Source organism: Anser brachyrhynchus (genome assembly GCF_964034855.1).
Source record: "Anser brachyrhynchus genome assembly, chromosome: 2".
NCBI classification, from domain to species: Eukaryota; Metazoa; Chordata; class Aves; order Anseriformes; family Anatidae; genus Anser; species Anser brachyrhynchus.
The window spans coordinates 51,887,773-52,141,603 of NC_137695.1; the positions used below are offsets into that span (position 1 = coordinate 51,887,773).

Here is a 253,831-nt window from a genome sequence, read left to right on the forward strand (position 1 = left end):
TTATTTCCAGCAGGTACGTCCCACCTGTGCAGCTGGGGGAGCCAATGGTAGGTGCAACTGTGTCATTTTATCAATGCATTTTTCTTTGTCAGGGATAATCAATATATAAAATCACACCATAGTATTTTTTCTTTCAGTAAAGACCCTGCAGTTTCCTGCACGCCTACGAATACGAGAGGTGGCACGTGCCACAGGGATCCATGAGCTAAAACCTTTTCTCTCAATGAAAGCAGGGCTGTCACTTTTGGGCTAGTGAAACCTTGGGGCCCCACCGATACTGCTTATCTCCATCACGGACGCGATGAGATTTGAGAGAAGCATCCTTCCTCCTTCACCTCCAGAAACAGCTGTCCATGGAGTCCATTTATTGGAACTCTGCAGTGCCTTCAGTATTAGCCTGGCAATCGATAACGATTTCCTTGCTCTCATCAGTGTGTCACCTTCAGCTTAGACTTGATGATACAGGTATCAGCTGATAAAAGTTAATGTCTAGATGAATTATATGTATTGAAAACACAATTGCATATTGTTGCTTTCATATAATGTGACTGATTTTTTTGTGTCTGAGCTCCAAAGTGCTGCAACAAAGATTCCGTTTTGCTACATAATCTTCTTATTTGTTTTCTAAATCTTTCATTCAGATTTATGCAGATGTTCAGTCTGCAGCTATGCAAAATTTCAGATGCTTGTAGACATACAAAATATGCTCACAAATGTTTACATAAGCAAAATCCCCTAGCAATGCTGACTTAAAAACCTGTGCTGAGTGTCCCTGCTTCATCTCTGCATAGTCGGCTGATTAGCATTTGGTTTTTAACTTACCTCTTCAAAGTACAGTGAGTGTACTGCTTGAGTCTTCTTAAGCACTTAGGAATGTACACACAGTAGCTGAAATGGAAGCTTAGATGTCATAGCATAGTTCCCATCTGTCCTTGAGCCTGCGTAAAAAGAAAGTGCTGATACACACTGCTGTGCTCTGAAAAATGCTCCTGGGTCCTACTGGCATACATTGCTCCATTTCGACCACTGCTGTATATAAAAGCCCCTTGGAGCAAAGACATCCTTTTTATTTTTGTGTAGTACTTAGCATTGTAATGTCCTGGTCTGTGGCTAGGACCCTGAGATGCAATGGGAATAGAAAAAATGTCATAATAAAGGCACTTGGAAAATTCTGCTCTGCTGGCTTTCTCTTGCTGGAATTTGGCTTTGCTCTTAATGAGGTCATGTGAAAGAAGCATTTATTTATTTATTCATTATTTTTGCATATGTACAAAAGGGTTCTGGAAGTGCACCCTCAGCACCTTTTACACAGCTACAAATTATCTTTATAAAAATAACACTCCACGAAAGTGCAGAGCAACCACTCAAAATAAGTAGTTAAAAATACACTTGGCGAATGAAAAGCTGGAATCACATTGCTATATCAGTGAGATTTTGTCCCTATCACAGTCCTGCCTAGGGAAAAATGAGGGTCTTTACGCTGAACCCATAAAATCAGCAGGGACTGCTTTCTAAAAGAGCTAAATCAGCTTTTAGACTGTGAGACGTTGATGAATTCCAGGGCCTGAAGGCCAACCATAAACTCTGTGCAAGAATCTGGGATTTCAGGTGACTTTCTTGGCACAGCAAAGAGAGGTGGTATCAGTCTGTGTGAGACAACCTATATTGCTATCCTGGGTTCCTATCAATCAATAAACTACATCTATTCTTCCAGCTATTTGTGTCTCTAATATTATATCAAAATAAAAGGACCAGACTCACACTGGATATGAAATATTTGATCATTTTCCCATCAACAGCTCTGGAAGAAAGTAGAGATACAACAAAAATTATTGGTTCATTAGTAGGTTAGGGTCTCTCCTAGGATAGAAATGATAGCCATCTGCTCCTGTTGCATCTCAAAGTGTTTTTTTGTTTGTTGTTTTTTCTCTTTTTTTCTTTTCTTGTTTTAATGATAAGAAAAATCCAAATATTTTATGGAACTAGTTCTGCTGAAAGTTTTAAAATAACTTCTGGGTGATGTTTTTCGTGAATACAGCATTGCAGTTTGGAAAGATGTAATGGCTTAGTCATTCGGGCAGATTAGTTTTGTTTGGCGTTGCAAATTGACTGATGTTCTTTAAGAGGGGTGTTTAGTTTATTTTGGTTTAGCTTTAAGTATAAAATATCTTTTTACCTTGTTTTTCCTTTTTTTTTTTTTTTTTTTTAATGCATCCACATCTGTCTCACTTTGTGGTGTGATTCACCAGATGTCATGAGCTACATCAGGATGCACTCAGCCTGGATTTCGGAGAAGATGCTCAGCAGGACAACCCAGGAAGAGCCATTGGTGATGCTGGAGGCTCCACTGCGACCTTGTCGCAGGGGGCAGTTGTGGATATCAGCAGCGATGGCACAGGAGGTATGGTCGTGGGAGGTATGGTAATGGGAGCTGGGAGCACTTGACAGGACCAAAATTCCCATACCTGGAACGTGCTCTGGTAGTGAATCTTGCTCAGAAATGGAATTAGGTCCCATTTAAATGGTAAGAAGCTGAAGGAACTCAGCCAGGGTTTAAAAGATTTAATGCCTGGGCTTGACATTCCTTCAGGAGGAAAACATGTAGAGCAAAAAATAATAAAATAAAACTCAAACTTTTTTAGCTATACACGATAACCCTAACAGTGTGCTGACTTAAACATATAATGAGTTTGTACTTGGCCTAGTGAACTCTGGGGATTTGTACTTATTGATAAAAATACATCAAAAGAAGCAGTCATTGATTATGATTTCGGGGCTCTACATCTGTAATATGGGGATAATAATTATATTGCCCTTTCTCACAGTGATGCCAAAAAGAGCATTCATTAATTTTTAGTGGCTTATGTAGAATATATGTCTACATAATACTTTCTATGAAAAGACATAAAATGGAAGTTTACCGTGTATATAAACTAATAAAAAACTCTTTTCCAAAAACCTAAGCATTTCTCCTCATCTTATGGACAAGTCACAACTGAAGTAACTTAATCTCCTCAAATTCTGCATGCGATTTCATTCAGGCACACTGGCAGCATTTCACATTGATTAGGTACTCGTTTCAGCAGCTGCACCTTAAACGAATATATTACTGGACAGACCACTTTTGCCAGATGTGTAAAAATTGACAAGCTTGAGCCTTTCAGCAACAACATGGGTATTCTGTATGGTTTCTGCTGGTTCTAAAAAAGGAATTATCTGCTGACAAGCAATTAGCTTTCTGCTATTATTAAAACTATTTAAAGGCATTCCTGCCATCTGTTACAATGTGTAGTTTCCTTAAATGCAACAAAAAATGACACTTAATGAACAATGTGGGGGAGAAAGGTCTCTACACAAGCATGACCTACCTGGAAAACAAAACAAAACAAACTAGACATGCAGAACTGTATTTTTTTTTAATATATTGCCAAGAATGAGGTGTCTTTCACAGATAAATATGTGTAGTGGGTTTACGTGGCAAAGTTTTGGTAGCAGGGGGCCATAGGGGTGGCTTCTGTGAGAAGAAGGATCTAGAAGCTGCCCCATGTTAGGTAAGGGCCCCACTGCTGACCAGAGCCAAGCCAGTAAGTGATGTTGTTTTGCGCCTCTGTGAGAGCGTATTTAAGACAGGGAAAAAAAAATGCTGCGCCACACAGCAGCTGGGAGAGTGAGAGGAGCGAGGAACAGCCTTGCAGGCGCCAAGGTCAGTGAAGGAGGGGGAGAGGTGCTCCAGGCGCCGGAGCAGTCCCCTGCGGCCTGTGGTGAGGACCATGGTGAAGCAGGCTGTCCCCCTGCAGCCCATGCAGGGTCAGTTCAGCAAGGATCAGTTCAGCAAGGACTGCATCCCATGGGAGGGACCCCACAGCACAGGGGACGAGAGTGACCCAGAAGTAGCGGCGGAGAAGAAGCGCTATAGACTGACCATAACCCCTGTTCCCCCGTGCCGCTCAGGGGGAAGAGGTGGAAGAGGGTGGATGGGGGGGGGAAGGTGCTTTTGGTTTCTTTTCTTTGTTTCTCACTTCTCTAGCTTGTTAATAATAGGTAATAAATCTTACTGTCTCCCTATGCTGAGTCTGTTTTGCCTGTCATGATAATTACTGTGCGATCTCCCTGTCCTTATCTCAACCCTTGAGCCCTTTTCATCTTAGTTTCTCCGCATTCCTCTTTGAGGAGGGGGAGTGAGAGAGCGGTTGTGGTGGAGCTTGGCCGCCCACCCGAGTAAAACCACCACAATATGTCCTCAAAAGGATCTTACTGATGCAAAAAAATTTTTTGGACGGCTTTCTTCCATCTGGAAATCTTATGAAATGCTTTAAGGTAGACCGTTGTTCTTTAGCAAAAGAAAACCTGTTACTTTCTTCTTCCAACCACAGTATTTGTTAATAATAACTATGCAGATGTACTAAAGATAGCTCCAGAACTAGCTTGGCCAATTTACAGTTCCTAAGGATTATTACACAAAAGAGAAGCCCTTAACCTCCCTATTGCAGAGTTTGCATTATTTCACAGAGGGAAAAAATAATTGTTTAGATAAAAAGAGGATAATTATATCATTAGATTTCAGATTAATAATATCCTGAAAGAATCCAATAACTATCAACCACAGAGCCTTGGCCCAGAGCCAGCCTCTAATCTAGATGTACTGAAGCATCTGCAACTGGTGGAGGCTGTTAACAGGCAGGTCAGAGCTAAGTTAAGGTAAGCAATTTCCTAAACTGCAAATACGGTCAAAGATACTCATTGCTGCCAGGAGGAAAAACAAAACACAACAAGACAAAAAAAATACCAACAACACAGGAGTTATGGGAAAGGAAACATGGTTGTTTATTTTCCCTGATGTACTTTTTGGTAAACAAGATTGTACCTTGAGTTTCTTTCCTGATTCATATTGTTTTTTCTTCCTGTCACTACAGCCTTACAAATCTTTGAACACTGATTAACATCGCCAGGGAACAAGGGTGTTATCCACAATGTCAGATGTCCCTACAACTCAGACTCTGCTGGCAGCTCTTTGGGACTTTTGCATCTTTGTCTTCATTGTTTTCAGGTTTTAGCACCTTCAATCTTTGCCAGGGGGAAGTGGGAGGGGGGATAATAAAAAAAGAGGGGTAAACATTAAGATTGTATTAAACCTCCATAAGATCAAATTCAGCCCAACAGACTGCAAAGACCCGATAGAAGATAATTCTAAGAGGGGGAGGTCTGGAAAGAAACAAAGGGAAAAAAAAAAGAAAACCACTAGTGGCATTGAAAGCCCATTCTAAAAGCAAACGGAGTCTGAGCTATTTTCGCATGAAGTCTATGCCATTACTGGCCAAAACCAATTCTAGTTGTTTTTTTCTTACCCAAACACTCTAACTTGAGAACATACCATATCAATGTTTTCCTTGCCAACCAACAAATAAGTGCATTAAAATCCTGTTGGATAAGACAATGGTTTCTACATTTGAACTTATTGCTCAACTCACTCGTGTGAAACAAATGTTGTAGACCTAAATATGCTGTGCTTGCACTGCAGCGTCAGCCAAAGGGGAGGAAACAGGTTTTTGCAAAGGTAGAACAGACCTCTTCAAAACTGCTCTTCTGAGCTGCTGTGGGAAATGGCAACCTTAACCTTGTAGGGGTGAGAGAAAGGGAGCAGTAAGAGAGAGATGTTGCCAGCCAGCTCAAGAATCCAGCTATAGAGTCCAGACTTGGAACAGATAATACTTGGAAGACATCTGGTTCAGCATTTGTTCTGTGTTGGATCCTGTAGTCAACCCAATCTATCATCGAATTAGACGGAAGTGTTGTCTTGTTAAAAGGTTTGAGGACTTGGCTGGCAAAATCTGTGGTTCTCTCAAGGATGTTACAGATTCTTTTCCCTCTTGTAGAGTTTTGTTGTTGTTTGGTTGTTTTGTTGGTTTTTGTTTGTTTGTTTTTGGTTTTTGTGTTTTTGGTTTTTGTTTTGAGTATGGAAAACACTGAAAGAAAACAAAAAGATACAGGATATTGTGCTCGCTATATAATTTCAGATAATTCATTATTACTGCAGGAATGAAGACTTGGAAATTTGCTCTTCTCCGTTGTCTGTATTGGATTTATATCTGTTTAAAGTAAGGCAGCTAGCTCTTGAATCAGAGTGTTTAAATTTGACACCATCAGAAAGTGTCATGTCCAAAAGGCTGGTTGTTTTTTCTCCAGCTATAACAGCAAAGAAAGCTGACAAAACACGCATTTCTCTGCTGATATGTGACACCTATTTTGTACAGGCAAAGGAGAGATGCAAGGCAGAGGAAAATCAAGCTTTCAGGCTTTTTGGTAGAAAGCATGGCAAGAAGTTTGACCCTGAGTTACCCTGGGGCCAGGAAGAGACTGAGCATCTCTGTGCAGGTAAGGTTGCTCCAAAGACCACAGCCTCCTTCTACAATGCTCTTGACAGAGCCCCAAAGACATCTCTGAACTTCCTTCTCCTCTCCTCCACGGCCCCACTGAAGGAACGCACAGTGGGGAAACAAGGCTTCATCTCCTCCACGTCTGCAATAGCTTCACCATCGCAATTCAGGTGGCTCTAGTCCAAAGAACCGCGGGAGAGGATGTCACAGAGAAAGTGGCTGAGGACTGGTGCAGGGCTTCCCTAGGAGTGCATCTAATTTCATGATTTTGTTTGGATTTTTTTTTCTGTGCATGAAGCTCCCTCAGACATGCCCCTTATCACAAAGGAAGGTTCTGCATAATTAATTCTCTATATAATGGTTCCGTTCCATAATTAATTTATTCATTCGCTTGCTGTATAACTGTTTCTCTACTTAACTGACTCAATTTGGTAATAGTTCTCTGTATAATTGATTCATACTGCTGTTGATTCTCCCCATTTTTATTTAATACCAGAAATGATTTGCTGTATAACTGCTTCATTGCTTAACTCATTATCTGTACAATTGCTTGGTATCATAATTGATTCACTGCTTAACTGTCTCACAGGATAATGAACAGCAAGTAACAGCCATCCACTTTTCACCTCCATTTCCCCTCCCTACTGTACCCGCTTCCTCTCTTCACATGGCAGCCCAAGCTGTCCTGACACCCATTTTACCCCCCAGCCCACTTCAAAATATCACTGCTATCACCAATCCTGACTCTTATTCTGATGGCCACAGCCTCCTTCAGCGTCCTTCCGCTTCCTCTCCCAGCAGCATCGCACACAGCTTCAGCTCCTTCTCTCCCATATACCCACAATTTGGTCTCACTCCAGTTTTAAACCTTCACGCTGATCCCTTTTGTCCCTCTTTCACCAGTCTACTCCTCTCCCATCCGGTTGCTTGGAAATTATAATCTGGTCCAAAACGTCCATCAGTAGGAGCCACATCGTCCACAAGCGATGGAAAAGCAGCAAGGAAAGTTCTGCCTGACAGTCCCACTGCAGGACCCCTGTAGAAAAGAAGTGTGGCCTGGCTTGTAGGGAAATTAAGTTCTTGTTTGCAACCTCTGTGATTCCTGGCATGTAAAGAGAAAGGGAAAATGGGTAACTCTTATGGAGAACCTCCTCCCATACTTATGTCTTCCTGCGTGCTGCAGTTGGGAGAGGCTGCAGCCCCTTTCTTGCCATGTGAACGCTTCCTCCTGCCTTGATTTAGACAAAGGTGGTGAGTGCATCAATATCTGGTACACAAGGTCATTTGTAGGTGGGGAGGAGGGGATATTGGCCCAAACCAATGCCCTCTGTAAGGCACTTGGTTCTGATAGCTTTCAACACAGATTGCATTTATCTGCTTGTTCTACAGGTAAAGCATGCCTGATGTGAACGCAGCAAGATTTAATATTCTAATATAAATGCGATTTCTTATTGCTGCCTACTACGGCACCTGAACACATATTATACCTGCTTCTTCCAAGAAATGAGAAACTACAGTGGGGTTATTTCTGACAATTGGCAGAGCTTCCACGGAGTGACACTCTGCAGGGTTTCTGCAAGGAGCTCGGTGCACGACCCGATTTAAGACCCCCAAAGTGGCTGTTTACCAACTTGCGGGTTCAGGTCAATTGTTTTAAACCGTGTCCGGGTCTTACGACTTTGAATTGAAGCGGCAGAGAGTCAGCACTATTAGCAGTTACTGCCATCTATGGGTAGGATCATTTCAGCATTATTCCTCTTGGGAAGTGTTATTGTTTCTTCGTTATAAATAATATACCTGATCTCATACATAAACAACTGTAACATGAGAAATCACACTCTCATCATTGATTTCTCTACTAAAAAAGAAAAAAAATGAGCAAGGACTTCACTGACACATCCGCTGAAAAGAATGGAAAAAGATTTTGAACACTTAAAATGATGATCTGCCACAGGCTGGGAAAACAATGCCATCGCTTTTTTTTCCTTCCTCAGTATGTTGGGTGCCACCTTCTCTTTAAAACCATTGGGACAAACTCACCCCTGATATATGAGCACTGAAATTACTCCTACTGAACATTTACATTTGCATATTAATTTGAATGATGTTACAGCTATTTTTTCTTTTAATTACTTCAGAATGGGAAAGCTTTCATACACCAGTGATTCTCTCTCTTTTCTAGCCTGTGAGTTTTTAGCTTTTCTCATTTAGAATTAAGAGCTGTTCAGGGCATTCATCACCCCTGACAGCTGTTAATCCCCCTCAACTCTGCAGAGTCACTGTGTTAAAATATTTGGAGTAAGTAACAGGACCGTTCAATTCTATTTTGGATTGCACCTGTGCTCCTTTCAGCTCATTAGTCTTTCTATGACAGTGGCTAGTTCCACATGCCTGAAGGGGAAAGTGAAAAACCTCCACAATGGAAAATTAATGCAGGGGAACAGGAGCCTGTCCCTTGCAATTGTAGGTAACTACATCGTAAAAATCCTTTTCATAAGCCAGCCACATCCATATGAAAACTGATTTCAGTTTTTGTTCTCTCCTGATTCTTGTTGGGAAGCTTTTCACAAGGACAGTTTTGTTGAGTAAAATTCTTTTAATTTCCAATCTACGTTTATTCATGGCCACTTTATACCATATGTTCCTTTATCAGTAATGTTCTTCTGCATAAGCAGTGGTTTTTGTTTCTTTCTTCCTCTGCCTATTTTTATGCTCATGTTCTGTTTACAGATGGAAACAAGATCCTCTTGTCAATCTCTTTTCAACCTCCTGTGACAGCAAAGTCCCTTCGCTCCCCTTATTGCTGCTGTTGACACAGGGTGACCACTGTGAATATGAACTCGTCCTTCCTGTACTGCAGTGACCAGCACTGTCATTTGTATTTGAAATGCAGCTATACTGGAGGGGCAACAACACTACTGAAAACACCATGCTTGTTATGTCCTAGGGTTGCATTTGCTTTCTTTGCAGCTGTAGCTGAAGTCGGAGATACCTCACAGATCTCGTTTTACCCTCCCCTCTAATTTTCACCTGAACAGCTCCCAAAGCACAGCAGATATCATTATTAGTCATTATTTCGTGCTTAGCATTACTTTGCCATTTCTGTTACACCGCTATTAAAAATCATTGCTTCTTTGCCGATTCCATTGTTATAACCTAGGAGGGGGTTGTAACTCCATGGATTAGTGAACGCTGTGTGCATGCAAGGACCAACATTTCGGGATCCTGAGCATGCAACATTCAGCACATCTTTCATTTATAGCCTCTAAGTAGAGGTGATGACTTCTGTGGGGCAGCACTGAGGACGCTGAAACGGGGAAGACGACACTGGAAATGGGGAAAATTGCCCAAGTTGATTCCTGACATCAAGAGAAAAAGGTGCATGCTCCGGGAGGCCTCTGTAGGCAGCGGCAGTGACTTTGCTCCCCTTAGAGAAGATGAAGATGGGCACCAGCACGTGCTGGTGGACTTGACCCTGGATGGGCTGGCTGAAGGAGGTCATGTAGACAACATGAAGACAACCGCCTGCAGACTCACGCGTGCCAGGAATTACTGCCACGCTAACGCCAGGCCCCGGGCACGCAGCATCCCCGCAGAGGCAGTGCCCATTAGGCAAGTTTCTGCTGTGTGCTGCCGGGGTTCAGCTGTCCTCACTCGTACAGAGATACCCACCAACGATTCGATCCGCGTATTGATCTAAGGCAATCACTGAGTTTGGGAAGAGGAAGCAAAGGTGCTGCGTGCTTTTGGTGAGTCCGTACAGAGGGAAAATAAACTCACTATGAGGGAAGTGCTGCCTGGGGAGTGACGGTGGTCAGAGCACACTTCCTCTCATTTCAACTCTCTGCAAATGCCAAGTACGTTTCCTTTAAAAGCAGAACATGCACAAAATAAGTGATGTCCTTATGTCTGCCTATCTCTGTCCGTCCCCATCACCCCCGACTCGCGCAGGAGCCGCCCGCCCGCTTCGCTTTCCTCGCCGCCGCCGCGGCGCGAACCACAGAGCCAACCCCCGGATGCGGAAGCGGGCGGCGGGCCGTAGCGGAAGGGAGGCGGCGCGGGGGGGGGCCCAGCCATGGCTTTCCGGTAGCGGCGGCTTCCCCTCCTCCCTCCCCCTCGCCTCCGGTCGGCACCGGGCGGCATGGCCCGGGCCCCGGCGGCCGTGAGCGGCGGGAGGCGGGCGCTGCTGGTGCTGCGGCCTCGCGGCGCCCTCCCGCACCGTGCTGCCGCTGCCGCCGCGTCACGTGAGCGCCGCGCGCCCCTCGGCCGGGGGGGGGCGGGGGGAGAGGGGAGGGGATGGGGGCTTGAGGGGACGGGGAGGGGGGGAGCACCTCTCGGTTTCGGTGTCAAAGCATATCGCAGCCTGTCGCGATAATCAAAAGGCGCGCGTTCCTTAATACATGGCATCGTTAGGATGCTCCTAGAGAGCTCCCGAGCCGGTTGGATGCCCCTCGGTTGGCCGTTTCCTCATAAAAACGTGGGGTTTTTTTCTGGTGTTTTGTCTCCCCCAGGTGTCAGCACCTCAGCGCCCGGGTCCTCACAGGGCAAGGGCAGCGTGTCCCTGCTGGGGAGCAGGAGGCTCTTCTTCGACACCCATGCGCTGGTGTGCCTCTTGGAAGAGAATGGTAACGTGCCCCAAACACGCAGCTTACCCTGGTGGCATCTATAAGGGGGTTTTGTACAGAGCCTGGCTAGTTGCCTCCCCTTGACCTGTGGTGGTAGACCTTCAGGTTTATGTGTTGTCTTTTGTGCCTTCTGGGTTCCTACATCTCTGGCGTACAGAGCCTAGAAGCACGTTGATAACGCTCCAGTTGTCTCCGCCGTCCCTCCTGGTGCGCCCAACAGCCTTGTGGTGTCTAGCTGCCTGCCCCGCTAAACCGCAGCAATGCACAACAATGTGTTGTAATAGGATTGGAAATGGACTGCCCAAAAAATGCAGCTTTTGGGGTGGAGTGTCAATACTCTATGAAATACAGCTCTTCTTATGCTAAGACATAATGGAATAGGTTATTTCCATTTGATTATGATGTTACTGAGGTGGGGAAGGTCAGCGCAGCTGAACTGATTTTTAATAGCTCGCATGCCTGAGAAGGAGAGGTCCCAGTCCCTTTCCCCTAACGTGTGATTGCATCTCTTTATGTGTTCCAGCCTCATTCTCAGGAAACTATGCAGCTCTTTGCTTGATTGGTGTTCTGAGAGATTAATTTAATGAGCTCACAGAGCAGTTGTGTGAGCAAGCACCAAGACACGTACAAAGTGGCAGGAGGAGGGGAAAGAATAGAGTGAGGAGAGCTGTCTCCTTCTGGTGATAGCAAATGATTAACTCAGCTCATCTACTGAAAGGAACTTGATTGCAGACCCCATCTCTGCTTTCTGACACTAACCTGCTACGTATTTGAAACAATCACCCTCTCCATAATTATTAGATCTTGTTCATGACACTTTCTCCTACGTTTTGAAAGTAGAAAAGTTGAGAGTATTTCCAGGGACTATGTTTTACAATAGTTCACAACATACTTGGTTTAAAGGGCTTTTTCGTGGTGACTCAGAGGCTGAGAGGACTAAAATCATTGAATTGCTGGGATTTGCATATCTTCAGTGGTATACTTAGGGTATACTAAAAGTAGGTATCTGCTTTTGAAGGTCAGGATTCTTGTTGATAGAAATAACCACGTGAGAGATGACATTGCATAATGCTTTTAGAAAAACTTTCAGCACTTCTCTTGCTGATATTGTAATGGTGCTATAATGGTGCTGTACTTCAGAAGTAGCTATACAGTGTCACAGGTGTCATTTTGGGGTGGAGGAGGTTGGGTGTACTGCCTGGTTGTGTTCTTTTGCTAGTGCTACATGGAGAGAAGTACGCTCTTTTTTATCTTTTATAGCTGACTTTTTTTTTTTTTAAACCTCGTTATGAGTATTAGAAGGTGGTATTTTCATAAGCTGTCCAAATGTTGGTATCTGAATGTTGCTATGTTTTGTCTTGCTCAGGGTTCACTACTCAGCAGTCGGAGGTGATCGTATCTGCATTAGTGAAAATCATGAACACCAACCTGGATATGATTTACAAGGACATGGTGACCAAAGTACAGCAGGTCAGCTCAAAGAAGTTGCGGGGTTAAAGTCAACTGAAATCTAGCACGTCTGCTAATAAAATACATATTGCTATTATTATTCACCGTTAGACACTGTATTTTAAAAGTGAAGAACAAATGTCCCTATTGGCTAATGAGTTTTGTCTTGAATTTCACAAATATCAGAGTGTTGTGATGGACCTCGAAATTCAGGAACTGTGAGTTGGTGCACAATCCACAGATAGTTTTTTGTTTTCAGCCTTATTGTAACCTGAAATAGAATTACGGAAGAGGATTTTACACAGACATAGGAGGTACTCAATGCGTGGATTTGAATAGTTATGGCTACTACATATATTCTTGTCTAGTTTTATAGCAACAACGTAAAGATTTCCTCTGTAATTTAACAGCTGGTTATGTGGTCTTTTTTTATTTTCTGTCATAATGATATATTGTGTTAGAATTGAGCTGTTTCTTTATGATGTTTTTTAGTGTGTGATTGGTATAATTTTATATACTGGTAACATATAGGAACAGTCTATTTTAGATGCTGCTATTGAAAGCTGTCTGTTTCCTTTGTTTACATTGTTTGTGATATCTTCTAAACCCACCCAGCGTGTATACATCTTGTGGAAGTGAAGAAAACTTGCTTGGAAATAGAAATTATGCTGAGTATCTACAGAGATCCTTCCTGGCTACCAGAAAATTGCATAGACCTGAACAGAATTGTTAGCATTTATTTGTGAGAGAATGGTGGTTTTACCTGACAGGAATTCCCTGACATGTAAGCTAGTTAAGCAGACCATGCTGACACGCACCATAGCTGAAGTACCACCTCTTAGGCTGCTCTCTGTAGGATTCGCAGCCCCAAGTCACTTCCCAAACATAGACTCTTAACTCATTTCATAGTGACTGGGTCATCATCTTAAACATGAGAAAACTGCAGCTGCTGTCTTTGTAGTGTAATAGCCTCGGCGCTGGACTGTCTCTTTAAGGAGTAGATTTTGCACCACCTTCCATCTAGGGAGTCTTCAGCCCATCTTTTCTAGCTCTTAGATTCCAGGCAAAGCAAATGTGAAAGCACTTCATATTCTCTGATCTACTGTGGAACAAATTCAGTGCAGGAAGATGTTGAAGGGAACCTTTCCCCCATGGTCGGTTGTGTTTTACAATAAGCAGTCATTGCATCTCTACCTCCTCCTATTCCCAACTTTTTGGAATGAAAGCAGAAGGTTTTTCCTTTGTTTTATGCTGAATTAAAAGTTGCTGCTGATGCCAGACATTTTCTGAGAATGTGCTAGATGTGACCCTCGGGTGACTTTCCTCTGTTAAGGTTAAAATGTGCAAGTTTGTATGGCATGCTCAGGAAGTGTGTGTGTTGCCCTGAGTTCTGGGAAACATGGTAAACCTGTAGTTTGTTACAGTCTGAACGCATAAGGGCTTATGCCAAAAGAGAATGAAGAATTAGAAGAGGGTTTGGAAAACTGCAGATCTAGTTGTTGCTAATCATTAGCCCAAAGTTGGATACGTAAAAGCTGAAGCATTACACTAGACAGATAAAAGCCTTCACAATAAATGTGTGTGTATGTATAGAGATGAGGAAGAGATAGAATATGGAAGAAGTTGTTCTCTATTTTATTGGGTTCAGTCAAGAGGGGAGAGAATGAACACAAGCTGGGCACTTCAGGGAGTAAGAGAGAAGGCATCTATGGCAGTACTCGTTTTGTGATAAATCCAGCATACTGACCCATTGTTTTTTTCAGTGCTGTAGTCGGGTAGCCTGGTGAGGCATCTCCAGATGCCACTTAGAAATACAATGCCACAAATAAAAATAGCATTACCTGACAAAAGTGGAGTGCACTGTCAGATTTGTAATGGTGTTAGTCCAGAATCAAAAGCAAGGGCCTACTTTTTAGAGGGTGGGTGTTTAGAGAAGAAAAGGGAGTCCCTGTTTGCATGTGGGTAGTGTAGGATCTAGAACAATGTGTACAGACCTTTCCATCCTCTAAAGATGTGGAGGGTGCTTGTTTTTTTTTTTCTGTCAATTTGGTATAAAAGACTGAGAAGAGCATTTAAAAATATGAATATAGTGCATGATTTTGCTTAGCTGAGTAGAGAAGCAGAGTGAGCCTTCATGCAGAGGGAGGTGGAACAGAGGGCAATTACAAAAGAGTATGGTTGCACTGGGGAGTCTTGGCCTGAAAGTCAGCTTTCCTCGTTTAGCACATGGACATCTCCTCTGTCCCTAATGCCCTTCCTAGCTTAAGAATTTGAATACTTGGAAGAAATTATTTTCTAGGCTATTAATTGAACTATTTTGATCCATGTTAGCACTGCTGATTTTTTTTTTCAAACGTTACTAACATTTGAGTATAACTTGCTTATTTTGTCACTCTCGCTTAATTTATCTTGTCTTCTGAAACTGAGATAATTTCTAAAGTTGCAGGGTTAAAAATTTTAGAGTACCAGAATACTCCATTGTATTTGTATGCACATATGAGAAAAAGCATTGTGGTTGTATGTTCTGAGGCTTTTCTTACTTCTTTTAAAGGAGATTGCTCTTCAGCAAGTCATGTCCCATATTGGTGCAGTGAAAAAGGACATGATTATTTTGGAAAAAAGTGAATTTTCAGCACTCCGTTCAGAAAATGAGGTAAAAATCAGTATTTTGGAATTCTAGCACTTGCTTATTTTTTCTAATGATGTAAAGAAGTGTTTTGTACCCAAGAGGTCGACTCGGGTGCTAATACGGTTAGTTAAACGCCTTCACTGATGACCTCGTGAAGGGGCAGAGCACACCCTTGGCAAGTTTGCAGGTGCTGCAAGGCTGGGAGGAGTGGCTGACCCACCAGACTGTTGATGTCCCTCCAGATGGCAACACAACAGTCTGGAGAAATGGGCTGACAGGAATCTTATGAAGTTCAGCAAAGGGAAGGGACCTTCCCTTGAGAAGGAACCCCCACGCAGCGGAAAATTAGCTTTGCAGAGAAGGCCCTGAGAGTCCTGGTGGGTGCCAAGTTGACCACGAGCCAATGATGAGCCCCTGTGGCAAAGAAGCCGTCCTGGTCTGCATTAAGACTGATGTCACTAGGTCAAGTGGGGTGATCCTTCCCCTCTGCTAAGCCTTGGTGACCCAGGCTTGGAGTGCTGGGTGCAGTTTAGGGCTCCCCAGTGCAAGAGAGACATGGACACATTGCAGTGAGCCTGACAAAAGGCCACAAAGATGAGTAAGGGACTGGAGCGTCTTGTGGGGAAAGGCTGCAAGAGCTGGGAATGTTCAGCTTAGAAAAAGAGTAGGATCTCATCGCTGTGCACAAATACTTGAAAGGAAGGTATAGTGAAGATGGAGATGCTCTTTCCGCTGGTGTCCAGTGACAGAACAATAGATAACTGACCCAGACTGAAATGCAGGAAATTCTATTTGAACGTAAGAAAAACCTTTTTTACTGTAAGGTTGGTTGAACACTGGAATAGGATACCTGGGGAGGCTGTGAAGTCCCTGTCCTGGAGATAATCAAAACCCAACTGGACGTGGCCTTGAGCAACCTGCTCTAGTTGTCCCAGCTTTGAGACAGGATGGTCTCCAGAGGTCCAATGCCAGGTCAATATTTCTGGGATTCTGTGGTTTTTATTTTTTTTCTAAACTCTGTAACATGATTTCATGTTTTGACTATATGCAGCCAAAAGTTAGTTTTGACTGTATTTAGCCATGTTTTGACTATATTTAGCCAAAAAAGAAGGTATAGTGAGAACATACGGCAAGAGGAGAGTCGGGTCACATGTTATTTCATCAATTCATAGATATAGCTAACTGAACATACACAGAACAAGATAGGTTGAAGGGATCCTTGTAGATCCTTGCAGGTTGCTAGTTTGTGCACAATTAAAGAAAACAAAATAGATAATCCGCTACAACTATTCCTATTTCATGGGTCTTTTGAAAGAGAGAAAGTGATAGAATAATCTGGGTTGGAAGGGACCTCTAGAGACCATAAGAGTTGATGGCTGCGGTATGATTGCCATGTAGCTGCCTCTCGAGGCTGAACAAACCCCTCTGCCTCTCCCTGCTGTCCACCCCTACCTTGTGTGCTCCAGCCTCCCATCATCTTGGTGGCTCTCCACTCGTCTTGCTCCAGCATGTCAACATCTGTCTTGTACCAGGGAGAGCCTAAAGCTGGACACGGCTCGATGCAGACTCACAAATGCTAAATATGGGGGAATAATCATTTATCTTTGGCTGTGTTTACTCTTACTAAAACCTCCTGTGCATTTGGCCACCTTTACTGCTGTGGGGCATTACTAGCTTCTGTCTTGTGCTGCTGGTTGGAAATGTGTAGTACTGAGTAACTGTGCGTCTGTGTACATGTGAATATATCTACACATGTACTGAGGATATAGATAATAAAACCATGTTCATTCTGCCTTCCTTTTCACATGATGGATTATAGTTTTTGCTACTTATGGTGCACATTTGTTAGTATTTCTAGATTGTGGTGGTTTGTATACAATACTAAAAAATACATTTTTTCTGCTCTCCCAGAAAATAAAGCTTGAACTCCAGCAGATAAAGAAGCAAGTCATGGTAAGATACTTTACCAATATAATTAAGAATTAACACCTATCTAATTTGCTTTAAAAATAATTGTTGCTCTTAGGATTTTATTCTAAAGTTTGTGCTTGATTGCTATGTTATATAGGATACTGAAACTGCAATTGATGGTATGCTATGAGCTGCAGCAAAGTCAATTTCATGCATACGTAATTAATGGTGACAACTGTAAGCAATTCATCACTAAGTGGTGAACTAAAAATTACCTGAAGACTTTTTCCTTAACTCAGACTCAGAAAGTAGGTAGCTGCCATGTCATGATTAAGGCTGAATGATGTTCTGTATTTAGGATTGCTTATCAGATTCAAATTGCAACACATTTTCAAAATTGCAGCACTCACTAATTGGTTATAGTATTTCTCTTTTCCTGAAGATTTATCTGTTAGCTATTCAGAACTTAAAGAAGCCATTGAAAAACTATTTCAAGCCACTAAGTTTGGGACTATTGTGTTTGGTCCCATTTGTTTGGGAACAAATGACCTTAGCAAGGAAACAGACTCTTTGGAGGAAACTTAATTATCTACAGGTTCTTAATCTTACTAGGTTTAAAGATCAATGCTGTGTTTCTGTTCTGTTTGCCTCTCCTGGGTAACATCCCCAAATAGCTTTCTACCACCAAAATCAAGACTGTCTCAAAACCTGTAATTTAGACGAGTGTGTAGTTTTAAGCAACTTTTACACAGAAAGAAAAGATTCTTGCAAGAAGCACCAAGATTGGAAACTGGGTAACTTTTAACTGTTCATAGGGAATATGGTCCTCTTACTTCAGAAGTGGTGTTTCTTCTTGTGATAGCCTTCTTACCTTGGAGGATGGAGCACCTTTCCTACCATAGGATTTGCCAGTGAAACTGTCAGAATATCGCCTTGTCAAGTTAGCTGACAATGCGATCAAGTTCAGCGTAGTGCCCTCCTTGTCATTTCTTCCTTACTATCTTCAATTCTTCTCTGCTATGTTAGCTCCAAAAGGAGAATAAATTTCTCAGGGCTAGTCTCACATGTTTTATATAATGCTGTGAAATGCTTAATGCATCCAGGCTTTCAGTATACCATTTTTTAAAATGGTCGGCACCTGATTTTTGACTTGTAACTTATCTCTGTGCAAGTAAAAAAAAATAAAATGAGTTATTATATTCACTGGTAGAATATGGAGGATCTGAGTCATCTTTTTTTAAAGCAAGATATCTTAAATTTAACTTTTATCTGTAAATATAAAATGATTTGCCCTTGCGATAATTACATTTGCTCATACTCTTTCATCTGAAAGACAGAATGACACAATGTAGTAAAAGATTAAGGAAAAAAATATTTCAAACTTTTCAATTTCATTAAATTGTAACACATGCTGTAATGACATCTAATTACAACACAGTTAAAGTTCAAAAATTCTAGCATAGAAACTGAGTGTAATTATTGTTCACACTGACTTAATGAAGTCTTGACTAGCTGACATTGGTCTACTTGAGAGATGCTTGCTTGTTTTTAAACTGTAGAATATCCCAGAGCACCATCAGACTCTTGCTTCTCCCACACATTCATTAGATCAGCAGCTTGCCTCATGACAAACTGTCAGCTGGCTGGAATTCCTGCTGGGAGGTTGCATTAAAATGGCAGCTGTCACTGCAAGAAATCGGAATCACTTGGAGCTATCTATGAAGTGAAGTACATAATTTAGTGGTAGTTTAAAAAGTTAGAAATTTAAAATATAATAAACATTTTCTGAGTTCTAAGATACCTGCAGCTTTTTTTCTTAAAGCCCTAGGTGTAGTCTTTAGAAACAGATTTTCTTTAAAATTGCAAAGTTGGATACTGCTCTTAACATTATCTTGAACATCAAGATTCCTTCACAGAAGTCCATCTTACAAGTGTACCTAGGCATGGATTTCTGAAATCAGTGAGTCATGGGATATGACACATTCCTAACAGCACTTGTAGAAGGATGTGCTCGCAATCAGCTGCTTTTCTCGGTGTTCTGGTGTAAAAGCAGTTTAGTTTTTGACTCATTCCAATGAGAATGAATTCATACTACAGAACATGAGTATTTCCATGGGGAAAGGTTGGAACATTTGTACTTTGGAAAAAGATGCACACTATGTGTCTTGGGAATCAATCTGCTCTCTAATTAAAGAAAGCACAATATATTTTCCTAACTTCTTTTGCTCATGAATAAATAGAAATTCATGCTCACTACTTCATCATTTTTTTTCCCATTAGGATGAAATTACCAAAGTGCGTGCAGATAACAAGTTGAACCTAAACCTAGAAAAGAGCAGAGTAAAAGAATTGGTAAGTTTTGTTCGCATTCTTCTAGAAACATCCAAACATTGAACAATCTCCTAATTTGGGTAGGAGTATAATTTTCATATTAATCTGTGGTATTGTTCATTTTAGATTTTATATCTATGTTGTTACTACAGATTTTTATAGATATTACTATCTATATTATTACTATAGATTTTTGCATTTAAATATGCTGACTAGCCACCTGAAGATTTTTCATGTTGTTAGTATAGCTCTGTTTTCATGCTGAATTAAGCATCCACATTTCATTAAATGTCATCACTGAAGATGTATTATTTCCCTATAGCTAGAGAATTTAGTGTGGCTAGTTTGTCAGGCATTACCTATTGTGAAAATAGTTGGGATTGATTTTTATTGTAACCGATACTGATTAGGGTTGTTTTAAAGATTTGGGTTGTTTTAAACTTTGAAATATCTGGTAGAGCTGAATTTGCATCCTCTTTAATCTGAGTAACTTAGGTGAAAAACTAGAAGATAAGTTTTTGCACTATATATAGCACTCTAAATAGAAATCTATTCCTGTAGATCTCTTGAATAGCTTTTAGGATCTCAAATCGCATCATCTGAATTGAAAGATTTTTCATTGGCACTTCACTACAAATTTTATTTCTTATTCAGTCCTATTATTGCAAGTGCATAACGAAGTAATATCTGCAGTCTAGGCAATAAGAACTGTTAAAGTAGAAGTCATCTAACTTTTGCGTGTGCCCCTTGAAGTAATTCACAGTGATTAGTTCAGGTAACAGTTGAGTTGGTGATTGAGTATAATGACTAACAGCCTGTTATCCCCTGGTATATGCTTGAATAAAATATAATTTGAGCAGATAAAGCCCACTTTTAAAGATTACTACTTTATGCTGGTGGTTGGTTGTTTTTTTTTTAAACAACTTCATATGAAATGTATTAACTGTGTGGATCCAAAGCTTTGCAATATTTTGGGCTTCAAAAAACCTATTTAAACACATTTCACAGGTGATGAATTAGGTGCTAACATTTCCTTGTATGTTTATGTAGAACCCTGAAATCTGGATTTTGTTGCTTATAAGGCTACATCATTTTAACTGCCTCCCAGGAAAAGCAAGTGTTGCAGCTGTGAATTTTCTTTAAAGAAAGTTGATTAACTTAGTCTGTCATGCAACTGCAGTTTCACAGTTTCTGTCAAAACTACTCTTTTACTCCCAGCACTCCCCTACTTTAATTGCCAGCTTTGTCATGCATGAACAGAAAAGGAAAAATGCAGACAGATACGGAGCAGGTTGTAGCATATATGCTGAGCTGGGGAGAAGAACATAATCCAATATTTTCTGTAGTAAAGCATCATCATAATATTTATTTGGATGCTAACGTGACTTATGACTGAATGTCTATCTTTGCGAGCGTAAGACTCAGGTTATTGAAGCTTACTATGCATTCTTACAGAAATATTATTCAGAAGAGAAACGTCCTAAGTTTAAATTGACTTAACTTCATGTACTTCAAGTAAAAAGTTCTTATGCTTCAGTTCTGCTTGGACTAAATGCTGAAGGAGAATATCTTAATTTGTCAACACTGATGTCAGCCATTTTTAATGTTTTGAACTCCAAATGCTTTATCTGAATAAGTTAGTCCCCCTTTACATTTCCTAGTGAATTCTTTGTTGCGTAATGCACGTCTGCTTGTGCCCTGATTTATATCTGCAATGATATAGATGCAATTTAGAAACTTGAAGTACAGTACAGATTTCTATTTATATTCATATTGTTCATGCATCGCAGTGCCTCTAAGCTGGCTGTTTAAAAATATCAAGATGCATCTGACAAAACTGAATTTTTTCTGCATTGTGGAAAAACATGTGGACTTAAGGGGAAATCTCCCTGTTTAATTTCAGGGTGGGGTTAACCTTGGCTTTCCTCTTTCTGTACTTGTGTTATTACAGATTTGTGTTGATCCTTCATAGGAAAAGGGTGTATTTCATTTTCTTAAAGTGAAATTTGAAATCCTTGTGTTTGACCTAGGGAGCTCTAGCCCCCAGGCAAACTTGGACAAATATGGACATCAAGAAGGAAGTTTGCAGAATATAAATTATTCTAAAAAAGAAGTCTATTTGGCCAACAACATCTATTTAAACAGAAATTATTTCAATACATTACACTGTTTATTTTAAACATGCTACTATTTTTGATAGTGATCAGTTTATTAATGAGGCATTGTTCTTATGTGAAATTTTATTTCAAACCTTATTTTAAATCATTCTTTTATAAGTTTTGCCATCTTACCACTTCTAGACATTTTACATAAGTATACATTTGTTTTTTTCTTGTTCTTGTCTTCAATTTGTAGAATTTGGCAAAAAATGTTTCGTGAATTGTAGATATGCTATTATTCCTCTCTCCTTTCCCACATTTATAGCCTTGTGCTATTTCTTGATCTTTAAATCAGTCAAAAGTCCAAATATTGCTCTAGATATTTAAGGAGAGTTTTTTTCAATGCTGAGGCATTTACATAGATTAATATGACTTTAATATTAAAGTGGAATAAGCTTCCAGACTGGAGGAAAAATAAAGTGACTTTCCACATGGGAATGTCAACAGATGAGGTTATTGCTGTGTGACTGAGCATTCTGAGATGGGAGCCCGATGACCTTAATGCTCTGCACTGTAGACTGGTGGTTTAGCAGCTGTCCTATGAATAATTAAATTGCTCCAGTAGTGGATAGGAACCATTACAGATGTCAAATCATGCCTGTTCATGAGTCAGAAAGGTACCCTGCCTTAAAGGTATGCTTCTTTAATCTGGTTTTACCTTTTCTTGAATCCAAATAACCATAGCTTACAAATAAGCCACAGCTTCTGATGTTCCACAAATGGCTTAACATGAGATATCTGTATTTACCAAATATAGAATTTTTAATGTTGTTCCTTATATATTGTTCTGACCGTTTCAAATGGTGAACACCCATAATGCTGGTGAAACATGTTAGATAGCTGAGTTTGCTATAATCATTTAAAAACTATACTCCCCTTGCTGAAGAAAGCGGATGACTTATAACTTCTTGGTTTTTCTGTGCTCAGTGGGTTAGTTAACTGTTCCAGAGTTACTCTTTAGAATCATAGGTTTTTGTCAGAAATGTAAATTTGCTAACTTTTCTGCCATTATTAATGTATATCATTGTTGCAGATGATGATAGTCTTAGACTTGCTCCACTTTGCAATTCAGAAGAGTGGCTGAAAACCTGTCTGAATTCTGCTTTCTAAAGGACAGCAGTCATCCTACAATACTCTTTCTCAAGTGTTGCCAGACAACATTCTTTTTCAGATCCATTTTTTTTACAGAACTTGGAAACAAAGAAATACACATTTAAATGTGGGGAAAAGGTTTAAAGACCAATATCATGTTTACTTTTTTTTCTTTTTTCCCCTTTCCAGTATTCACTCAATGAAAGAAAACTACTTGAAATGAGGACAGAAATAGTGGAATTGGTAAGGACTTGGTAGCTAATTATATAACAAAGCTTTTTATATTCATGTTATAGCGCAGGTATTTTTTGTGAAGTTGCTCATGTGCTTAGACACTTTCATGTACAAAATGTCATTGAGATTTATTATTTCCCCCATGCGTTTCCATATTAGTACAGCTGGCTGAAGTGTCTACAGAATAAAAAGGCTTTCATATATATTAGATTTCCTCTGTGTCTATATAAACTGTTCAGTGGTCACTTTGTTTTGAAACTTCGTGCACATAGTATTTTCTCTAGACAGAATTTTACGTTAGTTCTTCTGAAATCAATGATTTTTTCCATGTTCAGTGTGACACGCTGCTAGATGGATTTGGCTTCATTTTAGGGGAGGCTTTTACTAAGCTCTTCGTCTTCATTTTGTTTTATTTTTGTACTATAGGGAATTAGCCATAGGAGGAAGTCTGGCAGTAAATCATTAAGAAATCATTAACTGATTGAAAATGTTTCAGTAGTGGTGACTTGAAAATATCAGCACCACGGCAGCTGTTGATCTGAGTTTACAAGTCTTGTCTTTCAGTCTTTTCTGAGTAATAACTCCATCCCATTTTTTTCACAGAATTTTGGTCTTCTGTCGTAATCAGATTCTGAAGTCTGTCTATCGCTGTTTTAGTGGTAGAATTCATTGGAAGATGAAGACATGCTTTTTACATCAGAAGACCAATTCTTAGTGTTTCTAATGATCCATAAATTTTCATGCTCCAGTATGTTTCTGTCACAAGAGGCTCTTAGACATCTCAATAGCTATTATAATTGAGCAGTGACTTGAACATCTGTGGGCCAAGTGACAGATTAAAGTTAATGATTATGCTGCTAGATTGAGAGAAGAAGGCATCCAGTTCTGCTCCTTTCTAGATTACATGTAAGGAAGTATGTAGTCACGTTAGGTTTACCAAGTTCACCAAATTACTCAATTTCTTGGATTTAATAAGTCATGAAGGAACTTGTTTGCTTTGTATGTTAATGAAATAATTTACATTCATTTAAGGAGAAGTCAGAAATGCAACTTAAAGGAATGGGTTACATTTCTAAATTAACTCAGAACTGATCAAATTGTTTAAGTTTGTTGCTTTGTTTTCCAGCATGCGCAACAAGATCGAGCTCTGACCCAAACAGACAGAAAAATAGACACGGAAGTTGCAGATCTAAAAACAATGCTTGAATCGCACAAACTTGATAATATTAAGTACTTGGCAGGTAAGGAATCTGATGTTGAAACTATTAAGCCTAACAGCGTTTTTGCAAACTATCAATTGACTGTATTCATGAAGGCCCTAATTCAAATAAAATACTTGAAGTGGTCACAGTTGATATCAGCAAGACTATTTGTGTGCTTAACCCGGAGAAAGTTTTCTGTAATCGCAGCTTCATTTTGCACGGGCTGTGGCTGTGTGCTTTTCCCCTTCTTTATACTGTAATAATAATGTGTGTGAGAAATCTAAAAGGCTGGCTGTCAATAAGGGTCAAAAAGTATATCTATGCCTGACTTAATTTATAAAAGCAGCCTGCTGCATATGTTTCTGGGGCTTCTTTCTTGTAGCTCTGTCTACAAAATTGAACAGTTCTGGCTTTTTGACTGTTCATTATCCCATTCCTTAAATGCTCATTTTTCAGGCATGTATGTTAGAAAAAATACGTTATTGCTCTAGGTAAATTCAATATTTTGACATTTTTCAGCTGAGTATGCAGTGCTATTAAATGAACAAGTTAACAGTAGAAGTTATTCTTCGGATTTAGACTTTTTGATTACTCTTTCACAATAGGTTTTATCATAAGGACAATCATGTCTATTCATAGTACTGTATTTCAGGGATATCCTTTTACAGTGAACCATTACTGTAAAATAAAAGGCAATTTATTAAAATGAGAGGAAGTTCTTTTCCCCACTATCCCTATTCAAAAAAGTATTGAATTCCACATGGAAGTAAAACTAAATACATAAAGCACAAATTTACTTCAAGTGCTACTGTTTGCAGACAATGGCAAAAATCTTTTGTGTATATCTAGAAACCAAAAGTTGATTTCATTCAATAGAAATTTAAAAATACAAATCGATAAGCCTCGTTAAAGTAGTTTGCATTTATTTGTGTGAATACTTGACTGTGATTTAATAATCCTGTTATTCAGTTCATTTTACAACTGTAACTTGCCAAATTGATCTCTTATTTTCTGAAAGGTAAGCAACTAAGGTGTTTTTCCAATCTTTTGAGTCTTCCAGCCCATTTTTCCTGCATCCTTTTTTTTCTTCCTTCTTTGTCATTTTTGTGCCCCTCTGCCTTGAAATTGTTTGTGTTTTGTAAATTAAGAACCTTATTTTCTGACATGCGGAAGTGATTGCACCTTTAATGTTGTAGCCAGATGTATATTTAGTTTTCTGAAGAAGTGTTCTAAGAGCTAATGATTCATTGTCTCTGTTTTCTTTCCCGCTTTTATTTTCTTTCAGGTTCAGTATTTACATGCCTTACAGTAGCACTGGGATTTTATCGTTTATGGATATAATAAAGCATCAGTTTAAAGGGACTTCTACTGTCTTGCTTTCTGAAAAACAAAGAAATTTCATCTTTGCCTGGACTTCAACCAAGTCTTGAATGTTTTATGTATTTTTCTGTGAAGCAGACTATATTGAGAATGTAACCAAAGACGTGCCTAGGAACAAATTGTACATATGTTGTGCATATTTTGAAAGTTACCTCTGATCAAAGCATGGTGTAAGCACTTCTGCTGTTTCTCTTCACTCTCAACTGCAGTACACCTTGCTGTTAAAGTGCCACGTAAAGACGGGCATTCATACCAGTCGTATAGGGCTGCATGCTGTAGAGAAGAATCTATGGGAGTTACGTCCCGTTGTCTATTTAGACACGCTTACCGGAGTCAACTGCATGTATCGGACTGGAACTGTGATTATTAACATAAAACTGAAACTACATTTTGTGGCTCGGAGACACTCTTGTGTAAGTAGGATTTGCGTTCACTGAGTCACGCTTACTTCTTACTTGTTCATACAGTTGTTATGATCAAATATTTGTCTTGCAATTTTTATAATAACACAGTCATCAGCTTTTTTTTCAGATGACCATTCAATCAATCATCTTTCACAATAGCAGTGTTTGCTGCTAGTTTTGTTTGTAATATATTTGTAGAGTGGTTTGTTTGTTTGTTTACTTGTTTTTACTAACTTGCCTTTGGTACATATTAAAAATCTGATACTCATTCCATATGCTAACTGTTAACCACTGTAACTGGAAGTTTGAAATGCAGTAAAATACACTAGTGTTATTTTTATGGTTAAGTGATACAAACTGTCTCTGGTGCTGCTTCCTTTATGGAAAGGCATTGATGCTTCTAGACAGGGAAAAGATTTTTAGCTGGTGGTTATGAAGCACTGTCAAATGTAAGGGAACTGCAATACTCTGGTTTTTGTTTGTTTGCTTTTCTTGTTTTATTTCAGGAAAAAACATAGTGTTTTTTCCAATGTGGAACTTTGGTAGTGATTATAATGATGAAAGCAGTAATGAAGACTGAAAGGATATTTAATCCCATTCTGCGCAAGCCCATGTGTACTAGTAAATGCAACTGAAAGCTATGAAGGAAAGTGTCCAGTGTATCCAGATCCATACATCATTCCTCTACTGATGAAACAACAGGTTTATTAACAGGGCTGTCATCTGTGCTCCTTCCATTAAGAGAAATTTCCTAATCTTGCCTCTTAGGAGAGGAGAACAACATACACTAGTAACAAAGGCTGTTAGAGCACAATCATGGCTTTGCTTTTTGAAAGTAAAGCTGTTTGGCTACTTTGTGCCTGTACTGTAGTAACCATTTAAGTAACCATTTAACTTTCTTGGTGGCTGGGAGTGCCAACTTTGATTGTATGTAAGCGAGCAGGAAGAGGTGGATGCCTGTAACAATACTATACTGGCCTGAAATAAAGAATTTTGGATATTTCGTAGAGTTATGCTGAGTTTTCATTAATGCAACTTCTTAAATGATTTGCATTTTTTTTTTAAGGTAATTCACTGTTAGTGAGACTTTTAAAGGTAAGAATTAGCAAAGTCAACAGCCACTATAACACTGGAAAGGAAAGAAGAGGCAGTATAGATGGTTATTTCACAACAATAGTTTTCCTTGTGCTAACTTAACTGCCTCTCTAAATTGAATTAATCTATATTCCAGATCTTCACTTTTTTTTTTAAAAAAAAGAAAAGAACAGAACAGTATTTTTTTGTATAGGACTTGGCACGTTCTCAAATAGAGAAGCTATAACTTAAATTTAGGAATATCTTGATTCCTGTCTTCACAGAATAGTGTCTGTGTAATCAGTATATCTTTATCTGTCGCTTAAGTAATTCTTAATTAGCAAAGTCAGAAAAATAGCACTTTTTGGTGAGTGTTTCGAACAAGCAATGACATTAATATGTTGTTCAGGAAAAAAAATAAAAAATAATTATTTCCTAGCCTATAAAGGCTAAGTGATGTAAAAGTTTGCTACTGTTATATGTATAGATGGAAAATCTGATTTCTTCCTCTGATTTTAAAGAATTTAGCAATTGTTCTAACACATGAATCACATTTATTGGAGTTCCTAAGAGGTAGAAGTTACACTTGGAAATACATGGATGGATTTTCTTTCAAAGAAGTATTTAAACAAAAAAAAAAAACAAACAAAAAAACAACAGCAACAACAAAAACTTTTATATACAGGTGGGAAGCAAATACATCAGGGTACTGCTAAATATCTCTTGGAAAGCAACAGTGAGTGTCAAATGATCACTGATTTAATAACTAGGAGACCTAAGTTGGTACTCTTCCCAATTTTTTTTCCTGTAAGACTTTTTCTGCATCATGCTGTGTAATGTTTAGTATCAGAAGCAATTAGATGTACAGAAATACTTTTTGGTTCTCTGATTTCAGATTTTGATTTTCAAAGATTTTCAAAAAATGTGAAAAATACTGTTTAAAAACCTGAAGTTGATCCTAAAAGTTCCTTGTGTTTTTGTAGAACAAAGAGATACAGAGGTCTTACAAAACTGTATTTATTTGTAATATGTTAGTGAGAATATATGGAATTTAACTGCTTCTCTGTCTTGCTTTACCTCTTGTTTTCAGCAAAAACCTGTGAGGGAGCCATGTCCAATATACTGGTATTAACTGAAGTGTTTACTTTCACTAAACCGTTACTGACAGTTATTACTGTTAAATCACATGCTGTTTAGCCCTTTCTCTATTGGAGGTGCTGGTTGCATCATTCATTTCCCAGAATATTGAAGAGTTATTAATAAAAACATGAGCTGACAAATAAAGACTTATTTTTAATGTAGGTATGAAGTCTGCTTTGTTTTTTTTCTACACACAAGTGTTTTGCATACTAATTCCAATACTTCTGTTACAAGTGTATATTCACTACCAGAATAAGGCTTAACTGAACTCGTCCGAAATGTGAAATTCTACCTCCTTGCACTTATTTACAGCTCCTATTGACTTTGAAGAAAGCATACTTTTACCTGCCTCCTATGTATTTTGACTTACACGTATTACTTCAGTGAAAAATGGCTTTTCTTTTTTCTTCATACCCTTGCTGCCATCTATAGACCTGGCACATGAAAACTGTTTCCTTGCTTTTGTTGTGTTTTGTTTCCTGCAGTTAGCTAAATTCCTGTGACTTGTTCCTTTAAACTGCTATTTGCAAGGCATGAGCAAAACTTTCTTTTGCATCTTCCACCGAGTTTCCAGGAATCAAGTGGATTATCTTTATTATGATTTTGAAAATCATCAAAACTGTGGAATACAATTCACTGTTTTACAAAACTGCCACGTAAAGCCTCTTTTCAAAGAATAAGTACACTGTAAAATTATTAAAAAAAAAAGTTTTAGTATATTGGGAAAAGCTGTATGCAGAAGTTAATTTCTTTACTGATTAGTTTGACAGCACTTTAAATTATTATTCCTCTAGCTGTCTCTCTTGATTCGATGGGCCTTTAAGTTTTGGTTTGTCTTTTTTTTTTGTTATTGTTTGTTTTTGTTTAAGGATAAAGTTCACTGTTTTTGAGCAATTAATTTCTTCAGCCCATAAATAAGAAGTTAATTTGCAATCAACTGTGCCTGGAATATTGGGGTTTGCCTTCGTCAGAAGCAAATGTATATGCTACTGGAGATGGAGAACCTGCCGTGTCTTTGTTAGGAAGCTTCCTTTGGCTTAAAACATGTGATTTTTTTTTTAACCCTATTTGCACATGTTTTAAAGCATTAGTGTTGATGCTTCATTTTACACTTAAATTCTAGGTCAGAACACTTTCCTGTAATCCTTAACATGCAATTTTGTCACTAGATAGAGATCATAGAGGGAAGATAGCAGTGGTTGCATAGCATTCCTTTGAATTCTCTCCATTCCAAGAAAGATAACAGTTAGGTATCCTCCCCAGAAAACTGCTATCAAAAACTGGAAATGAGTAATAAAGTATTGATGCAAATAGCAGTCCTGGGCCAATGTTTATGCCTGTAGTTATGAGCGTTAATGTGTTGTAACATTTCAAATGCCCTGCCTCCCTGTGCTGTTCCATTATGCACCCTATCAAACTCTTAGAAGTTCACTGGGTACCCTGTTGTAGTCTGAATTGTATCAGTTTGATTCAAGCCTTGTGAATAGTTTCTTCTTGCTGCCTGAGTAAAAATGTAGTGAGATTAAAGGAGGGTGTATTTCTTATTTTTTTTAACTGTTAAGTGGCGCATGTTCTGATAACTTCAAACAGAACTGCATGGTACATGAATATAATAACAGCATACTTAACAGCAGGCAATTGAATTTGATCAAAACAAGCTTGTGTACAGGGCTCCAGAGTTTGTCTCAGAACCAATAGTGTGAGTAATAGTTATCTTGGCAGGGTGTGGGAAGGGAGGCAGGACAGGTTTCTCAGTGTGAGAAGTAGAGCTCATGGTTTGTATTTTAATCTCCAGCACGCTCCTGTCCTTCTCCATTGTTAGAAATCATGTAGTCCTCATGTAGGACTGTCTGCAATGCAGGTTACCTCATGAACAGGAAACTCTTAAATACGCCACTTTTGATTGTGATTTTGTCCAGATTAATTTGCATCACTACCATTCTTGTGCCTTTACCCAGGATCTGTTTTATTATGGCAAATGTGTACCAAGCATATATTTATGAAGTTCTATTGATGCAAAAAACAAGTACAAAGGCTGCTTCAGAAGGTCCTTTTAAAGACTACCTACCACAACCAGATCCAGAGTGTGGCTGGAGATTTTCATAAATCTTTAATATTACGGCTTTCAAACAAGTCAGTTCTAATGCCTTGTGATTTACACACGGAGCTCCTTTGATTTCCTCAGCTGCTAGCTGGGCCTGGGCACTGATCCACCTTGTTGTCTGAGCTGTTGAACTTTTCAGAGTGCTTTCAAAGCCCAAGTAAAGCTACAGGCATGAGCCTACACTGAATAAAATAATCACTGATGATGTACAGGTGACGCTGTCATGCCTAGTGCGGATGCTGCTTGTGTAGTATTCGTTCAGTATTTTTCTTTCACATAGTGACCTTGTCCAATGTGTTTTATTGCAGTACTGTTCTGAAGTACTGGATTATAGGAAGCTTTTAAGAAGATGAAATGCTATGAAAGTTGGGGAAAAATACAAAGTAAGATTCATACTCCGAGAATTTCATAGGAAAATTCTTGCACAGATCTTGCTATTTTAACTGTTTCATTTAAAAAAGGAGACTTATTCAAAAAATAAGCTTTTTTAGAAGTTTCTAAGTTGATTCTTTTTAATCCTCCTAGCCACGTTCTAGTCAATGCATTGCTGCATGCTTCTTTAAGTGGCTTGTTTAACTTTTAGTAATTTGATTTGGGGATACCCGTGACTGCTGCTCTCAAGAAAAAAAAAAAAAAAAGCTACAGTCTGGTATTACTTTTTTTGACTATTCAATAAAAATGCAACCAAGACTTTTATAATAGTTTAACAGTATATTTTCCATTAAGTTATTTAGTAGTTGACTTGTCTCATTTATACAGGGTCCTATTTTGCCCTAAGGTATCAGACCACGCCTGACAGGTTATAAATGTGATGATTCATAAAGTGCAGTTAACCGGGGGGTTGGGTATGTCTGAGGGAGCTAATCCTGTTTGATAGAGAAAACTGTGGCAGTCATCACCTAACAACGCAAAAATATGCTCACTGTGGAAGGTAAATGTTTAACAGTAACCATGTATCCTGTTTTCATAAATGCCTGTGTTTTAAAAGATGTTTTCTTTTTCTGCTGTTGCCTAACAAATTAAATGCATGGCTCTGTACTTGGACACTCCTAGCTTATTTTTCTTTGCAGCTCCAAGCTTCAAATACTCAATATGTCATCTAACTAATGTATTTTGGATTTTTTTATTTGCTGTTTGTAGTTTCAACGTTGTTTTCAAGTTCTTCTTTTGCCCTAAGGTTGTAGAGGGATTTGGAGGAGGGAAGGGTTGGTTTTCAGTTTTTTCTTAATGAGGGATTTAATGTGTTTCTTAACAAAAATGTTCAATGCATTAAAATATGACCAAAGGCTCTCTTGCAAGCCTTCACCTGTTCATTGAAGTCAAAGACATATTTATATTAAGGTTTCATGATCAATCTCCTGATTGAAGTTTGTTTTAAGTTTTGTACAAATTGTCTTTCAAGTAGCAATTTAAATATTTCTGTAAACTGTTAGTACATCACCACATCCAGCAAAACCACAAGACCCTGAGGTACTCAAATATCTGTGAATAAAACAAGCCACAGGATCATGTACAAACAGGTACAAGCAGAAGGGAAAAACAATTGCAAGGTGCTAGAAGTCAGTGTATTGTATAAATATCTAAGATACTGAGTAGATAAGACTGTAGCAACAGTGAAAGAAAACATAAGCAAAGCCAATTCCTTCAGACTGTAAATAAAGGTTAACCCTCTTTGCTCTTCGACAAAACCCAGCAAGAAAGTGTTCTTTAACAACTGCCCTTGCAATATGTGTGTCTGCATGTTCCTTAAACAGCTGGTGGTGGTGTGTTTAGTCCAGAAAATGGAGGTTTACCTTGTGTGCTTTTCTGTTGTCGTGGAATGAAGCATTTTGCTGCAAATATGTGAAATTTTATATAAGCTGCATTAGGCTTGATGTGAAAATCATAGCTTAAACATGAGGGATGGAAGGTATTTGTTTTTAGATCTCTTATGTGTGTTGTTCTAATGTGCTGTGTTTAGGGCCTGATTGCAAACTACCAAAGGATAATTGCCCTTTGCTAATTATCCTTAATGAAGTAACAGGTGGACTGGGTGGTGTGGTGATACATGCAAGTCAGAATGAGCCATAGGGATGCTCATGAGAAAGAATTACTGTAGAGAGATTACAGACAGGAGAGAGAGAAGAAAAAAAAAAAAGTGAGTTGCTTCTGGAAGCACTGCAACCAAGGAGGAGGACATACTTGGAATACATACAAATATTGAAATGAAAAATCTCAAGAAATGGTAATGTTAAAGAAGGCCTGTGAGTGATAGCAGGTAGCAAGTTAGTTGCTAAGTTACAAGGCAATTTTGGACAGCAGCTCTGTAGGCAAGGATGGTTTAACAGGCCTGTGCCGAATTTCTCATGTTTGGAGACGACATGGAAGCAGGATGCCAGTGTAAAACCATCACACGCAGAAAGCAGCAGTTGTGTCGCTGGGGAGGACGCAGGGAAAGGAGCTTCCTCGTGTCCAGCGCCACGTAGAGCCGGGGCAGTGGGGAGAGGCAGCCTTTGTGCCTTGCTCTGTCCCACACCTGGATGGACCCTCCAAATTCCAGTTCTGACTGGGATAATTGTACCTGGAAATCCAGTTTTTAAGAGCAGAGTAGTTCCTGCCTATCTTTCACGGCACTTAGCAGGGCTGCAAGCACTTAAAAATTCTCTCCTCTCAGACAAGATCCCAGCCTGCCTGAAGATAGGAAACAATGGGCCTTGGCATAATCTTTTCTGCAATGGGGATGAAATAGGACTGCTGAATGATTAAAAAGAGACTCTAATCTTTTGCTGGGATCCTGAGGGCTGAAGGGCTTTTCTCTCTAGATGGATTCTGGCCTTTCCAAAGACAAAGAGCGGTGAATTCAGTAATGAGTCCCTAGCTAACCAGCATAATAGATTGGCTCTATTTAAGCCTTGTCCCAGGGGACCTGTACGTGGGTTGCTTTTTATTTATTTGTGGTCTCTTTGCTACCATAGAGCTCAGATCGATGGAACTGCTCATTGAATACATAACTAGTGCTTGTGACAGAGCCTGATAAATATATTGCTAAATGCAGCTAGGTATTACACAGACTTTGTCTTTTTGTACTGGTGCCGTGGACTGACATAGTCTACTACCAGAAGCCTGGTTTTGCTCTTTTTGGTACGTGATCAATATTAGCAATTTGGATTTAAGAAGCTACGTCTTGATCCATATGACAGTTATGATTTACTGAGCTCATTTCATCATACATCCAATTTAATTTGCCATGCATTGCTGCCTCAGTAGTGTGGGAGACATTTCAAATAATATAAAGGAAAGAATACTTGGAGATGTAAGAGGAAAACCATATGAAAAGGAAATATAATACTACCAAGGGTAGATTGTGCTAGACTAATTTGCCATCTTTCTTTGGTAAGAACTGTATAACAGAGTTTATAGGCAAAAGCAACGCAATAGATCTAATGTATCTTGACTTCAGGTTCCACATAACCTTACTTGAAGAAGTTGTAAAGATAACACCATTAAGAAGCAATCTCATGATGGGAAGAAAAGTGTCCTGTTCACTGGAATTCAAGACAGACCAATTTAAACTGGATGTGTTCAGGCAAAAATGCTACTAGGGTGTTCAGAAACTTGTTTAGCCCATGAAATAAAAACCAATGCTAAACCGACTCCTGAGTTCTCTCAAGGTTACTGTGTTAGAAGCAAACGTGAAAAAAGGAAATAATTATTTAAGGTAAAAGACACAGACTTTCCATAAGTACATTTAGGATGGAAACTATAAACATGTTCCTGACCACTAGAGAATTATGTATTTGTAATAGCACTCCAATAGAATAAGCAAGAAGAAATCTGTTTGAAAGACTGGCACAAGCAGACACGGTCACATTATACTGTGTGGTACCTACGATAAATAGCAAAGCCAGGAGTCCATAGGACACCTACCTCCATTCCAGGTTTATATAAAAACTGGAAGGAAATGGTTGTGGGTTTTTTGGGGGGGTTGTTTGTTTTTGCCTAGCTGGAAACTTTTACCAAAATTGTGTGTACATTATATCCATTGGTTCAAGTATCAGGACTATGTCAGCATTTTTTTTCCACAGTAATTTCTGTAGATCAGAAAAACATGTCATGACCTAGTGTTCAGTGAGTCTTAAAAATGTGATTTTAAAGTTTTTTTCAGTCTTCTAATCTTCTGCCAATGCACCTCAGATAATTTACTGTAAAAGTCAAGACAGTGCGAATGGGCTACTCCCCTCTATACAGCGCAAATTTGAAAGGGGAAATGTCTAGATTCTGAAGTGCACTAAGCCTTATGTTCATCCTGAAATCATCTTTTAAATTTCTTTAAAGGTATTTTTAATGTATGTGTGCATCTAATTATAGCTAAAGATAATTCGCACTTCAATTATCTTCCCTTCCTGCTAGGTCTTCAGCAGACGAAAAATCCCAGGAAAAAATCTTCACTCTGGCTGCTGCCTACCTCACTACGCTCTGACTGATCTTTTGTCCCACTCCAGGAAGTCCCAAGGCTGAAAAGCGTAAGCATGCATGCACATATGTATCTATATGTACGTATATATACACACAATCACGTGGTGAGGGTGAGGAAGGACCGATGTGCTCTGTTTTGTGTTCACTGCACCCAGCCCCGCTGCCTCCCTCTGGGATCTGCACCTTCCCTTCCCGGCTCGGCCCCAAGGGGCAGGACCTAGCTCCTTTCACCACGGTGGTGAACTCTCACCTTGCTCCCTTCCACCCTGAGCGCCTTCCCGGTTGCCTCAGCTGCTCCTCACCATCCTGGTACTTGCTGGAGGCCTGCAGGAAAGTTTCAGCAGCTGGCCTTGGCCCAATGGAGAGAAATAGGCCGTTGCAGCCGCTTTCGGGGGAAATGGACAGAATGGAAGCCTTTCCTGGTGTCCTGGTGGCACAAGTAACCTCTGCTCCCTTTCCATTCAGCAGGCCCAGCTGCTGGTCACCACCCAGCTCGGGCCTGGCCATGCCAGCCCCTGGTTTGCCGCAGCTCCTCCTGCGGCCCCGTGCAGACCAGGTTTTGCCTGTGGTGAAAGGGCACATGCCTGCAGCTCCTGAAGGGCCGCATCCTGCTCTCCCTGGCCAACAGGGTGGCTGCCGTGGCTGAGGTGGTCGTGTGTGGTGGGGAGAGGAAGCCAAGCGGTTTGGGAGGCGGATGCTTTCACCTTGCCTGTCCTCAGCTATTTACATCTCTGTGGAGGTTTCCCGGGGAGAAAGAGAACTGGCAGCTTGGTGAGGAGGCAGAGGGAGTGTGTATTGAAGAAACTGGAATAAACAACCAAACCAAAGCATAAGGTCATGATTCAAGCAAATGTGCCAGAGGGAGCACTCTGAGCAGATGATGCTTATTGCTCAGCGCAGTCTAAAGTCCAAGCAGCGTGCAAATGCAGCCCAATGGAGCTTTCGTAGAGCTGGGAATGGAGAGGTGCACAGAGAGCAGACCACAGAGGAGGCAGCATGCTCTCCTCTGGAAAGGGGCAATAATGTGTTTACAGTGGCCTGGAAATGTTTAGCCATATGACAGATCTCAGTGTCAGCAGCAGCAGTAGCAGCTTTCACAGATTTCTTTATTAGAAAAAATAAATCAGATGATAACTTTGAGTGTGAGATAGCAGGTCAGTCACAATATCTTACAACAACTGTATTGCAGCTGAAAATGACTGTGGGAAAGTTTCCTAATTAACCCTGTTGGGTTTCTTTGTTTTTTAAGAAGAGAGAAGTAGTTGAACTTCTAGTTTCCTGTGGAAACAAAACTTACGCAATCAGTATTTGTCCCATACCTAATCATTTTTGTAACCCTCTGGCAAATCAGATTTTGACCAAGGTTGAAAAAGAGATAATGTTAGACATAATTATTTTTCTCAAACGTTTCATAAAACTTGGCAGCAGGACAAGGGAGAGGGAGTCAAGTTCCTGCCTTGTCTGAAGAAAAGGCAAGAGGATCCCAGCTGGCCGGCCAGCACCCACGTGCTGACAACCAGAGAGTGTTTTTATAGCTCCAGACTGTCCCAGAGTCTGTCGTCTCTTGGTGGTGACAGTGCCACAGGAGGCACGAGGGAAGCTGGGATTCTTGTGGTGAAGGGGAGGGAGATGTGGGACAAAGGACACGAATCCGTAGGAAATCAGGCTTCGTTAGTTCTGCTGCTCAGGAACAACATGTTTGTCTAACAATAGCTTTCTGCCCAAGCACATGCGTCAGAACCAGATTAGATTTCTATTTGCATACCTCTTTACCTTTCTCAGAAATGCCTCCGGCATAAAGCTCTTCAATTTCTCTTTCTTCCTGAAGGCATGGCTCTCTCCTGAAGAATAACTGTAAAAGTTGCATCTTATTTCCTAATGGATTTATTACTTTGTTTATTTAAAGTCAGATGAACTGGGCTTAACAACAACAGCGAATGTTTTCTGCTTTTTTTTTTAATCCTCTTGGCTCTTCAGAGACAACATAACAGAGGGAAAGCAAATGAGCTGGATGCGATTCCATGTTGTGCATGCACACTGAGAGCAGAACCTGAAGACAGTGCTGTTGTGCAATGTAAACAAGGCATAAATTTGTCCTACAGAACCCTCACAGCCGATGATCTGAGAGGGAAGGAATCCGATGGATTTCTGAAGCATAGGATAAGCCTGCAGCACTGACAGGAAGAACAGGATTTTTTTGTTTTCTTGTAAACTGAACACATTTTATATGTATTTGTTGAAATAATAATCACACACACACACACACACAAAAAAAATTACAGTCACTCTTCAAAGGAATGCTGTACTATCCAAGGGAGGTTTTAATCTTCAGGGAGAGAGAATAGGAGCTGTGTTCTTCTTTCAGCCTTATGTCGTCTAAGGTCTGTATTACGCTCGTTACAATGATATCAGTGCTTCTAAATTAAAGTAGCAATGCCCACATTCCACGGAGACATGTGTCACAGAAATTCATGTGCTAGTAATTAAAAGTGAATTTTCAAACACTGCTTCAGACTCGGACAAGAAGCTTTTTAGGCAGTTGTGTAATGGAGAAGAAAAGAAAACAAGGAAGCTTGAAGCATAGTGGGGGGGGCAGCCTTGATACATGACACAGCCACGGACACAATGGGACACCCCGCATGCTGCTGTCACTCTGGCCACGCTGAGGAAAAGCAGTGTTTTCAAAGTGCAGGTTGTGTTTCAGGTGCTGAGCTTTTATGGAAGTCCACCCAAACCCCAGCTGCATGCCCCCCACTGCTAGCCGCTCTGAAAAGCCACTCCTAAGAATAACTGGTCACCTGGAAAGAAAATGAAATGCAATTACAGGGAAGCAGATAGTACATTATTAGATCCTACCACTGGGCTACTCAGCATCCAGCCATTAGTATCATGCCTTTCTGGCCAAAGTATTTGATGCTTCAGGCCAAGAAAGGCACAGAAAGCCCAACAAGCAGTGCTGCACTTTGCAGTGCTACGGGATAGCCCTTCCTGACCTCTCCTGGACATCAGGTTTGTGACAAGAAATACAGAGCCATTACCCTAATTGCAGTCTTAGCAAATGTAATTAATCATCAAATAGTTTTCCAACGTTTGGACAAATCCTGTCTCCGTGTTTTTCTGCCTTGAGTTCCTCCCACAGCAGTAAACTGCGTGAGCTGACAAAAGGCAGAACGCGCTACCGCTTGTGTCCCAGGGGTGCTATGACTTGATGACATCCAACCTCCTCTTTAGCAGCTGACCTAATTCCTTCTGTTGTTGTACTCCAAGGTGTCCTGGACAAAAAAAAAAATAAATAAAAAAAAAAAATCTTTTGTTCACGGTACATTGTTGTTTTAACGTAGTGGTGTGTGTCTGGTGGAGAAACTGAGGATCCTAATTTTAAGGCTTTCCAGCTTTGTTTGCCTTGTGTTTACGTGTTCTGAGGCTAAAATAGAGCTTGTGCTGCACGTGTACGGCGACTAATGAATTAGCTCCAGCCATCAGCTTAACTGCGAGTGCCAAAACAAACGCATCAGCACGCTTACAACTTAGCAGTTTGGACCCACTTTCCAAACAAACACCTCGAATGTTTCACCACACACTTGCCAATGGTGTGGCCGTGTGAACCCTAGGCTGAGCCAAGGGGACCCTGTGAGAAGCAGCGCCTCACCCTGAGCCGTGGCAGAGGGGATGGATGTGGTTCATCCCATGCTATTTCTGCAGGAACTTGCTGTAGTCTGTCAACATTTGCTCAGTCGCACCTAGTCAAACTGGTTTGCATTGTTTCCTGCCTCATCGTTTGTAAGTAAGCTTTTTTTTTTTTTTTAAATTTGCTGGTGCTCACAGGTGTGCTTGGATTGTTTATAGAAAGTACCAAGGTGAAAAAAAGTAACATGCTTCGGAGGCCTCATCCAGAGTTCAGGTTTAACTGCTGGAAATCATTTTCTTTGGGTATACGTTCATTTAAACTACTAATACATACAGCTGAGTGTAGCACGGTGCTGCAGGGTCCTCGCAGCCCTTCCCCACATGGCTCAAGTGCCTGCACTTTTCTGTCCCAGCATGTGCCCAGTGAGAAGCCAGAAGGTGGTTTTGCAATGAGTCTTTGAACAGCACCGGCCGAAACCTTTCCCCTCGCTCACATGGCGAGGAAGGCTGGCTTGCAGCGATCTTTAAGCCGGGAATGCAAACTCTGGGGAGATGAGGCCTCTTGAATAGCAGTGACGGCAGCCCTAATTTAGGGTAAAGCACTCCAGGACTAAGCAAATGGCACACCAGAGGGAGAAAGAGGTCTGGAAGGAGTCTGCAGAAACTGTGGATGAGTAACCAAGGTTATTGTGCTAATGAGATTATGTTTTGCTTTGAGATCTGCTCCTGTAGGGAGAGACTGAGTCACTTTGTCTTGGCTTCTGTCACGGGGAGGAGGAGGCTTGGATTTATTTGTAATGCCCAAAATAGCTGTACAGCCCGCAGCCAGCCTCGGTTCCCTGCCCGCCCCCCCCCCCCCCAACAGCTAGATGCAAAAGTTATGGGGAACTTTTCCCTTCATCCTCCTCTCTACCATAGGCCAAGCCTCTTCAGACCTCCCTCACACCCAGGTAGCACCCAGAACTTCCCCAGGCTTTTTTTGGCTTCTCCAGAGCTGTTTGGCAGCATCACTTTTCCTTTAGGGTCCAGCCTGGGGAAGCAGCTGATAGCACCAAATATAGCATTTTGTATCTGTAGAAATGCGTGTAGTATGCATCCTGTCACACTGATATATCACGCAATGGGAATAGCCTGCTCGAAGTCCTGTTTATGCTGTTTTACCAGCCTCCCTAATAGGAGGCTCATGGTGTTTTAACTACACTGATGCAGCTGCAGCACATGCGTAGTTGTCTGTGTAAAAACAGGATGAGAAAAAATCCCCTAGGTAAGAGAAATTTTGCTGGCCAGCTTTAGAAAAACCTTCACATGCATAACTTTTGTTTCAGGTGTCCTGCCGTTCTCTGTATGTGAGAGAAGCCCTCATTTGTCCTGGGCTGATTAGTCATTTGACAAGTAAGCGTGTTTACTCATAAAGCAACCTATCTAGCTGCATGCGTGACTGGACTGAGCAACCACATCATTATATTTCTGTAACTCCAGCCTGCTCTGCTGCACCCCTTTCCTCTAGTGGGTTTGTTTTATCCTCTGCTGCCTGTCATGCCCATCACTCAGACTGTGCTCTGCTGGCACAAAGCACGGTGCCCAAAGCGCTGTTTGATCGCAGATATGTTTGCTATTGATATGTTTTAGAGCTCATCCGTTCTGCGCCAAATTCAGAGGTGATATTGATTAAAAAAATAAATAAATTTAAAAAAGAAAATAAAAACTCATCTTCAAGTGTATCCAAACTTGTATTCAGGCTCACTCATTTCTTTGAATATTAGGTAGAAATGTCACTAGTCTTTGTGGTTATGCCCCCTCAAATATGTGCACTCATGCAGATTATAATAGAGGTGGCAGAGTTACAGCTAAAGAGTATCAGGCTCTGGGGCTCCAAACTTGCATAATGTCTTTGTTTAAATTGGCATTAACAGAGCAACACACAACAGCACAGTTCAGAGGATGAAGCCCTATATTAGAAAGTGCTAGGCAGAAATTTAGACAGCCTGTGGAATTGCTGGACTGGGCAAAAAAATAGTGGTTAGCGTGGTAAGTCTGTCTCATCTATTTTTTTCTTTCCTCAGTACAGTGCAACCACAATTTCTTTCCCACATATTGTCCTTAAAATATTTTAATATTTGTTTCAGTGTGCTCCAGGCAGTTGATATGTCCTTTCCTATATTTGTGATTGCTTGACTTTCACCAGCTTGTTTATCTGTTCATTGCACTTTTTATTCCCATAGTGGAAAAACAACAACAACAACAACAACAAAACATTTTTTTTCAGTTTTATCAAATAATTCTTTAATTGCTGGTAGGCATTTTTTCTTTCTTTATAGGCTGCTGAATTAGGAGTTAACTCCAGTTTCCCATCTAGTTTCATCAAGTTTACCTGAAAGAGGGAGGGTGGAGGGGGAAAATAGCTTGCCTGAGTTTTACGATAGGTATTATAGCTTTTCAAGCAGAATGGAAAGACGTATGAAACAAGGAGTGTCAACTAATTTCACAAGGATTAATGTTTGCATCACTGATAAAGCAGAAGAAGAAACACATGACATGATAAGAGGTAAAAGTGATCAGGAGAGGGTGGGACTGTGAAGAAGGAAAAAAATGAAAACTTGGTATTGTGATAGGAGAAGGAGTTAGAGGAAGGATTTAAATAGCTGAGAAAATGGGAAAGAATAATTGTGTTGACTTTCCGTTTGTGTTAGAGGGGGATGGGGCAATTATGGATGTAGGGGAAATGAAAAGGAAGGGAACGTGCAATAATGCTGAGACTTTCAGAGAGAAGGTTGGAAAACTTGAACTTGGTCCAGATGCCTCTGGGTAGGACTAGCTTTGATTAGTCCAGGCAACGAGGTAGCACAAAAGGAAGGACAACGCTTATAAATGGAGTAGGGGGACTGGAGTAACACTTCAGGGGGCTAATCTGAAGTTCAGCAGCAGCTATGGGAAAGACAAAGTGGCAAAGATTCTTTCCTCAAGAAGAAGACATAGTGGCTAAAATGTAGAACTGGATGGATGAAGAGATCATGATAAGCATACATGTCGTTGATGGAGAATACTGCCAACATAACTAGGTATTCATCCACAGGGAGAGACAGAAGAGTGAAAGGCTGGTTAGATTTCCATGGCAAATGAGACTGGAAAAGGAGGCCTCAGCTGTCAAAAGGGAGAAGTGAAGATGGAGTTGTGAAAGCCAAGGAGAGAGTGTTGAGAGGAAAGATAAAGTTGGCAGAAAGTCAACAAAAGTAAGAGACACCGACCAGCGAAAATATGAAGAGAGACCATGTAGTTCAAAGAAGCAGAAGTCATGAGAGCGATTTCAGTGGCACAATGAGGCAGGTACCAAAACATCAGACATGCAAGACAGAGCAGAAAGGAGGTCTGGAAGTACACACTGTACACGAGTTGGGGTAATAGTTTTGGAGAGATTCACCAAGAAGGTGAATAAATGCTGTGCGTATTGAGAATAATGATGTGCGCTTCAGAGGAGAATTAGTGGAAGCTCTTAACGACAGAGGGAACATGAAAAACTTAGGGAAGCGTTGAGTGTGAAAAGATGAAAGGTGGTGTGAGTCTTAATATCTCTAGGAATTAGTCTATAGAGCCTTGCACTGCAGAAGGGGGTTAGTCATAGGAGAAAGAACATGCCGACAAGGGTAGGAAAGAAGTTTTCAGAGACTTTTCTTTCCAGTATCTGAAACCCAATGAATGAATGCACATACATGCTTTACCTTCAAAGCTGTTTTTCAGACAAGCAAGATGGAAGAGAAGGAGAGAGTTAAGGGAAAGGAAGGAAAGATTTTAGTAGAAGAACATGGAACCATCTCATTAGCCTAATTGGCATCATTTATCCTTTGCTACAGCATCACCAAATTCTCCGTCTCCACTACTGAAAGTCTCTGTAATGAAAAGGGGACTCAGGTCACTTGACAGACAGGCTGATGTACCTGCTGACTTCTAAGCTTATGCCTGTGTCTCTTTTGTCAAGGATGAGAAGCAAGGGGAGGAAAAAAAAAAAAAAAAGCAGTTTTCAAAGTCAGGGTCAGCAGAGACGACAAGTACATCATTTGCATTTTGGTTTACTAATGTGGGTTAGCTCAGCAGGCAAAGCCTAGCATACTGATAAAAGATTTCATAACAGGAAAAATAGGGTCAGTGACTGCAAATATTCCCCCCAATCCCCCCCCCCCCCCCCCCCAAAGTAAATGAAGCACGACTGGGTAGGGGCTGGGCTCGGGGGTGTGGAGAGGTGGCAATGTTCCATTTCAGCCAGGACATAAAGATGTAGGCTGGGCCTAAATGGCTCTGACTGTTTCACTGCAGAAAAGTAATGACAAAGAGATGGAATGAGGCCCTGTCCATCGCAGAGGCCAGATCCCAGGTGGTGATGTTCAGCTCCTGCTCTATGGGGTCCATGCGTTCTCATGCTCCGCTCCATCTGAGCAGTTCGCAGTGCTCTGTCCCTGGTTTCTCGCACAGAAACCTGTGTGGATATGAGACTTTTTACAGCATGGCTCCTGTAAGCTCCCAAAATATAACTGGCCCTGCCCTTGCCCCATTAGCTCCAACACAGATTTTGTCCCTCTACTCCTATAAGGTAACACAGAGTTTACATGAGTGCATCTCTTCACGGATGAATGGCAGTGGAAGCAATGGGGCAAACACATGCATTTGAAGAGTGTTAGCAGCGATCACACCCTACCTGGGCAGCTCAAGGAATATAAATATATGTGCAAAATAATAATTATTTACATGCTTTTCCCTGCCTGGGTCTTCTGAGTTTTTTTTGGGCTGGGGTCAGAGACTTTTAAGCCTTCTGCTGTCCACCAAGTTATATGGAACTACTTCTTCTTTTCTTGCTCTTGTTCCTCTTCTTTAGTTGTGGATTGGATCTTGCAGCTGAACTGATGTGCTGTGTTTTCTCTGTGTCCCTTCTCAAGCTTTCCATGCCTCCTGAGTGCAGGTCCTGAAGGAACTGGGCAGCTCAGCAGACCTGACCCAATTGTTTTCTGCTGCCAGAAGGGACGATCCCGCTCCACCTCCTTCCCAGCCGTGCACCCCTGCAGCTTCCCTTCCCATGGCACTGGAGCTTATCTCATGTCACAGCAAGCACTTTAGGGGAGCCTGAACTAGCAGAAAGGTAACTCCACTGAAAAGGATGAGTAGTATTCTTTCTGGATGTGAAGCCGTCCCACCATGGGATCGCATAAGCACAGCCTGGGGGGGGAGGTGGGACTGCCCCATTTGGTGTCAATTTGTAGACTGGCTTGGTTGTATCAGTGCACTGCACCCCCAGCACTGAAGCATCCACATCACAGAATCATGGAATGGTTTGGGTTGGAAGGGACCTTAGAGATCATCGAATTCCAACCTACCTGGTCTGTGCTCCACATCGGAGAAAATTCTTCTGTTCCTGACTCCTGACTGCCAGACAAACTTGGCTGGACTTCTTCAACCTCTGGCTATCTGACTTTCCGATGATATTCCCATTTTGAATGGGGATGGTTGAGTTATAATAACTCCCTGCTTTCTCATCTCTGGAAAGCAAGTGGCATGACCCTGGCACTTCAGCTTTTCATCCACCAAGACCTTCAGTAACTTCATGATTTCTTTCCTTCTGCAAAATACAAAAATTACATACAGACACTGTCCCAAACTGTCATGGTGAAACACCTATAAACCGACCCTGAGAACATTTTACTTTTACCTGATTATATTGGCTCTGGTAGCAGAACCACAGGACAGAGATAAGCGGGTAGTGAATTGAGATTAATTTATGCCTATTTTGTGGTGAGACTGACATATGTTTCAGTTTCAAGCACTGAAATGAAAATATTTAAGCTATGCCATATTTTGTATTTCAATTTATTGATGTAAATGATGTAAGTTTTTGTTTTATCCTTTGAATTTGCAGAACAAAGTTCACTCAGAAAACTTTTGGCACTTTCTACCATAGCTTGCAGTACATTGGTAGTGTGTGTGCATGTGCACATCTTGCCTGTTTCTTTTCCTTTATGCTTTATCTGTTGGCATGTAGCTAAATCCAAACTTCAGCAAACTGCTCCCAGGGCTAAATTGCCAATCTACTGTCTTCTAGCTGTAATTTTTTTTTAATTTTGTGGACCCTGTCTCTGTAATCCTAAACAAGAGAGGTTAAAAGCAGACCAATATTGCACACAGTCTTTCACAATATATTTTTATCCTGCATGAGCATGATCATTTTACTTAGATCCAATGTACATTTAAGCTAGCAAATCTAATGGAATATTTAAGAAATGAGAACAACTATTTTGTCTTCAGATCTGATAACTAAAACCTAATCTGTCAAACTAAAGACATTTTATTACGTTGACTCATACCATAGTGCTGCAATGCCTGAAACACACAACTACATCTACAGTCCTTTGATTTGTTTTTGGCCAAATTTTAAAAAGTAGAATAAAATATTCTGGGTGAACAAATGTGCGTACAGAAACCTTGTATTGCTTAGTATGTTTCTAAACACAGCGCTTTATGGTCACTGTGAAAGGAAAACAGGAAGCTATTCATTAATTCCATTTTACCTCAGTTTGTTTACCTAGAGAGATACTGGTATCCCTGAAGAAAGGAGCCTCCTCCTCCTCCTCGAGGAAGTTACACTGTGTTGTATCCCACAGGAAACCCTGGCCTATGGGTCTCTGCAGCATAGCAAAGTGGACGTATCTCAGACCACTGCAGAAATTTGTTGAGTGACCAATTCGACATGTTTTTCACAGGACCAGTGGAACATTAAAACAGTGGTCTGCCCAGGAAATGCTGCACACCCTGCGGCCAGCTCAGCAGGTGCTATGCTGATGTGGTCAAAAGGCAAGACAAGAAGTGGCATAAAGTGCCTTCCAACCCTGCTTGCAGAATGCCCAAGTTGCAGGGTATCTAAGCAAAGCTGATTTGTGGTAGTAGACTTATGAGCCATCTCTTTAGATTATTGAGAAGACTAATGGGGAACTTGATGTCAGACAGTAGGTTGTGCAGGGTCTTCATTGCAAGATGAAGACATAGCTGAATCCCATTGCGGGAAATGAAAGCTAGAAATAAGGTAGATGGTGTAGTTCAGGTTAAAGATCAATTAAATTCATCATGATATTGTTCTTGGATCATATTCTGGCTTAACAGCCATAGAAGCACTCTTAATTACTATGGCAAAAGTGTAATGAAATATGTGCATGAATAATTGAGCTGATGTACCACGTATATAGATTCATAGAATCATTAAGGTTGGAAAAGACCTCCAGGATCATCTGGTCTAACCATTCCCCTACCACCAATATCACCCATTAAACCATGTCCCTAAGCACCACATCCAACCTTTCCTTGAACACCCCCAGGGATGGTGACCCCACCACCTCCCTGGGCAACCTGTTCCAATGTCTGACTGCTCTTTCTGAGAAGAAATGTCTCCTCATTTCCAACCTGAACCTCCCCGCCGCAATTTGAGGCCATTCCCTCTAGTCCTATCGTTAGTTATCTGTGAGAAGAGGCCGACCCCCAGCTTCCCACACCTTCCTTTCAGGTAGTTGCAGAGAGCAATAAGGTCTCCCCTGAGCCTCCTCTTCTCCAGACTAAACAACCCCAGTGCCCTCAGCTGCTCCTCACAGCACTTCTGTTCCAGGCCCTTCACCAGCTTTGTAGCCCTTCTATGGACACGCTCCAGGACCTCGATGTCCTTCTTGTAGGGAGGGGCCCAAAATTGAACACAGTACTCAAGGTGTGGCCTTATCAGAGCAGAGTACAGGGGGACAATCAATTCCCTGGTCCTTCCTGCTGCCTACACCATTCCTGATCTAAGCCAGGATGCCGTTGGCCTTCTTGGCCACCTGGGCACACTGCCAGCTCATATTCAGGCACTGCTGTCTCATGTTCAGGCCCAAATGCACTTAGGCCAGCTCAGAGAGCTCATGAGGGCTGACCAGGACATCTGCAGTTGAATAGCCCTTAGGGAGGATCATGCAGGGCTGCTACAGGCAACTCCAGGAGATGCTGGTTGTGGCCTTCCCAAAAGCATGATTGATCCATATTCCCTCCTGTGCTACCCGTTCCTTCTTAGCCCATGAAACAACACATTACTCTTCTTCAAATTCCTCCTCAGCACTGGATTCAGAGGTCATCTGTGTCATTAAGGGAAAAAAAAAATATATATTCCTGTGCTTCTCTCCCACTGAAGTCAATGGGATTTCAGACTGCCTGAAGACAAACACAGACTTCAGTCTTCCCTGAATGCAGCCAAGTAGCCTGCTGATGGTAAAGAGCCGGTAGAGATCTCTTTTCTGCGTGTTTGACTTCACTCCAGCTTATTTCATGTTGCCTGTTTAGACACTAAGTGCTTTACAGCGCAAACTGTCATTTCTATGGACGTAGTGTTTAGCACAGCTGAAGCCTGTCTTGATTGGGAGCTCTGGATGCAACTTGAATGCAGATAATAGAAACTTACAATCAGACTTGAATTAATGCTTCGTCTCCCATGCTGTATAGTTTGACATCAGCGCTGCTTTATCACTGCAAGCATTCACAAAAGCTGCAGTCAGTCTGAGAGGACTCATCAAATGCTGTTGTAGAAGCATTTTGTGCTTTGTCTTGTAGCAAACATTTCCAGAACTGGACTGTTTCTTTTCCACAATACCAGCATTGCAAATTAAGACCACAAACATTTTGTGTGCTCAGAGAAGAGCAAAAGAAATCAACATTTGCTGAACAAATTAATCGGAGTTTAGTTAAGGACTAAAAATAAGAAATAAGAAGACTTTTAGCATATGCGGGCAGTCACTACATCCTTGGGTAACTGCCTTTCCTTGTCTGCCTGTGCATGGCTCTAGTTGCTAGTGGATCCTGGTTGAAATTCAAATCAGTTTCAGCATCGCTGCCGTCTCCTCTAATTGACTCCGTCGGCACAGCCGGCTGGTGGGAGGGACGGAGGAGCAAAGCAGGCAGAAAGGACCAGACGATTTCTGGCATATGCTGGGCTGCGCAGCAAAGCGCTGCGGACGTGGGGGTCTGGCACTGCACAAACGTCAGGGATTCCCCACACCCTGCCAGGAAACCAGGAGGAACCATCCTTTTTTTTTTTTTTTTCTTTTTTCTTCTTTTTTTCTTTTTTTTTAACATCAGAAGCGTTAGGCCCAGGCGGTGGTTTATAACCACAGCGAGGAGAGCAGTGCAGCAGAGGAAGCTCGTGGAAAAAGTCTGGCTGACTCATCCATAATTCATCTGGCAGCCTGGGGAGTGTGCGCGCGGCAGTGGGACCATGGGCACCCTGCAAGGGGACAGTCCCGCTGCCCGGCCACCAGGCAGGCAGATCCCAGCCCTCTCCACCCCTCTGGGGCCACACACGCATCTTTCTGTTCATGTGTGTGGTGTCAGCTTGGCTCTGGTTTACCTGTTCCTGGCTGGGCTGAATTTCCAGGGGCTCCTGGCACAGGGCTGACCAGGTATTGCCAAATCCTAATGATGTCCTCGTGCAGAACCCAGGAAGTAAGCGGCTGCAACCAAAGGCAAAGTAGTTTTTAAGCCTGACCTTCAGTTTGGAGGTAGCTAAGCAACATATTCCATGCTGAGGGATTTCAGTCACCTGATTAGGTTATTTTAAAGGTATGGCTGGCCTGAAGAAACTAGTAAAAGGTCTTGCAGGTTGTTTGGAAGAAAAGCAGAAGAAGCGGGCTGAATATTAGTCCGTCTGTGACTTGCAGATGTGTGCAGTAGCCTAAACACTGGGGAGTTTGCAAGGAAAGCCTAAGGAAAAGACCAGAGAGAAGTAGTCAGGAAAAAAGAGCCTAGAGAAATGAAAGTAGATGTAGATTATGTGATCTCCATGCATACTGACTCCTTCAGAACTGCTTCCTCTGATTTTCCAAAAGGTGGAACAAAGTCCAGAGTACTCAAGATACCAGAGGTGCAAAATAAGCTTGCAGGAGATGTGTGTACCAGCCATTAGTCCTGAGATCTCAGTCGGATGAGCTGTGGGTCAGCCACACCACCAGGCAGGTGGGAGAGCTGAGGAGCACATCTACATACACAGACACAATGGCCCAGGGATGCCCAGCTGCACTGCAGATGCCCCAAGATTTCTGTAGATCAAGAGGGCTATGTACCATAACACATGCCGCAGTTTGTAACTTCCACCTGAATGCTCTATCAACGGCAGCATGGAATAATTTGACAAAATAAGACTCATAACTCATTAGCAAGGGCACAGAAGTGAAAACCAATCCGTTACATTCAGAGTCTGCAAACGTACATTTATTCTATATCCAAAAGCTGTGTTTCAGGAAATTACCATCTTTCTGTAGACACTGTTGCTATCCTAGATGATAAAAAAGAAAAAAAAAAAAAAGAAAAGAAAAGAAAGAAAAAGAGAGACACAACATGGAGACATAATACAGAAAATGTAGCGAGTTTTAATAATATTAAAATACTGCCTTGCCAAAGTTTCTTCACTACATGATGCTGTTTAATCTCATATATACTTTCATGGTGTTTTCTTGTCCTAAATCTATTTACTTCCCCATATTTCAGTGTGTTATTTCTGTTTTCATCTCATGTGCTGCCACTGTTCCCGAGTACATACCGTTGCACAATTCTCTGTATTATTTATTTCGAGGCAGCTTCTGGGATAAAGAATTAGTCCTGGGATTTATCCACAGCCTTGACGCTGGCCAGCCGGGTGAGTTCTGGCCAAGTCGCTGCACCTCTTCACCACTGTCTTCCCAGCAGAAAGAGCAGGAAAAGAACTCCTCTGTTTTGAAAGCACATGGGTTTCTGCAGAAGTGCTATATAATAGGGGTTGTGGGAACTCCATTTACCACTATGCTTTCACTGATGTGGTAGACTTGCATACTGAATTTTCCTTTTTTACAGATTAAAACCTAAAGACAAGTACTGCTGAAGTGCCCACTAAGGTATAGCAGAACTGGTGAAAACAGTCACTGAACGTGTCTCTTCTTCAGCCTGTTCCAAACCGGACATTTGTGACCCACTTGGAACAGGTACAACCAGTGCAGACATGGTCATCAGTTCTGATTTTGGTTTTCTCCAGGTGGCCTCGGAGGGAAGGAATGCACCCTTTTTTTATGCCTGCAGCCCCGTGGGGCAGGGTTGCTGCTGGGGCTGCAGCAGCCCTAGGACATGGTAGGAAGGAGCTGCCTGCCTTTGCGAGGAAAGCCAGGGCGGCCTGCCTCACGCTCTGATGCTTGCTTTTTGGTCCTGCCTGAGAGTGCACTGAACTCTGCACAGGGAGCCTGTCAGGCTAGGGAAGTTTCCTGTAATCTCTGCATTGGCAGAAAATACCCAGCAGCCAGATTAAATCTGCCTCGCAGTGACTTTCATGTCATCAGAGGGAGGAGGCTCAAAAGAGATGCAAGCGCAAAGGCCAAATAGTTGTGCTAGACGTGCATGGGTGCATTTTAAAAGATGTTTCCTGTTTCACCCTTCTGCATGACCTTCTCTTAAAAAAACAAACAAACACATAATTCAAATCAGTATGAAATGCATTTTCTTAAATAGTGTCAACTACAGTAAAGGTTCTGTAACATCTATAACCATATACACTGATTACTCTACAAGAATACTTACGGTATGTTATCTCTGAAGTTTTGGAGTTCACATAGACATTAAAAACGTCCCCAGTGGGGGGATTAGTCAAATTACTACTGGCTTGCCTTTTCTTTATTAACTCATGTTTATTTCCTCAGTCGCACACTGCATAATTCAAACATTATGTGCCCCTTAATTAGCGAGCATCTCCACTCCTGTTCCTCAGTATGGGCACTTACTTTGCACCCCAATGTAAATTTGCCTTGCCAGTGAGATTGCAAGGGAGTTCAAGATCCTACTAACACAAACTAGGCTGGAGGGACAGGACTAGGGCTTTTGGAGCTGCTAGTCAGAGATTTTTGCAGCATGAGAGCCGATGCTTTGTCCACCGTCCAAGCCCCAGTAAACAAAGGCAAAACTGTGCAGTGCCCAACATTTTGATCAAGAAGTTTTCTCATGCATCTGTTGACTTTGTAACTGAAGTACTGTTGATCAAACTGTTTTTCTTACTGCTTTGTAATTGCAGGAAGAAAGCGTGTAAGTGGATTGGAATTAGGCACCACAACAATGACTGTAACCCTCATTTAAGGCACAGGATATGAGATAGAGGAATCCAATGGGAGCCAGCTGAGGAAAGCTCTTTTGTGAGGCACTCGGGTTCCCCAAGGAGGACTTTATCCAACCCTTGAAACCTCGTGGGGCTGTCTCTTCCAATAGAGCTACACCTGTAGTATAGGCACAGCGCAGACATTTTACCACAGCCAAACCATGTGCAGCTTGAGTGCACGTCGCTACGTTCTTGGCATCGCTGAGGGAGCATGAAGTAGTGAATTTTTTGTGTGTATGTGTTTGTAAAAGGCAGAGGACTGAATGTTCATCCCCACTGAGGATCCAAAATAAATATATTGTGGTAACGACCTTCAGGATGTGGAAGAGAATGTTATGGCACTTAATGGAAGTAAACAAATAGAATGACAATTCAGGCCTTGTTAATTGGCAATGTCTTTAAATTCAATGCAGTAGTAGTAGCTACCTGGCCCCCTCCTACCATGCTTTGGCACTAGCACTGGGGGCACACTGCATAGCGTTTCCTTTCTTCACAGTTAAAAATTAAAAGGTCATTCTTGAACACTAAGAAACTATACAGGGTTTTGAAAAAATGCAGTGCTAATTCTAGTTGTATACAATCCTTCTTTCACCCCATCCTACCATCCCCTGCTTCTGGGACACATAGCAAAAGGAAGAAGAGTTATCTTTCAGATGGTGTTGGTGTCCTTCTCCAGTACCTCTTGAAAACGTGTTGTTGGGTGTTTCATCGTTAGCAGTCATTTCATCAGAAACATGGAGAACTCCTGGCTGCCAGAGCCACAAAATATAAGCTCAGATAACCATCACTTGGCACTTCTTCCCGGCCAGTTTTTAACTATTTAAAAATGTGTAACGCATGCTTTCACATGCATTTGTTACCAGCCACTCATTAACGAGGAACGATGAGTTCCTCATTACAGCAGGGGGTCCTCAACTTTTCCTGCATTGTTGCCCCTCTGATGTTTGCTGGTTTTGCATTCCAGTTCAAATCCATCCTGCCTGAGCCAATCCCAAGCTGTCAGCACACACCTGACCAAGGAACATTTAAAAGACTTGTATGGCTGCACCTATACTCTCTGTGGGCAGGCATCATTGTAATACTTCCTTTTCCTGCATTTTTCACTGTGATTCAATATTAATTCTGTACATAAGAGCATGCCACTTTAATTAGGGATCGTGCTTGCATTTAAATTGATAAAGGATTTGTATTAAAAGTTTGAAAGGGAAGTTGCTGTCTTCCCTGCTATTAGTAGTATTATTGCTTTATGTAACTACGTGATTCCTATACAGTGGATAAATTATAACAGACAAATAAGCATCTCTGCCCACAAGGAACTTTTACTTCTGCATAAAAAGATACGAAAGGATACAGAACAGGAAAGTTCAATGCAGAAAACAAATGGAGGCTTGGAGGGTTGAGAGAGCACTGCAAAGAAGTAGCAAGTCTGCAAGAGCTCAGATTTTATCCTGGAGGTGGAGACGATCAGTGGAATTAGGAGACAACATTAATGCCTCATGCTACCTACTGCAGTTCCTGGATTAGACATGAAAACTGAGATGCCAGTAGCTGAGGTGAAGAGGCTATGTCTCCTATGAAGTGTTTAATTTTGCAAGTGTATTTCCTCTTGCCCAAGCCGTGTCTCACCTCTTCCTATGAGCCAGGGATGACATGCCATTGAGTCACGTCCCACTTCAGCTGCACCGGATCTTCAGCAGCTCCAGGTCCCTCCTCTTCCAGGGCTCAACGCTTTGCCAGAGCTGCCTCCTGCTCTCCTCACTCAGACACTGAGCTGCCAGGGGAGCGGTGAGCCAGGCGAGCTCACTCGTGTACCAGGCTGCAGAGCCCTGCGTGGCGCTGACCAGGCGATCCCCATGGCACCAGGGCAGGCAGGAGGCTGCCTGGCAGTCCCCGGCAGCTTGTGTGGGACCCACGTGGGACAAAAGTGAAGGCCCTTGTCCCAGATCACTCCGAACAAAGTGAATCACGCTGCAGGCAGAGGCTCTGGAGAGCAGAAGCATGCTTTGAGCAATATGCTGTCTCTAGAAGCCAAATATGTACTGAAATAAGGGATTATTAAAAGCAAACAAACAAACCACAAATTATACTATCTAAAACAGCACGGATTTAAATTTCCCATACAGCGAGTTTAAAGTAAATATCACACGCCTGTAAAAATATTGTAAGGACATTATAAAGGTTGCAAAGTCAAGCACCCATAATAATAAGAAACATGTTAATTTGGATTAAGCTTTGTAGCTTTAATTCTTTCCTTCTGGGTGTACTTGCATCCTGGCAGTCCTCGTGTGTGTGACCACATATAACTCTTGTGGCACACTCCTGCAGTGTGTCAGCCACTGGGCAGGAGGCCTGTGGGGCCCAGAAACCTTACATCGAGCAGAGATGAAACATGCTCCTTTATGTGCCAGTTTGCACCCTTTCTGCAATCTGGCAACAACTTTCAGAAACGCATTTTCAGGTTCTTCTGAGTCGCCAATGAACCTTGTTTTAGCATGGACCCTCCTCTAAAAAATCCAGGCTGGTCAGAGAAACAAATGAGAAAGATCTGACTTGAGCTAAAGGTAGGATTTTCATGTGTGATCTGTATTGCTCTCATTAATGACCTGGTTCTGCAGTACAACTTCACACTACAGGTTACTGCTAGAGAGAAGTGATGAACTTCTCTACAACCCATGGCTGATACCAGCCTCCTATAGGCTGCACTTTGCAAAGGTTAGTTCTGAGCTGGGGATGAACACTACCTGCCCTGTAAATACGACACTCCAGGAAACGTGCAAGTTGCTAGAGCTGCACCCTCGACACTTCAGGCAGCTAACTGGAAGGCGCGGTATAACGAGGCAGTTTTCACATTCACACAGTTAGGTCAGAGTTGTTTGGTATCTCAACGGCATAACGTACTCCCTGGAGCAAACAAAGAGTCTCTGACAAGCAAATTTATCCCAGAATTCCTAACCACGGAGCGTTAAAATTAAGCAAACTACTTGTTTATCAAAACCTTCCTCTAATTAGCAAGAACTAGCTGAGTGTAACAAATCCATGACAACACCAAATTGTTACCTTCCTGCAATCTTTAAGTATAAAAATAAATTCCTGTCTACCATGAGACGTAACCTACTAAGGCCTGTGAGTCCAAACAACGTTTGCCTATTAGCAAACTTTATTATTCATTAGTTATCATAAGAAATAGAAAAGTGAACTGAAATTAGCAATATACAGTGGAATGCTAATAGAGCTTTTTGAGATAGCAAACAATTGCACTCCACGCTTTTCTTTAACTTTTCTGACAAAAAAATAAAAAATCAACAACCAAGCACCCAAGAATATTAAATATGAGGGGATGCTTCTATACAGATTCCTGTGTGTTCCTCTACTGGCAGAAGACACTGGGATGCCATCAGGTCAAGCTGGATGTTGCTGTTTCTCATGACTTCATTGCAAATCCATCAATACCTTTTTCAGCTGCCAAAGTCGAGGGACTGCAGTAAGAATCCCAGGTTTTACATTGTTTTAAATGAGTTTTTAATTCTCCTGTACAGCAAAAGCTTGTAAATATGAAAGAAATGTCTCCTAAAAGCACAGAAAGCAGATGGCAAATAACCAACCACCTACCCATCCTTTCTAAATGTCTTATTTTTAAGAAAATGGGCTTTTAAGCCAATTTCATTTGTGGGTGGGCATTGACTCATGAGTTTTGAACACTCAGCATGGCATTGCAAATCCAGATCCAAACTTAAATTTTATGTTTCAAAAAGCACTGTTGTGTTTTATTTTTATTTTTATTTTTTTTAAAGCAACAGAAATGCTTATATTCCATTTAGCTTTCAGAATATCCAAATTAAATATGTGCTTTCAAACCACTCAAGCATTCCCTCACATTGTTACTAGTCAAAACACAAGCGAAACCTGCTAGCGTATCAGTCACGGGAGGTTTTAAGAACAGTTTAAGCGAGCACCTGCCAGGAACACTCATGGGATAGCTGGTCCAGCATGGAGGGGAGCGGAGGTTACGACAACCTCTCCGATCTGTGTCAGCATTTTGATTCTTAGAAAGGAAAATGGATTTATTGCTAAGGCACTTACAAGAGGGGAGGTATCGTGTGGCTGCAACAATGCTGAGGATTTTACGTTTTACAGATTTTCACATCACCCTCTGTGGCATCCTCACAAAGGGAAGCTCATACGGTAAATTAGAAGAAGCTGCCAAGTAGATAAAATTCAGTCATTTCCAAGCTGATTAAACAATATTGTTGATGATGACAGAGGTTAGCATAGGCACGGCTTGGCAAACAACAATAATTGCTGATCATAATAATAATATGTGCTGGAACAGGAAGCTACTCTTCCTCCAATCTTCTGAGCATGTACATTGCAATCATGACAGCATATATAATGGCAAGTTAATCTTCAAAACAATCACCTGCGAAATCATGACCTTGTTTGAAATATTTTAATCACTCTGTCATGCAACTGTTCCCCAAGGTTACTATGACTGAACAAAGTTAGAAAAATATTTTGCATTTTGTCAGATGATGTACTTTGTAGATGCATGCTTTTGTACTTTTAAGATAAAGCGAGACAACTGTCTGTACATCTTGGAGGATTCTGGTATATTCAGTATATTCAGTAAATCATAACATAATGCACTCCTATGCAGTAAAATACTACCATCCAACAAAGGCAGCAGATTTTCAATATTTCAGATTTCGGCAGATATTCAGGATTTCATGCTAGCCTGCTTCCCCTAGAACAGATTTGAAAGGGGCAAGCTACAGATTGGCGGTAGGGCTGCGAGCAGCTACAACAACTAAAAATTATTTAAACTCAGCATTTTCACCTGACAGTTTCATGTTCCTGAAGTCCATTTAAAATCTGCCACTAAGATTAGCACACGGAACATCTGAGTTTGTAGGTGTGAGAGATGCAGAGAGGAAAAAAATAGTTCCTCATATGTAAACATCTATTTTACTAAAGAGCCAAGTGAGCTAAAGAAAAAAGCACGATGAAACTCCATCTGTGTGCAATTCCTAGAGCCTTACTCATCTCACTTCCTGGTTCTCCTTTTTGGCCTCCTTTCCCCTAGGGCCCTCCCACCTCTGTAAACACCATAGCAGTAATTACACTGCCATCGGAGACTTAAACATTCTTGACATCATAACATCTCTTCTAACAAGTACAGGCCATTTCACAAAGGCCTGGCCTGGCTTTCGAGAAGTGGGTCAGCTTGACACATCCCATGTGTTTCTGAAAGCCTGCAGTCTTTGAGCTTGCTCATCTATGGTAATGGGCACCCTACCAATGAACAGGCTGGAAACAAAACACTGTCTGGTTTGCAATGGGAACTTTACAATGTTTATCAGAAGCATGTAACTTGTAAATTTCCATCCGAAATATCATCTAGAAGATGTCCTGCTAAGCCTTGCAAGGCAGCAGCTTCCAGACGTTGCAGTGCTGTGGCCCACCTGCCCCTTACCAGCTAAAAGAGCTCTGGAAAGCAGCCAGCACCTCGCAAGAGTCTGGCTGCCAACGCACCAAGAGAGGACGAGGGGAAAAGGAGCGCAGCATCAGCCCAGGGAGGCTGGACAATTAGCTCTTTTCTTCTTTTGTTTCATCGTCTCCCATCCTTCAATCTCACTTCACCCCATTACTTACCACCGAAGAACTTTTTAGTCCAGGCTGACCTGGCCAAACAAACTCTTTTACTATAGAAATTTTGGCCAGTGTGATTTTTTTTTTAGTCAGTCTTCAATGGTTTTTCTTATCTTTCAACATATAAATGATGCCAACTTGCTTCCACCCTTAGTAGAAATCCATGATGACTCAGAAATGGATCTTGACCTGTTAGCTGAGAATCGGTTCTCTCATATTGTGTAATAGTTTAATATCTTTTTTCACAAAAAGAATAAATCAATGTGTCTCATCGTATTTTCTATTCTGCCCCCGCATAAATTTGTCTTGTGAATAAAACACATTTTGTTCAGCTTGGAGGGCATTTCATTTCTGTACCCATTTTGACATTTTAGTTAGAATACGGAGCTTGTAGAGTAGCCCAGACAATAGAGACTATAAAATCTATTTACGATCTATCCCAATGAACAGATTTTCTGCTGAAATGTGTTCTATTACTGGGCAAAAAAACAACCCATCCACCAGAAGATGATCAAAAATAATTCTTCGTCATTGTCAAAAGAGGATATGGTAAAGAGCTACAGATAGCTTTGGAAGAAAAGCATGAAGTAACTATGAGTAAACTTTAAAGTCATAAACAAAATGCAAATAAATCCAAAGAAATCGGATTACAGAGATTAAATTTGGTGTGATTTTGTAGAAAGAGTAGTTCATACTTTTGTGAAACTTGGGGTCCCCAGAGCTCACAGTGCCCTTGTAGATACCAGAAAGGTAAGAACAGGTTACAGAAAACAAGCCCAATCGTGCTGTGTATGTACACTGTTATCCAAGGACCAAAACTATACATATATAATTATATATAAGAAATAACACAAGTGAGGCATTGGCAAACACGAGAGATTTCTAATCACTGTTGGTCTAAGATAGGCACAGGTATAGTTGACTCATACAGCAAAATTATTTCTATTAGCGGATTGCTCAGTTTTATAAAAACAGAAGCACCATGTTATGTGCGAGCAGCAATATAGTAATACTGCAAATTGCAACTTGATTACCATTTGATTCAACCAAGTTAATAGCTGATGATGGCCTATAATTCGTGTGATTCATTCTGGCAAGCCTTTCATTTGTCAGTTCATCAAGCCTATCCTATATATGAGCAATTAAATTAGCAGGAAAAAAATAGTCCAAATAGCAAAGGGCTCAGCAAAAAATCCTCCAGGTGGTTTGAAGAGATCCAACCTTAACACTGTTGAAATACCATCGCCTACTTCTCAGTGGTTTTCTTTTCTCATTAGGACCAGCAATTTGGCACAGTAGGTACAAAAATAAATAACACACTGCTGATTTCCAAGTATCTTCTTGAAGCGGGGAAAATTAATTCCAAAACAGTTACAAAGAAACTATGCACTGGAAAAACTCAACCAGGAGAAATACTAAACAAAGAACAGCAAACAGTTACCATCACTACAAGTGGGTGATCTTAGATGTCAGAGAGAAAGTGCCTGGAAATTTGGCTGGCTGGCAGCTGTAACAGGCGTACTAAATTCGTATGCAACCACGAGGATCAGTCCTACAGGGGGGACAAAGGACATACACAGAAATAGATTCCCAAGGAGAATCCTGCCTCTGTTCCTTGACGACAGCCAGAACGCTATCGGCATCACTTGCACAGATGGCCCTAGCCCACTTATGCACTCTTAATGAAAATACAAAGAGTTGCTAGCACAGGATCCAAGAGTTAAATTAACCTCAGCGGCATCGAGGCCATGCAGTTGGCTCCGTTGTGAGGAGAGGATGTGCTTACGCCATCAGGAGAGTTTCATTCTTACCGATGCCATCTAGACGGTGTTGGTCGGGGGCTGCTCTGTCCTCTCCCCGAGCTCCACGTTCACCAAGGAGAGCTGGCAGGATCACCAGTGGTGCTGATGCCCATGCAGCACCTTTGCCTGGAGGACCAGGGCCCTGGAGTGATGGAAGGAACTGACCACCTGCACTCACGTCCAGGCCTGTCCCCAACATGGTGACACTCTGTTGACATGGCCAACAGGAGGCCAAACAAATACCCCCAATTGCTGGAATTCTTAGATTATGTTTCCTGTGGTTGAAATAGTAAGTAAGCGTAAATAAAAAACAAACATACAGAAGAAAATCTCTGCATAACAAATTAGGCGTGACTAGGCTACTCTGCAAAGCAAAATCATTTCTAGCCAATCCATCTATTGAAATTCTCTGAAAGTCCAAAAGAACCCAAACCAAATAAAAAAAAAAAAAACAAACAAAAAAAAACAACACTTAACAACCCCAAACCAAAGACATTTTGATGGACTAGTTTTATAGCGTTTCAAAAGGCCTTTGATTAAATCCCTAAGCCAGAGATGACTCGAGCAGCTAAGTAATCACTGGGCAGGAAGAAAAGTGTTATCGCGGCTCAAAAACTGGAGACGGAAAACAAAGAGCAGAATTCAACAGCTAGTTTCTGCAATGGCAGAAGGTTAATGACAGCCTGCTTCAGGGCTCTGCAGCAAGTCTCATATTGTTGCTGTATTTACTTCTGATCTAGGAAGAGAACAGTATTGTGAGATAGCAAAATTTGCAGCTGTCATAATTATTTCAGCTAAGCAAGATAAGAGGGGACTGTGATGATGAGGAAGCCTTAATGAAATAGAATGGATCACGTAATGGTGAATTAAGTTCAATATTGAAAATGCTAAATAATGCATATTAGAGAGGAACATGAGTACTGCTTCTAAATCTGACAATTTCTAATTTATTTACATCGACTGAAAAGCAGAAACCAGGCATTTATGTAAATATCTGTGTGCTCTCTCAAGTCCTCATGAAGCTGTAGTCAGAAAAGCTAATAAGCGAATAGAACATTGGAGGAATAAATAGCATACTGATTAATATTGAGTACTAAAATACCTCTACATAAAGGAATTTATTTTCTCCTCTGGAACAGTCTGCAGTATATCCTACCTCAGAAAAAAAAGTGATGTTAACAAGTCTCTGCCAGGAGCACATTGAGGGGTAAAAGCTTTTATAAAGTGTAACGTTTTAATAGATTTGGATTATTTATTTTACCAAGGTGGTAAATGACAGGCTAAAAGCAAACAGAGTAGTGAATAATGTCTTGGCACGGAAACATGGGGAGGTGGGGGTCGGCCTCTTCTCACAGGTAACTAGTGATAGATCTAGAGGGAATGGCCTCAAATTGTGCCAGGGGAGGTTCAGGTTGGAGATGAGGAGACATTTCTTCTCAGAAAGAGCAGTCAGACATTGGAACAGGTTGCCCAGGGAGGTGGTGGGGTCACCATCCCTGGGTATGTTCAAGGAAAGATTGGATGTGGTGCTTAGGGACATGGTTTAGTGGGTGATATTGGTAGTAGGGTGATGGTTGCACCAGATGATCTTGGACGTCTTTTCCAACCTTAATGATTCTATGATTATATAAGGCACAGGAACTCGATGGCGACAATCTCAAAATGGGTGATGTGAAATAATTTTTCACCAACCTCAGGTGTGCTGTGACACCTGCCTCAGGAAGTACCTATGGCAAAAAACACGTTGAATTCAAAAAAGGGCTAGATGTTCATTCACAGTTACGCTTATGAACGTGGGAAATACATCTCCAGATAGTTTGTGCCAGCCAAACAGGGGGGGTTGTGTTGGCAGCTGGGCTTTGTCCGGCTGTGGGTGCTGCAGGAGCTGCCTGAGGTGCCGGGACATTTTGGTGACCACGGCCGGGAAATGGAACCGAGCGGGGGGCCCGCCCCCTCCCCTCGGAGCCCCGCCGCCGCCCTCACGCCTCGGGGAGGAGGCAGAGGAGGACGAGGAGGAGGAGGAGAAGGAGGAGGAGCTGCGGGGCCGCGCACGGCGCCGAGGCGGGGCGAGGCGGGAGCCAGCCCCGGTGCGCGCCCTCCGCCCGCCTCGCTTCCGCCCGGCCCGGCTCGGCTCGGCCCGGCCCGGCCTTCACCGCCCCCTCCGAGCCCCCCGAGCCCCTCCGGGAGCCGCGATGTCCGGGCAGCAGCAGCAGCAGCAGCCCCAACCCCAACCGCCGCCGCCGCCGCTCCCCGGGGCGGCCGCCGCCGCCGCCGCTCCCCCGCCGGGGCTCCCGGCCGCCGCCAGCCCCGGCCCCGCCGCCGCGCTGCTGCTCCACCCGCCGCCGGCCACCGCCGCGCCGCCACCGCCGCCGCCCGCAGGCAGCAGCGGCGGCGGCCCCTCGGCGCCCGGGGGCGGCGGTGCCGGGGCGGCCGTGGGCCTGCCGGCGGCGGGCGGCGTCCCCGCGCCGTTCCCTCACGGCGACCCGGCCCTGAACGAGCAGGAGAAGGAGCTGAAGCGGCGGCTCAAGAGGCTCTACCCGGCCGTGGACGAGCAGGAGACGCCGCTGCCCCGCTCGTGGAGCCCGAAGGACAAATTCAGTTACATCGGCCTCTCGCAGAACAACCTGCGGGTGCACTACAAAGGTGAGGGCCGGCCGCCCGGCGAGGCGCCCCCTGGCTCCTCCGCCTCCCCCCCCCCGGGGGGCAGCGGGCCCCCTTTTTTCCCCTTTTTGCCCCATTTTCCGCCCCCTGCCCCCCGGCTGTTATGTAAAGCCCAGGTATCGCACTGGGGTTTGGGGCCGAGGCAGGAGAAGAAAGGCTCGGCGTGACGTGTCCCGCTGGTGGCAGCGAGCAGGAAAAATAAGTGTGTTTTTCTCTTTTTTTTTTCCTCTTTTCTTTCCTTCTCTCAAGAAAATCAAGGGTTAAGCGGAGTTAGAGCAGCCAGCGTTAAGCCATTAAACGCGGAAATGACGGGAGGGGAAAAGCGGAGAGAAAAACAGGGTTTATTTTTAAACTGTGAAAAATGGAATTAAAGTCACCGGTCGCAGGCTGGCCTGGCTGCGGGGTGGCTCGGAGGAAGGGCTGACAATAGGGCTTCTGTCCCTAAAGGTGGCTTTGTAACTTTGTGCTCACGGTTCGAGTTGCTGCTGCTGGGAGGAGAGATAAAAATCAACGTATGTGCTTGCAAAAATCCGCAAGAGGCAACAGTAGGAGAACGTAAGTGTTGGTTGTTATGAAATGTCATAAAACCTGGAAACAGAAGCGTACGCTCTGACCTGAAAAAACACAGCCACATCTGGTGTTCTAGGCCCCGGTCCTAAAGTAGAAGTGTTGGGGATTCAAAACCACTTCTGAGTTGGCTGCGAAGAACTGGATCTTTTGTCAGTCCGTAGGCAAATGAGCGGAATGGGAGGGGAGAAAAACAACCTTGCAATTACCCTTTCTCGGAGTTTACAGTGGTGAAATTCAAGTGAAATCTCGATAAACATGTTACTGTTTAATCAGAGGAGGAAAACGGCGACACAAACACATGGCAGGATTTGGCTCCCGTGAAAGGATTAAATGTACCCCTCAGACTTTTTTTTTTTAATAGAGAGGCTTTATTATTACATACAGAGCACTCTGTTAAAATGCAAAGTTTAAGGCACCGTGCAAAGCTAATAAAGGGGGCAGATGACTAGCTATAGAGCAAGTTTCTGGGAGGCACCGAGTGATCTAAGGACATGTTATTTAATCCTCAACTTTAAATTTCCTGGCTTTTGTTCAGTTTTTTATGATCTTGTATTTTTAGAAGCATTTTGTATTTTCTGCTGCTTAGTGGCTGCAGCTTTTTTTTTTTTCCATAGGATGATCATACCTTTATGGCCATCAAGTTCTTTTGTTGTTTTGCTGTTGTTTTTTTTATTATTTTTTTTTCATTTGACCTACTCTTTTTGCTCATAAACTAGAACTTAGAGACTCTTGTCTGCCAGTGGCATTGCAGAAGTATATTTTCAGGCTTTGTTTGTGCTATCGCTTTTTTTCCTTTCCTCTCTCTTACTATTAAAACAGAAATTTGTTCCTTCAAAGAAATTACAAGAGGCTCCACATGCTTCTGAAGTAGGGGTAACATAGGAAGTACTGTGGGTACTCTAGCAGAAGCTATAAAGCACAGCTGGTAGGTTATAATAATAAAATACCTTTACTCTGGCTCTTAAGTAATAGTAAGTGATGAAGGTTGAAGAGTTCTTAAATTAGCCCAGAGGACTGTGAAAAGGAGAGGTGCCAATAGAACATGAATACGTTTTTCTTTCTCCTAACTGCAAATGGGAGTGAATGGCCTCTTAAGAGGCCCATCTTTTCATCCTGGTAATGTAGTGAAGGTGGCTGTTAGGGCAGCCCCGCATAGCTGTGACCAGCCTGGCACCTGGAGCTGGTACCTGGGCTGGGCGGTGAACTACTTGGGAACTGGGGGGAGCACTAAAACTTCTCCTTTTTTCCCTTCCCTGGATTCTGCAGCCCTGTGAATATGATAAAAGGGAGAAAACGAGGAGGTTCAGTGAGGAGAATGAGGGAAGAGAGCATGCAGAAATGTGGTTAGTGTTGTGAAATGTCGTCTCTACAAATCAGTTGCAAGTAGAGGTCTCAAAAGAAAGGAGAGCGTCTTCTGATAGAATATCGACACTTTCAGTGCTGCTGTCTACGTAGCCATGAAAGAAGGGTAAACTTCTTTGTAGAAACAAAACATGAATCGCACATTGGGCACAGATTAAGATCTGTTGTATTCTGGACCAAGATATCCAGGAAAGGGGGAGAAGACTGGTCTGTCCAAAGAAGCCAGTAATGAAAATCAGTTCTGTTTACTATTATGGTCATTGTACACACTCTCAATCTTTCCCTGCTGCCTCTGTAGCTTTCTGACCATAGAACTGTTTTTCTGGAGTAATTTCCTCCTGCCTGTGACTGACAGGAGATACTTCTTCTGGCAACATCAGTGCTTCTCTTCACCCTGGATGTGTTGGGGTTACTTGCATCTGAAAAAAATGGTGCGTCGAGGCAGGGAACAATCAGTAAAACAACACCTTCAAAGTCACTTTTTCATATGGCTTCATAATTTTAATGTGCTGGTGTATTGTGAGCAGTGACACTTCTATTTTCTTGGTTTGTAAGAGAAATGATGGTCTTCTCTATGCGATTTTGAAGATTCTTCTAATTTTCTTGCATACCAGTGGACAACTTGTACGGAAACGTGAGCTGCAGTAGATGTCTTTTTCTACCCGTTGGCAGCTGTCGTGCTTTGTACTGCATTTCTGGACCTGAAGCTTTTTGCAGGCATCCTAGAGAGGGCGTAAAAGTCAAAACTGCCACAAAACCAGGTATTGATCAAGGGGTGAAGATTTAAAATCAATCACATAGTCTGGCTTCAGGATAACAACTCTTTAAACTTCGTTGGGGTGAACAAACCCCAAGGATCAGTGCTCGTATTCTTTTGTTATCTCTCAGAATCGCAGTGTTACTTGAAAAGGAAAACCTCCATGGGGAGGTGGTTGAAGGGAAGATGCACTGACAGGCATGTTGTTTACCAGAACAAGTGTAATTTCTTTCCACAGTGAGTAATTCTGTTACACTTTTACAAATTCTGACTCTTGATTAGGAAGCTTTGTCAAAATCTGGATATGAAATACATAGTATTGGCATTAGTGATACTGTAATACATTAAAGGCTATACCCAGGGGTATTTTTGGTTTTAGATGGATGGATGTGTTGCTGCCAGTTAGCTGTCCAAGCTGATAAAGTTAACGCTGTCCTTGTGACTGTTGTTTGTGGTATATCTATGTAGGGGAGAAGTGAAAAACAGTATAAAAAACTAAAATTTGTGTAATCTCACATAATTGTCGTATTAACAGCACTGAGCTGGAGGTAAGTTGTAAAGGAAACAGGGTTCAGACCAGTGTCTGCTATGTGTAAACCATTTATTACACAAAATATATAGCTATTAAGGTAAGACATCTTTAAAAGTATTTCTACATATTTCTACAGTATTCAGAATTACTGCGTGGATCTTGTGGTAAAACAACAACTTCATAAATGGTGTATGTAATGTGAATGTTCCAGTAGACAGGCAAGCTGTTTCCAGTAGATAATAATCTATGCAATGTAGTATAAGGAGATAAAAATATAGACAGACCTAACCAAGGCTGCAACCGTGAAGGAAACTGTATACAGAAGTGTGTAAACAGAATAAATCATTAGTGATTAAAACCATGGAAGGTCCTCTAGTAACTTCACTTAACTTGTCTCGTGACAATTGTCCAAAAAAAGCTGAGAAAAGTTATGCAATTTTGAGTAAGCAGCCATTGCGTGAACTTGCTCTAATGTGTCACAGGCCAGGAAATCTTAGCCAGACACTTATTTACAGTTCAGTTGCCTTTGAACTGTCTCTGGTGCCAAACTGAAAGAATTCTATTTTATTTTCCAGTGCAAGCTCTGCCTCTCAACTTCTGGAACAAACAAAAGGGGATTCTATAGCAATAATTGTGTTGTCATTCAGTGAGGCAAGGCTTGTGTCAATTTTGCTGGCAGAAAACACTTGAAGCACATTCAGTACTCAGTGTAAGACACAGTACACCATGTCTGCTTTGGACACCCTTGGAGCTCTGAGATGTCTTCCTTTGTTAAATGGGGGGGGCAGAGTTGAAGTCAAGTCAGTAATTTGTGCACGTGTTTGTTTTTTTTTTTTTTTTCTGGTCTCAGTAAAAACTTCTGATGAATTCAACAGAAGATAAGGCCTTGACTATTTTATTTCATCAGTCCAAGTAATTGAACCACCTGTTGGAAATAACTTCAGTTAAGCTTATGTAAACTTCATTTAAGGATTTAAACTGTATAAACTCGTTTACCTTTGAGGTCAACACTCCTGCAGTTTCTGTTGGACTGTTTGGTGCGTGTGCACAATGCACTTATATTTAGGTTCAGAAAATAGGTTTTTGAAAGTTGAGATTTCCTCTCCAAATATGTTTTTATCTGAGTTGTTTTTTTCACGTAGGTGGAATTTAAATTTAGATTGATTATTTTTACCAAAAGTAGTGTCATTAGTCCTTTAGCATGATTAAATTGAAATTAATGCGAACGCTTAAAAATGTTTTTAAAAAAAAAAAAGCTTTACTTATGGTAGACTCATAGTTGTTGAACACTTAATGAAAACCAAACAGAAAACATTTCTAGTGATTGAACATATCTGTGACAAGGGTTACTGTGCAAAGCTCAAGCTCTCTGCACCTGATTTTCCTTCTCCCTCCAGTGCGTCTGTTTGCAGAATTCTTATTTTTAATGCTGAAAATGATAAATTTTTAGTATTAAACAATATGTGCTTTAAAAGTATTCTCTTTAATACTTGAACTGTAGCTTACAACTATGCAAGAACTCTGCTTTAGGTAACAGAGGGCAGTGTTCGTATAATCTACTACAGGCATTTGGGACTGTTCAGAAGTTCAGAGTTGGGTGTCTGAGTTCCTTTGTACTCAAAAGCAAAGAAGTGGGGATTCAGATTACCAGAGAACATGGCAACATGATGTCAGGTGTGTTTCCCTCTCCGTTTCCAGCCATTTTAAGGTGAAGGACGTTCTGAGCAGAGTGTGGTTTCTTAGTTAATTCCGTCTGTAGGAGTTTGCTCGTTGTCTCCTTGGACACTGACATCCTTTGGTAAGAAATTCTGCAGCTCAGCAGCCCGCTGTGTAAAGAGCCTCGTTCTTGTTTTAAAGCTGCCTGATAACCAGCTCCTCTTGACTCCTCCTCGTGTAGTCCAACATAGCTTGGTAGTAGTGAAGAGCTCAACCAGTGCGTTGGGACGGCATGGAGGTATCTGGAGTATTTGAAAGGAGTCAACTGTTGGATGCTGATAACTGTGCTGTTATAAATAACTGTAAGTAACTGTAAATAACAGCAGTGTGCTCAGGTAGTAAAATGGGATTCATATGAGATTACACTAAAAGGCCAGCAGATCTAAATTTAGGGTGTCTTTTGTGTTTTAATGGGATGAAAGTAGTTTTGGGCACTGACTTCCCCAAGCATGTTGCTTCACCACATGAAGTGTTTGGCAATGCTGGTAAGGTATCCTGTTACTTCTGCTCCTGTGATGACCTCTTATTTGCACTGTGACAGCTGTGTGTGGCTGTGAACGGGATCAGGGAACTGATCTGCTGTTTAAAAAATCTGGTAGTTTTCTTAAAGCCAGATCAGTTAAATCAGTCCTGGTTCATGGTGTGGCCTTGCAAATATCTGCCTGGACTGGGGAGGGAGGTGTGAGAAGGAGACTAGTTTCAGGAAGAGGTGCTGAGAGTATCTTAAACTGGTATTGTTTCCGAACACTTAGCGATTTCACACACACAAAAAGGTCTCCTCCATAATAGGTATACATTTTCAATAATATTTGGCTAGTTGCTAATGTTTTAGCCTTCTATGTGGAAGACTTCTCCAAATAAGGAGACTGACTCGAAGTGAAACTACACAGATTGTCAAGTGCATAGAGTAACCAAGGGAACTTCTTTTTAGTCTATTTTAAAGTAAAAAGCTAAGGACATTTAAAAAAGAAAGTCTCTTCCTGTTCCCCCATTTTTAAACTGATTTATCATTTAATCAGAGGTATCTGGGTTAAAGGGATCTGTCAGAAGTTTTCATGTTCTGTCCATAAAGTTTTGGGTGGATGTTTAGCTGAAGGATTCCTGCATACTTAAGCATGATGATCTAATTTATAGTGGCTAAATAGTGAGCAACCAGCACTGGAAAACCAAGGGAACTTACAGAAGCTGTAGGATCACGTACTTGGTTATCGCCTTGGTTACGCAGCCTGAGGAAGCTTACCAGTGGTGAACAATAAAATATTGCATGCTGTCTTGTAGATATATGGAGGAGTAAATTACTGCTTTATTTATTAGCTGAGACTTCTGAAAACAGCATGCATAAGGTAGGTAATAAGCTTAATACAGTAAAACCTGTGAGGTGATCGAAACATCTTTATATAAAATGTTTATTAATGACATACTGAAGTGAGCAATGCATTCACACCCAGAAAATGAAGGCAGCTGGCTAGTTGCCTTAAGGTAGTAACACACTGAGGCAAGCTAGTTCTATCAGAAAACCTGTGTGGGTTAAACCTAATCTCAATGACTAAAGAGTTTGCTGTGCTAGCAAAGTTTTGCATGCAAATGCAATCACGGTGAAGTGGAGAGATTTCCTTGTCTGGCTATGTTATTTGTTAAGAGGTGATGGGTGCTAGCTCTACAGCAGAGAAGCATTTGCTGGTTTAGCAACATTTACACTAGAGGGCTCTGTAGCTAGAAGTTCAGTGGTGTAGGTGAGCTGTGCCTGGTCTTTCTGGCTGGCTAGGCCATTTAGCATTTTTCTGCAGTTTCTTGCTTGCTGTATGACTGGACTTGCTGCACGTGAGATGTGTTTAATCTGTGCCTGAGCGATAATTCCAGTGTTAACGCCACTGGGAAGATGGGTTGTTGTTTTTTTGCATATGCAGACTGATTGTCATCCAGGTGCAGTAGGCCTTCCTGTCTGGGCTGGAGTGCTGAGGCCTGAGTGGTTCGTACAGCACACTCAAAACAGCATCTCAGATCCACATCACGTCTGGGCGTGGGATCTGCATGGATTTTTTGTATGGCTATGACAATCCTGTGCCTGGACAAACTGCCTTACTATTGAAATATCTCTTGCCAAAGGCCAATATACTTTCCACCTTAGTTTTTTTTTTTTTTAAAGGTATGTCCTGTGATCCAGTGCGTGACTTCCACACAATAGCTGAGGGATTTTGATATGCCCAGGGAAGACTGGGCTTGCTTGAACAGGTCGCTGGTACAAGAAGTCAACTGGCCAAAAGCCTGCTTCCAAGTTGTGTTTGGAACAAAGGGCTGCAAGGAGGGTGATGCATTTGGAAAAAATCACTCTTAGTGGCTTGCAAGTGGCTCTTGGGTTTAAGTTGAACATCCTGAGAGTAGACAGGAGCAGGCATTGGGCATTTTTGTTGTAGCAGAGCAGACATTTAGTGAGATTTATTTAAAAAAAAAAAAAAAAAGAAAAAAAAAGTAGGAGCTACATTAACTCAGTTGCAGGCTGTAATGTTAATGCTGTCCTGAAATAGCATTCAACAAGTGGAAATGAATTACAAGTCATACATTATATGGAGTGATTGATGTTTATTCTGAAAGACTTGAGAATAGACTTGAGTATATTTTCAATAACTTGAAGACTAGGTGACAGTAAGCATTGGAATAAACTTGGTTATATCATTGTTCAGTCTGTAAAAAAGAGTAAACCCTGCGCGTTTGAGAAATCATGCGGTACTTTTAAAGCCAGGTAGGCTTTTCTCAGTTGTATTACTTAAAGCAGTGAAACATCATTTGCTAGCTTTCTTCTAGATAATAGTAGAACCTCTTAGAGTAATATGTCCAGAATTTCTCGTAGCATGCTTAGTTGCAGTGCATGTGCCTACAATGGAAACTTAATTTTGGAAGAAAATATTCTAGCGTAAAAACAAGGCTAGCTAGAATACTGTAAATTTCTTGCCCTCATAAGCCTTTCGTTTTTGAGTAGTTGGTGTGTGTACTTTTTGAGTCATCTTCTGCAGTTACTTAAAATACATTTTCATTATTTTGAATGTAATTTCTTTTTCAGGTCATGGGAAAACTCCAAAAGATGCTGCTTCTGTTCGAGCTACACATCCTATACCTGCGGCCTGTGGCATATACTATTTCGAAGTCAAAATTGTCAGTAAGGGAAGAGATGGGTAAGCATTGAATACATTAGTAATTAATTATTACATGAAATACTGTCTCACATCATCTTTCTTTCAGTCAACAGATGTCTTTGGTATCAGTGCTTTTTTCATATCTTAACACTTTTCATGTAGCTTAATTCATTATTCATGAGAAGTTGCACTCTGATATTTGGTTAAGTGAGTTGGCTGTAGTATTAATTATCCACAAATCAGTGTACACAATAAATATCATAATAACATCTTATTTTCTCTTGACAGAGAAGTTGGGGATTGAATGACATAATTTGAGCCTGCCATTACCTTTAAGGGTGCTTTTTGACTACATGGGTTTACAGACTTGTAGGTAATTTTTGGAAAGTGTTTAGGGTGTGTAGCAGACAAGCTTATCTCCGCAGTGCAGGCTTTTCGCACATGCCATGTACATTTAAAAAAGGAAAATTAACCTTAAAGCTACTTGTTAGTGGACAGTAGTAAGAATGAAGGGTAATGCTCTGAATGGATACCGCCATCCATTTGAGGAATTTTGTCACTATAGAAAGAACAAGTTGGTGAGGGAGTATAGCTGCCGTTTCCCAGAATCCACCTGAATTACCAATTTGTTGAAGCATAGGTGATAGACAAGTTTAACTCTGAGGCAGACAGAATCTTATCCATGAAAGTCTTTAAGCGCAAATAGGGTCTTTGCTAGAGCACTTCAGTTTCTTTCACTTCTTCTGGCACAGAGTGTGTTTTAATCCCAAGGCATTGATTACGTTGCCTGTGTAGGCCTATATGAGCAATACTTCTTTGTAATAATACGCTGTAGTATTTACTGTGGTACTGCTTCAAGGTTCCAGTTAGGTTTGAATGTCATTGTCTTAGGTACTGTACATACACGTTGAGGATACTTATGTCCTGTTGCGAAAATAAATCTTGACAGAAAATAACTTTCATAGTTTTTTGGATGAAGTTCAGTACCATTGTCTTTTCCTTGTCTATCTTGCTGCTGTTTTACTTTCATTTTTCCAGTGTTCTATAGGTCTTCTTTAAGTCAAAAAACAGTAATCCAACTGTTGGTTATGGTATCGTGCGGGGATATTTTGGAAGATTAGCCTCCCGGTGTTACCACTGCCTTTTAGAGGTGGTTGTGATGGTTTGTTATCAGTTCTGTCCCAACAGTTTTCTCTGGGAGATTCCTTCATAGCAAAGATCTTAAACCTGCAGTTGCTTTTATCAAGGTTTGAAGACCTAAGTATTTTTAAATTGCGACAATAGTAATTAGTGTTTCAGGTAATGCTTTGCTGTCAGTTTTAGGAACAACTTTTTTGTTTTTGCTTTTTTTTTAATTCCTTAAGCACCTAAAAATCTGACCTGTTGCTGGCAGTGGAGATTTGTATTGTGATAGTTAAGTAGAGATTCATATTATGATTTCCTAGTGATGCACGTGTCTCTTCCTGAAACACATTTGTGCTGAATTAGTTTAGAAGCTTTTTTGAAATGATGTTCTTTTAAAGTGCTGCTCATGTGTGTACGGGGAAGAGGATGTCATTTTACCGAACTCTTCTGACTTTTCACCCTTAGACCTCTATTTGTTGCTTTTAATCACTTCTAATGCAGAAAGCCATTCAGGGCAATCCTGCAAAAGTGGAAGTCACCTTCAAGTAAAGAATTTCAAGATTTTATACTTGAAAGGGTTAATTTTGAGGTGCACATAGCTCATACTTGTGAAGTTACCTGCCAAGAGTGTTTAAGAAATCAGAGGGATTTTTTTTTAATTCAATGGCAATACATTACTACCGTGCTTCACTCTTGTGACCTTTTCCTTCGGTGTCACTTTTTGCAATGTCATCTGTGTAATGGACCTGCTCATTTTTTACCTTATGTAGGATATTATGGGTGCTAGGGAATACTATGCACCAGAGCCAAGGCCAAGTCTAGTTTAGGTGGTGAAGAGCAGGAGCTGACATGTGAAGCCTCACTGGATGTGTCTATCTCTAGACCTTGCTTTCAGGACCAAGAGGTCTTTGACTAGATGCAATGCGGATCTTGTGATTCTCTGTTCTGCTGCGTTCAAACTAATAAATTCTTCTGAAGTGAGTAAACTGGGGAGTATAATGCAGGGGCATACAAGAATGTCTACAGAAATCAGTTTGTCTGATAGGGTTTATTAGTTCTTTCTCACTCCCTGTTGTGTATCACCTGGCTGGGTCCATGCGCAGTCTTATATTTCTTTTCTTCTTGGCATCTGGTAATGGGAACAGAGTTCACAAAGACCATACCTGTAGGGGAATAGCTTGTAACTAATATGGTCAGTTACTTCAAATGCCCTTACTGTTGCAAAGCATCTGTTCTCAAGACCTGAGCCTCACTGTGGAAACACAACAGACTTCTTTTATGGTATTGTTTAAAATAATAAATCCTAGACTACCAGAGGCAACTCGAGTGTCTGCAAGCTTCAGTACAGCTTGCAACCTTCATAAATGCCAGTGGATAATATGATACTGTTTATTTGGGGTTCCCTTTTGGTAGCGGCATTTACTTTTTATATTTGTTTTTATAAGCTTAGCTTAAAGTATTTAATCAATGAATTATGTTATATGGGCAAGTCTAGCAGCATTTATGTTTGTTTGTGTACTTTGCTTAGCATGACTTGCCTCAAATCATCAAAACCCTTTTACAAAAAGCCTAGTCTAGGAGATCTATTTTTTTTGTTACTGTGGCTCTGATTTGGAATATGATTTTGAATATCTCATAATTCCTCAGCAGTCATAAAACTGATTCCTCCTCCTCCAAAGGAGCACAGCTGTTTGTAGTATAGGGCATAGACTTGACATGGCTTCAAGTGTGGCATCTTGTAATTGTCTAAGAACAGAATTGTTTTCATTACACTAATGATTTAAGTCACTAAATTCTGTATGCATTTGGGGATGACAGTCTTGAGTAGGAATTTGAAAGTGTGTAATATATTAATTTTGTACATGTTCATAATGATCTCATTATGAAGTTCATAGGCGTTATGGGCATACTGAAGAAACCATGAAGGTGGTCTCAGTAGGAAATAAGAAATAGATATGGAGGTTCATGTTGCAGAGCAGATGAAGAGTGAAGTTGGTTTTTGATACTAAATGAGAAGTGATAGGGCTAAATAACAACTGATGGTAACAGATGAGAAAAAGGGAAGTGAGAATGATGCTTAATAAAAGGTTGAAATAACTTTCAAACAAAAACTGTCTTGGTATTTGCACAGTGTTTGGCGTGAAGAGTCGTAAGATCCTTTATGTGCTGCTACAGTACAGATATGTGAAATAATTCGTACTTTTTTTAGTTCTTGTTAAAAGTGCTAACCAGCTGTCATGTTGTTCTGTAAATATTTTCTGTTCTGCATTTCTTCAATTTTCTTCTTTAATTTCATGCCTCCTTTTGCAGTCTAAGGAGCTCTCTTTGTTTACATTCTCCTTTTATATTCTTTTGCTTTGTTTGGCCTCATGCGAAGCATTATGGACAGGGATGTGAGTGATTAGAGATGATAACAGCAGATGAGTAATGGGTGTAGGTAAGGGGAATAGTGCTAAGGTGCTGATTAGAAGGCATGGTAGGAAGAAGAGTATTAACTGCAATAAATTATGCCTGGATCAGTATTGAAATCTCCAGTTAATAAAAGCATATTAAAAACAAAACAAATGTGTAAGTCAAATTAAAAACATACAGCTAGACATAGTTGTAGCTTTAAATTAGGCCTTCCTAATCTCATAACAGTGTTCATTTGAAATTGCTTTATCGGAGAACCAGAGGTTGTGTATGTAGGCTCTTTCTGTAATTTCTTAATATAGTTCTCAAAAGAATGAGACAGGCGTTGTGTGGCTTTTTGTGCACAACTCTGGATTTAGTTTCATCCAAGTTTCTAGGGTGGAGGCTTAATTATACCAAACTACATCAGTGGTCTAGGAATGGATAAGAGCAAGGGTGTGCTAAGTCCTATGGACCTGTTCTTGTGACTTGGAAATCAGTTACAATACTAAACTTACTGTCTCCTCACTTTCCAAAAATGATGACATGGTGGCCATTCACTTAGCTAGGTAGCTATATGCAAATGGGACTTCTTGCGGTCTCTCTCAGATCTTGATTTCAGTTTCCTCATGCTGCCTTTTACTGAGTTGAGATGTGCTAAACTTTCACATATATATCTCCTCTGGCTTTGTGTAAAGGGGTAATGCCTTACAGCCCCACATCTTATTTCAGATACCAGTAAATGTTTCCCGCTTTTACACAACTGAAAGACATTTGCATGATGCTCTCATAGTTTATGTAAAGTACAAATGTTAGTGGCAGTTTCTCAGGGCATCCTTCTGGACCAGCGTAGAGTTGCCTCATCTCTCAGTTAAGAGTCTGTGGGCTTTGCTTTGCGCTCCTTGGGCACACTGGGCATAAGCGTACTCCAGTTCCACTTTACAAGGGGCTGCATCAAGGGCGTCCGCTGGCCACCTGGCTTCCAGGAGCAAAATGCTGTCCTGACATTTTACGTTGTAAACAGCTTGTGTGATTTACTGCATCCGTTTCTGCAGGAATTTCAGTCCTAGGCTTGTTGATTCTTGTAATAAATCGCTCCTTTTCCAGTCAGGGCAGTGGTTTTCGAATGTTTCCAATTTTTATTCTAAGCTGTGGTTTGAATGCTTTGTGGTGATTGAGCCATGAGAAGAAGCAGTCTGAGCAGTCACTGAGGTCTCTTCCCTTGTCCCAGTTTGTAACTGTTTGAGTTAGTTACATGATAAACCTGATCAGGTAGCTCGTTCTCCAAAAGTTGGCCTCAAGACTGAGTTGTTTTTCAGCATGATTAGTGGTCGGTATGTCTGTTTGTATGGCTTAATGAGTAGGTATGGCAGCATAAGAGAGAGGGACTTGAAGCAGAAATGAGCATCTGCCAGGTAGGGAGGGAATGCTACTTTTGGTCATGGTACTGGCCCAATTAGTGCTAGTTGCTAGCGATGGGCAAATGATACAAACAAATGTCATTTATTTCTCATCAGTCTTTCATGCTTTTAGAGCCACTGAGGAAGATGTACACTTAAAATGAAAAATCCTATGAGCAGACACTTTTTTAAAAGAATGAAAATAAGAGTTGTGTTTAGTTGTCTGGAAGGGGAAAAAAAAAGCTAAGTTTTGAAAGGCTTTAGTCTTTTGGCAGATAGGCTAGCTTACACTTCTGAGAGTGTGGTTGTTTAGTCTGTAGTGTGGTCATACCGATGCAGATCTTCTTGAACAGGCTTTGTTGCAGGTGTAAGATCCTCTCAGTGTTCTATACTAAAATAAAATGTTACTACAGCAACTCGTGCAACTATATCAGTGTGGTTTTTTGCTAGTGTTGTTGATAAGGCCATAGGCATCTGTAGGATTATGGCTGTTTTTAAACACTGTCCATACAATCAGTCATGTTTTGGCTGTATTTTGCAGTAAGCATTGTGTATGTGGTGAGGCGAATGAAGAACTGAGTGACTGTAGGTGAATGAAGTAATAAGAAATAACTATCCAAAGCAAACAAATAACCATCAGAATTAAGTTTCTGTTTCCATGATACCCATACCTATGGTTTAGCCTGAATTTGAATGTGAGTGATGTGTATTTGAAGCCCTAGTGCTTTGCTGTCTTTTAGAGCACATGTGTAAATCTTTAAACAGAAACCATGCTTTATTGCAAAAATGTTGCTGGCGCAGCAGGTTGGCTTTTCCGTTTAGCATCCAGTATGCCCGTGTTCTTGTTCACAACAAATGCGTAAACCAATAAACAAAACAGAGAACATCTTCAATTGCTGTTTTGTTTTTTGTTTTGTATGCTACTAATCTAACATAAAAACTTTGTGTGGTCTTAAGATCTATTTTTGTGATTTTGTTATGTCCTCAGAAAGCAGTTATTTGTTACCACAACAGTCACATGTTACCAAAACATGCACACTCACTCTCTCTCTATTTATATGTTGTTATGTCTTTGGGCATTACTAGCAGAGTACTTGTGTATGAAGTAGAATCTGATACAAAAAAAGTCTGAAGTAGCTTTCCTTCGTTAGTGCCTCCTTTTGAAATACAGCAGCTGCCAGAGGAGATCTGATCATGAAACAGCAAGTGTATCTTCTCTCAAACTGTAGCAATACCTTTTTTTCTAACCTGAGAATAGGAGACAGTTACACTTCATTTCCAGTTGTCAAATGTCTAAATGTGGAAGAGGATTATTTAAGGTTTGTGGTTTTTTGGGCAGAAATGCATGGAACTGGAACAAGAGAGGGTTTTTTTTGTTGATATGGAAAGTCGAGAGAATGCTTCGTTACTTGGTTGCTGCTCCTTGCAAAATCTTAAGATAATCCTTTCTTAGAAGGTTCAATAACATAAAAAAGCGCATAGATAATAATCTTACTGACTTGCATTATCTTATTGTCTATGCTATCCTTTTTCCACAGCATGGTCACCAGAAAGGCTTTTGTGCTCAGGAAGAAATGTCACTAGACAAAAATTGTGCAACCTCAGGAATTGAGAGGGTTGTCTGAAGGTTAGATCAGTAAATCAGCATCTCTGGGAACATTATCGGAATTACAAGGAAAATGTTACAGGAATAACAATTTTGAACACTACCAGAGATGACTGACTTATTTTTTTCACCCCTCTCCATGTAGAACTGGATTCATCTGAAACCTGGGTTTATCATATTCAAAATACTGTTTCCTTGGAAACATTCCATAAAATTAAACTTGTTTGCAGTTTGAAATGAAAGACTCAAACTGTCTATGGCATATTTTGAAACATTTAAATAGAGAAAAATTTAACAGCTCATATCTTATTGTGATTGTGCAGACAATAAGAATCTTGGATTAGCATATTCCTACAAAACTTAAATGCAGACTAGCTCTGTTAAAGATGAAATTTAGATACCTTCTTATTGTGCTGTATTTCTGACCTTATAGTGCATTATCTGTAAAGACAGTGTAAAAAACTATAGGAGGAAGTCCTTGCAAGTCAATCTGTTGTGTAGGCCCTTAGAATATGATGTGGTCTTACAATTTTTACAGATGTTGCTGTTTTTTCTACTTCTACCCTTTTCTAAGATATTAACTCAGTTATCAAACTGCAGTTGTTGTGTAACTGATTTGTTTCGGTGGTATAAACATCTTTTGGTGCTTGGATTTCAGGTCACTTTCTTACAGGTGTTATGGATACGGGGGTTTTACCGCTGTATGGTGTTAGGTTCCTTTCTTTATGGCATGTAGGAGATAAGATACAAGCTTGATTATTTTCATCATCACCAATGTAGCTCGGATTTCAAGGCATGATGTAGCAGTTCTGCCAGTTAAACTGTCATTAATAGAGCACACAGGCCTTGTGAAAGTCAGAAGGAATTTGACTCTGCAGATAGCTTACTCATTTCTGTAGTAGGGAGGCTGTTACATTTTTATCATTACTTAAAGTTATGCTAAATCATTTTGCTTCTCTTAAAAATAAAGTGTGAAATATTTGCTTTTTAAAAAAAAAAAAAACTAGGGACGTGGTAATTTAACACTTAAACTTATCTACAGCCACTAGTGAGCTTTGCAAAGTTACTGTAATTTGCTAGAGTTCTTGAGATTCTGGATTCCTCCTTATGGAATGGGGGGGGGCATAGTATTTAATTATTCTGCATCCTGATTATTACCAACATTGAGATTGAAAGATCTTTCATACGCCGGCCTTACAGTGACTAAAAGATCTTCCTGAAGAGTTAAATGCAGAATTGTGTGTCTTTTACATGAATTGTTTACTTTTTTTCTTATATTTTAGCAGTCTCCATTTGTAGACCATCCCTTCCTGCTATTTTTTCCTTCCATTTGTTTCTGCTGCTTTTTATTTCTCACAGCCTATTCAGGCATCCAAGCAGAAACTATGGGCTCCAGCAAAAATGTGAATTTAGCTCTTTGAATGTTAAGATACTTAAGGAGGAGTTATTGTGAGCTTACTGCTTCTCATACTGCAGGGAAGCACAAGCTTTTCAGTATTAGTGGAAAAAAATACCATAATGCTTGTATTTTTGGCATTTACTTTAGTTTTGCTTTGTGGTAAACAGTTGAATCTTAATTTTAAACTCTTTGTTTTTGTAGTGTTCCTGAAAATTTGTGTATGTATGACTTGCAGCAGATAAATGTAAATAGAGGATGTGCTGAGACATTAAAATAGCAATCAATACATCTAATGGACTGGAATAAGAATAGATAAAATCTGAAATGAAAAATCAAGAGTATGTGCTCTTGCTTTCTTGGTCCTTGATATTAGTTTGGCTGTGCTTTAAATCAGGTTTCAGCCCTTGTCTCTCCAGTCTCTCCTGGGTTGATGTCAGGCATTCCATGACTAGTTTTACATGTCGCTTGTGGTTTTATCAGCTGAGGTAAGACTTGAGCTCCTCAGTGAGGTGATGAGCAGCCGCTGACAGGCCGAAAGGCACGGCGAGAGGGAATGCTTGCAAAGGGTCCTGGGCCGATCGGTCTGTTTGCCAACGTAAGTAATCCTGCTGTCGCTGGGCTTTGAGGGCAGAGAGCCGAGGTGGAGGCACCGTGCTCAGGTATGCCGGGAGAAGGGCAGGGAGGCAGCACCAGAGCCACACCATTGTTTGCCCTCTCTGGTCTTTCAGACCACGCTCTGGGTCGTGCCTGGCTTGGGAAGGAGCTACGTGTCGGGGCGAGCACCCCTCTTCGTGGTCCTTACACCTACACTCCCCGGGGCCGCCATTATGGCGTGCCGCGGCCTACGCGGCCCTTCGTGGGACAGCTCCGCTGGAGGTGTGTGAGGCACTGACTGGGAACAGCCTGGGCCTGCACGGTGCTGCCGTGGCTGCCCTCGCTCTCCTGTGTTTTTAGCATGGACTAAGGGAGGAAAATGTAGGTGCATAGCTCTGCCAGGGGTTTTCTCCTGATCCTGAAACCCTGGGGTAGGAACCTTAACGAGGCACGTAGGACAGTGTGGGTAATGCTTCCCACTGAAATTTAGCAAATACGAGCTAAACTTGTTTAAAAAGCAAACAGAAGTTTGTTTAAAACTGAAGGTTAAGTATCCCAGGAAAAAAATAAACAGCAGTTACATGTAGCAGTTTGGCATAAATGTAACTTCTGTTCATGAATTTTATAGCAGCTAAAACCTGTGTGTCATGATACTGTTCTTTCCCCCCCTCAATTTACAGTGAACTATATCTTGTTGAACATGCGATGAAATACCATCACCTACAACAAATGCTAAGTTAGCCTAATTGCTCAGCATTTAATTTTGTTAACTTCCAAACCATAAACGGTAGCCATTCCTTTCTGCTTTTGAAAGGTGTCTACAGTAAATCTGTCAATTAGTTAAAATGTTTTAATCCAATTTCCCTCGAGTTTCTATTAACATTTCATCAGAGGCATGGTATTGTATTCCACATAGCCTTAAGTGAATCCCAGGGAAAAAACATGTACAGTAAAACATCCTTCTCCTTGCTCAGATGCTGTCATCAGTGTTCTGGTCACAGCCAGTGGGCAAAAAGTCCTTACTCCTGGCTGTGTAGAATTTGGTGGATATCTTAAACAGTAGGTCCATCTTTCCAATTGTTGCTGAGTTAAGAGGGGGCTCAGGTGATACAGTGTCTTCTGGGGACATGATTTAGCGATAGGACTGGGAAGGTCAGGCTGACTTGATGATCTTGATAGTCTTTTCTGACCTAGATGGTTCTGTGATAATCTAAGGGAAAACATAGGAAGTACCAAAGTGTTACCTAGGTGATCATTTTCTATCTAGCATTTTGTTTTTGTATAACCTCAGTCTTGTTTTTACAAGAATACCGAAATGAAACTTGGATTGTGTTGAAGGCTTTTTTTTTAATATGACTTGGTTTGAAAGGCTTTTTGTGTTCAATAGTAATCTAAAGAAAAAAAATGGCTTAAATTTACTTATAGGAGACTTTACGATAATGGATTCTCAGTCTTTTACATGAGAATCCTTCATGCATCAAACTCTATACTACCTTAATAATTCTACCTTTATGTTTTAAGACAAAATATATGGTTTTCCACTTGTTGCTTTCATTTATGATTGTTTTGTTGACTCTGAAGTAGTGGTGCTTCACTGATGTCATTTAGTGTGCAGCAAAGACTAATCCTTTTGTCTGCTGCCCTTTGCTTCAGCTCTTCAGTATCTCTAAGTGTAGTATCAGTAGTATATGTTTCTGAGGTTCTATTTCACATTGTTGGTATGTTGGAGGATGAGAAAGATGGGTATCATAGTTAATATTATCCGAGGAGGGCTTTGTAAATATCAAACACAGAAGCAGGCAAGGTTACCATTGAAGGTGATCAATATAAAAAGCAGAAATCCCTTTTACACAATTAAGCATAGGACCTTTGTTTTTTCCTGCTCAGATTCATTCTATGTGGAACATTTTAAATAGCAGATTAAATTATGTTTACTAGTAGAATAGTTGCATGAAAATTGCAGTTTTACTAGATGAGAATACAAAGGTCATGCTGCTTGTTGTAAAGTGTTTTCAAATTGGCATGGTGGAATATTTTTTATACAGCTTATTCAGCACTTTGTGGCAAATCTGTGTTAATTTGAACTAGTGTCACAATTATTTGCATGTTTTGATAATCTAGGAAATGTTAAGCTTAGGTTATGTTTAGATGTTTGTTTTAGTTAGTAGGGTCTTTTGTTTTGGGGATGCTAGTAAAAGCCTAGCTTTTCATTGTGTTGTTTTTCTTTTGGTTTCCAGTCATCTTGGTCACGAAGTGACTTTTGATTAACCAGCAGAAGTAAAACTGATTTCACTAACTTGAAATAGTGTGATTGGAGGGGGGGAGGAGGGAATTATTCATTTTGACCTTCCATTATTTGCAATTAAATTGTTAAAAATGGTACTGGACACTGACTTTATTAAAACTGCTCTTTTTAAAGTTGTTTTTGTGGACTTGAATGACCTAGCAATAACTTGTTTAGAATTGAGGTTACTGGTCAGTAGAACAAAGATATTTTCCCTCTTCAGTTTGCCAACAGATTTTTAATAGCTAAGTAACATTACTGGTAAATTTCTTGAGATAGTATTCTGCTCCATGACCTAGGCTTTTAACGTTTTTGTTTGAACTTTCCATAAGTGTCATGCAAAGACGGATTTTACTGCTGAAATTATGCACAGTTTTCAATGTATTTTGTTACTCATTCCAGATTATCTGTAGAACTGACTAGGTACATTGAATGAAAATGTGATTAGGCCACTTTCTTCATTCATGCTCTAAACTTTATGGCTACCATCAGTATTCGTTATAGATAACCTAGGATGCTTGAAAGAAAAGAAAGTTGTCCTCCCCTTCAAAGACAGAAATTCTGTCTATAGTAAACTTAGTATATATACCAGGAGTGACTTTTTCTGTTCAGTTCTTTTGCAGTTGTGCCAGTATTAAAGGACCTCTTAATTGGTGTATGGTTAATCAGCACAATGTTTCTTGACAGCATCCCACATATATGTATGCATTTTTGTAAGAAATGTAAATTTCTTCTGTTCTTTTGTTTTTACAGTTACATGGGAATTGGGCTTTCAGCACAGGGTGTGAACATGAATAGGTTACCAGGTATGTTTTAGTATTTATTACATTTGGTAAGTTACATATTTATTACATTTGGTAATTAATACAATTAATTTTGGTTTGAAATATGCTTAAGCTTGATAAAATGGTTCTGGTAAGCACCAGGGAGCATAGCGTTTATCTCTGTGTTGTATTTATGTATCTGTATTATGTAAAGGTAAAAAAACCTGTATTATGCAGGTAAAAAGTTTAGCTTTCTATCATTTTACTGTGTATTTGCTCCTGTACCACTGGCCTCGACTGTTAGTGTTATTGATAACGTTTTGCAGGTACTGTTTAAAAAACAACTACATTTTAAAAATGTAATCCTGTTTCAAAAAAAATGAAGCCATAGATTTCCTTGCTCTGTAAACTGAATTTGTGATGATAAAGATGAGTAGTTTAGGTAAAAACTTCCGTGTCAAACATGAAATGAGCTCTCCAGTCATTTTCCATACCGTTGCCTTTCCAACCTTAATAGTAAGGATGTATAGCACAGTTTTGACTCTTCCATTGCCTTATATTGTCAGGGACACAGTCTTATTAAAAAAAAAAAAGCTGTTTGTTTTTTTTTTAAATTGTTACTATTCACCAAGTATGAAATCATGTTGAATTGACCTGTGTGTGTCTGCATTCTGTCTCTTTTGCATTATTTTCTCACCCAAACGCTGTGGTGGAAAGAAACCCTTACGATAACAGCAACTCCTGGTTATGCTGTTAGCTCACCTAAGGGTAATGAATTATTAGTGGGTGGCATTAAGTTTATTTTGAGTATGAGTATTAAGTGTAGATAGATATTTTAAAATGAACTCAGACTAAAATTCTTTGCCATGAATTCTGTTGAGAATAGTGCAACAATATGAAGCTTCTTAACTAGTTCTACAGCTTCTTTCTGCAAAATTAGCACCCTATTTGCATACATAATGATTTGCCTGCTGGCTGTGACTTTCACCTGTATTCATAATTTTTTCCTTTTTTTTTTTGTAGGAGCAGCAAAGCTAGTGACTCTCTAGTCTAGAGGCTCTGCTATTGTGCAGAGATTGTTTGCTGCTGAATAGTCATTAAGAATAATCAGGAGTTGAAATGTGTTTCCCCAGAGATGCATATCTGGGTTTTAGCCAGGAAGAATTTGATTATGACATATGGTTGTTGCAATAGTTTTGTAAGATGAAAGGGAGAACAGGAGGATCTTCACTGCTTTACTGGGACATGTCAGATCTACAGACAGCTTTGAAATTTCAACATTGTAGCTGATGTTATTTTTTGGTTTTGATAATTCTGCATATTTGCTTAAAGCAAAAACATGTTTTCTGAATTTGTGTTGCCTTTTAAGTACTACAAATGGCATTACCTGTTCAGCCATTTTGATAAAAGAAGCTGTCCTTTTTCTTAAAAAAAAAAAAAGGATCAGCTTTGTTAGTTACGTAAGAAATCTTAGAAAATTGAACATAGTAAATAATCTTATTAACCTCATTAGATCTTGCTAACTCTGCTTAATCTTTCCACTACTTCATGATAAAGGAAATGAATAAATCGCAAATGCTTTGTTCTGTAGGTTGGGATAAACATTCATATGGTTACCATGGAGATGATGGACATTCATTCTGTTCCTCTGGAACCGGACAACCCTATGGTCCAACATTTACTACGGGTGATGTCATTGGTTGTTGTGTCAACCTTATCAATAATACCTGCTTCTACACCAAGAATGGACATAGCTTGGGTATGGAGAACCATTATCTTTAACGATAGCATTATGTCTGTAAATTTGATGCTCCCTGTGTGTTTTAAATCTGAAATTCTCCTCATGTTAGGAGCAGTGTTTGAATATTTCTTTAAATAATCTTGTAATCTATGTACTAACTAAAGAATTGGAAAGAATAACTTGTTACGTATCACTTGCACTAACATGACTTTTGAATGCGGAAGTATTTGCCGTAGCATCTCATTCCACAGGATCTGCAGTTATGAAATCTGCTCCTGAGGCCACAATTAATATTTGATACTTATAATACAAGGTGATGGATGTTGGAGAATCAGAGAAATGGAGAACAGATAAATTTAAAAATTCTGCTCTGTGGGGAACACCTAACCTTCACTAAAACCTTATATCAAAATAGCATTATTTTTATACATATCTTGGAGAACAGTGTATTTTGGATTCCCAATTTGGAGTCATACATTGTTGGGATGAAGCCAAAAATTATAGAATTTGTGCTAAAATTAAGTCCACTAGGTACTTGTGGTAGAGTTTAGCATTATGCAACACTGCAAGACAATTCTTGAGTTTGAAGATGGCGGGGGGAATAGAGAGAATTTCTAATGATATGTGTACAATAATTCAGTAACTATGTAATTTAATGAGCAAAAATACATAGTGTTGTAAGGACAGAACAAAAAATCTATTTCCTGCATTAAGGATAGAGTAAGAGCTTGGGGCTTCATGACGAGATACTGGAATTGTGCTGAGGGAAGTAGAAGGGTTCAAGGGATAAGGCTCACAAAGAGGAAATAAACTGTCATGGGTAGGAACGTGAAAAGATGAGGAGAAGCTATCTTGAAATAAGAGATTATTGAGATTATGAAGTTTTATTTTCTCACATTTCCAAGCACGTAGGAGGCTTGGGAAGTAGTAATGGGAAGAACAGGGTTCAAATTCTTCTCGTCTCTCAGAACAGGGCTACATGTTTGCTCAGATCTGAGCAGACAGATCTAATCTGGGAGTTGTACCACCCCCTACTCTGAGCTGGGTTTAAATGCCTCCAGAGGGCACTTCTAAGAAAATTTGTCTGTGATTCTATCATGATTTAATATTTCTTCTGAGCTGAATGAGTTTATATACACTTGAATCATCCATTTTGTAGCAGTTTGGTTTTCGCCCTGTTTCAGGTATCTATCAAAACGGAAGATAAGGGCTCATTTAATTGATTCTAATCTTGGTTAAAGCTAAGGAGGGTAGTCTTCCTTCATCTGTTTTTGGAGCTAGTAGCACTATGGCTACAGGTAAGTTAGATCAGGTGGTTGATCAAACACAAACACTGTGCTGACTGTTCTTGTGGCCATGTGCGTGGAAGAGCTGAGTGGGAAGGGGTAGAACCTGCTATATCAGTGAAAGTCTTAAAGCAGACTGGATCAGGCCAATGTTGAATAACGCTCCCAAAGTATAGTGTAGTATCATCTCTCAAACAGAAAATCTGATGAATGCTTCCTGGATTACAGAAGGAAACCTGACTGCTCTTTTACTGTGGTGGGCTTTGCTAGCTTGGCGAGCAGAGGAGCCCTGATTATGTGTGTAGGGGGAAAAAAGAAACCAGAAATTTTGGCTGTCTTGCTGAGTTGTTGCTGCTTGTTGTCCAGGACTACTATCAAATTGCAACATGGAGGTCACTTAGTTTTTATTCTCTGGGCCACAGAGGTAACTAGAGTATTGGAAATCTCCGGCTCAGCCTGGGATTTGACAGTACAGAAAGGGCTAAGCAATTATTTGTGCATGTGTAAAACCCTGTATTGGATGAGGAATCCCCCAACTCCCCCAAAACTAACGAACTTTAAAAAAAAAAAAAAAAAAGTATTTGTCAATTGATCATCATTTATCTTAGCAGCTGCCATGATCATTTTGAAAAAGGATGAGTTGGATGTCAAAATGTGTCAAACAGAAAAAGCGGTTATAACTTAAAAATAAGTAAATAATAATAACAAAAATTAGGGTGTGAACAGGTAGTAAGTAAAAATGATAGCTTTGAGACGTGACAGGATTCACTAGATGCATCATCCTTTTGTATTAAAGATGCAAGAACTCCAGATGCTAATGAGATTTGAAGTCTTGGTGAAGAATGGAGATTGAAAACAGGGATGGAATTTAATACAAAAGGTTAAAAGCTTTTGTTTTAATCTTAAATTTGAAAAGGCAGTGGTGTTATAGAAATAAATACAAGTTTGAGGGGATAAGTGGATTTGAGTCGTTATGTGCTTGAAAAAAAAATGAAGTAAATTTTCAACAATAAACACAATTATGGAATACTTTCACTGTTTGGCTGTCAGAAGTAGACTTCCTCCTATTTATTTTTAAATGAAAGCTTTTTTCCCCTTAATCTGCTTGAAGTTCCTCAAGTGTATAGAGGTCAGATTTTTCTCTAATCCCGAGACAGCAAAATCACTGTCCTGGTCTTATGGGTGGGTAGATGCTTTTAATTATGTAACAGGATATCAAGCTATTCTGTTCAAAAACCAAAACACCCTGGGGTGGATTAGAGCGAAACACTTTCCAGCCTGGTTTGGAGTATTATAGTCATGTGCTACTCATGTAAAGATAACGCCTACTTAGAAAGAAAAATAATAACAAGCAAGAAAAGACACTGCTAAGCCTTGATGTCTCAATATTAAGACATGCAAGTGAAAAAATTATCTGCAGATGTTTTTCTTTCCTGTAAATTTTAATCTACAGCAAGAATTTTCATGCTCCTTTGTGTATCTGTATGATGCTTGCTAAATCTTAGGCTCTATTGTGAAAAATCAAGGGCAAACTAAGAGCTTTTGAATGAAAATTACTCTTTGCCAAGTGTTGCCCTTTATTATTCAAGCACATCAGTTGTACCTAAGCATCATGGATGTCACCACACTTAACTGCTAATTTTGAGACAGTTTGGGTGAGTTATCTAAATGTATAATGATATACTTGAGAAACCTGACTAGAACCCAGACATTAATCTTTATTTTCTCTTTGTTACAGGCATCGCTTTCACAGATTTACCGGTAAGATAAGTGCATTTTCAAACACCTTTGCTATGTGTTATAAACAGATGTTTAAACGTAACTCACATTTACCTTGTGCTTCTTGGAAATCCAATGATAACCCTCTTATCCAATTTAATACCAGATACTGCTCATCATTTCAGTGATTTATTAATTGAAGCAAAAAGCTTTTTTGTTTTTACATCAAGCTTCACAGGGGTTTTCCTATTCAGGTTTTCAATGTTCAGGCAATTCTATTGGAACTTTACCAGGAAATTGTACATACAATTAGTTACTACATCCTTAGTTTGACAGGTGCAGGCCCTACATGCAAGATCAACCTTCATTAAACCACCAGCATTGTGCATGTGTGCGGCTGTGTGTCAGATGCCCAAAAGCTGGCTACTTAAGTAGCCAGTGGTCAGTGTAACTCATGCTTGATGCCTAGCTTTCAAAAAATCTTATGTGCCGTTCACTCCATAATATCAAACATATCAAAGTATTTTTTTTGTTCAAGAAAGCTGCAGATACTCGAAGCCTTCTCTCTTTTTTGTCGATTAAATTGTACTTTCCTTAAAGTCACCGTGTTCCCTATGCTTCTGGTGCAGGCATGATACTGCACTTTGCTTTTTCTCATCTACTTCACTTCTGATCTAATCTGGTTAGGGCACAGCGTGTGAACACAGTTCCATCTGGCCAGCTACTGTTAGCTGTGACCACAGGAGGCAGGGACAGACATTAAGGCAAAATGAAGCCAGTAACCTAGGGCGCAGTGTTGGGTGCTACGACTAGGAAACTGCTGCCACTTTCCTGTATCTTTGGGATGCCAGCAGGGGTCCTTGCTAGCCTGTGATACCAACACAAGAGAACTCTGACATCTCAATCTGAACCATGAAGCTGGACCCCTCCTCATTAGAAGTGATTGTTTTCATCTCATTAAAAGATTTGAGACTCTTTCTTTGTTGCTTAGTCTAGGCTAGATAACACTATTAGCAAGATTTATTTAAGGGAGGAAAAAAAAAAAGGTCAGAGTGGGGAGGAGGCAAGATAGGCTTCGGCATGGTTGTAACAGCTAGAGTATTCTTTAATTTCACTGGGTTTTAGCGTTCTGGTGACCTGCATGTTGATGTGTCAACATCATGGTAGGTCTTCCTCGTAGCTGTTGTTTGTTTAGTATGCAGTTCTGTAGATCAGCGTACCGTTATACCATACCACCATTGACTGCAGTGTAAATATGATGTAGGTATATTAATAAATAAATAAATAAATAAAAACTGATTGCATTGCCATTTCTGAGATGCTAGTTGCATTTAAGAAAGTTACTTTAATCCCAACAGGCAGGTTTTACTTCTCTTATATTTGGCATATTTCAAATTTGCATTGAGACCTAATCTCTAAGCAGAAAATAAAACTGAGACAACAATAAATGCTTTAAAGTCTTTTTGTAGATACAAGTCCAGGAATTCACGAGAACTTCAATGCACTGTTACAGTTCTTTTTAGGCGCTACACTTGGACTTTGAGGCTAATGAGTTCTCTATCCTGTCAGTTCTTACCACTAAAATTCAGCGATGTTTTAAGTATTTCACCCCAAAAGGAAAATGGCCCACTTTGTAAGTTAATTTTTGTTCTCTTTTTAAAAGAAACTTTAATCCTGGTCTTTAAAAAAATCATTTAAAAATTGGTATTGAATATTTTGTAAAACTTAAACCAAAAGTTGTAAACGTTAGCACAGCTTAAAAAGTGCATATTCTGACTAGAAAGAGAATGATCACTAAGGATTTCTTATTTCAAAATAAAGAATTGTGACCACTGGGAATAAAATTAATCAGTCATTGTATTGCTGGATTGGTAGAAGTTGCTTTAACTACTGGACAGATAATCCAGAGGTATTTGCTTTTTCACGCTGCTAGCATTGGGGATATTAGTACAGAGTTGGAAAAAAAAATATGGGGAATTCAGTGTAAGAGGAAAGAACTAATTAAAAATTTTCTTGCAGCCAAACTTGTACCCTACAGTAGGGCTTCAGACACCAGGAGAAGTTGTGGATGCTAATTTTGGACAACACCCATTTGTATTTGATATTGAAGACTATATGCGAGAATGGAGAACCAAAATTCAAGCACAGATTGACAGATTTCCAATAGGAGATCGGGAAGGAGAATGGCAAACAATGATTCAGAAGTAAGACTTTGAATATCGTTCATTTAAAAAAAAAAAGTTTATCTAATTCATAGGTCTTTAACTATTGTCTTATGCAAAAAAATCACAGATTAATATTAACAAGTAGTACAAAGTTTTGTTGACATAGCAGGCTTGATAAATATGTATAAAACTGAGCATGAATAGATGTTTCTCAGGAGATTTGTGTTATTACTTAAGAATTTATAATAACTATAAATCTTCCATTCTGATTTGATCTGTCCAATTTGGGTTGGTTTGTTTAGAAAAATTGCCACAGTCATAATAGTTGGCTCTGGAAATTTCCCTTTGCATTTATTTTTTGGCATGCCGGGTTAGGTTGTGGCTTGTTAATGCATCACATGGAGAAATGATGGCTGTGGCTTCACGTTTTTTATTTCTTGGTGAAAGCAAAAATTCACTTCAGAATGTGCAGAAATTGTGCTTCAACGTATGCAATGAGCAATAAAGAAACTTCATTAGCAGGTAGTATTTTAACTGACCCAATTTTCATTCATAAATGTATTAAAATGCATCATAAAAAAATGTCGGTTTTGTATTATGTTTGAAGATACTGGCTCTTAACTGAAGTTTCTGAATTTCAAATACAATTCTGTAATTCAGTCACTTTTTTTCAGGAACGGGTTTCATGTTCAAGAGGTTCTTAGTTGCTTACCTGTATTTAATAAGTGTTTCTGGCTTTTGTTTTTGTTTATTTTTAGAATGGTGTCATCTTACTTAGTTCACCATGGATACTGTGCAACAGCAGAGGCATTCGCCAGGTCCACAGACCAGACTGTGCTAGAAGAATTAGCTTCCATTAAAAATAGACAAAGTAAGGCTGGAAAGCACATTACATCTCTTACTCCCCTCTCCCTTAATCAGATACTGTATAAAACTTTCTTTTAAGCTTCCTTGTAGAATTTTGTTTCAGCACTATTTCGTAGTACAGTTCTTTGCTTTCACGTAAAGCTATACATTTATGAACAGCTGGTTAAATGAACTTCTGCACTAATACTTTTGGAGTTTGTTTGATGTAGTAGGATGTGATAAATTACCTGTTGTCCTTCTCTTGAATGGAAAATTGTGATCTGTCTTAAGCAAATGTGTGTGATGTCTGTATAGTAGTGTTTGTGACTGACCATTAGCTCTCACAAACAAGAATAAAAAAACTGTGGTGACAAAAGTTTAGACTTTTATCTCAACTGTGAAAAGGGGTAGATGTTAGGGAATGCTTGATAAGTTACAGCAAATTTTGATTTTTTCCTGTTCATGGTTGTGAGGGGGAAGAGGACACGGAGAACTAACAGTATACTGTTCACTTTTAACTTGCTGTGGCTGGGCTGTTTGGCAGCCTGATTAAGACAGTGCCTTCCCCCATTCATTTAGATTCCTGCTGTATGAACACAAGCATTTGTGTTCAGTGGTTGTCTGCATGACACACCACATGGGGAAACTGCTCTGGTGGAAAAATAGCCTGGTTGTTGGGCTGTTCTTTCATTTGGATCAATTTCTCTGTTGGTGGATAGAGCTGTGAGACTGTTTGAAGCTTGTGCCAGGTTACAGCAACAGAAGCATTAACTAAAGCTGCTGGTACTGTTGTGGAAAGGTTTAGTCAACTGTAACCTGACTTAAAGCATGCCTTGTAGGTAAGGGAGACTAAATTTTATATTTCTTGGTCAAAGTTGAATCTCTGGGAGTGGGAGGTAATTGAATTTTCTTGGGTGACAATAGTTTGGTATGTGCTTATGATAAAGCTATGAAAATGAGAAATATATCACATAAGTGTCTGCAGTCTTAATCTAGCTCTAAATGAGAAATCTGAGTACAAAGTAGTTGTATGCTGACAATAAAAGTATTTGCTGAGTACTTGTTTGAATACCTGTAGGAGGAGTGCAATTCTTCGATTTCCCTATTGAGCATTTTAAGGAAGCATGATTTTTCTTTACGCTATTTTTTCTAATAGAAAAAAGCAAACACTTAATGATTGCAGTGTCTTTTAATAATTTACATGTATTAATCCGTAAGCTGTCCTTTTAACTGTTGTTTTTGGTGAACAGAAATTCAGAAACTGGTTTTGGCAGGGTGAATGGAGAACCCATTGAAACAACATAACAGCTGTATCCAAGTTTACTAGAAGAAAATCCTAATCTCTTATTTGTTTTTTGGTGAACAGGAATTCAGAAATTGGTTTTAGCAGGAAGAATGGGAGAAGCCATTGAAACAACACAACAGTTGTATCCAAGTTTACTAGAAAGAAATCCTAATCTCTTATTTGCATTAAAGTGAGTCTTCAAATTATACAGATGTGTGTTTATAGATGACACAAGTACCTTCTGAGACTAGACAGTTACTTATTTAAAGTTTTCACAAAAACTTAAACAGTTAAGCAGCATTTTTTAGAAAATTTGTGTAGTTTTTTTCTTTATGCTGTATTTATTTGCTACGTGTTTAACTAGGTTTTGTCATCAAGGTCCTGTTTTGCAGCATAATTCACATCTTGCTGTAGACTTGTCCTATAGAACTAAGTTTTATATTTTTTGGAGTGAATTTTAATCAGTTTCTCCTACATAAAAATTAATGTGAACTGATGAATATTTAAGAAAGCTAAAAGTCTTGTGGAATAAGTTGGTCTGTTCCTTCAGATGGCTGACTGACGTTAAAGACCAGTTTAAAATGAGTTGTTCCACTCCTTGTCACTTTATTTGAAACCTCTGGCTAATACTGTGGAAATTTGGTAATCCCAAAGACTTCTTGTAGCTTCCCAGGCATGCAATATTCACCTTCTGGCGCTTGCCACCTGCACCGATCCTCCAGAATTTTCTATCATGTCATAATGTTTGAATGTGGGGAAAAAAATCTGCTCCTTCTATAAGAACAAAACGCTATGATTTTTATGGTCAATTAATTTACTTGAAATGTATTTCAAGTCTGTCACACTCAAGTGCTGAACAGAATTCACCTGATAGTGCTGCAAGCTTACCACAGAATTCATAAAATGGGAACGTTTTGGTGTAAGACCTCACTCTATAATATTAACTGTATGTTTCTTTTTCTCAGTCTGTCTTGCTAAATTCTGCCTGTTCTATTAAGACTATCCAAGCCTAAAACATTAGTGGTAGTTGTGAGCTTCATCAGAGTTCATAGTAAAACCTCCTCATTTAAAATAAAATTGACAAAGAGCAACCGCCTCTAAAGGGAAGGTTTGTATGTGATCTTGCTTTTTAAACTGTTTTCCAGTGCAAATGTTTCATGTTAAAAGTTATCATTTAATCCTTACTGTTCCAGGCAGTGAAAGTATGTTCTCATTTACTTTGAGGGGAATGATAGACATGACAACAGAACTATGTATCCTTCTCAAGAAACAAACTTGCCCCTGCCAATAAAACAGAACAGTTAAAACAAAAAATGTAGTTTAGTTCTCTGAACTTTGAGGACTTCTTGCCAGAGTTTATCCTCAAAGGATAATAGTCCTGTTCTCCTCCCTCACAAATTTTGTAGTTTTGTATTTTGGATGAATACTCAAAGTTTATTTATGATTGGGTTAGTGACACTCAGCATTTCATTGAGTCAGACTGTATATTTAATGCTAAAATCACTGGTCAACTGAAACGTGTTAATTGTTTTGTTGGCTTAACTTCTTTGTCTTTTGTTTAGGGTGCGCCAGTTTATAGAGATGGTGAATGGTACAGACAGTGAAGTGCGGTGTTTGGGAGGCCACAGTCCAAAATCTCAAGATAGTTACCCTGTTAGCCCACGATCATTTAGTAGTCCTAGCATGAGCCCTAGCCATGGAATGAACATTCACAATTTGGCAACAGGCAAAGGGAGCAGCACACACTTTTCTGGTAAGTTGATGTGGAGGACACTTCACACATTTCAAGCTTTTCCCATAATTTTGAGTATCAGGAGAAGTTACAAGTATCAAACCTGCAGATAAACAGTTTGTTTTAGTTGGGTTGAGACTGAATGCTTTGCATTGAACGATAGTTTTAACAATTAAAATATCTTATTCTCAGCTGGGGAAATGGAAAGCATATGTATAAAATCAAATTTAAGAAATGATTGCTTCCAGGAGATGGAAGGTTCTGACATGAATTTGTTCTTTTGATGCGAAATCGTGGCTTAGGCAAAATGCCTTGAATCTTAGACAGTGGTCTGTTCTATTCATTTCCTGTGTTGTTCATGAAATAGTAGGAAATACCAGAAACTGAGTGGTCAAGTTAGGTTAAAAAACAAACACAGAAGAGCTACTTTCTTCTGGCAGCCGAATTTCACTCTGAGTAGCTGAAAAGGTTCTGAGAGTCTAGACTGGTGGTAAAGCTTCAGTGGGAAGCCCTGCATGTTTAGAGCTGCCCCGTGCCTGCAGGGAGATCCCAGTAACTTCCCAAACACGGAGAGGAGATTGGGCATGTTAAAATGGTACGTGAATGTGGTGTCATCTTTGAACCCAAGACTATTTTGGTAGCAGGTGGAAGCCATCAACTTCCAGTCCAGTTTCATGCTTAAATCCAAACCGGAGCAGACTGGGGGCTTTTCTTTTCTCCTCTTGGTAGGTTTGAGTAGGAAGCCAGCGTTGCACAGCCACCAGAATACCAGCTGCTGCTGAATGTGTCTGAGTGGTGTTACGCTCAGATTTTGAGTTGTTTCTTTGGGTGCTTCTTGGGATGTGTTGTAGAAAGTACCCCTAACTTCCTTGCTTTGAAAACAGAGGTGATATTTAATAAGCAAGTTGATGAATGGTATCATTAGCATTGAGATTTAGAATTTCCTGAATGGCAGAAAGTGGCATGTGTTTGTGGTTGTTTTTATTTTGTTTAGTTTTGTTTTGGTTTTGTTTGCTTTTTAAATAATAAACCCTTCCTGTGACCTGCTTCTATGTTAGAAGATATTAGGGAGCTCCTGCTTCTGGGCTTGATAGAGCTGCCAGTTACATCTTTGCTTCAAATAGTAGTTTCTTGATTATATTTTAGAAGGGTCAGAAGAGATTTTAGCCAGACATCAGAATTTCACAGCATGGCGTAATTTTATTTAGCAAAGCACAATATTAGCAATTAAAATAATTATGTGGGGGAAGGAGGGAGGTTGTATTTGAGTTAGCAATATGTAAAACATTTTCAACACTGAATTTTACTGTGTATTTATCAAGAGAATTATGTGATAAGGAATTATAAAGATGCATGTCTGCTTCCATTCTTATTGATTAAGTGGCCTAGAGGAGATGCTTCACGTCTTTCAGAAATAACGTTTCCATTCTAAAAAATGATTGTGTTGATTCAGTTTTATATTTTAGTGTATATGCACAACTGAAAAACCTTCTCATCTGTGTGTTAGTATTTGTTAAATAATGCTTTAACTTTTGCACTGCAGAAGCCGTGAAGTTTCAGGTACCTGAAGCATGGAAGCTAACTATTTGGGATTGCTTGTTTGACAAATGAAGTATTTAGTGACCACAAACAATTAAGCCATGCTTATTTCACTTGTGTAATTAGGTACTTACAAATAAGTTTGTAGATGATTTCAATTATAAAAACTTCTTTTCAGGGTTTGAAAGTAGTTGCAGTAATGGAGTAATATCAAATAAAGCGCATCAATCGTACTGTCACAGTAAACATACGACCACCAGCTTGAATGTACCAGAGCTCAACAACATAAATGTGTCAAGATCACAGCAGGTTAACAGCTATTCCAGGTGAATAAACCTCGATGCTTCTAACTAACATTAATGCTTACGTTGTCCACATGCTTTTATTACAGAAAAGAGTTTTCAGAGGAGCTTGATTTGTTGTTTTTTTTTTTTCCTTAAGGATAGTTAAAGCATTTAATGGAGGGTGCCAAGGAGAAGGAGGAATGCTGCTTCTCTGTGATTGCACTTCAGTTTTGTTTTAACTTCTTCAGCTCGATAGACTATTTTCTCCCATTCAGTTAAAAGAAATGCAAAACAATAAAATACAAAAATTAATTAGCTTGCTTGTAGCTATTTACGGTCAATTTTGAAGTTGTACGGGGAAGATTAACTAGCTCGCTGGCACTTGTGACTTTAATGTAAACCACTGATGTTAACTTAAGCTCCCTCAAAGCACACTGCTTTTTTGGAGAGCAGTAACTAAATATACCCCTATGCCTAGCTGAGTTACCCTGTATTGATTGAATGGCATAGGAAATAGTGTAGACAATAAAAAGTTTTCCAGATAATGCCACTAATTGGAAAGTATCTGCAGAGTGAACACAACTGGGATGTGAGATGTGGATCTCTTCCATTGCACACATACCAAGAACTGTTTGCCTGCCACCAATCACTGTCACTTGTGCAAAGAGTGAAAATATTAACCAGGGTATAAGTATTAAGCTCTGTGGGATGCACAGATGCAGCAGGACCTAAATTCCTGTGAAATCTATAAGTACTTGGCTGTGTTGTCTAAGATACATTCCCCAAGCTACTGACTAGGATGTCATGGTGGTAAAAGAAACTACAGTTGGATAGTGGTGGCTGGGGAGGGGAGGAAGTAAGAGCAACAATTTCCTTTTTAGCTTCACAATTTACATTTGCGTCAGTAATCACCTCTGCCAAACAGCTTGGCAGAGTCCAGGCAACTTTGGGATTTTTCACAAGATGAGGACAGTTCCCTTTGCTGCAGAGCTGCCTGCTTAAAAGAAACCTTTCTTTGTTTCTTTAGGGGAAGCTGAATACTTTTTGGTTGTATTGGAGGCAGCCTATTAAACTTTAATATTAAATCTTTTTGCTCTTGTGAAAGGTTTTAGGTTGTCCATGACAAAATAAAACAGACTTTAGAGTAGGAATAGAATAGGATGTAACTGTCAGGAAAGGTCAACCCCCAAAGCCACACTGGCACTTTCTAAAAGTGCCGTTGTGACCTGCTGTGAGCAAAGCGTGTTGGGGAGTTTCATGCTCTCAGTTGGCCTCTGAATCTCCTGTCAGTGTTGTGATGTTCTTGATATTTGCTTAGAATTTTTCTTCCTTTTCCCTGACATTCCATTGAGAGAGTGAGGCTTTTTTGGGGAGAATTATTTACCTGAATATGGTATTCTCAAAGTAGGGTTTATATTTAGTTAACTGTGTTTTTAAAAAATAAATTTGGGGGGGGGGGGGGGGCATGAAATAGTGTGTTTTCTCAATGCATTTTTCTCCACCTCTTTGTATGTACAGGTACATAAACAAGAACTTCTTGCTGTGTATTTAGAAAGTGTTATACTACTTACTGGTAGTATAATGGTGGACACACTGCATTTATCAGCATCTGAAAAAGCTGTTTTACTGAATGCTAGTGTTAGTTGGGAGAACCTCAAAACTTCTCTGCTGCATTGGTATCTCTGGTTGCTATTAAAAATTGTCATCTACCTCGGTAATATTTAAAAGCAGTATTTCAGTGGGCAAGATAAGGATGTTTTGTGGTGAAGTTGTAAAGAAGATAACCTTAAGTTCTTAAATGTGAGTCCAATTTTTGTTCATTCCTCTCATTTCAGCAATGATGTAGACATGGAAACAGATCACTACTCCAATGGGGTTGCTGAGACTTCATCCAATGGCTTCCTAAATGGTAGTTCTAAACATGATCACGAAATGGAAGAATGTGACACAGAAATGGGTCTGCAGTGATATTTCTTACATTTTTATTAAGTGATGGCAACAAGGTTATGTTTTTACTTGCAATGCTTCCCAACTTGAAAATTAAGGATATTAGCTCAAACCTTAATTTTTGTTGTTGTTGTTGTTCTGCTGTTATGATATGTAAACCTTATAACCGCTGATTTAGGTGCTCTGATACCAGTGTGAGAACAGGGGAAAGTGGTAACTCGTGGATATTCTAACTAGTATCAATTTCTAAGGAAATACCTTTCAGAATAAATACCCTACTTGTGCAGAGTGCCTGGGCTAGGGCTGACAGGTGGCTTCTCCTTCTTCCAGTCCTCTCACCACTCATGGTTCTTGATGGCATCTTTGGAGTCAACAGTAAGAGGAGAAATTGCACAGCACTTACATAGAATGCAAAGAGTGGTGAAGATGCTAGTACTAAATACTCAGGAAAAGAACTATATTTGGAAACTGGGATGTAACCAAAAAAGAAAAATCCACGAACATAATATCCTGCTTTCTATAGTTGTGATCTAAAAAGTAACTGTTTTACTTAGCCTGCTTTATGTTCACTCCTACCTGCTGATGTTAGTGACAAGTGGGTACGGGAGTACCCTCTGAGTGGCAGCACAACTTAAAAAGAGAGCGTTTACTCTGCCAGTTAGGCACCGACTGTCCCTGCCCAGTAGGGCTGAAGGCAGTCGCATCACTTCAGTGAGAACATGGGACGGAGGCTGAGCAGGGGATGTTATTCCTGGCTGCATCTGGAGAAATGGAAGCCCAACCATTTCTGCATTTGCAGAAGCATGCTCTCAAGCCATCGATTTAAACAGACACCAGTTAATAGGTAGCTTAAGTGAAATGCAAAACCCAGGACATCGCTGGTTAACTTTCTGAACGCAGTGCTGCTTACAAATACCTCTGCATGCTGCAGGGGTCTGAGGGCAAGTGCGGTTACTGATCATGTGGCTTTGCTGGTAAATACTATGTAACTGTTCCAAAGCAAATCTAATTCTGTTTCAGCCCTGAAGGGGGGGATATTCAAACTGCCAGACTGTTTCGCTGCATTATGCTCTGAAACTGGGTAACAACAAGGCCTCGTTTCGGTGACAGAAAAAACAAAATGCTTCTTTACTCTCTTGCAGCCTTAACCACAGAGGCTTGCTGTGACAGACGTGAAGCAGCTGCACAGGGAGCAGAGAGGGGTGTTTTTTGTCTTTTTGTGTGTTTTGTTTTTTGATGTAGAGGGGTTTTTCTGCCTTGGAAAGTGATGTCCTAGATTGGGCTGCAGCTAGCAACAAGCACCACTGCTTGAAGACTTGCAGGTGCTTCACCTTTGTAAAAAGGAATGTGGCTCCTCAAACTACATTGTTTATGGCATCAGATTGAGAATTTTGTTTTGCTTTTTGAAATATTTATACATTCTCCTTAGTGCTGTGTATGTCATGTAAAGTAGGCACAAAAATTTGTTTCAAAACTCAGTTCTGTTGATGAAAAATGGCAAGGAATGGATAAATCCTTTTTTTTTTTTACAGGTATCTCTAGTTGTAAATTTAAGAAAGGCAGAATTTTCAGAGAAGCTAAAGGTTAACTTACTATTCAAAAACTGCATGAATACCTATCAAAGCAGTAGCACTTGGGGATATTGTACCAAATGGTAAAGAAAGTGATCATAATGTTCCACTTCATTACAAAAGAAGCCTGAGAAGTTCAAATCACAAAGCTAGTATATTGTACAAGGACTGTGTACCTTCTAAACAACGTCTGTCATGAAGTTTGGGGTTTAGTTCTTCCTTTAATCCTAATTTACTGGTTCAGGATTTGGCCTATCTTTAGAAGTGCAATAACAAAGAATTAAAAAGGTAGCTAGAACATGGGGGTTCTTTTTTTTTTTTTTTAAGGTAAAATCTGGTTTATAGTCCCAGTTAGTTTAAAACAAATTGTTGCAAAATAAGCAGTATGTGTGGATGGCTTTTGCTGTTAAGGCTAAATCTTCCAAGTTACTATTAATTAAGGAGCAGTTTAATGGCGTGCAGCACAGGAGTGCAGTCTGCCAAGATCTGTGGCCCGACACGCTTTCCCCCTGAGAAGGCAGATGGTTTTAAAGTGAAATCAGTGCACCTAGATCCCTAGCTTTTTTATTGTCACTTTATTAGTGGTGGTGATGACGATATCATTTTTGCAGAAGTAGATTCAAGTCAGTTAAGGCGTCAACTGTGCGGTGGCAGCCAAGCAGCTATCGAAAGAATGATCCATTTTGGAAGAGAATTGCAAGCAATGAGTGAGCAACTAAGAAGAGAATGTGGCAAAAACACAGCAAATAAGAAAATGCTCAAGGTATGCTTAATCCTGAAATTGTGGTGTTAAGGTGAATAACTGTGCTGCCCAGCAGAAACTTTTCACAGCATGCTGCATAACGGTATTGTTTTACTTCTCTCAGACAAAAATCACAGAAGCTTAAGCATTTTAGTCAGTTGTGGGGTAGCACCATCTTGTCTGCGTAGCACATTCATGGGGGAAAATAACTTCATGCTGTAATAAAATTCAGAGCAGAGTTGAATTTGGCATATCCCTTTTGTCTTATTGCTGACCATGTAGCTTGGCTACTGGAATCAATCTACAGCTTTCAGCGAGAATTGGTACAGATGCCAGAAATGTGTGCTCTGTTTAGTATGCTGAGTGTGTATAAGTAGTTTACCTTGACTTGAGACTGCCCTGGAAAATAATTCCCTTACCAAAGACTGACTGCCTACATTTTCCAGTCTGTTTTCTTTCTCGCCACTTACTAAAACACTGCTGATTTTATCTTTCCAAATAATTTTGTTGGGAAGAACCCCGCTTGTTTACAACAACTGCTGTTACAATTTTTTATGCCTTTGTACTGATGAAGGATTTTTAGGTAAAATCTGGTATATAAAACAACTGTCTTCTCGCTTCGGAGTCATGAGTCAAAATGTGTTAAGAAGATGGTCCTAGTTTTCCCTAGTAGAGTATAGCTGTGATGTAAAAATAATTTTAAAAAATCCTCTTTCCGCAGGATGCTTTTAGTTTACTTGCATATTCGGATCCCTGGAGCAGCCCTGTTGGAAATCAGCTTGACCCGATACAAAGAGAACCCGTGTGCTCTGTGCTTAATAGTGCAATACTAGGTAAGGCCTTGTGGTTTGCACGTTTGGTATCCTCCCGTGCCTTCTGTTGAAGAAAGGCAGCGCTGCTGCTCACCCTGCGTCGTGTGCTGGGTTTAGTACTGGGCTGGCTGAGAGTGATTTGTGATGGGTGTGGTGGTGGTATCATATGCTCTGCTGGCAAAACAGAGAGTTTTGGGGGGGGGGGGGTGTTAATGCAACGGATGTAATACTTACCTGTTTGGTTCAAAGCACAAATAGGCTTTTTCAACAATGGAGCTAGGCAGGGAATTTCAAAAGGGCACTTTGTTCCTGTTTTGTATTGCTATACATGCTAAGCTTTGCATGTAAATACAGGAATCTTGTTTTCAGTACATGAAAATTATGAAAACTAATGAGGTATTTTAACTGCCATTGTGAATCCTCTTTCAGAGACTCACAATCTGCCAAAGCAACCGCCGCTTGCCCTTGCGATGGGACAAGCGTCACAGTGTCTAGGATTGATGGCTCGATCGGGAATTGGATCCTGCGCGTTTGCCACAGTGGAAGATTACCTACACTAGCTATGCATTTGAAGATCTGAAAGGTGTTGTGGCATATTCGACGTGGAAAGTAGACCAGCTCTGCTGACTGGAATTTGGGATTTTAATTATGTACTAAGGACAAGTCTGTCGCTTTATGTTGCTTCCTAGTTTACAGCATGATGCAAATGATTTCTAACTTAGTGTTAGGAGAAAATTTCCATCTTTAAACCTCTTAGACAACTAAGAGTGGAAAATATCACTGATAACGTCAGCCATCCAAATTGACAATTACAAGTCCTCTAAACGATTGTCCAAAACAAACCAAAAATCCTGCTACCTTGTGGTGGGACAGAAGAATAGCGACCGTGGATGTGTTAGCATATGGGTGATACAAACGTCAAGCAGGATGACTTGCCAACCTCCACCCCCATTGTTACATAGTTCAATCAATGTAATTTGCAAAATGCATAAACACCTGATGGTTTGGATATATAGTGTTGATGGGAAGAAATGATATTTTTTAATGTGTACTGTAAAACTTGAATTACTCAGGAGCTGAGTGAATATGTTTGTTGCTACTTACAATCCCAACCTGTTGATCTTAGTAGTTTTTTTTGTTTTAACATGGTCTTTTCAACTTTGTTTCCTTGTTTAACTACAGACAGCTTCTGTTGTGTAGACTCACCAGTTTAACTGTTGTATTATAACAGTATTACATGTCAACACAGTGTGGTTATGACCTATTTATATAAAAACCAAATATTTAGTCAATTTACAGTCTTAATTTAATCTTTGTACACCTTGCATTTTTAAAAGTGCTTAAATAGTACTATATTGCAATAAAATGTAGTGATATCATAATTAACCAGCCATTAAAAACTTACTTCTACATATGTGGTAGCATGGACGTGTATGCTACACTTTCTTTGAGCTATTTACCCTAGACCAGTGCTTCTAACGTGGACTGATTCAAGCAGGGTGCTTCGTGGCTCAGCCCCGCAATCAGTGTACTGCAGTGGCTGAACTGCTGACAGTTAAAGGCTGAGCGTGTTTTTACCACGAAGCAAGCACAGCCAGCAGATGACAGGTTTAAGAAAGGCAGCAGCCAGAAGGGTAAGTACAAACTCATTCCTCTTTATTCTCTCATGAAATGGAGTCCAGCTCTGAGCCCAGCTGTAGCAGCCCCTGAAGGTCACGCTGTCCCTGCTGTGACCCAGCGCTTTGTTAGCTGCCCCCAGTAAGTTCTGAAAGGGGGAGGTAAAGAACACAGGGCCATGGGGACACAGCTCTGTAAAGATCAGTACCTGCTGAAAGAGAGCAGTGGTGATGGCAAAGGGGCAGGAAAAAAGCAGCTGTTATGTATAGGTGGTGGTGAGAAAGTAATTTTCAGCCCAGGTCCTTGATGGCCTCTTCTGAAAAAGCTGTCTTCGTGCTGTACTTTACATCTTCATGGCAATCCAGTGTTTCTTAAACTTTGTTGCTTTTTGCTTTTTTTCTAGCCCTTAATACAAGAACAAATCAGTAAGGCTGTAAGCATTTTTCATGTTCAGCTCTGTAACCAGCAGCCGTGCATTAATTACTGCAACATTTGAAGCTTAGACAGGAAAACTGAGTGGAAAGCTGATAATGCTTTTAACTTCCAAAGCACAAGTGAAAAGCAGACTGATGACCAAGGAGTGTTAATTGAGTCTAATGTTTTCCTCTGATCTTTATGATCACAGAATGGAAGGGACCTTAAAGACCACCCAGTGCCAACCCCCTGCCATGGGCAGGGACACCTCCCTCCCACCAGACCAGGCTGCCCAAAGCCCCATCCAGCCTGGCCTTGAGCACCTCCAGGGATGGGGCATCCACAGCTGCTCTGGGCAACCTGTGCCAGTGCCTCACCACCCTCATGGTGAAGGATTTCTTCCTAACCTTTAATCTAAATCTCCCCTCTTTTAGTTTAAAGCTAAAAGCCTTTGTCCTAGCCCTACAATGTGATAGAAAACTGTGATTGTCATAGAATTTGCTTCTGTGACTGATGGGCAAGGTGTGCTAGGATTGATGTGTGTCCAAATCTGTCCCCATTCATTTTGGTAATGTCCATTTTTTATAGGGATGAAGGGGCACTACTTCCCTCTGCTCTCACAAGGAAGGGATGCTAAGAAACTTAAGATCTTAATCTGAAACGTCTTCAGCAGCTCAAGCTATAAACCCCAAAGCAAGCATTAGTAAAATTATCCAATTCAACAAGTAACTGTAGCTCTAACCCCGAGACTGTTGCTTACTGTATGAAAAATGAGCTAATGCTTGTCCTACAGGCTCTCTCCATCAAAGCATTCATTAGGCACATGCGAGCCGTACCCTCCTGCTCCCCTCCCTTACTATCGCTTTCTTCTCATAAAAACGTAGGCAGCTACAGCTCTGTAACATGCAAAAGCTTATTTAAATTAATAATTCAAGCTGTATCTGCATAAAGTAGTACCACCTTCAATCTTATTTTTTTTTACACTTACCCCAAGATTTGTCCACAAACTGAACTGCAGCTTTTTTAACTGGATCTTTCTTGTTTGCGAGGGAAAAAAATTCATTTGCTGAAATGGAGATAAACATTAATTACTAGGTTTAACGCAGATAAACCTAGGTGCAGACCTAAGGAAAACTGCATACCACTTGTTCGGTTGGTGCCTGGGCCGTAGAGATGGCTGTACACAAAGTCTTTGGCTGTTTGCTGGTGGAGGCCTGTTAAACTCTGATCTTTTAAGTGCATGGCTGTATAGTTTCCTTTCGACCTAGTTGAAGAAAGATTTAAATCACTGTAGCATAGCTACTGCACCCAGAACAACACTCACCCTTAATCAGTATTTTGCTACTTGAGCACAACAGCTGTCTGCACAGGCTTCTGATTATCAGCCAAGCTTTGCAGCAGTATTAAAAAAAAAAATAATAAATGGAGTAAGAGCCTCAAACTGGTCCTGTCAGAAGCTCCTGCAACTTTCCCCTACAGAATGAAATCCAGCAATTAAGTCCCCAGCAAGTGGATGTGAGGTAGAACATGCAGAAGGTAGAACTTCTAGTGGGGTGCTGATGATGGCCTGGGTAGCTCACACCAGTTGAGAGAGGAAAGACTTAATTCTTCTCAAGATTCCATTTTGATGTGGTGGAATCAAGAAAGCTCACGCACACATTAATTCTACCTATGCACATGTTTAAAACTACATATACAGCAAGAAGTGAACAAAATAAGAGGAATGAAACCAAAAACAGTTTTTAGGAGGTCAGCTTTGCCTCTGTTATTGAATGTGTACCTTTACTAAGTGTTAAAATTAGTTTCATTTGCCAGTAGCTGCAAATAAATTCATAGCTAATCATTAGCTTCCTAAGTACAGCACTTAAAAAAAAAAATCCATGCATGGTATTCTCCACAGCCACAATTAATTTCATTAAAGAAAAGCAAACAACCCAGCACCCATGTATATCAGGCAGGGTGAAGGTACCTTCCTAGAAGCCACGCCACAGAATCTGCTGTTAGGATATATTTTTACAAGTACAGCAGCATAACAGGAGAAATTTAAGCACGTAAATTTGCTTTTGTTAGAGAGCGAGCAGGGGTAACACCACGAAGTGCCAAACAGCTGCTGTGACTGGGGGAAGCAGTGCCGCCACACTGAGACAGAAGCCCCACGCCTTCCGCTTTGGCATACCTGGCACCCCTGGCTTTGTCCTGCTTCACCTGTTTCGGCACATGGCCTTCGCTCTGCTTCTCAGACCTATGGCCAGGCTGCTTGTCTAAAGAAAATTTAACAGACACACAAAAAAATAATCCAGAACATTATGAATCAAGAGCAGTAAATGGAAGACAAACAGGAACGAAACAACGACCCAACTGAGAAACAAGCTAACTCCAACAAGCGCTTTTTCAGACCCTCTGGCTAGTGAAAGCTAGTTAAGTGTGTTAGAGGGATGGGAAGGGGAACCATCCTGAAGCAGCCCTTCGCCTTTCCTGTTCCTTGGCATCAACAACAACAAAAGGGATTAACCACAGGACAAAAATTCAGTGCAACACAACAGCTAAGCATTGCTCGCAAAGAGCTTCATTCTCTACTAAACACATACCACAGAAACTGAGCATTCAAAATACCACACCATGCTCACCTGCTTTATGCCAACTGTTTCTTTTTTAAAACAAGAAAGAAGTAGCAACAGTTACACCAGCCATCTACATCACCATGAAAGAATCATTATTAAAAGAACACTCTACAACTTATTATTGTTTTGTGTAGTATAAGAGGGGGCTTTCTAGCCCCATTTGAAGCAGGCTAAAAAGCAGCATTTGTGAGTACCCTGGTGTCTGATTTTCTAGTTGAGCATTTGAAAAGTTACCTAGTTTTTACAGGTGCCATCAAATATAGAAAGTATTAAGGCAACTAAGAACTCTATAAATAGCTTTTATAACTTAAGTGAACGCTAAAAATTAATCTTTTTCTGGCCCTTTAAATTAACCCCTTTCTGGCCCTTTTTTTTTCCCTGTTTGAACACCTGCCTGCTGCCCATGCTAAAGACCTCAGGTCTTTTAACTGAAACCACTGCGCATCAAATAGCCTTTGTAAAAGGCACCGGCATCAAGATTAAACACGACCACCACCAACCCCGCTATTTTTCTTTGGCAGCAGCCAAGCAGCACGGCGCCTTCAGCTTCCACCCTCCGGGCGGCTTACAGCGCCGAAAGGAAACCCGACGGGGCGCACGGTGCGACAGAAGCGGAGCCTCGGCGTACCTCGCTCAGCTGCGGCTGGCTTGTCCGGTCTGCGGAGGAAGGAAAGGAGAAAAGCGGCCGGTCAGTCTCACGCCTTGCGATGTGCCGGGCTGCCGGCAGAGGGCCCCGAGGGAAGGTACCGTGGGTAACCCCCCGCCCGCCCCCAGCCTCACCGTCCGGCGGCCAGCTCCTGCAGCAGGGCCTCGGGCAGCAGCTTCCTCCTCTGCGGGAACACGGCCGTTACCGGCGGTTAGCGGCCGTCACCGGCCGGGATGATGGGGGGTGGGTGTGAGGGGGGGGGGGGGGCGCGGCGTTACCTTCTGCTCCGCGAACAGCTCCTGCCGCCGCCGCCGCTTCTCCTTCAGCAGCTCCCGGTGCCTGCGGGGGGGCCGGGCCGTCAGCGCGGGGCCGGGACCGTGAAGGGGAGAGGGGGGGGGAAAGCGGGGCGAGGGCCGGCCCTACCTGCGCGCCGCCTCCCCCGCCAGCTGCCGCTCGCTCTGGGCCGCCGCCGCCGCCGCGCCGAAGGACAGCTCCTCCGGGGCCTCCTCGTCATCGGGGTCCGGCGGGGAAGGCGGGCCCGCGGGCACCGCCGCAGCCTCCTGCCGCCGCCGCCTCACCATGGCCGCACGCGCCCGGCTTGGCCCCGCCTCGGAAGCGCCGCTGCCTTCCGCCGCCTGGCCGCGCCCCCTTCCCTCACCCCAACGGCCGCCCCCTCAGCGCCCTCCCCGCCCTCACCCAACCGCCGCCCCCCGGCCGCTGGCGCAGCAGAGAGGGAGTCCGCGGGCAGGTGCCGCCTTTATTGTACGCCCGCCGTCCCCTGACACACACACGGACACCCGCCGTCCCCTCACGCCGCCCCGCCGCCGCCGCCTCAGCCTCAGGCGATGATCTCGCTGTGGTGCCGGGCCAGCGCCGGCGGCAGCGTGCTCCCGCAGGGGCCCGAGAAGTGGAACCTGGAAGGGAGAAGCTGCTGTTAAAAGGCCAGTATGCAAAATATTCCTTCTCACATACCAGGGGAAAAAAAAGAGAGTTTTTTTTTTTTTCTTTTTTAACACTGCAGCCTTACCTGAACCTGTTTGTAGCGGGAGTGGGTTCCGTGTTGAACTCTGCAACTGGCACTCCTCGGGCGGACACCTGAGGGGCGAACATGGCAGCGGGGTACACCACGGAGGAGGTTCCCACCTGCAGGGGCGTCAAAAAGTCATGAGCAAGCCCTAAAGCACATGAAAGCCCTACAGAAATGAAGTGAAAGGTCTACAGTTAGTGCCACTGCACATTTAGCTACTTGACACGGTGTAGGAATCAAAAATCGTTTGATGCAACCCAGAGAAGCCTGTTTGTTTTCCTGGGATTCAAGTTTTTTTTTTTCCCCCATTTACAGCTCTAATGCCCAAAATAGCAGACTACTTTCAGGAACACAAAACAAAACATCCCCTCTATCACTTGAGACTATTTGGTGAGCGGCACGCAGTATTCCATATTCCAAGCAAATGTTTTGGTCAGTGATGCAAAATGTACATGGCATGTAAAAAAAAAATTAAAAAAAAAAAAAGCAGCACACAACAATAGCTAACTACCATCTTACAACATTTTGTAACTTTTTTTTTTTTTTTTTTTTTAAGAAAACTGAGCATCAAAATAATCCTCGGGGGCTTACAGCTCCCCTGGGGAAGCACAAAGGCATCTCCTGTACCCAGGAAGCGCCACCCTTGGGCTTGGCCCCCCTGCTGGTACCAGCCTCGGCTACAAGACCCGCACCCACCACCAAGCAGAGGTCACACATGTCCAGTTCCTTCTCAACCTCCGTAAGGACGTCAGGATCCAGTGTTTCACCAAACCACACAACGTGGGGACGAAGGAGGCCGTTGCAGCCGTCTTCCTCACACCTGTTTAAAAATCACAAAGGTACGGCGTGATGTTTCTGACATGGGCATTTCAATCTGCACTGTGGCAGAACGGTTTTCATTCTTGTTTGGATACGTCTGCCTTTGTTTCTTACTGCGATTCCCCTACTACTCACTACCAAACCCATGACTTCAGGTGTGTTTGGTTCTTGATGCTCAAGAACACAAACAAGCAATCCCTTTGGCATCGCAGTAAACTTCCAGTACCCACTCCTATTGTCTGGTGTCTTTCTGACATTAGGTTTAGATTTAGACTCTGTCTCTGCGCAAAGAGCTGTTTCTCTTTATCCCACAGAATGAATTCATGGCCTTCCAGAATGACACAAACAGTACTGCAAGCCTTTGAGATGCATTAAGTATGAAGAGTTAATAGCAAAAAATAAAGTGGTCGATACGTACTGAGGAAGCTGTTCAACTGGAATTGCAGCATCTTCTACTTCCGGATCTGGAGCCCTGAGGTTACAAAATTGAAACATTTATTCAATCACACAAACGGAGTGCACTTCATATGTTACTAAAAACTTGGTATTCTTTAAGGCACACTCTCTAATCAAGGAATCTGCAACTTCAGTCAATTAAACATCTACTACAACCCTAGCCTACCACACAGAGGGCAGGAAGACTTCTATGCAGAAATATCCCAGAGCTGCAATCAGCTTCTCAAAGTCTGACAACAGCACAACAACTATTTGTGAAGCTATCTAAAGATATGGTGAAATGCAACGGGACTAAAACTTCAAGCCTATGAGCATATGCCTGTCATCCCCTCCCTCCCCTTTTTTTTAATTTAAACAGCGAAAGAAAAAGGATGCAGGAGCCCAAAGGACTGTTCTGCAACTTAAGAAGAAATCCTGGGAACTGATTTTCCTTCCTTTTTGTTTCACAGATCTGCATTTCAAGACCCATAATCATAAGTCTTATTGATGCGTAGAAGCACAAGAGCCACTAGGTGCTCAAGAGATGCAGAAGAGGACAATCTTGTTATATGGTACAGTGATGACAGCCTGATGCAAGGAATGAGCGAATGATTTGAAATATGGGAAGACAAAGAGGATGGGAGCGAACACCCGTTCTCAAAGAGTACAATGTCAACCAATACGAGAGTTCCAGGCCATCTGAAACTGTTCTAATTAAAACATATAATGTTGTGCTAACTAAAAATTAACAATTACTCAGTCACGGGACTTCTCTCCCTTTATATCATGGGCTTTAACTGAAGTTACCAAAAGGCATACTCATGTTTGAAAACAGCTGTGTAACATTTAAACATTACGACTACTAACAGAAAACGGGGCGGCTGGCTAGAACTCCTCTAGGCTCCCACAAGGGCTCCATCTCTGCTGAACACAGTCTAACCAGAAAGCACAGAAAGTTTGCAAGGCAGGTAGGTGTATTACCCTTTCCCAGCCAGTGCTGGGCATATCGGGCTCTTGTAATTTGCAGTCACGTTTCCACAGTTGGTGCAGCGAGTTTTAAATAAACTTCCTGAAACGCAGAAAGAGGAAACATCAGGGATCACACAAGTGCTCTGAGGCGTGGCTGTACAAGCAAGTGGTGATGTTTATCCCCGGTGGCCTTTGTTTGGCTTGTGGGTAACTCACACACGACCAGGTATTGCAACCCGACCACCTTCCGACTGAGGCACTGTGTGCACAGCGCACACACACGCGTTTGGTTAGCAGCCCGAGACAGCCGAGTCGCAGTTACACGCACAGATTTGGCACAGCAGAGACAGAAGCCCCTTTTCCCCTGAAAGGCCGCTGTGAAAAAGAGCAGCAGGCCCTCTGAGGTATGAGCTGTCACCTTGTTCTACCTCTTGACAAGAGTAAATACATGGCCTCGTAGCAGTGTTTGAGAGGAAAATCATTCCTTAAAATATTACCAAACGAGTTCATTTCTGCTTACTGTTTTTCCCCTTAAAAGAGAAACATTGTCCATAATAATAATAATAATATGCTGGTTAACACCATTTTTTTGTGCAAACTCCCCAACCCCAAAAGGTATAGCTCTAAACTTTTGTAGAGTTAGTAACGAGTGCTGTGGAGATTCTTTTTGTAACGAATAATAATCAAAACGTAACTACACCCCAAGATTTATCATTGCATCCACAACTGTAAAGCAACAAACTGCGTCATGGTCCTCTGTCACTGCCGGAGAGCAGGAGGGAGAGAGGAGATGCCACTCCCTACATGGGAGGAGAGGAGGAGTGCCAGGAGGCGAAGGAGGGAATCTCATCCACTTCCAGTCCCCTCCTCCTCGGGTAGGCGAAGCACAGGCGGGAAGGACAGGACAGGACAGGACAGGAGGCAAGCGGCAGGCAGCGCAGAGGGCAGAGTGCCAGAGCTGGCAGGACCGCTCTTGCCCAGAGGCCTTTTATTTGTGGCACCACCGCCACCACGCAGCTGAAGCCTTCGATAGACTCTTTTCCCCGTTCTGAAGCAGCTTTAGCCAGTTTTCACTCTCCACAAGTATTCAAGTGGATGTAAGGCAAACCTGAGCAGGTGGGAGAAGAGAACCAGTTCCCGTGTGCTGTCAGAACCCATTAAGAAGGACGATGACAAGTAGAGGGGGCTATGAAGCACCCAAAACAACTTCCAAAAGAGAACGGGGTGATACTACAAATAAACTGATAACCACTTGCATGCAGTTAAGACAAGTTTCATTGTTTCCAGCAGTCATCCCGCGCCGCCTTCTCCCCAAAGTTTTGCCGTCTCGTGGCAGGCAGGTGAGCTGATCCTTACCATGAATTTCAAGGAGGTGCTTGGAGCCTGCCTTCCTGTGTAGCTCGTCGATGTTCTGAGTAATGACCACGACGCTCCTTCCTTGTTTGCTCAGCCGCTTTTCACACTCGGCAATGGCAATATGCGCGGGGTTTGGGTGCTTACTCAGCATCACTTCCCGGCGGTAATGGTAAAACTCCCACACACGGGAAGGGTTGCGTGCAAAAGCGCCCGGAGTGGCCAATTCCTGAAATATGCAACACGTCGCTCCGATAAGGAATGTGTGAAAGAGCCCCGTGCCCAGACGGAGGCCGGCAGCGTCCTGCCAGCTCGGCTGTGCCCTGCAGAACTAGACAGGCGCAGATTACTCGTAATCAGACACAGTGACAGGAATATAGGTCGTGAGCTGCACCCCACCAGGACCACAAGCCAAGGTATCTCACCAAGAGAGGAGATAACCTGTACTGAGGACATCACATAGGGTTTGACACGGTACACTGGGACCTTGTTCTGTGCTGCCCCCCCAAACCCCAAGGAGGTTAGTACAGCCCAAAGGAAGATGAGATGTTTCCCCACGCACCATGTGGGGCTTTCAGAACTCATTCACACAGCAGCCACGAAACTCAGCGCTGTGTGGATGCACCTCCTGTGCTAGCAATTTATTTTCTGCTTTAGTTTAAATGTAGCACAAGCCAAATTACAAGCCTAACATCTCTTTAATGTGCCCATAAAATCTAAACCACGCCTTTTGCACTAACATCAATGTTGCCTTCTCTTTTTTTAAAAAAGAGGAGTAACTTAGTGTAATGCTTCAACACACAATTCTGCTGATATAAAAAGGCTGGAAGCCAGCTTTCCGATGAAGAAGGAACAGGCATTTATACACACACATGCTTTACTTGAATTGATAGTCACTGAAAGGTGAAGGTGCACCTTCAGATTCAAAACATCTCCAAAATCTCATCTCCCTGACATTTTTTAGTTTCATGACATTCTTCACGAATGCCATCATAAATATATATATATATATAAAAAAAAAACCACAACACATACAGAAAGCAAATATGGTTGCAGTGATTGTCGTAGCGGTTCCTGAAGGTGTAACCATCACTTGAAACCTGTGCAGTACCACACGGTACCAGACTCACAAGGCACCTGTACTACTCTGGTGTTTTGCTGCTTACTGCTGCATGCCCCAGGAGCCACCATTAAAAGAAAACTAGTTGGTATCTTTGGTACTGCCCTTTATTATTTTTGTAGAAATTTCTTAAGATTTTAAATCAGGAAGAGCCCCATGAGGCAGGAAAACAGTGAGGTGTCCAAACAAGAGCAAACAGCTAAGCTGCAAGGTGGCAAGAAAACAAGGACAGTAGAAAGACCCAGAGCTGTCTGCAAACATTTCATTTTTCCCAAATGGCTGATAAACCAAACCACAGAAAAACACTTTTAGCTTCTTCTGACTCTTTACACTCGCATGGAAAAACTGATGGAAAAACACAGCTGTGCAGACGCGTGCCGTGAGTACGTACCTGTGCTTGCCACTTTCTCCAGAAACCTCCAGCTCCTCTGAAGGTAGGAACTCCACTCTCGGCACTAACACCAGCTCCTGTAATTATGGCTATATGCTTTGCTTTGGCAAAAACTTCTCGAAAGTCAGCCATATCTGGACAAGGGGGAGAAGGATGAACAGCTGTTCAATTACTTGTATTTTACAAAATACAGTGTTGGCAACAATCATACAGAAATGGCTTCTGCATACACCTGCCGGGACTTTAATTTTCAAATACTATTTTTTTCTGAGTTCCTGTATATTGGAATTTGACAGGCATTTCTTGGAGACCCTCCAAAATACATGAGCAAACCCAGCAGGGCAACATGTATCGAACCAGGGATATACTGAGTGTTGGAAAGACAGAAGCCTTAAACTAAAACCCTAGGCTAGATGCTACCACAATAACAGCTGCCACTGCCACGCAGGGACAGTTTGCTTCTTCAGTACAAGGTAAAATCCTGAGATGACAAAAATACAGTTAGTTACAAAGTACCACCTTCGAAATGGAGGTAACCTAGTTCCCAGCTCAGTGCTCAGGTCGGATCACCTCCCTCCACCTGCCAAACTCAGCGCAGGAGGCTGTGTACCTCCTTGGCCACCAGGGCTCCTCACCAGCTCCTGGTCTCCTTGGTGTCCGCCGGGACCCTCAGGGCTTTTTCTGCAAAGCTGCTCTCCAGCAGGTCAGCCCCAACCTGCCCTGGTGTGTGGGGTTATTTCAAGTTAAGGCACGTCTTCAGTATTAAAAATATTTATAGTAATTATTTTTTTTTTACTACTAGACTAAACAAGGCTTCTGAGGTTACCCAACGCCCTGCCCCTGAGCTGCTGCCCATGCTCGAGGCCCTCCATAATTCTTGTACAAAGAAATGAGGGCTGAGTTTTATTGCCCATCAGGGGTATGAAAAGGAAATGCAATAAAGTAGGATACATTTGTGGGCATAAATTATAAATATTAAATATAAATATGTCAAAGGCAACCACGCTGACTGCAGCTGTGTGAGGGGTTTGCAGCTATACAGTCTGTAGGCACAGAAGATAAACCTTAGCAGCCCAAACCCAAATCAGCCCCACACTCTTCTGGCCATTTTGAAATAACTGCAGGCTTTGTATATTACGTGAAACTTTCTAGAGTTTCAAACGTAGCTTGTGCATCTGTTCAGGAGACCGAGGCAAACAAACACGAATCTTACTTGAACTAGGCCGAGCCATTTCCAAGCAGAGCTGCTGTTTCTTTGCAGAAGAAGACTTAAGACCACAGGACACTTGGGAGACCAACCTTCTGCTGGCAAACTGGAAGAGACTCATCGGCGTCACTTGCGAGGGCTTTATCTGAGAAGAAATTAAGGCAACACGAGCGGGCCACTCAGGGAGCATACTGCTGTGATTCTCCGTAAGGGCTTCTCCGCGAAGAGCAGGGTACAAACGCTACTCGCGTTATTATTTTTTCCCGTGACGTTCGGCAGCTCTGCTGCCCGTCCCTCCTGGCGGAAAGGCTCCCGCAGCACCTCCAGGTCCCCCCCGCCCCGCAGAAGAGACGCCCCAAGCCCAGAAGGGGCTGACCCCTCCGGCTCAGCGCTGCCTCCAGCTGCACCCCGGGCAGCCCGGCCCCGCTCCGGGCCCGCTGCGCCCTCGGAGGCCTCCGTGACACACCGCACCGCGGCGGCACTCACCGCGCCCGGCGCCTTACGCTCGCAGCCCGCCGCGCGGCCGCTTGCCCCGCTTCATGAGGCGGCAGCACAGCAGCCCCGGCACCCCCGGCACCGGCCCCGGCCCTCGCTGAGGCGCTGGGCCCGGCCCCGGCCCCGCCGTGCGGCCCCGCACGTCCCCGGCCCGCCCCGCCCCGCCCCGCCTCCAGCCCCGGGCAGGGAAGGGGCGGCCCCACGCGGGTCGCACCGGGACACGCGGGGGGATGCGGGCAGCCCCGGCTCGGCTTGGTGATTTTTGTGAGGAAAGCTGGTTTGAGCTTGGTTTTCCACAGGAACAAGTCACAGCAGCTGCTTTCACCCAGCCTCGCCCGCCCTTCCCCAGCGACTTCACACCTCTTCAGTCCTTGTCGACCCATCTGAGATTTCAGGCGTTATCTGAGATCTCAGGCGTTATTAAGAGGCGTTTGGACTGCACTCTCAGTCATCTGGTCTGGATTTCGGGGTAGACCCCTGTGGAGCCAGGGTTGGACTCGATGATCCTTGTGGGTCCCTTCCAACTCGGGAAACTTGTGTGATTCTGTTCCCCTCTGAATTTTGTACCTTAAGCAGCTCAAGGACTTCCTTACACGCATCCCCAGACCTGAGGAAGCCCTCCACAGGTACCACCACGCTGCAGAAGTGGCCAGGGAGCAGCTTTGGCCTCTGCCCTGGCCTGTACGGGGCTAGAAACGCTGCCAGAGGGAAAGGGGGACACCAGCAAGGAGCAGGCAGCGGGTCAGGACAGGGCAGTTTGCTCCTGCTGGATCACAACTTACCTTTCCTCCACCACGCTGCTCTGTGGCACTGCTCCTTACTGGTGTGACAGCGTTTCGTACTCTGCCTTTGGCTGCAGATACAAAGGGAGCCTTTTGTGGGGGAGGTTTGGGGATGTTGGAAGCACCAGCTGAAGGCTGTGCTTTTGCTCGCTGGAGGGAGCCAGCTGTTTCAGTTCCCCGAGAGCTCTGGCTGAATCTTCATAAAGGGTTGTAAGCTTGGGAAAAAAGCTAATAAATTCAGAAAACAAGACAGAAGGCCACTGATCTAATTTAGCATTGTAACTATCCTGCTGATTAAAATTACACAATTTTATTTGGAGTAGCCGAACCACTGAGCCGACAGGTTTGTGCTGGCAGCTCAGACAAATGACAGACTGGCACTGTCGTTTGCTATTTGGCATTATGATTGGGTTTGGTTTGTTTTTTTAACTCCAGGTCTTAGAATGGATTGTACGTCCTGCTTATTAGGCAGCGTGTTTTAGATGCTGGTTAAGATAGTGTTTAAAAACAATGAGAAACAATTTGCAGTTGGACGCTCACCATGGCATTCTTCCACTGGTTACAAAGTTCAGGACAGCAAACTGCTTCTCTGACCTGAGGAACAGAAAACCTGCTTCTGTTTACGTAGCGCAGCATCAGCCAGAAGGCCTGCATTTTCACATTTCGTCCCAGCACTCATTAGGTACTTTTCTTCTAACTTTAAATTAACCTCGGGCAGGATGTGTTAATGTGCCAACTTTGCAAAAAGTAAACATCGTGATAGTGTAGGTTATGCCAAATGCATACAACTTGCAAACAGGTTGGCTTCTTTGTTTCTCTGGCATTTGTACATTGCATACTCCAGGAAGTACAATTATTTCAGTGTTCCTTAAGCAATCCTGTATTCTGTATTCTTGAAGGTTGAAAGCAATGCACAGCCTAGTTCAGCTGATGCTAACCTGGTATAAATTCTGCATCTTTGCCGTAATAAAATGGCTACATTGACTTTCAAAATTGTTTGTAGTGGCCTAGGACAAATATTTATGCAAGTGTGCATGCATATGCACACATTTTTTTAAAAAGCTTTATAAAAAGGTTAAGTGGCATCTAAAATTAACTTCAAGATACTTGGTAGTGTTCTAGGATCATCTGTGCCTGATAAAATACTTCTGCATAAAGAAGTTTTTTCTATTTTGGTAATTTCCTTCAGCAAGAGTCGTTGTTTACGCAGCAAGAGCAGCCAGACACCACGAGTATGAAGTGTTCTGTAAAGGTCTTCACTCCGCCAAAATGGATTAACACAAGCATGTAAGAATCCCGTCTCAGAGCTGCCAGAAGTTATGTCAAGGGCAAGCACACTGAATTTCGCCCGTCCCCCCGGCACACCGCCCTCCCAGCTGCCAACCGCATTCTGCTCAGATGAGGGACGTACGTACGGAGTCAGGAGCCTGCCTTCCAGGAACCTGTCCACTCTCCCCTTGGCCCACACCCGCTTTTAGCGCCTGCACTGTTCCCTGGCAGGAGTTACCCAGCTCTGCTCCCCCTTGGAGTGAAGGGAAGGGAAAGCAGCAGGTGAGGAATGTGTATCCCACGCGGGCTGTTCCCATCTTGTGCTGCAGGAAGCAGTTAAAACAGGTTAACGCCACCCCGTGTTCCACTCCAGTCGCAATCCTTCACCATTTGTACAGAGTATTCTGCATCTGAGCACCATCAACTGGTACCAGCATTAAGCTCGCTATTTGATCATGAAACCTAATTGTATCAAATACAAGTCAAACATTTTTTTAAAATCCCAGGTAAACAGTCTGTATTCTAACACACAATACGTCTGTACCAATTAAATACAGTATGGCAGTATACAAATTACAGTTCTTTACAGTAAATAGTAAAACACTAGAGTCCGCTTACTGTACACAACAATCAAAGAAAGAACAGCAGCTTTTCAGTAAGGTCCCAGGTATCGCAATCACTCACTTGCTAAGAACAAAGAAGAACAGATACAGCAGGCCATTCACTTCACTCATTTTTTACCATGTTACTTTACAAACATCCAGAACACTTGTACAGGCATCTACAGTATCTACACGTGGAACAACATCCGTAGGAATTCATGAGCACCAGACACAAATCCCTCCATCATTCCCATTATTAAAATAAACTTTACAGATTAAAATTACTTTAGCAGTTTCTATTTCATCTTGATAATAACCAACAAGTAACAAGTGCAAAGTTTGCAGTCAGGATCCATCTACTGCTTCTTTGTTTCCCTGTTTCCCCCACAAACCCCTAAAAAACAAAAACAAAACCCCAAATGTTGTCCTCTCACACCCTTGCAGTAATACTGTTTCTGCAGTCGAACTGCCCGGCTGGCTTATGTTAACACGTGAAACACCAGACTTTGAGCTTCAGGCATTGTTAGTCACTTCAGTACAATGCCAAGTCAGCACAGTGGCAGGCCTCTAGGAAGACAAAAAAAAATTATGAAGCAGTTGGATATTTCAGTGTGCTTAAACACAGAACATAAGGCTGCACGGTGCCCGGTGACTAAAAGAAACATGGCACCACGTTATCCGTTAAAACATTTACAATAGAAAGATATAAACAGCAAATGTGTCAATCTAAAACAAGTTCTTTGGTAATGAAGAACAGCAAACCGTAGTTTTTTTTCCGAATACGGATTTACATCCTGTTTTTCCACAATAAAATATTTTTTTTGTTGTTTAAAATATATCTCCCAAGTTGTTGCGTAACAAATAGTCCAGTACCTCAATTATCTACAGATCAGCTTTAACTGTATTTTAGTGTGCAGCCGTATCTGCCCACTGGCAGATAAACTATAGATACACATTCATATATATAATATATATATATTATTTATAAAAAATTAGAGAATTAAGTCAAGGACTCTGGAGAATACACATTCTGTATGGACAGATTAAAATGTACAATAGCTTCAAAAATCCATAAAGTTTTCTACACAGTGACACGTGTAGTAAGTGCAAAAATACTGCCGTTTAGTTAATCCATGATTTCCTGTTTTCCTGTTTCCTAGAAAAAGCAGAAGCCGCTGCGTCTCCTGAATGACAGAGGACTTCTCCTGTTTTAGACGTGGATGATGAGCCTTGAAGCACAGAACTTCTCCGTTTCTCTACAGTGGAGGATGCCTGAGACCGCGAAGTGCTACTCCATTTCCTTGTGGAAGCTGGTGCTTTACTGAGGCGTCCGGGACGAACAAACACGCCGTGTCGTGGCTTGCAGTGGAAGTACTCTTTACCTTTTACAGTTCCGTCGTGCTTCCCTTCGATGAAAATAAATGCACGGAATTAATCACCAGAATTTTCCTTAGCAAATATAATTGTAGCATTGAAGTGCGAATGTTTTTGGCTGTCTGTGAAACAGCCAAGATTTTTAGCTGAGAGTGCTAAAACCACACAGATACCAAGCACTAGTGTGAACAAAGCCTGGAAAGGAGGGCTTGAACTGTGACCAAAAAGGTGACTTTACCTAAAATATTACTTTAACTAACAGTTTAAAAAGGTAAACATTTGTTCATTTTAGAAAATAAATGTTCCTCAAAACCAATTGCTTGTAAAGCTTAAAACTTATCTGTCAGAGAAACTTCTAGTGTAAGTGCTAATAGCTATTAAACTGCTAAAAATACTATCTGAGGATCTGAAGGTATTTTCTGTAGGAATCTCTTAACATTTACAGAACACTGATTTTTTTCCAGACCCCATCAAGTTAAAGTTAAAGGAAACTTGTACTCTATAATTAAGTTTTTGCCCAGGGGGAAAAAAAACAACTCTGAAAGCTACAGACAGCAAACCTATTTGACAAGCGGTGCCCATTGTTAGCACTGCCCATAAACATGCACATTGATAGAAAAATATCTGCCAATTTTAGGCGTTGCTTGTTTTTCTTATCTATAAAAGCAGACAGGTATGATGGGAACTACCACAACATGCAAAGCATTATTTTGCACCTAGCAAGAAGGACAAGGCTGTAAGACATCTGAAAATCAATCCTTATCAAAACATCTTTATAAACAGAAAGCCCAGAATTCTGCATGTCAGATGCCAAGCTATTATGGAACTGGACTGCACGTAGTTGTAATGCAACCTTAAAATAGATCACGCTAACTGCACAGATAACCAAGAGCATATTTAGGCTTACCCAGCTGAACATTCAGCTCAACTCCAACCCAGATTCCAGCTGAGAAATCCACCGTTCCAACGTATCTCACCGTGCCCATCTTGTTACTTCCAACACAGACCTGCTCACCCACGGCCACCCAGCTGGGCAAGACGTGGGCATGATCTGCAGACGCACTCTCTTCACAGTCGGACCCATCCAAGTGGTCCTTCCCGCTGAAGTCATCTGTGGAAGTATCAGGGTAAGTCTCGTGGTCCAAAGTCTCTGTTGCTAACACAGAACACAAAGGCCGTTCCCCGCTGTTTGCAGAGCCCAGCTGGCCCGCACATGTGCCCTGCTCCTCGTCAGTTCCTTGGGACAGCTCCGAGGCACTCACTCCATTGGAGGACGCTAGGGAACAGGACTGTGGGGCTGTCGAATGGTCAAAGTCCTTTCCGTCTTCGACGCCCATAAACTCTGTAAATGAATGATCTTCAACAATGTCCATTGTGTGCTCAACCGTTGCTTCACGCGCTGAAAATTCAACTGTACGACAGGCATTTTTGCCATCGGAGGAGCTTAAAGCTGAAAATGATCCAGCTCTGGGTAAATGCTGAGAGTCTCTGTCAGTGGCATTGAGGGACAGTGGGACTTGTTCTGTTAAGGCACTGTTTTCTTTCAGTGGTAATATAGGTAACTTTTCTCTCGCTAACTCCTTTTCTGACTCTCGAAACTCCTTGTTCAAGGAAGATCTTAAATCATGTGCAAGGGGTGGTCCTGAAGAGTCATTAGAGTCCAGCTCCTTCACGTGACTGGCTAGCTGGTCTGTGCTATCACTAGAGGGAACAAGCATGTCAGACAGAGTAGCGTTAGAGGCACTGTGGGAAAAGTAGCCACTAGTAATACTGCTAGTGGTGGGGCTGCGGGATACCTCTTTCTCAAGAACACGTGAACTCATGAAGTCTGATTTAGAAGAAAACCATTCCCTGTTTTCCAGGCTAGCATTGTAAACACTGAAGTCAGCAAACTCCTCTGGTACATAAGGTCGGAAATTTTTTAAATTTTGTGGACTTATCAGCTTCTTATTAATGGCCTCCAACTCACTGTCTTCCTCCTCAGAGTCCTGCAAAAGAAGAGAGTTGAGTGGGATTAGCATCCTACGACAGTAAACTTTTTCAAGAAAATCAACCTCACTTGATTTTTCCCTTCTGAGCATGGAGAAATATACATGTTTAGTACTCCTCTGCTGAAGGATGGAAGACCCCTCTGAGAAGAACTGCTGGCAATATACCCTGTCTCCATTAACTGAGCTCTTAAATATTTTAGAAAATAAAGGTTAGTTCTAAGTAGTCCAGAATATATAAAGCAATAAGATTTGGCACAAGGAAAGCTTACAACATGAAAAAGATATTCACACATTTTCATCATATTCTGTTTTTGAAAGCCACGTATTGCAAAAAATGTCTTCCCATAATTTAGACCGACTAAACCTACTGAAGGTATTCGCTAGAACTACTTGACCACCCAACAAGATAGACAGATACATAGGAGCAAAAGAGGCCTGAAAGGGTCTCTGCTGCAATACTGATTATTAACAACTATCCTGCATGATAGGATTTCCTATTAATCTGTTTCCAGCAGGACTACATAATGTTGCTTACCCCTAGCTATCGCATCTGAACACATTCATGATGCTTGAAAAAAAAGTCAAAAGAATCAAATATTCCAGAGAATCTTCAAGAAAGCATTTATATGCATACATGTACATGCTTTGAGGGAAATGACCGACACTTGTTAGCCTGATAAAATTTGGAGGTAGCTCCCCAGGTTTCACTTTGGTAAAGAGTGGTGACGCACCGTGACTGGCCTACAAATGTGGCTTTCACAGAGGCCATTAGAAGCTGAGAACGAAGGGTTGAGGACTTTGTCAAGATGCATCTGAGAAATACCCCAGCAACATGGCTGCACTAGCCTCCCCAGCATAAAATACTGCAGGCACAACTCCACATGAACACTTCTTAAGCACTGAATTTTACATATAAACACATATATATTTGTACGTATGTATATATATAAATATATGCATGTATCTATGTACATACACATTATAAAATGGTTAGTTTATGGCAAATTCATAATAGAAAGAGTAATATTTCCAGTAAAGACCATTGAAATAATTTAAGTTTAAAGGAACTCAAGCACCTATTATTTCTCTCTTTCTTTATCTATATTATGGATTTCAAATGTTGTTCAATGCAAGTCCCAAAGGCAGATCCTGCATGACAACTACAGAAGTTCCACACTTTCAGAAGCCTGCCATGAATCATCACTGGAAAAGGAAAGGCACAATCCTTAACCAGATGACCGATGCACTGAGAACCAATACGTTTAAGATAAAAATACTCTTGAGAAGGTTTCCTATATTTCCTAATAACCAAGACAAACCATTTCAATCTGATTTCACTAAATACCATTCTCTTGACCTGTACAATGTTATTTTTAAATATCATCTGTTCTTTTGTACTTGAAGTCACTTAATAGCCTGCTGAGGCTACCTCTAATACAGTACCTAGATCCAATATATATAAATGTCTCTACTTACACAGACCCATAAATCGTACATAATTCATAAAACTTCAGACCTCACATTGTACCATTTCACGTATGGCATTTTGTTATATCTGTGATGATCTAACAGCACAAGCAAGATGAGGCCTGCAGGTAAAGGCAATACCTTTTTACTAGGCCAACTGCCTTACCTGGACAAACCATACGAGCTTTCAGACCCAAGAAAGACGTGACCTCTAACTACCAACCTTGTTTTGAGCATGCAATTAAAGACAACCCAAAATTAGCTTGTGATTTAGCAATTATCTCAGGGGTACTGCCTGAAGTTGTTTCAGTTTGCATGAGGACTACAACAGCGGCTTCAAATTGACTTGCTGATCTCTTCCATCCTCCTTAAAGTTTTATCAGAGGGAAGAAAAACTGGATCATACCCCTCTGCCTTTAACGCTGCATTATACACCGATTGGCTATTCTCAGTGCTGTTTACACTTCTGAATCCAAAAGCTCCATTGACTGCAACAACTGTTCTTAATATTCTTTAACTTAGGCAAATATTTAAAATATTTTACAGATGAGGAAAGAGAGTTGGAGATTCATAAAGCAACTTGTCTTGACATACAGAAAAAGAATCCACGCTACAATTCTCTTTCAGTAAAACTTCTAACTTCCCTTCAATTTTCACTTCCAGGTTTTATGGTACGTTATTTTGCAGTCTGAGAACTCAGAAAAAAATCTATTTCTGTAAGACAAAACATACCAAGATATTTACACACTGCTTGCCACTGTTGAATCTAAGCTCTGAACATGGCAGACAGACTGTATGACATCTCTCTTCTGTTCAAATAACAGTATAACAAAACTTCAAATGCATGGATGGCAAACGGGTTTGTTCAGTTTGCTTTTATCAGAGAAATCTCAGAACCGTTTAGGCTGGAAGGCAGCTGGAGATCATTTAGCCCAACTCCCCTGCTCAAACTGGGCCACCTAGAGCAGGCTATCCAGTACAGCGTTCAGTCAGGTGGGTTTCGAGCATCTCCAAGGATGGAGACTCCACATCCTCTCTGTGCAACCCATTTCAGTGTTTGACCACCCTCACAGTGAAAAAAATGTTTTCTTGTGTTCTGATGGAATCTCACACGTTTCAGGTTGTGCCCATTGCCTGTCCTGTCACCTGGCAGACTACCGAGAAGAATCCGTACCAACTTCACTCCCTCCCATCAGGTATTTTTTATGCATTAAGATTCCCCACGAGCCTTCTCTCCTCCAGGCTGAAGAGTTCCAGCTTGCTCAGCCTCTCATCTGTCAGATGCTCCAAACGGTCAGTGATCTCTGTAGCCCTGCACCACACTCACTTCAGTAAGTCCTGATCTTCCTTGTACTGCAGGGCCCAGAACTGGACACGGTATTTCAGACACAGCCTCACCAGTTCTGAACAGAGAGCAAGGGCCACCTCTCTCAGCCCGCTGGCGATGTCTGGTACGCTGTCAGTGCTCTCTGCCCAACGCTTTCTTGTCCTTCATGTGTTTGGAAATGCTTTCCAGGAGGATCTTCTCCATCACTTTCCCGGAGATGGAAGTGAGGCTGACTGGTCTGTAGCATGCTGAATCTATCTGCTCTCTCCCAGTCACCAAGACCATTCAGAGATAACAGAGAGTGGCCTCACAGTAGCATCAGCCAGCTCCCCTAGCACTCGTGGTGGGTACATACATGCAGTTTACATTCTCCCCAGACTGGTGGCCCTCCACCAGGGGTGAGTCTTCCTTGTTCCAGTCTTTCCCTTGGGTCTCAGGGGCCTGGGATTCCTGAAAGCTGGTTTCACAGGTTAACACAGAAGTGACGAAGTGACTAAGTACCTCTGCCTTCTCCAACTCATTTGTGACCAGTTCCCCTGCCCCATTCAGTAGTGCAACAAACTAAAACATCCTCATATGTATGCATTAGGCAACACGTGCCTATGTGACAAGATCTCTGTCCTAACCTGGAGGTTTATTTTTCTTTTTCTCCCATTTTTCCCCCCAAACAAACAAATGTAAGTATGTTCTAAATGACCTCACTTTTATCCTGTGTTTTTGAAGCGATCACTACTCACTATAGTCCTTATCTGTAACGAGGTCTCATTTTCATTTCTACTGTGTTCATTCTACCAAAAACTCATAGTAGATATTACTCAGTCTCACTGTCCATACAGGATGGCCTCTTAAGCTGAATCAAGATTTTCAATCATTTTTAAATCTCTGTTAGCAGGGCAATCAGTATCTGAAGAAGATGTCTCTAGTTATCTAAGCATATCTGACAAAACCAAACAGATTTCAGACTATTTGCTCAAGTAAAGGCTTGGCATCTTTTGGTTGCTACTTTGTACAGCTCTGATTCAGAGTTACTTCTCATATAGAATTTGGATGAAGACTTTACTTTGAAACTACTTATTTCTCTAAAGAGGAGAGACAGTGCTATGAAATGTTACATAATACTTTTTAAAAAGTTTTACATTATTTAAAGTTCTGTTCTTTAGTTTTGAAATCTATAGCTAGTCCCTCTTATCGGGACCACAAACACCCTTCCATGCACTAAAGCATTATGCAGAGCATCTTTTTGCATACTGGAGTATACATGTTACTCATCTCTGAGGGACCTTTTCTCAGATATTCTGTTTACTCTTTCCTCTCTCATTTACTATGCAATTTTCTGCATAGAATCAAAAACTTTGAAGGTTGTTTTCAAAACATTACAGACTCTAGTGGTTATCAAATACACTGGCTTTAAGACAGTACAAGAATTCCAAATCAATAAGCATTTTTGCAAAACAAGTGTTTCCTCTTGTAGATACTAGCTAAACTTCCACTTGAAATCAGAGTCATTTTTCTAACAGAGCTTTCTGTTTCTCCCTGGAATCCTGAAATATTCCTCTTCTGACTGAAAAGAAGTCTTAGGACACATAGGGACCATGCTCAGAATCAGCCTGGGTAAGAGACACTGTAACTGAAAAATGGCTCTACAGACACAGACATCACCAACTTGGGTAGGAAAAGTCTAACAAGAAACCACATTGCCAGTCATGCATGGTTTGGGGGTTATCTATCATCAGAAATACAAAAGCTAAGGCACAGAGATGCAGTCTCATTACTAGATTATGGATTATGAAGAACACTGCAAAACAGGAGGTGATGAGATAGGACCTTGTGGTGGACAAAAGGTGCCCCCACGTAATGACAAGAAATATTGCCTGTCAAAGCTCCTCCTGAGCTTCCTGATAGGGAAATTCCAGAAGCAAAGCATTTTCAGGGTTCTTCAAATTCCTGTGGATTTAAGATGTGGGAAAAAATGAAGGAAACCTTCTTGTACTGCTCAGGCTAATGGAAGAACCAAAGAATAAAACCCATGAAGAACTGGTAAAGAAACTGTGACACCTCCCTGGGAAGTAACAGAAAACTATAATGAAAAACAGATTTAAGAACTGGTAACAGTAAGAATAACCCAGCAAGAACTAAGGAAAGAAAATGATAAGTCAGGATTCAGCAATAACAGAAGCAAAGTAAACAAGAACTCCAACACAAAGCAGCTTTCGTACACCTGCTTCGTTACAAACACACTTCTTCATTAAAAAGTACCCGAGTTTTCAGATTTCTGAATTATAGCTCTCAAGTAACCTTGAAGATGTTTGTCCCTGTTTCACTCATTTAAAATCAATAATATTTATTCGGTGGTTACACTACTGGTGCTTCAGTTTTCACAGCATCAAGTTCATTGCCCACTAGGAGGACTTGCTAGACAAGAAAACCCTGAGAAACATTAATTACAGCCATTATTGAAATACACTGAGTACAAAAACATTTACCCTGACCTTAACACATTTCGCTGTACTCACTTTTTACAGAGGACATGCTCTTGTGTCAGGCTGCTTTAAAATAGCTGCGGTATTTAACAGGTGTGGAAGAGCTACCTGAAGTTTCAGGCTGAATGCTCTATTTAAGGCCAATTAAAGAAAAACATTTTCTGTTAACCACTTCAGCCCTCCCCCCCTGCCATCAACAGATGTGTTTTGACTACTCAAGAAAAAGTTAAGATCCTGGAGAAACATGAGGAAAAGGCCAAATATCACTCTTACGTCTACTTAGATGCAAAATATTAATCCAGTTAAAATTACTAGCTTTCTGTCTGTTTAGTCACTTTGTTATTTCTAATGCATTTTTACATGCAGTATGAAGTAAAAGATGCAAGTGAGTATCACGCCTGAAGCTACACCAGTCATCCAGTTATTAATTAGGAATAAGAAGCACCGTGCTTTAGAGCAATCATTTAGAGTTCTGATTAATAATGTGGAAACTTCACTCTCAATCAGAGAGGAGCAGACCGGTAAATTTTCATGCAGAGGCATGATTCTACCCAAATGTCATCTCTGAACTCATTCTGAGAGCACTATTCACCTAAATGTCTGAAATACATTGTCCAGCCTAGTCAACACAGGCTTGTTCCAGCTCTGAAAAATGCAGAGTAGCCTGGGAAGCCTACACCTTACAAAGGCTTCCTTCCTAAGAGATAAACAAACCAACAAACAAGAAGCCATAATGTGATAAAGCCAACGCCATAAGCTGGGGTAGTCATTTCAACCTCCCCCCCACTCGTGGTTGCTAGTTCTTGCCTGCCTCCCTTGTACCCACTCCGGTAGTCAGGCAGGGGAGTGGACCCAGCTGAAATCTAACTACCTCTGTGTAGCGTTTTTCAGCTAGATGGATCAGTTCCCGTGATCTGACTGACGAGGCAACTGAAGAAAAGTCTATGTTGAGGGAAGAGAGAAGGCAGTGCAATGACATTAGCAAGCAGCTGAGAATTGAAAGAATGGCTCTTTTCAGGGCCCTGCTGGCTGCAGTGGATTTAAAGTGTTCAGTGAATTAGTTTCAGTGTAATTGGAAAAGCCTGGTGCAGGATGTTGCCTGGTTCCAGCTCCGAAAGCTTCTGCTTATCTTTGGAAAACAGCACGGGCAAAGACTCGTGTGAAGTCAAAGCATGCCTGGGCCGGGACCCTGCTTTAACTCAAGGGATCAAAACTGCTCTGAAGTTGCTGTGGAAAATTTGGTAATAGATTAGGTTCGACGGGATGTTTTATGTTTTTCAACCCAGTGGAAGATTTTGTCTCCCAAGTACTTTCGTGCCATTTAGGGCTGTGACTCAGCTGACACACTGACTCATGCTGCCTTATAGAAAAGCAACACGATGGAAAAGAAAACAGCTGCCACCTGGAAACAGCCAAACTTCCAGTGCATACACTGGAACTCTCAGGAGACTTTGGGGTAACAACCTACGAAATGGCATTAGAAATAACCAGAATAAATTTTTCTAACGGCCTGGCTATATGGTAGGAATGAAAACAACACTGAGTATGAAGAATCCCACACTTTGTAGTAAGACGTCCATAATACATATGGGAAATAATTTCAAGGTTCTGAATATTAAATCTAAAGCTCTGATTAAAGCAAGTATTCACAGCCATGTTCCACAGCCCGAAAACCAAGTCCTTCATACAGCAGAAATGATGATACAACTTTTGCTGAAGCAGCAGTGAGAAAAGGATTTGGCAGGTAAATAGAAAAATAAAAACCCTCCACCTACATCCACCGCCTGAATTATGATGAAGACAGACTGCAGGTTAATTAAGAGCGGCAATCTCATTTTAGTGACACTACTCCAACATCAGGCAATTAGAAGCTTTTATAGTGTACCCACACCTAAATGCATGGTTACTTACACCAAATGGGATCATTCCATTTACTCTGGGGTATAGTCACAAAATCTGGGTAACACACAAGGTATATTAGAGAGGCAACGACATGATTCACTAAACCACACTTTACTTAACCATTTGCGCACTGTAAAAATGAAAGCCTCCCCTCTCCCGCCCTCCCCACAAGACAAATCACACACGAATAGTTTAAAAAAAAACAAAACAACAATAGAGTTGTTTCCAATTAAGGATCGCATTCACAAGTCAGGCAAGAGACCACTCATTATAACTATCAGTTATGATCACAGGTGATTATGTCCACATTAACCCTTATTTTCCTGCTGCGGTAGCATAAGTGCCTTAAGCCCACCACCAACTGGCCCTAAGCCCGCCACCAGGCCTCAGAACAGAAACTGGTACAAAACTTACAATCTTTTCCTCATGTATGCTATTGCTTTCTACAGGCATGCTGCTGGCATTGCTTCCTGAAGGCACAACACAGCCAGCGCAATGCGCCTGAGATGAAGGCATACTCTGCAAAGGTTAAGACACACAACACATCACACAAACCACAACGCTAAATGCATGCAGGGCAGAAACGCATTAAGACGTGATGAAAGTGAAACACCCGTGATAGCCATATATTATACCAAAATTCAAGTTAACAGGTAGAAAAAATCATACGCTTCTCTCAACGGTGTTTTAGGTTGAAGATTAAAAGTCAGGCTTTTAACCACCAGAGAACACTGTTTCACAAAATTACTTTTTATCTGTGAAAAAATACACCAACATCTTGCTGAAGGAAAAAAAAAAAAGCAGGTTACTGTTACTTTAAAATAGAAGTACCCTAATAAAGGAGAATGCTTACCAAGAAGTGAAAAAAAAACACAAAGCTTGAGGTAAAAAATAAACGACCAAAACCCCACTACATATAAAGCCCATCCTGATTAATTTTAAACAGGGAATCACAACATTCTATTGCAACAGATACACGTGGCAAACAATTAATTGATCTTCACTTAGAGCAAGGTAGTTTTCAAAGATTACCTCTTGACTAAGCAGAGGTCGGCTTTCAAGTGGGGTCTTCCTTTTATGTTCCTCTTTCACTGGCATTAAGGGTTTGAAAAACTTTGGTGGCTGAGGAGAAAATGCTTTAAAAGGGCTGGCCATTAAAGCATGGGAATTCTCTGACACAGCACCTAGGAGAAAAACAAAAGTATTGTATTTCAGTTTTTCACATCTTGACTGCAAGAGCATAATACAAAACAATGGAAGGCTAAGCCATGCATTTGGCAATTTGATGGCTAGACAAAGAATGGCAATATTTTAGTATTCAGCCACTGCTCAAAGCATGAGAGCGCTGAGCTCTAGAAAGGGAGATTCTATTCCTCTGAGGAGCCTAGAAATGGGAGGAAAGCAGAGATCAGCATTATCTGCCCCTTCTACTCTGAAGCTCCAGTTTTTCCCTTTTCATCTCAGTCATAAGAAGTGGGAATCATCCCTGACACAGAAACTAACAGCTTTTTGCTTCATTTGCCTTGCCTCTCCTCTCCTCACAGCCCTGCAGTTCTGCACTGGAACCAAGCCAGCAATCCTGCACAACTAGGATGATCAAAAAGGAAATCATAGGCAAGGAAGCAACGAATAAACTTTCAGATCCTGCTTTGCTGCTACCTACCTACAGTGTCTCTACCTACATCACCTACTCAGGAAGAGCAGGTTACAATTTGACCTAAAGAAAGTGAGGAATCTGTGACAGCTGACATGGAAGAGCAAATATCCAAAATCATGCAAAGAACCTGCAAAATAACCCTTCCCGCTTTGACAGAAGCTTCTTCATTTTCAAATTCATAAACTAATAGCAGCTCCTCCTTTCCTCTCCTCCTTCTGTTTTGATCCACATCTAGCTTGTCTTTGTCTTCCTCTTGTGTTTTTTTTTGGACACCCCAGTTTCCTATCCTTTCATAAATGTCCTCATGCATTTTTCCCTTTCTCCCCTATTTCCAGATTATGTTTAGCCGCTAAAGCAAGAAGCTGGAGAAAGCATTTAATAGAAGTGAACTGAGAAATTAACAGGAAGAGCACTGATATTTAATTTTCAGTTTAGTGCAGTAATGAAAAAAAATCACAAACATAGTTATTACATATATACTTCAGTCTCACCACTGCCATCTTTGCTCTTGCGAGGTGACTCTCTGGGTAAAGTACCATAGCATGATACATCTTGATAACTGGAAGAACAGTCAGATATATCTAGGTGACTTTCAGACCAACCCTAAGAAACAAAAATACATAAATATGCATGCTGATACAGGAAAACACGGAGAAATTAAACTCAAAAGTAGGCTTTTTTTTTTTTTTTTAAATACTTGGGAATATAAAGTTACTGATTTCAAGACAATTTTCTGTCTCGCATAGATGAATTGTTCATAATCTAATTAACTTTCAATTGAAAATAAATTAAGTTTTGCTCCAGCTTCATTTAACATTTCTTAAATTTCAATTTCTATCATTCTAATATGAAGAGCAGAGAACAACAAAAGATAATTACATCTTATTCAAGTAAGATGTAATTAGCATTTTCTAGATATATTACGTAAACATATAGTTAAAATACTGTTTCCCTTTTAAAAAAAATCTTAAATATATGTTGTTTTGAAGAGGAAAGAAATCTGAGAATATGTACCACTTCTTTTAGTGAGTTTCACATTTACATACCTTATCATCTTCATCACAGGCAGAAAGATCTAGTCGGCTACAGGATACCTACAATACACCAACAGACAGAATGACAAAATGCATCCCTTTCATTTACAAAATATGTCTTAAGGAGGCGTGATCATATAGTCCTGAAAACTTCTGTGTTGCCTCTTTTCAGATAAAATTACTTATAAGGACAGCTACATTCGTGCTATATGAGTAGGTGAGAGGAGAATGCATAAAATGCACACAAAATGGAAACTATCCTTACGCTACAAAAAAGTTAAACAGACTTTGATACAAAAGTAAAAAACGTAATCTGCATCATTGCAGCCATCATTCTAAACTACTTCCAAAACTAGAAGAGTTCTGACCAATCCTCCCACTTCCCTGTCAACCTTCCTCTCTTCCAGGATGCAAAGCTGTGGGGAGGGATTCCTATTAAATGACTGACTCTTCCATTCACGACTTTTCCAGAGGTTGGCTAGTCCTAGCGCAGAATAATCATTACCGTATCACATTGTGCAAGTATTACACCAGCACACGGACACCACTCAATTCATACTTATTTAACAGAGGAGAAAGGGTCCTTACATTGTGGACATTTGGAGTGCTCATGCTTCTGCGGATGTTTCTAGCTTTGGTGGAGAGCGCCTCTTTGACTGTGACTGCCTGCGTAGAAGAAAAGATCACATTAAAATAGTGCTGGTATCAGAAATAGACAACGTCACAGTCTCCTCATGAGAAACAATCAAATATGACAGAATCACAGATTCTCACGGTGGTTGAGGCTGAAAAGGACTTCTGGAGGTTATCTGTGCTAACTTCCCTGCTAAGCAGGGCCACCTAGAGCTGCTTGCCCAGCACCACATCCAGCTGACTTCTGAATATCTCCAAGGAGGGAAACTCCACAACTTTTTCCATGGCTCAGTCACCCATACAGTAAAGCATTGTTTCCTGAGGTTCAGACAGAACCTCCTTTGTTTCAGTTTGTGCCCATTGCCTGTTGTTCTGTTGCTGGGCACCACTGAAAAACTCCTTTTAGGTATTCATATGCATTGAAAAGATACCCCCACCCCTACTCTTCTGTGGCTGAAAAGTTCCAACTCTCTCAGTCTTTCCTCACTGGAAAGGTGCTACAGTCCCTTCATCACTGTGGCCCTTTGCTGGACTCCCTCCATGTCTCTCTCGTACTGGGGAGCCCAGAACTGGACAGAGTATATGGTATGGCCTCAACAGTACTAAGCAGAGGAGAAGGATCGCCTCCTTCATCCTGCTGGCAATACCTTGATTAACGCAGCTCAGGATACCACTAGCCTTCTTTGCTGCAAAGGCACATTGCTGGTTCACCTTTAACTCGGTGTTCACCAGGACCCCCCAGGTCCCTTTCTGCTGGGCTGCTTTCCAGCTGGGTGGCCCCAGCATGGACTGCTGCCTGGGGTTGTTCCTCCCCAGGCACAGGACTTGGCACTTGTTGAGCTTCATGAGGTTCCTGTCAGCCCACTTCTCCACCATGTCAAGGTCCCTCTGGATGGCAGCACAACCCTCTGCTGTATCCACTGCTCCCTCAGTTTATGTCATCTGGAAACTTGCTGAGGGAACGCTCCATACAGATCATTAATGAAGACTGATAAACTGCACCGGGCCCATTATTGACCCTTGTGGTACACTGCTAGTTTCTGGCCTCCAGCTAGACACTGCACTGCTGATCACCACCCTCTGGGCCCTGCAAGCCAGCCAGCAGTTTTTTTTTCAGTGTGCCTAATGACAGCAAACAGGGCTTGCATTCACAAATCTTAGCTTGCATACACAACCACCACCATTTGTATCTGAAATTCATTCTTTGGCCTTTGCCTGTTCAGGTTCCCCATTGCCAACTACAGTTACCATTGCTGGAATTATGTATTTCACAGAAGTAACTCAGTCTCACATTTACCTGTCCAATGTTCTCTCTCTAAAACAAACCACACCAACAAAAAACCACCACCAAGCAACACTTGATATTTAAAACACAAAACCACCCATCATCTCTACTTGGACTGTAATAGTTCAGTTCAAAAAGTGCAAGAAGTGCCTTTTCCTTACCTGTCTGAGTCGTTCAAGGCTCAAAATGTTCTCCACTTGCAGCACACCACGTGTATATTTCTCAATGTAAGTTTCACCATCAGATGTACCCTCATTCTCGCTCCTTGCAGCCATCAGTGCTAAGGTCTCACGATCTTCAATTTCTTCTGTAGCCTAAATTGAAAGTTACAGTATTTAAGTTTTTCAAATTAAAGCCTAGTGTTTTTAATGTGCTGATTCACTTATTTAGACCATCATGATCCACAAATTTTAATTTGAATCAATAATCCTTAACTTAATTAGCAATCCTAATTATAATCAATAACCTAGGACTTTTCAACACATGTTAAATGATGCTGAATGAAGAAGAGGTCATGCTTAGGAGAAATTTTGAGCATTTATTGTAGTCTGTGTACTTCTAGGAATAACACATATCTAACCTGAAATCTCCTGTGTTACAGATTGACTAATGACAGTGTTCCAGGCAAGTAAATGCAACTTCCTTACCAAACCTTAGACAGTCTGTGTGATTTCCCTAGAGTTTAAAGTGAAAGTAATACCATACAAAAGTGAGAATTACATGGTGAAAAAACTATTTACTTTCTTTTGTCCAGTTTACCTTTAAAATCTGTTAGAGCCCATTTTCAGTTTGTACAAGTTTTTGACGTAAAGTATATAGTTTATATTCCCATTGAACTAATTTTCCCAGCTATATTGTTTTCACTAACCTGAATATCCCTGAGTAGCCTCTTTATTCTCCCCGAAGCAGCTAATACAATTTCAAAACTAGCTCTACTACAAGAACTCGGTTTACACAGTAAAAGAGAAAATAAAATCCCCACAGTTTTCTACTGTTTAAGGTAAAAACGACCTCACCATTGAACAGCAGGATATGTACTTTGGCAAGTTGCCTCATATCAACAAAGTAGGACATTTACTTTGCTATCAGTACCACCTACTACAGTAGTTATTCTGTTATTTTCAGTGAATTTGCCAGAGAAATATTGTGTAATTTACCTTTGGTATATTGGATACTATTTCATAGGTCACTCCACAGGCATAATATATGTTTTTCAAGGATATTCTCCTTTTCAGGCTCTGGGTAAAACTCTACAAAAAAAGTAATTCTCAATTATTGTTTTGATGATAATTATTTATGATGTTCTAAGAAAAAAAAGGTTGCAGTGCAAAAATGTATTTTACCAAAAAAGCACATTCTCCAGGACAATAATTTAGTAAGCTCATTTTCAGCATTCACAATCCTTAGAGTACTTTTTAAAGCCTTGTAGTCAGTACAAAATGCTGTCAAGTTTAAACAGTAACAGTTTACTCCTGTTTTGCACTGAAGCTCTATCCTTGTGTCATAACTTGTAATTGAGGAACTGTGGCTGTAACAAGTCTCTAATGTGTGGACACCAACATTTCTCATTTTGTCAGCCACCTCTTAAATAAGCAGAAAATTCTTTTCGCTATAGCAAAGTGTAGATCTGATCTCTAGCCATAACTGGAAGAGCAGCCACAGTTTTCACTGTTATAGTCACAAACTTAGTGTGCTTCATTGTTAGACTAGTTAGCCCTTACATCACTAACTGTAAACTTAACTTTCATCTAATAAGGCATTTTAGACGAATGAAACTGACAAAGGAAAACATGCCAAATACAAAAAAAAGCACACACACACAAAAAAGCAAACAAACAAAATAAATAATCATAATTTAAAAAAACAGAATTCAGCTGTTCAGTAAGTTGCTTAGTAGTACAACAGGTGTTTTGTGTCCCACCCCTACTTCCCCCTCCTACTGCAAAATCTGAAGCAATTCTGAGATACACTCTTGGTCTCAATTGTCTGGGAAACAAAAATGAACATGATTTTAGAGAACATGTCATTGTCTAAACCCATGAAGCAGCAAAGCAAGGGGAACAGCAACCATTCTTGTTGCCCATGGAAACACCCTATTTGAGATCACCATGTAAAAATGGTAGAAAAAATATACATTTTGGTAGTGCTTGAAAACAAGCCTAGTTTGTAATTAACAGAGAAAATAATAAAGAGAAATGAAAAAGATGTATTGTGTTCACACTGAACATCTAAAGGCCCCAAAGCTACTGTCAGGAACAGAGTGGGCTACAGTAACCCTATATTAGATAAGCTACTGCAAACTCCTCAAAATCAATGAACATTTAAAGTATACAACCAAGAGGGTTAAACCACTTTTTTTGTTGTTGTTGTTGCAAAAGTAGTGCCTGTTACACTTTGAAACAAATCAGTTTGAAATATTGACAGGTCAAAAGGCTATACTAGAAGTGCACAGCATTACTGCAATCTATGCTAATCTGTTTTTCATTTGTTTTTAATAAGAATAGGAGACATGCAAAATGAAGCAAGCAGCTAAGAAAACACATTCATAAAATTAGGGATACCAAACAAAATTAGTAATAAAAGAATATATAAACTTATTACCTGTTTGTTATAAATATTGGCTGCAATCCTTTTCCGTAAAACCAGTTCCATTGCAGCAGGATGACTGAGCTGCACAGTAGTCTTCACTATTAAGTAAATCCTCTCATTTTGTGGAGTGACCCTGTTCAGGTACACTGAATCATGGACAGAAGAATCCCAAGCAGCAGTGGCTGAAACCTATGCAGACAAATCAAATGGAGAAAGGAAAGAAAAATCAAAGACTCAATCTAACAAATAATTTGCAATGATTTAATGTGGAGTAAAACAATTCTTTTATGAAAGAAAAATAAGTACCATTGACCAAAATGAATAAAACCACCTTTCATAGTAAGCAATCAGAAGCAGCACAAAAAAGGTGTTAAGATACCAGGAAACATGATAGGAAGCACAATCTCCTGCCCCAAAAGGAAGTTTTCACCAGAAGGAAGCAGAAGAGAGAACAGAAGCGATATTGGAGGAAGAAAGAAATCCTACTGCAGATGTACTGAACTTTACATTTATTCTGCAAATGGACTCTTAAGCATTGGCCTGAGATGGCACAGAAAGCAGAAAAAATACAAGTTAAGCTCCAAAATGTACTCAGAACCATTCACTTCCAACAATTCCCCTTTTCTTTTTTTTAATTTAAAAAGTAATTGTGTACTACAAAGAAAAAAGTTTTTTTTTTTTTAAACGTTAAGCTTAGCCTAGTCAGCATAGTAAAGGAAGCAGTTTTATGTGAATAATTAGGAGCCTACAAGAGGAATGATGAAGGGGCAAGGAAAGACGAAAAAAGGAATTCTGAGTTAGGTGGCTGAATTAGACTTTTGCCAAGAGCAAAGACTTACCAGCTCTACATTAAGGCAGGAGAGCTAACAAGTCATACCCTCTTAAATCCTAACCAAATAGGCCAGAAACTAAAAGCAGCACTTCTAATACAAAAACATAATCATAGTGATTAAATACATACAAGGAGAAAATAAAACATAAGAAGAAAGCTTTAATATAAGCTGCAGTCGTCAAGAAGGAGGCTTGCTAACAATTTACCTCTTCATCACTGTGTTTTATGATCGGCAGATAAAAGAACGGACTCCCATGCTCCTTTGGTAGTATTGAGTTAACTCCTGATGCATGGGGACCTATAAGTTGTTCATTGGCACTGAGGTCATCAGCTAATGAAACAAACATGCAAAGAATGAAATGGTTTTGCACCAAAGGATATCAATATATGGAGGCAAAGTTGTAATACAAGTTGTAACAAAATCCTACCCATATTCATAACACATTTAATCCTGATTAATCTTACTACTATGCATTATTTTGAAGATGGTTTCAGTATACAAAAGTGGGGAGGTAAGGCTGGACCAAGACTCCCTCTGAACATATTCTCACATGACCTAAACAGAATTCAGAACTACTTCTAGGTATTCAGGAAAGGAATTTACCCAGCCAGAAAGTTCCTGACTTATTCACCTGCCAGTCTAACCAGCTAATCTCTTAGGTAAATCAGTTCTGATGTATCAAGACAGACAACAGTGGTTCTGCTAACATTAGGCTTTTAATTAAACAAAAAAAGTGTTGTGCAATGATTCATAAACCTGTTTAAGTATCCTACTTGGCCTTCTATCTGCCAACCTCTGTTTTCAATGAAAAACAAAAACATTTCCTGTGAGCACAGAAGGAAAGAAGAGTATATATAATTTTTCAAAAGCAGTGTCTAAAGCGGGCATCGATGGGTTGCCTGTATAATCAAGCCTAGTAGTCCACTGAAGTGCTGGATGTGACTAGGCTTGTGAATCCTTCTCTACTTTATGTCCAAGTTTATACTTACAGACTTACTTCCTAAACAGTCCTTAAATATACCGGTAACTCCAGTCTCTTGCTGCATACAGTGTATCTGTGCTCTAAGAACATAAATCAATAGTCTTCCCTCATATAAAACTAAGTGTCTTCAAACGGACAACACTCAGATACTCTAACAAAATGCTTGTTATGCTCCTAAACACACTCTTAATTAAGCCATCTGTTTAAACCTCTACAGATTAGTCAGTGGAAGAGTTGGAAGATTCTCTATCAGTACTTTAATGACGTGTGGATTTATACATCAAAACGCACACAGGATTTTCCTGTCTGCCATTCCATTTAAACAAAGCTTGCTCTTTTATGCATTTTTCTGTTGTATAACCAATCCTTGTACTGGTATGTTCCCTGATTATTATCTTAATTTTAAAATAGTTGTACTTCACACACAGAATCAGAAGAAAGTACATTCTACAAGCCATACCAGACAGACAGTGCCATTGCCAGGACTTTTTTATGTCTTCTTAGACATTTAAGATTCACTCTTCCATCTACCAATTTATTGATGCAAACTAATTCTTATTCTTTTCTTTAGTTTCTTAATCTGTTGTTACAACATACCATTCAAATCAAGGAAAAGGACGGGTATATGTGTTTCCATTCCTGCAGGTGGAATCCTGAAACAAAAACTGCTGTCAATACAGAAGGCAAATACAAACCTAAACTAATCTGGGCAAACAGTTCTCCATGCAAGTTTTGTATTAACTGTGACCAATGACTAAGGCTATCAAAATTTTGATGGCTAATTAGAGTGCCTGTGTTGCACAATGTTGTGTTTATTTCCACATGTAGCTAAATGTAGTGCTTTACCAAAACTTAATTCACACGCCACAGTGCATTACAGTTTTAAACATCTTGCTCTGTTTCTTATAAAATAAACTAGCTGTAGTATTCTTACACATAAAGGTTAGCAATCTTTCAAACAAATGGATAGCAAACTCCTGGCAAGACATAATCTTTATACCAATAAATATACTTCTAGCTACATGATCACAGCATACTTCAAGTGAGTAAGGGAAAAAATATCCTAAGTTTGAGAGGAAAAATTATCACTACATCATTCACCCAATGAAGTAGAGATATTAGGCATTATCAGAGACATCAGTGTACACTTGATTAGAGCTTTTATTTCTTGTCCACACTTCAACAAATTTAATGTTACATTTCTAACTTTTCAAAGTCAGTTTCAACAGCCTTACTTAAAACACATATTGAAATGAAATTAAAGTTATTAGATATGTTTCTTCTGCTCCTTTTCAAATTTTCTTTTAAATGAGAATTTCTTCCTTCCTCACCCCCAACTCAATGAAATGATGTGTTCTACAATAAATTTTTGAGCAATTGAGCCTTTTTTTCGAAGGGAATCAAACTACAGGATAACTTTCTCAGAACTAAAAAAAAAAGTCAAACAGTATTCAATTCAAAGGCATTGTTCAAACTGTGAAAAGTTATCTCAAAAGTCCTTTATGTAGTAAAGGAACAAGACAAACACTCATTACTTTCAAACAAGCACCTGACCTTCTAGCCTTATGCCAGCTCAGTGTAGTTGGAGGTATTAAAGGAAAACCTAGAAGGCTATAAAACATCTTAAGATTTTTACCTTTTAGTTTGCAACGTTCATGTAAAAAAAGCTAACAACTCCAATGTTTTTTCTGAACTTACCAATTTGCAGGGGCACCGGGAATTCCACTGCCTGGTGCTGGAACAAACACCGCATTCCTCTCTTCCGTCAGCCCTACCCACTGCTCTACCAGCCGGGTTTCTCGTTCTATATCATCCTCAGATTTTTCTACAGTGAAAGAGGGTAGTATTATAAGACACATTTCTGATGATATGGGGAATAAAGTACTTACGAGAGAGATTTTAAGTTTCAAACCTTGCTTATTGCTGATCTTTTGAATCTGCTCATCTAAGTATTCTCTGCGTTTTATCAATGCATCAGACCATCTTTCTCGTACACAGTTTAAGTCTTCTTCCTAACATGGGATGAAAAATGGAAGTTATTAGGCTGTGTGGTTAAGATCAAATGGCAGTAAAGTTTGCGACAGTTTCATCAGAATCGATATTAAACAGCTTTCATGATGCAGAAAACTTTTTTCCCCAAATAACATGCATACTAATTAAGTACCTCATCACCCATGAACGGAAGCTTGTTTTCAAGTTTCATATTCCAAAAGGAGGAAAAGAAAATGTGACTACCTCAGCTGCTGAACAGAATTATACACCAAAGACTAATTACCCACAGAAGTGGCAATCAAACTTTTTAATCGCATATGGAATAGGAAAAACAGGTATCATCAGTTGATCATAAGTTCTCCTGAAGATTAGACAGGTCAGTATGCCCTCAAACCTGCACAAAATTTCATTGCTAGCAGCTGCTATCAGTGCAATTAATTTCTCATGCAAACAAAACCGATCATGCAATCATGCTTTGTGGTATCACAGAAAATCTGGTTCATTCTTCTCTGTGATTTGTCAGGAAGCGCATAAACAGCCCGCGAAAAGTTAGTACCTAACTGGTATTTTTGAGTTTGCTGTAAAACCTAACCCATTATTTTATGGGATGTCAGCATTCTCACCTAACTGGTTTTACTTCCTTAAAAGCTGCCTACTAGAAATAAGACTTCAGTGTAAAGGTCTGCCATGTGCTTTACATTTTTAGGTATTTCTTATCCTGGCCCTTGCCACCTTTTAAATGATTCAAGTTTTCTAAACTGTGACTGTCCTGTATTTACTTATCACACAAGGAGCCAGGCTCAAGGTTTGTTGGTTTGTTTTCATGTAGATGAGCTTAAAATAGAAAAAATGCTTCACTGAACTTCTGTATTCCCCACACTTGCATCCGCCACTCACTCTCCCACTAGCATTTCAGAAAACTGCACAACTTCAAAGGTTAAGACGTTTTCTTTAGAAAACAAAGCAAAAAAGCCCAATGCTGTATAATTTGGTTGAGAAAAACTTGTGTAGCTGCAGGGTGTTTTTTTTTTTTTTTTCTTCCCTAAGATAGTCACTGGAAACTATTTTCATTTTAAATTAAAGTTTCTAAGCTTTTATTTACGTAGAAATTCATGTAGCCAGTTAGGAGAGCTGACTGCTGAGTAATTGAGAGAAGAGCACACTGTAAGAGTATAAAGTCACATGGTAAACTGAAATAGCAGTGTTTTATAGCCCAGGTAGCCTCTTAAATGCACAGCATATATTTCAAAGCTGCTTTTGCTTGCACCAGTATGCTTGTTCATTGGAAAGTTGCTGGCTATTAGCATTAGCTGTGCCCCATGCCACAGGATTGACAGCAACAGCAGCAATACCTGGTAACTATCCATATCACCACCATCCTCCTCCTCCTTCTGGTAGGAGAAAATACATTTTGTAAAACACAAAAGAACATGCATTTTTCAACAGAAAAATCAAAGAATTACCCCAAACCATGAGTACAAAAGCATCTTGCCACAAACAAACTTGTAAAATGTTAGAATTACAACACTCAGATAACCAAAGTCTTATTAACAGGTAGGATCAGATCTTTCTTCAGACTACAGCATCTCACCCATGATTTTAGCAGTTACATTTAGTAAAAAAAAAACAACAAACAGTTCGTAGAATACAGTGCCAGGAAAAGGACTTAGCAAGCATATCATCAATATTTTCACTTTACAGCTTCATCTGTACTTAAGGCTAGAATTACTTGTGGTTCTGAATGTCTGAAAGCACCTTGCTTCCCTGGGTGACCTGTTCCACTTGTTCTTTGCTATCACTGTTAAAAGGATGCTTAATCTCCCATATGAATTCATCTAGTAGGAGCAAGAAGCCATTTATACTTCCTAAGACCTTTTTCTGCTAGCTTAAACAGTCCTTTTGAGTTCAGTAACAGCTGTTTCTGATACTGATCAAGTAAACTGCTTGAAAAGATAACCAGTATCTCACTAAGACTTCCAACTCTTTTTTTTTTTTCCTCATTCCTTTCCCCTTAATTTTCACTGTCCCACAAGGGACAGAAACTAACCAAACTAGTAACCTAGTATTAATTTCACCTCTACAAGCAAAAACTAAAAACAACTTCCACATACCTGCTGTCTTGCATATACCTAAATATTACACTTGGTTATTTATCAGTTATACATTAGGTTACAAGCATAAAAAAAAAAAAAGCAGATATAGCACCCTATGCTCACATTATATGTATTAGACTCAAACAAATGTAAAACAGCAAAATTAACCTATCATGTACCAGTGTGTGAACTAAGGTCCCAGTGTGTGAACTAAGGTCCCTTTTGGAACTCTGTTGGGCAGGGTCTACAGCAGCAAAGCAAAATCAACAGAATAAATCAATGCATGATAAAGTAACTGTCTTACCTGGTAGCTGTCTAAGCCCCTTTGCAATTTCGTTGATCTGGCAGTCACACCACCTATGGAGACTGAAAGAATTGCTTCTACCATGAGAGGCAACGTTCCCGAATGTTGTACAGGTTTCACTGTCACCTGAACTCTGCGAGAATGACCCTGAGCAGGAAGGCAGCCAAGAGAGAAAGAAAGGCACAGAGGGAGAGAGAAACAGAGAGAAACTAAGAATAACATTAAGAATCAATGTAAGTATGAATTAAACAAGACGAAAAGACATACCTGCCTAAGCTGGAAAATCCCCCCTGTGTTTACATCCTTTGCCTGATGGAGTTCAACTGCAGTATACTCTCCCATCTCATTCAATTCTTGTATGGAAATCCACATTTCTATTCTTCGTGTTACTTCATTCCACCTAAAAAGATATACCAACAAAACTTAATGCTTACCTCACTGAAGTGATTTGCATGCCACAGGTATTAGAAAACCTTTGGAAAGCTCATAGAAGCATTTTATTTATACCTGTCTCTCAGTGTCCTAGTTTTAGCATGAAGAGAATCAACTTCCCAAACAGAGGTGCCATTGCCTGTACATCTGTGACCCCACACCTCTATAGCAAGAGCTCCTTCTGAAATGAACTCCAAAAACTCCTCTGTGACATTCACCACATAGTCCTGGAAATGAGAAAAACTTGTATCTAATCAAATGAAACAACAGCATCTCCTCAATTGGTTTGTAAGGACACACCAAACAATTATGTACTTGCATGGCTCAACCATACAGTTTGGATGATAAAGTTTGACTCTGGTCAACAGAGTTGTGAAACGAAACATCTCAGCAACTACTGCTTCTGCATACTGTGTATCATGCTTGAAATTTTCCATTAAGACCACCTCACAGCTCCATTACGATTTTTAAAGTTACTGAGCTTAACAAACAGGTATATAACGATGTCATTCTATAAACTATAGTTCCCCTGTGCATATTAAAGATGACATTTAAACTTATAAGACCACGGCTGAAAAGAATGTTTTCATTTTGCTGCATTTTGAAGAGGTGATGAAGTGAAATATTATAGCACTTAAAGTATGTCAAAAGTCATTATTTATATGACTTGATTCCCGCCATCTTCCCCCAGGAAAAAGGAGGCTTAAATTCTAAACAGCTTAGCTCAAACATGCCATCCCCTTGATAATACTATTTCATGCAAAAAATAATTACCTTACAGTGAGAGAAGGTCACTGTAAAATGAGCATCCTTGCTCTGAGGTGGAGGCACATCTGGATCTACCACTGGTGCTGCTACTGTTGACTCACATTGGTCCCAAAATGTGTATTGACAGAAGACAAAGTTGGAGAGATTAGGTGGCAGTCCGGTTGCTTCTTTTATTTTTACCTGAGGAGACAAGACAGATGCTCTCATGGTTACTTCTTCTACTGTAAACTATTTAAAATGAGGTATTTCAACCAAAATTATCAACAGCTAAGAATTTTTAAAAGATAACTCCAATTGCTTTCTAAAGATGTCCATACTTGGGAAATCTGTATTTTGCATATACAAAAGTGCAGATGCAAGGAAAACTGTTACAGGCATCTCACTAGCCCACCCATACACATGCTTTCTTTGAGGTTGATACACTTGAGTGAAACACTTTTTAATCACAGAAAAAAATGAAATCCAGACGCTAACCATAGATACTACATTAGATAATCAAACAAATCACAGGAAGTGGATATATGGAAAAACTGTTTCCCCTTCTGTGTCTGCCAAGAAAGACAGTCCTTGTAATGTCAGTATTTGTGATGTAGACCTGTATGTACCAGAAGCTAATGCTACTTAATTCAGTCACAGGCAACCACAGCCAGTTAGACTGACATACACTGAACTGGAACCAAGAGTGGTCTCTCTCTTCTCCTTAGAAAATTTTCTCCTTTCTCTTTAGAAAATTTTAAGGAAGCAATAGCTTAGTACTTTACATCAGACCGACTACATAGTTACAAAGGTCTGAAACTGTTAAATCCATCATGTGTTCTCACTTACCCTGCAGGAGAGCTTTTTTGCTCTGTGAATAATTTCTCCATTGTTATCCGTGACTTCCAGACTCCCACTCTCACTGGAGTTCTCAGATGAGTCATCTCCCTCTACTACACGTTCTGGGACAGACCCAGTGACTCGCATTACTTCAACATGCAACCGCCCTGCAACCTAAGGCAAGACAAACACTAAGAACCTAAGCAGAAAGGATTTAAAGACATGAAGACGGGAGATATCTAACTCCAGGAGGTGAGCAGAAACTGGCAACTAGCACTGAACATTAGAACTGAAGAGCTCACAACCATCAAAGGAAAAGCAACAATGACAAAAAAGAAGAGAAAGGAATAAAAATAAATTGTTTGCATGCAGAACTACTGAGCTTTTTAATTCATACACTACAGAAGAGGCACACAGCATCATGACTGTGCATCAAAACTTCAGCATGCTGGTTTTTGCTCAGCTACCGAAATCGATACTACGAATTTTATTCTATTTTAGTGTATGGACAACTTTAAACACTTAAACAGAAAACATATATATATCAATTTGCAAAGCAGTTATTCATTGAGAAACAAGTCAATAAGCCTCATTTGCTCATTAAAATATGGTGCATATTACTAAGTCGCCCAGCAAAAAAACATGTTACCGATGAATGAATGAACATAGGGATGCACAGGTATGAATGCACACCCCGGCTATACGTTACGGCACTATCTCACATTACCTCCCCCTGCTGGCTGATGATGGGCACAGCATACTGCAGCTTAACATCATAGAAAAGGCACTCCAAAAACACATTTGCCACGCCAATTAAGTTGTGATTCTCTTGTGCTTCATAAAAAGGATCACCTCTTTTGCCAATGAGCTTCCTTATCTGTATTAAAGAGCACAGAAGTTATTTCAAAAACTGCAAGCATTAAAATTAAAATTAAATAACTGCATAATACAAGATCATGTCACAAAACCTAAGTGACTACCATTCTTTTCTGTTCGTTCCTGTTAACACAAGCAGAAAGGGACTGGGAGCTATCAAAAATGTGTAATGAAATCTTTGAGATGAGACATTATATGATCCTTTCTTTACTACAGTAAATAGTAATATGACCCACATTTTTTAGTAATGTCAAGGCAAACCAGACTTTACCATCAGCAAGTACAACAGACATTGCTTTCAAGAAGTTTCACCTTACTTTTCTGCTCTGTTTACTCTTTTTAAATGAAAGAACAAATCATCTCCAGGATGAATAGCTGGTCTGGCTGCTGCTAGGACAAAATGGAAGGTGCAGGATGACTCCTGCTTAATCCTACAAGTGTTCCCAAGAATCCTCAAGAGCTGAGATCATGTCTGCAGCATTTTCTATACGAGTACCCCGTAACACAGCCACAAAGAATTCACATGGATTCTGGGCATGATATGCACACCTCAGTGGACATGTTAGCTCCTTCCCTTCTCCTCTTTCATCTTCAACACATGTATTTGACCTATGTGCTTCTATGTAGCATACAGAACACATGCATTATGCCCAACCTATGCTATGGAAAGAATAATTCTGCCTCAGGAAGACACGTTAATGTATTGGAAGGATGTGCTATCAGTTCTTACTAAAGTCAGCAGCAAAATCATTGTTTTCTTCAATGGGCACTGATGAAGTGCTTGACCTCCCCTGTGTTACAACTTTAGAGATTCACAATGCCCTGTCCAAGGCATGGAACAAAAGCACGACAGTTGTTCAAACATATTTGAGAATGATTCTTGATACAATTAATTCAGGTGCTCCATGTCAGCCATAAGACAGTAAGGTATACGTCCTGTGTACTTCTACCTTAATACTTAGAGGACATCTTCTGGAACACCAAATCTTACATCTGTCTCTTGCCAGTAAACAAACAAGCTTTTGACAAGTCTTACACTCATTTCTAAAGGCTGACCTGTTATTTAAATTCTTAGGAAATGCCAGTTGGTTTTGACAGAGATACTGATGCAGACTAAATATCGATTTCTTCACTGCCTTAAGGTAGGGGGATATACAAATGAGATTATAGAATATTTCACATTTTAAGATCAAGTTCTGCCCCATTTGTGTGTTCAGCACCTTAAGCATATCTAAGCAGTGTGAGCACTCTCTTGTCATCCTAGCTAGCTTTGACACAAACCACATTTTAATCATTGTTTCTAATGCTGTTTGCTGTTTCAATTCAGACTAATGCCCGTCTGCATGGCAGCTGTATTATGGCAGGTAAACATAAGCTCTTACTGGTATCATGAGTCACTAGCTCAACACACCGGAGAATACAACTTAGGATAAGATGTAGCTCTGTTTTACTCTGCATGGGCATTTTGTTCACAGCTGTTTGGTTTTTTTTAACCATAGTGCTGTATCCTTCAATATACGAAGTCATTGCACTTTATCTATACAACATACTACAAGGGGTTAGAAGAAAAACTCAGTCTGTGATCTCCTTCAAAAAAAGAATTTAATACCTCAGGAATTTTCTCCTTCCACTCTTGATAGAGGTCTCTCATGTCAATCAATTTGTTCTCTAGTTTCTCAATAGTCCACACTTGAGTAGCTTTTCCTTTTCTTCTCACTTGAATAGCAGGCTCGCTCACTATTGCGCCCCTCTAAACCAGAGGAAAAAATAGTCACTGCAGGAAAGGTGCAAGCATGTAAGTAGTTTAACCTTTCACTCAAATTGTGCTCTTAAAAAGGAATAAAATAAAGAGCATACAGCTTCCTTCTGTGTGCCAGCCATAGCACCTTTGTCCTCAAACAGAGCATACCCTATACATCCCTGAAGATCCAGACCTATTTGTTCATTCAGACAACTTTCATTCACACAGGATCATTAACAACGCTCTCAATCAAATCACTTATGACAGGTGTATTATTTTAAGTGCTATTTATAGCAACACTACTAGAAAATCCTAAGAAAAAACATAAAAGGATATTTAACAGGAACTGGTAATTTTTGCAAACATAACTAAAATGCAGCATTCTACTTAGGTTTTACAGCAACAGAACACAAATGTCTGCTCACAAACCGCAGGCACATATCCCTATTACTACACACTTGAAAGAACAGGAGGAGCCATACTTAATGCTACAATCCCATTTTTATCTTTTTCACTTTCAATACAATTAAAATCACACAGCACCCATGTTTTGCCTACATATAATCCAACAAAAATAATATTTTATGGCCTTAATTACATCTACACATTTTGAATTAGACATAAAACTATTTCATTTTCCAGCACTGTTTGTTATTACCTTTTTGTTGGCACTGAGGTTTTCAGCAGGGATTTGAAGTGTTACTTGATAATCTGTTAGCTTACTCATTTCTTCTGCTAAGAAGTTTGCTTCTCTCACCAGTGTATTTGCTTTCACTATCTGCTCTCGAAGTTTAGCCAGGCTCTGTCGAAACAATTCATCCCTGTGGTGCAGTGGGTAACATGAAAAATACACAGAAACCTATTTCTATTATTGGAAAGCTGCAAATAGAGGTGCTAATAAAGACTTTTATGAAGCAAGAGTAAGGAGAAACGCCATAATGCACTATGCCAGCAAACGCAAAACAGTGTTGGACAGCTTTATTGGGGAAGAACAATGATCACATATTAAGCAAATATATTATGTATATGCCCAAATAATTAAGTAATGCCCAAATAAAAGGGCACAGTACTATGACAGCTGTTTCAGTGATAATTTGTTAAAAGCCCTAGGGATATTCTTAACTTTCAAGAAATGAAATAATTGCAGCTGTCTTTGCCTTTAATCTGTAGTCATGTTCCACAGAAACTACCAGTCCCAACATGTGATTCATCTTGATAAAAACTGCTTTTCCTCGGATCGTGATGTTGGAACCTGCAATCACTGAAGGCCACAGCTTTACGTTACAGCTAGGGCTCTGCAGTGCTTCCCAGAAGTCCCCGCATATACTTAAGCCATCTCAAACGTGAATATTAAAAAACACGTTGAGTCCTATTTACCAGAAGCACCTTTTACCTAACAGATGAGTAAGCACTGGTTAAAGCTCCTGCACTCTGTACAGTTAACAGTCTCTGGACAAGTTCCAAGAAGGTTTCTAAGGCCTGTCTGAGCAAATCTCTTCTAACCTAAAACCTGGCAAACCTGCTATGACACATACTATACCTCCACCTGCAATACTGTGTGATACATTCTCACCTGGGGATCTCATCTTTATTTTGCCTTTTAAAAGTATCATGGTCATCTTCTGAGGAAATAGGAAGTCCCCCTTTCTGCCTTTCCTGTAATCCCACTTACTGTGCCCCATTATCTTCTGCATAAAACTCATGATCAAATTTCAGATTTTTCAGTGACCAGAACTCTCTTGTATGAATTTTCTTCTTTTCTAGGAAAGTCCTACTAAAACCTAGTATATGTTGTGTACATATACTTCTCATTTCCATGAAATATACTACATCACAGACAACCCTTAGGAGGAATAAATTTAATTAAGGGTCTTGCTGTGAATACAGGCAAAATTTGCCTATTTGCTTTTACTCAGATAAGCTCAGATCTTTCACACATCTTTATTGTACAAACCACAAATTGCTGTTAACATACCTTTTAATCCCCAGAAGAATTCTTCCTGAGTGGTTATCTTTTTTCAAAATATCCCAAAGGAACAGCCTGGGTAATTCAAAGTGCACTCTGATTCTTCCCTGATACTGTATCAAGGTGACAAGCAACTAGCAGCCTTGGCAGGCAGCTCTGAATTTTAGTGCCTTAAACATGCAAAAACGTGCACCTTTGTCGCTCCCCTCTATCTGGCCTAAGTTTGCAATAATGTTGGGTTTTGCTGGATCTTAAATAGTTGGTATCATTAGCAGATTTTAAATCCACTTTCTCCTTATCTGCTCCTGGTGTTACACATAAAATTCCTTTCCTGTTCCCTCTTGCTTCTGTTACCCAGGCTGTCAAGATTAAGTGAGTAACTCTGGCCCCTTGGGGTGACAAATTCCCCAGACAGCTCTAATTCTGGATTCTCCCAGAAAACGAAGATAGTCGAGAATTACTCACTAAACAGTGCTTAATGCTGAAAGTACGCTGCACCTGCAACCACTGCGAGACAGCTGCCTAGCTTGAGAAACAGAAGCACGCTTTGATCTCTAAGTGTGTTAAGAGGCATGGGATTCAGCTACAGCCAGTCCCTTCCTTGAGTCAGGAAACCTGCATCTGGCTACCTTTGTCTGGGGATGCTCCCACACCAATCTCTTCTTAGCTAGATCATTGAGAAAGGAATGGTTTAAGACTATAAGGAGGACTTAGGAGTGGTAATGGTAGCTCAACCAATTATTATGGGTAGTTCTCTTTACCTTACACATATTGCAGTTGTCTTTTTCTGCAGCTGTGGCAGCATCCTTCCAGAAACATAGCTAAAACCAACATGTTTCACACCGGATTTTCTTAATTTTTACTACATACAACACATATGGCAAGCTCCATCAGGGTATTAGTCAAAGCAAATATCCACCGAACATGAAATACTGAAACAACTGTTAGCAAACCTTTAAATCTGACACTCATGAAGAGTCACTGCAAGTCTCTGGGATTCCCAGTGCCAGGTACAGAATGCTGACTCCAAATGAACTAAAGCTCTGCTCCAGTACACCCCCATCCCCACTCCAACAGATAAATTCGTTCAAAGTTACAATGGATTTACTTCATGTCAATGGGCTTTAACTCTGCATATCAGGTATCATCTGTCTTTCCACAGTCAGCATAAAGCTAGAATCAACAAACCCTGTAATGTGTTCTAGCTGATCTGACAGATACAACCATGTGCTTAAATCTGATGCTTATCAAATTCCTTCCACTGGCTGATCTGTTAGAGCTCAGCTCCATTAGCAATGGCAACAGAACAACAGCTAAAACTGCACTCATTAAATCCTGTAGAACCCAGAGACTTGTCTCTTTCACATGTTCTTCACATTGAGTTTTCCCTTGTTTTCTGCACTTTTTGCCCTCTGGCCAGTTGGCTGGCGAAAACCCTCTCAGAATTTTGTGCCACGCTTTTACAAAAGAAATCCCTCAAATATATTTCTTATTTAGTAAGACTCAAAACTTTTTGCTTTTTTTCCAAAGCTCAAGACTCTTCTAGATCTAAAAAAAAAACCAACAGAAGTTATACCTAAGAGATATATAAAGCATTCACCCATGAAGTCCAGAGCCAGAATGCTTGTCAAAAACAACTTCGAACAACTACTGAGGAGAGAAGGCTGGTAGAGTCCTTAGCCTTGATACCATTCCGGATTCTCATTTTTATGTCATTCCATGGTCATGGCATGGGGTTAATTTTAAGACAATCAGTTGCAATTTATTCTTGTCAGCTCTCAGTGACAGGCAAGAAGGTGCTTTTTTTGTTGTTGTTGTTTGTTGCTGCTTCTTCCTTTCTGTTGCATCTTTTATAGGTATTGCTTCTTTAACCCATAAGCCCAGTTTTCATCTCTGCTACTGAAATGGGTCATCAATGGATTTCTTGATGGCCTTGCTGTGCTTAAAGCAGTACTGAGCAGCAGTGATTCTGAGCGGAGCGTCTTTTGCTTCACATTCCTTCTGAACCACTAAAACAGCCTGCAAATCACAACCATGACTCTGCAATGCTTTACATTCAGTTCACAATACAATGATTCTGTTTTTAGCTCTTACGGGGGCAAACAATTATTTTAATTAAAGTTGAAACAGAGCAATGCTTTTCTCCCTATGCTTGCCACGGAAAACATTTTAGTTGTCATTGCTGAGTGTGTGAACAGATTGCTTTTTTTTTTTCCATGCCAAACTTGGCAGAAATTACAAAACAAAAGCTCGCATAATAACTAAACCAAGATCTGTTCTGTTCTATTTTTAACATTCTGAATTTGAAAGCTGCAATGCAATCTTGGCTTCCTTTATTTAGTCAGACTTCTCTTGTGCATGGATTAATTTATTTGTGGTGGAGGATAAAGCAAAAATAATTGAAATAGGAAGGAGCATTCAAACTCTCTGCATATAGAAAAAATGTTGAGTGAACAATGAAGCTTCTGTTTTAAAAGAAGACAGATTTCAAAGATGCTTGCAAGTACATGTACATAGTACATGTAGTCATTCTTCCTGCTGAACAAACCCATGGACAGAATACTCATTTGTACACTTAAGACCTGTCAGCAAAAAAAATGGTCTTGCTAGCTGACCCTAGAACTTCTCTCCAGGGAGCTGATGTCTTTCTCACTCCAGTGATACCGAGTGCAAGCTTCTCTCTTTGTCAAGATGCAAACACATACGTGCTGCTCAAACTCTACTCACAACTTCCCGGTCTGCTTTTTAAACTTTCCCTGCAAATCACATCATGATCTTTCACCAGGGCTTTGTTCAGGTGCAACGCTATTCCTTTACAAAGAGGTTCCTGACTTTTCACCTCATTGCAAGCCTTTTCTTCCTAAACAGCTCAAACATACTCTGTTTGACTGTTCTCAGACATAAAGTAATCCTCTTGTACAAAACTTAAGAATTACATTTTTTTTTTATATTTTTTCTTATTTTAGATTGCAAAATACTGTGCTCTCATTGTATACTCTTGCATTGGGTTTACATGGTAAAGTTTTGGTAGCAGGGCAACTGCAGGGGTGGCCTCTGTGAGCAGATCCCAAAAATGTGAGCAGATCCCAAAAGCTGCCCCTTGTCAGATCAGAGCCAGCTAAATAAAATCCTAACATCTTGGTGGAGGCAAATCTTGTACTGCAATTTAATTCTACCAAAAAAAATATATATTGTTTCTTTCTGACAAACTGTTCAAGCCCCATCTTTCACTTAGAGTTCACCCTCTGTAGTTCTTATTAATTCTTTTGTTTTAACTCCAGCATTCTCACCTCTCTTCTGTCCAGAGATTTAGTTTCTGCTGTGCAGTCTGAGCAGTGTAGGACAGTCTTTCACTACCATGCTGATGTTGCCTTTCTGGAGAGAGCTGCTGTCGTAGCTGCTCTAACTCACGTTCATACATCAGCCGCTGCTCTTCAAGAGCACTTCGCTTCTCTTCCAAGTACTGTTTCTCCAAGATCTGGACCACGTTTTGTACAGGGTCTAAGAAAAAAAAAAGGGGGGGGGAAATGTGAGAAAATGTGAGATAATGTCACCTTCTTTATTTATATGGCAACAGCAATCGAGATATCCCAGAATCCTTGCAAACACAGGATGTCTGTTGCCCCCAAAAACAAAATCCAAAATAATAAATTAATACTGAATTAAATAAATAAATCCAAGCAAGAAAAAATTTTGGCATGCAATTAAGCTAGAACAATGGTTCTGACCCTCTTCTACTGCATACTTCAGTACTGTGAATTTATAATATGTTCCATAATCCCAGTAGGAAAGAAAGAATAAATCAAAAAGGGAACAAATCAGTAAGAAAATAAGAAAACAATGCAAAATACGAGAGATGATGATGTTAACCAGGGAAGGATATGATTTCAGGAAGTAAAAAGCAATTTACTTTCTCCATTTTGGCAGAGAATGAGACATGTTGAATTGCTGCAGATGTAAACTGAGACAAATTGTCTAACTGATCATGCATCGCATTGCGCCAATGAACTTCACAACACTGAAGCAGACAAAGCACATTCTACAGGGGCTTTCTGCATTTGGTATTACAAAGCACTTTTCATCTCAGTATCACTCAGAGCAAATACTCATTAGGATACTCTGTCCTGAAACAACAACTGCTTCTGTCAGTCAGCAATAGTTAAAACTAAATTACATTCAAATTAAACAAGAATTACGTGGTCTGCTCCTGGTTTTAGGTCCAATGACAGGCTGTGCCTCTGACAGAGCGATTCAGTAGAATAAGCTGCTTCTATGTACTACCAGCACAACTCTTCTTCATGTCTGTATGTTTGAAAGCTTAAATACAGCCAAAATCTGGTTTGCAAAAGGACCAATCTGGATGAACATATTTGAGTGACAGCACATGCCCTAAGAGATTGCTGATTATGTGTGCCAGACAGGGAAGGGAGAGGAGGAAGCTCCACAGCTGGAGGGGTGGATAGAGGAAATAACTTTGCAGCTCTAGGACTTGTCAGGATTTTCAACTACAAAAATGTTGAGCTTTAAAATAATTGTGATCTCTTCCATTTTGCAAATATGTATATAAATATATATATAATTTTTTACATATATATACATACAAAATCATGTTATGACTTTTAAGGATGCCAGACTGTCACAAAGGAGGGAGAAAAAAAAAACTACATTTAATTGCACTGCCTTGTTTCAGACTAGGGTCTTCTTCTCAAAAATAAAATTAAAAAAAAAATCAGCATGATTTAGTTAGGAGTCACTTTGCCTTCACTACCCAGATCCAGTCTTATTAAGACTTTGTGCAAGTTTTCCTGATACCACAATGCTACCTACATGAAAGAAAATTTGTGTTATTATAGCATTAAGTAGAGGATTCACATGAAAGGTTCCATAGGAGATCCACCAACAGTACTGTATGCTGGGCACCATAACAGGCACATACACTCTCCCAAAAACTAGATCCCTTGCATTTTTATGAACAAATGTAGCATTACTATATCCAGTAGTGTATAACAACTTATTTAGTAGTAAACCTACTGAGACTGATTTTGCTGAACTAACCTACTGTCTGTGATTTTAACATACATGGATATTTAGGAAAGTCACTTTACAAAACAAGTCCTTTGTATTATAAATGCCAGAAGAACAAACAAGATCCTCAGGATTCTGTTCCTACAGTGGATTTGCCCCTCAGCAACCTTTTTGAAACACTGATGTAGAGCACATCTTTATCTCTAGCAGAAAACAACAATAATTATAAGTTGCTACTGTAGCCCAAGCTGTCAGTGGAAGAAATCACTGGCTTCATACAAAGGCATCATCACAAAATACCACTGAAATGGCAATTACAAATCATGAAGTTAAAAGTCGATCAATATAAATAGCAACCAAATAGCAAAGCAGTGATCTAAAAGTGTTTTAAAATAACCAGAAATAGTACTTTTTAGTACATGACATTCTCCGAAATATGGCTAGCTCTTTTTACTTTTTAAACAGACGATGCAACAAAAGCAATTGACTGAAATGAGTTCTAATATCCTAGAATACAAACCAAGTTACCTGTCTTGACCTGCACCACCCTCCTCCTCCTAACTCATAGCGAGAATGGCTCATAATGCCAGTCATTTTCATGTGCATAGGTTTTAATGTATAATCCCTAAAACAGTTTAAACTATGTATAAGAATAGTTGAGAAATCAGTATTATGCAGCAGAGAGAGAAGAGGCATGGAAGAAATTAAAGCCCTCTGTTGTATTTGGAAACACAGGAAATGAATCTAAGGCTGAGTCATTAAGACAAGACTTTCCTAAACTGCTCCAAGACCAGCCCCAATGTCAGGGAGCAGAGTTCTTTAGTAACAGTGATCTTTTCAGCCACCTGGATTTACAGAATTACAGCTATCCCAGGATTATATTATACCAGGGAAAACAATTGGCACACGATGCAACAAGCTAGTCTAAAATTTCTAATTTCAAGAACATTCAGTACTGTTGGGAGTGAAAAGGGGAGTTATGCTTGTATTGCAATGCAAAATGTAAATTTACACTTCAGAGTCTTCAGTTTACTTTTTGAAGGAGATTCACACACACACAAAAAAAGCCTTTAATACTGAAAAAGCAAAATATGCTGTGAATTATAAAACTTCTAGTTAGAACATGAAAAAAATCAACAGTCAAGTTTTTACAGTTCAGAAGAACTGTAAATGATGATAAAGCTAGATTTAAACACCATGGTCCACTATTTTGGATTCCTCATGCAAAGGCAAATCAGGGAAGATTCTCCCCAGTGCTTGCAAAACACCCATTAAATTCCATGCAGTGTTAGAAGTCCCAAGTCATAACTCTCCACATATTCATGTGGTAAAATAGTTTAATGATCCTGACAAGGCCATTCACATGCAGTTACTTCTCTGCAAACTGTTAGAATACTAATGCTTAGCCAAAAGTATGCACTTTCTTCATAGGATGAACAGCACTTGATTACCTTGCTGTATCTTCACTTAATTCACATCAGGAATCTGTTAATCCAATAATAACAATGCTGAATAAAATCTTTAAGATTTCATGTGAGTGCCTTTTTCTAAGCAAGCCAGGTGAAAGTCTTGCTTTGCTGAATTTCATCAAAATCCCTACCCTGAACTATAAATTTCTGTTTGCTTAAATGAGAAACTGTGTAACCCAATCACATTTTTTACTTAACCACTGTACCCTATACAAGAATAAATCCTTGTTAGACCAGCATCACAAATTTGTGGTACAAAGCAGATCTGACAGAATCCCACAAAGAAAGTGAATGTGTTGATGTGGGGTGGGGAGAATTGGGATGTCTTCTTTACAGCTGTTTTCAAAGTCCCACATTTTCCTCAGAGCTTCTTTGGAGCCAGATGTAAAATGTGACACTGTTGTAACTGATTACATGCTTTGAAATCTAATGTTTGCACTCCGGAGAAACCAGGCTGTTTATCGAAAGAAAGTCACTGTTCTCAAATAGATGACTAGATCAAGGTCGAAAAAAAAGAAAAACTCTTGCTTCAAGCTATATCAAACCACTGCTGTGAACGAAAAAACCCCAAACCCATGTATATACCTATAAGTAATCATATATCAAATTTAAAACAAACAAAGCTTATCAGAGAATACAAATGATAGAATTAACAGGCTTCAGTCCATCTGCCCCTCGCCCCCAGGGTATTTTCAGAGAATCTGAATGACAGAATTAAGAGGTATCAGTTTAATTTATTTTTTTCATTTTAAGGGAGAATAAATAAATGGTATTGAAACAAATCTTCTGTACTTCTTACCCAACAAAATGGAAGCCTGTCAGAAAAACTGTAATTTAGATACACCATCAAGAACGAAACCTTTAATTGCTATCTAGCTTGGAACCAAAAGATCATCCAGTGATACTTGTGGCTTCTTGTTTTGTCAGGGTTTTATTATCACTTACTACTCCAACTTAGTTAAGCAACGCCTATATGGGAGGGAGGGAGGAGAAGAGACAAGAAGCAGTATAACTGGGTTATGATGTCTTTGAAACTGCGCGATGTGTGACTGCTAACATCTGCTGTGCTTTAGGGAGGAAACGGCTCTAATGGAAAAGGAAGGTCTGCGCTGCCCTTGAGCAGACATGGAAAAAAAACAGCTAAGACTAAGACAGGCCTGGACCACAGTCAGAAACGCCTACTGAACTGAAATGCAAAGATGTTTGAAAAATTGTTAAGAACCATTTCTACCAGCTAGACAATAATACATCAAAATCAAAAGTGACCCTCTATTCAAAGAGCACTTGCTCATTGCTGACTGCTGTAGTTTATTCAATCCTCAGTTAGTAACAAGCAGATCAAGCATCAATGAATGCTTTCAAATTTCTCCAGCAGTATCATGCATGAGCCAATCGAGTTCAAAACCTTTGTCCCAGTTTTGGCACAGATACGGAATGGTTTGAGGCCTTAAGACAGGCAACAGAATCTTCACAAGGGATGACAACACTGAAGACCACCAGGATGGTAGATTCATCTGAAATTCGTCTCCTGGTATGAGTGAACCATAATGAGAATAATTCTGTTATCAAACAGTAATTTCGTATTCACTTGAATGGCATATTAATTCACTTGAATGACATATTAACTTGAAGAGCCTGACCCTGCAACTTACTCACACAAGCAATTCAATTAAAATCAAAACCAGAACATAAAAAACTGCAAACTACTGCTAGAGAATCAAGTACACAAAATGATCATATTGTACTCAAAAGTAAAAGAGAGGAAGATTAAGAGGAGACCAAGAAAAATGTGGGTATTGTACAAAAGAAAGGAGACACAAAGAAAGGAGAACAGAAAAAAAATGAAACACTGTCTACTGTATCTTTTTGGTTAGAGACCAAAAACCAAAGCATTTGGCTCTCAAATTTTGCATAGTTAGAAAACTTGTACAAAGTACTCAGTAGTCCACTAAGTTTTTCATCATTTCTTCTTCCCATATTGTAACACTTGAATTATGATGTGCCTTTTGGAAACCATGAAAATACAATATTGTTTTTTACATATTAAATTTTATATATGCCATGTATCATACCGTTATTTTATATATATCACATTTTATTCACTGTAACTGTCCAAAAAAGGCATTGAAATAGGTTTTAACAAACTAAGATTAAAAACAACTTCAGAGTTAAAAATTACTCTAGCTGACATTTTGACTACAGGTTTGTTATGATTTCAGTGTTTTTTTAATATGGCAAAAATGGTGTCAGTAATATTCGATAGAAAAGGAAGGATAAAACACATATCTGGAGCACCTTTCTGTCTGCGGTAACCTGTTAAAGCTAGAGGTCAGAAGAACTTAGCTGATGATTTGATGATTTGACTGGCACATGATTACAACTGAGCTGCACTATAAAGATCAGCACACTTACAGATAAAACTGCATGTTTTATCTGGGCACATGGGCACAAACCAACTACTAATTGTGTTGGTGAAATTTCTTCTTACCTCATTGACCATTTATTTGGCATTTAAATTTTTGTATTTTTATATGTGTGTATATACACACACTTCTATACACGCACACATATATATATTTATATTTATATTGAGGCCTTAATACAGGGACCAGAATTTTCATAAGGGATGACAATACCAAAGACCACCAGGACAGTACATCCTGATATACCTGAGGGAGTGGGTGAGTGGATATATTTAACTTTTTTTTCTGTAAAATATCTTTCGCTGAAAATGCTCCAAAAGTCCCTCTGGTAAGTGTACCACCTGCTTATAATCTAGAAATTAATTTCCGTGCTGAATTTGTTAAACAATCCAAAAGAACCTTTGGACTTATCTGTCAATTCCCTTACCATTACTATTCAGTGTCTTCATAATAACTTCCATTTGAGCAAACTCGTAATTGTAGTCTGGTTCTGAAGAAGCTTCACTGGCTGCATCCAGATCATGTTCTCCTAACAAAGCTTCTTTCTCAAAGTCTTTCAGCCAATCCCGTCGTTTCCTCTTTGGTAAATTGATTCTGTGTAAAAATAAAAAATTAGTTTCTAAAAAGCTTATGCAGAACAGTGGAAGGAAAAATAGATTGAATTTAATAACGCTAGAGAATAAAGATAAACTATTACCTAAAAAAGTGGTTGTTTCCCCATAATATTCTATCTCCATGCCATAGCTGAGTGACAGAACATACCAGTGCACCATTTACACAGGATCTGAAAAAAAAAAATATCAACTTCAGCGAAATCCTAAGACTAAAAGTTTGAAAAGTACCTATAAGATGTACTGTTTCTCACACCTACAGATAGTGATTTGTATCACATAATGCACAAATCAGATAGGTTCTCATTAAAGTATCAACGGGAAAATTACTGGTCTGATTTCTACCATCAGAACTAAACACAAAACCCCTTTTCCCCTCCAGCTCTGTTGTTGCAACTCATCAGTAAGCACACAGACAAGGTTGCATTTAGTTGTACTTGCACTTTTTTTTTTTTTAAATGCCAATTTCTCAAACTGGGTCCCTGCCTGTTTCTTATAAACAGTCTGTAAATTGGTTGCATACAAATCCTATTGATAAGGCTCTCCAAGATATAGGTTAGACAACACAATTGTAAAATACACTGTTAGCATACAAGGCATTCAAGCATAAAAAAAAACTTAGCTCCAAGTTTCATTCTCTCAACAAACTGAGTCTGTATTATTAACAAACTTATATTTTTTGTGACCATCTGGTGTATTGCTACATTTGCTTTTATGTTTCTTTGTATTTAAATCCCAAAATCGGAAAAATGGAGCATGTGAGTCACAAAGCGGGACAGTTTATTTGAAAGGCAAAAAATTAGGTAAAACAAATGCCTTTTCAGATGCAGTGTTCTGAAATCAGCTGTCTCAAATAAGACAACACAAACATTTAAGCATTTGATTTAAAAAACCTTTTTGCAAAGAAATTCTTGTAACTAGCTTTCTCTTGACAAATATTTTAAGAACATTGATTTAAGCACTGCAGGTCAGGCACAAGTAAAACAAAAAGTATTATATGTTTTTTTCCACTGACATGTGCCTTTGTCCTTGCCAGTCAAAATGACTGATTTCCAGTACGGTAACTCTATCACAAGTTTGAATCCCATCTGTTTGAAATTTTGTACTGTAGGCTGCAGAACAAGAATGCAAATGCTAAAAGGTATTTCACTCAAGTCAGAATGAAACAGATTGTGGATTTTTTTAAAGATTTCTCAAACTTTCCTCATTCTTATAACATCTAGACATTTAGATATTCAGATTTCAGAAAAGCAGTAAAGACCATTAGTTAGGACAATGGTACTGCTTATCACATGTCAATGGAAATGAAGTGATAAAGACACTTAGAATTCCATCCAAGAACCCACAGCGCCCCCCAAAACAACGAGTTATTAAACGAAGTAAGCAGAAAGAAAAGGAGAAATGTAACTTCACACTGCATATTTAATAGACACAACAGTAATTGTAGTCTTTGAATCTTTAAAACACCTATTTTCTCACAAAATACTGAGGTTTATAACAGGAACTACTCAGAGGTGAAGTTTACCATCCCACATCAAGAACCAACCATCACAGGGTTAGGATAGCCAGCAGCAGCTCAGCCATCTTGTTACCAACCAAGACATAGCCAAGCAATGGTCCCTCATTCCTAATGAATATCTTCTTGTGGTGGTTTCTTCTAAGCCAAACCACTGATAGCCCGTTATGATGCAGTGGTGTGTGTGGGTGTACACGTGTGGGGAAATCTCAGTTCTATCTTTGAATTTCACCATCTAAATATCTAAGTCTCTTATACTGCAGCTACTCACTGATCAAAAAGTAAGATATTTCTGACTCTGCCAAATAAAAATATGTGCAAGTTATCTTCTGGTAATGAAAAGCAAATATTTGCTGGTATAAGCGCTGCTGATCTTCCTTACCTTGCATTTTCTTTTGGTGTGAGTGTAACTTCTCCATCTAAAGCAATATCAATCTCACAGTGTTCTGGTTGGATTCCTATACCAAAGAGCTGTATATCCTGAGAGGTATCTGCACCAACTCTTGTGTGATCCTAGAAAATAAGTTGTTACTAAGAGACAAGCAAACTATTGCTGTTTATATAACTAAGACAATATTAGCTGAAGCACTGAGACTACACTGAGCAGATTTGAGGTCACGCATAAACTGTTCTGTTCTGCACTTGATCTTCCTACAGTTTTAGATAAAGCAAAATAAAGCAGCTGATACACAAATTCTGATTTTAAAATATTCCAAGACAATGCTTGCATATAAGCAATAAATGCACATAGTGAAGAAAACAAGCCATGTCATACAGCCATATGGGACAAAGGATAACACGGATAGTAAAACAAGGTGCATGGAGTTGGCTGCTTTTCAGAACGCAGCTATATAGCAACTCAACTAAGCATACTAATCTCCACATAATTTCAAGCCATACTGTAAATTCCACTGAAACACTTTACTTTGATGTTGTTATAGAAGTTGTACTTTATTTACTGTTGTTCAGATATGGAAGCGTTATCTCAACCACTAAAGCAGAAAAGTAACCACAAAGTAGACAGGTAAGTTTTTTCTATCTTGTTGACAAAGAACTCACCCTTCCAATATACTTCCTACTCAGTCTGTCTGATTAAGTATGCATTTGAAACTATTTCACTCTGAAATGAAGACTGTGGTAAACTGAATAATATGGAAGGCAGTGGCAGTAGGAAAACACATTTCTGTTCACTTTTAACAGAGCTTTTTTTCCCTCTTTTTTCAAAATCTTTTTCTGTCATTGAAGCCTTTGTTTATTCCTACCGATCAGTAATAAACATCTTCCTTTCACACTTAACTCATTGAATATTTAAGGAAATCCTCAACTCACTAATAAAAAGAAGCATTATATGTCATGCTCTTACTTTAAGAAGCAATGCTCTTTAGTCCAAAAGGCAATTCTGCCTGGAAAAGCTAGAATTTATCTCAATGCTGTTACATATTGAACACTTCTTCCACTGTTGGCAAGCAGGAGATCAATTAGGTAAAGCTGAACTGCAAGGGAAAATGTAAGCCTGAACAGCAGGAGTCCTATCTTATTTTACTGCAACTAGTCTTAACAATCTAAATACACTCTGAATATCAAATTGAACCAGAAATTCAAAACAACAAACAAGCATCCTTTCATTCTATATATACATTCTGGTTTCATTGTTACCTTTAAGTAGTAAACCAAAAGCTCATTGAGCGCAGGGTCCGCATTCAGGTTCACCAGGTAACACTTGTCATCTCCGACCTTGATACCTGAAGACTCTAGGGAAATACCCATGCTCTCTAGCTGTCTTTGCCTCTCCTGCAAGCACAAAAAATTGCCTGCTGCAATATGTAGAGACAAGTATGTCAAGTAAATAAAAGCAGAGCAACTAAAACTGAAGATTAACATGCATTCTTCATATTGCTACAACAAAAGAATAGAACTTAGGACAACGGTCAAATTTATTTTTAATAGAATTTATTTTTATAAACCAACAAAAAAAGGTTAGACCTAATCCTCAAACATCTGCCCTAATGATTTTATCAGAGGTATTCATACATAATACAATGTGGCCTTGAACCTCTGTGTTAGCTAAAAACTAATCTCAATTGCAATGACTACAAAGATAATCAGTCACAAATAATTTTGGAAAGAGCATGCCTTAGTTTAGGTTCAACCTTTTCCAGTGTTGTTATTAATTCAGCTAAACCATCTACTTGGTCATGCATGTCTTTTGCTCTTGTACAGTTTTGTTCTTTTGTTTGCTTGGTTTTGGTTTGGCCAGTTAGGTTGCTTTTTTTTTGTGCCTGTTTATTTGTTTAACAGGGATTGTACCAAAGCATGCATCTGCTACATTAAGAGTAGGAAAGGTAGCCAACAATACTACTTCTCCAAGCTATAGACAGTGGAAATTATAGAAAAATAGATCAGAATACTCAAGTCTTATTTCAAATATGATAATAAGAAGCAAATTCATTTTCTTTCTCTGGTTAAGAAGCCACAAAAAGCAATAGCAAATGTAAACGCAAGTACTGCCCAAAATTCTGATCCTTTTGCAATTCTTGATTTTCTTAGTCACTCCAAGGAAAAATTATTAAATATCCCACTGTGGTCTTATAAATAAAAGAACAACCGAAGTGTATTTTGATGTTATATTTTAAAATCAAATATTAACTTTTATCAGTTATACCATGACATAACTACATTTACTATACAGACATTTAGACTGTGAAAGGAAACGGAGAGCAGAGCAAAGGAAAAATCCAGAGAAATTCAAAATAATTCAAAAAACAGCATAGCCAACCAAAGCTCATGAAATTTAGCTGACTTGTACTCTGGCCTTTTCTCCTCAAAATTTTTGAAGTACCTGTGCAATTTCTTCTGTTTTCCTTAACTTTTCTTCCCAGGTTACTGTTAGCTCTTTTATTAGTTTTTCGGATTCTTCTAATTTTTCCTTCAATTCCGGTGCCTTCATGGCCTAAAATATAGAAATTAGCAAAACTTTAAGGTACACTTCACATTGCAACAGCTGCTTAAACAAGAAAACTGAATACAGCCAACAGAATATGAAATGCTGCAGGTACAGGATAGGTTTTGACTATTTTCCCAGGTTTTTCATGGCAGAAGGTGAAGAAACAGGTCATTTGCAAAGGAAGAGGACAGAATCAACATGAAATAGGTTCAGATCTGAAATAGATGAAGATCTACCTAGTGCCTCAGAGGCTAATGGAACTATGCAGACCAACAAAATCTGCAGGGCTGGCCACTCAAGCTTCAGCATCTGTATAAAAAAATCTGAGTATTTAATAACTCTTAATCGTCTGAAGCTCAACGCTAATGTCCTTCTTCCAATAGTAGTTTCAAATACAAATTCCTCTTGATGTTTAGCTTTCCATTCTATCTTGCTTTTGTAACTTTTCCTAGAGTTTCATTAAGGCTTTCAAGACTGACATTGTTGATTATATCTTAAGGGAGGCGTACTCTGGAGCTAACACAGGCTTCTTGTTTCACAATAGGAAACAAAAGCAAGGGGCTTGAAAACATTCAGCACCAAATAACAACTCAACAGGCGGGCATATAGGTTTATACAATTGTTTTCAACAGAGATGGAAGAAGAGAAAAAGCTTTTAAAAGAATTAGTAAAATTTGGAGTGCTCCCTACCTTCCTATGGATTGTATTCAGCCACAGTCTATCAACAAAACTAAGAACAGACTACAAGAATATTTTCTGATTTAAAATATGGAATTAGAATAGATTTTTATTTAGGAAAAAAGTGAATGGCTCCTTTCTCCTAAGGGAGATTTTCCAATTCCAGTCTGTAAGGATCTGTTCCCATAAGCGACAGTATTCCTTAAATGAATGTAAAGTTTAAACGCCACAAAAATTTAGCTTCAGACATACTTCCATGTTCTTTTTCCCACAGTTACTATGTTTTGCCTGAAAATATCAATAAATTTTCCTACAGTGCAGTGCCTAATTTCCCCAGATATCACCAAAAGTACTCCTATCCTGATACTTTTTGCTCCAATTAGAAACATTTATCTAGGATATGCAGCAATCACACACTGTTAACTCTCCAGCCACCAGACTACTGATGGTTCTGGTGTTGCAGTTCTAACAATTCTTGATAGATTTTCACAAATGTCAAAGAGAGAAATGTCACACACATTTTGTGGTCCAATACCAGATTTACAGCTTTTCACACTTTTCCATTTGACATCACAGCGGTATCTAGTCCACCAATTAAAAAAATAATAATTCTGCTAGTAAGTCTACACAATGAAGTTGTACCATCACTCTTATCTGTGCTGCATCATCTACTGCTTGATATGAAGTTCTTCAAGGACAGTCCATTCTGACATGAATCACCACCTGTACTATGTTGTCCTCACTTAAAAGTTATTAAAAATAAGCAAATATTATGTTGGATCTATTTCAGGAAACAAGGTTAATTATTTAAAAAAAAAAACACACAAGCAGAGACCCTTTCTTTGCTCATTTTATAAGACTTAAATATAAACCAAGTCTTCCAGATGAAGTTTGACATTTCCTCAGGTAATTCCATTTACACTGTAACATGAATAATGTTACCTCGGCTTGCGAGAGCTGTTCTTTCAATTTTTCAACTTCTTCTCGTAATTCTCTGATGACCCTAGCATTTGGATCTTCGTTCACCACAGCATGATTAACTATCCTTTTGGCTCTGTCTGCATATCTCAGAGTAGAGAGTGTTTCTTCATAGTTGTCTGCTGCTGGACTAATTGTGGCTATCATGGCAGTTTGGCTGTTTCCTCCCAAATTGTCCTGTAGAGTACATCCACATAAAATTGAGGATTAAGAACTGTTCTGAGATTATACAATGTCTTTACAGAGATACTTAAGATACAAATCTTAGGCTGTTTAGACACTGATACATAGTCTGGATGGAAATTAACCAAGGTGATCCATAAACATTTCCAACCATCTCCACCAGCCTAAATTCCAATGTAACTGAAAATACGTCAAACAGGACTTTACATACAATTAACAAAGTATATGCTTATCTGCACATATTACTTGGACTAATTTGTAGCTATGACCTTCTTAGCTCATTTCTTTAAAATAAAAGACAAGCCCATAAGCAGACAGAGGTATGCTAAAACCTATTAAGCTGACAGCTTGTGAACATGGTGAACAGAAAGTATTAATTACCTTGAGAAGCCAAGTGAGTACAGAGTCTCTGTAAGGCACAAACTTATTCTTCCCTTTTCCTGCTGCTTGATCAGCAAGCGATGATATAACCAACCCCAGTGTTGAAAGGGATCTATGAAGGCAACACAGCAGAACAGCTTTGAACACATATTCCAAAAGTATATTTAATAATACACAGAGAAGAGTTTAATTTGTGCTGTGCAAAGGTTCACATTTAATTTTGAAAATATTATAGAATAATTTAAGCTGGAAATGACCATAGGAGATCAAAACAAGGCAATTTATCTATTAAAGTTACATATTTGGAACAATATATGGATAACTACAGTGTTTCATCTCATCTGGTGCTCAGACCAAGTTCCAGAAAGACTAAGTTGAAATATTCATGTATTTGAAATAGTTTTAAAAGTGTAAAGCAGACCACTTCAGTACAGGGACAATTACTGTCTTAGATTACACATCTACCTTTCCTCAGAGACTAAAAAGCCTTCCATCTTGGACACTGCCTCATGACACCATTACAAGGCAGGGTTGGCAGTGCAGCACAAATCCCCCTGTATCTAGGAACAATGTTTTAAGAGCACTAGCTTAACAACTGACTAAAACCGAACATTTCCCTACCCTTAAGGAGGCAACCTCAAGATAACACCAGCTATGGCACAGGAGAACTAGTCTGGCAGGTGAATCAGCAACTAAGCAGCCATCACATGATAGTGGAAGACTGCTCATCAGAAGAGACCGAGAAGGAAGTCCCATGACAAAGGGGTTGACTTATAATAGAGGTGGTGCTTTAATTGAATCTTTTATGGGGAGCAGAGAGGAGAGGAATAGACCAAATAATCTTCCAGTTACAGAAGTGTTGCAGGAACACAAGCATGAGAAAAGAAAAGCCCCCCAAACTGCTTAGCAGACAACCACATCCCCAAAACCACTCTAGAATAGTGAAGAAAATAAGAACTTGTTCATCATGGTACACGTACCACTTCTACCAACAGGTGCAAGTATTAGCAATCTTGCAAAGCACCTACACATTATATATTCCGATTGTTATATAATCCTGTGTAAATGTTAAATGACATTGGGGCTCTTGGGGTGAGTATGTTTAAGATAATGAGCTGGTTCAGGAGCCTGAGAACATTAAACAGGTGCCTGAAGGGTTGTAAAACTGACAACACAAGCTCAAGAGCATACTGGCCCATCATATTCATAAAGAGTAGCTGGATAATTGGTCATAACTACCAAGGAAATATTTAGCATTGCGATTAGATAGTTAAATAAAACCTTGGTTCTACTGTTCCACTCCATCCTGTTGAGTTTTTTCAAAGTAGGAGCACTATTTTAGTTGGTGTTTAGACAGTGTTTGCACAGTATTTGTAAAAGGGCCTCAATGCTTCTGAAGCAACATTTTGTAAATGACAAAAATATTGCAAGAATATTTCAAAGAAGACATCTGAGGGCAAGGTAACAAGAACCGTTACATATGTCACCACAGATACCTCATATTGCAACACACAATGAAACAAAATGGTAAGCGGGTAGTGGAGAGCTGAAAGCAGAATAAAAATGAAAGAAACTTGAGAAGAGCCTCATCAATCCAATGTTCCAAGCAACCCCTCTATTTTGAAACTTTGTCTAAAGGATACCTTTCTAAAGTCTGTCTGAATAATTCACAGCAAAAAGGACAGTCAATTTTAGTTTGTTGCCCAAACAAAAGCCTAACAACTCCGGAAGGCTTGGGGGAGGGAGAATTGGTTTTTGTCTCCCATCTTTCTTCTGCACAGATTGGGAAGACAGTGTGCTAAACATGCAAGAACAAACAGTAGGATGCTGCTGTATGCTGGTCCATAGCAACCTCCCACAGCGCAACTGAAAAGCACTGACAACACAGTCCCAGTGAAGTCCACCTTCAAGAAGCATAAAATTAAAAAATAAAAAAAATAAAGATGTAAGAGAAAAAAAAAAACATGACTCCAGCTTATTTGCCTCTAATTCCTCTTGTCCTCCTTAAATGAGACAAAATGTGAAAAGCAAAGCCAAAATACTGGGCGAGGGGGGAGAAAAGGACATTTTTTCACTCCGAGGGGCAGGGGGATGGAAAGAACAGGGATCCTAAAAGGCCCACCATTGACATCTACTTGACAACAGGGCTGCCACACCAATTCTTAGTCACAGGCACTGTTTTAATAAACAGGAAATTATAAGCAACAGTTCACTGACACAGGATTAAACAATGCGATAATATTTTTGCTCCCGAGTTATAATAAAATACTGATTTTATATTAAGACTATTAACATCTGCAGTAAAAATCAAACTAGAGTACTTTAAGTATGCTACATGAGATTTCGTAATACAAAGCTGCTTAAAGACTATAAGGAAAGTCCTAAAAGAAATGGCTGCACCATATAATTACAGGACTCAGCGGCTGCGTTGCTTTATGCTGGATGATGCATCAGAGATCTGTCATTACTTTGATCCTATCTCAAACGACTTACACCTAATGAATCAACCAAAAGGCCTAAGCCAATAAATAGCACACAAAAGACTGAGGCAGTTCAGAAAAAAACAGTGAGCTCACATGGTGCAAGACCATGGGAAAGTGTAATTTCTGCACACTTTCTGTTCTCCCTGACCCTTTTCCTCAAGCGTGACCAGGCTGCCTTTGCTCTTCTGTGGCTGGAAACTTGCACACTCCCAACAAGGGCCTGTGTCAGCAGCATTCAAGGGCAGGTGGTGCTCCCTTACCACATGGAAGAACTGTCCCTAAATGACTGCAATTCAAGCTACTTCTGTACAGTTTTCCTCCAAATTCTTCAGCAAACAGAATCATTTTTTTCTATTAGTTAGCCCTTTGAATATAAAAAACCCTCCCTAAAAACAGCTTGGAGCCAGTCCTGTCCCAAACCATTCCATCCCACCCTACCATTACCCTTTAAAATATTTCTTTTGGCATTCTCAAGTTAAAATGACAATAGCTATGATTTCACTAATCAGTTAAAATTACAAACTGTTCACACAATTTATTTTTCTTAGACACGAATGTACAGTTTGCTTACTCTGTTTTCTCCCGCTATTGTACTTTAGGAATTCTTCAACTACACCGCAAAGTTATTAAGCACCTGTGTTTCTCCACTCACTATAGGAAACCAACACATCCTGTGGAGCAACGAGCACATCCAGCTTTCTTATGAGTTATGGCAAGTCCCCCAAGGACCTCAATAATAAACAGCGGACACCCAGCACCACTTCATGACCCAAGGCAGCTTCATATCAGCTCCGAGAAAAAAGAGAAGTTATCTTTATGACAACTTCACAGAGCCATTAACAAAATAACAACTCTCAGCTGTTTCAGTAAGCGGGAGAGCAATCCACCGCTTCCCCTCTGCAACGTGCTGTCCCAAGATACAAAAGAGTTTGCAGCAGGGCAAGCCATGGGACTGAGGCAGCAGCTACCGTGGTCTTAGATTGGTTTCATGAAGAAACAAACAGCAGAGAAACCTGCAGAGACTGGCTGAATGTCACACTACATAGTTTTGGTATGCACAGCTGAGCGAACATTTTCCCTGACTTGTAAATACAGAAATAGGTATGTTATTTGCCCATTCTTCTTCAAGGCAACAAAATGTAGTACAAGCGGCAAATTTATTTGCCAGGTAATTATAGCAGCTCTGGTTTTGATCTCATTAAATATAGCGCATGCTACCAATCCAAGTTTTTCTAATAAAGAAGAAAATAAAAAGAATAAAAATGAAAAAACAGGAGCTGACATAGCAAGGTATATGGTTTAAGTATTCTATAATACTCCATAAAAGATTATTGCCCTTCCCTATTAAGTACGGTACATCATACACGTTACCCAAAAGAAGATCATGCACAATGTTCTGTGAAGAACCAGTGTGATGAAACATGCATACCAACTTTGAGGCTTCCAGTAAAAGTCAGACTTCATTAAAGTTCCAAGTAACAGCAAAAGTCTAATAAAAGACACGGCACTAAGAATTCTCTTTTGCCCACCAGTTCCAAAAGAGATTTCACACATAGAATACTTTTAAAATGCACTGAGGTAATACAGGTTTATACCATATAGTAACTTAATTGATGGGAAAAAGGAGAGCTGTCAACCTATCTTTTTAAAATATCTTTTATAGAGAGATCTGGTGCTTGCACCTGCAGCATGGGCAAAACAACTTTCCCTTACTGCATTACTGCCTTAGAAGCTTACTAACTGCATTACTGCCTTAGAAGCTTACTAACAAGTAAACATCCTATTAGAAAAAAATAATAACAATTAAAAAAAAAAGAAGTCTTTCTGTATCTAAAACTATATTTGGAGTTTCTTAATAGCTGTTGGGAAAGTTGGCATTTGATTTTTTCCCCAAGAATTAACAGGAAACATTCAATTTTGCCTTTGTTTATGCAAAAGACAAATACAATTTCTAATAAAATCAATCTGAATTTAACTAGTATCCCGCAGGGTAAAGGTTTGATACCTGCCATTAGACCAACAGGACCATATAATTTTGATTTACAAGAATGTGGCTACTGATCTGATGCATTAAATACATAATATATTAGAAATTATGCTATAAAGAGCAAGCATGTTCAAACTCTAAAACAGGGTAACTGAAAATCATTTTAAGCATGAATGCAGTTCAAACACACTTTTTTGCTATCACTGTTAGATTAAAATACCATGAATTTTTCAATTTTAATTTTAACATGTTGCAAAATGTGTAGCTTTTAATGTTACAGTTGAACTGGTTTTTTGTGTGTTTTTTTTTTGTTGTTGTTTTTTCTCAGGAAAAAAATAGTGTGTTTAAGACAGTAGTGATACTGAGCTATATTCTTGCTTTTGGGTAACAACACAGTAACTACAGTAAAAAAAGTGCCTTGAAACTTGTCATCGCTTGAGTACAAATGCCCAAGGCAATGTTAAACTTAAATAGCTTCATTCTGGTCTGGTTTTCTTAAACTGTGAATTATACTCTTACATATTTTAATACATGTTGGAACAAAGCCATTCAACTCTGCAACTTTGCATTCCTTGAGCATACGATGAGACAAACACATAAGCCTGGGGACAGGGTGTATAAATGAATCACAAAAGGTATATGCCTAATTAAAGAGTGCTGCTGTCACTTTTTCCAGATAATACTCATATACCTCTCCTCTGAGTCAAGTATGAATCAGGATCCCTATGCCAATGTAACAAAACACACGGTGTTCAGTACAGAGCAACTGAAAGAGAGATATTAACTGCTTCTGGCTAGGCATATCATTTGAACCGACTTGCGACAAGCACACTGAGACAGGAGGCCAAGGAAACAGTGGTTGTTCTTACAAGATTAAGGTTTGCAACCTGTGTATGCCAATGTCTTACTTGTTTATGTTGCTGCCTTCCTTCAGGCGTTCTCCTGCAGCTCCTGTTTTGGACACTCTTTCACTACCAGCCAAATCCACCAAGCTGACCTTGCTGACCTTCTCTCCAGAATTCTGCACAAATCAAACAGGTGAGAAAAACAGCTAAGAAACCTGAGCACAAAACGCTAATGTGTCTGATATTAGCATAATTACGCTGCTGTCCATAATAACGTGGGTCAAGCTATCAAATTCAAGATATGACAGAAGTAATTCTCACAGTTCTTAGTCTTTTAAGAGTCACTCATACACTATACTAAAGGGCTGAACCACTAATGAAGGTGAATCAGACATGTGGTAATGTCAATAACTTCACCGGCATAGTAGGTCATTAAAACATATTAACGTCAGCAATAGTTAACACCAAAGACAGGTTTAACAGCGGCAATATAATCTTGAAGTGATCCAACTTTTTGCTTTATCTGGTGTGCTTCCTCTCTCTTCCAGTGTTCTCTCAATCTTACATTCTCACCAATGTTACTTTGATTACCAGACCCCACAACATTAAAGGCAGCTGCAGAGCTAAACAAATCATGTATGCGTGCCAAACAAAAAATGGTGAGTCATGCTAAAGTTTTGACACGAAAGATGAACAAATCAAGAGAGCAAACATGTTTTTCTCTCCACTTCAGGTCAAATGCAGAGATACTATAATATCATAGAGCAACTCAACTCTGAGACACGGTGGCACTTATGCAGGTTAAACAGTCTTGAGAGTTGAGGCACCTTCAGCATTAAAATGGTAGGCCATGTGTGTCTTTAGAGCTTTAGCCCATATTAAGTGATACTAGTGATACATCTACAAAAGCATGCAGCTGGATAGCAATGGAGAAGCTGCTTCTTTTAATTGATTGCTGCTCAAAACAAACTGAGAACATTCAGTGGCTGAACAGAAGAAAGAAGAAGAATTCACTACAACTTTGTAAATTAACCATCAGAAATACATACACCAGAATGCAGGTCATAAAGTGTCTGAGTCACTATAATGTTGAATACAGCATGAGAGCGGCTGCTTTCTTCATTCATGTTCGTTGCAGCAACTGTTCGTGATTTGTTTCCCTCCGACATCAATGACTCAATATCCTAGAGCAAAAAGAGTAAAAAATGATGCCAGGATAAAAGAAAGTTTTGAGCTTGCTGAATAAAATACCCATCTAGATGGAAGGGTGTGTATGTGTGGGAGAGAAGAAGGGAAGGTAGAAGTAATGAGAAAATTCTTTTTATGTTTTGAGATGCAATGGCAGAGAGGGGACGTAATTCCACAGAACGACATTACGTCTCAACTCTATTTTAAGTGCTGCACTTAAAAGCCCAGCAACAATATTCAATGCACATTCTCCTTATCTGCTGCTGAAATACACTGGCAATATGCACATTGCAAATCATACTGTTTAATGCCAGTAATCAAGCCAACTAGATCTACTTACAGAACTAAACACAAATGCTTTTCTTTACTAAATTGTACTAATACTGTATTCAATGAATTGGGCCAAAGGGTTACCTCACCTGCAGTTTGTACCTTTCTACACATGTAAAAATAAAGACGATTATGTGGAGTCTGATATACGTGCAACAAACTAGGTATTAAAATTTCCTAGAATTTGAAAAAATAAGATGTACTTTCAAAGTACAAAATTTATGATAAAAACTGCAAAAGCAGTTATATATATGCACAGATATGCACACATACAATATGCACAGATGCTCCAGAGAAATAAAAATCCCGATAAAAAGCAAATTGCTTTCCACACAATACTACACAAAGAATGGTTTAAAAACAAAGCAACCACAAAAAACATTTCCTAAAGCAGCTTCCTCATAAAGAGGGCTATGCAATTTATACAACTGCACTGCTTTAATTAATTCCATTGTAGAAGTCCATTGGATTCTACAATACTGATTTATTTGAATGCATTCTACTAACTCAACTGGGCTCAGATGCTGTCGTGATTTAAATGATTAATTATATTAGCCATGCTGTACATTCTCATCCAATACACTTGTATAAAGTAAGAGGCTGTATTCAACAACAACATCAGAGGAATTAATGCTGGAAGAATTAGTATTCTTATTTTGGAAGCCTCACATTTCCTTTGTCAAGAAAACATGATGTATTATATAAATTGGCAACTGCAAAATATAGAGATATCACTTTTCGTATTTTTAACCTACATAACAGTGAACCCAATGCTTTATTAAATAAATACTTGTGGAAGCATTACAGGAGATCTTTGTGATTGTCAGAGACTGTAAACACTCAAGAAATGAAACCTCTGGATGGATACTAGTTTATCTCTGGTAAGATTCCTATTGCTTAGGTGTATATAATTTAGACACCTTTCATGGGTTTAGATTTACCTCAAAGTTTGTAACAGCCAGCTGAGACAAGCCATCTACATATGGTCCCAACACTTTGTGCTCTCGAACCTTAAGGGACTGCCGACTCCTACGGAATAAAATAGAATTTATACACAATCCACTACTGTGAACTTTATTCCAGCTAAAAGACATAAATTCACCTGTACTATGTAGAAGATTTTTGTAATTTCATATGATATTTTCTTTTGTTTTTCAATTAATCATGAGAAGAAAAATGTCTTCCAGAAAGATTTGACTTAATGAATAATAAAGACTCAAATTAATCTAACTGGTTTCATTAAGTATACATGAATTATTTTCAGAGCATCCGCCCACCCCAGTATTTGTGGCTGGATCAAAATCTGAAATGCCTTATTTGGCAGAAAGAATACTGACAAAAAGGGAAACAAAAAATTCCCCCCAGCAATTTGCTAAAGATTCAGTTATTTATTAAATTTTCCATGCTTTATTGAAATATGTCAATTATGTCTAAAATCTATCTTTTAACTAACTTGCGTTCTTCTTTACCTAATGCAATTATGCTAAAGAATAAAAAAGGACACGTATCAATGCTCGGACTGAAAAAATACTATCAAGATATCTCTTATCTAGAAATCTTCATGCCAGAGAGCCTAGCCAGTATTTCTGAGCAAACAAAACAGAAGTAATAAAGAGTGCCATGAGTATATTCTGAGGTGTTGCACCTTCCCATTCCAGAAGTCCAACTTCTAAACCAGGAAAACCAAGTTGTTAATAAGTTTTACACTCTTTATGAAAATTAATGAAGTTTTTTACTTGAACAAGGTCTGGATATCATTGCAAAAATACCTCAGCATTTGCTTTCTGGTGTTAAGTTACTTCACATAGTATTTGTTTGCATATATTTTGCTGCTATATTTAAATCAATCCACACTGGATACTACTTCATATACAAGCTTTATATGGATATTCTCTTCTTGCTGATGTTTGGTATCTGCTCCTTTCTAAAGGAGCTGTTTAAACATACATTCTGAAAAACCTTCTCAAGGATTTCCAGAACTGATTTTCACTTTTCAGTTTCAAACAAAAAAAAAAAAAGGAAGGTGGTGAGTGAGGGTGAAGCTACTAACCCTTTTGGGTCAAGTAAATCTCTGACTTTCTCATTGTAGATTTCCATATAGGACACTTCAACTTTAAAAGTATGAGATTCATTTTCTTCCACAGAGATTCTCTGAAATAAAGCACAACAGAGCCGTGGGATCAGACCCAGCTGCTCTGCATTGCCCATCATTGAAAAGGATTTTCCTGAACCTAAAGGAAGAAAGGAAAAGAAAATGCTTTAGAATGAAGTTTCTGAGCTACTCAGTTGCTCATGAAGAATGTTTTAATTCTCTTTTTATTTCTCCAGAAGTACATATCAGAACAACACGACATGTTATTCCAGACAGAATGCTTGCTCTTTGCACTACAAGATACAAGTAAACAAAAAGAGAAATTATCTTAACAGTCTCTTATAACACACACACACGCACAACTGAATGAGCCTTGGGTATGAACTACTCCTTTCAGGCTTCCAAAACAGTCCCAAGAGGTAGCAGCGAGGAGCATATTTACAGGGCTGCATTTATACTGTCACTGGTTAGTTGTTGTGACACTGGCTAAAGTTGCTGTGCATTTAAATGGGACATTAATTTCCAAAGAAGTGAAGCAAATACAAATCACTAAAATGAAACAGAAAACAGCATCCTGAAAAAATGTTTGACATTAAACATTATATTTCTACATATAATTTTAAATACTATCTAGTTTAATATTTATGTTGTGCTCTTCCTACTTCATACATGTGCACAAGAAGTATTCCCTTTCTTCAGCACAAGTGACTCTTACCTGTCTGTCCATAGGCAAAAATACAAGCATTATATCCCTGAAAGGCCTTTTCAAGAATTCCTTCTCCAAGGCACTTGAACACCACTTCCTGACCTAAAAAATAATTATTTTGTAAGTTTATTTTACACAAAATGACAGATTAAACTTTATGGAAAGCAAGAAAAAAAGGTTTTGAGATAATCTTTACTATTGTGCGTATTAAGGAACAAATGATTTCATATATAACTGAGTGAATAAAGTTCAAAACTGTTGTCTGAAACTAGTGCAACAGCTACCTCTGTGTTTAAATATACTGCTCATTTTCATGTGAAGGGAACACTTTTTCAAAGGAGTCATATACGCTGAATGCTTAGAAAATGACTTAGATAACAAACTTTGTATTATTTTAAGTGTAAACTTTGCAATCAGCATGCATTCTTTAATCACAAACTATATCAAAGGGCTCTGTAACAGAATTGCAACAAATACATCACTGAACTAGAATATTAGGCATATAACAAATGCAATGCTAGAAATAGTACTGATTGTTCTCTCGGGAAGTGGCCTCAAGTTTCACTATAAACCACTGTTATCCACCCCACATCAAGGGGATGCTGGAATCCAGGCAGAAACATTCTGAAGACATCGAGGCAGGAAAAGCACATTATGAGTTTGAGAGACTTAAGCAGATCTATCTGAGGACGTATACTGGCAAGTCCATAGTTTGAAACATCAGCTGCAGAATTCATAGTCTGAAAATCATCTCTCTATGCCAGGCAGATCATAGATGTGCTTCTATCTTTTAGACGTGGGAGATAGAAGAGGAGTAGCGTTTTTTGTTGCTGTTGTTTTGGGTTGGTTTGTTGTTGTTGTTTTTCCTTTTTAATAAGGAAGCTCAGAATTTGTACATCACAAACAGGATCAATGGGTTGTTTGGTTTGAGTTCCGATCTGAGAATTGCACCATCTGTACATACATCCAAAGGAAGAAGAACTGAAGTAAGGACAGCATTTTTATATATGTTCTGGTGTTTGGTTTTAAACTTACATACACTGCCTGGTGACTTTCTGAACAGTGGTGAACAGCCACACTTCTCCGTTAATTTAGTTTTAGCAGTTGTCTGTTTATCAGTTACAAGAAATTGTACGTTGGATGCAATGGTGACTTCTATAGCTCTCAAAACAGGACCTTGTTGCATAAAAAAAAATAATAATCTAGCTGCACATTTATATGTTGCTTGAGAATATTTATTCTCTATGATCCTTGAGTAATTGGTAGGCCACAGAATGCCTGCAGAACAACCTGTGGAATGACTGTTTGTAGAATGGTTTACACTAATGTAAATAAGATTAAGAAGTCTCTATTACTTCTAACCTAAATTCTCTTTTGCTGTAAAGGAAAAATTAGGACAACAATGCCATATAAAATGGTCCATGTATACCTTTCCAATTGGATTTCTAAAATTCCAAAGGGTTACTACTGCTCCTTGGATTAACACTGCCCAGAGTAACTTCAGAAACACTGAATAGAGGAATTCAAAATAGAGGAGAACCTGCTGTACTCTGGAATAATTGCATCTCCTTCCCTGCACATTCATTCACTTCTCATTCAACTTATGACTGTTCAGTCATTTTATAATATATATACTTTGACAGAGGACTGTTTGACAACAATGTAGAGAACATTAACAAACTACTGAAGAATGAATGAAGAAAACATATCAGTGGAAGTGTATAATAAGAGGGTATAATACATAAAAATATGCCTTCCAACCAACTCCTGAGGGTATGTTTTGAAGTTAGGAAATCAAAGAGGCAAGGAGCCACTTACTGTCTTGCTGAGCAAGAATGCAAAATCAAGTAAAGATGGATGTTGAGTAAAATTATTAAGAGAATAAAAGCATATAGCATAGAACCATAGAATCACTAAGGTTGGAAAAGACCTCCAAGATCATCTGGTCCAACCATCACCCTACTACCAATGTCACCCACTAAAACATGTCCCTAAGCACCAGTCCTGTCAAGCGGTGGCACCAGTTTACTTTGAAAACACTGTGTTTGGTATTTCATGGTTCCAGTCAAATCTTTTTTCCTAATTGTGTGTGGGGTTTTTTTTGATATTTTTTTTTTTTTTACATTTTTCCCTTCTGCCTAGCAAAGTGTGATGGCCAACATCCATTTTCTAGCTCACCACATCTCTAACGTCTAACTTAAATTCACAACAATTTTGGTGACATGATCCAACAAAAAAGGACTGGAGTTTTAAAACAAAGCTTGTTTTTCTTTCTTAACAGTTACTTAGAGGAAGAAGTTTTTCAATTGTATAGATGAATGTGTAAAAGAGATGAGGACACTTCAGTACGTTGAAAAGATGGGGACACTGATCCTTTTATGAGTGTTTTCTATTCAAACACTATTCCACAAAAGAAAAAATATCATATATTCTGCAATGTTTGTGAGTGTAGAATAAAACCACTTGTCAGAAGAGGATAAAAAACATATTGCCCACTGTTGACCAGCAATAAAACACAACCTCCTCCATGTTTCCCAAGAAAAAAATTGATACCGAAATGTTACAAAACTGTGGATGGTCATCATTAACCATGAGATGACCTACAGAATCTTCTACTGCTAAATACCACAAGAGGAAGGCAGTTTAAATAACACAGATAATGCTGGATATTTTTTTGCAAAAAAGATTTTTATGAGCTCAGCAACACAAACATAGACAAATAGGCTGTTCAAGAGTGATGTTTAGAGTAACCTGTCAAACTACCATGGGATAAAATAAAATTTGGTTCTAAATGAACTCACAGAAAAGAAGAATTTAAACTTCAATTACAGGTATTACAAGTATTTTATTCTTCTGTTAATGCAGTGCACTGTTGAGGGCAAGAGCATATCATCCATGAGATGTGGAGATATTTTCATCATGAAACATCACCTTTTGATTGATTACAAAATTTTTATTATACAGAATTATGTCTATATACACTTAAGGTTAAAAGAAATAATGCAGTTCTGTTGTCTACACTACTGATTGTGGTTTTCCTAAATAATCTTACACTACAGCAATTAATATTTCTGCTAATTTACAAAATTTTTCTTCCACAGATACCTAGTGCTTAAAAAAGAGAGCAGGGGTTTTAACTCAATCCTAATTTAATTTTGTCAAAACAGAAAAACGTCCTTTTGTTCACCCCTGCTATTTAGTTACCAGATTTCCCTTACACCGACTTCTATTGTCTTTTAGATAGGGCTGCCCAACCTTCCAGCCGGGTAAGATCACATAGACTCTTATGGAGGCAACCGAGACCAGATGTCGAAACTCATCTCCTCTCCCATCTTCTGTGCAAAACACGGGCAAGTCGTAGGTGTCTGACACACATGCCACTAGGCTGGGGAAAGCACAGCCAAGACTCACTGGAAGCCTGGGGCGGGTGTATGAGCTGCCAGTTCTCACAGGGCAGGATCTCCCGTCTGCCCTTTCCTTAGAGGACAGGGAAGCACAGTCTGGTGAGCTCTGCTCACAGACCACAGCCTAAATAATCTTGCTTCAAGAGAAAATGCTTCCTTTAATTTAAAGAGCAAGACTGTTGAACTGAAATCACGCAGTAAGAAAATGTTCAGACCATGTCGCTGTATGCTCTGTAACTCGTTGCAGCACATTTGGCAGTGCTGCCAACACTGCAAGATGGGAAATGCTATCAACACCCTTGGAGGTATGCCTCATTAATCAAAACCTGATAAACACTGGTGGATGTACTGGAAAGCAATGTCAAGACAATGCGGAAGCCTTCTTCCCTTTCACCAGACAGCTATAACTGTCTTCATAGCTTCAAGACTTTATCTGTGCATTTCAACAAGTGCAACTACAAGCCTGGTGCCAACAGTAAAACAAAATCTAAGAAAGATCAAAGAAGTAACTCTCAGTCTCTTAAAAGGCCCCTTCCAGCAGGAGACTCACTCAAGAACCTTTTCATTAGCTCTCAGGACTGAGCCTTTTCATACGCTCAGTACTCTGTCACACACTGCCACTGTCCTACAGACCCAAAAACCAAGACAACCAACATTCCTTTCTTAGCACTGACCATACTAAAGCTTTGGAAGATTTCAACAGCCTAGACGGTATCTTTGACCTACCTGAAGGCTAAAGGAAACTCATCTTCTGAGAACTACATTTTAACATACTCAGTTCTTGGAACTTTCCAGTGCCATGTGTGTGCTATTACTATGCACCATGGCCATTCAGGATATCACACTGAAGCTACAAAACTTTTTCACATCTTCTCTACCTGTTGAAATGGATGGGTATTTCAATGGTAAAATTATAAAACAAAGTGAAAACAGCAAAATATGGCGTGTCCATGCTAACAGTAGCTATTAAATCACTAATAATTCTAAACTAAAACCCTAACACTATCTAATTGCAGAGCTGTGTGAAAATCTCTTAGCTGGGATCTCTGAATGAGAATGAACTATTAGAAAAATTACATTAGGAAAATATGTAAGATATAAAGTCCCTGAAAATAGAAAGACAAATAAACATCCTGACGTGCAAGAATACTACAACAGTACATCATTTCCAGAATGAGATATTTAAGTATTTTCTCTCTTGTATCTCTATGCTCTTCCCCCTTTTCTTCCTCCAAATAAATCTACTCATCCAGTTTCCTGAAGCCCTGACCGGGAGATCCAATTTGACAACTTTCCTAAGGAAGCCTACACATTGCAGAAGAACCCTAGAACACATTCTCACGATCTGCAAAATGAAGACAATCACTTTTACAAATTAAATGCACACATCCTTATATATGCATGAAATGGAAATGGCCTCAAGTTGTGCCAGGGGAGGCTTAGGTTGGATATTAGGAGAAAATTCTTTACTGAAATGGTTCTGTGGCATTGGAATAGACTGCCTGGGGAGCAGCTGAGTCAGCATCCTTGGAGGTCTTCAAGAAACGTGCAAATGTAGAACTTGGTAGCATGGTTTAGCAGTGGACTTGTCATTACTAGGTTAAAGGTTGGGCTAGATGATCTTGGAGGCCTTTTCCAACCTGAATGATTCTATGGTTCTGTGATTTTCAGATCACCAGACTGGTGACTGATAACCAGACAGAGGAGAGGAAAGAGAAGACAACAAAGTCTCCTTTAAAAAAAGGCCATTAATATTTATAGCCTTTGCTAAGAGCCACTGTTTTACCGACTAACTTACAATCAAGATGTACTGAAATAAAACTTAGTTTCAGTGTCTGGTTTTTAGATGTCCAGTATTTCCTGTTCTCAGCAGCTTGCCAATCTGAACTCGAGATCTGTCTCGGGCCTCTCCTCAAGTTAGCATAGATTCGTTCAGCCAGGTTCTGACTGCAATGTTAGGACACCTCACTGCCGTTCCTGAACCCCTCGACTCACGTATACAGGGAAAATAACTGGAACCAAATAACAACTTGTTATATACAACACTGAATATTCAAGCTGGTCCATGTCTCTCTATGGCTTAATCTCTAAATTGGAACATTTTAATACACAATTGCAATTAGTTCCTTGATATAGTAGTTAAAATAAAACTTTATTTGCAAAGACTAGAATAATTAAAAGCTCTGCTAGATAATAGTTTTTTAAAGAATCTAATATTGGAAGAAAGATGACTATGGTTGATCTTAACAAGAACATAAAAGCACAACAGTTGGTATAGTCTAACTCCTGCAGCCTAACTGTAATATTGACAAAGCACTGCAGTCTTTAGTCTTCAAAGCCCTGGATTCAGAAAAGGGTCTCAAGTGCTTCCAATTAAGTGCCACAATGTCTACATTTTTTTAATTGCCTGACCTATCATGCTAAACCCGTACCATGTAACTAGGTTTCCCCAAAAATGTACTAGTCAGATGTCAGCTGCGTGACCCAAAATCAAGGCCTACATGCTATGTAGCAGCCTCCTCCAAAAAAAAGTCAAGGGAATGGTAAGAAAGGGGTAGATTTCAAGTATATTCTCCTACTTAACAGCTTAAATGGGTAAGCTAGAAGTGCAGACAGACAGACATTCCTGTCTGCTCAAAATCCACAACTAACAATCACTCATGAGAGTAGGAGACTACAATTCTTTAAGCCAATTGTGTGGTTTGTCTCCTTTTAAAACAGCTGCTGGAAGAGCAGTAATCAGCATATGTATTTCAAATAAAATTAAAGCTTAGCCTGAAGTCAGGTGTTTAGCCTCTCAGGACAATGCAGCCTGCAGAAACACAGATCTGAGATTTCAGGCCAAATGTGATGCAGATTAGGAAGTTTAAGAAAACTTTATGGACAAGTTGATACAGAGTGGGGTCCTTGTAATGGACCTGTCTAAGTGTTACTGTAGTTATTTACACCATCTTTTGAATCTTTCCCAAGCTGAAGGGTTTTTTTCCTTCTTTTCAAAAATCCACTTCATTACAGACTTCAATAGGCTCTCACTGTTGTCTAGGCTTGTAAAAAGAATTCTTTGTTCCCATCTCTGAGATTTTCTCAATGTGCTTCCCTTCACCAAAATGTCTCGCTGTTATTTGTTTCTATGAGCTTTTCAAGGCAAGCAGGTGTGTTCTTATCCAGGAACTGACTCTTGGCCCATTCAAGTCAAGAAACAAATGGCAATAAGAAGCTATTTTCCTTACTCTCAAAACACCTTTCATACAGCCTGGAAGGCAAAGGTCATCTCTTTTCCAGATCAAGTAAAAATCATTCTATACTAAAACCAAATTCCCCTTCCTCCTTATAATCTACTTCATTGACTCATTTTTGTTTTTTAACTTTCAGGTAAGAGGTTCACACACTCACCAAACTCCCAGCTACTCCCTTCAGAATTAAATTGTCAAAAAAAAAAAAAAAAGGCCCAGTAAGTAGCATATAGTGATCAGCATGAACTCAGTTCTGTAACTGTTCCTTACTTGGAACCACGCAGCCACAAATTGCTCAGAAACACACATTATCAGTATCAACAGTAATCATCCCACTGCCTGCTATTTGGTTAGGTTAAAAAAAATGAACAACAACCCTACTTCAATGTAGATTACAAATGCTTCATTTTCAATATTAAAAGTCAGAAGAGAATGTCACTGAGAAGAGAAAGATCCAGACAAAAGCTGAAGCCAAAAAAAAAGAAGAGCCCAAAAAAAAAAATATTAACCAACCCTTAATGAAAGGTGAATGGGGTTCTACATCGAACAATATCCAAGCTGGGATATCAAGCTGTTACAGAACCTCTATCTCTTGCACTATCTGAAACCTTGCAGCAGGAGGGCAGGAGGTGCTCCAGGCAGGCAGCAGCAGTTCCCCTGAGGCCTGTGGAGAGGCCCCTGGTGGAGCAGGCTGTCCCCCCGCAGCCCATGGGTCCCACACGGAGCAGATCTCCACGCTGCAGCCCGTGGAGGAGCCCCCGGTGGAGCAGGTGGATGTGGCCTGGAGGAGGCTGCAGCCCATGGAGAGCCCCCGCAGGAGCAGGCCCCGGGCCGGAGCTGCAGCCCGTGGAGAGGAGCCCACGCAGGAGCAGGGGGTCTGGGGGGAGCTGCCGCCCGTGGGGGACCCGTGCTGGAGCAGTTTGCTCCTGGGGGATGGACCCCGTGGTACGGAGCCGTGTGGGAGCAGGTCTTGAAGAGCTGCTGCCTGTGGGCAGCCCCCGCAGGCTCAGTTCGGGAAGGACGGCATCCCGTGGGGGGGACCTCACGGAAGAGGGTGGATGAGGGGAAGGTGTTCTTAGTTTGCTTTCTTTGTTTCTCACTTCTCCAGTTTGTTAGTAATAGGCAATAAATTTCTTTAATCTCCCTAGACTGAGTCTGTTTTGCATGATGATAATTATTGAGTGATTTCCCTGTCCTTATCTCAACCCTTGAGCCCTTTCCATCTCATTTTCTTTTCCTTTTCCTTTGAGGAGGGGAACTGAGAGTGGTTGTGGTGGAGTTCAGCTGCCCATCAGGATAAAACCACCACAGCTGCTAACAACCACAACTGTGACCATTAAAAAGAAGGAAAAAAAAAAAGACAGTTTAATCTTTGTCCATGTAGAATTACTGGAATACAAGTTAGGTCCTAAATACATGACATTAGGTCTTCACAGCAACAACCCCCATATCTTTAAATGCTGGAAATAGAAGTTTCAAACTTGAATAAGATCCCTCATACCTTCCTGAAGATGAGTTCCCAAAGAAAGTTAATACAACAAAATAAGCCTGAGCTCCAGACAAAAAGATGCACATGTCTCAGAAGGAATTTAGGGTAAGAGAAAAAGATGACTGATCCCATCTCAGGGTCAGTCCTGTTCTCCCAGACCCTGAGAAATATTACCAATTGCCCACAGTGTTAAGTTTTCCCAAATAAGAATCTTTCTCATGTGCAAACAATAATAGTAAGTGCTGTTAATACTGTAGATCAATCAGCAACGTGAAAAACAAAACCAGCCCATACTTATGTGTGATAGCTTTAAGGATCCTGTAAGAAACGTGCATTTTCAGGAAAGTACAAGTTTTGTTGTTGTTGACAGGAAAAAAAAAAAAAGAAAAAAAGAAAAGAGGTATCTACACGCCAACACAGAATTCAGACATACGTTGTCTGTGGTGCACACCACTCTGGGTGGGGGCTTTGGTATCTCACGTGTCAATCAACCAAATCTTTCATGTAGAATAATATACATAACAATATCTGTTCAACATAATGCAAAACAAATATGCCTTAGTTTTGCACATGAAGTGATGATTCGTACTTGAGAATTTCTTGTTAAACCTTTCACTGTCACATCTTCCACTGTATTTGTGTGGTGCAGATTAAAGGTGTTTTCAAGCCATTAAATTTGACTCAAATACCTTTTTATCTCAATTTCAGTTAAGCTTAAAGCTCATATGCTATGCACATTTACAAGTACTCCAGACTTAGCTATTTCAAGCTTTGGACATGTTTCTTGTTAATTGTGCAACTAATCACTGCTCTTGCCAATGACAGTAAACTCACTCATCCATACAGAACTAAGCCAGGCAGGAAGTATCCCATGCATCTGCTCAGCTTCCGGATCATCACCCCTTCTGTAGTCCAGTGCCCAACCAAGAATTTGAGTTTGTCTGAAAAATCTGGGTTGCCAGCTGTCTGACAGTCCTGAACTTGTTAGCTCTGTAGCAGTCTCTGGTACAGTATCTGGACCTAGCATGTATATTTGAGGTGCCTAGAGCAATGGGGCTTTGTTCCATGAGCACAGCCAGAGGAATTATTAAAAACCCTGACCAAAATCAATTGTATTTCTTCAATACAGTAATTTAGGCCAAAGCATAAAAGAAACTTAAGAGACTTAAATACTACAGACATATAAAAGCTAAAATCCCACCACTTTGGCACTTGGTTTGTTGGCTCTAGAACAAGAAGCACTACCGTAGTACTAGATAGTATCCATTCATGTAAGAACAAGTGAACAAGCCAACAACCCAGTAACAGGGCTGAAACAGATTTTTTTGCTTTTATTTTTTATATTCTGCCAAATTCATTATGTTCTAGAACGCGAGGGCTGGAAGTCACGAGATAGCTTCAAGACCATACAAAAATACAGTGAAAGCATTGTTTTTTGTATGCAAGTCTCAAAGCTCACGTTCTTATCATATTTCTGAAATAAAGAAGGAAAATTGTTTTCTTTTTTGGACAGGAACATTATCTGAATGGCCGAAACCACCTAACTTTGTGGACAGTGAGAAAATACAAGAGAAGTAGCAGCATTCTAGGCTCCTGTCCAACAAGGAGTTCATGTGCATATACACAATAAAGCTTCAGTTCTCAGTCAAGACGAATTCAATGACAACTTCTGAAAGAGGTTAGAGAAATCCAGTTTTGATTCAAATTAAAAATAGGTTCACCTGGAATCCCATTGAATTCACCTGGAGATGGCTTAAACCATGACAGAAACAAGTTTAACTGGTTAGAGGTGTTCCTCTGGTCTCAGTTCTCTAGGAGCGGGTTAACACTGTGATGCACCCAAGAGGTGCAGCTCCCACCTGCACATTTGAGGCACATCAAGCCAAGATCTGGGTGTGTATCATTACCTCCTTCCTTTAAAGGGAAATCTAGGCATGCAGACACAAAAAGAGCTGTTGCATGCTCCAAGAATCTTCCAGTCTGAACTATGAGCACTGCACAGTGCATCTGTTGAGTGCAAACACAGGCACTGAGACAAACCAAAACAGAACTGTTTTCTTCAGGAAACCTATGTTGCTCAGACAAGCAAGGAATACAACGTAATCTATGCTCAAGTGCATCTCCTGAGGTTCAGGATTTGACACCAAGGGCTACAGCAGTCAGAGATTTATTCTAAAACACAGGTATATGACTATTTATTAGACCACTGTTCTCAAGCTTTGAGCTAATTAACCCTATCAACCTTCAAAACTTCTTTCAGATCACAAAATTTCATAGTGAGTATCTTAACCAAGTACTATTTTTCTTCTTTCTTTGAACCACAACCGTGAAATCCTAGTGTTCAAGGCTGTGACTATGAGAATAAATTATATTACAAAATATTAATACACTAATCCGGCTATGAGAAAATTAACCACTGGGATGATAATCTGGTCCGGAATATCCAGCTTTTGGGAGGAAGGTATCACAAAGGTGATCACTCAAAAACATCAGGGATCTGAACAATCAGAATATGAATGTCTGGAAAGGCCTGAAATAATCACACCGTCTGAGCAGAGCATACATGCACAGGAATGGAGAGCACGGAAAACACATACTTTCATCACTAGCTTTAGCCAGAATTAATTTCTGATACAGAGCTGCAATTTCATCTTGAGTGACAGAACGAATTCTCACAAGAGGCTCTTGCAGGGGATGAAAAAAAGAGCACTAGGGCTTATATGTAAAGAAAAGCACCCCTCCCAGGCAGTGTACTGGGCACCTTAAAGCTTGCATTCTTTATTAACCAGCGAGCTTGCACGCACATGACTAAACCTCTGTAAAAATGGAAGGTGTGCTTTTGCAAAGAAGTCACTCGAGCATCGCAGCACATAGCATTAAAAAAAAAAAAAGCCAGAGGACAAAAGATCAAGCTCTCATATGTTCTCAAATTATTTACACTGTTGAACGTACAGAGAATAGCTTACCTGCATATTTTGTGGTGTTTGATTCATCCATGGACCAGAAGCAGTGATCAAAGGCAAACACCTGTAGAAGCACATAAAAAGACAAATGAAAAATTCAGGCTACAAGACATCTCTCAAAGCAGTATAAATCCACAACTGCTTAATTGCAGACAGGCTCTATTGTTTCTGTAGATCCTGAATCAGAATTGTAGAAGACTTCACCAGCAGGAATACTTTTTGGAAATCTTAAGAGTTGCAGTTGTACTTTTTCTACCTGTATTATCCACACTGCTTAAAAAAAAAGCGTGCATTATAATAGCATGAAATAGTTTTAAAAAGTATATGTGAGTCAGTTTTAAAAGTTTTCCTACTGTTCATGAATCCAACATACTACATGGAAAAGAAGGAAGAGAGACAGGTTTACTAGGGTCCCTATGTGAAAGTACGTAACAATTATCCCCACTTAAATTTTCATTACTAAAATCCTCTTCAGACTCTATACCACATACTGAGTAAATGCCAGCCCTGTGTAAGGCTATTACACATGGCCAGGCTATTATTTCTCTACTACTACTACTACTAATAATAATTTAATTCCAGCACTGAGCTCCACAGTAAAGTCAAACTCTATAACTGCTGCTCCCAGTTGTTGTGCACTAAGATGGGGACAAGAAGACAGAAAGACAAGGCTGTTGCCACATGCTTTCAACAACTAATTGTTCACATTCAGGCTGTGTACAAAAGATAGCACCACCTGATCTGAATGCAGAGGACACCAAGTGGGGAGATAACGAACAAAATATAATGCAAACCTGAGGTATTAGGCTCAAGGACATCTGTTGGTTTCAGCTGGGAAAAACACAGCATTTGAAGAACCAGATATGAAGGGAAAGAAAAAGAATCTTACTTGAGAAAACTGGTAGCGGCACAGAAGCAAGCCTGTGGACCTGTAAACAGCATGCTGCTTCTACATGCCTGCAGTAAAGAACTCCACAATTGTAACAGCAGGTGAGGAAAGCATGCCTACAGCAGAAAGGTAAAACGTGTTCTGCTCCTGTGCTTGTCGACACAGAATGGCTGTTACTCCGTTATGTCACTAGCTGTAGCAGCTGAACAGCCTGAAAGCGAACTGTGAAACGTGGTGGTGGGTTGATGCCAGCCAGCAGCTGAGCCCCACACAGCCACTTGCTCACTCCCCTCCCTTCTGCAGGACAGAGGACAAAATGGGAAGTGAACATGTGTGAAAACTCTTGTGTCAAGGTAGCCTGTTGAATAAGTGAAGGAAAGAAAAAACACAGCAAGCAATGCAAAGGCAATCTCTCACCACCTCCCACAAGCGGATTGATGCCCAGGCGGTCTTCCAGCAACAGCTACTTTGGCAGACCACTCCCTGCTCCATTTTTATTGCTGAGCATGAATGCCATACAGTATGGGATAACTCTTTGGTCACCCAGGATCAGCTGTCCTGGCTGTGTCCCCTCCCAGCTTCTTGTCCACCCCAGCGTCCTCGCTGTGGGCAGAGGAAGAAATGGGGAAAGCCTGGGAGCTGTGCAAGCACCGCTTGGCAGTAGCCAAAACACCGGTGTGCTATCAACACTGAGTCACCCATCTAAACCACAGCACCATATGGGCTGCTGTGAAGACAGTTAACTCCATCCCAGCCAGACCCAGAACACACATGTTCTCCCATTTGCTGTTTTAAAAGCAAGGGAAGTATGGAAGTATCCAGCTTATCCTAGTCTAGAAATTAACTCCCTCTTCCAGGAACTTCAGGAGACAAGGTGATCTTTGTTGCCAGCAGACTGACATATTAAGCTCTGTTGTCACACCATGAATAAGCACAAGCAAACCAGTGCACTCAGTCTGTGCACTCCATCTCTTAAAATAGGTAAGTTTGTATGAACAAATCATGACAGTTTGGTCCATCTTTTGGATGCTTAGTTGGGTACCATAAAAAGAAAGAAAAAAAGAGCAGTAACATTATTTAGAAATAGAGGATGTGCTTCCTCTCCAGGACCGTATCACTAACTTTAGCTCTAGCCTACATCAAAGAGCAAGTCTGCAAAAAAATGTTAAAAGTTGCTGTCCTGGTGTTTAAAAACAAACAAACAAACAAAATACTTCACATTTCTTCAAGTACAACTTTTGTAATTAATATTATGAGAAGTAAGTCTAAATACAGAAGGAGTTAAAATTGAACTGAACATGCTCAAATCGCCGAATGTGAAGTTTTATTCTGGATAAACCTGTCAAACATCTAGAGAATCTTACTGAGGAAAAAGATATTTTCTGGTAAACAGATCTTTATGCAGAGAGAATAAAAAATCAAGAAAATTCCCCCAGTTTGTGACAAAGATCTTTTCATAACAGTAGGTCTTCATGGCTGGAAGATGTCTCCTTTCCTCTAGGCTTGAAGACACAGCCAGCGACCACTAAGCTAAGGCTGACCGAAGTTTCTGCCAACCCTAACAAAACAGCACCAAAAGGAACTCAACATGCAGAACTCAGTGAGATGACTATTTAGCAGACATCAACACAAGATGCACAAAAGTTTTACCATGACTTGGACTTCTAATGCTCAAAGAAGGACAGTGTCCGAGCCTTAAGGACTAAATAAATAGTATCAGGTGACCTGCCTAATCTACAAGAACAGTACTGCAGATCAGCAGAGAAAGCTACAAAACTACAAACAGAAAATCTAATTCTGTTAGACAAGCTATCGGTATGCCTGCTTTAATAAAAAGACTTGCTAGCATGTCACTCAAAGGTTCCAGCTAGGGAGAAACAGAATGAGATTCAATATTGTGTTCAGTGCGCTTGTGGACCTAGACCAGTGTCCTGTAAAAACACATACACGCTGTCATTTTATTGCAGTTGCTCTTCCTGCACATCTGAGAAAATTACAGTATAGACATTTAGCATTGGCATTTGGCAGTTTTACATTGCCCAAGCACACCGTAAGTTGCCGTCTATTTGCCACATTTTACCATGGTAAACTGACTATGGATGAGCAAATGATAAAAAATCTGTTTGCGTGTATGTGTTCTTTTGGGTTCCCAAGTGCGGCGGGAAGGAACCACTTCTTTATTAAAACATTGCTTGGGCTGAGATTTCCCATGCCTAGTCTACCAACAGCTGATCTCCTTAGTGAGACAAACAATGCAGGTCAATATAGAGTAAGAGCCATGGGATCTATTAGCAGAAATGCAAAATATCCTGAAACAAACCCTGAAGTGTGGAAGATGGTTATGGATCGTTTCCTTTTGGCTTTCAGGAATGCAGAACCTTTTGGATTCCCTGCTGTTGCAGAATTACTGTACAATCTAACCTACGGATATACTGTAACCAAACTCTTCCTGAAATGTCTGTTGCTGCAAGTATTTCAGGATAAAATATCAGGATAAAATTTCAGGTAAGCACAGCAACTCTGCTCCCTCTCTTTCTCCTAATTATATGCAAACTATACCAAATGCAAGGTCTAAGAGAAGACTTGACAGTGAGACAATGCTTAGTCCACAAGAGTGAAATGAGTTCTGGAATTTCCTTCTAGAGAGGAAAAACAAAAAACCCCACCCCAAAACAATAATCTAACAGGGAGGACTGAGTCATTTACTGCAGTATAAATAGACAGAGACAACTTCATGAGTCAGGACGTTCCCTGCTGTTAGTGAAAGATGTAGTTTTGCTACTGAACTGTGAGCAAAATGCATCATTTACTTTCCCTTACCTTCAGACTTCACATAAATAGGGTGCATTTCAAATGACTTCTGTGCATTTGTTCATCTTGCTTCATATCTAAGCATGAAGAACTCCCCAGTCATCAACAGGAATGTTCTAACCTGTTTTTGTAACTTTTACAGCCCAAGAAACAGTGTCTCTCTTCTCCCGTTCCTCTTCTTCTGTGGAAATTTTCCTCCTGGGACTGGGTAACAATACCTAATCCCTCTATGATCAAACTGCAAGCAGATAAATTGCAAATGAAAACCTAATTGTAAGGATCCAAATCTGACATGCCTATTCGTCCCCCTCGAAACAAACTATTATCTGCAGTGGATCTCACGACCCAGTTCAGAGAGGTTACCCAGCTACAAATGCTCGTGTGTAATGACATAAAGGGTCAATACAGAACTACTGTAGGCCAATTTAATCTGTTGTCCTACACATTTTCCCCTCAGTTAAGGCAGTGAATCATGATTATTCAATGACTCAACATAAACACTGATCTTGTAAAGGGACTTAAACTAAAATATGTCCTTACAGCCACTTCTCATAGAAAAGCAATTATCTGGATTCCTTTAAAAAGGTACAAAAAAATGGTCAAACTGATCCTAAGAAGTTCCAGAATGGTTATGAAAGAGGAAGGCAAAAAATCTGTCTCAAAATAAAACAAATGTAAATATAGGATTTTAGTATGTTTTCACATTGCACATAAAAAGCCCAGGCAAAGACTTAGTCTATTTATAAAATCCTTTCTGGAAAATTGTTAATGCCTTCTAAGAGAATAAAGTAACAAGATTACTTAAAAAAAAAAAAAAGTCAGGCAAAAAAGTGGAAGCTGCTGGGGCATGCAATACCTGTATAACGTGTATAGCAACTGCAGTAAAACTCTCTTCTCCATTAAAACAGGTGGGCAAAAATTGAAAAATTACTTGGATCAGTAATGACAGAATAGAAACTTGGAACATTCCAAGCAATGATAATTCAAGGAAGCACCCAACCAAAACTATTTACAGGACAACTCAGACCTCTGGAAAAATAGATTCCAAATGCAAGGATTAGGAGAGTAAGAAATAAGGCTTGTAAGAGCAACTTCCTAACCAGTATGGCTCTTCAGCACATACGTAACTAAAGCATTTTATGGGAAATGCCTGTAGGGCAGAGTCCTAACTGAGTAGTGAGACCTATTTAATCATATTTTCTTTTTTTTTTTTTTTAATTAAATAAAGATGCTAGCTTCTATTTTCCTGTCCTCCAATGCAGGAAGCTGCAGGACATGCAGTGCTAAGAAGAGCACACAAACTCACCTGGGGTCAGTATACAGAACCTATGGTAGGACAAAGAATAAAAAATCCCGTTAGTCTCATCTAAGAAGATGCTCCCTTCCTCCTCCCGTCTTCGCTGATTATTCTTCCTTCAAAACAAATATAGTGGGTAGTATTTTTTCTTTTGATATAAGAAAAAAATGATTACTCTGCATACTCCTTAATTTTTTACTTCTTAAGACCCATTTCTCTGAAGAAGGTAAGAAAACCCCTGTCAATATGAACACCAAAGATATCAGAAGTTCTGCTGATGCTAAATACTCGATGGCTGATACTCAAACTGGGCATTCCTGGGCATTGAAAATGCCTTTTTAATTTTGGGGAGAACGCTCAAAAGCAAAAGTCAAAATCCTTATCAACTTATTTCAAAACGATTATCGTAACATATTTGAACAACGAGAAATCTGTGACACACAAACAGAACTTTTTAAACTACAGGCATCCCCTGTGAATTAAACATTTTTGGAAAATATATTCCATTTGGGTGTTTTAACATCATAAGCCAAGTGTTTAACACAAAAGGCCAAGTGTTTTTTATTTGAAACTCAACATTTAAAATTGCTACCTGTATCTCCTGTAAGATTTCATGAACCTTCAATTATTCTTCTAAGCATTTTAAGAATATCTCTGTGACTCTATGGGCTAGTATTTCTAATTTACTATTACTCTGATGTCAATTCCATAGCCACTGTACCAGGAAGCTTAAAGTATTTTAAATAGGTAAGCAAAATGGGAAAACCATGAAAGACAGCATACACCTACCTACCAGTTAATGCACTGGTTGGTGTTCAACCACAAGCAGACATAAGCTCGCACAACTATTTACCAGGTCTAACAGCTAGACCCAAAATTATTCTGCGTTTTCAAGTTACGCAGGGAATTAAGAAACAAGCCTTAAAATCATCCTGTTTTTGCAAGATCGTGTACCTCATAGTTTATTTTAGCATCTAAAAGAAACAGCTAGATAAAAGGAACCCGCCAAGAACCTGCCATGCCAGGGCAATAGCCTCTACACTAGAAACTGTGAGTGGAGCTAAGAGATCAACAGTTGTGTTGTTTTCTTTTCCAGCTCCATTATTACAGTGTTTGACATTGCACGGTATTTTCAATCTAAGCAGTGCTACAGTTGGGAAAAAGCTTGAAAGTTTTATTTTATGGCTATGGAAACAGTCAAGTAACAGACAGAGCTACGAGTAATGAAGTACAGATCTTTCACAATTGAGAGTTCAGAGTAAAACTAAGTATATGAATTGGAGTATGTACTCACTGCATATTCATTACAAGAATTTTAATTCACAAACATAACAATGGGGAGTTGTGAAAAAGAGTTGGCCAGGAAGTGCTAGATCCTTGTACTACTGTATTCAGAGCCATTGCAAGTGTGCACATTACCCTAGTTAAGAGTTATGTAGGTCATTTCTAGGTTAGCAAGAACAATGCTCTGAACGTTAATGACTATTAAAAAAATAAGCAAAAGACCTTTCTCATGTTTTTTTGGAAGCTAAGTAAGGAAAAGATGCAGGGCTTTGACTCAGATTTCTTCAGCAAAGACCTACAGCAGTTTCAGACAGCTGTTTGTTACTGTTTTGCTAACGGGATGACAGGAGGTTCCACTGCAAAACAAACAACGGTGCTGGTCAATACATTGCCATGTCAGTGAAAAATCTGGAAAGTTGTCTCAAATTCATCTGTACCTGTCACTTAAAATGAGATAGATTTTGAAGCAGAAGAGCCATTGGGTCTGACTACTACACAGCACATAAATTCTCATAGAATCAGAAAAGACAGCCAAGGGGTATTCACATTTTAAATAGCCAAAATAATATTCTGCAACGGTCATTTGTATTAAAGCCCCTAATCAATGCATTCAAGAATTAATATTTTGAAGGGCTTATGCATGCAAGTATACCTATGTGAACTACTTACAGGTAGGGAGTATCATATCCAGTATTAGTGCTTGCCTGATTAAGCCATATAGAATCATAGAATCATAGAAAAATTAAGGTTGGAAAAGACCTCCAAGATCATCTGGTCCAACCATCACCCTACTACCAATGTCACCCACTAAACCATGTCCCTAAGCACCACGTCCAACCTTTCCTTGAACACCCCCAGGGACGGTGACTCCACCACTTCCCTGGGCAACCCGTTCGAATGCCTCATTGCTCTTTCTGAGAAGTGTCTCCAAATTGTTTTAATTGTTGAAGAGTAGGGCCATGATGTTTCCATGTTTCCACTCACCAGGGACATCGCCCAACTGCCAGGACTTTTCATCTATGATGGAGAGAGGCTTGGCAACCACATCAGGCAGTTCCCTCAGGACCCTGGGATGCATGTCACTGGGTCCCATAGACTTGTACCTGTTTAGATTCACCAGGCGGGGTCGAACCTTCTCTTCATTTAGAGTGGGTAGGACTTTGCTCCCCCAGCCTCCATTTACGGGTTCAGGGAAATGAAAGACTTGGGAAGCCCGTCTGTCAGTGAAGATGGAGGCAAAGAAGTTGGTGAGTACCTCAGCCTTCTCCATGTCCATCGTTACCTATTATTCAGATATAGAAACTCACTCCTAATATAAGAAATTAGCCAGCTATAATCTCTTACACACTACGATTTTCACCCCTCAGTCTATTTTCACAAATGGTAAAGGTGCATGGTGGCCCTCGGGGACTCCTCCTGTCACCCCAGCACAGCAGACTGAAGGGAGCTGGGTCCTCTCTTGTGCTCCTCCTCAAGGCTCTGTGCAGAAGGGATGCCACCTCTCGCACAAGGGCTAGGGGATGGGAAAGAAGCACTCACGTAACCCCTGAGAATTGGCAACAGAGTTCTTTATTGCCGGGACATCTTGCAGGTGACCCTGCGGGATGTCCGTGGTGTTTGTTGGCTCCAAGCTAATGCTTGGGATGGAGCCTGCATGACGAGTACTGAGCTCGTTGGCCACTCCTGCGACACTGTTGGTGCACTCTGATGGCAGGGAGCAAAGCCAAGTCAGGGTAGTCCCAAGTCTGCTCTGGCCGAGGTGGATCCACTTCCATTGCTTCTTCCACATCTTCTGGTGGATTCAGCTCCATGGGCTCCACGGTGTTTGGCAGAAGGACAAGCCAGTCCTTGCCCGGGACTGGCCACACGGGATGCCTTCCATCTGGAATGTTTTCAGGCCAGGTTGCCGATCCAGAGGGTCGTCCACTTCCATGCCTAGGTCCCATGACACTGTCCAGCTCATTTCCATGCACGGGTTCGACACAGCCGTCTGGTTTACGGCCATGGCTGGGTCCCACACTGTGTTCTGGACGATAAGCTGGCCTCTGCTCCCCACGGCTGTCTGGCTGACACTCCTGCCTTCGCCCCACGCCACTGTTGCGCCATTGGGAAGGCCCAGGCCCCCTGTCACTGTACGGCTGAGGGGCCGGCCTGTTCCCCGTGTCGCTGCGGTGCCAGTGGTACTGCTTATAATAAGCTCCTGTGGGCTGCACGCCAGAGGTCCCTCGAGCACTGGTGTCAGTTGTGCTCCAGGCGCGATCCCTCTGCCCACGACACGTCTCCTTCTTGTTAGGTGCATTCCTTCTCGGTGCTTCCTTGGACTGCATTGTTGTCCTCTCGTACCGAGGAGGCCTGCCGCTCACCTTGCTGCTTCGTCTCTTCTTCCTGCCACACAAGTTGGCTGTCAGAGGGCCTAGAAGCTCAGCGAGTGGTGGGCCAGCTGCAGGGGGCCTGTTTTATAGGGCCCGGAGCAAAGGCGAGGCAGCGGTGGCCACCGTGACCTCAGGAAGCCTCTGTGATGGAGTGGCCCACGCATGGCCAAAGCCGGCCATGTTGGGGGCAGCCTGGAAGATGCCCTCACGTGGACAAGGAGGAGGGTCAGGCGGGCTGAGGGCTCCTTTTCTGGGGCTGGCTCCCCTGGGCCACAGGGACTGCCCTCCACTGCCCTGGGTTTATTTACTAGAACAAGGAGTTAGATGCAAACATAGAGCTTGACTATGATACAAACATAATTTGGGAAGAAAAGACAATGAAAGATGTGGGACAGACTAAAGCAAACTTCAGAACAGTTCTCCAAAACTCAAGCAAGGGCAATACGGAAAGTCACCTTTCTTTGTACCTGTACTTCAGAGTCTATTTTTTTATTTATTTATTATGACTTAATTACTTTAGAAAGGAGTCTAATTTCACATTCATTATTAGTCCTTTTAAAGCCTAATCCTCAGTATAGACTAGAGAGAGTCTGGGGCTTTTAGCATTTAGCCATGCATTACCCAGACTGAACATATTCCCTAACATACACTGCCTATATATCTATACAACATTGAAAATGCATAGATAACATTTAACAGTCATTCCCATCTGACCAATAGATGGCCAATCAATCGTCTTTTGTTTTTAATAGAAAAAAGAGTTATGCTGCACAGGTGAAGATATCACTCACGTGAACCTCAAAACCTGTCAGCCTGACAGGGAGGGTGACCTACAGGACTGACTACCTGGATGCTAAAAAAAAAAGAAAGGGAGAAGTAAGGAAGGGAAATTTTCATTCACCAGACAGCTGTTGCTACATCTCTACTACAAGTGTTCAAGTAGCTAAGCGTACGTTAGGAAAGAGCAAACAAAGTCTAAACTGGTAAGCTTGATGTAGATGGAAGCCACTAAAGGAACTGATAAGGAAAGAAGTTGGTCACTGTTTGCTGAGCATCCACTGTATGAAAAAAACACAGGACCTACCACATAAAAAAGTATAAACAGAAAATCCTAAGGCAGTACTGGGCGCAGCTCATAGGTCTCAGCTTAGAACAACTGCTTTAATTGTCACAACATTAGACTGAAAGATTGGTAATAAGCTGAAACACGATGGTTGTAGAAACAGACAAAAACCCTAGTATACTTATGTAACTTTTCCTACCACAGTTTCATAGCTATTGAGTTGGACTGGAATCACAATTCACCCATGACTGATGACAGATTAGCTTATTAAAGATTTTTGTTTTTTAAAGTTCAACACTTATGAAATTTCATTAAAAAATCCTAATTTGAACATTGACTATGAAGGGTCCCCAAAAAGCCGTATAAGTCAAGAAACATCCTACTCTCATATCATGTCTTTACACACTCATAAAATGATTTCTACTGATGGTAAGAAGCACCTGCTGTCTCAAACTGATAAACATTTCACACATCATCATAAATATCAGCATTATAGCTCAAGGATATTAATGACAATCTAACTATACCTAGTAATTAAGTAGCACATATACACCAGTATGCAGCTGGTATGTTTTTGTGGAAGAAACTCAAGGCCATCATTAAGCTTTTACATAATGTAAAAGAACAACTTTACCCGCCTACAATGGAATACAGATGGGGAACTACAGAAAAGGAAGGCTCTTGAAAAAAATATTTTGTGAAATTACAACAAAAAATGGGGGGTTGCTTTTTTTTTTTTTTTTAAGACAACGGTCAAGCTCTTTTGCACTAGAATAACAACTTCATCCAGAATAGAATAACTTTATCTAATGCTCTAAAAAAACAACAGAGGAACTAAAAACCAGGTCCATTATTTTAAGAGATTCAATCACTCACAGGAAAAAAAAATCAGTCCACAAAGCATTTTAAATTGAAATATCAGTGTTATTTATTATAACAACTTCCACCATTGCTTACACCTGCTGTGACCTTAAATTACGTTTGGTTTATACGATTATTTCAATTCATGTTAAAACAGATTTTGTTTCCTTGCCTAATGGGAATAACACACATCACTTACTGGATGATGTTGTCTTCTGACACTTTAGAAAAATACTCGAAAGCTATATGCACTTTATATTCATATACATATACACACATACACACACATAGAAATAGCTGTCTGAACCATGAGACACATTAATTGTCTAGCTAGATAGATAGATAGATATCCACCCCAATTTTGCTTCCCAGAAGGCCTACAAAATATTCTGCTATACCTGCAGAAGACATATCAGACTTGCACATAAACTATTTCTTGAAGATCTACAAACCAAAGAGAATAAAGTAAAATAAACTCATTCACAGTAACTACAGCTCTCTCCTATGAAAATTAACATGCAACAGAAACAGAAAGGACAAAATCATCATTCAACTGCTGCGGCAAAATACCAATGTGCTGTTTTGCATCTGTTGACAAGATGTAGTTGACATGCTCCTTTTCCCTTGTCATTGCCACCAGCCCTGTACTGATACTGTATTTCTCATCTCACTAAGGCTCCTTCTCTAACCCAGTAAATACATAACACTCATTCTCCCTCCCTTCCCCTGCATTACACACAGAGAATCATTTCTAGACAAATTCTGGTGCCCTCTGGCCACTTTGCACAAATTATTAATTCTTGAAGATCGTCAACTGCAATCAAGAACAGTTTGTTTCTTCCTAGATGTATTTTACCACCTTTTAAAGCAATATTCATTTTAAAACAGAATTTTGTGCAACGATATGTTTTCCACACATTATTTACTTATTCTTTCACAGGTATTTAAGAATGCATTGAAATCATGGCTTATTCTGGTCACAGCTTTAAGAAGTCATGTGCCTTAATCTGCATGTCAATTGGATTAAAATGTAATCTTCTGGAATTATGAAGTTAACTGAGAAGTATGAGGAATAGAGAGCTTGTGTTGTTTTTTGTTTGCTTGTTTGTTTTCTAATATGTTTTCCTTTATCAAAGCTGTATATTGATCACATACTACAGGAACATGCCAGACACTTTGGCAGCGTTCAACATTTTTAAAGCAGGCCCAAACACAAAGAGAGACAAAACACTTACCTTAGGTGGTTTTCTAGATGATGGGAAAAAAATCAGCAACGATGAAGAGAAGCACAAATACACCATTCACATAAAGGGAAGGCAGCAAAGAAAAAGAAAAGAAAAACAAAGTCAGTGTACTTCATTACTATTATCTCAACTTTTCTGTAATCCATAATGTGTTTAGGAATACTCAAGTCAGAAGAAATCAGAAGATATTTATACGATACACCATAAGTTTTTAACAAAAATATCAGTAGTTACTTTGTCAATAATACAATTAAACACATTAAAAAGAAAGGCAGGAAAATGCAACGTTCCTTATAGATATAATATTTTACAGCACCGAGTTCTGGAAGGAAAGCAAGCATCCATTTTCTTTGTCATGGAAGTCAAAGCACACCCCATCTTTTGTTGCAAACTAAAACCAAGTATGTAAACTGATAGATAAAGGTGCCAGGCTGTGAATCCTCATTGACTTTAGTAGCGCTACAGATATAAGACCAAGGAGTTTATAGAAATGTGTAGAAAAATACACTTACATTTTCCTGGGCTACAGAAAGCCTACAGAGAGCACAGGAAACCAAAGCAAAAACACCATTACCCTTCATGCACAACTCTAACTGGTGCTGTCAGAAATAAAGCAGAGGCAAAAAATACCAAACTGAAGACACCAATGCAGAGTACTTCAACTTGCCCTTCCATGCTTTATGCTTATGCTAGCAGTCATGGGGTCACATAGTAAATTAGATCTGTTTGTTTGGGTTTTTTTGGTGGGATTGGTTGAGCCTGGTCACTGATGTGTCTCACTGTGCAGCCTTGTGCTTGCTACTGACAGTGCCGGAGAAGAGGCGAAAATACAGCAGAGAATTAAATTGATGTAGGCCACTCATGAGAACTACAACCTTATGCATAGGTTTAAGTTATGTATTGAAATAAGCCTGAAGTGATGCACACTAGAAATTTCCATTTGCATTTCACATCAAGAAGAAAAAGTGCACAAATGTGAATGAAGAGAAAAAAACACAGCCAAATAGGTCTACAGACAAAACAGATCAACCACAGAACGCAGTGAGGTTTACAAAATAACGACAGTGATGCAGGGTCTCCATCTACCCAAGAAGGACAGGCACTCTGCACTAAATTTAATGATACCAAGAGGCTGATATCTCAGTGCAGAAACACGCAGGACCAAGCCCAGCTTTCACCCACCAGGCTACACGCAAAAACTCCACCAAGTCAGAGTGGAAAATAACTCTTTGAGCTCTTTTCCTCTCAACCCACAATACAGAGGCTCAGCAAAAAGAAGGGCAAGACCACAAGAGAAGGGTAAGAGAAGCAAGTCCACAAAGACATGTTACACAATCCTTCCTGCCTACTCTCGGCTCGTACCTCAGATGACACGTCTGCCTAAACCAGAAGCTACGTAGCTGGCATAGGGTACTGGTGTAATGCAAATACGCGTTGCCTCCGAGCCAACCCACCTGTGGCAGCCCTACCCTCTCATTAACAGCAGCGAGCTCATGGCTGGGTGGCTCAGAACTTGTGCCAGAACCGCTGTTATCTAGTTGAAAAATACTATTTAGCTCTACCTTCAATATTTTTCCATTTAAACAGTTTTCAGATGTGATGGAAGTCCAACTTTGCCAGCTTACCTAGGCAAAGACTCAGCACCAGCTCTAAACTTTCTGTTCCTACATCAAAGAGATGTTCCTACTGAGGGAAGTTACCCACAGTTCCTCGGAAAGATTTTCCTTTATTTTAAATGCACTCAGGTCTTGAGAAATAATTCAAGAACGTATGAACTTTCCTGGGGAATTCCCGATGGACAGCTGTGGTAGTTCTGTAGGGTCCTAACTAAACAGATGAGTTGAAGAAAGCAAACGCCAGCACAAAGTTTACCAACTGTGTTTCTGAGCACGTTACTATAAGCCTCAGGTGGAAAAGGGGTACAGAACATCATTAAAGTAAACAAATTCTTTCACACATTTCTTAACGTTTTTCCTTAAGCAAGCCTTTTAGGAAATTTCCTCTCATTTTCCTCTGCTGTCTGTGTCAAGAAAAGCACAGCAGCGACTTTTTAAAGCACTGGCGGCCAGCAGAGCTTCCCAACTGGAAGCAAGATGTCCATCGCTGGCTTCCAGCATTTCAAGGCCCGAGGAGCTGCAGCTGCCCGCTGGATGCCACATCCCGCCGCTCCAAGCTCTCCGGCTCTGCAGACCACCTAGCAGCTCCCCAGGACACCTGCCAGCCTCACCAGCAGCAACACAAGCAAGGGCCTCTGGAACAAATGGGTTATCTTGCTTTACAGGATATCTTTTTTTTTTAAGCTATTTGGAAATTCCAGCTAACCGAGTCACTGTAACCCTTGTCTTGGCAATGATTCAGATGGAGATACTGAAATCCTTTCTTCAGTCAAAGGACTCAGACTAGGAAAAAAAAAAAAGCACTGTTTACAGTTTTACTGAAATCACATCTGTAGCAGCTTAAAGATGTCTTATAAAACCTGCATTAGCCTCAATCAATTTTCCGCATAAGTTGTTTTATTTTTTTCAGATGTGCTTCGTGGTTTCTTCCATGTCCCAGAGGCCAGAACCTTTCAGCTTCATAAACAATTAAATTTGCCTCATTTTTTATCAGACACTGACCATGCAGATCTGGTGATCCAGTGTTAGAGCGTGAGGGGGACAGGATAGAAGAACCCAGAGCGACAGCAATTAACATTTTGACTTCCCAGACATACTGCATGTTTCATCATCAAGGTCTAATCACCCGTGGTGCCAATGACAACATGCAGGTGTACCTTTCGAGTGGCAACAAAACCTCCTCAAAGCTGAGCAGCCAGGAAATATCACAGCTGTCTAACCTTGTAATGCACAGTAACAGATTTTTGTTTAAAATGACAAAAAGCAATACGCACAATCAGACGGAAGACTGACTTCTCTGACATGCCTAGAACTCGAAACCAAAGTCATCGCCATCTAGAGCCTGAAAAATTCTCACAGATCGGAGGAAGCATGAATTTCAATGACCTCAAAGCCCACTGTGCTAGTGAACTTCCTTCTTTGTCCTTAAGCCATCGTGGCTATAAGCAAAGTATCACCAGATGGATTTTCTAACTATGCTGAGAAGTAGGTGTACTGAGGTCTGCTCCTAGAAATCTGCTCAGGCTTTTGTCTTTTGCAATAGTACTAGGCCTCTCCTCTTCTGCTTGACAAACACACACCAAGACCTCAAATGTATAGCTATCTCAAATTTTTATCCCGATGGAGAAAAAGAATTTCTAGAAAGCTTTGTGATCATACAACCAGAGAACAGCTTTGGTTGGAAGGGACCTTAAAGACCACACAGTTCCAACCCCCCTGCCATGGGCAGGGACACCTCCCACCAGACCAGGTTGCCCAAAGCCCCATCCAGCCTGGCCTTGAGCACCTCCAGGGATGGGGCATCCACAGCTGCTCTGGGCAGCCTGTGCCAGTGCCTCACCACCTCTGAGTGAAGAATTTCCTCCTAACCTCTCACCTAAATCCCCCCTCTTTTACTTTAAAACCATTCCCCCCGTCCTGTCATTATCTGCCCAAGCAGAGAGTTGCTCTCCATCTTTTTTATAAGCCCCCTTTTAAGTATTGAGAAACTGCAATGAGATCTCCCCAGAGCCTTCTCTTCTCCAGGCTGAACAGCCCCAGCTCTCTCAGCGTTCCTTCACAGGAGAGGTGCTCCAGCCCTCTGAGCATCTTCCTGGCCCTCCTCTGGACCCGCTCTTAAACCCCCTCATCCTTCTTGTGCTGGGGGCCCCAGACCTGGACGCAGCACTCCAGGTAGGGCCTCACAAGGGCAGAGCAGAGGGGCACAATCATAATAATGCAAACTATTGGTTTTCCTACTCTATCTTGCTAAAAGTAAACACACAATGCTCCTCACATTTGCTAAGACTGGTAATGCACAAAAAGCACCAGTTCTGTTAATGTTCTGCACTAGTACAAGAATAAGAAGTCTTCTTGACTGCATCCCCACTTTCTCTCTGCCATCTGCCCCTGCCTCTGTCAGCACACAAAGAAATGCATGCACTTTCCCTGTAGTTTAACAACAATAAAGGTTTCCTCTTTTCTTTTTCCTTTTTTTTTTTAAATTACCTACACTATTTTCATACCCTAAGTTGTTATAAGCTGACATTACATATACTGACTAAAAAACCAGTCCTGTGCAATTGGGAGCAATAGAAGACATTCCTGCTCTAAGAGCATCCAGAAGTACCTGGTAATGTCATCTATCTTAGCAACAACCATGTTCAGATCCACACCTATGAGAATGATTTTTGTCCCTCAGCGAGTGTTGGCAGCATTCCCAAACAAATGTCCTTTCTAACGGAGGAAAAAACATTTTATACATCAAAAACTTTAAAGAATTGGTGAATGCCCCCCTCCCTCCCCAGTCCATACTACGTGAGTTCACCATCACCCCTTAAGAATGGCATCTTCAGTAGGGGTGAGGTACCTTTGAAAATGATCCCATAGGTGTAAAACAGGTGTTCCACATGTAAGGAGACAGGGGAATGAGGCATCTTTGCAAAACAGGTCTTAGATTCTTTGGAATGACACCCACACAGCCCAGTTCATCTCCAATCCGACCGTGCTAAGAAGCCAAGTAGGTCGCAACTGTGCTATAATTACTTCATATTTTGGAAAGTATTCTGTGGATTCTTTTCCTTTCTCACTATTAATGAAGATGAAACAGTAATAACCGACTACGTTAAGTAACCACACGTAGTATCTATAGCAGATGATGAACCAACCACTTGGCTTTGCAGCTTGGTCTTCTAAGCTGACTCCACCAAAAATCATCATCCAAGACACTGACTCTGAAATACCTTTTTGTCTCGTCACATGTGCAAGCACAGCAAATTCACAGTACTCACTGTTTTCCCAAATATATAATTAAGTGTTTACATGTAGTGGCTATATAGTCATCAAGGTACTCTTCAGGATAACTGGTCAGAAGAATTATTACGAGCAACTACCAATATACTAGAAAAGGGGATAAAAACCTTCAGTTTTTTACATAATGACTTGAAAAAACAGTCTTCCTTCTTTCTTCTGTGAGCATAAAGATTGGCAAGTTCAAAAGATCATCTTGATGGATAAAGAAAATGTTTCTAGATTTATTTTTGAGCTCTCCCTAGCCGCATTTTATAGCCGCAGTTTCCACAACTTCCCTTCTCCATATTCCCCACATGCAGTTTATTCTGTTGAGAATTCTGCAGTACCAGGAAATGAATGGGTTCTTTTTATGAGCCTACTGCCTGACTGTTCCCAGTTACATCAAGTCAGAACAGGTTATCAAACTTGTTATGCTTTTATGTGCATGCAAGGATGTAGCTTTATACTCCTACCCTCCTCAATTTCAGCATTATCTTTTCTCTCACCACCTCTCCAGCCTCTCTGGACCCTAAAGACAAGCTGATCAGAGCAAATATAATAGTATTTTCTGAGATTTTTGGTGGTGGTTTGTGTTCCTTTTTTCTTCTTCTTAAATCAGACTGCCAATAACGCACGCCAAGAGTATTCCATCACCTGTGTGCGTCTGCATGATTCAGAGGCAGAGTGCTGGGGAACGAACCAGTAGTAGGATCATCATAACAAATGCCCCTTGCTTTATTTGATCAAAGTAACTGCATTGTTTGCCCAGATAGAAAAGTCTGTCAGCGTGGCTGCAGCAGAGACAGAAGACAATCAGCACTCATACCTACAAACAACACAAATTATGTAGAAAGCAAAGAGATGAGGTTTCTCTTATCCTTCACAGGAAGATCATGCAGCTCTAGGACCCTTCACTGTTGCATGGTTTATCACAGCAGGCTGTTAATTGCAGGCCTGGTACCAAGCATCTTAAAAAGCATGCCCATATATTATAAATGGACACTACTTCTTAATAAAAGCTTGTACCTACAAAAGGATTGCAGGCTGCCACAGTAACACCTTTGAAGATCATGTATTGCAAACAACAGGCAGTACATCATTTTCTGTACAAAAAGCAGAAAAAGGAGACTTACTTGCACATTTCCTCCTTCCATTCTCTAAAAGCAGGAGAGGATCAAAGGAAACGGGGCAATGCCCTGAAAGGGAACAGGGTCCCACCTTTGCACTTGGCTGGGGCACCTCTTGTAGAGCTGATTAATGATAAAGCCAGCACCACAATTCTATACGAGGGTTCCCAGAACAGTTACTGTACATACTGTATGAACATATACGTATACAAATAACTAGTTTTATATTCCTGCATAAGGTGAGGAGCACATGCCATGCATGTATCTGTTTATTCCTCCTACCCAGAAAAGGTCTGTTCTATAGACAAAATAATGCTTTGAAGAACAGCAAAATAAAAACACTTTAACAAGTAAAGCAATTTGACTAAGTGCCTGCATAATAAGATATTAGCTGATCATAATCAGAAACACCACCAAAAAAAACAGATGCATACTCTAAAAATACGTTGCTCTCTGACGTTTTATGGAAACACTGTATGAAGGAGCTGTGCTACTCACTGCAGAACTGCCACATGCAAAGAGAAAAGTTGGACACAGAAAGGAGAATGACAAATACTGCAGAGCAAGTTAAAGAAAAGAGGCACTACAGTAGCAAAGTGACTACCAATACTTAAAAAAAAAAAATCTAGAAAATGACTTGGTATTTCAGCATAACAGGGTTCCACTCCAAGATCTTAATTCACTACAGCAGTGACAAACTAGGAAAAAAAAAGGCAGCACAGGTTATAAAACTGACAAAAGGTCATTAAAGTAAGTGAAAGGCAATGGAAAACAAAGTGACAACTGCGTTGTAACACGTCTCCTCCCTAACTTACCTTTCAGCACAAGTTCTGACTATTTTTACCGCCCAAGGCATTATTATTCCAGCCAGCATGCCAGCAATTTGTTGACGTGAAGTTCAAGTACTAATCTTTACATAAAAGACTCAATGTTAAAGTGAAAACAGCTTCTACTGACAGCTTGAAAAAGGGCTGATACCTGTCCTACATGCAACAGCAAGTCACTTTGCAAATAGCAATTGGCTTCAGAGAACACTCACTACCCAAATATATGCAGAAAGATTGATCGACCACTTTGGTAGATGGTTCACTAAAGAAAATTCTCTGACCACTCTCCTGCTCTCCAACATAAACCAAACTTTTTTGAATTAAAATAATAAAAATATTATCCCATTTCAGTTAATTTGCTTAGTTTTACTGAAAAAGAAAAAAATGACTCAATAAAATTGTCATTCTACTCTGAAATGAAAGAGCTCAAACTCAAACCTGACTGCTGAGCCCCCTATCCAGAATTTATCGTGTTAAATAATCATTTTCCACAAGTCTTAAATTCTAATCAAAGCTTATACAAAGACTATGTATTCTCATAAAAACCTCCTACCTACTAGAAGTACAATATAACCGATCACTAGTGTGTTCTTAGTAACATCGAAGTAGCCTCGTAACAAAATGCAAAGCAAGATGCAATGATTCCTATTAATGATAGTTGCTCCAACAACTGATTCTCTAAAACTGTTTCTTTTTCTCCCCTTTTCAATAAAACTGAATGCAGAAGAACCTAAATCAGGAGATTTTTATTAACTAATCAGACTTGGTGGGATGAGTAAAAGAAGGAGAGGAAAAAAAATCAGATCTCAGAACCCAAGAGCTATCAGCTTTCAGACCAGTCTGTAACGACTGATTCTTAGCCTGAATGTAATGAAACTTTTGTCTGGGCAAACATACTGTTCTGTAAAGTATGTGGAAATACATTCTAGCGGCATTAATAAATTTACTGTGGCATTTATTAGGCACCTATTATTCTTTTTTTGTTGCCTCTATTTCTAGCGCTCACGAGGAGAAAAACACCCCGTGCAATAACTGGCATTTCGACTCTGGGCACAAACTCTACTGAGACCATCAAAACCCAACCAACCAGTCACTTGGGTTAGCTGCTCCCAGCAATTAATGGCCTCTGAACTCTCCACCACCAATGAAAAACATTCCCTTTCAACGCTACCGCTCCACAGAAACTCCTTCTGAAGCGCTGCCTGTACGAACCACCAACACACCAGGCTGTACTGAAGATAGAGCCTTTCTGCAGGCAGAGCTCAAGCTGTTTGGAAAAACGCACTGCTATTAATCACTATGCACAGAGTTTATTACAAGACAAATCAACTTCAAAGGCACGTGAAGGAAACTTGCTAAGCAACGCAGCATACTGTAAATTAAATTCCACTTTGTTAGTAACAGCCTGCTCAAAACTCAAGCACCGTAATTTGCTATGAAGATATGAACAGCAATTAGCAACTCGGTTGATGAAGATCAAGCCATAAGATCTCTAAGCTAGTGAAAAGACAAGGTACTGGAACGAATTAAACCATTGGCATTAACAGAGTAAGAACTTGTTTTCCTGAGTAAATGGAAAAAAAATATCCCTGTTCTTGCTGTGAGGTGAGTCAAACAGGAGAAGGATATAACGGAGACATTCCTGAAGATGCTCGAGCAACAGTCCTGAGCGTTTGTTCAGACTGGACAAGACGGAAGAACCCACAAATTTCGCTGTCACATTCCATAATCACACCAGGGAAAATCAGCATTCACATTTCATCTAATTTATGTTACTAATGAGATTTCAAAAGAGATGCTAATTGGGCATGACACTTCATCTTTTCACACAGCTGTGCAAATGTATGTTAGCACTCTTTAAATATAACTGTAGTATGAAAAAAAAATCTTTTTGAGACTCAGCAAAAATCACAAATTACTATTTTCATTTCATCCTAGGATGTTTTTTCAGTATCATGAATATTACATGAACTGATCAGAAAGAAAACGTTGTTCATTAATTTTTATCTGAAATTAAAACTGTCTGCAGTTTTGATGACATTACACATTAGCACAACAATTTCCACCACTTCACCAGCAAGGTTTTACAGAAGAAAGTTTGTATCAGCAGACTGCAACACCACACATCATTTGCTTTAACAGACAACATTAACAAGAGCTCCCGTTTGCCAGAAGGTGGATGGACACCATGCAGAGAAAGAGTAACATAGGATAGAAAAATTTTATTGTGTGGAACAGCCTAGCAAGAATGTAAGCTCCAATCAGCTCTACCTAAATAAAGTGAGTAAATCATTGCAGAACCAACACCCAAGAGACTTTATTCTTGTATAGCGCCCTTACAAGTGAAATTTTTACTCACTGCTTTCTTTAAAGCTCTGGCAATATTCTAGCTAGCTCTAGTAACCTAGCATGTCATGAAATGAACCCAGAATCAGAAGTTACCCAAAAGCAAAAAAAAAAAAATCTTCACAATACGTGCTCCAAGTTCATCAGCTAACAGAAACAGAACAGCTGCCAAGACAGCTAACGATCTTCGCACAGGGAAGGCACCAAGCACGAAGTTATCGAACCTAGCAGAGGAAGGCACAACCTGAACACATTTCTAGACTCTGAGAATTGATGATTTCCAGCAAAGAAAGGCTGGCAACTGCTAAAACGGATTTTCCACCTGAGGGCTTCCGAGAGAGGTTAGATGCCCTTCTGCTACACAAATTACTTACTGAGCTTAACCCCTTGTCAGAGATTACAAGCTAATGCCCTATACAACAGAAGAGGTGAGACCGACAAAATTTAACAGCATCCCCAATCCCCCAGTGAACTGGAAATTTGTGGCAATTCCTGTAAACGTCACCTTACCTTGAGCCACAAACATTTCCTTCTTTCCATCAGAGGCAAGACCTCTCAAGCAGGCATTATGCTACGTATATAACAACATGCACTTGAAAGCAATGACAGTCACCTCCTCGCTCATGTGCCACGGTAAGACAGAAACGACAAGAGCAATGCACGCTCCAGACGACATCCATGTAACCACTACGACTACTGCTTCCCTCCCTGTTACCTGTGAAAAAATAAACAAGACCCTTAAACTTTCCTAGATTGAAAAATGAAGCAGACACTGCTTGTGTACAACAAAATAGGAGATATTTAGCCCTGGAGCAATGACAAGTCTAACCTTTTTCAGGGTTATAAAAACATCATCTTACAACTGTATGACCTTAACAGATTGATATTTGTACTAATTAAACAAATTCTTTTTCTGGATCTTACTGAATCCTAAATGGTTGAATTCATGCCCATTCATAAGCCTGGTTTTATACGCTTAAAATAACAGAGTCACAAAAAGTTTAAAAAATAAAAATTAGGGGCTGGAGCATCTATTAGGAAAGGTTGAGAGAGCTGGGACTGTTCAGCATGGAGAAGAAACAGCTCAGGAAGGATCTTATCGATGTCTATAAATCCCTAATGGGAAGGTGCAGAGAACAGAGCCAGGCTCTTTTCAGTGGTGCCCAGTGCCAGGACAAGAGGCCAGGGGCACAAACCGGAGCACAGGAGGATCCCGCTGAACACCAGGCAGCACTCCTGTGCTGTGAGGGTGACTGAGCACCAACACAGGTTGTCCAGGGAGGTTGTGGTTTCTCCCTCCACAAAGAGATCTTCAAAAGCTGCCTGGACATGGTCCTGGGCAACCTGCTCGAGATGGCCCTGCTTGAGCATGGGGTTGGACCAGGTGACCTCCAGAGGTCCCTTCTAACCCTAATCATCCTGTGAATAATGGCAATTTGTATTTTATTTTAGATAGTGGTGTAGAAGAGCATGAACATCAGTATCAGAGATGATCTGCAATGTTTGTCATTAGGAATCTCTAAACCCTTACAGTCATCCCAGACTTGTGTTAATAACATCATTACTTTTTAAAAGTAAATAAAAAACACCTCTAAGAATCTTTATACGATGTGTTCCACACACTAACTTAAATACATCCATTTCAGAGAAAGAAGTTTACAGCGCTAAATATAAAATTTGTAGCAGCCCAGTAGTATTCAGTCAGGTTTCATGTCTGGTTTGTATGCCTGTAATTTCCTCGTGTCTCCAAAAAGACAGAGTATGTTTGCTGTGAAGAGTATTATCCGTTGTTTCCATCAGGTGATGTTATCAGGCAAGGCCAGGCATCCAGGTTTCACCTACTGGCTACCAGTTAACAAGCTTGGTCAATACTGCTTTAAAACCACTGTGGCAATGTTTAGTTTGCTCTGGCAGATATAGGGATTTTCACTTAGTCTCTATTTTCTTCAGTTCTCAGAAGAAGGTCATGGCCATTACTAAGAAAGTGATAGTTCTGTATGGCTCCAGCACAAATGAAATGCTCAGAGACAACACACTCAGAAATAAAACTCAGTAAGGGGCAGAAGGCATAAAGCACTAACTCAAATGACTGTTATGAAAATGGGTTTGCAAGTGCAAGCCAGAAATATAACAAATGGTTTGAAACAAAGCTGACGTTCTGCTGATTTACCTAGAAACTGTCAGTGAAGTAAAGGAAATACAGACACAGCTTTCAAGTGCCTTGGCAGAAAATGAGTGCATATCTAAATGCTAGCAATTGAAGCACCAGTCAAGCTCTGAAGAGGGGCATAACATACAGTTTTTGTTTGTTTTTTTATGCTACACTTCTTTTTTTCTACAATATACACAGAACAGTTGGCCTCTGTCCTATAAAAATTGTAATTTGTTTGAAAACAAACAATGCTACAGTGTTAAGTGAGAAGTACAGTTCCGGATAAAGTATAACTACCAGTTCTCAATATAAGAAATGTTGGTGTCAGGCAGTAAACATGGACACGAGTCAAAATTTCACAAGCACAGCTAGAATGAAGTTTTAGTATGCATTCTGAGATAACACGAAAGAAAGAAGCCATCTCAGGCTTCTTAGACATTGAAGGTTAGGGAAATCCAGAAAGAAGTCATGGTGCTATGGTATACAAGCCATTACTGCTATCTAAGAATGACCCAAGAACTGAAATTGATAGTGTTTCCTGAAGAGAAACAAAAAATGAGTTATGTCTAGTCTTACAGCTAGAAAGGGAGATTACATCTGCCCATATATGCTAACTTGACTGAATGTAGCAATAAAATATAAAGATCTCCAACGCATACAGTCTGTCATAGGCAATAAAGCCTAAAGCTTTAGCCTTAAAGACTCCAGATTGAGTCTAAACAATTCAAAACCAGTTATGTTATTCTGCCTCATGCAAAGCTATTTATCCTACCAACATTCAGAAGGTTTTCCTGATTCCCCATCTTGCACAAATAAATGAGGTTAAATTTCTCCACGTGCCAACTCTACCCTGTAAGCTAATGCTTCAAATTAAGTTAGCTTCCTATATAGGATCGCTCTCATGCTACGCTTCCCCCCCAGCTCTTTGCTTTCCTTAGGTTCTGTGGTCCTGTAGCCATCTTAGTAACTTTATAAATCACTTTGGATCTATATTTCTTAAAGATAGTAAATCTGAAACATAGAGAATATTCCACAAGTGGTTCTACCAAATGCCTTTTAGAATGGCATAGTTCCTATGTTATAATTACGCCAAACTGCCTATGAAATAACATCTGCATTTAACGAGTTTGGAAAATATGCATGTTCTTAGAAACACAACTATTTTTTTGCATATAAGTGCAACTCTCCCTAGCCTTTGTCACAGTCCTGCAGTACTCTCGAGGAGTCAATGTTTAGGTCTGCTGTGGATTGCAGAGTGAAGAACTATGGCAGACTTTAGTTTGTATTGGAGACCAGAAAGAACGAGGCATGAACCACAGGAACTTGCATTTTTGAAAGCCCAGCTTTAGCCAACAAATTCTTTCCGAGAACATCTCTGAAACAGAGAAAGGAAAACTTTGAAAGCAGAGTCTACCTTTAATTAGGCCATAGGCGGAATAGTTTTTATCTCTGCAGGGAAAGCGGGAGGAGGAAAAACAGGTAAGTGTACACGCTCTGTTTCAGGTCTGAGGCACAATGAGTAAGCTTCAGACTAGCAGACACCGGCAACAACTGCCCTAAGAATACCTCGCTGTAATTGCTCAAGAGGCAAAGCCAGTTTAAGAGTTTCTGCTCATCTCCAGCTTCTTGTTCCCAGGTCCTGTGCTGCAATTTGTCACACTGGGCTGTGCCTCTGCCAGATAAATGTGGGGTGGTGGTGGGACGGCGTTGCTTTGCGATTTGTTGTTTTAAAGACAAGTTTCGCCAATTTAGTTCGCAGAACCAGAAAACGGGTGTCTGAATGCAGGGAAGGTGCAAGCTAAACATGAGCAGTGCAGCTGGGAACATGAAGGCAGAGACAGAGAGATGAAGCCATACCTCACAGTTAGGCCGCTGGCATAGCACAGAGGAGGAGACCCTGCCTCTGGCAGTCACCAAATCGAGCCAACACACTGCCCCCAGAGCAGGGCAGAAATCAGCCGTCTTGCAGCGTCAGACCACAGGTGCTCTCACCAGCAAACAGTGAGATGGAGTTGTTATCTTCAAGCGTAACGGCCTTCCAGGATTTTTCTCCCATATTAATTTGCCTAACCATCTTTTAACTGCATGGACTTTCAGAAGTCAGAGCATCTTGCAACAAACTCCGCACTTTAATTATGTGCATGTCCTTTCACTTGTTCTGAACCCAGCTCCTGCTAAATTAAGGTGAAGTCTCATAAAAGATAGCAAATCATTCCTCCTGCTGTTCATGGGTACATAGATCTCTAAGCATACCACTTTCCCCTCCCCAGCTCTCTTTTTCTACGCCAAAGGACTATGGGTTCCCCATGTTAAGGTGGCCTGTAACCTCACCATCCTCACTGCCACTCTCCACTTTTTCTTAGTTGTACCATACTTCTTGAGAGGAGAGAGACAGAATAAAACACAGTATTCAAATTCACTCTGAAGCTGCACAGAGACATGACACCTCCTTTCTTGTTCCCTGTTCCTTCCAAGTCGTTTCTCTAGTAGTTTGTAACATTCCCTTGCTTTTTTTCCACCCCTTTGCTGAGCACCAAGCTGAGGTTTTCTCTGAATGAGTATAAGTCCAAAGTGAGTCTCCAGAGAAGAGGGGAGTACCTAAGGCCAAAAGAGTTTTGCATTTAACAGAGAATTGCACATGCCCCTTTTCTCAGCCAGTCACAACCCCCCGAAGGACTTTTCACAACATGTTGTGGTTGCCACATTGTATTAGGTTTAGGTAGCAAGGGTTTGGTAGCAGGGGGCTGAAGGGGTGGCCTCTGTGAGCAGAGCCCAGCAGCTGCCCCATGGCAGATCAGAGCCAGCTCCAGCTGATCCAAAAGGGACCCGCCGCTGGCCTGAACAACACTCAGAGGGAGTAACGTTGTTTGCACCTCTGTGAGAGCAGATCGAAGAAAGGGGAAAAAATGGCTGGGCAACAAGCAGCTGGGAGATGGAGGAGTGAGCACCAGCCTTGCAGACCCCCAGGTCAGTGCAGGCGGAGGGCAGGAGGTGCTCCAGGCAGGCAGCAGCAGTTCCCCTGCGGCCTGTGGAGAGGCCCCTGGTGGAGCAGGCTGTCCCCCTGCAGCCCATGGGTCCCACACGGAGCAGATCTCCACGCTGCAGCCCGTGGAGGAGCCCCCGGTGGAGCAGGTTGTCTGGGGGGAGCTGCCGCCCGTGGGAGACCCATGCTGGAGCAGTTTGCTCCTGGGGGATGGACCCCGTGGGACGGAGCCGTGTGGGAGCAGTTCTTGAAGAGCTGCTGCCTGTGGGCAGCCCCCGCAGGCTCAGTTCGGGCAGGACAGCATCCCGTGGGAGGGACCCCGCGGGGAGCAGGGGCAGAGAGTGACCGTGAGGGAGCGGCGGAGACGAAGCATCAGGGACTGACCGCAGACCCCAGTCCCCGTTCCCCTGCACCACTCAGGGGGAGGAGGTGGAAGAGGGTAGGTGGGAGAAAGGTGTTTTTAGTTTGCTTTCTTTTTTTCCTCACTTCTCCAGTTTGTTAGCAATAGGCAATAAATTTCTTTAATCTCCCTATGCCAAGTCTGTTTTGCACGTGATGATAAATGGTGAATGATCTCCCTGTCCTCAGCTCAACCCATGAGCCCTTTCCATTGTATTCTCTCTGTCTTTCCCTTTGAAGAGAGGGAGTGAAAGAGTGGTTGAGGTGGAGCTCAGCTACCCATCTGAGTAAAACCACCACACATATGCTAACAGCAGCAGTACAGTGTTGTTAATATATTGTGATACCAGCATTCGCCCCTTTTTCATTCTTTTATAAAATGAAGAAGTATCAGAATGAGCACAGATCTCTTCGGGACTCCACGTGTGATATGCAGAGGTGAGGGATAAGATTTTAACTGAGCACATGGCTCCTTTCTATGGGGCTTTGCAGAAACTATGTCCCTTCCACAAGGAACAAAGAAATTTCTTCTGCACAAGACCTACCTAAACTATCCACCTAATAACACTCATGCAGGAGCTGATGAAAAAGCATTAGAAACCACCTATTAAATAAAATATTAAATCTGACTTTAAAACACTGTCAGTACTTATGATAGACAGTGGGGTTTTTTTGTTTGTTTTGTTTTTAAAACTTTGTTGGTAACAATTGCAGAATTCCTTGATCAGCTTTCTCCAGTTATCTGAAATGATACCATTTACCATTGTTTCAGAATAAGAAGTTGTGGATTAAACACAAATCAATTTGAAAAACGGTGATATAGAGGTCCAAGATCAAAATGATGGTACTGTGATGTGAAACACACCAAAGCTATCCTTCTACTTTAGGATCTGTCAGCAAAATTCAAAGTGTAGGGACATAAAGCTGTCTTCAGTACTTGTTTCTGTATGTTCCAAACAGATTCATGGCACCACCAATTCAAAAAACTGCATTCAAGAAGTACTCAAGGAAAAAAAAAAAAAACCAAGACCCGAGAATATTTTTGCATTGTAATCTAAAGGAGTAACAAATATTTGCCTTATTGTTAGCTGTCTTCTCAACGGAGGGAAACAAAATTTTACAGGCATCTTAGCTTTTCTATCCCTCCCAATTTACATACTGAGAATCAAGATAAATATAACACATAAAAGCTTCCATCTTGTAGAGACACATTTTTTCCATATCCATTACAATACTATAAACCAAGTGGCTGCATTTGGGGATATGCAACTGTTTCTACTTGATGTACCTTGTGCTGCCTCCCATAAAAACGCCCATTCTCTGAACCTCTTACTGAACATACATGTAGCTACTCCTCCGTGCAACAACTGTAGCTGAAAGCAGAAGAGCCATCCTTTCATACGTAATACATATTTCTTAATAGAAGTCTCCCTAGTTTTAAACCAACAGAATCTGCTTCTAACAGATACAAGTAAAACCCAGAAGATCAATGTAGCATTGCTTTTGGTTAAGTAAACTCGGCATACATAAACTGTATAGAATTCACTGTCAAGCTAAGCCAAAAATGAGTTAACCGCACAAAATAAGGATACATAGAAATAACAAACTTTTAATAGAAACCCTAGCTTTTCCAAATGGCACTTTTTTAAGACTATTCAGTATCAGGATATTTAGAGTAAGTACTTTAGTTACTATGAGAACAGTAATTCTTGATTTGGGGACAGTTACAAATGAGTAGAGATAATTTTTGCAGAGCGCTGAAGGAAGCATCGACGATTTTCTAAATCTTCTCACGTTCAAATACCTCTCTAGAAGACAGCACTATATACACTGGAACAAACACAACTCCAGTTTGTCATACCAAAAAAGCATTCATACCATTCCATCTCCTAGAGAGGTAGGGAAAGTAAGCCTCCTTTATACGCTGAAATCTCATCAACTTCTCTTCTTGCTCACTCAGCAGAGTGGGTATCCCAAATACAAATCCCCTTCTAAAATCAATTCATTCTTTATTTCAAGCATAATGAATAAATTCTTCAACTTGTGGGGCAGGGGGACATAGAGGGAGGGGAGAATAGGAGGGTGAGCAGATGAGAAAGGTGTTTTGTTTTGTTTTTTCCTTACAGAAGGAAACAACAAGCAGTGGCCATTTCTCTATGCATTGCGGTGGTAGACAGATGTGGACAGCGGCCGTATCTCCACGCATGCATCACATCAAACTTCTGCCTCGCAGGATCTACTTGGAGCAGCATGAGCACTACTGAGCAGAGGTCCTCGTGTCTTCAGCCAAAGGTAGAGATGGCCACAAATGCACCAACAAGCCTCTCCACTGAAATCTTGACCCACAACACCACAGTGACTGCACTGCACACACATTTTGTGGATATGGAGTTACCACCTTTCCTGTTCCACGTATGCTACTTCAGAGGACGACCTTTCTCCTTGTGCACAGAAGAGATGCACAAAGAGCAATGATGAAATAGTCTCTCTGAAGTCTGCATTGACAAACACTCCTGTCACAGTGGTATGATGCTGAGGGAATGGTAACAGCACCAAGATACTGCTCTGCACATCTCTAGTTGGGAGAAATCTTCACAAAGGCAACTGTAAAAGCCTGGACATAATTAGAAAAACAATTTAAGTATCACATTTACTCTTGTCCTAAGACAATCTGTTCAACGTTGTATCAATATACTGCTCTCTGAATCTCACGTGCGAGATTCTCCTCATAACTGCTGGGAGAAGAGATCTTTCAAGTGACTTGAGATTTCTAGAATATCATTAGTGAGCTTGCATTTTTTTATTTTTTTTTTTTAATTCAGATAAACTTTTGAGGCTGCTTTTGGAGCTTTAAGAGAATGATTAGAGAAGAACGTGGGAGATTACACAAAGATCTTCAGCTCCACCCATCCTAGCATTTGTTACTGGGGTTAACTGGGCAATGAACAAAAATTCTTTAAAACACTAGTGCTCATGATCCAAACCCTTACCAATATATATATATTTTTTTTCAAAATTTAAGCGAAACTTCAGAAGGATCTGGTTCATTTGTTTGTAAAGCTTAGATTTAACATACACAATTATCTTCTCTTATACATAGCTGCTTCTTCACCCCTTGCTTGGTTGTAAGTTAAACAGGTGAAACAGAAGGCGAGTAAACAGAGGATATAAAGTATTCAGGCCTGAATGTTGTAAGAGAAAACAGGGAAGCCTCACATCACTTATCAAACAAACATCAATAACCTGAAGTGGAAAACAAGTAACTCAAATCATTTTAGAAAAGAGGAGGAAAAAAACAGGATGGGTAGAACAGAGAAAAGCTCCATCATGCAGCTGAAAGGGGAAAAAAATAGTTTTCACCTTTTTGCTTAGATATATTTTACTACTTTTCATGTAAGTGGTACTTTTCCTGCCAGCTTCACTATTTTTTCTGCTCCTCCTTTTCTGCTCTCCTAAAGGAAGTCATTTAAAATGACTGCACTACAGAATTAGAGGGAAGTTAAGCTAAGAAAACTAAAGAACACTAAAGAACACCTTGAAACAAAATGCTGACAAACTGACAACGTTAATTTTGGCCTGTATTTTCAACAGGGCCTCACTAACCTGGCTCCAAACCACGTGTGCCTTGGAACTTTGGGATTGAACACCACTGTACTACAATGACTTCACCTACAAACCACAATACTTAAATTTCAAGGTTTTGTCTATACTTTGACCATTTTTCTGTGGATACTTTTAAGACTGAACCATTGAATCATCTAACCATTGAATGCTTTGGGTTGGAAGGGGTCCTTCAGCATCATCTAGTTCCACCCCCCTGCCATGGGCAGGGACACCTCCCACCAGACCAGGCTGCCCAAGGCCCCATCCAGCCTGGCCCTGAGCACTTCCAGGGATGGGGCATCCACAGCTGCTCTGGGAAACCTGCTCCAGTGCCTCACCACACTAAGAATTTCTTCCTTATATCTAACCTAAACCTACCCAGTTTTCATTTAAAGCCATTCCCCCTTGTCCTATCACTCCAATCCCTGACAAAGAGTCCCTCCCCGGCTTTCCTGCAGGCCCCCTTTAGGTACTGGAAGGCCTCCATAAGGTCTCCCTGGAGCCTTCTCTTCTCCAGGCTGAACAACCCCAACTCCCTCGGCCTGTCTTCACAGGAGAGGTGCTCCAGCCCTTGATCATCCTCATGGCCCTCCTCTGCACTTGCTCTAACTCATTTTAACCTCTTTGTGTTTTAATATTTGTTGTAGCAACACGATAATGAAATGTAGAAGTGACTGTGATCACAAATCTCTCAAAAATACGAAGGCAGCATTTATTCCATTTGTAGAGGAAGTATATCCTTAATCTCCATGCCAAACGTTGTTAGGCACTAGGTATACAGCTTGGAAATGGAACTGTATAATGGAAATAGTGAGAAACTCTTTGCCATAGCATCACTGGCAATATAAATAACCAAGATTACAAACAGTATCATCATGTGAGCATTCCAGGCCAGCCTATAAATAGCAATTGAGAAAGAACTGGCCTCTCACAGCTACAGTGCCCCAGTACAGTGTGCATCTGCTAAAATAGCGATAGATATGTTCAGTAACAGCATGCAATGAAAATAGGTATGTGGGAATTTTGGGAATTAAATAGCCATTTGCACAGCTTATCTCTTTTAAACTGATGGATTCACAGGACTAAAGGGGTAGACTTCTAACTGAACAGAATTGTACACTTTGCATGTGAGTGTATTAGTCTTTGATTTATCCTACTTCAGAGTTTCTTCAGAAACAGCACAGCAACATGACTAATTGCGTGTCTTCATACTGCAGTCAAAATTCATGATTCAAAAATTCGTTTGGGATTACAGCTACAAAATCAACTGCATTTGCATATTATGCAAAATGATTCTTAGAGATAAGATGCTCATCTACATCTACCTACAGAGAAAGTAACTGCTTTGTACAAGAAAATATACTGTTTTGATACTGCTAATTATTTTTCCAGAAAGAAACTGAACAACAGTTTCATATTAATGGTTATACCACGTGCTTATACAATAGAGGGAGTGGACACATTCCTCAGGTAAGAGATCAGTAGCTTGCAAGGTCTCAGAAACAATCAGAATTTCCTGAGAGATAATGGAAAAGATAATTCATGTATTACTCAGGACTGGCTTACTCATTTGTCTTTGCCAAAAAAAAGGATGGTGTTAGTGTTACGGATCAAAATGACAATTTACTTGGAAGTATTAATGAATTCCAAATTTATCAATGGCTGCAAGTGTCAGATTTCAGCAATTCATATGGATATAGCCAAAGAAAAAATTACTTCTGTGTCTCCACAGCTTGCCTTACCCTACCTACTTTCTATACTTCAGCCACTTTGGTTACACTATCCCAAAAGCCGCTGTAACAAGCAGGTAACAATAAAAAAAAAAAAAGGAATGAATACAAGAAGAGAAAAAAAGATGGTTTAAAATGTTTTTTTTTTTAATGGCCCAGACTCATCTTCTTCACTTGCAATGGCACCCATCAAGCTGCTCCTGGGAGCAACATGACTGAACTCAGTTTTCTTGGAAGATGTGTCCCTCAGTTTTGTCTCTCAAATTTTACTGGAAATGCATTTGTTAAAAAACTTTTACAGACCTAGTTTTGATTTCACCCCCGCACAGAAGCAGGAGCAGCACGGAGCACTCCTAACGATGACACTGATGAATTCGCATCACTCAGCAAGCAGCTCTTTGTTGTCAGACCAGCACTAGGACAGGCCACGACAGCTCAGAACTAGCTCCGGGAAGATTCCCAGCAAACAGAAACCTGTCATCAGCAGCGCCCTACGCTAGCACGCAGACGGGTGAGGGACCCAGATGTACAGCTGAAGGCTGGTGAGACTTGCAGGGTTAATTAGCTGGATACCCATCCGGCACCGTACACCCCGCAGTGCTAGGGAGTGGTGGCAGCCCTGCATTGCTGCTGATCACCTGCTCTCTTCCCACTCAGCTCCAAGCAAGGATGAGGGATCTGCTCCTGGCCACACACATTTTTGGATGTGATCTGTAAAGAGACAACACTCGGGAACCTTCAGCGAGCAGCTTCTAGAGCTGGGATGAGAGAAGACGACAGCAGCAGTACTACACAGCCAACTCTGCATGCCACTTCTTTACTCACAGTTAAGTTTCATTCATTTAACCACATGGCACTGAAGATTCAAACTTACCAGACAAGTTTCCAACCCCCCCTCAATTCACACTTAATATAAATAACCATACAAGACAGAAACCCACTTAGATCAGTGACAGTGCCAAACCAGTGCCATATAATTTTGCAATATTTTTATATTTAATTGGTTATGAACCCGCTTCAAAGACTCGAACACTATGCTGATACTAGAGATAAACGGAAAATAAAACTAGATATAACTGGAAACTAGAGAATTCTCAGTTTTAAGACAAGTAGTTCAGTCAATGTGAAGGACAAGGATAGCAGGGTAAGTACTATTCAGTGGGGTTCTTGGTTGGTTTACAGATCTACACAAAGCCTTTAAGAGAGTTCTAAAACACCTATCCTTGTAACTATATCAGTTGAATACAGACTATTTAAAGGAAATAATAATAATCTATATCCTGAAATAATAATAATAATAATCTATAACCTGAGATTGCTATTATTTAATTAGCAGGACAGATCTGCATACTGTAACAGAAAGTGCTCTAAAATGTATGTGAGACAGTTGCAGTTTCCAAGCTGCATGTTTAGACAGGAATGTGCTCTTTTGTTCTGTTTTCTTCCCCTCATTTAATCGTAATGAAGTCACTTGTGACATTACAACAGTTTCCTGAGCAACAGTCCAGTCAGATGTGATGAACACAAGATAAGGGTGTGAGCAGGAGTGAGCTCGTAACCCACCGGTGATAGAGATGTAGATTTCAGCATAAATCTCTCAGGCCAAAGAAGCAACTGGATCCGTCCTCTTCTACGTGAAAAAAAGAGAGCTTCATACAGTGGGATCAGACTTTGAAACATCATTAAAGAAACACAACATCCGTTCCACAGGGAAAATACATTAGGTGTAGAAACAAAGCAGCAAAAGCGACTGTAACACAGCACTTTCAGTTGCAGTAAAATGAATGATAATCTAATGGCTGGCTGGCCTCATCATCCTGATTCAATATTTGGCTATCGGGTTTCCCAAGAACTTAAAAATATAATGTATTATGTCTGCAGAGCAGAAAGGGTAAGGTCTAAGTAATAACCCCGGATCAAGCCAGGTGCACGTACAAACCAGAAACAGTCAGAAATGAGAAACAGAATTAATTGTACACTGGAAGGCAGGAACCTAAGCATGAGAAATGCAGCCTTAATTCATCCAGATATATACTTAGTCCTTTATCAATAGACAAAACACCTTTAGGGGTTTCACGGGGTGTCTGCAGTTTTTCCAGAGAGCTTGAAATGCCACGGGTTAACCAGTGTTTCTGTCCTGGGACAACTACACTTAATATTAATAATTAACCCAAGGCACAAACAACAAGAACTGCACAGTCAGCATGTTTTAAACACACAAGGCACAGGAGTGGAGTTTGTTTTCTTATACTGTAGTAATACCTTGGAGGTAATTATTGTTTCCAAAAGATGCTCCTCAGAAAAACAGTGGTAGAAATATGCCGTAATAATACTCCCTCCTCCTCTGAAACAGCTCCAAATGAACATTCGAAGGAGCCATTATCAGCAAAAGCAATTGTTTCTTTATTGGCATCATATTAACTATCGGCATGAAAGCTAACCAGGAATCCTGCTCCAAAAGCAAACCAGTCCTTGAACAGTGCTCCTTGTCCTTTTGTTCCTATGAGAGCTTCATATTTCAGATCAAACCTAACACTGAATGATGGTAAAAGCGAAGCTCTGCGGGCGTGGAGGTCCACTGAAAGAAAAGCTGTAAACAAAAATCCTCAAGATGTAAAACCTGCGTAAATAAGTGATGCAACTCAAGTCTATTCACTATGCTAATGAGGAAAATCAAGGCAATGCAACCAGGAAAAAAGGAATCATTCATTTCTCTGCTTACAGCGGTGAGAAACAAATAACAGTTAACTTCAGGGAAATAAGTTCTGAACTGTACAATAAGCATGGCCACACAGCATAATTCCTGTTTCTAATTCCTTCCCTATTGATATTAATGCCAGCACAGTCTTCCAGCAAACACAGACACCCATCTACAAAAGCACAGGACCGCAGATAGGGACAGGGTTTCATATGTCATGTTAGGTCCCAAATCAGTGTGAACTTTAATTTAGAGTCACATTTTATAAATGTCAAGTTTGGGGGTAAATTACTACAACAGCCAACGACAGCACCCTTGGTAAACTCAGTATCTCAGTCACTAATGTTCCAAGAAAGAAAATCCATTCAATGTTAGTCCTAGACAGTATTTAGTACACCTAAACTAAACCTATTGTTACTAAAACATGAACAGCCAGCTCCTTGTTAAGCTTTCAGAGGGGCAGATAAGAAAGTGACCGTAAACAGGATTTTGGAAGTGTCTGTTTTAATTTGGGGAGGTGGTAGCAGGGAAAAAAATGCAATAGAATACTGTATGGAGGAGTCATTTCCAACTAACAGGAAAGCTTAAAAGGTGATTTTTACAGACTTAAAATCTCTGTAAGCCTATTTCCGAAAGAAAAAAAAAAAAAAAGAAATTAATATACGCACTCTAGGGCCAATCTGAAGAGCTGCCTCAAAAGTTTTTCTTGGAAGACTTAACCAACAGCCAGTGTCTTCCAGTAACTTTTCACATGTGAAGAGAAAAAAAATATAATCATAACAGAAGAAGAAAAAAGCTATATTCTGTATCTGGCTATCCTTTAGCAATTTGCCAGTCCCCATTGAGCTTCCTCAGTCAGATCTGATTTGTCCCCCAGGAAGCCACAGTGCAATTCACTCCGAGATGCCTGGGGTGTAAAATTACTGCTCTCTCTCTCAGCTCACCCGGGCACCAAGACCTGGCACAGCCTGGAAGACAACACCAGAGCTGGAATTTAATCCCCTCACACTAGCTCTCCTTCAGACAGGAGGCACAACACTGCAACGTCAGATGCAGCATTAGGTGTCTGTCACCCGGGGTGGCAGATGCACCTGCACCCAGCCTACCTGCACCCTTCTCCCATTGCTAACAGCAACATCAGGTCACCGGGCTGCATCGCTAACATTTCTCAAGCACCTCAGCACTGACACGTCCTTCCAAGATGCCAACGAAACACCTAACACCTTATGTGAACGACTGTAATTCAAAGCCTGTCAAACACACTTTATTCACGGTGTCGTGTGAAGTGCTAGGGCTTCTGAATGCAGAACAAAAACATGCTGCTCTACAACAAGGAAATGAATGCTTCGTGACTCTTCCAATGAGAAAGTGCATCTTTGTGAGCCTCGCTCAGCTGTTTCCTTTGCCCACCTCCTGCAGAAAGCCCCAGAGTCTAAAAAATTAATGGTTTCTTATCCTTCAAGAAGTCACTTTGAAGAACAGTTAAGTTTTTGTTTTTTTTAATTTATTTTTAACGAGTTACCACTGTTTCCATCTTGTCACTTTTGTACATCTTTACCATTCACTTTATTACTCACTTTTCTACATAACTGTAGTATCACCTAGTATGGAAAGTTATTTGAAATGATGATATCTGTGGATCTAAAGCAGTGCTGAAGAACAAATATACTACGATGCTAAATACGACAAAGTTATAAGATACAGAATACAAAAGACTGAAGATTTAGAAAGAGCACAAAGCATGGCTGCAGAAGGCCTACTTTCTCGTGTTTTAGAATCAAAAAATAAAATCCAAACCCAACACACACAGATGCATTTATTCAGAGAACACATTTCAAATGTTTCGACATGAACTACTTTTTTTCCAAACCAATTCCTGAATTCCTGAGAAGCTTCTAAAAGCTGTCCACTCTTCATTATTGTGAATTACTTCCATAATCTCTGAAAACCGTGCTAAGGGATTTACAGCAATCTTCCCTTCCCGGTAGGAACCAGTGTCTTCTGACCCAATTCCAACTAAATCACCTCATCTACAACTCAATCTGAATCAGGATTTTTTTCCTCCAATGCTAAACATTGCCCATTCTATCTGTAATCTCCTGCAGCCCCTATACAAGGCTTTGCCTCTATTCTCCACCGCCAGCGTGAGCTGATGAACAAGAACATGTTTCCCAACTATTACGTCCCCATTTTCTCCTCCAAATCCGAGATGCAGATGATTCTAATTTACTGTAACTGCGCATGCACACTAACCCGATTCATTGCCTCTTGTCCCTTTCTGAACTCTTCATTTCCCTGTCTTTTGAAATATCTATTAATGTTAAGAAAAGCATTTTAATAAATAAGGTTGTCCATAATAACGGGGTTCACAAAAACATTTTATGCCTCAGAACTTGTTCTTACATTTACTCAATACATTCTTAATAAATTGTAGCAAATTCATTACTTGGGATTTCTATTCAACTCTCCTCCATGTTTACAACAGAGCAGACATTTATCATTGCCCAGTGATGGAAACTATTACTGCCATCTGTGCTGACTCCAGCTGGTATAAGACTAATATAAAATTCCTTTAGCTGCTCTGAGCTGCTTATTCAGCTGGCAGTAATAAAAGTCAAGCTCATTAACAACAGCCTTCCAGAGCAAAGTTTCTGCTTATCTCTGAGAAGCAACTAACCATCTCCAAGATCCTTTTCACCACTGAAAAAATACAACTCCATTTACTTGGCACCTGCTTTTAATAGCAGTCCCAAGGCTTTACAACTACTTCCTTTTAAAATGTATCTATCAACCTTGCTCAAATTATTTAGAAAATGAAAAGCAGCTACATCAAGGCAATAAGCTGCTTCCTGTATACAAGCTGAAATACATTTCTAAGGTCAGAGGCAACACTTCAAGAGGCGGTCAGATAATGAGCACCTCCAAAGCAAGTATTTGGGAAACAGATTTGTGCAACTCCAACAATCCTTAACTGAGCACTGATGATAATTTTACACAGCCTTTAATTTTTTCAAACAGACAAGAAACATGGACTGTTATTAAACATGTTATAAGCATATGTAACTGAAGCATACTGTTATCTTAGACACACCGGGCAATTTTATGTTCTCCGTCTTGCAAATTGCACAACTCGGGGAATATGACTGAGATACTAAAAACAGAATTTAACCATAGTTTAAGAGGGCTTTCTATCCCCCCTTCTCATTGAAGTTACAGTGTTACTGAAGGCATTAGTAACCACCAAATGAAGGAAACAGCTTCAACAACTTCATTGAGGACGTGCAGTTTTTTGGTAATTCATTTATTAAATTACCAAATTATTAAATACTGCACATGTGCAGTAGAATTTTTTTTTTAACTACTGTTTTTAACAAATACAATTTCTCTTATGGCACATGCAAGAATATTTTCTTTTCTTAAAGGAAGATATAGAAAAAAAATGTCTTGCCAAAGGAAAAGGGAGAAAAAGTAACATGAATTTCAATTTCCTGACTAGCTGACCAAACTGATGTTCATTTCTACCAGAATTCAGAGTATCACTATCTAACCGAAGACCGAATTAGAAACAATTATTTTTTGTTATTCCATCTCTAATTCCATTCCAGCACATGCTACAAAACCTGACTAAAATCTCTCCACTACTCAGGCACACAAAGGAACCATGCAGATCGACTACACCTGCCTGCACACAAGTCAGACAACAAAAGGTAGGAATAAAAAGACCTTCAAAACGCAAAGATTACCCTAGCCCAGACACCTAACCAAAAGTCCTTAATAACATTTAAGGGGTTAACCATCTTTCCATGGCTCATCACATCATGTATCAACATGTAACCTGGGGTGTTCCTTCAAAAAAAATCCCCACAAAAGACAGCCAAAAAAAGTCATAGCCCCCCCCCCCCCAACTTTTCCATCCATGACTATCAAGGTGTTGCAAAGAGCACAATGCCACCACAACAGTGAGGGCACCTCCTGTACGCTTCCAGGCTCAGAAGCCCATAGACTAAAAATGAGATTGCACACCTGGCTAAAAATTTCTCATATATTCAATTGAAGTGTAGGTGCCAAGTCTTATTAGTACGCACAGAAATTCTAGGTAGCTCAAAGGACAAATGAGAGTTAATATTCTACCACTGATAAAGTGCGTATCCCATATTAAGGAGCTGCGCACAGGTGATTTATAAATACAGGTGGTTTCCATCTTGATCTACTGTACTGGGTCTAGCTGGGATGGAGTTAACTTTCCCCGCAGCGGCCCACACAGTGCTGTGCTCTGCACGTGTAGCTAGAACAGCACCGGTATCACACCAGTGTTGTGTCTGCTGCTGAGTCCTGCCGGCACAGCTTCAAGACCCTCACCAACAACCACCCCATCCTCCCAAACAACCGCTATGCGTATTGAGGCCCTGCTTCCTGGGACGCAGCCGAACGTCGCTTGTTGATGGGAAGTAGAGAATAACAGTGTTCTCTTTTCACTTCCATGCAGCCTCTCCCTGTCGTTTTTCCCCTTTAATTAAACTATCCTGATCTCAAAACCTGAGCCTCCACACACACACACACACCAATGTATTTCACTGCCTTCCCCAACCTCCCCTCCTCTGAGGAAGGGGAGCGGGAGCATGGTGTGGAGGAGCTGGCGTTCAGTTGGCTGTCAGTGCGAAACCACCACATTCATGTATATTGTACAGAAGTATATATTGTGTAGAATTTTCTCTTTTATAAGCTATTGTTTCAGTATGAGTTTAACACAGAACTTTCAGAGGTTTCGCTGAGGCTTCACAAGCTCATTCTGCAGGTCAATCTTCTGCTCTCTTTAAAGGCTGAGGAAAAAAGCACGAACATTGCTAATGGAAATAACACTGAACTAGCAACAGAACTTTTAGAAATTCTACAATGCTTTCATGCCCAGTTTTCTTAATGATGTGAAATCCTCTTGTGAATGGTCATTAACTTTATCTTCTTTCTCGCCTACCTATTTCTTAACAAAGTCTCCTGATACTGTTCATAATCCCTAACGCTCTCTTCCATCCGTCTACGGCTTCCAAAAAGCAGAACTTCTCTCAGAGCAGTCAACTCTTTTCTGCCTGTACAGTTTTCCAGACTCCCAAGTCATTTCTGATCTTTTCTTTACCATTTCTGATCATTATATTTTAGTAAACTGGAATTTTCCAAATCCAAATACACAAGGCAGGCAAACACCGAAGAAAAAGCTATTGTTAAAAGGTGATCCTAGTTCATAGGCATGGACAACAACAAAAAAGGAAAGGTTAATTAACCATCTTATTTGATAATGGCAGCCTAGATTATTGTTGTACATATGTTTAATTTTACTACTTGTACTCAGTAATTGAGTACTCTTGCACTGAAATTCTGCCTACTGTCATACTTAAATATGCATATCAAATTCTCAGCACTACTAATTCACTAATATTCTGAGAGCAGAGACCTATGAATATGAAAAGCATCAAAATTCAGTTCAAATCTTCTGCTTTCTACAAAATCCTTTACTTACATCCATCAGTTTCCTTTATTATTTCATTTATGAAACTGTCTGTTTGCAACTCCAAGCAGATCGATTATCTTGTGCATGGGCTTCCGCTCATAACTCCTCCACATTGCTCAGGTTTCTGCTCCTTGTGTTCCCCACCTCCCAATATCATTACTGTAATTCAGTCACTCATTCAGTAATTGTGCCACACTGTCCACAGTAGGAATCTCTACGGAAGACCAGTAATTTGAATGACTTGCTTTATCACTTCAGGAAACTTCCAAAAACAGTTTTTCTATAGGTCCAATTTCCCATTGAGTATCAAACAGTTTAAGAATATAAGGTGCTGCACCATTTGTGCAGAATATTATAATCCATGGCTGAATTATAAAAAGTCAAACCCAGCCCTACAAATATGCATGGTTACTGAACTATGTGTACTACAACACAGGATTTTTCTATTTCTGAGGCATTTCTGTAAAGCACATAACAGTAATCATGAATGCTTATTTTCCATTTCCTCAGTATAATCATGATAGTATAAGTCTAAAATGTCTCATCATGATACATCTCCATTATAGGCAATGGCTTTCATATTTCTCTTTAAATCTATTGAGAAAACTTTTTCCAGATTTTTTGTTTAAATTAAACATGCTAAACAATTTTGGGACATATGAAGAATAATTTGAGAGGAAAAAGATAGGTATCAGTATTAACATTTTTGTACTCATTGATATTCTGGCAAACAGGCAAAGAAATTCCTTCACCGACCTTTAAGTTCTCTGAACCATATGGTAAACTACTTGAAGCCAGGGTTTGACCTGGGTTTGTCGGAGTTCAAAATATAAACAGTTAAGCAGGGAAATGGTAATGAAAACGTTAACATCCCCTTCAGAGAAGTGACTTACCAGTTACATCCACTTCTGAAATGTTAAGAAACACTATCACACAGCATAAGCAGGTTAATGAAAAAGATGAGTAAAAAACATAATAGTAATGAAAACATAGAAATCAGAAAAACAAAGACATCTAGAAACTAAACGTTTTACTTGCCAGTTAACGACTACCCACTCTGGAATACAAACAAACCTGCTGCCCACGAAGAGAAGCGTGTCTTTTAAAGGAAAAAAAAAATAAGCAAAACTGATTACCTGGCTTCTACAAAGAATCACAGGAATTGTTGCAGAAAATGAAATAGAAACAAAGTAAGAGGAATGAAAACCTCGGGACTACCTCAACCACCAAAGGACAGAAAGCCAAAATTACAACATTAAGTATTCTGATTGGGAGGAAGGCTCCCTTACAGACAGGCCTGACAAATTTAAAGATTCAACACCATGCAAACCTAGTGCTCAATGCATAAAGTGCCTTCAAAGAATATTTCCTTCATAGATATTATCTCTGCATAATTTATTATATGTTGCATAGTAATGGTTGTAAACAGCCATTAACTTTCTGTATCTCAGTACTTTTAATAAGCTTAGACTTAACCAAGTTACCAAGAATCAGCTGAGCCACAGTAGCTGCACAGAGCAGTTGCAAGGCAGCAAAGTTTTCCTGGCTCGCAGATACTTAAAGCTCGCATTGCTCACACAACTGTAAAAGAAAAATCAACCTAAAGTAACAATTTAACGTAGTTTGTACATTGCTACTTGTCCCTTTTGTCAACTTTACGTTTTAAGTTAAAAATTGATGCACAAAATAGCTTGGAGGCCCAGGCTTCCTTACAGTCATGTGTAAATTAAAAAGCTCCACCTACAGAATCAAAGTTAGCTGGTATCTATTAACAAATAAGTTTTTATACCCATCTTATACTTATTACCATTAACATATTGCAATAAGAGTCACAAAAAAAAAACAACAACCACCACTTATTGGGTGGACAGCAGATGCGTGCCTACCAGAGAAGTCTCTTGAAGCAATTTGTGAACTGCACTCATTCATGAGAGAATATAGTATTTTACCTCTGCAGGTGGCCTGGAAAAGAACTACAATGGAGCATGTTCTCCTTCATACTTTTCCAATGTACTCAGAGGAGCTGCACAATGAAAGGATCGTCATTTCTTTGCTGCTTTGAACAACTACTTTAAGTGCTTTGCAATGCTGTACTTTACATTTATTGGTTGTGTGAATGATATTCTGCTACCTAAGGTATAAATTATTTGGAAAATTTTGAACGTGTTATTTGTTGAATTCCAGCAGTCACTCAACGCATTGATCTGAACTCTAATGCTCAACATGAAAAGCCATCCACTATACAACTTTCTTCCTCAGGAACAGAACTTCAGGTCTGATCTGCCATATGAAAAATTAGACTAGAAGAGATATTAAATAACCTTCATTTTCAAAAAAAGAAAGCTCACCCATCATAATCTGATTTGTCTCATTAATTACTTGTAATTGAGTGTATCTTTACTATTCTATGAAGACAGCTGGAACAGTTTGTTCAAGGAGTGGGGAACACAATGAAAAGTGTCCTTCTATCAGCACGAACATGCTCAGAGCTGATCATTCTCATCTACCTTGGAGTTTGCCAGAGAACCGAGTGCTCAGAAACTCTGAAAAGACAACTCTAGAAAAGGGACAGAAAATGTGCTATTTGACGTCTCCCCTTCAAAAACATTAAGTAAAATATTAAAAAGAAGAAGAAGAAAGGAATCTCCTGCTTTTATAAATCAAAACTTGTATACAGCCTAGAGAGACCTCTGTTTAACTTGTTACATTTGAGCGCTAAAATCCTCAGAACTATGAATTTATCAGCTCTGAGACTGATTTAATATTTTTCAGCCTTTGATACCAAAGCCAACGTAAAGAAAAGCATTAAAAACTTATTTGAATTTTCATCTCGAGCCTATTCCACTCCCTAAAAAGCCAGCATTTTACACAAGGATGCCCAGCCCACCTACTACAACTCCTTTCACATGCTGCACCAAACCTCTGCTCATCAATTTATCCCACGTATTGCTCTGCATAAAGACACAGTAATATACTTGAAACAGTCACCAAGCAGATTAAGTTAAAGATAGTTTTGCTTTGGAAATGTGACTACCTGAGGCCAACCTCTTCTCTCTCCACAGAGCTTGCCCAGTGACTTTGCACTGACACGTTGCCTTTGGTAGCAAAGTAACAGCTTTGAGTATGAGAAAAGTAAAGGGAAGGGTTGGCAGATCTACTGCTTCCCAACTCACCAACAAGCGTTAAGATCCAAGAGACGCAGCAATGGACAACACAGACACAGCTTATTGACAACTGGAAATAAGGAGATGTAGAATCTGGCCTCTAGAATTCCAGATGACTTATTAAAAACATGATTTTGCATCTTTCCATATCTTAGTGTAGTTTAACGGCAACAGAAATATATAGACAATATGCAGAGATAATTCATAATTATATATACACACACATGCAGAGATAACACATAATACGTATGAACTAAGCAATTTTGCTACCAAATTCCAGAGAGAGTTTGGTCAAAGACTGCCAATGATCATAACCATCGTCCCAAATTGCCTTGCTACACTATGCAACTCTGACACGTACTGATAGCAGACTTCATCACCCAGGAATCTTTACAGAATACACAAGTGGAGACATCCTGAACTCCGACTAGCAGCCTGCACAGTGTACCAGTGTCAGAAAGTAGTTGTTTCCTTAACAAAAAATTTGTTTCTCTCCAGACATCCTTCTACGTTTAAAACACGTCCCAGCAACATGCAGTATTCTCAATGGAGTTTTACTCAAATAGCCCAAAGTTCATATGCAGCTCAAGTATTTTAAAAATATGATTATTCTTTCCGGAACAACTTCTCCTTTTTTTCCACCCCCCAAAGTCTTCCTTGAATCTTTTTCTCCTTCCTTGGCTTGCAGCCAACAGCATTTATTCCCTCAAAGAGTTTTCTGAGCTGTGATCTCAGACTGCAGAACCAGGTTTACATCCACAATTCATTTTACGAACATTTGTTTACAGAGAGCAGAACACTACTGTATTATTATAGTGAAAGGTATAATTTGTTTGAAATATCTTCCTTCCACTATTACCTGTGAGAATTTTATCCATGTTCCAGGCTTATTGTGTAGACAAAAAGCAGGTACTTATTAGCTCCAGGCACAAAACAAAGCAAAAACTGATGAAAAGACAAGCTAGCTTCTAAAAATAGAGAGGGAGCGTGGACACTTTCACGTGGTGGAGAGCGCCTGACCAGGTACCAAACACATACACAGCCCCGCCTGGATATGGTGCTGGCAGGGTACTGTGAGCAAAGGAGTGCTCCAAGGGGATGGGGGGAGAGTTTCAGAACAGGAGTCTCCATCCCCCTGCAGATTCACTAGGGTCTAGCTGAGCATTTTAGCTCCAGATCTGCAGCAGTGTGCAGAACACACACAGCTGTGTTTCAGAAAAAAAAAAAAAAAGATTGTTTTTCACTAAGATTCGTCTTCATGCAGCAGAAAAAAAAGTCTAAATTAGAAAGCATGATCATGTTACAATAAAATCAACCTAACAGCCCTGACAAGTTTCAGAACAGGAGGGATATATTAAGCTATTCATACACAGAAACACAAAGCAGGTGATAACAGCAGAAAAAAAACACTGTCAGTGAGCACTATGAGATAAGTTACTAGTAGAGGAAGAACAGCACAGAAAGAGAGCTGAGACACAAGCAACACACATGCTGCTGTACCAACTACAGAAGACTAAAGGTAATCAAAGCTTCTGATTTAGAATAAAAAGCACAGTGCTGCTGGGACTTGCTAACAGCACTCGATCTTTTAACTTGAAAATGCCATCATTTCTGGAGATTTTAAATAATGTATTTAAAGAGCATGGGAAAATGCAGGTAGCATGTCAAGAAGATGAAAGGTAGATGAAAGAGTAAAACTGACAAGAACGGAGAAAGGCACAAACTTATCTATGGACATGCTTGCACAGAAGTGATGAGGTTTACCATAGAGATTAGTTGCATACATTTAAAGAGCCTGAATGCTGATGTGTCAGCCTTGGAAACTGGCCCCAGCCAGCTGCTTGCTAACCCAGAGACCAAAGGACACCATGGCCCATGCTGGCATCTATTTAGAGTCAGGTCAGGACAGAGATCTGGGTTTCTGCACAGGGATATGAAGTGTGCACAAATGATCCTGTACCGCAGTAATACGATAGAAGTTCTCTTTCACAGAGCAGACAGGGAAAAAATATATCCTTTCCTGTCCAGTGCTGTTCCAGGTACTACCAATACCCCGCTTTAAACCTAGCATTCAGCAAAATTAGTACGGTCAATAAGCATATTTCATTTAAACTGGGAACTTTCACCCTACTTTATTGGAAAGTACACAAACTACTTTGGTTTTAATCTTTAATGAAGTACTTGAAGTTCTCCTTAAAATGTGGATACACACCTTCATAGTCCCACTGAGTCCCACCTGCACTGCGATCTGCAGTCAGCTCTACAACTCCTGCTCCATGCCCGACAACGGGAAAGCCCAGCTAACAGAGGACACGCTAGGCAGAGCATTGCGTGCACACCCAACGCCAAATCAATGCTCATTACCTGAGCACGTGCTCCTTCTGCAAAACATACTAGTAAAACAGTAGCAGAGGCCCACAGTCACCTACTTTTGGCCCTGTCCTACCCCAGCACTGCTTTTGACTGCACCATTGCCACCTCCTCTCATCTCTGAGCTAAGAGGGACAGGCAGGACCAGCCGGCACAGCAGGGTACAGGCAGGCCAGCAAAGCACTCCTGGATGGAAGCTGCCATCGCCCGCAGCTGCTAGGTACTTGCTGTGAGCACCCAGGCTGCAGGTGTCCAGGGCTGAGGCCGTGCAGGAGCAGGTGAGGCCCTGCAAAACTCCCCAGTTAGTGTCCCACCACACCAAGATGAAGTCCTGCTTCAGGAGCTGCGACTTACCTCATTACCTCTGCCATAAATAACCCGCAGCCTCAGTGATCTACCCAGAGATCTGCCTGCAGAGTGGCTAGAGGTACACAGTCTAGAACAAATGAAGTAAAAATACATGCACTCTCTCAAAAAATGTATAACAGTCTTTAAAGGAGAATGAGAAGTCATATTAAGGAAGAAGACTCAGAATAAGTAGGTCAGTTTGAAATACTGTGTACCCTTTCATATGGCTTTCCACAAGTTTCTGAACTCCGATAAGCACTCCTTTACTTAGTGATCTGAGAAGGCAAATACTACCAGGGTCAGCAGTTTGGGGTTGGTTTTACCAGGATGAGAAAGGGAAGAAGCAAAGTAGGTATGCAGCAAAACTGCAAACATATTTCAGGCTTGACAAATAAAGAATTAAATTCGAAATTGTTCAAATGAAAGTTATCACATGAATTTTCGAGCATAGCTTTCCCACTTTGAACATCATCACTAATAAAGTCAGCAGCAGCACTCAATTTTCAGCAATTTTCAACGTAATAAGGATACAGCTGCCTCCTTTTTGCTTAAATAGCTGTTCTACTTCAGAAATGGACAGAGGTTCTGGTGTCTGATTAGCAACTCCAGACCAGTTCAATTTATTTTGATCTACGCCTGCAACCTGAGACACAAAAGTAGAAGAGCAGGACTAGAAAGATATGCTACAGGAGAAGCTGCAGCTAAGGCAAGCATCCCACTTCAAAGGCCCTTAGATTAACAGCACTGAAGCAAAGAACTGATGTGCCTCATATGGAAAAACAGTTGAAGGGAGGGGAAAAAATGTAGTAAAAGTATTTTTAAATGAATCAAGAACTTGCCCCTTTAGGCCTTTAAGAGCAAAACAACAAAGCACACAGTGTCCTTTTCTTCTCCATTTATAAGAAAAGTTCTGTAGCAAATCTACAACACACCATCTATTTTGGATATGAAAAAGAACAATAATTATAAAAAATGTTTCAAGTGCATAGTTTTCCACTACTATTTGGAAAAAAAAAAGTTTCCTAGTCTAATCAAACACTCCCCTTGAGCTTACTCAACTCTGACAATGCTCATTTTCCCACATAACAACTGCATGTTATCACTAACGTTGCTATTTTCTTTCGATTATACACACTGCTGACAAAGTACTCCTCCCTCAAAACTCAGCTCTGCAATTCCGTATTATAAAATCTCATTACAAGTCTACAAAGAGATGGCATTTACTTTTTTTTTTTTAATCACTACAAAGACAGACAGGCAAGAGGTCACTTATGTGAGTACCTTTTCTGAACCACAACAAAGATTCAGCTACCTTCAAAAAAGTGCAGGAATTTCAAATTCCACTTTTAGGACTGTGAGGGAGTTGTTCTGCAACACCCTTCTTTACAACAGATGACAGATTAAGATTGAGCTGGCTTGGAGAGATTTTATAAAACTCATTTTAAACACATTGGTCATGCGCGTGCCAGAGTGTTTCCAAAGCACATTTGAGTGTCTTGCACATGAGCCACGAATTTCTGCCTTATTCAGTAAATTCTCAAATAGCAATCAATAACATGGGTCAGAGCACGCAGCAGAAGAAACACAGCTCGGAAGACACATGAGAATCGCACAACACTAAGGGCATTCAGCCAGCAAATCTGCATTTCTGGATCTGGATTTGCATTTCTGCGTTTAAACTAGCACAGAGTGGCAAGATGTCATTCTGTAATGATCAGCTGATACCGAAATTTCAAATGAAGTAACACCGCGTCCCTTGAAGCATATGCAAAGCTTCTATCTGTGAGCACTGAAGGCAGTAAGGAGAGATTACACTACGAGCACAAAGCTTGCATACCTTCACTGTTTCTGAAAAAAGCTTCCCTCCCAGAGCCACGTTCGCAAAGCTATTTTAGAGGATGCAGCCTACCCTAAAGAATGGCTAGACAAAAGAGGAGAGATTAGACTGATGTCTATCTAGGCTCAGCACTCATCTTCTATGCCCCGCTGAGCATTTTAAAACAGAACTGGCACAGGCTAACTTCGAACTTTTACTATGGGGGAGTCGGACATTCCCTTCCTTTGACATGCTGCTTCTGACAATAAAAAGGAATCAAGATGTGGAGCTGGGATGCTGAGAGGAACACAACATCTACTGAATTTATTAAAAAAAAAAAAAAAGTAATCAATGTAAGGTCTCCTTCAATGGAGTGGTAAGACAACACTCAAGTGCTACATCCTCAAAGACACTTTCACTATTTTAGATGGACATATGAGCACTTACTTCATGGCCAATTTCTGCAGACTCTCAGACATGATGGACATTTAATTAACAGTAAATAAAAAAACAGTGTTAAAATGCATGTTACAAATATACACTGAAAATTAGAAATACAACACAAACTTAGCTACGATGTTATAAACACCTCACTAAAAATACAAAGGACTTGGAAGCTCCTGACAAGATCAGTACATGGTAAGCTCTGTCCTGTGTTCAATGGCCTGTTTACAAGAACTGACTTTCCTTTTTGTTTGCAACTTGGATCTCAACCAGAACACACATGAATAACGTAGCATTTCCTCGCAGAATGCCAGTTTCTCGTACATACTTTCAGCAGGATGGGAGAAAGCTCACAGGATACTTTTGTTTTGGCCTGGTTTCCCCCAATATGTACTTCGTGGAGTTTGTAATACTGTCAGGCACCCAGTTCTGTACCTCTCACCCGCCTTTCGTTATCCTTCCAGTCCTGCTCCCCAAGTATCCTTTCCCTCTATTCTGCCGTGTCAGCAGCCAGTTCGTTAAGGAGCCGTCTTTCGCACTTTCTAATGTTTCAGTTTCCATGCAGATACTGAAGCAGCATTTCTCAAGGACACTCCAACCAAGAATACAGGTACAACTGAGGCTTACTTACACCAGAAGAAGGTCAACTATCCAAAACTTTCTCCTTTTTAAATTTAACAGGCAAAGAAAAGGCCAGATAGTTTTCTAGACAGTTTGTTCCAGAATTGCATATCCACCATGGTCGGGGTAAGAAGCTCTGAAATGGCAAAACCTGAGTACTAGGATGATGATCCACAATGCACTTCTGACAAAGCTTCCAGAAGCACTTTTTTATACCAATACAGTGCAAAATGCGAGATCACAAATGGTTTCTGCTCTTTTACTCTATTATATAACTGCAAAGTAACCAAACTCAACTACTATTTGCTGAGCATTCAGAGGATACGTGAGTAATATATTAAGCTCTTCAACTGCATGCACCAAATAAAGGAACATTTCTTTATTTTACCAAAAGACCAATTTCTGTTTCAGCCTGATTTCATTAGATGAAGTTATGTGAAAACATGTATAAAGTCTAAAGGAAATTCAGGAACATCTCAAAATATGGAATGACGACATGGCATGACAGAAAGGAAACAAAAACTGTATCAAAATGCTCAGGACTTGCATCATTCGGGGAGGGGACACTACCGAACCAACACAAGTCTGGAGCACTGCAAACTTACATCACACTGTATACGTAAAAGACTCACATCAACAGATACTGACAAAAACTTTCCAAAGCAGACCAGGATGCTTCTCATTCAGGGCCATAAAGTGGCTTCGCCAATAGAAAACTTCCACCAGTTCCACTGAAATGCTCCTGTTGGCTTATCTTCAGGAAAAGCTCAGCTACTGTAAAACAAGCCTTGGCTTTTGAATCACACAGCAAAACTGAATTTGAAGTAAAAATTCAACAAAGTAAGAACTAGGAAGTATTAAAAACCACACAGCAACCGGTGCTGATCACTGTAGAAATCCATTCATTTTGCAGATAAAACCTTCCTTTCCATCACATTCCTTTAACCTTCAGTTCTGAAGGAATCAAATTCGCAGAAGACTTTCTCAGCTACCCTGCACATGATTTGATTTTAATCAGTCAGACAAAAAGTGGAAACCACATGGGAAGCAGTATCAAGTATTGTAGTTTCTTATCAAAGATCTGCTGTTCCTTGTCATCATACAAGAAATATTAAGCAAAACAGACAACTCCACATACGTATACTTAGTACTACAAAAACTATTCCAGTGTCTGAAGAGACAGATGCAGAACTTTAAATTTTCTTCTTCTAGCATAGGGCTTCAATCTCATTGGAGGCTTTTGAATGCTGCGTATTTAGGATTGATGTTTGTGTATAAAAAGAGATGGCAGAACAATAAACTAGAACTACAAGCTCAATAAACAGGATATCATGTACACTTTTTATCATTTCATCTGAAAGTCTAAAATGTTCTCTAGAACAACAAATTTTAAGGAAAAATATTTAAATGTTGACAGTTTCAGCAATCTGTTTTTAATATAAAGCACATTACTTGGACAACAGCATACAACATCTTATGAAGTTCACAATTAACAATGCGTCCTGGTAGTTTTTAACGTATTGAACGCTATCTTCATAAACATACGCAGAGATAAGCATGCCATTCCAGCCACAGCAGCTGCTCTGATTCACGTTTTTGAAATGCCTACAATTCTTGGAATATACACACACTGCAAAAAGAAGATGCGGTGACGCCACAAATCTCAGGATAACCAGCACCAGCCTACTAGCTCTGCTGCTCCTAAACATGACCAGGCAGCAGCATGGGCTCGGTGGGAGCTAGCTCACAGAACAGAGACCACAAGTATCTTCCCTGTTGCTAGTGAACAATAAGCTTCTGCTGTATCTTCAGCGTCATCATTAACTGTGAAGCTTACCATACACTTACCAGAAGCATACAGAAATGTTTCAGACACCTTTTCACTGCTGGGCTGATACACCTCAAAACAGGTACAGTACAATTAATAAACACCAAAATATACGCATGGCTTAATCTGTCAAAAGATTAGTTGAGGTATAAGTCTTTGTCCTGAGCTGTAACACTCAAATATCAAATAAGTGACTGCAGGATAATAAAATCATTAGTGACTAGGGGCTAATGACATACGATACCCCTATGGAGATCTATGTGAAACAAGAGCACATTTAGGTTACCTTCTAGAGGAAAAGTTACACCTCACAAGTCACTAACTTAACACCTGAGGAAGATGTAGCTGTATTTGGTAAGCATGTACATGCCTGAGGATGTCTCTGCTTAGGATATAACAAAACACCAAATAAAGGTTGAGGCTGATGACTAGGAATTTATTAGTTCAGGAAATGGCTATGAATTTCATTAGACTGATGACCTTTTTTCTTGATGACCTGCTTTTTCTTTAAAAAAATGACAGCTGACTTTTAATCTAAAATAAAACTGTAACTGTAGAAGTTAATTAGCACTAACCACCACAACAAGCCTTTCATTCACTTTTCTCCAAAACAGTAAATGAAATGAAGGGGCACCCTCCCATGGAATTAAAAACAGCTTATCTAACTCCTACTGTTCACCAGCACAGATAATCTTGGGCTTATGTCACTGATTTGTGACCCCTGTCAGCAATGCATTTTTCTGACTGAAAATTTGCCGTATGAAGGTCGATCTGCTTGTTGTGCACTTCCTGAGCTCCTCCCTCAGCTCCCAGACATTGTCCACCACACTCAGCAGAAGGATCATGAAACATTACACAAGAAGCTCAAGCTTCAGCAAACCTCAAACTCTGATGCCCAATTTCCTATCAGCATAGAAAGTCACATACTGATGGAACCAGCTCATATGCCTTCAACTATCTCTTGTAAAAAGAGACACAGCAGCATTACTTCCAGGCAACAGCACGACTGTTTTAGTTAACACAGTGCTTCAGGTCTCAAGTTAATTCGCTACCGCGTCCTGCGGTGCAAATCATTGCTCAGTAGGGGCCTTTTCTTTGCACGCTGCACTTACTGAGCACGTACAATTCACCGTCTCCAGCCGACACTTTGACACTTCCGTAGCGCCCGCTCCACACTCTGCAGTTGTTAACAGGCATCCTTACAAAACACGAGGAATTAAGCAATTGGAGAACTTATTCAGTTAAGCAACAGAATCTGCACAGCGCTGCTGCAGCAGCTGGCATTTCACTAGAGTAGGCAGTAATTGTTTCCATGAATAGACTCGCACCACGGCCAGGCCAGGCCAAATAAGCAGAGCCACCAGAGGACTTTCCCACCACTGCACACAGCCTTTCCGTGCGGGAGACATGGCAATGCAGCCGGGGGCTGCTGCCCTTCCTGCTACTCAGTTTGCCCCCAGCTTCAGAGAAATAAAGGACTTCAAACATGGTAATGTCTCAGAACCACAGCAGCGACGAGTACTTTTTGTCAGTTTAAAGATTTAGCTCTCATCTTACTGCTACAAGTATCGCCACAACGGCTCCCTCGATGACAGATGCCCGCCTGTGCCTGCTGCACTGCAGGCCTGAGACAAGGAAGGAATTCACTTCGTCACCAAAAACATGTGCAAAGATTTGCAGCCCAGTGCCCTGCAGTACACAGCCCTGCACGGAACGGATGCTTGTGGGTGCTGCGTCTCTCCAAGCAGAAGTTTGGTGGAGCAGGGACTTTATTAGCACTTGCTGAAGTGCCAGTGCCACTACAATACGTTTACAACCACCACCTAACTTTAAACGTGTCAACTACTACAATTTAAGTCTGAAACTTTACCATACGCACATTTAATAAGCATACTAGACGCACAGAGCAAAGGTAATCTTGTAGAGACAGTCTTCTTCCTTTGAAAAGAATGTATACCAAGGGGGGCAAAGGAGGTGAAACGAAAGCTTTTCCTTCAGTCCCAATCTCCCCAAAGAAAAGGGCAAACATAAATCCATTTGAAAAGAGCGGCTGTTTTTTTTAAATTCATAATTTCAATAAACAACACGTTCAAGGTGTACTGAATAGGAATCCAGATCTCAAAAACCATTTCTGGCCGCAATAATAGATAAATGCACACGTACCTGCCCCTTCTAAACACAGAAGCAAAGCGTGTCTAAAAGGCCTGCCAACCTACCTGAGAAATCTTTTTATGTTCTACTGCGTGGGCATTTCTAACATCATAAAACAGACAAAATGGACATGTTCAAGGTGAACCCAGTTTTGCTGTGTTCTGAGTATTGCTTTCAAGTATAACTGAATAGCAGTCCAGAAGCAGGGAATGTCTGCAAAGCAACGATTGCCCAAGCATGGTATTATCAAGAACAGTTTTCCTTCTCTTCAAGCGTGTTATTTCTGTTCTGATATACTGCCAGCTACGTACTACTAGCGGCGTACCCACAGTCTCAACAGCATCCAGTGGTAGTTTCCTCTAGCAATGCCTTTTCAAGACCAAAGCACAAGATCCCGACAGCTGCCTGGATTTTATGAACGTGGCAAGGTAACAGGTGTTCATCATACCCATGGCTCAGTCGACCTTAGAGAGAACCTAGAGCCATGCCACAAATTCATAATCCAAAACACATGGAAAATCCAAAATAAGTGGGATTCAGCACAGAGGAATTTGAAACCAAGTGTTAGAATGGTGGTTTCGTGGAACTGCATCTAGTATCCCACCTGAGGCATGGATGAGTTACCGCAATGCAAAAATGGTTCTGAAATGACATTTGCCAGCCATACATTTTATCACTCAAACACACCTCTTCGACAAAGATTCAAAGTTAACAATTCACATCCTGAACATTGATGTCGAACAGGAAGCTAACCGAAGAGGTCAAAGTCAGATTGCTTTTACAATTTCCTCTAGACAAAGATAAAGGTTGCTGCCTGCTCTTGTTTCACCATCTAGCTCAGGTGAATTCAGAGTATATGCATCAAGGACACGATCTTCTTGATCATGCCTTCAGATACAGAAATAATTAGCAGTTGTCCTGTTTCAGCTTCCCGAAGTTCCAGTTTGAAACAGGGACCATTACCAGAAACGCACATCCTCTCCCTGCAACCGCGCTCCTCTCTCATCTCTGATGCTGTTTGAAGCAACATGTCAAAAAAAAAGGCATCACAGTGACCACGTGAAGGACCATCTATTAAAGACCATTCAAAATACTGTTTTCCCCAAGGTGGGGAGGAGGCAACAGCTGCTTTCTGGAAACAAGAATTTTAGGACAAGCTAACTAGGAATAAAATCTGTGCTTCAGGTCATTATCTTGGGAAGCATCACGACCTACAAGAACTAGATAGGCCCCATACACATACCTGTTCCCAGCTGTTTGTTTTACTAAAGAGCTTAAACCTACTCAAAAAAAAAAAAAAAAACACCACCATATATTCTGCCACTCTGAGTAATTTAAAGATATAGGAGTTTTACCTAAGTACAATTTGGCATTGGGGCTATTTGCCTGTTATCTAAGTAATGACGGCAGAAGATTGAGCAAGCAAGTCCTAAAATAGGTTTAAAAAACAAAAATAAGTCAGACAAAAAAAAAAAGATACTTTCTGAGCAGAGTGGACTTTAAGTTCAGCTCCACAATCTGATGATTTCTTTCTTATTTTTTGACCCAAGGCCTTTAATAAGACAAAGTTTGCAGAAGGCTAGTGTGCTTTAAGGTAATAAATTGCCCAACAGATGCCTTCTGCTTAGTCAAAACTACAGTTGAAACAGTATTGCAGTTCTACTGTCTCCGTACTTCATTATTTCTGTCAATACAAATCTTTTGTTTACTAACAACGGAAAGATCACGCCATGAACTGTAGTCAGGGAAGCAAAATAAACTTTTCAGATCCTACGTGTTTAAAAAGTGTAGCTGAAAGGCAAGGTTGGATGGAGAAAAGCCTGTTTCGACAGTCAAAAGCACAGGTGGCACCTGGCAAAACCTGATTTGTCCTACTAAAAGAATAGCATCTCTAACATCAAGAGAAAGCTTTGACGAACCTAGAGAGGGGCGTGATATTTCCATCGTAAATAATAATTACTCAGATATTTTGAAAGACTGCCTGTAAGCTCATGCTCTAGTTATTTCATGGTTGCAATTTAATGCGGTACCTTAATGCCAACCAGATACAAACATTTATAGCATGACAGTAAGACGTACACTACTGGTTTTGAAACGATTCAAATTCCTAAGACTATTAGTTGGAATAACTATTTCAGAAAGAAGAGCACTTTGATAAAGGAAATTCAGATTCCCAGGTGAAGACAGGAAAAATAAAATAAAAAATCACAGGGTTCCCAGAAATACAAGAAATACAAGGAAATAATTTCCTTCTGGGAAGAAAGAGAAATCCACACCAATTTTTGGGGGAAAATGTATGAAAGACCAACAAGGTAACTAAAACAACACAGAAACACACTTAGGCAGACATAAAGGAAACTAATGCTACTAGTAACACTAAAACAAGGGCTAAAGGCATGAAGTGCAACAAATCAACTTCGAAAATCTTTGCCAGCACCAGAGAATATACCTGATACCAGCTAATGAAAGCTGTTTCTTTCTGAACTGTCTGCTATTCCTACAGTCAGTAAAGATTTTCCCGTCTTTCAGACTCAGCTTGTTAGGTTTTACTATGTTTTGTTTTTTCTTCTTTGTTAGTTTAGAATCCTAAAACTGTTTGCCTGTAGGGAATGAAAGGCCTGCTGTTTATAAAAAGATAAAACATTTAATAACAATTACCGTTTTGTAGCTGCGTTTGTTAAGGTACAGATGCTGTGTGGTCTAGCTGTTAGAAGAAGAATTGAGAACCCAGATCTAACTTACACAACACCAATACAAACTAATACAAAAGTGGAAGCTGAACAAGTGACGGCACTGTCTTGGATTTTTGGCATTTTTTGCCACTTGTAAAACTATCATAACTTGTCTGTCTAAAATCCTTCAGAAGTATCTGTAATAAAATGTAGAGACCTATTAACAGGATGCATCTGAAATTAGACCTAATTTTAAAACTCCTCACAGAATAGGAAAAAATAGTAAAATTTGATCTTCCTAAACTTAAAGTTTGCTTTTGGATGCACAGCACTTTAATAATTATAACAGATATCTAATTTTACTTTAGAAAATTCTGTCAATACATTGAAAATTACAACTAAGAACACAAAGCAAATAAAGAGCATGGTCCTGAACACCCCTCTCCCTACCCCCCCTCCCCCCCCAACAACTACAGTTTCTCTGCTTCAGCTCAATTAAGAAAAGCAGCCCTGGAAACCAACTTTGCTTTAGGAGGCTACTTATTCTAATTCCAAAGCACAGCACAAACTTGTACTTTCATTCCTCTAGAAAAAAAGGAAATCTCCATATAAAAAGAAAAATGTAAAAGAGACTAAACAGAATATTAAAATAATGCAATATAGCACAGAAAGACCAGTTAATCAGCCAACAAGGGAAGTAATTTTTGCAATGACACGGTTGCTCTGAAAGAAAAAATCCAGTTGAGCTATATAAAAACAAGCTACACAAAGAAAACCAAAAATCCATTTGACATCTCTAACCCTGCCAAGGCACCAGTCCAAGTACAAGCAGCAACTACTCAGCAATTCAGAGCCAGTCTATATAGACGTTTTATTTGGGTACACACAGAAGAAGAATAGAATTCATTCTTCATCATGAGAATTAAACTCTATCTTGACGGGAACAAATAAAACAGAAATCAACAGTTTAACACTGAAAAAAATTAAGGAACTTCACAAGGCACTAGATGGCCATTAGCCATCTCAACAGTCTACACACAATCTCTGCTATTTAGAAGGTAGCCAAACCATATTTTTGCATCAACGTGAGTTACTTCCGATCGGCATTTCCAATCCTCTCACGTCATGCAGTTGCTTCCTTCTAACACACAAGTTAAACATTCAACAGCCAGCCAAGTTCCACCCTCACAGTGGGCTGGCTGCAAGCAGGGCAGCTATCACCTGCCAACACTGCTATCACTAACGAGGTTGCACACAAGTGTCACAACTCACCCGTAAGGCTCTTGGCACACAATCAGAAGCCAATTCAAACTAGGTAAGAGAGTTTATATATATATATATATTTTTTTTTTACAGGTATTAAAGCCAAACAAACACAAAACACAATCTCTCAAAAGAGTCACTGGATAGTCTCCCTGAATACCTGCAGCCAACACGCACAACGTTGCACTTTGTACCTGTCAAATCCACTCACTTTAAAGAGTCGATATTATTCTTAGTACAGCAGCGTTGAGATGGACACCATATAAGCAGTTCAATAAACGTTAGAAAAAGCATACTTCCTAAAATAGTCTCAAGAAAAACAAGATTTTCATTTTTCAGATGGGATGCTAAGAGACACAGAGGCAGCATGACTTGTAGATCGCACAAAGTCTATGAAAGGGAATGGAAACGAGCACAGCTCTTTCAAGACCCAAGCCAACACATTAGCCATAACAATGATTCTGAAGACAATGCAGGTTGGATTTAAGTTAAATTGGCATGATTACAGCTGTATTCCAGTATTTAGATTAACGTGAGAGGGCCTTCGCATCTTGGACATGAAAGAACAGAAAAGGTGTAGACCTTTCCTGCTGGAAAACGATAAAAGCCATGACATTTTGTCTTTGGAAAAAAAAAAAAACACATATCCTCATGCTAATTTTCATAGCTATTACACCCTCAAAGACATTTTTAATAAAACCTGAAGTAGCAAGAATTCGTCCAGATGAAAGTCTCTATAATCATGCAAATGAATTCACACTCCTTGGCATTAAAAATATTTAACAGATCAACCGAGTTGAGCTGTCAACAGGTAATCACAGAGATAAGCAAACAACGTAACTATTCCCCTCGTGCCTCCCCGTCTTTCCCCACACTCCCTCAAAGGAAAGAAATCTTTTCCTGTTCTGATCTATTTTTACAGTCCAGTGCACTGGTATTTTGGACTATTTCCAAGGGTATTCTTTAGCGGGGCATCACAACTAGACAACAGATTTCCAAATTATTTAAGCGTATTCTCAGACTATTCCACACGACAGCACGGAATTAATAAAGGAACTGGTAATTACCAAATGCAAGTATGTTAAAACTCAGCAAACAAAAAATACCATTGCTAGGACAACGTCTGAATTCTGCTTCTTGTTTCCACAAAGGTTACACCGAGTCACCAGCAGCCTGCGCTTAAGGGAAATTCCTGGGAGCAGCAGCGTGCACGGTCAGTGTCCATCCATCCTTACCTAAGCGACGGCTCATTTTTTGAGCATTTACCCAGGAATTGGCTTGCAGGCTCGGGAGGCTAACAGCGAGCTGCACCTCCCTTTGGGCGCCTCCAGCTCCCCGCAGGACACAAAGCTGAGGTCCGGGGGAGCCCTGTGCCCCCCCCGACGGCCGCCCCCTACCCCTGGCAGACCCCGGTAGGGGGGTCAGGAGCCGGGGGGGGGGGGGGGGGGGGGGCTGTCTTTTGACCCCGCTTCTCACCTCTCTCCCTGCTTGGCGTTGGAAGGCGGCGGGTGCAGCACCGTCTGGTTCCCCTCCATCTCCACGATGCACTTGGTGTTCAGCTCCAGCTCTGCAAGGAGAGGCGGCGGGGGGATGGACGGGCGGCCGGGACGCGCCCCGACACCCCCCCGGGGGGCCGGTGCTGCACCCCACATCCCGGGGGGTCGGGAGGGGGCCGGGGGGGGGGGGGGGGAGCTGAAGGGGGTGGGGGGGGGGGGGAGGCGCTTGTTCATCCCCCTGGCCGCAAAGGGGGGCGCGGGGAGGAGCCGGTTACCTCTCCTGTTCATGGGCCGGACCCTGACGGCGACCTTCACCTTGGTGTCCGACATGGTTCCCCCGGGGGGCGGCGGGCGGGCGGGCGGCCCCCCTCAGCGGCACCTCGCAGCCGGGCAGCGCCGCGCACAGCGACCCCGCGCAGCGCCAGCGTCCATGCCGGGGGAGGGAGGAGGAGGAGGAGGAGGAGGAGGAGGAGGAGGGGAGGAGGAGGAGGGAAGAAGGAGGAGGAGGAGGAGGGCCCGGCGGCGGCGGCGCAGCCCCACGGCCGCCTCCCCGCTCAGCCGCGGCCGGCCCCGGCCCTCAGCGAGCCCCCCGCCGCCATTTTCCGCCGCCTCCCGCCCGCAGCGGCCCCGCCGCCGGGCAGCCGCGGAAACACCCGAGCGGCTTCGGCACCAGGGGCGGGGGGGAGGGGGGGGGGTGGCGGAAACACCCGAGCGGCTTCGGCACCGGGGAGGGGGGGTGGCGGAAACACCCGAACGGCTTCGGCAGCCGGGGGGGGGGGAGGAGGGGGTTGGCTGCCCCCCTCGGGCAGCCGCCCAGTGAGCATGCGCAACGGGGCCGCGCCTTGCAGTGGCGCTAAAAAGAGGGGAGGTGGCGCTGTGGGGCACGGTGCGCATGCGCGGTGCGGGAGGGGGAAGCCGAGCGGTGCGCTCTGCCCTCACTTTGCCCGCCGTCGCTTGACGCGCGGGGGTGGGGCGCGTCAACGGGCGGCGGGCGACCGTTAAACGGTCAGTGGGTTGCGGGTTCTTCAAGTCTTGCTCTTGTTTTATTTTAACGGCCTGCACTCTTCAAGGGTGTGCTCGCTCCGCAGAGAAAGATGAAAGAACCCCCAAATGGGGGAGTGGGGAGCAGAAGAGTGAAAAAATGGGGAAAAAATAGCAGTTTGAGGGCAACGAAAGGGCTGTGAGGGAGTCCGGGCAGTGCCCAGAGTCCGGCGTGAGGTGCACAGCAGAGCAGGGGGGCGTGAAGATTTATTCTGTTATCACAAAGGAACCTGGTTGTCCTACCGGAGAGCAAGTTACATGGAGTTTGGGAAAGGTCACGAGGAGGAATCCACAAACTGCCCAGAATAAAATACTGACCTCTAGGGAATTCTAGAACAAAAGATGCTCCATGATCATAAATAGAATCAGAGAATGTCTCAAGTTGGAGCCCCATCCAGCCTGGCCTTGAACACCTCCAGGGATGGGGCATCCACAGCTTCTCTGGGCAGCCTGTGCCAGTGCCTCACCATCCTCATGGTGAAGGATTTCCTTCAAACATCTAATTTATATCTCCCCTCTTTTAGCTTAAAACCATTCCCCCTTGTCCTGTCATTATCTGAATGACCAAAAACTTGCACTCCATCCTTTTTATAAGCCCCCTTTAAGTATTGAAAGGCTGCAATGAGGTTTCCCTGGAGACTTCTCTTCTCCAAGCTGAACATCCCCAGCTTTCTCAGCCTTTCTTCACAGGAGAGGTGCTCCAGCTCTCTGATCATCTCCATGGCCCTTCTCTGGACCTGCTCTGACAGCCCCACATCCTTCTTGTGCTGGGGGCACCAGACCTAGACACAGCACTCCAGGTGGGGCCTCACAAGGGCAGAGCAGAGGAGCACAATCACCTCCCTCCACGTGCTGTCCGCTCCTCTGTTGGTGCAGCCCAGGACGCAGTTGGCCTTCTGGGCTGCAAGCACACACTGCTGGCTCATGTCGAGCTTCTCATCCACCAGAACCCCCAAGTCCTTCTCTGCAAGGCTGCTTTCACATGCAGCACCTTGCACTTGGACTTGTTGAAGCTCATTAGGTTCGCGTGGGCTCACTCCTCAAGCTTGTCCAGGTCCCTCTGGATGGCATCCCTTCTTTCTGTTGTATCAACCGCACCACTCAGCTTGGTGTCATCTGCAAACTTGCTGAGGGTGCACTTGATCCCACTGTCTATGCCAAGTTGATGAAGTTGAAAATAATGAATTGCCTGGTGCATTCCTGGTGCTAGCACTGATGCCCCAGGTGAGCCGTGTTTTACACCTCTGGAAGGCTTGCAATCAGTGCTACCTTAGTGCTAGACATTAAAGAAAAGCAGAAACTGCCCTATTCCCAGGCTGGAATTTGTGTCCTTTGAAAAGGGCTGTCTGTGAAACCCGGAGCTTGCTCAAATGGAGCTGCTTTTCCAAACAACTGACAATTGTTAACAAGTGCTGGCCCAAATACCACAGGAGAGAGTTGTGTCCATTCACTAACAGTGAATTCAACATCAGGGAAAAGCATTATTAATAGCAATGCATTATCCCTGCAACCATGAGCTCCAAGAATGGCCACGCTTTCAATGAATAAGCCAAGAAAGACGTTTAGTAAAACTGCAGTAGGCTTATGATCTCAGGATAGCCTTCCTTTTGAAGTATCTTGTTAAAACTTTGTTTTCACCCCAAAAGTGTTTCCTTAGCTTCAGGAAAATATTTTCCAAAGAATCAATCCTTATTGTCTAATGCAACTAACTGGCAGGAATCCCAGACGCAGAATCAGTGATATCTGTAACATTTTGCTTACTGAAAAGACAGGCTAAAATCCAACTGGGATTATTCTGTCTACTTTGGGGCTAAGCTACTGCAGGGAGAATGGACTAAACAAAAAATGACGGATAGATGGCTGCACTGAGAAACAGCAGACCTTTCAAAAAGAGGTAAAAACGTCCAGTGGCGCTGCAAAGGCACGTCCCACCCCGCCCCCTGGCACATGAGCCAGAAGAGCCCTGCAAAGGGACTCAGAAGAGCTGTGAGCAGAAAGAAGCCTGGAAGTAGATCCTGTTGCCCCTGAATGGCCACTGGTCCGAGGACTGATTAAAGGAAATGTGAGACATGCACTCGGTGTGGTGAGAGGGAGACTTCAGCAAGCAGAGCCAGGTATCTGAAGAACGTCACTAGCAGAAGCTGGCACACACACATCTCTTGCTTGTGGAAGAAGGCATCAGGAATGAAGTTTGTTATGAAATGCATCAGAAGTACGTGGTTCAACCAGGAAAGAAAAGGAGAGATGTTGAAACGAGACATCCTACATATGACTGTAGACTGTAAGGACACAGATCAAAGTAAGCGCTGGCTCAAGATAAGGCGCGATGTCTGCAATGGCTGTGCAGAAACCGAGTTGTTCTGCAAAACTTGGATGTTGTTGGGAAGCAAAAGACAGCCAACAGACAGAAGGGAAAATAATCCCTTCCATCTCTATTTTCCACCTCTTAGTGGAAAAGCTACATCATTGCAAAATTAAATAAAAACAACGATATTAGATAAAGAGAAACTGAAGGAGCCTTAATAAGATTGCCTATGATTTTGGCTGTGGGAAGGGTCTTGGGAAAGAATTTTCACTAAAGTCTGGAATAGGCTTGTGGACGATATTCAACTATTTGCAAGTTCTGAAAGCCAACCAGGCAAAAGAGTTTGAAAACGAAGCTGCAACCTAATTTGTTCTCACATAAACTGTAGCTGCTGTTCTCTTCTTGTGAAATCCTGATTTTTTTCTGGTGTTAGGTAATTGGGAAAAGGATTTTTGCTCTTTCATTCACATCAACGCGCCCTGAAAAACAACTGCCAAGACTGAGGTGCTGATTCCACCAACATTTTATGTCTTCTTGGGGAAGTGCTTTTGGCAACATCTGTAACGCGACTTGACAACATCTGTTAGGCAACAAGCATGTAGCAGAATATATTTCTGGTCTCCCCAAAACCTTTGGCATTACAGCAGAATAGGAAGAGAGTCATGTTATGGGGGCCCCATGAGATCCTTAGGTAGCCCAGAGAGCAATCTGTACTTGTACAGAAATACCTTCTTAACATGCCTGACAGAACCATCAAGCCTGAAAAAATTATTTGCCTGAAAAAATTGTTTCTGATGGGCCTGGATGTTAGAACTGGTGTGTATATATATAGCTTGTAGTCTCAGAAAGCAGGTTTTTAAGATCTTGTAAACAGAAGAAGAAATAATGGACTTGATGTAAGAGGGTGTGTGTGTGCCAGGATAGAAAATTCTTGGCTGCGTGGGTGTGGGTGTATTGGCTCTTTCATCAAAAGACCCAGTGGAAAGGAGTTCACCACTACCATCTCACAAGCAAAAACAGCAAAAAGCATTATGAAACCCCAAAGGACTGAAGATCCACAGAGTCAGACAGCCTACGCCAGCGTCCAGAATTGAACCAGAAGCCAAATAACCAAGGACATATTTGCAGATTTGCAACTTATCGTTCTAGTACAACCATGCTGATTACAATTAATTTACGTTTTGGATACACAACTAAAAATGTTGCTGTCTGATGATATGATTAATGAAGTCCACGGTTTCTGTGAAAGGACTTCATCAGGTGGTGTTTAAGCTTATGAGTACTTCAAAAGTATTTAAAACTGATTGATTACATACACTAAAACTCATTTACTCATTTCTACAAGATGTTCTGTGGTGTGCCTACCTCTAAGGTACAGGTCATTATGTGACAACATATTTGGAAACTTTATTTTGCATTTAAATAACAAGGTAATATCAGTGTTACTCTGACTATTGTTGAGCATCATGCTCACCAATGCAAGACTCTCTTAGTGTTTTCAGAAGTTTGCTTTTAAACCGAGGTGCCTGTGGTGGTTTTACTCAGCCGGGCAGCCATCCTTCACCACAACCATTCTCTCACTCCCTCTCTTCAAAGGGAAAGGGAGAAAAAATACGGCAGATAGGGCTCAAAGGTTGAGATAAGGACAGGGAGATCACTCAACAATTATCATCACGAGCAAAACAGACTCAATGTAGGGAAATTGATGTAATTTATTGCCTATTACTGACAAGCTAGAGCAATGAGAAACTAAAAACAAACTAAAAACATCTGGCTGCCTTGTATCTGTAGTAACACCCAATTTGAAGAAAAGTTTCAGATACTTTGTAAGAATTTGAATCATTCTGTAATGCACTTAAAATACAAGAATGGCAAAACAAATAATCAGTTATTTTAGCATAAGTGGTGTATTGCAAGCCTACAAATTGAACTGAACAGCTAAAAACTTAGTTTTTTTCCCTTTTTTTTAAGAACAATGAAAAAAAGAAGACGCCAAAAAAAAAAAAAGATGAAAAGAGAAGGAAGACACCTCAGATGTGTCTTTTTCTACCATTATGTTCCAAAATACACATATTTAAGTTGATTGCTTCTTGTCTTGGTATTTTTTTTCTGATGAGTATTAATTTTAAAATATTTTGAATCAGACATCCTGCATATAACTGCTTTTGCACTGAGGAGGAAAGAGGATGCTTGGAATATATGGAGGGCAGCAAACAAAATGGCAGAAAGAGGGACCTGAGTGCAATTCAGGCTAATAAGATGCTTGTCTTCTGGCATTATATTTCCCCTTCGAACACAGCAAGCATATGGAACTCTTTCCATCTCTGTCTCTGCTACCCACAGCATCTCTGGATGAATGTCTCTCACCTGTCACCATTACTTAGCTTGATCAGTTTCCGTGCCCCATGGGAACTGGTGAGAATTACTGATGGGTCATTCATCCATCGGAATTAGCTGCCAGCTCTCCCGGACGTACTGATGGATGGATGGGAGATGCCACATGAAAAATGACAGCTTACTGCTTCTGCAATGAGAAAACATGTCAGCTGGAGAAAGTGGATGGTGATGGTGGGTGGGGGGAATAAGGATGCAAACACAGGCAAAAACATCTCAAGCCATTCTTCCCTGATATCTTTTTCCTGTCCCTGCTTTCCACCACCCCCGTATTTTGGTATGGTTTTGCACCAATGGAGTCAACACGAATTTTGCAGCTTCACAAGGGCATGGAATGAATCTTTGTCTGGCTCTTGCTTTCCAACAGTTTCATTTTTGTTTCTTCCCTCTCAGCATTCCCATGCATTTGGCTGCTGATCCACAGTTCAGCGAGAAGAGGAAAGAAAATATCACTCCTTACTGGTGGGGTGTTCCAACTGCCCCTCATCTTCCCAAGGCATAACACTGACAATGTGAATTGACATTAAGGCACGGCCATGTCTTCATGTATATTCTCAGCAGGAGGATCAACTGCTCTACTTCATGTCATGGAAACCGGGGAGCAATGCTGGGTGCCCAGAGTGAATGCCTGAGGTCCTGCCAATAGGGCACTGCGTTCCGCTGACCTCCTCTCTCCGGCTAAAGGCAGGGAGAAATGTCACGGAGCCTGCCAAGAACATCCATCTTGTCAGCAGTGTCCCCAGCACATACCTTGCTGCGCCTGACTGGCGCACGCTGTCACTGGCACGTCCAACTTCATCTCGTGTCACAGGAGCCAGAGACAAGGAGGAGCTGGCAGCACTGAGAGCATGGGAAGCAAAGCACTTACTTGTCTTTCAGTGTTGAAAGTGTCAAGAGAAAAACAAGGTGCTTGATCTTACAGTACCCAAAGTCTAAAAGATGCTTGCACTGGAGGTTTTTAATAGCAAATATAACCCAAGGCATGTGTTTTATAAGATTGGCCAAAATTAAAGTTTTCTTTGGGTTTCCGAATTTTCACTGACCACTTTTTAAAATAAAAATTTACAGAGAAAACAAAGCTTATTTTCAACCCTAACCCATTACAACATTGTCCAGCCTGAGAGAGAGAGGCAAAATGAATACAATACAATGAAACCAACAGATACATTTAAGATTAATAACCTAATATATTATACTTACGTTATGAAAAAGCATAAGAAGAAATCACAGGTCTAACAATATGATAGATTACTGATGTTGATGAAAAGAGAAGGTTGGATAGTCATCTGTTCTTTAAATTAGTATTTAGTATATAGGAAGCAAACCTGGATATTCTAAAAGGGAGAAATATTTCCTATTAGAGGGCTAGAATAAAATATAACTTCATAGGCATGAATAAATGTCCTGTTATGTACACAAACTTGTATTTTTCGTCGAATAAAATATAGACATTTAGAGAGCATCTATGGAAGCAAGTGCCTGCCCATAATTGTACGCTGGGAACCAAATTTCTGTCCCATACATCACTAGACTTTGCAGATAACCCCACTGGACAAACACAGTGAATTTACGACAGAGTACATGAGAGCAGGGTTTTACCCAATGTCCTCGGCTAGGTTTTCAGGCTGCTTTCCCATTTCCTTTTTGCTCTCAAATTCAAGATGGATGTCAGGCTGGATGTTTGCCACCTCTCTCTTATCAGAGATCTGTTTTGACTATGTCTCTAAAACACTGCTGGAGGCATGAAAATCATCCTTTATGTCCAACACATTTATGGCAACATGCTGGGCCTAGAAAGGGACTGTAGTGACAGATGCTGTTCCGACACTCAGAAAGAGAAGCAGTTTTAATTGTCAATATTAGGAATAAATGCAGAATACATGCACCTAAACATCACGCTGCAGATTAAAAATACATGTACATTCCCATGTAGAATATTACTATTCACGAGAAGTACAGTCAAAACTACTCCACTTTGAACAGAGTTAGCTTGCAGACTCTTTCAGTGGTGAATGGATTAAATCTGTTCTTATGGGCAATTTACATGTGTTTTGAATTATCTGTTTGGTTGTACCTGGAGGAGGTCCAAACCTCTGTTAGGACTCTGATGCCTCCTCCATACCCACCCTGAGCGAGTGAGTAGACTGCAGTCTGGGACTGAAGGTGAACAATTGCACTGAACGTCCCTAAAGCAGATGCAGTCTTGTCTCCTTCGAGCTCAAATGTTCCTTGCTGTGAGGGGAAAACACATCAAAAGCAATTCCACTGATCAGACCAGACATTTTCTCTCCGCCTCTGATACAACAGTGCAATAGGTTTTTAGAAACCTCAGCCCTCTGCGCAGCACAGCAGACAAGACCAACCCCTCAGTGAGGGTACCTGCTTAATTTTAACATTTAACCACGTTTCTGTTCTACAGAGGATAATCAATCCCTTTACTCCCCTCATGAGAACAGGGTGCAGGAGCTCTGTTCCCCATCTCCTATCACTTACCAGGAAGAAGCAGTTTCAAGTTACTGTGGGAACTTCATTGGTCGCTGCTACCTACAGATGAAAAGTCATATTAATAGAAATAAATGAGCTTAGGATCAGAGTAATGCAGTCATAGTCACAAAACTGATCACAAGCAAAGAAGGGGGAAAAATAGTAAGAATAATTCTTTATTTTGTTCAGATATATTTTCCTGCACTCTGGAAGTGTGACTGCTATTTCTGCTGGATCCAAAGAGAACCCTTCTATAAACTCAAGGGAGATTTGGCTTATGGCAGGGAATTTGACATCCCTGCAAAACCTCGGGCACAGGTAACAGTTCAGTCCTCTAACAGCTATTTGTGGGCTGTGTAGTTCACATTCCTTAACCGTCAGGGAAAGAAATGACACAGTGATGGGTTTCTTTGCATTTGTGTTGCTCTTGGTGTTAAATAACTACGCCATCCCTCTTTCACCTCAGGGAACACCTCCTCCCTGACTCAAAAACCTTCCTAAAATTTGTTTGCAGCAGGGAGAGTAGGTCTGTGGGTACACAGACTGGATTCACAACCACGTGATACCATGACAAAGCCGTGTGTGGCTGGGGCTGTGTCACTTGAGTTATTTCCTGCAGTGGGAGAGCAGGTACTGATGACACTGTAAAAAGCACTGCTGAGACTCCACCTGGAAAACTCACCATAGGTCTGCTGTTCATCATGTAGGGAAGAGAAGCTCATACTGGAACAGACCCGCAAAAGGGTTACTGGGAGGACTGGCGAGTGGTGAATATTATCAAACAAGAGCAGACTAGAAAAGTTCAGTTTGTTTAGTCTAGCCAAATGAAGACAGAGGGGATATGGCTGTTTATGCTTCCTTTCAAGCCAGTTAGAAACCATGGTGCTACTTAAGTTCAAAGAAAACACTAGCACAAGAAAAAATGGATGTAAACTGTCTTTCATGCGGCCCTTTTATCCGGGGCTGCATTAGGAGGAGTCCTGCCAGCGGGTCAAGGGAGGTGATCCTTCCCCTTTGCTCAGCACCAGTGAGGCCACATCTGGAGTGCTGGGTCCAGTTCCGGGCTCTCCAGTACAAGAGGGACATGGACTTAACAGAGTGAGACCAGTGAAGGGCCACGAAGATGATGAAGGGACCGGAGCACCTCTCCTAGAAGGAAAGGCTGAGAGTAGGGACTGTTCACCCTTAGGGAAGAGAAGGCTCAGGGGGATCTCAATGTCTATAAAGCCCAGAAGGGATTTAAGAGGACAGACCCAGGCTCTTTTCAGTGCTGCCTAGTGCCAGGACAAACAGCTATGGGCACAAACTGGAAACAGGAGGATCCCTCTGGACATCAGGCAGCACTTCTGTGCTGTGCATGTGGGTGACAGAGTGCTGGCACAGGCTGCCCAGAGAGGTTGTGGAGTCTCCCCCCTTGGAGATCTTCAGAAGCTGCCGGGACATGGTCCTGGGTGTCCTCCTTTAGGTGTCCCTGCTTGAGCAGGGGGTTGGACCAGATTAGCTCAAGAGGTTCCTTCCAACCTCATGAAGTCTGTGATTCTGTGATTCTGTCTTGGAACACACTCGGACTGTGAGTTGACTTCTAGCCCCCTGAAGAATGCCTCATCGGTCAATCAGAAGACCACAGCAATACAAATAATTAATTTCAAGAGAGAGCGTGATTGTACTAGGTGCCTGTGATAGCTGAGAACCTGTCCTGCTGACCTTATCAGACACATGCCTCTGTACAGCCTTCCAACATCATGGTGATGAGAACAGTTTATGGTAGAGGAAAGGGAAGGAAAAAGAAAAAAATTGTACTGTTAAAAAAGCAAGATTGTAAGGTTCCAGAACAAATATGAACTGATATTGCCTGCATATTGTTAATATAAATATTAACTTCTGAGAAGAGATTGATGTTAAGTTAGTAGAGATTTATATTTTTTCATCCCCCCCCCCCCCTATGTTTTGTAGGAATCAGATGCTTATCCTAAGAAACAACAAACTACCACAGCTGGCTTCTAACATTATTTACAATTCAAATCAGTAGGCAAGCCCCAGCAAACCCAAAGGAAGGACAACCCTCCTATTATTCCCCCTGCCCCACAAGCTCTCAGCCCTCTTCATCACTTTGATAAGGAATGTCTGGTATGCGAGCACCACTCCAGCAGATCCCTGCAGTTCTGTTTGTGGCTGTGAATCCTGAATGAAGACTAAGGACACTAGTGAGCAGGAGTCCTGTTTACTAACGCTGTCCAGAGTATCACAACCATTGCTCTGCATTCACCTAGTGCAGATGTCTGTCTTATTACAGGTAGAAAAACTGTGTCTGCAGTCTCAGCATCAATTCAAATAGCAATCAGATGTTACTTGCAGTCTATCTAACATACAGCAACACTCAGGCTCTGTTTTCAGAGGCTCAGTAGGGGTGAATCAGAAAGCTGTAAATATAAATGGTCTGATATGTGGCAACTACCTCGCAGAAGAGAGGCGCAGCATTACCATCAGCCCTTTGGCACTCGGTCACAGTCCCCTTGCTGCTTTCAGAGAGAAGCTAAGCTTTGCTGGCTGCCCGCCTGCTGGGCTTGGGACTTGGGCTCTGCCCCTCCTGCTGCTCCTGGGAGGAGGAGGAGGGTGGGGAGGGAGGAGTGCATCCACCAAGCGTGCTTACTGAGCAAGCTGGGCTAGTAATGGTGCTGGCCAAGCCAAAATTTCTCCTTACGCAATTACTTTTTCATGATGCCTGCAAATACATGCTCTGGCCAAACGCGTGCGTCTTTCTAAAGTGCAGAGAAGAAAAGAAGCTATTGCTTGAAAGAGATTAGAGAGGAGAACAGTAAGCATTGGGAGGTCTGCACGTAAGGAAGCTGAGTGAGTCAAAGCCTTGAGAGAGGAGGTGGGTGGCACTGTGTTTGTTCAAACAGAAGGACAGATCTTGGCTCCTGCTGCTGCCTCCTGAAATCAACAGGAAGATTCCCATTAACTTTAACAGTTCCTGTGTAAGGCAGAAACAAGAGCTGAAGGTGCTCTTAAAGCGCATAGGAAGACAGAGATCTTTTATTTAAAAAGCAAAACACCCAATCACTCTCTCCGCCCAGTTCTCCCCAGACTGAAGAAAACATAGCAAGTATTATCACCCAATAATCAAAAAAGAAAAATAAAATCATACCCTCATTTTAGATTGAAGACTGCCAAATAGTGCAACCACTGGGTGTGTTTGTTGTCATTTAATTTCACAGCTCTTCCTCTTTGATTCACAGCTAATGGCATGGCAAAAAGTTTTGCTCTTTAAAGGAGATAGAATTAGAGGCACAGGCTGCCAACACGGGTTTCCAGGCTTCTCATGTTCTGTCTCCACCAGCATTTGACAGGGAAACTCTGACAAGATATGGGAGTCATCTACATAATCCAGTACAGGGAAGACCTCTGGATCACTAGGACCAGACTGCTGCTATCATAGACAACCCCAAAAAGCCAGTGACTTGCAATTTGTTGACTTCTAATTTAGTTTTTCCCATAACCATTATCACAAATAAAGCTGCACAGGAGGAGCCGGAGTAGAAATGTTCCTAAAACTGTTGGTCTGCACACAGTTTAACTGTAAAGGCCTTCACCCTCGTGCATCCTTTAATAAAACTTGCATGCCTGTCTCCAAAACACGTTCCCTGAATGACTTAAGTCCTTTCCCACCATTCACATTGTGATCTGAGGTTTCCTCCCTTCAGTCTGACAGTAAAGATGAAAGGCTGTTTTAGAAAAGAAACACAAATAAAAGAAAACACGGACTGAACCTCTGGGTGGATTAATCCTTCTTCTGAAATCAAAGTGGTGTGGACACATGTATCGACCACACAGCTTGACTAAACAACGGCTAATGAGAAATATAGTTCTGGAAGACATTTCAAGGGACTAAACATTGAACCGTGGAGAATGGGTGAGGTCTATGCAAAAGTCACACATAGGAAAAACATGGTTGAATTTCAGAAAATAAAAAAAAAAGACTTCTCATCAAGAAAAAGAAGATTTGAGATTCAAGTTCAACACAAATGAAAGAGTGACAGTCTATCACTCGATACGTATGTTTGAAAATAATTCAGCTGCATGGCTTTTATTTCTCCAGTGAAAGAGATACACGAAAGAGAAAATCTTCTCCTGCCTTCAGTTTACATTTTTTCTAAATGGGTATTTTTGTTTTTTATCTCAGCAATACCAACACGGTAGAAACATGGGAAGAATAATATTGGCTTCACTTTAATTATAATACTATCCAAATACTGAGCAGCTTTATGACCATCACCAAAAAGGAGAGAGAGAGAGTTAAATAGAGCCCCTGTTCTAATTGTGAGCCTGGGGCAACCTCAATTTTTTATTTTTTTATTTTTTGGTAGGGAAAACAGTACAGATTTCACCTGTTCTTTAAAAGCCTGTATTTCTCAATGTGAAAGAAGTGTCTAACTGTCCTGCAACCTTGGAAGTCCTTTCACGTAGTCTTCTTGAAGGTGGAACCTACCGTGTGGTCTCCACCACAAGGAAACATGGCAACTTCTTAAACTGTTGGCAATTGCCAATAACCTCCTCTTCAAGACTGGCAAAAGCAGTTCAGGTACAAGCTCTCCACTGCTGACAGCTCAGAGTAAGCCTTGTTCCAGATCTGTCAGGCTACTGAGCAACCCCACGTCCCAAAAGGGAGGTGCTGCACCAATCCCCGTAGTCAGATGGACTGTTAGGAACCAGACAAGGCTTCAGTGTGTTACACAGAAATGAGCAAGAAAAGCTAAGCCATTATGTGAGCTTTGCTTTGCAAAGGATTTCTGATGTTGAAAGAATGTCATAATTAGTTATAACATATCCTAAACATGCACAGGGCTTTCAGCATGTGAAAGAAAAAAATAACAAACCAGTGTTCCCAGAAGTTGTCATAATAAAGTCTGCTGCAAAGACTTCTCCAGGGCAAACCTCTGTACTAGCCCAAATCTCCCTGACTTCAAGCCCAGTCCTGCATCGTTTATTTATCTGGACAATTCCATTTGAAGTACTCATCACTGCACATATAAACTATTTATGACAGATCAAGCCTCAACTCAAACAAGTCACTGTAAGGAATAATAAGAATAGAAAAAGAATAACATACATATTTGAAATAGTTTAGGCTCCATAATATCACGCTGTAAGATGAGTGGAAACTGATGCAGAGCTCACTGAAGAGCCCTGTTTCCTACCTAATTACGGGCTATGACAACCAAAGGAGACAGTCACACAGTTTTCATAAGACCATTTTACATTTTTTATACTTCCATCTAAGTTTTTTGATAGATTTCTTATAAAGCATATCTTTAACGACATCATATTTCTTCTCTCATTAACTTCTTAGTCTGTGATAGTAAAAGAAAAGTGGTCTTTGTTTCTTACTTTCAACACAGGTCACTAGTTACTAAACACTGGTAACTACTGGTTAAATTCCATAGTCCCTATTATTTGGGAAATCATTCTAGGTGAGCAGTAAAAGTTTCGTGTGTATTTTGTCTTTTATCTATTTATATTCGGAACAAATACCAGTAAATATCTTTTGTGATTATGTAGGTATGACAATTCTTTCACTATCTTCTTCCTATTATAAATTTTAAATAAAGTTCTTGTAAGGGACACAAATGTATATTTTAACATCTTTACAGATTTCTCAAAATAAATTGCTTCATTTTCCAAGTTATAATTTTACCTCTCTAGACCACTATCCTGTTTAATATTGTCTACCGTTTATTAATTACAAAGCATATAGGTGTACTTAGAGTATTTAAAATGCTTTACAGAATCTCCTGACTGGAAGTATTTTCATGATTTAAAACCCAACATATTGCATAAAACCAGAATTTGTTCTTACCTTAACACACTGCTCCATATAGTGCTCACCTGTGAACAAAGAACGAAGATTGCCTACATTAAGAAGGGTCTTCAGAAAAATGTTATGTATGTATTTATTTGATTATAGGGAGTATACTTCCCTAAAATGCTTAGTTTGCTCCACATCTTCATTTCCCACAGATTTTTCCTACTGTGTTTAGAGTGATAGACTGCTCTCTTAAGTATTACCATCTGAAAAGTGCCTAATGATGGCTGTGAAATCTGTTCAAAAGTAGGTTATCCCCCTGCCAGAGTTCAATGCTAATCAAGAGGCAACTGCCCTTATCTTCCTGTCCATTTTCCAGGCTGAAATGCTTCACGTCTTAAGAATGCATTCCCTTTGCTGGAACTATGGGTGTGCTCTGATTTGGTGGGTGTTTGACTTCTGCTTAAGCCACAGACACCTTTCATTAATTTTTTTCTCATTTTCAGAGTTAATCTCTTCTCCTCCTTTCTATCCTCAAAATGAAGTAACTCGATCAGTGCCACGGG

At 40.6% G+C, this 253,831-nt stretch overlaps 5 protein-coding genes and 2 long non-coding RNA genes across 15 annotated transcripts; 4 read left to right on the top strand and 3 right to left on the bottom strand.

The window, feature by feature from the left end:
* Nucleotides 1-10,411: 10,411 nt before the first annotated feature.
* On the top strand, nt 10,412-28,166 carry MCUR1 (mitochondrial calcium uniporter regulator 1). The gene is made up of 9 exons (XM_080581040.1): nt 10,412-10,618; nt 10,886-10,999; nt 12,366-12,469; nt 15,000-15,101; nt 16,989-17,030; nt 19,269-19,340; nt 22,760-22,813; nt 23,931-24,045; nt 25,292-28,166. Exons 1-9 carry the CDS (start codon nt 10,516-10,518, stop codon nt 25,345-25,347), a joined length of 762 nt encoding a protein of 253 aa, XP_080437166.1. The 5' UTR covers nt 10,412-10,515; the 3' UTR covers nt 25,348-28,166.
* A 1,337-nt stretch (nt 28,167-29,503) lies between these two features.
* Nucleotides 29,504-48,548, top strand: LOC308190920. Of its 2 annotated transcripts, XR_013947571.1 has the most exons (4): nt 29,504-31,039; nt 34,498-38,873; nt 39,516-39,582; nt 43,116-48,548. It is a non-coding gene; the product is annotated as an uncharacterized lncRNA (long non-coding RNA). The 2 variants fall into 2 exon arrangements; XR_013947570.1 differs by having other exon boundaries at nt 39,516-48,548.
* Nucleotides 48,549-59,564: 11,016 nt separating this feature from the next.
* Nucleotides 59,565-99,135, top strand: RANBP9 (RAN binding protein 9). 3 transcript variants are annotated; one of them, XM_080582714.1, is made up of 14 exons: nt 59,565-60,435; nt 68,449-68,560; nt 80,074-80,126; nt 81,676-81,843; nt 84,850-84,872; nt 86,850-87,034; nt 87,754-87,866; nt 89,208-89,316; nt 90,689-90,879; nt 92,576-92,723; nt 94,517-94,638; nt 96,811-96,962; nt 97,663-97,774; nt 98,183-99,135. In XM_080582714.1, the coding sequence occupies exons 1-14, from the start codon at nt 59,580-59,582 to the stop codon at nt 98,311-98,313; spliced, it is 2,475 nt and encodes an 824-aa protein (XP_080438840.1). In that variant the 5' UTR covers nt 59,565-59,579; the 3' UTR covers nt 98,314-99,135. The 3 variants fall into 3 exon arrangements, with proteins under 3 accessions (XP_080438840.1, XP_080438841.1, XP_080438842.1); XM_080582715.1 differs by having other exon boundaries at nt 94,517-94,590; XM_080582716.1 differs by lacking the exons at nt 97,663-97,774; nt 98,183-99,135 and having other exon boundaries at nt 94,517-94,684; nt 96,811-96,949.
* Nucleotides 99,136-99,388: 253 nt separating this feature from the next.
* NOL7 (nucleolar protein 7) lies at nt 99,389-103,705 on the bottom strand. The gene is made up of 8 exons (XM_080582730.1): nt 103,475-103,705; nt 103,330-103,390; nt 103,186-103,235; nt 103,034-103,062; nt 101,961-102,045; nt 100,927-101,048; nt 100,773-100,850; nt 99,389-99,775 (listed from the first exon to the last, which is right to left on the bottom strand). The coding sequence occupies exons 1-8, from the start codon at nt 103,630-103,632 to the stop codon at nt 99,714-99,716; spliced, it is 645 nt and encodes a 214-aa protein (XP_080438856.1). The 5' UTR covers nt 103,633-103,705; the 3' UTR covers nt 99,389-99,713.
* Nucleotides 103,706-103,794: 89 nt separating this feature from the next.
* SIRT5 (sirtuin 5) lies at nt 103,795-111,030 on the bottom strand. The gene is made up of 9 exons (XM_080582721.1): nt 110,859-111,030; nt 110,379-110,517; nt 109,166-109,299; nt 107,658-107,883; nt 106,314-106,401; nt 105,316-105,369; nt 104,775-104,898; nt 104,079-104,194; nt 103,795-103,965 (listed from the first exon to the last, which is right to left on the bottom strand). Exons 2-9 carry the CDS (start codon nt 110,491-110,493, stop codon nt 103,890-103,892), a joined length of 933 nt encoding a protein of 310 aa, XP_080438847.1. The 5' UTR covers nt 110,494-110,517; nt 110,859-111,030; the 3' UTR covers nt 103,795-103,889.
* A 140-nt stretch (nt 111,031-111,170) lies between these two features.
* On the top strand, nt 111,171-113,761 carry LOC308190924. The gene is made up of 2 exons (XR_013947575.1): nt 111,171-111,493; nt 112,839-113,761. It is a non-coding gene; the product is annotated as an uncharacterized lncRNA (long non-coding RNA).
* Nucleotides 113,639-239,916, bottom strand: KIF13A (kinesin family member 13A). 6 transcript variants are annotated; one of them, XR_013947566.1, is made up of 41 exons: nt 239,514-239,916; nt 239,219-239,309; nt 192,803-192,815; nt 180,994-181,054; nt 169,911-170,003; nt 169,154-169,334; nt 168,045-168,132; nt 166,635-166,769; nt 165,649-165,761; nt 160,271-160,382; nt 159,671-159,883; nt 157,946-158,056; nt 156,763-156,897; nt 155,489-155,619; nt 153,677-153,763; nt 153,407-153,573; nt 147,353-147,563; nt 142,755-142,917; nt 141,965-142,105; nt 140,207-140,356; nt 139,489-139,653; nt 138,670-138,843; nt 137,971-138,122; nt 137,731-137,863; nt 137,464-137,610; nt 136,419-136,457; nt 134,987-135,086; nt 134,773-134,899; nt 133,672-133,727; nt 132,298-132,422; nt 131,272-131,448; nt 129,828-129,920; nt 128,832-128,984; nt 127,341-127,418; nt 126,765-126,812; nt 126,210-126,321; nt 125,094-125,245; nt 124,476-124,580; nt 116,691-116,882; nt 115,802-116,595; nt 113,639-114,926 (listed from the first exon to the last, which is right to left on the bottom strand). XR_013947566.1 is itself a non-coding variant. In XM_080582709.1 (40 exons), the coding sequence occupies exons 1-40, from the start codon at nt 239,566-239,568 to the stop codon at nt 114,643-114,645; spliced, it is 5,952 nt and encodes a 1,983-aa protein (XP_080438835.1). In that variant the 5' UTR covers nt 239,569-239,913; the 3' UTR covers nt 113,639-114,642. The 6 variants fall into 6 exon arrangements, 5 of the variants coding, with proteins under 5 accessions (XP_080438835.1, XP_080438838.1, XP_080438836.1 ...); XM_080582709.1 differs by having other exon boundaries at nt 115,802-116,882; nt 239,514-239,913; XM_080582712.1 differs by lacking the exon at nt 192,803-192,815 and having other exon boundaries at nt 115,802-116,882.
* Between the last annotated feature and the right edge of the window lie 13,915 nt (nt 239,917-253,831).

Excerpts from the sequence above, each read along its gene's own strand:
- MCUR1 (XM_080581040.1), top strand. The coding sequence starts at position 10,516 with ATGGCCCGGGCCCCGGCGGCCGTGAGCGGCGGGAGGCGGGCGCTGCTG. Across the intron at positions 15,102-16,988 it reads CACTCCGTTCAGAAAATGAG|AAAATAAAGCTTGAACTCCA; the intron begins GTAAAAATCAGT and ends CTGCTCTCCCAG. Across the intron at positions 17,031-19,268 it reads AGATAAAGAAGCAAGTCATG|GATGAAATTACCAAAGTGCG; the intron begins GTAAGATACTTT and ends TTTTCCCATTAG.
- RANBP9 (XM_080582714.1), top strand. The coding sequence starts at position 59,580 with ATGAACGTGGGAAATACATCTCCAGATAGTTTGTGCCAGCCAAACAGG. Across the intron at positions 68,561-80,073 it reads GTCAGTAAGGGAAGAGATGG|TTACATGGGAATTGGGCTTT; the intron begins GTAAGCATTGAA and ends TTGTTTTTACAG. Across the intron at positions 94,639-96,810 it reads AGAATGTGACACAGAAATGG|AAGTAGATTCAAGTCAGTTA; the intron begins GTCTGCAGTGAT and ends TCATTTTTGCAG.
- NOL7 (XM_080582730.1), bottom strand. The coding sequence starts at position 103,632 with ATGGTGAGGCGGCGGCGGCAGGAGGCTGCGGCGGTGCCCGCGGGCCCG. Across the intron at positions 103,391-103,474 it reads GCGGGGGAGGCGGCGCGCAG|GCACCGGGAGCTGCTGAAGG; the intron begins GTAGGGCCGGCC and ends GCCCCCCCGCAG. Across the intron at positions 103,236-103,329 it reads AGCTGTTCGCGGAGCAGAAG|AGGAGGAAGCTGCTGCCCGA; the intron begins GTAACGCCGCGC and ends GTGTTCCCGCAG.
- SIRT5 (XM_080582721.1), bottom strand. The coding sequence starts at position 110,493 with ATGAGTCTCTTCCAGTTTGCCAGCAGAAGGTTGGTCTCCCAAGTGTCC. Across the intron at positions 109,300-110,378 it reads AATGGCTCGGCCTAGTTCAA|ATATGGCTGACTTTCGAGAA; the intron begins GTAAGATTCGTG and ends CCCCTTGTCCAG. Across the intron at positions 105,370-106,313 it reads CCAGCACTGGCTGGGAAAGG|GGCTCCAGATCCGGAAGTAG; the intron begins GTAATACACCTA and ends TTGTAACCTCAG.
- KIF13A (XM_080582709.1), bottom strand. The coding sequence starts at position 239,568 with ATGTCGGACACCAAGGTGAAGGTCGCCGTCAGGGTCCGGCCCATGAAC. Across the intron at positions 133,728-134,772 it reads CCCGGTGCCCCTGCAAATTG|GATTCCACCTGCAGGAATGG; the intron begins GTAAGTTCAGAA and ends TTTTTGTTTCAG. Across the intron at positions 114,927-115,801 it reads TGAGCTGAATGTTCAGCTGG|GGAAGCACGACGGAACTGTA; the intron begins GTAAGCCTAAAT and ends TTTTCATCGAAG.